At 39.5% G+C, this 260913-nt stretch overlaps 20 protein-coding genes and 2 non-coding genes across 34 annotated transcripts; 13 read left to right on the plus strand and 9 right to left on the minus strand.

Moving 5' to 3' along the window:
• Window positions 1-2125: 2125 nt before the first annotated feature.
• On the minus strand, window positions 2126-9607 carry LOC137942417 (uncharacterized). 3 transcript variants are annotated; one of them, XM_068788052.1, is made up of 6 exons: window positions 9521-9607; window positions 8164-8326; window positions 4313-4683; window positions 3479-3577; window positions 2959-3018; window positions 2126-2855 (listed from the first exon to the last, which is right to left on the minus strand). In XM_068788052.1, the coding sequence occupies exons 2-6, from the start codon at window positions 8261-8263 to the stop codon at window positions 2619-2621; spliced, it is 867 nt and encodes a 288-aa protein (XP_068644153.1). In that variant the 5' UTR covers window positions 8264-8326; window positions 9521-9607; the 3' UTR covers window positions 2126-2618. The 3 variants fall into 3 exon arrangements, with proteins under 3 accessions (XP_068644153.1, XP_068644151.1, XP_068644152.1); XM_068788050.1 differs by having other exon boundaries at window positions 4313-4686; XM_068788051.1 differs by having other exon boundaries at window positions 4313-4686; window positions 8164-8340.
• A 4725-nt stretch (window positions 9608-14332) lies between these two features.
• LOC137935822 (zinc finger protein JACKDAW-like) lies at window positions 14333-16769 on the plus strand. Its single transcript, XM_068780234.1, has 3 exons — window positions 14333-14804; window positions 14917-15317; window positions 15536-16769. Exons 1-3 carry the CDS (start codon window positions 14660-14662, stop codon window positions 16304-16306), a joined length of 1317 nt encoding a protein of 438 aa, XP_068636335.1. The 5' UTR covers window positions 14333-14659; the 3' UTR covers window positions 16307-16769.
• A 1653-nt stretch (window positions 16770-18422) lies between these two features.
• LOC137942418 (protein transport protein Sec61 subunit beta) lies at window positions 18423-19153 on the plus strand. The gene has a single exon (XM_068788054.1). It carries the CDS (start codon window positions 18555-18557, stop codon window positions 18876-18878), a length of 324 nt encoding a protein of 107 aa, XP_068644155.1. The 5' UTR covers window positions 18423-18554; the 3' UTR covers window positions 18879-19153.
• An 8275-nt stretch (window positions 19154-27428) lies between these two features.
• LOC137942583 (tetraspanin-6) lies at window positions 27429-29511 on the plus strand. Its single transcript, XM_068788286.1, has 3 exons — window positions 27429-28009; window positions 28700-29019; window positions 29311-29511. Exons 1-3 carry the CDS (start codon window positions 27518-27520, stop codon window positions 29348-29350), a joined length of 852 nt encoding a protein of 283 aa, XP_068644387.1. The 5' UTR covers window positions 27429-27517; the 3' UTR covers window positions 29351-29511.
• Window positions 29512-39816: 10305 nt separating this feature from the next.
• Window positions 39817-44440, plus strand: LOC137935838 (MLO-like protein 6). 2 transcript variants are annotated; one of them, XM_068780237.1, is made up of 15 exons: window positions 39817-39915; window positions 40007-40064; window positions 40180-40448; window positions 40934-41050; window positions 41162-41222; window positions 41341-41429; window positions 42293-42367; window positions 42446-42540; window positions 42633-42682; window positions 42791-42831; window positions 42916-43089; window positions 43197-43232; window positions 43330-43397; window positions 43504-43564; window positions 43672-44440. In XM_068780237.1, exons 3-15 carry the CDS (start codon window positions 40185-40187, stop codon window positions 44104-44106), a joined length of 1566 nt encoding a protein of 521 aa, XP_068636338.1. In that variant the 5' UTR covers window positions 39817-39915; window positions 40007-40064; window positions 40180-40184; the 3' UTR covers window positions 44107-44440. The 2 variants fall into 2 exon arrangements, with proteins under 2 accessions (XP_068636338.1, XP_068636336.1); XM_068780235.1 differs by having other exon boundaries at window positions 40180-40433.
• Window positions 44441-50096: 5656 nt separating this feature from the next.
• LOC137935860 (serine carboxypeptidase-like 27) lies at window positions 50097-53222 on the minus strand. The gene is made up of 9 exons (XM_068780249.1): window positions 52534-53222; window positions 52345-52440; window positions 52155-52247; window positions 51968-52053; window positions 51634-51894; window positions 51381-51508; window positions 51192-51287; window positions 50553-50658; window positions 50097-50439 (listed from the first exon to the last, which is right to left on the minus strand). The coding sequence occupies exons 1-9, from the start codon at window positions 52913-52915 to the stop codon at window positions 50299-50301; spliced, it is 1389 nt and encodes a 462-aa protein (XP_068636350.1). The 5' UTR covers window positions 52916-53222; the 3' UTR covers window positions 50097-50298.
• Window positions 53223-64417: 11195 nt separating this feature from the next.
• Window positions 64418-73549, plus strand: LOC137935870 (uncharacterized). Of its 4 annotated transcripts, none has more exons than XM_068780260.1 (4): window positions 64418-64993; window positions 65162-66025; window positions 68520-69563; window positions 70512-73549. In XM_068780260.1, exons 1-4 carry the CDS (start codon window positions 64840-64842, stop codon window positions 73466-73468), a joined length of 5019 nt encoding a protein of 1672 aa, XP_068636361.1. In that variant the 5' UTR covers window positions 64418-64839; the 3' UTR covers window positions 73469-73549. The 4 variants fall into 4 exon arrangements, with proteins under 4 accessions (XP_068636361.1, XP_068636369.1, XP_068636377.1 ...); XM_068780268.1 differs by having other exon boundaries at window positions 64889-64993; window positions 65176-66025; XM_068780276.1 differs by lacking the exon at window positions 64418-64993 and having other exon boundaries at window positions 65287-65423; window positions 65515-66025.
• Window positions 73550-81235: 7686 nt separating this feature from the next.
• Window positions 81236-97195, minus strand: LOC137935894 (auxin response factor 4-like). Its single transcript, XM_068780296.1, has 12 exons — window positions 96593-97195; window positions 96430-96486; window positions 95734-95910; window positions 95559-95643; window positions 95393-95483; window positions 95148-95312; window positions 85391-85510; window positions 85211-85286; window positions 83796-83958; window positions 83042-83700; window positions 82698-82888; window positions 81236-82139 (listed from the first exon to the last, which is right to left on the minus strand). Exons 1-12 carry the CDS (start codon window positions 96869-96871, stop codon window positions 81956-81958), a joined length of 2247 nt encoding a protein of 748 aa, XP_068636397.1. The 5' UTR covers window positions 96872-97195; the 3' UTR covers window positions 81236-81955.
• Window positions 97196-107237: 10042 nt separating this feature from the next.
• Window positions 107238-112221, plus strand: LOC137935901 (uncharacterized). Of its 2 annotated transcripts, XM_068780318.1 has the most exons (7): window positions 107238-107610; window positions 107846-108253; window positions 109396-109587; window positions 109703-109942; window positions 110154-110371; window positions 111378-111632; window positions 111784-112221. In XM_068780318.1, the coding sequence occupies exons 2-7, from the start codon at window positions 107926-107928 to the stop codon at window positions 112078-112080; spliced, it is 1530 nt and encodes a 509-aa protein (XP_068636419.1). In that variant the 5' UTR covers window positions 107238-107610; window positions 107846-107925; the 3' UTR covers window positions 112081-112221. The 2 variants fall into 2 exon arrangements, with proteins under 2 accessions (XP_068636419.1, XP_068636411.1); XM_068780310.1 differs by having other exon boundaries at window positions 107238-108253.
• A 1236-nt stretch (window positions 112222-113457) lies between these two features.
• Window positions 113458-161677, plus strand: LOC137935913 (calcium-dependent mitochondrial ATP-magnesium/phosphate carrier protein 2-like). The gene is made up of 7 exons (XM_068780327.1): window positions 113458-114765; window positions 126417-126834; window positions 141081-141225; window positions 147742-147857; window positions 147965-148043; window positions 159237-159470; window positions 160918-161677. The coding sequence occupies exons 1-7, from the start codon at window positions 113697-113699 to the stop codon at window positions 161263-161265; spliced, it is 2409 nt and encodes an 802-aa protein (XP_068636428.1). The 5' UTR covers window positions 113458-113696; the 3' UTR covers window positions 161266-161677.
• Window positions 161678-161887: 210 nt separating this feature from the next.
• On the plus strand, window positions 161888-166145 carry LOC137942420 (lipid phosphate phosphatase gamma-like). Of its 2 annotated transcripts, none has more exons than XM_068788057.1 (2): window positions 161888-163115; window positions 165794-166145. In XM_068788057.1, exon 1 carries the CDS (start codon window positions 162397-162399, stop codon window positions 163093-163095), a length of 699 nt encoding a protein of 232 aa, XP_068644158.1. In that variant the 5' UTR covers window positions 161888-162396; the 3' UTR covers window positions 163096-163115; window positions 165794-166145. The 2 variants fall into 2 exon arrangements, with proteins under 2 accessions (XP_068644158.1, XP_068644157.1); XM_068788056.1 differs by having other exon boundaries at window positions 161889-163115; window positions 165791-166145.
• Window positions 166146-167365: 1220 nt separating this feature from the next.
• On the minus strand, window positions 167366-191595 carry LOC137935921 (E3 SUMO-protein ligase SIZ1-like). Its single transcript, XM_068780340.1, has 18 exons — window positions 191214-191595; window positions 189360-189440; window positions 183796-183838; window positions 183544-183622; window positions 180614-180770; window positions 180244-180377; window positions 180090-180158; window positions 179104-179191; window positions 178654-178729; window positions 178187-178260; window positions 170433-170540; window positions 169858-170016; window positions 169678-169782; window positions 169511-169591; window positions 168235-169414; window positions 167984-168087; window positions 167667-167886; window positions 167366-167564 (listed from the first exon to the last, which is right to left on the minus strand). Exons 1-17 carry the CDS (start codon window positions 191235-191237, stop codon window positions 167686-167688), a joined length of 2763 nt encoding a protein of 920 aa, XP_068636441.1. The 5' UTR covers window positions 191238-191595; the 3' UTR covers window positions 167366-167564; window positions 167667-167685.
• Window positions 191596-192675: 1080 nt separating this feature from the next.
• LOC137943071 (uncharacterized) lies at window positions 192676-193482 on the plus strand. Its single transcript, XM_068788766.1, has one exon. It carries the CDS (start codon window positions 192676-192678, stop codon window positions 193480-193482), a length of 807 nt encoding a protein of 268 aa, XP_068644867.1.
• Window positions 193483-201229: 7747 nt separating this feature from the next.
• Window positions 201230-201335, minus strand: LOC137943301 (small nucleolar RNA R71). The gene has a single exon (XR_011110638.1). It is a non-coding gene; the product is annotated as a small nucleolar RNA R71 (small nucleolar RNA).
• Window positions 201336-212820: 11485 nt separating this feature from the next.
• Window positions 212821-214563, plus strand: LOC137943072 (pollen-specific leucine-rich repeat extensin-like protein 4). Its single transcript, XM_068788767.1, has one exon. It carries the CDS (start codon window positions 212821-212823, stop codon window positions 214561-214563), a length of 1743 nt encoding a protein of 580 aa, XP_068644868.1.
• A 131-nt stretch (window positions 214564-214694) lies between these two features.
• LOC137935928 (cell number regulator 8-like) lies at window positions 214695-218026 on the minus strand. Its single transcript, XM_068780353.1, has 3 exons — window positions 217640-218026; window positions 216879-217081; window positions 214695-215205 (listed from the first exon to the last, which is right to left on the minus strand). The coding sequence occupies exons 1-3, from the start codon at window positions 217908-217910 to the stop codon at window positions 214963-214965; spliced, it is 717 nt and encodes a 238-aa protein (XP_068636454.1). The 5' UTR covers window positions 217911-218026; the 3' UTR covers window positions 214695-214962.
• A 1174-nt stretch (window positions 218027-219200) lies between these two features.
• LOC137935935 (uncharacterized) lies at window positions 219201-231100 on the minus strand. Of its 3 annotated transcripts, none has more exons than XM_068780377.1 (11): window positions 230594-231100; window positions 230246-230313; window positions 228654-228765; window positions 227617-227684; window positions 222226-222303; window positions 221192-221256; window positions 220707-220773; window positions 220423-220605; window positions 220294-220350; window positions 220092-220187; window positions 219201-219698 (listed from the first exon to the last, which is right to left on the minus strand). In XM_068780377.1, the coding sequence occupies exons 1-11, from the start codon at window positions 230901-230903 to the stop codon at window positions 219531-219533; spliced, it is 1272 nt and encodes a 423-aa protein (XP_068636478.1). In that variant the 5' UTR covers window positions 230904-231100; the 3' UTR covers window positions 219201-219530. The 3 variants fall into 3 exon arrangements, with proteins under 3 accessions (XP_068636478.1, XP_068636467.1, XP_068636486.1); XM_068780366.1 differs by having other exon boundaries at window positions 230225-230313; XM_068780385.1 differs by lacking the exon at window positions 222226-222303 and having other exon boundaries at window positions 230225-230313.
• An 896-nt stretch (window positions 231101-231996) lies between these two features.
• LOC137942422 (DNA-binding protein S1FA-like) lies at window positions 231997-233789 on the minus strand. Of its 2 annotated transcripts, none has more exons than XM_068788059.1 (3): window positions 233701-233789; window positions 233457-233539; window positions 231997-232418 (listed from the first exon to the last, which is right to left on the minus strand). In XM_068788059.1, the coding sequence occupies exons 2-3, from the start codon at window positions 233499-233501 to the stop codon at window positions 232206-232208; spliced, it is 258 nt and encodes an 85-aa protein (XP_068644160.1). In that variant the 5' UTR covers window positions 233502-233539; window positions 233701-233789; the 3' UTR covers window positions 231997-232205. The 2 variants fall into 2 exon arrangements, with proteins under 2 accessions (XP_068644160.1, XP_068644161.1); XM_068788060.1 differs by having other exon boundaries at window positions 233457-233543; window positions 233701-233759.
• A 235-nt stretch (window positions 233790-234024) lies between these two features.
• LOC137942699 (protein THYLAKOID ASSEMBLY 8, chloroplastic) lies at window positions 234025-235073 on the plus strand. Of its 2 annotated transcripts, none has more exons than XM_068788432.1 (2): window positions 234025-234724; window positions 234887-235073. In XM_068788432.1, exon 1 carries the CDS (start codon window positions 234029-234031, stop codon window positions 234686-234688), a length of 660 nt encoding a protein of 219 aa, XP_068644533.1. In that variant the 5' UTR covers window positions 234025-234028; the 3' UTR covers window positions 234689-234724; window positions 234887-235073. The 2 variants fall into 2 exon arrangements, with proteins under 2 accessions (XP_068644533.1, XP_068644534.1); XM_068788433.1 differs by having other exon boundaries at window positions 234025-234719.
• Window positions 235074-236543: 1470 nt separating this feature from the next.
• On the plus strand, window positions 236544-243628 carry LOC137942425 (dnaJ protein P58IPK homolog B-like). Its single transcript, XM_068788062.1, has 9 exons — window positions 236544-236670; window positions 238803-238968; window positions 240778-240979; window positions 241426-241586; window positions 241682-241775; window positions 241860-242072; window positions 242224-242304; window positions 242697-242915; window positions 243206-243628. Exons 1-9 carry the CDS (start codon window positions 236598-236600, stop codon window positions 243374-243376), a joined length of 1380 nt encoding a protein of 459 aa, XP_068644163.1. The 5' UTR covers window positions 236544-236597; the 3' UTR covers window positions 243377-243628.
• Window positions 243629-243772: 144 nt separating this feature from the next.
• Window positions 243773-243853, plus strand: TRNAL-AAG (transfer RNA leucine (anticodon AAG)). Its single transcript has one exon. It is a non-coding gene; the product is annotated as a tRNA-Leu (tRNA).
• Window positions 243854-244079: 226 nt separating this feature from the next.
• On the minus strand, window positions 244080-245215 carry LOC137935953 (fasciclin-like arabinogalactan protein 11). Its single transcript, XM_068780396.1, has one exon. The coding sequence runs from the start codon at window positions 245125-245127 to the stop codon at window positions 244390-244392; it is 738 nt and encodes a 245-aa protein (XP_068636497.1). The 5' UTR covers window positions 245128-245215; the 3' UTR covers window positions 244080-244389.
• Window positions 245216-260913: the final 15698 nt, after the last annotated feature.

Here is a 260913-nt window from a genome sequence, read left to right on the forward strand (position 1 = left end):
AGGCTCTTGAATCAATGTTCTCGGAGGGAGAGTGTGGCACATTTAGTGCAGTCATATATGTGCTTGCCATTGTGACACAGGTTGCAGTAGAGGAGTTGGTCATAGTGGCCGTAGTAGGAGCAATAATTAACTGACCTAGTTGCTAAAGCAATTATTGTATGTCATCCTGAAGTCACGAATGGGAGGATACACAAGGTTTGTCAAAATAGAGTTAGCCCAAGCTCGTTTACCAAATTTTTCCCAACATTTTTTGAAATTGTTGTTTCTTCCACACTGAATACATCTCTTATCACCTCTTCCATGCCCTCCACTACTGTTTCCATGACCTTGGTTTTCAACCTTACTATATGATGGATGAAGATTGATGCATCAAAAGGTCGGGTATTTTATTGCCTCTGCCCGTATAACTCTATTAAAGGCCTATTAAAGGGTAGTAGTATCATCATTAGCTAGTAACTGTGCCCTTGTGATAACATATTCTGATCCAAAACCATCAAGAAATCAAGTAACTCATATATGATTTTCCTTATTTTAAATGTTTTCAACATTCGTAGTGAAGGGATAAATGTACTAATCTCCTGCAGTACACCTCTCATCTCAGTGAAGTAGTCTGTTACTATCCACTCACCCCTCTTCATATTGAAATACCAAATATATAGCTCATATATGCGAGACAAGTTGCTCTCTTGTGACAAAACAAAAGCCAAAGTATCCCACATTTTTTGGTTGTTCCATAGCTCAGAATTTGGTCACTAAACTGTGGTTCCATGTTGTTGGCTAGGCAAGTCAATACCTGGTAATCTTCGACTTCCCAATCTTTGGTGTAGAAGGATCATCTTTGATGTATTTGACTTTCCTTTTGGCCTTTAGGTATATATGTTTAGATCGAGACCAATTCACATAATTTGACCATTCAATTTAATCAAAGTAATCTAAATAGAACCAAAATCCTTACCCTCAAAAACCTCTGAATGTCTAAATGCAGCAACTTGTGTGCTTGATTATGTCATTTAGAGTCTTAAAAACAACCCAACAAGCATACAAAACTATTAAGAGGAAGCACCAAAATCAATTGGAGAACACTTCAAATTTTCCACTATTAGGGCATGTGGGTCCTACAATTTCAATTATAGCATTCTCTTCTCAAATCTTATACAAAAATTAAATTAATCCCGATTACAACCAACAACACTCTCAATATAGCATATTAATGACTTTTAGCATGATAATGCAAGTATTGGAAGAATGATGCAGACATGGTAAGGTGACACAGGCAGATAAAGAAGCAAAAACTTCAGCAAGTGTCCTCTTGAGACAATTGGGCATTATAACTACTCAAAGAGTAGTACTAGCTATCAATCAAAGGAGGTTGTGGCAGTAGGGAAAAAATTGAGATTTACCCTACCAGAGACTAGAGTGGTTTGAGTTCTTCCTTTAGGGTTGATAGATTTGTGAGAAAGAGACACAATTTGTAGTAAAAGTGCCCAAGAATCGATGCTACTGCTCTGATAGCATAATAAATACAACAAGAAATAATGAAAAAAAGAAGTGAGTACATTACATTACTTAAATTCTCCTCAATATTACGATATATGATCATCATCTGATAGGAGACTATAACTTGGGTAATCCTGTGCTTAGAAGTCACCTTCCATCCATGTGACTCAAAATCCTCTGTGACCATAGATCCCACTAGCTGGTATGAGGCTCTCATTTTTCACCTTTTCTGGTTAGAAACCAGTACCTTACTGGTAAAATGTAACTACATGTCGGAGGAGAAAGGAGTTTCACTGAGCATATATCTGGTAGCTCATAAAACTTTCATGGGATTAGCACAATTCACTTTTAATACAAAGAGTAATTTGAAGGCAAAGATGTTGAAACACCCTAAACCCTTACACCAAAAACTTAAAACCCTAAAAGCATAAATCCTAAACCCTAAAACAAAAATCGTAAAACCCAAAACCCGCGATCCGAAACCCTATGCCTGAAAACCCTTTAAGCCCTAAAAATTTGAATTATAAAATATTTGTTAGCAACTTCCAGCAAACATGCAATAAAATCAAATTTAAAGAAACTTCTCCATTCGAAGTGGTTGTAGAGGATTACAAAATCTCCCCTCAAGTTTCAAGCATATTTCCCTTTTAACGTCGTTTCCATCGTCTTCTCTCAATGAGACTGGCCATTCAATACTATCAATCAGTTTGGATTGATTCTAATCATACCTTTTCTTTTGCAAGGCTCTTGAGCATAACTAAATACGGCTTATTGAGAATTCACATATATGCACAGCTAAGGCATGAAACATCCTGACTTAAAGTCAGAAAAGCACAAAAACACAAGATAATTCAACTCTTTGGACTCTGCCATGAAAAGAGTCGTTCATTTTTGCTATTTTCTTCTGATAGATGAAATCCTCAAGATCCAAGAGGAATATGAACTAAGAGATGAATACTCCCAATCTGGCAAGTGGGTAAGAAATCATCAGATAGAACAGTACATGTTGTCCAATTCAGTGTAACTCGTTTTATAGAACAGATGAGTTTGACAACAGTAGTTGAATTGGATGAGGGATGCTAATCAACAGACCCTTCAAAAAACTTGATGGAGTTTCAGATCTATAGATAGGGTTCCTCTACTTCATCTGCTATTTCTGTGGTTTCAGGTTCAGGTCTTGCGTAAACTGGCCGCCGGGCAATAGTAGGACTATACTGGAAGTCATCATCAGTATCTTCCATGCTTACACCGAATCTAAATGGCCATTTACCCATTGTGGTAAAGGGCATTAATCCAAAAGCTCGTGCAGTCTTGATTTCCCGAGCAACCTTCCTCTGAGCTTTGGCACTAATTCCAGTCTGAATAGAGTGAAAAAGCAAGGACAGATCGATGTTTAACGGATTGAATGTGCAAAAACTAACATAATGATGAATATTGAATCCACAGACGTATAGAGCTCACCATTTTCCTCTTTTTCATAATGCCAGCAGCTGTAATAAAATTGGCCAGGTACCTTACATTCTGCACATTGTAGATGACATGATCAGCATAGTAAACCAGGAAATGAGGAGACATATTCAACCAATAGCCCAAACTGGGGTAGTTATTGTCATGTACTCAAATGATGAGTTAATCAATGACATCAGCACGATGTTTGATATGAAGGAAAAATCTTACTGAGATTATGAACAGAAATGCATTTTTAAATGTATTCTAAATCATACAGCATCCAAAAAGAGGTCCTCTTAAATTAAAAAGAACCTTTAGAATGATATTCTACAATTATCCTGAGAGACATGAAACGACCAACGCCTACAACAATAATGAGGCAAAAACTCGAAAAAGAGTGAACACATGGAAGGGCACCACCACAAATTTACTGACAAGTAAGATATGAGAAAATTCCATGTGATGATGCATATTAATGGAGAGTTGTGTTTAGGCAGAATAACAAGCCAGCAATAAAACCTAGGATGCTCACCCGAAAGTCAGCTTTCCGGAGAGCTTCTTCAGTTGTGGTTTGGAATTCCCTCCTTCTGTTTACAGTTTTTGGTACACCCGGTTTTGTCAGATCAAGATCCTACATATCACCACAAGTAAAATAAGAAAATGAAAAGATATGAGCAACAAGCAGAATTAGACAACGAAGAAAGAATGCAAAAAACAATGTAGTAAAAGCTATGATTGACATTTTCACTTTAATATAATTTAAACAAACTGGAGGGTTTTTTTTTGGGTATAGAAACTGATGGAAAAAATAGTAAAAGCAAAGTATGACCTGTAATTTTCAAACAAACTAACTAGTAAAAGAAAACAATAGAAAATAAGAACAATAACATCATTCCATATACAAATTTCACATCATTAAAGACTGAAGAAACGTTGTCAGTTTTCCTATTAAAACAACTACGTAAAAAAATGTTATTAACCCTTATTTTGAATGTTGACCCAACACCTCAGACTGGAAGCTCCTCCCCCCCCCCCCCCAAAAAAAAAAATAAATAAATAAGAAGAATAACATCATTCCATATACAAATTTCACATCATTAAAGAAAGCACCGAAGAGATGTCAGTTTTCCTATTAAAACAACCACATAAAAAATGTTAGTAACCTTTTTTTGAAAGTTGACCCAACACCCCACACTAGAAGCTCCTTTCTCTCTCTCTCTCTCTTCTCCCTTCCAAAAAAAATGGCCATTAACCCAAAGACACAATCCACAAGTGACCACATAAGTATCTGTTAATCAATTTTTGGCCCATCTAGCAAGCAATCTATATCTCAACAACAAAAAGCAAGCATAGCTTGTTTTCTTACCCTAAGTGAATATTTTATTCCAGGTACTTCCCTTCCAGATGGGAAGCTCACATCTGGCCTAAACATATAGCCTTCTCTATCAATTTCATCACTATAAGCAAAATAAGTGGCCGCTTTTTTCAGTTTCCCATCCATTCCATCTGACAGAGAATTAAAGCCCTCGTCAAGGCCATCAACAAACTGATAATTGTTGTTGTTACCCATTTTAGAGAATCCGCCACCAGATTTTCCTCTAGCCTTTTCAATCCTATCAAGTTTCTGGAAGAAAGCATCAGTGTTTGGACTATTTCCTGAAGTCCCACTAAATATCCGATGCTCAAAGTCATCTGCAGACTCAAAGGAACCACCACTTTTCTTGTCACCAGAATCACCTGCTTGAAAAAATAAAAAAAACCTGATCAGATAGTGAAAAGTTTTGGGGTAAAGTTTACATTGATGTATTATTTATCTGAGTGGAAGATGAAAGTATTATTCTTTGTCAACAATAAATCATATGGCATTAAAAAAACTATGATTTAGTCCAAAAATGAAGAAAGGATGTAGCTCACTCCTTTGAAAGCAAAAGCATGTTTGCTTACAATTAAATATGTACGAAATAAAATTCATGCATCCCCCTCCCCCTCCTTTTGAAAGGGTCAGCACCAAATACTGACTACTCACCAGCCTAAATTACTACATTGACATAGGGTATTCTCTATTAATCTCAAGATCTCCATTAAGACAATTTTGATGATAACAAACACATCACTAATAATGTGCATTAAGTATGCTTTGTTACTTAAAAAAAAAAACAACTGGAATTTTGGGCAGCATCTTTGTCTACACGGCCAAAGACTGTCTGAATAACCCATAAAAAAGGGAAGCAGCTCATACCAGAAAACACACCATCATAAGAGCCTAGCAGCACCATCTGATCGACAAAGTAAAGGGATCTGTCTGACTGATTTGGGTAATGAAGATCAGAAAAGAAGAAATTACTGAAAATCATCCGATCGGACAAAATCCCTCATCCAACTAGACACGAGAGAGAAAACTTTTTGTTAAAGTCTGTTTTCCTAGACAATTGAACAACCAACCCAATAAGGACAAGATGAGCAAAAGAAGAAATCAAGATCAAAGAAGAAGACCAAGCAATCAGACATGAGAGAGAAAAGGTACTATAAGAACCCGTTCGCCCAGACGATTGACCAGATTGATGAAAATTGCAGGAACAATTTATGAAGGTCAAGTGACCGGACTAAACCAGTCCAAACAAGAAGAGAGAAAAAACCTATTGGAACCATCTGTTCAGACATCCGTCCAATTGGTCCACAACGTCTTAACGGTGCATTCTAGAAATGTCACAAAAAGATATTTTAAGGCTTCAATTTAGCCAAGATAAGTCTCCAAAATCTATAAGTGACCTACCTATGCAATTAGCAACTTATTATGAAAACTTTAAATATTTTCTTAAAATTCCTAGTTGAGATATGGCTGAGATTTGCAAAAAGACAAAATATCTCTTTCCCAACTGAATGGTTCATTTTTTAATTTAAGAAATGGTTTATTTAAGCCAATTTTGCCTTAAGATTTTTTCTTTTAGACTCCTAAGGCTTCCACAACTTCTCCAAAGCACACTTATACTTTAAAATCATATTTGGAAAGTGCAGTTAAAAGAAAGTTGGCAAAAAATATAAGTATTTTTGGGTTCATATTTTGCAATCTTTATTTGCATAGCATCTTTTATGCTAGAGTTTGTGCACTCATATTTTGAAATCATATTATTCACTCTAGCATATCGATTTGTCGAGGCATTTGGATGGGTTTTTGCATACTATTAGCATTTGAGGGTTATATCTCAAAAATCGAAGTGTCCACGTGCCTTTTAATTGAAATACCTTGATTGAACTTGGTCGAGTATACTAAAATAGTGCCTCAATCATCAAAGTTCAGATCACTACTCGTGGGCTTACACTTTGACCTCATCATTTATATTGAGCTACTTTAAGAGACTTCCTTCTATTTGAAAAAAAAATCCAATTTTATCCAGCTTATATTTTGAAATTTGGTCATCTATGGACTTCTTGAGCTGCTATTACATTGAATAGGTACTTAAGATTGATATACCTATCTATTTGTGTTTAAATTGTGAAATTTGATTAATTAAAAGGAAGTTGTATTAGGCTGAAACCATAAGCAAGTAACCCTTGCAAGGTAGTTCAAGCCTTGTGTAGGCAAAACCGTCCCTCGTCTCAATTAGATTGATAGAAGCCTGTGTGACTGAGGACTGGCCACCATAAAATCCTCCAAGGATCGAAGCTAGTGCTTGGTTGGCTGTTGTATTCCTGAGGGTAAAAACTGAGAAGCGTTTTTGCTATTGTGTTTGCCATAAGGCCTTGTGTAGGCAGGTGGACTGAAAATCCCTATGTGGATCTAAGCCAATGTGTTTAGTGAACTGCTGCAAATCTCTATGTCAGTCTAGGCCTATGTAGCCTAGTTAGCTACTGGAAAATCCTTTATGAGGTTTAGGCTCTGTGCATAATTTCTTACTGTAATACAATGCAATGGTGATCTTATGTAAATGGGCCGCTATGGCTAATTGATTGGTAAAATCCCTATATTAGAAGCATTGTAATTAGCTTTAGAGGCAATTTGTCATAAATGTCATTTGGCAACTTAAACATAGTTTAACTCTAAGGTACAAACCAACTTGAGAATGGATTAGCAATCTAAGATAGGATTGTGAACCACTATAAATAGTGTTTGATTGTGCGTGCACATTGAATTATTTAATATTATGAACACACATAAAGGTTCAACTAAAAATAAATCGAATTTAGCAGCAAAATTCAACAAGAGTATTCACCTCTCCTAAGTTTGCTCCTCACTGGACTTAATATTCTCTTCCATCAATTTAATTTCATAGATTGCCTAACTCCATGGTCGTGTCAACTTAGTCGGTTTTTACTAAAGAAAATCCCCAAAAAGCTAAATTACCTGCAGTAAAAAAATTTCACCTAAAAGGTACAAACAAGTTTTTTTCTTAAAAAATTGAATGAAATAATCATAGGAAACTGTCAATGGGGGCAGTAGAAATTTACCCACAAAAACCAAAAACAAAGTCCTTCCTAAATCCTGTGTAAAATTTCAAGGAAAGGTTTTTCAAATCATATGTTTTACAAGTTTTGTCTCAATAAGAGGTTAAGAAAAAAACTTAATAAGAATAATTAGAAGGTTTTATTTATTTATTTATGTTTAATTTTTTTTAGAAAGTCAAATAGAAGGTTATGCATCAAATATTTTTTAATTAAGTAACATCATTTATAAATCAATAATTTTTTAAATAGTATTAAAAATTATTTGATAAGTATGTTAAGAAGAATTTATCATTAACAACTCTTACTTATCTGTTCATATTACTCATAAGGATGTATTTTACACGACTCTAGTTCATTTCCATCTCCATCTCCAATTTTGCTATATCACTTTGGTAATGAAATACTCATAATCCTCTTGACTTTATTTTAAAATTTTATTTTCATCCTTATTAATAGGGAGTAAAACCAATGTTAGATTTAGTAAAAATGCTGGCAATCAAAGACATAAATTTGGTTACCACCACCCTCCATATCACACTTGCTTCCATAAGCAACAGAGGTCACAAATAATCAAACACAAATAAGTTTTTGTGACCATCATGAGCTAACCTAAGCACCAAGTGTGGCAGAGGTGGACCCTCTTCTAAAGTGTATACAGAGGGCCGAGCATATGAGAGAACAAGTTCAACAATGAATTTGTCAATACAGAAGCTTCTCTCAGAATAAGAGTAAGATAGAGTATAAGAGTAATACAAGCATGAGAAAGAAACAAACCAGAATCCCGCTCCGCAATGAAGGTTCTGATTGTCCAAGCTTGATGTGATCGTGGTGATAGAACATTTAATGACTTAAATGTTCTTAAAAGGAACTTCATTTTTGCCTTTTGATGTGTTCAGTGACAATATGAATCCATGCCTAAGAGTTTCTGAGCTTTAGTCTACAAGACAACATCTACCACATCAGCACATCAGCATACTAGTTAATGCTTACAGTGATCGGAAGCAACAAGCACTGCAAAGAATCTAAGTGACAAGAAGGCATGTCAAAATTCCATTAGAAAGTAATTAAACACAAGAAATTGTGAAGCTTTCTAAATGTAAAATCTAACGCTAATTGACAAAAACAGGATCAATGATGCAAACAAATGAAAATCAGAAACATGGAAACATGTAGAAATCTGTTCTACTCGTACAAAGGGGTAGTATAAGTTTTATGTGTTCCTAACAAGTTTAAGGATGTGATCTTCAGACGTGAAAGACTAAAGGGGGATTTTCCCAAGGTCTTCTTAGAAAAATCAACAAAAATATGAAGAGAGAACCTTTTGTGTACTCTCCTTCTAAGAACAGAGAGCAAAGTTGTGCTTTCCATTGCATTCTCTCTCCTTCAAATGAGACACAACTGGGATCAATAACTTCAGTAATGTAGAAAGGCTAGAGAATTTTACAAGCCCATGCACATACTCTCTTGATTCTGCAAGAGATGTTTTCACTCGTAACAGAAAACATTAGAACCTGTCATATCTATGCAGCAATACTCAACTCCGGCAACTGAAACACCATCTTCAAGTGTACCCTTACATTTTTAAAGTGGTAGAAACTTTAACAAAGCCTTTATAGAAAAGATGCTAACTGGAATTGAATTCAGTTCCGTTTACAAAACAATGAAGTCGGTGAAAAATCAAAGACAATTGTAAGGCCTCTACTTCAACTATAATTCCCAGAATCTGAACTAGAAAGCTACAGATTCCATGAAGCAAAAATGAACCCACCTCTAACTTCAAATTGATAAGTTAAGGACAACACATTTGTTTTTGGATGTCATACGAAGAATGAACCATTTGCTAACAACTAGATGACAATTATAAACGGTCCTCATCCGTCTTATTTTCAAATATTGCACATTTGTGAAAAATCTCACTTCATGTCAACAGTATCACGGGAGAAGTAAAAATAGCGGAGCAGAAAGGAATTCGAAAACCGTTAGACAAATACATAAAAGATTCGGAGATCGACAACGAAAATGCTAAAGATTTACAGGCATCTGGCGATTTGTTTTTCGAAATGAAGTTGCTAAGAAAAAATCGATCGTTTACACTTCCGGTTTCCGCTTTCGCAGAGTGAGAGAGAAATACCCTGAAAAGCAGTCAGGTCAACTGCAAGGAAAAGGGGATCGTCGGCGAGAGTGAGAGGGAGCGACGGCCAACATGCAAGAGGAGGCGATCGGCTGTCCGGGCGCTCTTGCACAACCCTATGGTTTTATATCTTAGAATTAAATTACGAAAATAGTGTTCTCTTGTTGGGTTTTCCGACGTTCTGAGTTTGGAAATTCGGAGTTACATCGCTATTATCCGAATCCGAGCCTACATGGATCCGATTGTTTCGGTTTCTTTATTCAGATTAAAGATTATATCAAGAATATTCAGGTGAGGGAGCTGCACATATTCTCTTGTTAGTTGTTCACACATTTGTTCTCCTTCGGGCCTTTTAGTGCATGGCCTTTTAGTGCATGCAGAGGAATGTGAAAGTGAATATGAATTCATTTTCACTTACCCAAAACCGTTAGTGCACATCCAACGAGTGAAAGTAAAAGTGAATTCACTTTCACCCGCTCCTGTGTAAAATGAGTGAAAGTGAAATCTGACAATTCACTTTCACTTTCATTCACTCTCTCTCAATGCTCTCTGCATCTCTCCTTACAGACCACTGAGATGTAAAATGAGTGAAAGTGAAATCCGAGGGTTCATTTTCACTTTCATTTGCTCTCTCTCAATGCTCTCTGCATCCCTCCCAACAGACCATCTATCTAGACGCTCCTCTCTGCTTCCCTCTCAACACTCGCACTCTCGACGCTCCTCTCATCAACTAATAACTTAGCTTCCTCTCGCCTTCTTGTAGTGCTAATTATCAAAGCATCTCACCTCTAATCCTTACACTCCCAAAACCTCCAAAAGATCGTCTCTCTGAAAAACCTTTATGCAGAAACCTCACCACTTCCCAATATCCCCTTCGATTTTTCAACATGAACTTTGCTAGTATGTCTATAAGAGAAAAGGAGAAGGGGGCACTTTTGCTTCTAATGAATTGTTGGCCATGGGAGAAGATTCAATTTTGCATGAAAACCTTGGCTGGATAGGAATTGGTTTAGTGCATTCAATATGCTAGATCTTTCCATACAAAGTAGTTTATGACACTTAGCTTAATTAGTACTAAAAGGCATGAAAGAAGTCCTCACAATTAAAAAGTATGAATTCAAAGTGGTTTTACAATTGTTTAGATCAACAGGTCGAGTTGATGAGGCAAAGGGTTGACCTAATGTTAAACAGAGGGCTTCTAATAATCTATAGGTTGACCTCATGTGGTAAGAGGTCCACCTAATGAAAAGCAATGTCTTTCACACAATCAATGAGTCGATTGAAATGTATGGATAAGTCAACTAGATGGCTTAATTATGCAAACATTATTGTTTGCACAATCAATGAGTTAACATATTAACTAAACGAGGTCAACTTTCTAAATCATTTTCAACCTTCCAAATGGATTTAGAGTTGTAGTTTGCGTTCTGAATCACCAAACCTCTCAGAAGTTTTGTTTTAGTGCTTGGGGGTGAATAGAACCTATTTCTTCTTTGGCAAAATAGTGCTTCTATGCCTTGTGATTGAGAAACAACAGAGGCAACTAGATTTCTTCAACGAAGCATTCCTTCTATACTATTTAATGGCGAGCATGCATCGATCATCCTACTATGTTACCACGACAAAAGTGAATTGCATCATTTCCTGGGTTACTTCCAACTATTATCCCCTTGGATAATGTAATTTCATGTAAAACTAATATTTCAAAATGTCGTGTAGTTTCAACATAATTCTAACTTAATATAGTCTGTTATTTTTTGCTGGAAAAAGTCCAAAATTTCCTGAAAGAAGTTCCACTAGCAAAAAAAATTGCCAGAAGAATTTGCTAATGTGCTTTTGTTGGTAGAACTTCTGCGAAACAAATTTGTAAATTCATCTCCAGAAGTTAAAACATATAGTAGAATCAACTAACAATGAATTTAAAAAATCTCTACAATAGGTTTTAACTTATGGCAGTGAATTTAAAAATTGTTGGTAGAGTATAAATTTGTTGCTAGAGAGTAAAATCATCAGAAGCGAATTTATAAATTCCATTTGTTTTATCTCTTCCCTTCCTTTTATTTTGGAGGCAAGGCTGAGCATTCATGACAATCATGTCTTAGTGAATTAACAAATATAAGACATGGACAACAATCAGACGAACTACGCGTTAGGGTTTGGATATATACGACGAGAGATCTTAACATGTTCTCATAGTAAACTCAATTTGTGGCATCTGCATATCTTGTTAAAGAACGTGGAGAGAAAAGATAGAGAAAGAGAAAAGAAAATGTTCGGATGCCTATGGATAATGAGAGAGAAAACAGAAGAGAAAATATAGTTTCTTTTAGTTGAATACACGTAGACAAAAAAATATAGTAATATTTTAAAATTTTGATTATTAATTTTTTTAATTTTATTTTATTTTATTTTATTTTTAAATTTCATCATTTTGTGAGAGAAAATTTATCACGTGTTACATAATGCCTACAGTATCTCTCCCAAAACCCAAGAAATAGTAAACGTTGCATGATAACCTACCCCTGATTCACCCACCATTGACCCACTCCACTTTACAGAGTCATGTAAACACATTTCAAGCAGATGTGAGACCTCGTTCAGAAAATAAAAAGGCGAGTCCTTTGCTCCAGTTTTCTGCAAAAAGCTTTGACCAACAACCTCCTCAGGCCTTATCTGCTCGTCCTGGTCGCAGAAGTCGTCATTTCTTCCATTGAAAAGTCGGCCTTCCTCTGCTTTTACTGTCGCGAGAAAGGACAGGAGGACCTTCTCAAACCAGAGATGATTTCACAAGCTCAAAAAATCTCCTTTTTTTATGAGAAACAGTCCATGTGGCGGTTCCTTTTTTTCCCTTCTAATCCCATTGCCTTCAAAATAATTGCAACTTGGGTTGTGGAGTCTATTATTATATGGTTGTGAACAGTGAGAGATGAAATGAAGTTTGGTTTTTTGAACTTGAGGACTGTGTTTGGGAATAGAGTGAGTAAAACTCATTGAAGCAGGCCCTGCTTTTAAAAATCTTACCGACATGATCGAGACTTGAGGGCAGTAATTCGTTCTCGACTCCATCGGCCAGTCAAAGTAATGAATCGATCAATCGATCGTTAGTGTATGCCCACAAAACACACTTCCAACTCTGGTATGCTCACTCATTAGTGATCGACCATCTTAATAATAAAACAGATTTGATGATCTGAGCTTTGTGATCCTCGTCCAAAGAAAAAAGTAAAAAATAAAAAGGGAATCTCGTGTACAGGCAGATGGGAATCTATGCCATGGGTGTCGTATATGGTCGGACGTCTCTTGGAATTAGGTTTAGAGCATTGGGAACCTTGGGAAGAGGAGGAAGATCCGAACAGAAGCAGCCAAAAGCAGGTATATTAAAAAACATGGCCTCTACATTACAAAAAGCATCAAAACATAAACTCTTACGAGGCTGCTTTTGTTTATTTAATCCCCAGATTTCTCCAAACGCCAAAGTCAGCTTCAAACTATACCCAGAAAAAGAAAAAAAGAAAAAAACCTTTACTTTTTTCGCATTTACCAGTTCAATTTCTTTATCAAATCATGATCCTGAAATGTTCTTTCATGTTGAAGATAACAAGACGAAGCAGTACTCTTCACTGTACTGCTACTGGTAAGAATGGCAGCTGGTAACGCATTATTTAATGAGTTTCCTCTTTGGAGACTTCTCCACTTCTCTTCTTTTCTCCTTCAGATGCTAGGGCTTCGGAGTTTTGCTTTTCATGGATCAGTGGTCACAGAACAAAAGCTAATTAATGGCCGGAAACATGGATTCCACTGAGACCTGGAGGTGTCAAGAGGAGTCATCCTTGTGGTGTCTTTTCTCTCTGGTTCAGTTTTTTTTTTTCTTCTTCTGAACTGAAGGGTGGTGTTTGACTGTGCAGACCAATGGATTTGAAGTGGTACTAGAAGACCAAGGTGACTGTACTGTTGGTATCACTGCAAAGTTCAACATTAGGGTACATTAAATGGTACATGAGTGACCAATTTTGGGCTACTTGGGTTATCTACTATTGAGTATAAAACCAACCGATAATGGAATAGTGGAAGCAAACCCATATGGTTCATATATCCGTATCATGTATTTGAAATTCGAAGAATACATACTTTTTATCATCAGATACTTACGGGTCTATTTGGAACCTTCGGAAAAGAAAAGAAAATAAGAATTTGAATATTATTATTCTAAAAAATAGTTAGTAAAAATTAGTTAATGATCAAATTCTTATTTATACTAACTAATTTTAGGAATAATAATGGTATTTTTTTTCTCTTAGGTAGGGTTCCAAACCAGGTTTAGGGTTTAGAGTTTAGGGTTTAGAGTTTAGGGTTGATATATATAAATGGGGTAAAAATCAGAAAGTAACCCTGTTACGAAGGTAATATGCTTAAAGGACATATAGGGTAAGGAATTTTTGGACTGCATTTTGCTGGAACTTATCTGAATTTTCATGTTCTCGTTGTCCTTGTTTGTGTGGGACCTCTGCAGACAGCAATCACAGTAAGCAAGAACGTGAAGGAATTGTCATCTGCATGGTAAAATAATATTCCAAGGGGACACTGAGAGAGAGAGAGAGAGAGAGAGAGAGAGCACAGTAGCATCCAAAGCGAATTATGGGTTAATCATTCTGGGGGGGATAGAGGGGAAGAAAGGTTGAGAGCTTTTCATCAAGATTCAAAGTCCTACGTTACCTCATCGCATCCGACCTGCAAACCCTAAACAATCCCTTTTCACAGTTTTCGGTTTCTGTTTCTTTCTTTTTTTACTTTTCTACTGGGAATCGTCTCTCTCTTTCACTAAAATAATACAAGACAGAAAAGCTGAACAAGACGGTCCTCGCCTAGTTGCCTTCCTCTCCTAAAAAGCTTAGATGAAAATCAGCAGCAGCGACACATGTGAAGAGGGAAGGGCGGATTCGTCTACACGGAAGGTAGAAAGGAATCCCGTAACAGTTTGAAGGGGAATCCCGTATCAGTCGATCTGTTGTTCTTGGATCGAGGAATCTGGGCTTGAATGTACAGGAACTGATCTAACTGGTGTTTCCAAGTTCTGGAGTTTCCTTTAAAAGCCAGGTAGGTGGTTGGAAAGTTGGAGGGCTTTGAGAGGCGGAAAGAAAGATGTCTACTGATCATCCTCTCGGAGTTCCTTCGTCGTTTCAGATGTTTACGCAGGATCCGAACCCTAATCCTAACAGTGGTGGCAACAGCCAGCAGCCACAGCCGGTTGCAACGAAGAAGAAACGCAATCTACCAGGAACGCCAGGTGAGCTTGTCTGTCTCATTTATCGATCCTCCAGTAGTATCCCTCCTGCTCACTTCGTTTCTGTTTCTGCTCAATTTGACGGGGCTTTACTCTTCTGTACTGTTTTCGATAGATCCCGATGCCGAAGTGATTGCCCTCTCGCCCAAGACCCTAATGGCCACTAATCGATTCGTCTGCGAAATCTGCAACAAGGGGTTCCAGAGGGACCAAAATCTGCAACTCCACCGCCGGGGGCACAATCTGCCGTGGAAGCTCCGACAGAGAACGAGCAAGGAGGTGCGAAAGAGGGTCTATGTCTGCCCCGAGAAGAGCTGCGTCCACCACGATCCCTCTCGAGCTCTCGGCGATCTGACAGGAATTAAGAAACACTTCAGTAGGAAGCACGGGGAGAAGAAGTGGAAGTGCGATAAGTGTTCGAAGAAGTACGCGGTCCAGTCCGATTGGAAGGCACATGTCAAAACATGCGGGACTCGAGAGTATAAATGCGACTGTGGAACCATCTTCTCCAGGCTGGTTAATCCATCTCTCTTTCTCGTATTCCTGCTGATTTGCATCTTCCATGGTGTCGCTATGAAATTAATGCATTCTCTGTAGTGGATAAATTTATTTCAAGTGGAAGGGACAATACATGAAGTCAAAATTAATGGTAGAAATTGGAGATTTTGATACGCATTTATTTCGAGTTATTCAAGTGCGATTGTTTTTCTTCTTCCCTTAAAATTTGCAGGAAGGACAGCTTCATAACCCACCGAGCCTTCTGCGACGCCTTAACAGAAGAGAGTGCGAGGCTGTCGTCTGGTTCGCCAAACAACCCTCATCTGCTCCAGTCACAACCGGGCCTTTCTCCTCTAGCTTCAGATCCGGCTAAGCCCAGCTTTTCTCTCTTGCTCGATCGAGCAAATTATCGGCCTCATACGATGGACATGACCGCCAATTCTCATACTCTGTTGACCTCAACTTCAATGGGTACGGTGACCCAAGTCGGATCTGATAATCTGTTCGCCTCAATCCCGGCGGCGGAGTTTGGTGGGTGGCCGATGGCCAAGGGTGAGGGAGGAGGAAGCAGCAAAGGCCAAATGGTGGAGAGCTTCGGTTCTTTATACTCTGACAAGCAAAGCCAGCAGCAAAATCAACATTCTGCTCACATGTCTGCCACGGCCTTGTTACAGAAAGCTGCACAAATGGGTGCAACCACAAGTGGGCCATCGCTCTTCAGTGGGTTCCGAGTAGGACCCTCTTCTTCTTCCTCCTCGGCCGAGGCTCCCAGAGGAAACGATAGAAGCCAGCTGTTAATCCAAGGAAGGACCCAGGAGAATCTCAACTCATTCACGAACTCCATCTCTGCAATCGGACCAATTATTGGGAACGAGGGCCTCACCAGAGATTTCCTCGGTGTGGGTCCTGCAGATGGAACCGGTCGATCTTTTCTACGGCAGGAGGTTGCGAACTATGCTTCAGTTGGTTCGGTCATGAATGTGGCTCCCTACCATGTCAATCACTGAAGCTGATAGGGAACATTACCAGCTGTATCTTTAGCTTAGAGATCGATGATCTAGCATCAAGAGGGAGAGGGAGAGAGAGAGAGAGAGAGAGGCCTTCAGCATTCCCAAGCATCCCATTAGTGCAAATACTCAAGCCTGCTGTTCAAGTAAAAAGCTGTTGGCTCTGGATAATTTCTAGGCGAACTGATCTGGTCACTGGGTGTCAAATTTTCAAACATGGGAAAACTCAAGTGGTGGCAGTACTCTTACACAGTTTAACCACGGAGGTCCTTTCTCTTTCCGAAGAAGCTATGACACCAAGTGAAGTAGGTCGTTTTGTATATGAAGCATCAGAGCTCTTTAGTACTTGTAGAGATCTCTGTAACTGAGTTAAGATTTTCATTGTTATCTGTTCCTACCGAGTCTTTGCTTTTTGCTTTCAGTACCAGCTCAAATGAAAGTCATGATCTCTTAGCGAGTTCCATTTCTGGGTGTTGAATATGGTGAATCACAGTTGCAGCCTTTCAGGAACGGATGCTACCATAGCGAGAGAGCAGATTGTCGTTCTTCTTATCCTATTTAGATCTATAAATCCATGAAAACTTACGAATAGATCGATTTTCATCACATTAATTTGCTTTCGATCCATTCGAAGTCCCAAACATTTGAAGACTTCCAGGTACTAAAAATGTATTGATTCCATTCAAGCAACCGGAGAATGATTGCTCACAGCCAAAGAAATTGACTGTCTGCAATAAGATATATCGACGTTACTCGTTCTAGTCTCTTTCATCAGTGATTCACGGCGGACCCGATTTCTCACTTTCAAATTCGGAATGATTTTCCGCTTCATATTTTGACAAATATACAGCCCTTTCAGACTTGTACGAAGGATCTTGTCATAAACTTATAGGAAAGATTTTTGAAAAAAAAAAAAAAAAAAACACAGACAGAAAAATTCTTGCGATCGATCTCCGCTCCATATTCAGTCACTAAAGCTGACAGGCCTGTCGTTGTTTGTCGACAACATTTACAGCTTAAGAGATTCCATTTCGTCTGGTTCTTCCGCGGCTGCTGCTGTCGATCTTTCGAACAGCACGTTGACCAGTCCATACATCAGGCAATTCGACGACGAAAGTCGACTAGTGTGATGGCACTCTTGTAAATAGCCGAAAGAAGATGACTCATAAAAGCTCTGAGGCGATGATTATCCAGTCCGTGTAAGGAGGTGACGATTAGAGCAAAATGCTAATTTTGGATAACGAAGGCCATTAACAACTTTAAAATGAGAGGCACACGAGAGTTGGCCATTTTCACACATCTATTTTTACATATATCATTGTTCCAAATAAAAATTAATTTATATAAAAAAATAGAACCATTAATTTCTTAAGTGAAAACATCGTTTTATATCGACAAAAAAATTCATATTCAGAATAATTATATTTTTTTATATTTTTCTACTGCCTACATGTGACACTACCAACCAATAGTTCAGCTTGCATTTAAACATAAGAATGTGGAGAATGAATATATTTATTTTTATCATATAGAAGTTTTATATTTAATTAATTTTTATAATTTTAGAATTAATTTATAGTTTATATGTATATTTTAAAGATTTTTACTTACTTTATAATAATTTTTTAAAAAAATTATGATGTCAGTAACCGACAGTCCGACTAGATTGAACCGATTAGATTGGGACCTAGACCTGATCACATAATCGAGTTGATCCGTTTTTATAACAATGGTAATAAATACTTATATATATATATATATATATAATTTGTCATTACAAAGGAAATTACAATCCATTGTCTAAGGTGTACCCAAATTATGCTAAAACATGTCCTCAACTTTCTTTGAAAGCTCATTTACAAATGTCCAACTTTGGTAACTTATATTACCAAAAGAGAATGAGACATATAAATCAATACATACCAGATTTTAAGATAGGTAGCATGAATTTGCATACACATTGTAGTAAAATGAGACACTTTGACTCAAGACAACCCGATCTAGGCCGGATAGGGTTGGCCCATCATCCCATAGGGACATAGGGACGGATTTTTTCTAACCCTAATTCACCCTGGGTTCGGGTTGAAAATGGGCTTGCAGTGGGTTCATAGTTCATACATCAATATGAGCTTCATCACGACCTCGCTGTGTCTCTCCGAATCATAAATTAAATAAGAAAGAGGTTTTTGATTTGCTCCTCGCCTCCCGTCACTACCAACGCCCGGAGGAAGAAACAACCTCACCACCTATGGCCAAGGGATCTTCTCAGTCGCAAGCCTCTTCTTCGGCCAACGCTCGCCCCAGCAACGTTGGTTCAGCGCCCCGCGGAACGCCCGCGGCGGCTGCCGGCATGCGCCGCCGCCGACTCGGCGGCGGTGGTGGATCGTCCGGGAGCTTCAGCGCTGGCGGAGGCGGCAGCTCCAATGTGCTCCGCTTCTACACCGATGACGCTCCAGGCCTCAAGATATCTCCTACGGTCGTCCTCGTCATGAGTCTCTGCTTCATCGGTTTCGTCACCGCCCTCCACGTCTTCGGTAAGTTCTATCGCTACAGATCCGCTGGTGCGTCTTGATCTCGGACTTGATCTCGATCTTCAGCTCCATCTCTATCTATCAGCGGTCTCTAATTTCAGGATTTTGGAGTGTAATTTTTTTTTAGCTCCAGGAGTAGATCTCTGGTTCGATACTCTTGAGGAGGTTAGGTTTTGAGGTTTTGTAATCCTGATCGATCAACTGATCGTGGTGGCTGACCGTTTAACTTTTTGGCTTCATTTTTATTTATTATATCACGGATTAATTTAGATTTCGAAATAGAATGTCGCGCTAGAATCCTTGTTTTCTGTTGTAATTTCGTTTGCCATATTTATATTTTCGACAAAACTGTTGTTTTTCCATTTATCTGCATTATTGCTTTGTCATAATCTAAGTGTCTGGTGTGGGATGATGCTAGTCGTTGTAAGCAGTTTCAACATTTTGAAGATATGTGTGAAAAAAGCGCTAAGATGTGGCAAATTCAAATTAGTGGAGAAATACTTCAGAAAATCAAGTAGGTCGGTTATAGATGGAGAACAGGAAAAATACAGTTCCTCGTTGATAGTACTCTAGCATGAGTGGCAATTGCTTTCTCGACATAGTTTGAAGCATTGTGAAAATGGCTTGTGATCATTGCTGCAAGTTTTCTAGTGGACTGTGTTCATTGCTATGGAATATTTTTGTGCGTTTGGTGAGAAGTCAGTTTGTTTACATTTACGGAACATCATTAATGAAGTATAAGAAAAATGGAACTCAGTTTGTGGAACTCATACATTTATGGAACTCAGTTTGTTGGATCATACATTTATGCAACATCATTATTAACAAAATCAAGTATAAGAAAAATGATCTGTCATAGCAGATAATCTAGATGCAAAGAACTACCGATTCAGTGGTTCTTTTTTATATGCTTGTGTTTAATTGTATTATAACGACTGCAGCTATTATGCTACAGATAAAAACTGGTTAGGACCTTTCCATGTTGGATCATACTTTCTTTCCAAGAGATGATAGCTCTCTAAGCTGCTAATGTTATTTAGAAACATGGAATCTGTATTTGGACATCTTAGTATTCCTAGTGGCAGTGGATTTCATGTCCAAGAACAAGTTTTTGTAGAACTATTATGGCACTTCAAAACTTTAACATAAATTATTGAACTAAAACAAGTTGCATGTCTGCTTGTGCTCCTTTGCAACAGTATTTTCTACTTTGGCTTCTTTTTCGAAAGAATTACAGTATCTGTTATTTTTTTGTGGTATAGCTTTGGTATTGTGGGTGTCTTGGGCTGACTCATGAAATGAGTTGCCTGAGTCTTGCACTGTACTGATAGTTTCTTTTGTCAAAGTACTTTTTTAATTTAAAATTTACGTGCAATGTAATTAATTGTTACTAACTGGTCTGCAGCTTTCTGAGTAAACAGTTGTCGCATGCACTTTCTTTTGGAAAATCCCTGATAGGATTTTTTTCATCATGTAATCACATAAATAGGTTGTTTATATTTTCCATAACGTTGCTAGACAAATATCACAGAGTGTGTACATCTTATTTGACAAAAATAGAGAATCCTAAATTGGGATTAGTTTCTTGAGGTCGTTTCTCTTGCAACTGTAATGTGCTAGCTGACACTGAGTATTTAAAATTCAGCAGAATTCTTTACCTATGTCCTGTTTATCTGATATTTGGGGTTTTTTCATTTTTGATTCTATCTTCTTGCTCAACTTGCTTGAGTGTTTTGTCCTGGACAGTCAGATTCAGTGACCTTGATACCTGTGTGCTGGTAGCAGACCCAGCAGCCATGTTAGAACTTAGAAGTGACTTTGGTTGTTGTTCCCCTTTTTCCCCTAAATCTGTTGTGTCTGCTTTTGTAAGTTCTGCATAGTCCAAAACATAAGGTTTTTGAGGCTTCAACCTCTCTTCAGATATCCTGCTTAGCAGATTGTATTTCTATATATATATGTGTGTGTGTGTGTGTGTTGGTTACTTCCTCATCTAGTTTATGCTAGTATTTGGAGAAATGTCTTCAAGAGATGGTGGTTATTTAAAGTGTAGGGCCATATAATGTTTGTTTTTTTTTATCTTGGACATCTCTGGTTGGTGCTTGTTGTCACTTTGTCGTGCTTATGAAAAGAATGGGATTTGAACTGATTAGTTGACCCAAACATAGAATTGAATTACCCTTTCAAAATAAGGAATTTTGGCCTAGTCTAAAGTGTCTTACTATGTTTCGAAGGGCCTTTTCCTGTCTGGTCTTAGTGAAACTTTTAGATGAAATATCTAACCTTAACTCTTCCATTACTTGTCTATTTGTGTAAGCTAACCCGATGTCCCACATTGATTTTCAGTATAGTGGATGTGGTGAGGTTATTGACATTTAAGAACCATCTTCTGGATGCCACCTGTAATACTTCGTGGTGCTGCTTAACTTGGATAAAACCTACACAACTTCCATTTTAGAACTAATTGTCCCAATTTTTATTTCCTTTGTGCCTCTTACTGCTGTTCTTCTGTGATATGTGGCTGAATTTTCCTATCACTTTCCACCAGTAATTTTGCAGTCCAGAGTGGATTGGCACTCACTAGTTCTATGGAATAGTGTGGTGCTATTTCATTCTTATTGCTGGGGAGGCGGAGTAGGATGCGGCTCCCACATGTATGTGTACCGTTTACCTTCCTCTAGTGATTGGATGTAACTAACAGTATGCTGCTCCATGGGACAAATTCCAGGCTTGAGCTTATGATAAACCCTTCTCGCTAACATGGGCAGACCTTGTAAAAAGCTGAACTTGTTTTGCTTCTGTCCAAATGGAACCTTACTTCCATAGACCCTTGTGCAAGATTTTTGTATGTGAAGAACCAGTTTTTAAGTTTCAATCATCTTTGGAAGGTGGGTGCCAGCGGTGAATAACCATTTTGTTGTGGAAAACCTGAAAACCTGGGTTTCTTTGGAAGTTGCCATGAACCGTGGCAGCTTGACCTCCTGGCCTGTTTACTATTTTCACTTAAGGTTAGCTATTTAGTTAGAAGTTCTCGCATCAGCTTGCTGCTTTCTTTTTGCTCCTTGAGACGGAGGTTGAAGCTTCCATGTTTCAATTTAGGATGAGTGGATTTTGCTCTCTGGGGCATGTGTGCAAATGTTGGAGTTCGGGACGAAGGTAGTTTCGTATACTGGGTTTGATATTCTACGACAGTTCTCGGGGATGATCCTTGTGAAAACATATATGAGCCGTTGCGTTTTGTTCCTACTTTCTCGCTAATCAGGATAGAACCATGCCTGCTTCGGATTTTACAAACGCCAAAACCAGATAGCGCGAAGGAGGTCACTGCGTAGACATGTAGTTCATGGAAAAACAATCAGTTCTTTTCTAAAACAATTTATTATTTAAGAGTTTTTTCAGAAAACGAGAAATAAATTGATGTCGAAACGGAAAGGAGCCCTTGCCAATTCCTCTTTTCTCAATATAAATTTTAGCAAAATTTTGTAAAAGAAAATCTACAGCGTAAAATTTTTTAAAATTTTATTGATATAAACATTCAATGTAATCAAATAAAAAATTGGAAAAAAATAGACGAAGAGATGCAATTAGTAATAAGATTATAAGTCGAAAGACTAAAATAATTAATTGAGTCCAAATCTAAAATTCAATGACTTATTACACGTCCATATAACTATATCTCAATGACAAAGAAATTACACAGAGTTTAAAATCCAAATGAGAAGAAAAGAGAACCCATCCTTGTAGAATCTATGGATTTTGTTTTAAAATCTATCAAAATATTTTATTAATAAAAAATTTATGCACTCTACACCGCACTTTCCATTGTGCACACTAACAATAAAAAATATTTTACACTATATTTTTTATTGCGCACACTAACAAAAAAGTAATTCATTTTTGCTTGCTTTTACTTTCACTAGATAATTCACTTTACACAACACTTTCAAAGTGCACTAACCGAAGAGATTGAGCAGAGAGACCGAGAGATCAATCCATGTAACAACCTGAATAAAAAAACATAAAAGAAAGAGAGCATCATGGAGAACACAGCAAAGCAATCTGAAACAAAACAAGAATGAAAGATCAAAGCATAAACAGAGAGAAACCCAAGAAAGTCTGATTAAAATTCAGTTTCTAATAAGCTGTAGGCCTTGGCCTCGCTGATATGCTAGATCCATCAAGAGCAAAGATAAATGCAGACTTCTTTCTTGTCTCTTGTTCATATCTTCTTCGTCTTTCCTTCACATTCTCTCTAAAACATTTTATTTTTAGAAAAAAAATAGGGTTCCGAATATCTTTATTCTCTGCTCTCACTGTTTTTCTCTAAGCTTCAAGAAAGAACAAGTACCCTGAGACCAGTCACCACCTCCTTTTATCCTTCCACGAACTGAAGAAACACAATCACCAGACCCTTTTGAACGAGAGTCGATTCCATTGCCCCCAGCAACAGCGTCGATTCTGTTACAAGACGTGCACGCGAGTTATTCTTTCTCTTTTACTCTTGGGCTTGTAGAGGCTCCTTGAACTCTTCCGACTGGTCTCAACTTCCATGGACACAAACAGGGGAGGTTGCAGCGGCAACTGCGTCACGGAGCCCTCCCACTATTGCTGAGTTTTCTCTTATTTAATTGGTAAACTTTATATAATATTATCAATCAATTAAACAAAGTAATTTTTTTATGAGAATGCTGTAGGATCTTTATATTATGAATTTTTCAATAAAAGATAAATAAAACTCATGAACACCTCCTGACATGGTGTCAATTTCCGGCGTTCCGCGTGTTCGTCTCCAGTGAAAAATGACATTGTCTTGTCTATCGCAAAAGTTCGTCGATAGCAACGTTCAGACATGCATCTACTAGACCAAACCCATCAAAGTAAACCACCAAACTGACGAGAAATCGTAAGGTTGTAACCGGCGACCACCATCAATAGAAAACCGACTACAGACGGGTCACTTAATGACGGTTCGTGAACCGTCTTATATTCTCCCACTTGACCCATACGCCTACTTAATATGTATCATTGATTATTGATACATCTTCAAAAAAAATTTCCATAGATATAATATCATTATACTCAAACAAAAAAGATTAAATTACATGAATCGTGACGGTAAGTCTTTTAGAGCAAGTATTACCTTCCACGTATTACAATACAACTGTCTCATTTGAATGAGAACTTTATGTGACATATTTCTTTATGAATAAACTTTCATAATACTCATTCGGGATCATCCTATAGTGTCATTCTCTAAACTTTATGTATACAACCAAATAAGAGAAAACACAAATGAACTTAATGGAGTTTTTCATTGACAAAATTGCGATACAAACATAAAGAGAATCTTAATTACAAAAATTATTTAATAAAACTGAGTCTCATATGTTCAACATGTCCCTTATAAGCAACGTGTGGTAGATCTTTTGTCAACGGATCAACGATAATTAATTCGGTGTTGATGTGTCCACAACCACCTTGTTTGCTTTGACATGTTCTCGAATAGCTAAAAACTTTATGTCAATATGCTTACTATGACTTCTGTTCTTATAGTTCTTGGCTAAAAACACTACTGCGGAATTGTCGCAATAAATCCTTAATGACTTAGAAATTGTGTCAATAATTTCAAGCTATGAAATAAAGCTCTTCAACCATATAGTCTATGATGACGCTTTAAAACATGCTACAAACTCTGCTTCTGCGGTAGAATTAGCAATCAAAAATTGTTTTTCACTTCTCCAAGAAATGCCCCCTCTAACTAATAAGAAGACGTATCCCGATGTTGACTTTCTCAAATCAAGGCAGCCAGCAAAATCAGAGTCTGAATATCCAATCACTTCAAAATGATCAAATCGTCTGTACGTAAGCTTGTAGTCTTTAGTCCCTTGAAGGTATCACATGATTTTCTTTGCAGCTTTCCAATGGTCCAAACCAGGATTACTTTGATATCTGTCCAACCTTCCCACTGCATATGTTATGCCGGGTCTTGTGCAAACCTGATCGTACATTAAACTCCCAACTACGGAAGCATATGAAATGTTTTTCATTTGTTCCCTCTCTAAATTATTTCGTGGACCTTGTTCCAAACTTAAGACATGTACATGTTTGGGAAAGGGTGAAAACCTAGTTTAAGACATGTACATATTTGGGACTATTTAGCTGAAGTTCGACTTTACAATCCACATGAAACAAAGTTAGACTTCAGAACAATCAGTGGACATTTCATTGGTTATGCGAAAAAGTCTAAGGGATACAGATTTTATTGTCCATCTCGTTTGATAAGAATTGTCAAATCTAAGAATGCAATGTTCCTCGAGAATGATGAAATTAATGGGAGTAGCAAACCTCAAAAGTTAATTTTCAAGGAGCATACAAGTTCTCAACCTGCTCTTACATCTTCGCATAGATTGGTTGTTGTTCATGATAATCATAAGAATTCAATTATTCAAGTACAACCACTAGTTGAAGAACCATCTCATCATGAGAATACTTCTATAGATCAGGTTACTTGACATTCTCAACTTGAAAATATTGTAGCACCACTCAGATGATCTTCAAGAGTTAAGAAACCTGTATTCTCTTCAGAATATGAAGTGTACCTTCAAGAGTCTGACATGGACACTTGTGTTGAAGATAATCCTATTACGTTTTCACAGGTCATGAGTGGACAAAAATCCACATTATGGAATGATGCCATGAAGGAAGAATTGGATTCAATGGCTAAAAACCAAGTCTGGGATCTTATTGAATGCTTAGAGGGGGAAGGCCATTAACTGTAAATAGTTTTTTTTTTTAAAAAAAAACTCTTTAGGCAATATTAAAAGATATAAGGCGAGATTTGTGCCAAATGGTTTACTCAACAATAAGGAATTGATTATCATGATAACTTCTCTCCTGTTTAAAAGAATGATTCATTTTGGATAATTATGACATTAGTAGCTCATTATGATATAGAGTTACATCAAATGGATTTGAAAACGACTTTCCTCAATGGAGACTTAGAAGAAGAGGTTTACATGAAATAACATCAAGGTTTCATTTCAGATAGGAATGATCACTTAGTTTGTAAGCTTAAAAAATCTATATATGGACTAAAACAAGTTTCCCATCAGTGGTATTTAAAATTTTATGATGTTATTTCTTCATTTGGCATTACGGAGAATATCATGGATCAATGTATATATCATAAGGTTAGTGGGAGCAAAATAATTTTCTTAGTCCTATATGTAGATGATATTCTACTTGCTTTAAGTGATTTAGGATTACTTCATGAGGTCAACCGATTTCTCTCGATGAAATTTGATATGAAGGATATGGGCGAAACTGCTTATGTCATAAGCATAAAGATTGATAGAGACAGACCCCAAGGGACATTAGGATCTGTCCTTCTAGAGAGATATCCTATAAATAATTGTTCATCTGGTGTTGTACCTTTTATCAAATGTGACAAATTAAGTTTGGAACAAGTTCATGAAATAATTTAGAGAGGGAACAAATGAAAAACATTCCATATGCTTCTATAGTTGGGAGTTTAATGTATGTGGAAATGTTGGGCATATCCTGCAAAGAAAAGATTTAGTGGGTGATGATGAGAGTGGTGTGAAAGAAGTAAAATTATTCCATTCACTATTGGTGATGATGATACAAAAAATTATTCCTTCATTTGGGTATTTTTTCGAGCTTCGGTTTATGAAATTTGATAAAAGTTAGTGTGACAACTACGAGATAAAGAATGTGAGGAAGTTGCAGAGGAAGCAAGAGCTAGATTAACCATTCCATCTTTCTAGAGGTCGAGGATCATTTCCGAATGATCAAATTGATTGATGAAGAGAAAAGAAGACGTACAGTTCTTCTCGTCGTCAAGCTTTCATTGTTTTAGGCTTTCAGTATCCTAGGTACTTTAATCGAATGTGTGAATCGTGTTCCTAAACCCTAAACCCAGTAAACGATCCTCCGAAAAGAAGAGTAACAAGAGTTGGACAAAAACTCTTTGTGTTCCCTAAATTTGGCAGAAAACCCCCCAAAAATTTGATTCACAAGGAGTGGTGTTTTTAGGCACGCCGATTTGAAGGCCAACCAACCCATTGTTTCGCGATTCACCAGGTTGATTCGGAATTGACATGGAATGAATCGAATCAGGTGATGTAATTTCTGCAAGTTCCGTCTCACCCTCTCGCACAACAGGAAACATCAGCCTGGGTGGCTGACAGATAAAAGTTAGCTTCATTTGCCCAAGCTAGAAGAAACCCCATCTTTCTACTTTTCCACATTAAAGAATTCGACAAATGGATAATCATGGCCGCAGCACCGCCGCAGTTTCAGCCATTATTGATCTTTACAAACCGCAGTCACGCTTGAACCTCACTTCAAACTGGGAAATAAAATAGGAGGGAATTTGGGTCTAATTTGGCGACGTGGGCCTAAAAGAGCGCTGAAGGCCCACCAAGCACTTTGGAATAAAAATATAAAAAAGCAAGCTACGAAAGAAGAGACCGACGCAGGAGGGAATTCATTTCAAAAAAAGGGAATTTAATCGATGCTTTTGAGAAGCCTAAAAGCAGAAAGAGAAAAAGCACCCCTTACCATTAACCAAAATAAAGCAGGTTAAGCGCGGCTCTCAAGCCTCAGCCATTGTATCGAGAAAAGAGAAAAGCTTACGTCCGGAGAGGGAGGAGAAGAGACCATGTACCGCTTCAGCAACACGGTCATCGGCTTCCTCAACTTCTTCACCCTTATCGCCTCCATCCCTTTGATCGGCGGCGGATTATGGATGGCAAGGAGCAGCACCACCTGCGAGAGCTTCCTCCAGACGCCGCTCCTCGTCCTGGGCTTCGTCGTCCTCGTCGTCTCCTTGGCTGGCTTCGTCGGAGCTTGCTTCAACGTCGCCTGGGCTCTCTGGGTCTACCTCGTCGTCATGCTGCTCCTCATCGCCACCCTCCTCTCTTTCACCATCTTCGGCTTCGTCGTCACCAGCCACGGCGGCGGGGTTCCGGTCCCCGGTCGGAACTACAGGGAGTACCATTTGGAGGATTACTCGTCGTGGCTGAGGAACAGGGTCAGAGACCCGGCTAACTGGAGCAAAATCCGGAGCTGCATCTTGAGTTCCAGTACGTGCGCGAAGCTTTCCCTGTGGACTCCCCTTGATTATCTGGAGCGGGACATGTCTCCCATTCAGGTTTCGCTTTTCTTCCTCACCTCTTCGTTTTTACTTAGCTTTTAATTTTCTCCCAAATATTCATTCTATAAAATAAAAAACCATTCAACTAATGTCCGACCGAATGATGACAAAACCCTTCTCACTTGGCTGAGAAGAAAAGGATTAGGTGAGACCTCGGGAATTCTCTTCCAATAAAGGGGGCCATTATGAAGCCCACAAAGGAGACAAGGGAATAGAATATTGGAATCCCATCCATTTGGACGGGGAATAGATCCCAAGATAATTTGTAAAACCTTTCAACTCACTGAACCAGTCGATCCATCGTATACATGTTAACACCAAAATGAAGATCCGTGATATGTCCTTGTTCGTGTCATTTGATGACAAATCTTTCCAGTTTTTTAACCCAAGGCTCGTTTTTGAAATTTTTTTTTTTTTTTAATGAGGGAAAGCTTGTCTCTGGTAACTTGTTGGTGACCTGAGAAATGGATTATTTCCTTGTGGAATGACATCCCCATTGACAGTTTTAGAGGCTTGCTTTATTTTTTGTTTCAAGGAATCTGGGTTCTTAAAAATGTGACCTTCAATCGATTTCTGTTGTTTTAATCTCCACTAAATGCTTAAAAAAATCAGTCGGGGGGTAATGTTTGAATGGAATGGGAAGGAAGAAAAGGAAGAAAAATTGATGTGAGGAGATGGTGCATGCAGTCGGGCTGCTGCAAGCCACCGACCTCTTGCAGCTACGGGAGCACGGAAATTATGGCGGCGCAAGACCCGGACTGCATGAAATGGAACAACGCGCCGGGACTGCTGTGCTACGAGTGCGACTCGTGCAAGGCGGCGGTGCTGGAGGACGTCCGGAGGGACTGGCACAAGCTTTCTGTCCTCAACGTCGTCGTCCTCGTCTTCATCATCGGCGTCTACTGCATCGGCTGCTGCGCCTTTAGGAACAGCAAGAGGTCTGAGACCGATTACCCATATGGCGAAAACAGGATGACCAAAGTTCGACCCAGATGGGACTTTTACTGGTGACCCTCTATCCTTCACAAAATTTCTTTGTTTTTTTTTTTCCGCAGCTAAAATGGAAGATAATTAGATGAATTTGATCGGATTGGACCTGCAGGATGGTTTGTTCTATATCCATTCATAGATAAGAGTGCTAAGAAAAGGCATGTGAGACATGAGACTATCTCAATCGTCTAATCATGAGATGATGATGGAGATAGTTAGCATTTTTCACACCAAATGTTTTTTCGTATAAAATAGTAAAAGAATAAGTAAGAATTTGTCTTATATATTAATAATTTTTATTTTTGCAGTTGGAGATGGTGGCACGACCAAAGGGAGCGTCTGTATTAAGGGAATGAAGAAATGAACATCTAAGTCTTTTTGTACTGTAAATATGTTTGATTAGATACAGGGACTACTTCAAACTATATTTGCCTTTTCATACTAATAAGACAGATCAAGAAACTTTGCATATCATTTTCATATAAACTTGTTATGAACTCCATAGCATCCCGGATAATAAACAGGTGTAGAAATAAAATTATGGAATTTTCCTTTTTATGTCTGTTGGTTTTGGTTGGGGTTGGTTTGATTGTAATTTTCTTAAACTTAGTGACCCAGGGGACGGTTTTGTCATTCACGTCCCTAATCCTATTTATAGGGGAGAAGGGTTTAATGAATAATCAAGTAGAAGGTTAGAGGTTAGATTCTTCCTCCTAAGGTCTAGGTCAAGGCTCAATTCACTTTCACTTTTCCACGTTCCAAACACTGAAAACTCCTTCCCACGTCAAGAGCAAATCTGGAGGGAAGAGAAGGAAGAAGGGTGACAAGATCTATGGCCTGGGAAGATCCTAACATTTTGGTATCAGACAAGTCCACCCTTGGGATTCCTCTTCCCCAGAGGATTTGCATCAACTTATAGAGGAACAACGCCAAAGGACAGAGGTACAAAATCAAGCCATTGACGATAATCGCCAGCACACTACTGACCTTCAATCGACAATGGCAACTTTGAATGATTCCATCCGGCAAATCCTCCGACGACTGGATGAAGGTGTGGTTCGAGGGCCGCTGCCGCCCGGAAGCTACACTCCTCCGGCCGAACACCACCATCACCACCCGCCACCACCCCCACCACAGTAGTGCCCCCCACATCCCACAATGGGACCCCAAGCGCATGCCTCTAATTCGGTGCCTAGGTATGTTAAATTGGATTTTTCGACATTTGATGGGTCATACCCCTTGATCTAGTTACACCGATGTGACCAGTTCTTTTACAATCAAAGAACACCTGCGGATGACCAGGTCCATTTAGCGGCATTCCATATGCTTGATGAAGTGCTTCTATGGTTCCACTAGTTTAAGAATAAACATCTGGTTCAGGATTGAGATTTATTTAAACAATCTTGCATGTTGAGGTTTGGTTTTCCCGCCCATAGCAATCTTTTGGGTGATGGTGAATTTAAAACAGACGGGAGCTATTGAATTGTACCAAAAGCACTTTCAGGAATGCTTGGCCCAAGCCAGTAACTTTGTCAGGCCCTCGCAGTATGTTCATCTCTTTACTGTTGGGTTGACAGAGGCCCTACGTCTGGAGGTAGAATTACATGACCTTCGAGACTTGGACCACGCTATGAACTTGGCTAGGAAAATTGATGCTAAACAGCACATCCTCAAACAATCCCTGGTTAGAAGACCTTCTTGGCCAAGCAGGGCGCCCACCAATGCCCCCACATCATATTCAGGGACTACATGCCTTGGGCCAAATTCAGCACCCCGTGCAGATATTTCACCCTCCAAGCCACCAGCTCCATACATTAGAAAATTGTCCAGGCAGGAGATGGAACAACGGTGGGCCAAGGGCATTTGTTATAACTGTGATGAACAACATGTCCAGGATCACCTATGCAATAGGTTATTCTATTTGGAGGTCTTCAATGACACAGAGGAAGTTAACCCAGTGGAAGACAGTGTTGAGGCCGAACAAGATGCACCAGTTATTTCACTCCATGCTATGACCGACATGCACAACTCCAACACAATGCAAGTTCGAGCGGGTGTGCAACACCTCTAGTTACTGGCCTTAGTTTACTCCGGCAGCACCCACAACTTCATAAGTCAGCCAGCCACAAAACAGTTTGGGTTGGTAATTCAACAGAACACCGACATATCCGTCTCAGTGGCCAATGAGGCCAAAATCTCCAATGCGGGTATCTCTACAGCCACACCATTGTTTATTGAAGGGCACTCCTTTGTAGCCGATTTTTTGGTCATTCCACTAGCGGGGTTTGACTTGGTACTCGGAATTAAACGGCTCCAAACATTGGGGCATATCTTGTGGGATTTCAAATCACTTACCATGATGTTTATAGCTGCCCAGCTTCAGATTACCATTCATGGCACACATGCTACTGCGCCCTGCACTCTTCAGGGAATTCAAGTCCAGAGCGCTAAGCAGTAAGTTAACTACTTTACTTACAGAATTTGGTGATTTATTTCAGTCCCCTATTGCCCTCTCGCCTATTCGCCATTGTGATCACCACATAAGGTTGAAATTGGGGATTGAACCAGTAGTGGTCAGGCCTTACCGTTACCCCCACTTACAAAAGGATAAAATTGAGTGCCAATGCCAAACTATGCTCGCCTAAGGAATTATTCAGCCCAATAGGTCTCCCTTTTCATCCCCTGTGTTATTGGTCAAGAAACATGACAGGTCTTGGTGGTTTTGTGTTGACTACAAGGAGCTCAACACTCATACAATTAAAGATAAATTTCCTATACCAGTGGTTGACAAGTTATTAGATGAATTACATGGAGCTACCTTATTTACGAAGTTGGATCTGAAGTCAAGTTATCATCAAATTCGGGTTCATCCGTCCGATGTGGAGAAGACAGCGGCATCATGGGCATTTCAAATTTCCGGTCATGCCATTTGGTCTATCTAACACCCCTTCCATTTTCCAGGCCCTCATGAATGAGGTATTTAATTCTCTCTTGAGGAAGTTTGTTTTTGTTTTTTCTATGATATCCTGATATATAACAAAAATTGGGACGAGCACCTTCATCATCTTCGCCAAGTTTTTACTATCTTACGTTCCCATCATTTGGTTTTAAACCAATTCAAATGTTCCATGGGCACATCAAAAGTGGCATATCTGGGGCACGTTATATCAGCAGAGGGTGTGAAGGTCGACCAGAGTAAAATACGGGCAGTCATCGACTGACCTCTTCCCACATCCATCTCAGCATTAAGGGGTTTTTTGGGGCTTGCTGGTTATTACAGAAAATTCATCCGTAACTACTGACATATTGCTGCTTCACTCAACCATCTACTTAAGAAAAATGCATTTCTCTGGTCCGAGACAGCAACTTCTTCTTTTCAGCAGTTGAAGGTAGCATTATCTTCAACGCCAGTCTTGCAGCTACCAGACTTCGTTGAATTATTTGTGGTTGAATGTGATGTGTCTCGTGGGGGTATCAGCGCAGTATTACAGCAACAAAGCCACCCGATAGCTTATTTTAGCAGACAACTGGGCCAACACCATCACAAACTCGCTGCCTATGAAAGGGAACTGATCGGGTTAGCGAAAACCATCCAGCACTGGCGGCTCCAGGATCGTCTTATATTGTTCAGGAACAGGATATATCTGCATCACACCTCGCCACTCATTCACAGCATCTTGTCCACTTTTCATGATAGCATACATGAGGGCAGGCAGAAAACATATTTTCGTCTCAGTCGAGATTTTTATTGGAAGGGTATGAAGAGAAGTGTAACATACTATGTGACAACTTGTCAGCGGAACAAAGCCGAATCATTAAGTCCAGCAGAGTTGCTCCAACCACTTCAGTTACCTTCAAAGGTATGGTCTGATATTTCCATGGATTTCATCGATGGATTGCCACTATCTTTAGGAAAATCAGTTATTTTTGTAGTGGTCGACCGCTTCTCAAAATATGCCCATTTTCTGCTTCTGGCGCATCCCTACACAGCAGCTCACATCACCCAGCTCTTCATGGATTATATTGTCCGATTACATGGGGTGCCTGCGTCTATTACTAGTGACAGAAATGCCCTCTTCACCAGTACTTTTTGGAAGGAACTCGTCAAACTGCAAGGCACCAAGTTGGCTTTCTCTTCCGCCTACCACCTGCAGACCGATGGCCAGACAGAAGTCGTCAACAGAACTATTGAGATGTACCTACGTTGTTTTGTGAGAGACTCGCCTAAACGGTGGGTTAATTGGCTGGTATGGGCATAATTCTGTTATAATACTTCCTACCACAGGGCACTTGGCACAACCCCTTTCAAGGTAGTGTACGGCCGTGATCCACCCCGGCTCTTATCGTATGAACCCTGTTCCTCTAAGGTGGCCACTCTGGACCAGGCCCTAGCAGAGAAGGACGATATGCTCAATCAGGTGTGCACTCACCTCCAAGCAACCCAACAAGCAATGAAACACTCTTATGATAAAAAAAACACCGGGAAGTGGTCTTCTCTCCAAGGGATTATGTGTGGCTTCGTCTCCAACAATACTGACAACTATCCCTCACAACCTCAAAGCGTCACAAATTATCCTCAAAATTTTATGGGCCCTTTCAAGTGCTGGACCGCATTGGCACAGTAGCCTACCGCTTGCAGCTACCCCGAGAGGCTAAGCTCCACAATGTTTTTCATGTCTCGCAATTCAAGGCCTTCCATGGAGACTCTCCATTCCTCCATACACCTTCACCACCACTGCAAGAGGGTCGGGTACTTTCTACTCCAACTCAAGTGTTGCAGACTCCCCACATTCAGGGCAACTGGGAGATTCTAGTGCAGTGGGCTGAGACAAACCCCATTGACACTACCTGGGAGCCCCTAGCGTCCTTCCGGGCTCTCTACCCCACCTTTGAGCTTGAAGACAAGCTCTTTCTCCAGGAGGGGGTGATGTTATGGACTCCATAGCATCCCGGGTAATAAACATGCGTAGAAATTAAATTATGAAATTTTCCTTTTTATGTATGTTGGTTTTAGTTGGGGTTCGTTTGATTGTAATTTTCGTGAGCTTAGTGACCCATGGGTCAGGTTTGTCATTCACGTCCCTAATCCTATTTATAGGGAAGAAGGCTTATTGAAGAATCAAGCATTGAATCAATTAGAAGGTTAGAGGTCAGATTCTCCCTCCTGAGGTCCAAGTCGAGCCTCCTTCAAAGCTCAATTCGCTTTCACCATTCCACGTTCCAAACACTGAAAACTCCTTCCTACGTCAAGAGCAAATCTGGTGGGAAGAGAAGGAAAAAGGGTGACGAGATCCATGGCTCGGGAAGATCCCAACAACTATTGTGGACATAAACCTAGAGCTTTGGGTTATCTTTCAACTAATTCTTTAACTTTCCATTTAATTGTCTTAACGTTTCAAATTTGAAGAGTGTGGGGATGGTTTGAAAAATTGAATTAAAATTTTTAATTTTAAATATGTATTTGTTCTACAACTAATTCCTAGAATTTGAAACTCTCATCATTCATCTCTAAGAATTTCACGTTTTAATTTTCAAACTTCTACTAATTCGTTACATAGTGGTTGCAACTATTAAAATTTTAATACAAAAACTGTTACATGACCTTAAACTTCTAAGTATATGTGAGATATTTGAGAGAAAAATAATTTTCTTTAAGGTTCAACAATTGCTTCAAATAGCTCAAGATTGAACTCCTTTGTTTGAATTGAAATTGATCCTACCATCTATACAATTTTCATTTGGGACTTCGGATTAATAGCCACTTGGTAGGAGCAATCTCCCAAGGGGTTTTTCAACAACTATCAATCAGTTTATTCAAGTCTTGATTGATTTAGAATAATAACTCCTAATAGGCAGATATTATAATAAACCAAACACAAGAGATTACACCCAATCCTAGGATGAATCTACCAGTATATTCCACCTCTAAAATGACAAATTGTAATGCATGAAGAATAGCTGCAAACTAGTTTTATAGGGAAAATCAATCAATCAAGCATTCAAATTGTAATTATTGAAGCAAATATGATTCAAAAATCACTTGACACATATTCAACAATCAGAAATTTAAAATATTCGATCAAGAATTAACACAATATAATTTGACTTTCTTTTAAACTTTTTGGGATTGTGTAAGAAAGCTTGGGAACTTTAAAATTCATTATAGCTAGAGTTTTATATAGTTTGCGATAAGTTTTGGTGAAATAGAAAGTTCTCCGACATCAAAAACTAGTTGTTATAGCTGGGGAATTTTACTTAAATACCCATTTAAAATAAAATATTTTAAAAATACCGACGTCATCAAAATATTTCTAAAACTACCCAACTTTGACCGGTCAAATGCCTATGTGTGCAGTCAAAAGCAACACATAAGCTTTGACTGCTTATGTGTCGCCACATCATCTGTGCAGTAAACATAGATCGACACCTCGTCTGCCACGTCATTATTTTACCATGTCATCTGCCACGTAAGCTGACACATCATTAAATAAAAATAAAATAATCCTCACTGTATTCCACCGCATTGTTTTTCAAAATAAATTATTTTGAATGCCTTATGTGTCCCCTCTCATCCTTCTCCTCTCCTCTCCTCTCGCCCTCTCGCCGCCGCCGCCTCTCGGCCTCCTCTCCTCTCCTCTCGCCTTCTCACCGCCGCTCGGCCTCCTCTCCTCCCCTCTCGCCTTCTCGCCGCCGCTCGGCCTCCTCTCCTCTCCTCTCCTCTCCTCTCGCCCCCTCTCCTCTCGCCTTCTCTCATCTCGCTGCTGTCGCTCAGCCTTGGCCCCCTCTCCTCTCCTCTCCTCTCCTCTCCCCTCTCGCAGTGCCTGCTGCCGCTGCTCCCCACCGCTCGGCCTCAAACTTCGCCCTCGACGCCCCCCTCTCAATTAAAAAATTTAAAAATTTAAAATTTATTTTTAGTTAATAAATATTTTTAATTGATAATAAAAGGTGTTGTAAGATTTTTAATTAAATAATATATATTTTTAATAATTTATTATTTTGTAAATAATATGATAAAAATTATACAAATAAATTATATTTTTAAACTCTAAAATAATTTTTAGGCTTCGAGACATAACATTTATTACTTTTCCCAAAGATAAATGTCCATAGATATTAGGTAATAAAAAATGTATCTGATTTTTTTATTTTTTTAAAAAAAATATTTAATTTTTATTTAATGACGTGTCAGCTTACATGGCAGATGACATGGTAACATAATGACGTGGCAAACGACGTATTGATATATGTTTACTGCACAGATGATGTGGTGACACATAAGCAGTAAAAACTTATGTGTCATTTTTGACTGTACACATAGGCATTTGACCAGTCAAAGTTGGGTAATTTTAGAAATATTTTGATGATGTCGGTATTTTTAAAAATATTTTATTTTAAATGGGTATTTAAGTGAAATTCCTTTATAGCTGAAAAATGACTTTTTGTTATTGAGCAAAAATAAGTCCAAATCGAATCATGAAATATGATAATAAGTTACATACACATTTTTGAAACCTACTTAACTTTTAAATTTGGGCCTTACATATTAGCAATTTAAAATTTTGTAGCATGAGGTTCTCTTTTGGCAGTGGTTGACTCCTTCTAGATTTCTTCAATAAGATGCATGTAATCACTTCGAAGGTTACGTCAAGAGGAATTCCTCATACGTTGTTTCTGTAAGAAGAAACAGTTGAAGAGGCGGCAGCTTGGGCAAGAAGTCCATGGCAGAACCCAGGTCGTCTGTTCGTTAAGAGAGACAACGACGTCCATGATTTCTCTCACCTCAATCAGCAGAGCGGTCTTTGTCACCTGAACCTTCCCATCAATCTTTTGTTTTGTCTTGGAAGAGATGGACCGGAAGCTGCCATTGAAGACGGGAAAAATCAACGGCTAACTGCGTCGTCTGAATCCAATAAGGGCAGCGGATGGGATGTATTCGGTTTTCAATTTGCTTGAAAAATCAAAAAGGGGAGTTGTGGACGAAACTCGTTCCTTTACAGCCATGCAATTCAGGAAGGTCTGGGAGCTTCAATTTTTTCTTCTTCGTGATCAGTCTCCACCAACTTCATGGCTTCTACGCCGCGTTTCTTCTTTTTATAAAACTTGAACAAAAGGTGTACCCTGTTTGGAAGAAAGTCGTGGAACATATCATGTTTTTTTAATCTATTTTTCTCCAATTGAAAGGCTTGTTTATCTCATCACCTCATATTGGAAGACTCCTCTACATTAATGGATCATATTAGGATCATATATTGTATCAATCAATGTCATATAGATAGGATGGATGGATCAATGGTTGATTGAGTCAAGTACATTAATGAAGTATGATACCTCCCTAGGGTTGATAACATCAAAATGCAAGACCTAATGAAAATCTATATGATCAATTAGGTTTTGACCACTACCTCCCCCTCCTTGCTTCTACTTAGTCGAGGAGAGGTTGAGGGCTATGCATCCCACCTTATCTTTTCCTCTAGAAATGAAAGAGATCGAAACTTTGCTTTCTCTTATTTCAAGTTGTTATTCGTTTGTTGCTCTCGTAAAACACATGGTATAATGTCATAACTGGTTTTTTAGCCAATGAATTTTCATGGTTAAACTAGTTGGACCAAACCACCACCTGTCTAGGCTGCTAGTCAGGTCGAGTTTCATAATATCGTTATCAACTAAGTCCTATTTGCAATGGGAGTTTCATAATCAACGGGAGTAGGTGTTCATCATTGTCAAGTTAGAGACGATTGACAATTCCCCCCTTCCCACATCCCTCCATCTCCTTGCTTCTACTTAGTCGAAGAGAGTGAGAAGGTCTATGCACCTCCTCCCATGTCCCTCCATCTTCTTGCTTCTACTTAGTCGAGGAGAGGTAGAGGGCTATGCACCCCACCCTACCTTTTCCTCTAGAAATGAAAGGGAGGAAAAATTTGCTCTCTCTTATTTCAAGTAGTTATTTGTTTATTGCTCTCGTAAAACACATGGTAATGTCATAACTAGTTTTTTAGCCAATGAATTTTAATGGTTAAACTAGTTGGACCAAACCCAACCACCTGTTTAGGCTGCTAGTCAAGTCGAGTTTCATAATATCGTTATCAACTAAGTCTATTTGCAATGGGAGTTTCATAATCAACGGGAGTAGGTGTTCATAATTGTCCAGTTAGAGACGGTTGACAATTTGCAATGTTGTATGTCTTCTCTCCTCGCTGTGTATAAACTAGAAATCGACAATGGTATCAGACCCAAGTCTTTCACCTCTTGCAATCGCTGGTTCAAACCAACCACTTGCTCCAATCTCCAACATATTGACTCTTCAATGGTAAAACTATAGCATTATCCATTCAGTTATCAGATAAGATCACATTCTATTTATCTCATTTTGTAATTATCTTCTCATGTAAAACTTATCCTCTACATTAATGTACAATTTAATTGATGATATCTGGATAATATATTGTATCAATTAATGCCATCAATTTTGTACCAAAACCTCATATAAAAAAACATGAGTAAACAAGTAATCCGACACTGAAAAACAATTATCCACATCCATTTTTTTGATAAATTGAGTAACAGTTAAGTGGATAAGTTGACCCGAATTCATAAAGGGGTAAAATTTGTTTCCATATCCTTTTATAATTAAATGGCTAAACGAGTAATCGGGTAAATTGACACCTCTAGTTGGAGATCTTCCCTTTCTAATAACCTAATGGAGGAGGGAGGGCAAGGGCTACATCTTTGTCCATCTCCTTGTATCCAAGTATTTATTGTAAAAGACATTTTAATGTATTATATATTAAATACACAACTAAAAGGGAGATTATTTGTTGATTATTGTATCAATCAATGCCATAAGGATCAATGGCCAATTAGTCTTAGGCATGGTACATAACACCAAAATGCAAGACCTAATGAAAATCTATATGATCAATTAGGTTTTGACTATTTCCCAGAGGTCCTTATATTGACCCAGCTAGTTAGACAAGTCAATCAACCATATAGAGGCCCTATGGGACCCCCCCTCCCTCTCTTTAAAAACTGAAGGGCAAATGGGGCCCTCAGATAAGGCTACACATCCCTCTCATCTCCTTGCTTCTACTTGGTCGATGAGAGGTTGAGGGCTAAGCACCTTCCCTATTCCTTGGAGAAAAAACAAAAAAGGCAGGGAAAGCTTGCTCTCTCCATTTATTCGGAGTTCGGACCCTCGTTAATTTCTCCCTTGTAGCCTTCTTTGAAAATTGCTTCATGTGGGCCCTGGGTGTCCCCACACCGAAAACGAGGTCTACTGTCGGCGTTTAACTCAATCTTGGCCATCCCTATTGACTTCCAAACAGTTGACGGAACCCTACCCGAATAACAAAACCGTTTTTGGAGAAAAAAGGTCCGCGTTAGCTCTCCTTGATTTGACTGTGGAAATCCGATTCCGGTGGCTCTTAAAAAAGCTTCTTGGCATAGGTATCTTGTCGGTACTTCTCGTGTGAAAATGGGAAATCGTTTATAATTAATTTCTTTTTTTTAATTATAATATTTTGTAAAGCAAGTCTATGACGTGGTGGTTTCGGTCAATTATTCGTTCTCGCGGATTGATCGAGTCCAACCTCTCGTTCGGTGTTTATATAATCGCTGTTCACTCTTGCTGCTGACATGAAACTGAGAAGATCGATCGTTCTGGGCCTTCTGGATACATCTCTTCGGCTCGAATTCTTCTACTGGATTCCGAAACGTGTGTTTTCTGCCTAGCTCTTCATCCTTCTGTTCAGGCGACGGCTCGTGTGACTGGTTTTTCAGTTACCTGAATTGTAGGAGAGATGGCCGCCAAGGAGAGGAATCTGGAGGAGACGCCGACATGGGCAGTTGCTGTTGTTTGTTTCGTGCTTGTTGTTATATCGATTTTCATCGAACACGCTATTCATCTTGTCGGAAAGGTGATCCCTGCTTAATTCATTCTTAATTCCTTGATTTCGAAGTTTTTAAATCTCTAAGTAGTAGCTGATGTGAGAATCCCAAACTGTGCAGTGGTTCGCCAAGAGGCATAAGAGAGCACTGTACGAAGCTCTGGAGAAGATCAAAGCAGGTATTTTACGTGCTTGGATTTTGCAGAGAATTAGTTGCAATCGTAGCTGAGGTGGGTGTCTTTTCTATTAAGAGTACTGAAGATTCTCAACTTGTTGCCCTCTTTTAATTTTCAGAGCTCATGCTGCTGGGTTTCATATCCTTGTTACTGACGGTTGCACAAGGGCAAATATCGAAGATTTGTATACCCGAAAGAGTGGCTAATACATGGCATCCATGTAAGATCAAAACCGAGGAGGCCTCCACCGATGAAGACACGAACACTTCAGAAGACGACGAATCACAGGGGTCGATCGAGATTATTGGCCGGAAACTTCTCTGGAGCAGTCGACGAATTTTGGCCGGAGCGGTGTCGGATAAATGTGGGCAGGCAAGTAGCAAATGGGTTTTGTTTCTTTCTTCTTCTTCTTCGTTTTTTTTTTTTTTTTTTTTTTGCTTTGTTTAATTCGTCTTCTTCTTCTCATTCCGCGTTATCAGTAGATGGTTTCATAGAAACAGGTTAAGAACGGAAAGTCTTCTGATGTCTGAATCAAACTGCACGCCTTTTTGTTTGACTTATCTGAGATCGATGGGCAATTCTAAACCAACTACCTTTTAAAACGCTTTGACTATTTAACACCAACCGAAAGAAATTTCTACGAGCTTCTTTGGTTCTCCACGATTGCAACAAAATTCATCGGGGCACGTCACAGACGAACTGGGCCGACGGTCTCGATCTTCGCACGAGTTACTTCCGTGGAATGATACAGATTTTCTAAAATAGATGGCAAACAGCCTTGACAAAGATTGAAATAATCAAACAATAGAGGAGATTAATTACAGAGCGTGACCCGTTTCGTGAAGTAACCTGTGGTAAACTTTGTGCTGCAGGGTAAAGTCCCGTTAGTGTCGAACTACGGAATACACCAGCTTCACATCTTCATCTTCGTGTTGGCCGTTTCCCACATCTTCTACTGTATCATAACCATGGCCTTGGGTCGGCTCAAGGTAAAACTTCAGAAGTATGATAGACGTTTGATCGATTCTTTCTTCTCCATTTTCGTTTTAATTCAAGAAACCTGTACATCTGAGGAAGATGATTTTGGTTTTGGATTGCAGATGAGAAGCTGGAAATCATGGGAACGAGAAACGAAGACAGCCGAGTACCAATTCTCTCACGGTAACTGAAAATGTTTTTGTTTTCCCAAAAAAACCAAAAAAAAAAAAAAAAAGAGTACGCCAGATTTGACTGGTAATTGCTTTCTGTACTTCAACTCTGAACCGAAATCCCTTGGCAGATCCGGAGAGATTCAGATTCGCAAGAGACACGTCTTTTGGCCGACGACACATGAACTTCTGGAGCAGGTCTCATGTTCTCATTTGGATCGTAAGTCCTCAACCGACCTTCTTCTTTTGCTTTATAAAAGAAAGAATAGAATAAATTTTATTGTTAATGGTTTCTATACTCTGAAACTGCATACCTTAACTTGTACATGGAAGTAGAAGTAGAACTAGTTCAAATTGAAATTACAGTTCCTGCATGCTTTTCATGGTACGTCTGTCATAAGCTTATTATATCAGAGTGTGAAAAGCTGTAAAATACGAAAAGAGAAAGAGGAAGAAAGAAGAAAGAGAGAGAGATAGAGAGAGAGATGAGGGAAATCTTCCTGAGGATAAGTGAACCGAAATGAAACAAGTAAGAAATGATAAAAATGGATGAAAAATAAATAGGACAGGTCATGTTGCTAAAACATTGATCAACCATTATATCATGTCTGTGATAAGTGAAAGCCGTGACATGATCTGTTCCCTTCCACTTTTTTGCTTGGACTCTTTTGTGCTCTCAAATTGCAAACCACCCCGTCCAAAAGGGAAAAAAGCTCATTATGACATTCTTACAAACAGTAAAACCGCAGGGAGATGAAGTCTGCTTTTAATTTCAGACAAGTTGGTTCACCCATCACGGTCATAGGCCAAGAGAATGTTCTCTTGTGGAACAAAATGTGGGTTGACACTTGCCTAAATAGTAGGACCAGCCAGTTTTGCAACTCGCCCCCTTCTGGACCGAAACAATGTAGTTACAGGTCCATTTTCGTAATGAATAGGCGAGCTCTCGCATGCATTTGTAAGCAGGATGGAGAGAATAGAAAAAAGTCTTGAAAAGGGGCTTAATTTGTTAGAGAAAGAGAGAGCCTCGATGCATTTTTTCCCTTGATCTAATTCGTACTTCATTATTGATTTCTCATTTAGGTATGCTTCTTCAGACAATTTGTGAGATCAGTTCCTAAAGTTGATTATCTCACTCTCAGACATGGATTCATCATGGTAAGCTAACCTTCTTCCTGGGCATATTACTAAGTCACTCTGCAGTCACTTGTGTATCTGAGATATCAACTTTTACAGGCACATTTGGCCCCTCAAAGTGCAACCAAGTTTGATTTCCAGAAATACATCAAAAGATCCCTCGAAGAGGATTTCAAAGTTGTTGTTAGTATCAGGTTAATCTACTTAAACGAGAAATCAATGGTTCTTTGCATTTGTCTTCTTGCTCAAAAGATCCCTCCTGACTTAGAGATTATGACATTTGCAGCCCCCTTATATGGTTCTTTGCAGTTGTCTTCTTGCTCTTCTACACGGATGGTAAGTGTTTCAAATTCAATCAAGAAGATTCATTATCTTCACCTGACAGAACTTCTGGCGATTGTTGATTCTAACATAGTTTAAATGATCGTATTGGGCTGTGGACAGGGTGGTATTCTTATCTGTATCTGCCTTTCATTCCACTAATTGTAAGTATCATCTCTTCGTCATCTCTTTGACAACCTTCTGCACTAGAATAATAGTACTAACGGAGGTTAAAATCTCATTTTCAGGTCATTTTATTAGTGGGAACGAAGCTTCAAGTCATAATCACGAGGATGGCACTCCAGATTCAAGACCGCGGAGATGTGGTCAAGGGTGTCCCCCTGGTTCAACCGAGGGATAATCTCTTCTGGTTCAACAGCCCGCGCTTAGTTCTGCTTCTAATTCATTTTGTTCTCTTTCAGGTAACCTGTTCATACTCTTTAGTTCCTACCGAAAAGCCATTTCTCACCATTCCCTGTTTATTCTTGCTTGATTGCCCTAACCTCTTAATTCTCTCTGGTATATGCAGAACGCCTTCCAGGTTGCCTTTTTCATTTGGGCATGGGTAAGAGGAAGAAAAACCTTACTCCTTGCAAAAGACATCCTTACTAGCACAGAATTTAAGCAACTCTTTTGATACTAAAAAATCTAATTTTTTGCAGTATGAGTTTGGAATAAGTTCTTGCTACCATAGAGAAAGAGAAGACATAATTATAAGACTCTCCATGGGGTTAGTTGATAACCATTGTGAATTACTATCTCATATTTAATAGTAGATATTTGTTTTCATTGACATGGTTATGCATGAAGCTGAGTTGAGTTTTCATTTGGTTCAGTGTCCTCATTCAGTTCTTGTGTAGCTATGTGACTCTCCCTCTCTATGCATTGGTTACACAGGTAAGAACAAATTACTACAATTTTACTTGGAAAATTTTGAACAGATTTTGAACTTTCAAGTAGAACAGTTAAGTTTGTGAGTTTCTGATATCTCATCCTCTTCACAGATGGGCTCCAATATGAAGCCAACCATCTTCAATGAGAGAGTGGCTACTGCTCTAAGGAAGTGGCACCACAGTGCCAAGAAGCATGTAAAGCATAATCGTCTGTCTGGATCTGTGACTCCAATGTCAAGTGCTCCTGCAACTCCTTCCCATGGCTTCTCACCTGTTCATCTCCTCCGCCACTATCGTAGTGAAGTAGATAGCTCGCAAAACTCTCCGAGGTTCTACCAGTCTGACAATGAGCAGTGGGATGTTGAAGGATCACCTTCACCACAAGACCAGATGGATGGATCTTCTTCTCATCAAAAACGGCATTACAGCCCGTTCGAACAGGAGAGAGATGTGGAAGATAAGGTGTTACCTCCTGCTACAGAAACTGTACCTGCTCAACATGTAACTAATGTAAACTCTCAGGAATTCTCCTTCGCTAAAAGATGAAGCCATGAAATAAAGAGATGAGTTTGTTCATGGAGGACACTCCCAAATTCATTTGCCATTATATTAATGGCAGTGGCAGCAGCAGCAGCTATGGCTTTTTGGTTCTGCCAACTCAACGCACAGGAGTGCAAAAGTGTCCTAACACTACTGTGAATATAGTCTTCTTTTGATTTCTAGGAAATAGATTCTGTTGCTTGTATTCTCAGAATAATCAATATCGAACAAGATTGAGCGATCGCTCAGCCCCAACCATTTCATTATGTGGAGAAGCTTTTTTGTAATTCAACTGTTTATAATTTAGCAACTTCTCCTTTCAAATCTCTTGAGACAGCTTTTGTTGGCATGAATTTGCTCACAGACTACAGTTTATGTTTCGTAGATCAGGTTACCCATTTCAAGCAGGAGTGAGACACCATTAGAGATCTCTGTATGTGAACCTAATTTTCATTGAGAAGTCACCCACGAACTGTACAATAAATAGATGATTCCACCTTTACATAAAATTTAAGAAGAAACTAATATCAAAGAAAATTGAAACAAGGCAGTGATTGGGACAAAGAATGCCATTTCGTCTATATTCATTTCACTTCCAAATTAAGAGAACATCCTTTGAGTTGTGATGAAGAGCAACTTCATGCCCAGCATCACTCACTGTTACAAGTCAGGCCTTCAAACACCTGGCTTCCCCACCAACTTGCCATGAAGAGTGGACGTATGGGCTGAGAAAAAAGAGAAGGTTTGCGTAGTCATATCAGGGGTATCAGCTGACAACAAGCTGATAACAGGATGAAGCTTGAGAGTATCAATTCAGTTTCAAGTTGTAGTAATAGGCACGATTTCATCTGTGTTTGGAAAATCAAGATTTGGGTGAAGGAAAAAGGAGAAAATTAAACTTCTCCTATCTCAGCTATAATACTGACATATAATCACAAAATAACCAATTTAAGCTTTCAGACAATTTTTAAATTTATCACTAAGGTGAGCCCACTCACAAAATTAGGGTTACAACACAAAAACCAGATATGCACACTTCAACAATCTAATAGCCAACAATTCACATCTATTTCAACCAATATCATACACAAGTGGTGGGAATTAGGGCAGATGTCATCAATTGGGTGATAACTCAGGCATTCAACATTGGGTTAAGTGACACAGATCTCAAAAAGCCCAATTAGGGCAATCAAAGTATAGAGAATCCTTCAATGATTCATAAACACCAGTAACCCTAAGGTTATGGCAGAGAAAAGAAAAAAAATAACTTTGATGAACCAATATCAAAACCCTAAACCTTGTAGTTTTTCTCCTTCCAACAAGTCGTCCTTTTAAAAAATGGTAAAAATTTGCAATAGAATGCTCCCAACAACAATCTGCTGCTCTAATACTATGTAAAAATAAAGAGAATGCTCCCATGAACCATTCCACTAGGAATATCATCTCTACTCTTGCTTCTACCCTAGGCATATTCGAGCATGGCAACCTTAATACATTTTATATGTGAAGGCATGAAAGTTATCATCCATTTATTGATCACATGATGATCATAACTTAAATCCCAAAATTTAATATTAAGTAGTTTAAACTGAGCAAAGGCTTTAATCAGATTTTTAGCTAGTTAGAATGTCCCCCACATTAGATCCTTAAAAGGCACATGCCCTATGTGGTTTGTGGCAAGCTTTTTTATGCTATGGCTTGATTAATTTTTGCTCTTGGCTTAAATCTAATGATGAAATGTAACATCATGGAGTTGTTTCATACTAATTCTCTCCTTTCACATCTAAGCTTACAAATAATGGGTCTACGACAGATAATACAAACAAAGTACAAACTCAAACCCATGTCCAAACTCAAACCCATGTCCAAACTGATATCCTACTATAATATTATGTAAAAATAGGTATTGAAGAAATATTGAAGATGGAAAAGGAAGAGTATAAAGTCAGGTAGAAAGAAGCTACATTGAAGAGCAGTAATTTCATAAATACATGTACATATATAAAATAACCAAAATAACCTGACTTGAACACATTCCCACCTATAAAAATTAATTAGACGGTCTCCTTTTCATTGATAAATGAAAGAACCTCAGATATTTTATGTTCTCTAGTATTCACATCATAATCGAGATCTAAGTTCCTTCTATGTCCCATTTGAGGGCAATCTTAAGGATCTTAAAAAAGAACATTGTAGCAATTTAGTAATCGAATCCGACAAGCTTAAGTGGTAATGGTCTCAAACTTTCCAGGTCAATTTACAATTTGGATTTAATAGGGGTAAATCAAGTTATGGGGGTCATACTTGCCCCTTTCTATTTATGTGAGTTCTCTATGATATACATCAATTTTAATATTTAAACTTAGGGTAATTAACCTTGTTTGCATTTTGTAGCCACAAAATTATGGAATTTGGGGAGAAAATAAAAGAAATAGAAACTTGGGAGAAAATTTTAATCATCAAAAATTTAAATTTTTTTAATTTTCATTTATTTTCTATTTTCCTGGTGTATCTGAACAATAGAAACTACATTTCTCTTCCATTCTCTCTCTCATTTTCCATGAGCATCCAAACAAGAGAAAAGAAACCTCTTTTTTCTTTTCTTTTTTTTCCCTTTCTCTTTCTCTTCTTTTCATTTTCTTTTCTCTCCCTTTTTGTGTTCCAAACATAGCCTTACTCCCATGATTTTATTAAAATTTATATTATTTATTTAATTAAATTTAATTATTATTATAATTAGTCTATTAACAAAAAATAGAAGACTGGCACAACTTGATTAGTTAACTATTTTTTTACTATGGGTTGTCCAAATTTAAGTATACCAAGTACAATGAAAGTTGAAATTGATTCGCGAACTGGTTCAAGCTTCATGAATGTAACAAGTCAGAAATCATGTCCAATGGATACAAAATCAATTATAAATCTATGTTTTATATGTTTTATTTTTTTAAAATTAAAATTTAAGGGTATGTTTGGATCCCATAAAATAAAAATAAAAACAGGTGAGAAAAATATTTTCTATTGTTTGGCACAAGATAATCATTGAGAGAAAAGAAAATAAGAGATAATATTAATAAATTTTCACTCATAAAATGTTGAAATTTGAGGAGAAGAGGAAAGAAATAGAAACTTGAGAGAAAATTTTAATCGTCCCAATTTTAAAATATTATTAATTTTCTTTTATTTTTCATTTTCTACATGTATCCAAACAAGAAAAACTACATTTCTTTTTCATTTACTCTCTCATTTTCTATGGGCATCCAAACAAGATAAAAGAAACCTCTTTCTTTTCATTTCTTTTCTCTTGCTCTTTCTTTCTCTTTTTCTTTACTTGATTTATGAAGATTGAAGCTTCCTATATTTATCTTCTTCTTTTTTTTGCATTGCTCGTCGTTTTCATTATTTTAAGGTGCATTGGGATTAATTTTAGAAAGCTAAAGATTTTGCTTTTGTTACCTTTTTCACTTTTTTATTCTTTATTAATTATTACATAAAAATTTAGAAAAAAATGACAAAAAAAATTATTTTCAAAATAGAAAATTTTACGTGCAAATCAACTTTGATAAGATTGTTCTGAAGATTAAGTTAAGGTCAAGGTCCAAAGCAAACTGCAAATGCCAGCAATTAATTGCATTAAAATCCCTTGAGCACTCCAATCAATTTCTACCATGCTTCCATTGTCCAAATAAGCAATCCAGATGTCACATGCATTCATGTCCTCAGTGGAGAGGAAAGAGAAGTCAAGGGGGTTTAAATTCGTCAAGGAAATCTTGTTTTGTTCATGTTGCATTTAGATATTATAAAATTAAGTATTTGTTTAAGTATTTTATTTTATATATTTAATTAAATTTAAAATCTTAATTTACTTTTTTTATTAATTTAAACAAGTTAAATTTATCTTAGTTTATTAAAAAAATAGTTAATTTATCTTATAAAATTAAATCAATCGGAGAAATTTTATATGATAAAATACCCTCTTCTTTATTTATATAAATTAATGATTTTAATATTATATTGGATTTCTAATTTAAGAGTAAAAATTTAGATATTACAAAAATAACAATTTGATTTAGTGTTTGGATATTATTAAATTATGTAATGGTGGCCAACGATAAACAATAAAACTATCTAAAATAAAATTTAAATCTATTAAAGAAAATTTATATAATAAAAAAATATTATTTATTTATATATATTTCTTATTTTAAATATTATAGTTAATGAACTATTTTAAGAGTGAGAGTTTAGATATTTTAAATAAATTTATTTTTATATATTAATTAAATAAATCATCTTAATTTTTTCAATTATTTATTAAAACATGTTAAAAATATTTTCGTTTAGTTAAATAAAACTATCTTATAAAATTAATTTTGTATAGTAAAATATCCGATTTTTTATTTATATAAATTTATGTTTTTAATATTATATTTAATTAATATTTTAATAGTTTGATTAAGAAAATACTTAAAAATAATTTTTTATTTAAATTTTAATAAAAATTAATTAATTTTATAATTATTTTCTAATTCATACAAGTTAAAATCTCTTTTAATTTTTTAATAAAAAATTAAATAAAAACTAACTTATAAAAGTGAAATTTATTAGATTATTTATTAATAAATTTCTTATGTACTTTCCACTATACTTTTCACCCTACACTAACACAAAAAATTACTTTCCACTTTATTTTTCATTGCGTACACTAACACAAAAAAAGAAATCACTTTTATTTTCACCGATAATCCACTTTTTCTTCCACTAGCTACTCAATCTTCTCCACAAGAACTATGCTTTCTTTCTTTTCTCTTCTTTCACACTATCACATCAACTTGCAAGTTGATTTTAAATTAGCTTTTGAAAGGCACTATCTAAATTCACTAATTAAAACGGTACTTTCACTATTGTCAAAACCATGGCATTTCAGTGATAATCAAGAGGACTCACTATCATCACCAGACTATCTTTTACTGATTCTGACATTGTTTGAATGAATTCAATGGGTTCTGAACAGGGTAGTATTATCATGTGTATCTGCTCCTTATTCCACTAATTTAAGCATAATTTCTTCCCAGCTGTTTGCTCAAGAACAAATGAACTAATGCAGATAAAACTTTTGTTCACATAATTTTATTAGTGAGAATAAGACTTGCAAGTCATAGTCTACACCAAAATGACTAAAAGCTAGGTGGCAAAGTGTGAAAAATATGATAAATTCTATGTGACAAATTTTTAACAGATTCTGAGCCTGCCAGTGGGTTGACTAGTAAGTTTTTTTGTTTATCACAGTTCATCAACACTAGGGATGGGTTCAAATATGACGCCAACCATCTTCAATGAGAGAGTCACCACACTGGTAAGAAGCATGTAAGCATTATCGACTATCTGGATCAGTTCAGCCCTCACCCGAGGCCTGTCATCTGCTCGTCTTCTCCAAGTCTCAATCCGAAAACAAGTGGTGGGATGTCCAACAACAGATGGGTGGATCTTCATCTCATCAATGACAGTTCAAACAGTAGAGACATATGGAAGAAATATCGTTTACTCCAGTAACAGAGACTGTATACGTGCTGAACTTGTAACTGACATGAAATATCAGAACTTCCCTTTTGCTAAAAGATGAAAGCATGGAACAAATAGATGACTCCATGGACCACAAGCTGGTTGTTCCCAAATTCATTTGCCATTGTATTAATGGCAGTGGCAGCAGCTGCTATGGCTTTTTGATACTGCAAACTCAAGGCAGAGGAGTGACAAAGTGTTGTAATACTATCATGATAGTCTTCATTTGATTCCACAACAAACAGATTCGTTGTCTATATTCTGATAATCACAAACACTAGATGAAATTTGGGGATGTATCAGCCCCAATCGTAGTGGTTGGTTGGTTTTGATACCAATCCATTACAACATCTGGTCAGGTCAGGTCAGGTTATATTATTCAATTAGAAACTTTTACTGCTGTCAAGCAAGAGACAAAATCAGACATCTCTCTATTGTGAATTTTCTTTTATTGAGTAGTCATTAGTCCTTCCAAGGACAGTACAATAAATAGATGATTCCTTTTTTTAACATTCAGCTTATCAAGAAAATCCATATCACAGAAAATCAGCAAACAGGACTTCATTATAATCCTGTTTTGCAGAAAGAATGTTTTGCTCTATTTATCTTCCAAATTTGACAACATCCTTCGAGTTGTCATCTGGGCATTGGCTTATTCTGCAAGAAAGATCTAAATAGAATAAAAGCTTGACGAGGGCGATGAAGAGGGACTTCATGCCCTGCACCAGTCACAGATACAAAGGTCAGGCCTTTGTACACCTGGCTCCACCCACCAACCTGCCATGAAGAGTGGATATATGAGCAGAGAAATAGAGAAGGTTCAACTTCATAATCTTTAGAATGTTAGGGCATCAATATTAGAGGCAACCATTTTGGCTTTTGGTACTCACTTTTCCACTGTCATACCAAGGGTACCAACTGATTACAGTAGGAAGCTTGAGAGCATCAATTGAGTATCGTGTAGCAGTAACAGGTACTACTGCATCCGTATCCCCACTGGCAAAAAGTTACAGATTATATTAAAATTTAAGGCAAGAAAGAGACAAGTAAGAGTCTCTAACATTTGTATGTTTTACGTGATAAGAACAAATAAAAGTTTGAACTAAACCATTCGACAAAATAGTTTCTGTCATCATGAATTTCAAATACACATCTATTTACCTCAGTTTGCAGCCTTCAATCACCCAAAAATAGTTTCACAGAAAGGAGGCCAGAGACAGTTATATCCATTTAAAAAAATGAAGACAATCCATCTACTTCAGGAATGGAATGTGTGAAATGTTAATATAACTGATTTGACAAAATGATCAAAACAAACTATAGATTTTACAGGATGAGTCACTAACAATGAAAAATTTACCCAAGTTCAACTTTTATTTTCATCAGAGTAGATATGCTTTTTCACAGAAAACTACAAAATTGTGACTAATGTCAAGGAGTTCCAATAAACTCAATAACTGTACTCAGGATATAACCAATACGTAGCAGAGCCAAAAAAGGAAGAAGCATTATAAAAAAAGGATAAATACCTATAGACCCAGACTCGCAAACCAGCTGCTATAAGCTCCTGATATATATCGAGCATGGAGAGAGGGGAATCTCTCCAGTAGGCCCCAACAGTATCACTGCATGCAAAGCATGTGGGTAATTATCATACTCTTACTTCCATCACACCCTGTCTCCTTGCACCACATAAATCTAATAGGTAGTACCTATACCTGCATGTATCCCAAACATAGGGAATCCCTGTAACATTGGCATGGAAAGCCTTCTGGACTCCAGGATTATTGAAGTAAACCTTGGAGTACCTCTCTGTGCAAGGATCATAAGCTCTTGACATCCATGGCTGCATTGAGTAAAACAGTCAAATCCACATAAAGAGAAAATAGCACCATTTATCAGGGTGTATTCAACTTTAAACTCTTAACATAAAAGAGTTGATGTAGTAAACAATGTGAGCAAGGAGCTTACATAGCGACCCCTTAAATTGCGTCTGAGAGATGAAGTACTATTACAAGGGGGTGTATATATGCTATATGGGTCAATGTTCCCCAGTTCTTTATTGGCTTCATCAAGAACTCTCTCGCACTCTATTGAAGGGTGCTGAGATGACCCAGTATTGCACAAGGCTCTAAGTTTTCTATAAGTTGCATCTGAAATCAAACTATGAGTCCACCAGTACTCAAATGTGCCGATAAAGTCATGATAATCATCAGTGACTGCATTACCTACCTGAAAGAAACCAAGTTAGGAAGAACGAGCAGTAAGATCAGATTAAGCTAGTCTGAAAGATGCTTGTTCTCACCATGAAACCTTTGAAGTTAAGAACAGGGTTTTTGATCCCCTGGTTCTTCCTGAATATGACGCGCGACAGTTGAGGAACATAGTGGCCTGAAATGATTAGAATAGAATCAACCGTATAGAATTCTGTAGAATTATTTTCTTCTTTTGATTTAATTCACTGCGAAGTAGGCAGTTTTAAGTTCAGCTACCAGCATAACTCTCTCCAGCGATGTAAAATTCTCTGTGCTTGTATTGGGGGAATCTCTCCAGCCAATTCACAAGGAAAGCATAAGCATCTTCAGCTAAACAACCACGGACTCAGAAACGTGTAAAGATCAAGCAATACATGAAAAAAAAATAAAAATTCACAAGATAATGAAGAAAAATTAGGAGTGGAACCTGATCTCTGGTCTCCGGCACTGTACAAATCAGAAGTAGTGTTCGAATAAGAGAAACCAACGCCAGCAGGCGATTCCAAGAAAAGTAAATTCGCCACTGAGAAAAACAAAAAAGAATCAAAAAAGTTAAAAATTCATTAACAAATGCGTAAAGCATAATTCAAATTCCCTTCGCATGCTTCAAACACACATTTGTTCCACGCAAAAGGGTTCATATGCAGAGTCTTCCCATCCGGATTGATCTGAAAGGGACCCACTTCCTCCACTGCGCCGTACGCCACCGACGAGCAACCAGGCCCACCGTTGAGCCACAAAACGAGTGGTCGCGACGCCGTCTCATTTCCAGGTGACTCAATCAGCCAATAAAACAGAGCCCGCCCGGCATTCTGATTCACAGTCACGTACCCAGAAAACTGGGAGAAGCCCACGTTCCTCGGCTGCCCAGGCAAGGCGACTATCCTATCCTTCTCCCTCGCATCTTCCGCAGAGACCTCCAACGTCAACACCAGTACAAACACAAAAGCCAGAGACAGAGACCGAGACAAAAACTCCCTCCTCCTGAACCCCTCCATTCTCACAGCCAATAGTCGAGTCAACCAGATTCAAGAATTCCAGTTTTGTCGATTCGGAATTCAGAGGGAAACAAAAGGGCCGAGCCCGAATCTGATCTCGCTGTGCGTGTTCTCCCCACTTTGCCTCTCTCCGGAGAAAGTGTGAGAAGCGCACATGGAGTGAGCCTGGTCGCCATCAATTTCGAATGCGACGTCGTTTCAAGGAACGCAAAACCACAACCGGATTCGATCTTCGCCGCAGAGAAAAAAAATTACAAAATGCGTAAAAATAAAAATTTGCAGACAATAATGACGATGAGATCGCAATCTTGACAAAGAGACTCAAGCCCCGAATAGCGAACCCCACGAAACGCTTACAGAGTTAATTAAAAAACTACTGCCTTCTCCAGGCTGCTTTTCTCTACGCCCGAGTTTCCAGAAGCGACAAGAACTGTTAGAAGAATATTCTATCTTCCATACACGACCGGGGCACTGCTCGGGGCCTACCGGAGTTTATATTTTCGGCATAAAGCTGAGAGCTAGAGATCGCACCATTAGATTAGAAGGAAAGATTTCCAATAGATTTCCTTAGTTTCCCTCTGCCTCTTTCCTCACATTCATGGTTGATCCAAGAAACAGGCGACATGAATCAATTCTGCAGTGATGCTGTTGACCCAAATGCATTGACGGCCCAATTAGGTTCCTGTGAAGTCGCCTTGATTGATGCAGTTGATCAGCCCGACCATTAAAAAGTGAGGAACAGAAATTGAGCATTCGTCCAATTCGAGGCCATTTGATTGCTCGCTTTTTCATTTTGCTTCCATGACTTTCTGGCGATGGCTATGATGGATGAAAAAAGAACATTTGCAACAAAAATGGCACTAAAACAAAGCTAAATTGTGTGTACTCCAATATCTTCCCACAAAGAGTATGTAAATGTCAGGATTATCAATTTTACTAAATTATTCGATTTAATTAAAAGTTTGTTAATATTATTGCATTTCATGAAAATTAAAGTATTACATTTTGGGTGTACCCAACTGAATTTTCCAATTAAATCGACCAATCAAACTCGCACACATGTTGAGGGAAGAGAATGCTTGACTTTGCTAGGGAAGATGGGGGTGCAAGGGAGGGGGTGAACAACATTCATAGTGGGGGAGGGAGGGCAAAGCCTTGCATGATGGGTTTGACTAAGAAAGTGACATTTGGTCCTTTTGATAAATTATTGGTGAAAAAAAAATACTTAAATTTTGTGGCTTAGGTAGATTACTTACATGATTTAGAGATCTTACAGTATCAAATCAAAGTTTTGAATCTAATTTGAACTTCTTGGGTCGCTACTCTTCAAACAATTCAGCCACTATTAGAGTGTTCTCTCTTTACAAATGCATATTACTCAAATACTTGATAACCATTGTTCAAATTGGTTCTTTTCTTCTTAGCACTATTCGAATATTGAAAACATATAATTTTAAATTTGTGTTTCTCATATGCATATGTAGACATGATACGAATAGTGACCAATTTCCTTCTCTATTTTGGTTTTGTATGCTAAATTGAGTTTAAGCTTGTTTACCTGATATTCGAAACTCCATAAGAGTCTTTGAGTTTGGTTCTTTTCTTTGCTTGCATTTTCTATTCAAAAACTTGTTTTGCATGCAAACCTCCATGTTTTGTCTCTCATTTTAAAACTTCTTTTTCCACAAAATATTGCATAGTTTTAGTAAGCAATTGTTTTTATCTATATTGTCAACCTTTTCAGTTTCAACTATACCAGCATGTTGATGGTGTTTGGACGGAAGTTAAGGCTATAACAAGGATAGTTTTGGTAATGTGAAGGAGAAATTAGTAGTTTGTGCGATGGAGGTCAAGTAGACCTTAGGATTTGGCAAGCAAGATAACTTTGATTCCCCATCGTACAATTACTTCTAGATTTAGAAACAAGAGATGAAACTCATTCCACAACTTAACCAAAAAACTTTTGAAGTTCTCAGTCTTCCAACGACATACATCACATGCTACTATTGTGTTTCAAACTCCACCAATTACAAGTCCTCGACTTTATGTCTTAGAGTATCTAAAGACGACTTTGGACAGTGCTAAAGCATTGGTGACTTTCTCTTGCCTCACTCTGTCAAACTAAACCCACTTCTTTTACTCATTCTCTCCAGGATGAGGGTGACATAGTATAGATATGGCTTCCATAATGATAGATGCATGAGCATGACTTTGTCTATGATGCACACCCATAAAAGAAAACCATAGACCCGATGCTTTGATGCATCATCTCACCCAATTCCAAAACAGATCAACCAAACATTGAAAATACTTACTAGCGGATTTCTCCCACTAATCCTAGAACAAATCAAATCTTTCACATGCATCGAGTACGTACTAGTGGATCACATCTAGTCATCTTTTACCACAAATTTAAAGAAACCCTTGGGTTGTTTGAAATTCTTGAAAACTATGACATCAAGTATTCATTTGGTGACACCACATATGAAGCTCTTATTGATGCTTGTATTGTGTTAAAATCAATTTGTTGAGCTAAAAATGTATGAATGTAATCATGTAGAGGTTGAGTCCGTGCTTGATCAAAATCTTAGAAATAAAGAATAATTTTTCAATAGAACAATCTTCAACAGGCTTGGCCTGCTTTGACTCATACTATTAGTTCTAATTCGGGTCTTATTCCTTTGGTTTAGACAAATATAACTGATTCAGTCCATGAGTTGTTATGCAAGCTCATTATTAATAAATTATTATTTTAGTTTTGATAGGTGATGGCACGAGGAGATTTGACCCAAGTCTCCTCTCTTTTGCTATTTATCTGCTTCAATTGTCTTTCTTTTGCACCATCATATTCGATAATTTAGCTCACCCCATAGAAATTTATTTGAGGTCGTACTTGGTCTAACCTGTTTGTTAATTTAAATTTTTTATTGTAGGTTGTTAAAACTCTAGTATTTGTTTAAATTTTCATTTTTTATCACTTCGAAGCAATAATAAACCCTCTACCTGCCAAATAGAAAAGTGTGTCCAACATCCAGCTTGAGTCAAGTCTAGTGATGAATTTTTTTCTGAGGTACCCTTAAATGTATTAAAAGTTGTCATGTAGGGTAGTTTAGTAACTTTACCTTGTTTGTAGAGTCTAGTGATAGCTTTATCTTGTTCAACATTTATTGAATGCTCTATGGTCTTATTTTCATGTATTTTGGAGTTGTGTATATAAAGATATAGAGTTGTATGTGTCTAAGGGGCATTATTATCTTTTTAGACAAGTTCTCACTTATGTTATAAAGGAAAAGGGATCTAGCACGACCCTAGATGACGAGAACGACTTTGCTCTATTTCATAAACTATCTCTCTCTCTCTCTCTACCTTCTCAAATCCTCCATTTCTATAAAGTGATTAGTTAAGAGTTATATCCTGGATACTTTAATTTAACTCTGATTATATGATATTCTCTTTATTATGAATAGAGACCATATGTACCCAATTTACTCACAACTAATGATTTAATGCCCTCTCTTGAAATTTCAACATTTAAAACCAAAGGCAGGAAGATGAAGGCGATTGCCTATTAGCTAGCTTAATATTATAGATTCAAACTAGCCTGCTTTATGGGAAAACATGCGGTCAATTAGAAGAATATTGCAAGTCTTAGATGAACTAGAATATTTTTTACAGGTTACTTGGAATAATTTATTATTTCAAACATGGATTTTATTCAAATTTATTTGATGAGAAAAATATTCAATATATAAATTATTTTGATGTAACTTTTCACCGTATACCTATGAGATTAATTTAATGACTTGATCTGATTTAGTTAGCAACTATTTTATGCTTAACTTGCACTTTGATTGATTGATGTGCATGTTTGTTTTATCAAGCCCAAATAAAGACACGTTTTTTTAATTTAATATATTATGGTGAATGAGATGATGCGACCCATATCATATAAAATATTGTTGTTTACCCGAACTTCCCTTATTATTTTTTTTTGTATGCATAATTTTATATATAATTTATTTGACATATATTTTATGCAAAGTATTAATTGTAAGTTGAAGCTCGAACTCGGTTAAAATTATTAGGCTCGAGCTCGAGTGCGAAATATTTAAATCAAGCTCGGCTTGAACATAGGAAGGTTCAGGCTCGGTTCGATTCGATGCCACCCTTATGCCCAATTTTAAGTAGAGGTCATGCCCAATTTTATGTAAAATGTATGTCCAATTTTATATAAAATGTATGCATAATTTTATATACAATTTATTTTATACGTATTTTTTGAAAAGTTTTAAATGTATGTTGGAGCTCGAACTCGAGACATGCATTTTTTGAAAAATTTTAAATGAATGTTGAAGCTCGAGCTCGTCTCGAACTCGGTTAAAATTATTGGGCTCAAACTCAATAACAATTTTAGGCTTGAGGTTGGGCTCAGCTGGAGGTCGAGTTTGAAATATTTAAATCAAACTCGGCTCAAACATAGGCAGGTTCAGGTTTGGCTCAACTCGATGCCACCCCTAATCACACCACATGAGATTTAGTACTCCATGATTAAATAAACTAGTAGAAGTAGAGAAATGATAGTCAAACTAGAAAGTGGAGAAGCATATGACAATCTTCATATAAGAATCATCCACAAGGTCCTAAGAGTATTTTATTTCTAACTCCTTGGATGGAGTTCATCAGGTCTAGTATCATTAATGGTACTTATGCAATACTTGTTGTAAAAGAAAGTCCCATGGTTAGTTCAAGGTGGAGAGGGATAAATCAAGGAAATCCCCTAGCAAACAATAGTTGGATACCATTTTGGCTTGCAATACCAGTTTAGGACACTTGTTGTTTGCATAAAACATACTAATAATGACGACCTCAATGGATAACGATGCAAATTGTATCATAATAATTATGAGAATGTATGCCAAAGAGTACAAACAAAGTAAAAAATTCTATTTGTTAAGGAGTTATGGAGCCAAATGAGAAGAGATATTATAAGCTTTTTTTGTTTAGTTCAAAATCTAACAATATTGGTAAGTATTTGGGCATCCCAACCATCACCAAATTAACATGTGACGCCAATTTAAGGATCCCATATAAAAATATAAGAATAGATTGGCAGAATGGAAACTTCCTATTTATGTATGGTTTTGCAATCAGTCTTATAAGATCAATATTACAAAGATAACCCAACTACCCAATGAGATTTGGTTTGAAATCAAAGGAGAAGGAATAAGTTAGAACATTTCCTCAAGAATTTTTGTGGAAAGAGAGCAACAAAAAGCAATAACCTCTACTAGCAACTAGCAAGGAATCGTGTATGTAGAACAAAGCTAAAAGGAATCACAAACTAAAATGGGGGCCAATTGGCTTACCTGGCTAAACTCCTAAGGAGAATAATCAGTAAAAATGGTAAATAATGGGAAAAGAAAAGCATTGTATTTGCTACATACATCAAGAAAATAAAATATATGGGCAACAAATTCACTGAATAATCATTATTGTATGTAAAAAGAATCACCAAGCGGAAAGAGATCGTAAAGATAGAGTACATGAAGCTAATTGGTGTTGGGGAAGATACTTGCCTGTGGTAAGTTATAGCTGATGTATAATTCAAATCCTTATAAAATAAACAAAAGATTAGTTTAAAAGGAAAGAATCACAAAAATACTTGCTTGCAATAGATGGATTGTGAATACACTATTCAATTAGTAGGAAGACTTCTTATAACAACTTAAAACTTACTCCATCAGATCTAACAAAAAATGCTTCTAATTATTCTTTTCAAGTTATTGGTTAAATGTCGGAGTTTTGAAACACTTTAAGTCTTGTTTGCAAAATAATAGTAGCACAACAACACTTCTTCTCTCCCTTTTGCTTCATGATTTCTCTCTTGAGTTATGGTATGTTTTTGTATGGTGTTCTTCCAAGTTCATTATAAACGGAGAACATGGGAAATCACTCATGAGAGTTACAACATCCAAAGGACAGCCCAAAGGTTGTTTGTTTGTTTGCTTCCTTTGATTCGTCTTAGGTTGGTTTCATTTTGGTTAAGTAGAACCAGTTTGTTGGCCAAGTTGAATTTATATAGGGTCAAAATAGTCTTCTTGTTAGGTTCCTTGAACTTGGGTTGTTTGACACTTCAATTAACTTCTCTGTTTTTACTTATAGACTACATTTGCCCATTTTTATCCAAGTTAACCAAAATACCCTTATATGTAATTATATAAAAAGACTTTATGCACTAAATTTCACTTTCAAAGGCAAAGAACACTTTGGACAGTTAGTTTACATAATTTCTTGAATTTTGAATAAAATTACCAAAATTCCCTAGAAAGGTGAAATTATGAAAATACCCCTTATGCAAAAAATTTCCATTATATGTGGAACGATTTGTGGGTATTGGGTGAACCACTAGAAATATCTTAACTACATGAGGAGATTAAAATGGAGATTCAAACTGTAAGTAACGTGATGCTACTAAATATGAGTAAAATGAGACACAATCAAAATCATTAAACTATGAGTTAACAAAATTGCCTGAGCAAATATGAAGGTTCACATTCCATTGGAAAATTCAAAGAATTCAGTACATATTTCATACAAAACTCCTAGTGGGGAATATGAATTATTCTAAAGCTGCTCATCTACATTAATCAACCAAAAAAAATAGGCACACTAGAGGGGGTGGAGGCCTCTCTCTTTGCATAAGGAAGGGATGAATTGCCCATCCCAAGCACCCCCATCCTTTCTCTTTTACAAAACTAAGTATTTTAACAAAGAGGAGACGATGAGGAGGATTGCAACCTTCCCAAGGCGTCATCCCTCTATGAGAAGAAAAAAGATGAGAAAGATAACAGGGAGTAAAGAGTACTTGTGCAACAATTCCAATTCATTTTGCATTATGAACTCATATGGAAGTATTATATGTTGCTTTTTTGTTACTCTTGACTTAGTTTCAAATAACATTGTTGAAGCATATGCTGTGAGAAGTCTAAGTTATCTAAGAAATCTATTACAAGTCAAATTGATTGAATTCAACGGTGATTCCATAATAATTGCTTACTGCCTCAATAAAAAGTATATGATTCCTTGAGAATTAGAACACCTTTCATTGACTGTAAAGAAATCCTTAACCATAAGAAAGGGGACAATGATTAAATAATTTTTGATGATTAAACTTGAGTAACATGCGATCAAGCGAATGATTAATTCGGTTTCAAGAACATCGATTTTGATGATTCAATCGACAACTACAACAAAAGAATTTGTATTGCCACCTACCTCTCCCTCCAACAAAGATAAGTTTACACTATGATACCTTTTGTGATCTAAATGACTTGCTTTCAAAAGTGTCACACAACAGCTTTTGGAGAAACTATATAAGAGGTAACAATAGTCGTGAGAAATACAAACATAACTAGAAAGTAAATTGAGCTTAGATTTGTATGCTTTTGTAAAGAGCTTTTGCACATTATGATGACATTGTTGCAATTCTAACATTTTACGGTAATGACCATGTATCCAACTATTTTTTGCTTGGATATGAGCATTAAACTTATTTTAGCATAATTCTCCAATAACTTCCTTAAGTGCCACAAAGAGCTTTAAAACATAAAATTTAATACAATTTAGAAAAATATATGGATGACTCTATCTAATATGATAAAAGAAAAAACATGTGAAAAAAACTTTGGTCACAAAGCAACAATCAATGTATTTGTGCACCTTAGGGATCGTTTGTGTGGTCAAAGGAAAACAAAACAATCTAAAGATTATTTTTTCTTTGAATAATTTTCTCATGAAAAAATTTTCTATTGATTTTCTTTTCTTTGACTGGTTTATTGCATTTGTGCCTTCATAGGAAATAATGGAAGAGTTGGTTATGATGTTTGAATTTACATTGAAATAAATTATTTTTTATATATAATAAAAATAAGGTTAAAAGTAAGAGGTAAGTGGGCAATCCCACTTTAGTGCTTGGTGTATTTTTCCTATAGGAAACTTATTTTCTTGTAAGGTAAGAGGAATCAAGAAAAAACAATTCATGGCAAAATATGGCACAAATGTTGAAAAAAATTTGTCAATAAGAAAAATTTTCCTACATTTTCCTACTGGCACAAACACAACCTAAATAGTACTTTGTCCTTTTATTAATCATTAATACTCTTATTACTCTGTGCAATATGACATCACCAATGTTGAGTTCATTCATCTACTTTTTAGAGTAGTTCAATTCAATTAGCACAAACTATGACAAAATGCATGTTTATGAGTGGCTTTTAGATTTCCTCATATTGTTAAGAAATATAGGATGGTTTTGGATTTGATCATTAAGACTCTATTAGTGCCTTTTCCAAGAAAAGTAAGAAAAACATTTCTAGGTAGAAATGTGTTTCATGGGTTCATTATTATCCCACTTTTTCTAGGAAATGCATATCTACCTGGAAATCATTACCTAGAAAATTGTTTGATTATCCAGGTAAGCTTTTCCAACCATCAAATGCTTAAAATTTACTACTTGGAAAAAAATCGGGTTCTCAGCTCGATCTAGTCTCTTCCCCAAACACTTCGGATGCTCATGTGAACAACCACAACGACTCTCTAGAGGCTCTCTCCTCCTCTCAACGATCTCTTTAGTCCACGATCGACAAGTATACTCTCTCTCTCTCTCTCTCTCTCTCCTCCATCTCTTCTCCCTTCCCTCCCTCTTCCTCTCCTCTCCATTAGTTTCCCCCATCTTCTGTGATCTTCGTCAACCCCTCTCATTTTATTCCTTCCCTCTCTTTCCTCCCTCTCCTCTCCTTTCCCTCTCTCTCCCTCTGCCCTCCCACGGTTTCCCCCCTATTTTGTGATGTTATCTTCATCAACCCATTTAGACTCCATTCAATTTTTCTCATTCTCCTCCAAAAATTGCACTTCCTCTACTTTTTCTTGGTTCTAGGGGTGGCATCGAGCCGAGCCAAACCCAAACCTGGCTATATTCGAGCCGAGTTTGATTTAAATATTTCGAGCTCGAGCCTAAAATTGTTATCGAGTTCGAGCCTAATAATTTTAACCGAGTTCGAGTTTCACCATTCATTTAATTTTTTTCAAAAAATACAAGCTTCAAGTTCATGCTCCAACATACATTTAAAATTTTTCAAAAAATACATGTCAAATAAATTGTATATAAAATTATATATATATTTTACATAAAATTGGGAATGACCTCTACTTAAAATTGGGCATAAGGGTGGCATCGAATCCAGCTGAGTCCAAACCTTGTTCAAGCCGAGCTTGATTTGAATATTTTGAATTTGAGTTCGATCGACCCTAGCCTCGAACCTAAAATTGTAATCGAACTCGAGCTCTAGTTGAGTTCGAGGTTAACCTATATTTAATACTCAATATAAAATATATGTCAAATATATTATATATAAAATTAAAAAAAGAATGTTCAGGATTGAATTTCAATAATAGATTATAACACACCAATATTAATTTTTTTTACTCCAAATGTTATCTAGCTTATTTTGTAATTTTTGAATCTGGCCATATATTTACTATGACCTCCTTAGTACTCCTAGTTGAAAATTTAAATTATAGGTAAAACTAGAAATATTTTTCCTGATACATATTTCCAAAAAAAACCTTTAAATAAAATCTTATTACTATTAGTGACTAATTAGAAAATTACAAGAAATATTTTAAAATTTTCTTAGGAAAGTTAAATGGACCTCTTATTGCCTCTTATAGGGAAATAAATAAAAAATAATAATTAATCTAACATATTACTATACTTATCAATATATTTTTAATCAAATAAAATCTCAAACACAAAATTGCTATGAAAATTGTTTTATACTAAAAGTATTATAGCATCAACTGTCAAATACTTATTCAAAATTTTTCTATACGGTTTTCTAGCCCCTTGGCAGGAAAATCTTAGTAAGAAAATTATATGATTTTTTTAATAAAAATTTTCAATTAGAGAAATGTGATATGGTAAAAAAGAAAAAAGAAAATTTTCATTAATTTTATAGTTGTTATAGTGTGTGTATGCAAGGGCATTTAAAGAGGGGTCGTTTCACATTTAGTTATTGGGGCACTACATTTTTTCTTCTTCAAATAAGTTCCTAGCTTTACCGATTTAATAACATAAACAAGGGAAAAAGTTGCATTGATTACACATAAATGTACTTGGACTTGGCTAGGATTGAATTAACCATAGGACCAAATTAATTATTATTAATTAAAAAAATATTTATTAAATTATTATTATTATTATTATCTATTTTTACAAATTATTTTTTAGAATAATAATAATTAAATTCTTTTTTTTTCTTTTTTTTTGGGTTCTAAATATACCCTAAACCCTAAACAAGGACAACTAATACGGCTAGCTAGAATCTCAAGCTCTAAAGCCGTAGCCGTATGACATGAAGTCACGAATTGTCAGCCGGCGCGAAAGTAAGTTCAAACTATAATTAGCTTAAGCCATTTGAACGTGCGGTCGTGATTGTCCAAGGTGAAGTATTTTGGAACGGCCCGACTGCAACCGGACGATTTGAAACGATGCCATACCAACGGTTACGATCGAATTAAAAGGAAACCCCACCAGAGGAGAGGGAAAGATGAGGAGATCAACTTTTTTCGCTTGCCGCTTAGATACCGTCCGACGAGGGAAAGCCGAATTTCAGCAAGGTCACTGCCACGTCAGCCCTAAAAATTGCCTCTTATCTGCCTGTCAGTGATTACTGGTTACCCTTCCCACCAGCGCCACGTCGCTGTTCGCGCGAGCGAGGGACAACATCTCTCACGTGCGAACAATCGCTGACGTGGATCATGTATCCTGTCCGTTTCTGGTTTGACCCAGAGAGGGAGAGGCAGTGACGAACTAAATTTCCCATAACACCCCCAATAATTTGCTTAAAATCCCGTCGAGTACTCTCATTTATGCTTGGGAAAGTGAACTCGTGAATTCCAGAAGAAAAGTATCGAGTGAATTACTAGAAAGTCCTTTGTGGGACCCATCTACAAATTTTACTAGTTACCGCATTGCCAGCAGTAAATTTTTTTTTTTGACTCACGTCACGTGAGGTTTACTTCAAAGATTAACGACTGTCACGTCTCCTTATTTATGGTTATGACACCTTTATCGATCTAAATTTGGCTCTAATTTCCACATAATACGCACCCACTGAGAGGAAGAAACAGATTAATGTGGATTAAGGAAGATAATGAAAAAATAAAATCAGCGGCCGCGATTTAGCGAGACGTGCGCAGGTGAAAAGTCGTGTGGGCTGGTCAACAAGATACCCTTTTGAAGGCCCGGCGTTTCGAGTGCGTACCATACAAGAAAAGAAATAATAAGATCTCTAATACATACACGTGACGATGCACTCGAGTAAATTTGTAATTCTTGGAGGGATCAGTTTGAGGGTTTAAAGTTAAAACGGGGGAAGAGGAGGGAGAGAAAGAAAAAGGGCAAAAAAAAAAAAAAAAAAAAAAAAAGGCACGAAGGCGGACCTGAGAAGCGATTGAATTCTGGTTAATGACGCCGTGGATGCCCGCCTTCTTGAAATCCAGCCTGTGTCGTCTCTTATCTCAAAAACGCTAGAGAGAGGGGGCCGGGGAAGGAGAATCGAGGACGAAGATTGGAATTCGAAAGAAACGCTCGGCCGAGGTTTTTTTCTGTTTTTCTTGCATCGGCTAGGGCGCGGGTGCTTGTTTCGTGTATCGCTTGCGGGAAGAATTTGTCTTCGGAAGTGTGTTGGTTATTTCTTTTTCCTGGCTTGTGTATTTATCTGTTTCTGTGTTTTTCGAGAAGAAGCGACGCGTGTGGGAATGCGGTTTTGAGGATTTGGAAGGCCTAGATTTGAGTTTTGTGGCCGGCGCTGTAAATCTTTCCGGTGGCGGCCGCCGATGCACTTGTTTGGAACTCGGTTTTCATGCCGCCGGAACCTTTACCGCCGTGGGATCGAAAGGAGTTTTTCAGGGAGAAGCGCCACGATCGGCCGGATGGGGTAGCTTCCGTTGCGCGATGGAGGGACTCCTACCACGGTCCTCGGGAGTTCCTAAGGGATGAGGCTCGCCGACCTCCGGGTGAGTTTCGTATTGCTTTCTTTATCTTTTGTCCCTGTTTTCTAATGCTGCGGGATAGGTTTGGGGATCGTAGATCTGCATGATGTGGCCTCCCTGGGTATTGTTTTGTGTTCTTTCTATTTTATCTGTGATTGGTTTTCTTTTTGTTGAAAATATTTTCTGCTGAAGGTCCTGGTAAGCAGGGAAATTACCACTTTTCGCCGGAGGAGTCCGGAAATGGAGGCCCGTGGGTTCGAGCAGGCGACAGAATGGTCGAGGATGAGGGCTGTAGGCCGTCGGTTTCTAGGTATGGCAGGAGCACCTACGGCAGAGAAAACAAGGGATCCTTTGGCGGCACCAAAGATTGGAAGGGTCACCACTATTACCATCAACATTATCAACCCTTTCAAACATGGGAGCCCGGTCTGCAGCAAGACGGACGTGTTCAGAGGTCAGTGGATGATGATCATCATGTGCTAACATCATACCCATCATCTCATCCTCCTCATTCTGACATCGAAACCACCTCATCCTGGGATCAGCCATTCTTGAAAGATCTGCCTGATAAGATGCCTAACGCATCTGACGGCTTGGCCACTGGCCATGTTCCTGACAAAGACAACTCGCTTGGTTCTCTCGCATGGAAGCCCTTGAAGTGGTCACGTTCCGGTAGTTTGACGTCCCGTGGGTCTGGAAGCTTTACTCTTTCCGATGACACAAAAGTCGAGCTGCCTCCTGGAAAATCATCTCCAGTTCAGTCCCCTTCGGCGGGAGATCTGTCTGCGGCTGTGGCTGCTGGTTCATCGCATGAGGAGACATGTCATCGCAAGAAACAGCGACTAGGCTGGGGTCAAGGTCTAGCAAAATACGAGAAGCAGAAAGTTGAAGGGGCTGAGGAGGTTTCTTGCAAAAATGGTTCTGTCATGTGTACGGACACAGAAAAACCAAACCAGTATCAGTCAATTCAGGCCATTAGAAGCCCTAAAACTTTAAGCGTATCTGAATGTACTTCTCCGGCGAGTCCATCTTCTGTCGCTTGCAGTTCATCGCCAGGTCAGTTCTTTATGTAATTACTATTATTTCTAACGCAAATATGCGTAAAAGTTTTGTTTGGTTTGGTTTCATTCTATCTTTTGTCTTTTAAATTTGACAAACTTGCGGATTTGACATTTAGTTTTTCTTATAGGGCATAAAGAATTAACCTTTATTGCTGCTGGAGAATAATCCCTTTTGTGTGCACGCTTATTCAAGAAAACAATTTCTTTTTTAACGGTCTATGATGGAAACTAGGAAGGATGCTACAATTAGTGGATTTTTTTTATTTATTTTTTTGCGTGTGGAATATGCTGCTCATATATTCAGTTTATGGTTTGAGTGCCTTGATTCTGGACCTGCCCCTGTATTTTTACTTTTCTTTTAATTAATCCTAATTTTGGCGTCAGTTTTTCTTTGAATATTAACAAGAAATGTAAGAATAAGAAAGAAATATCGGGGGCTTCTATGGAGCCAACATGTACTAGAGTAAGAAAAAAAAATACAGTGCCCCATTAAGCAACTAATGGGGATGAAGGGGTGAGAATCAATAATGTGCTTGATTGCTTACTGGTTTATACCTCACATACTTCTCTGAAAATGTGAATACCAGTATCTTTATTGTTTTATTATTATTCCTCTTATCTTTTTCTTTTCATCAGCTACTGGGGTGTCCTTAAAACTCACTTAGTAAAAAATTGGCCTGGATGTGTTGTTTTAATGTATGTGGCCTGTTTACATTGGCAGGCCCCAGCCCCTACAATTCATGGAAATTCTTCGTGTGGTTCAATATGTGGGTTGTATGCCTTAATGGTACATGCAAACAAGTTGGAGCATACTCTTAGAGGTCAGATCATATTTCTAGGCTTTTAAAGTAGAAAAGCCTCCTTGCCCCAGTTCCAAGAATTTGTTGAAATCCTTTCTCTGGTCATTTTGGTAGTTGTATGCAATACTGTCATATGGGAAAACATTGGAGTAATATTATTACATTTAAAAGTCTGAATGTTGACTTATTGATTTTTTCTTTTTAAAGCCACGTGTTAAGTAAATTAGCTAAATTTTTTCCAATGTGACTTTAGGTTAGAGTCAGGTTTTTCCTACTCCACAAGCATGAGAAAGTCATCTTGGATATCCCTGTGAATGACTTCTCTTGATTGCTTGACCTACTTTTACATTTTATGGCTGGCATCCTGCTGTTTTATTTACAAAGCAATTTACAGGAACACATATCGTCGCACATCTAAATCCATTTTTCTCTCTTAAATTTTCTGCTTAAAATGCATCTTTTTTTGTGGGGGTTATATAAGTATGTAAAAATGGAAACTGCAGTTGAAAGGGAAGAGATTCTTAACCTTTTATCTCATATGTAAGGTGTAAGGTTGGTGGAGAATGGCAATATGCCAGCTCATCATGCTTAAACATTTACTAGAGATTATGCGACCTATGGGCACATGGATGACATTATGTAACTTCATTGCACTCAAATGTTTTATTGGGAAAGTGAAGTTCTATGCAACCTTAAGGGCAAAATTTTCTCATTTTATATATAGACAGGGTGGTTCTCTTTTTGTATTGTAGATCCTACCCGAATTATTTTTGTACACCGACATGTTTTCACTCTGTTGACATCCCCTGTTCACTAACAGTGCTTTTGGGATGCAATTTTTGCTAAATGAAGGTTGTACTTTACTAACTGGATCTCCATTTTCCCTTTAATTATTGTCTATTAAAATTTTTGGGTGTAAGCTAGTGAAGAGCTAAAATCAGTTCCACTTTCGTAGATAACAAAATTTTGAAATGATGAGCCATTAATTTTGGGTGTTTGCATAAAAAGCCTAAGCTTGATCTATGAAAATTGTGTAAGTTCTTCAGTTTCTTTGTGGTCATTTTGCAAACCTCTAGTTGGATTTCTTGTGTGTTACTTGAGGCAGTTGTATTGAAACTGTTAGGATGAAGATGGCACATAAGTTGTTGAAAATTTATCTAGTAATGGATGTTCACTTTTCCTTCAGTTTACAGTAGAGATTTACATTACTGAATTTCTGGTATATCACCTTCTTGACTTGTTGCTCCCTAAGTTGCGTTTTACTTTATAGTTGCTAGAGTACACTTCTTTTTTCACGATTTAGCATATTTGGATATTATTTTTAGTTTTATGCATTGCATATTTAAAATAGGAAGGCCTGTAAGACATATTCGCACCTTTTCTTGCTTTTGGAACTTTATCTTTGTATATATTCTTTACATATCTATTTTAGCATGTTGTGTTTTTCTAGCTTGGGAAGTAAATTGCATATATGGAAGCTAAAATTTATTGAATTGATTGCTTAGATTTTTTGCTCTCGTCAATTGTCTTCCAGATTGCATGTACACCCATCTAAGGGTCAATCCAGGTTTATTTTTGGCCGATTTAGTTGCTCTTCTCTTGATAGCTTGAGCTTTGGAATATATCTATTGCTCAAAACTAAAGTTTTGCAATTTTGACGTGTCCTGATTGTTATGGTTTTATGAACAGGTATGGAGGACAAAATATATACTAAGTTGTCAATCACAGACAGTGATGTCTGCCATTCTAGTGGATCTCCTGGTCAGGCTTTTTCCAACTTCCTTGAGGGTTTTTCAGTTAGCCCACCGGAGCATTTGGATCTTGTTTCATTAAATAATATAGTTCCCCTACTTGTTGACCTTTTTCAAAGTGATGATGCTAGCTCTGAAGATTCTAATTTTGTTAAGTCTATGGCCTTGAATAAACTTTTGTTAGTAAAGAGTATCGTATTGAAGGCTGTAGAAAAGACAGAAGGAGAAATTGATGCTTTTGAAAATGAACTGAAGTCTCTGGATTCCATATCAGCAGTCAGTGATATGTGCTCGACTGCTGCTGAGGCCGTTAACACAAATGAATCTGTATCAAGATTATTGTCACTGGGCCCAGTATGTGACCGTGAAGTGGATATGCCTTCAAAAATAAAAGATGATAATACATTTTGTCTAGCAAATACTACAGAAGTTGGTGATCTTCAAGCTGTGGAAAGTGGTGTTTCTACTTCTGAGATGGTGAAGGATGAATTCTCTGCAGATTTGGAAATGGGAAAAACATCAGTTTCGGGCAGTGCGTGCTTAAATGAAAGCAGTTGCAGTCCTAATGCTTCATCTGTAGCTGGTCTCTATGATGAAGTAGATGGTAGTGGCATTGCAACAGTAATATTTAATTCTAATAAGGAATCTGCTAGAAAAGCGTCAGAAGTATTTTATAAACTTCCGCCGGTCGATCCACCAAAGTTTGATGTCTGGAAAGCACATGCTCGTGCATCACACAGACAGATTAACTTACAGATCAAGGAAAGACTTTCCAGGCGTAAATCTTTCCAAAAATTCAAGGAGCGAGTTCTCAGTCTTAAATTTAGAGCATTCCATTTTCTTTGGAAGGAAGATATGCGACTGCTTTCTCTTAGGAAGAGCCGGGCCAAATCACAAAAACGGTTTGAGTTAGGTTGTCGAGCCATGCAGGTTGGATATCAAAAGCACAGATCTTCACTTCGATCTCGTTTTACTTCACCTGGTGAGTTTCTTTTAGTGGTGACCTTTTAGTTTATTGTCTAATATGTAGATATTTTTTAGATGAATATTTGTGGATGCCTTTTGATATATCAAATTCTTGTTGTTTTGCATTTGTTATACAGAGATCCTAGATTCCCTAAGACTCTCCTGAAAATTGTCCCAGATCTTGCATCGAGATATCCTCTAGGGTGGCCATTGTGCCAGTCTCATTTTACCACTTTCATCATTAAATTAAGGAATTGTGTGTACAATTAATGCATTGTGGTATGGTTCTTTATATGGCTAGCTTGTTCTATGTCATGATATATTGGTGTTAAAGAGGTATTTGTGGTAGGAGAGTTCCTCAGCTGTCATTAGTTGCAATGATCTGCGTGGAATGTGTAATGTTGTATCTGCACTTTGTATTTGATCCTGTCTTCATGTTTACAAGGAAATATGGAAGTTGTGCTTTTACTCTTTACATGTCTCACTGTCCGAACCAGGTTTTTTTCTTTTCACCATAAATGAAAATTGAAGGTAGAGTGTGTCTGCTACCTGGCTGGAGTTCTTGTAATTGCTTGTAGTAGTGGCATTCTCCACTGAAATTGCACTGATTTTTTAGTTTGAAGGTTTGATCAGATAATATTTTTTTCTTATTTTATGTGTTTTGGGCATATGATTCATTGTCTTTATCTACCCTCAGTTATATTTTATGGATCTTGAGCAATCAATTGTAGTTTGCTATATGATCGATTCTGGGATTTCCCTGGTAGTCTGAGGGCAGCGTGGGACTGGATGTATTTGATGCTTCCATGAGTATATGTCCGTTTCTGCTGTTGTATTTAGATATCTTAATTGCCTTTCCTTTTTCCAGGTCTTCTCTTCTTTAATATGATTACTTTGTTGGAGACAAGAGTTCTATTGTAGTGATCGTGATACAGCTCTTCTTTCTGTTTTGCATCTTCTACAGGAGGTAATTTAACACTTGTTCCTACAATGGAGATAGTGGACTTCACAAGCAAGCTGCTGTCAGATTCCCAGATCAAGTCTTGCAGAAACAATCTGAAAATGCCTGCTCTTCTACTGGATGATAAGGAGAAAAGACAATCAATATTTGTTACCAGTAATGGATTAGTTGAAGATCCATGTGCCGTTGAGAAGGAAAGGGCTTTAATCAACCAGTGGACCCCTGAAGAAAAGGAAGTCTTCCTGGAGATGCTTGCCACTTTTGGGAAAGACTTTGCTAAGATTGCTTCTTTTCTTAGCCACAAAACAACGGCTGATTGCATTGAGTTTTACTACAAGAATCACAAATTCGAAAGCTTTGAGAAAATCAAGAAACGGCTTGAACTCCGAAAAGAAGGAAGATGCTTTCCTACCAATGCCTATCTAGTTACGTCTGGGAAGAAGTGGAATCGGGAAGCAAATTCCGCATCATTAGATATGCTGGGTGCTGCTTCAGTTATTGCAGCACATGCTGGAAAATCTGTTGTGGGAGGAAGAAGTTGTAATGACTCATGCAGGGAAGGTGGTTCTCTGGAAAGGATGAGTAATGTTGATAACAATCTTTCACGTAATGACAGTGAGGCTGTGGCTGCTGATGTGTTGACAGGTATCTGTGGTGGCCTATCATCTGAAGCTATGAGTTCTTGTATTACTAGTTCTGTTGATCCTGGGGAAGGTTTACAAAGTCACAAGAACAGCTTTACTATAATGGACAGGCCTTTCACACCTGATGTTTCACAGAATATTGATGAAGAAGACACATGTTCAGATGATACCTGTGGAGAATTGGATTCTATTGACTGGACAGATGAGGAGAAGTCTGCTTTCATTATGGCTCTGAGATCATATGGTAAGGACTTCATGAGCATCTCACGATGTGTGGGGACAAGGTCAAGGGACCAATGTAAAATCTTTTTCAGCAAGGCTAGAAAATGTCTTGGTCTGGATGGAATGCATCAAGTTGCTGAAGGTAACCCAATAAGTGATGCCAATGGGGGTGGAAGCGATAGTGAAGAAGATGCTTGTGTGGTGGAGATGAATTCTGCCATCTGTAGTACACAATCCTGTTCAAAGATGGAAGTGGACTTACCTAATAGAAGCGGTGAAGGCTATATGGGGGGCTGTCTGTTGCAGGCTAATCTGGATGGGTTGAGTGAAAAGGATGAGGCGGGCGGATCAAATCGTGAGGAACTTGACAGTGTGATTGATAAGCCAGTGCCATCTGAATACCATGAAGTAAAGCTGGGGTTAGATTGTAATGCTGTGCACAAAATGTTATGTGGGGAAAGTCAGGGTACAAGTTCAAATGCCTTGCTTAAGGAATCTGTGAGGATAGATACTGTTTTGGATGATAAGCGGTCTTTTGAAGATGAAAGTCGAGGAAATGGAACTGGAATTCAACAGACAGCTGACATCAAATTTGAAACTGTTACAGAGAGTTGTGGAAAGGACTCTAACTCTGAACCAGAATCACAAAAGTTGATTTTGTCTGATACCAGACCTAAAGCAAAAATTGAGCAAGATGAAGATTGCTGCAAGGGTAGTCGTCTGCTGGACTCCAATGAGAGCAGAAAATGTTCTCACAGAGAGGGGGTCAAAGCAAGTGTTCAATCTGGCAGAAATTTTGTTCACAATTCCCAGCATGGGACATCAAAACAAGTGCCTGCCACCACACAAATGCCTCAGATGATCTCATGGCAGCAGAAGGAAAACTGTCCCTCTGAGCCTTCAATTTCTGATATACCAGGATCATCTTCCGTAGTTCGCTATGCAAACCACTTCTGCCAAGGCACAGAGTCAACAACCCTTAATTTTGAGGAACATGGAAACAATCTGGGAAACAAATCTTCCTCAGAGGTATATCAACAATATTTGCTGCAAAGTCCATGCCTGAGCCTAGTTGATCAGCCAGGCCAGATTCTCAGAGGCTATCCGTTGCAAGTGCTGAATACAAAAGCAGTAAAATGCAAGTCAGATTTGACTGGGGAAAAACCTGTTGTTCAAAACCATCAGAAAAATTCAAGTGCTCAAGCTCAGCAGTTCTTTGTTCACCAGGAACTGCCGACCTTTCCTGTGCCTGAGCTCTCATTTTTACCTAGGGAGCATGATCATCAGTTAGATGTTCCTGTAAGAGCTTATTCTCATACATCGGACATGAATGATGAGCAAGGTTGCAAAAGTGGTGATGTTAAGCTTTTTGGTCAGATTTTAAGTCATTTGACACCTCTGAAGCAGCTGAGTTCATCATCGCAATGGAATGGAGAGAAGGCCCCTTCTCCTAAATCAAGTAAATCTGTCTGCTTAAAGTTATCTGAACACAGGATGGATGGAGCTTCCGCATTGTCGAAGAAAACTGAACCAGGTGATTGTTATCTTGGTGTTGATGAATACCCTATGAAAACTTATGGTTTTTGGGATGGGACACGAATACAGACGGGGCTGCCTTCTTTGCCAGATAATGCTGTTTTGTCGTCGAAATATCCAGCAGTAACAGATTATCATCATTTGAGGAGAATTGTCCCAACGAGCAAAGAGGTCGTAACTAGTAGTAATGGTATTGGTGATGGATATCAGATGTACAGAAGTAGTTATGAGGGTGGAAGTCTAAAACCTTTTGGATTGGTGGATGTAAAGCAGCAAGAGAGGATCTTGTCTGAGTTGCACAAACAAGAAAAAATCTTGTCCGAGCTTAAGAAGCAGCGAAATGGCTATGAAGATTCGGGAATGTTAGGTTTTCAACAGGGTGTGGTAGGAATGAATGTGGTAGGAGGAGGAATCCTTGTTGGGGGGACTTGTACTGGGGTAACAGATCCGGTGGCAGCTATCAAGATGCACTACGCCACTGCTGAACAGCGATTTGGTGGGAGCTCCGGTGGGATAATTAGGGAGGAAGATCCTTGGAGGGGAGACGTAGGAAGATAGTGCAGGCAGGCAAATATATTTAAACATAATGTATGGTTTTGTTTTTTGCTAATTTTTACTGCCTCGTCTCTTTGTATTATAGCTTTCCTGTAATCTCACATGGAAATGACAACAAAAAATGGATAGTCTAGTTTTATTTTTTTTCTTTTTTTTTTTCGCTTTTTATTTTTAACTTTCTGATGAAGGGCTTGTAATTCGAAGCTGCAGGCTTGTAATTGAGATGAGTGTTGATCCAAAGTATATATACAATAACATGTGCCCATTTCCAGAATTGGGTTTCCGTCTTGTACCCGCTTCAGTTTCGCATGGCCAAGAGCTGAAAAACAGGGGAAGATGCAAAAAAAAGGTTCAGCTTCTCTACCCTCTTGACGCGACTGGGTTGGAGCTATTGAATTTGATGTTTCGTGGACGAAGTCTGTTGAATGAAGCATCTCTTCTGGCTCTCACTCTGGATTACAAAGCCAAACTTCCAAAGTCACGAGTTTTTATTTTATTTCTAAAACACTAGGCTGTCGTTCTAGCCGGATCCAATCAGCTATGGTTATTATCCCTATTGGTCTCTCCATGCTTCAAAGGGTAGAATGAGCTCAATGATATGAAAAAGTTAATGAGCCTTAAGTTTGTTAGCCGCTATACCGTTCTAGACTACCGCTACTTCCGCCATGGCCGGTCTGAGAAACCATCTGAAGGGGATGTCATTCTGAAGAGACCTCAGAAGGTGAATGATAAGAATCCACAAAACATTGTGGCTATCCTGAAAGAATAGATGGCCAGAAAGAATATTTTGAAGAGCGTTTCGGATTTGGAAAACGATGAGCGTGGGTTGTTCTTGGGTTTTTGGCATCGTTACTCCACCATGACGGGATATTGACTGGATTGACGAGGAAAGTGCTTGTGCTGAGGGCTAAAGATATCAGTGAATCCAGCCAATTGCCGAAGCACGTTCGAAATTTGAAAAGTGTGATCATGGAGGAGATTAAGATACAGAGAGTCCCCTGCAGGAGAGATAAGGGACCATGTCTCCATTGCTGAGGATTATCGGACGATGAGCGTTAGCAAATGGTATGTCTTTAAAGACAACAACACTTGTTTTTTTTACCCACTTCCCTCCTGAAGAAAGTTTTGCATTTTGAGTTTCTGTTGATGTTCAGTTCCTAATATTTTGTAACTCTTCTCCGATCGATGCTTTTGTGCATTGCACTGGTATCAGCAACTGATCAATGCTTTATAGAGATCAAGATAGTAAATGCATGACATGGTGAGCTTTAAGATTTCTTTCTACAAAAATATGTTTTGAGGTTTCCACTGTGAATCCCATCTGCATATGAGGTGTAATACAAGATGGGATTGGTTCATAGAAACATATGCATATAGTCATGGATAGAAGAAACTCATTGAAGTTTTTTTAAACCATAAAAATGAGTACAGACCATGAAAACTAATTGTAGATGTTGTCGGGAAATACATCCATATACTGAAATCCATGTTCAACAGAGTACTTTTGGAAAAAAAGGAAAAAGTTTGATTCGGTTGTTGTTTTTTGTTTTTTGATTTACTTACTGACAAGGTTCTCTCTTGCTGCTTTTACAGCCACAACTCCAAAGGGTTTTAGATTTCCACCCTCATAACTACTGTACATTGTTAGCCAAGACCAATGCCATTACTGCAAGTGACGACCTCTTTGCTCGTTGGGACAATTATCCTTATATGATGATGCTCAGTTACTGCTCCTGGATATTTCAACAAGAAAACAGCTCTATCTGGCAAAGAAGGCAGTGCAGTCAGTATTCGTTTGTCATAACATTTTATAGGATATTCATCAACACAGATAACGACCACCGGGTTCGGTTTTCTTTGACGATGTCGAAGTCATCCATCCTGTGTTCAGAGAACCATAGACAGACAGATTTGATTTACAAGATGGGGCCTTCTCTCAATTGCCTTGTGATGAACTCAGCTTCTTTAGGTGTCAAATGGCCTAAAATCTGACTAAAAACTTAAAATCACCACTATTGCCAGCTTGCTCATCTCTCATCTTACAGGAACACGTAACTGTGATAATGATTCTTAGGCAAAAATGAGAACTCAGGTACAAGAACAATTGGAGTGACTGTATTGAACCATTGACCTTCTCACAATGGAGGTCCTGCTGAGCTTGAGCACTAGGATTTTTCTGATGATTTTGAAGAGCAACTGGTTTCTCCCCAGTTATATCTGCCTCACATTTTGCCACTTTCTTATTCAGCACTTGCAAAAAATAGCCTCTGAGAATCGGTCCTGGCTGACCAACCAGGTTCAGGTATGGATTTTGCAGGAAATATTTTTGGTAAACCCTCTATGAGCTAGATTGTTTCTTTGACTGTTTCCATGTTCATCAAAATTAATGGTTGACTCTGTGCGTCCATGGAAATGATTCGCATAGTGAACTACAAAAGATGATCCTGGTATATCTGAAATTGATGGCTCAGAGGGGCAGTTTGCCTTCTGTCGCCATGAGATCATGTGAGGCTCTTGTGTAGCAGCAGGCACTTGAATTGATGTCTCAGACTGATGGCTATGAACAAAATTGATGCCAGCTTGAATACTTATTTTTAACCCCTTTTGAGGGAGAATATTTTCTGCTCTCGTTGGAGTCCACCTACTCTTGCAGCAATCTTCATCTTGCTCAATTTTTGCTTTAGGTTTATGATTCGACAAAATTAATTTCTGTGATTCTGATATAGGCTTTAGGTGATAACATCTTTCTGGAACACCTTCCCTCTAGACATCAGCCGTCCCTTGAAAGTCCTGTAACATGTCTTCCACTTTCAGCTTCAGAAGACTGTTTACTGCCCAATGCAGCAACTGTTCTCACATTTTCCATATGCATGGCATTTGAGTTTGTACCCGACTTTCCCCACATAATGGTTTGTTCACCGCATTACATTCTAACTCCAGCTTTACTTCATGATAATCAGATGAAACTGGTTTATGAATCTCACTGTCAAGTTCCTTGCAATTTGATCCACCCACCTCCATTCTTGTCACTTGACTTATCCAGATCAGTCTGCAACAGGCAGATCATCCTTACCCGTCACTGCTTCTATTAGGTAATTCCACCTTGTATTTTTGAACTGAATTGTGTACTACATATAGCAGAATCTATCTGCACCACACAAACATCATCTTCACTATCGACTTCTACCCTCGTTGACATTACTTATGTTGAGCATTGTGGAGACTCGTCCACACCGTTTGAGTAGGTGGACCCAAGGGACCCAGAGGACCACTCTCATTGCGTAGTGTGTGCTGCACTCAAGGGAAAATTAAGTTTGATTTATCCCCCTTCGGGACTGATAGAGGGCGAGCGCAGAAACAGAGAGTCGTTGAGAAACAGAGCCTCGGGACTTGCCGGAAGAGGGAGTTCTGAGACTCGGCGTTGTTGCCGGAAGGATGCTCTGAGATTCGGCAACAGCGCCAGAAGAGAGAGGCGTTCGGGACTTCAAGAAGGACGACGTCGTTGCCGTTACCGTTGCCGGTGCTGCTGGACGACGCTGTTCTGTTGAGAAGAAACAGAGACGCTGCAGCGTCTCTCCAGTCGATGCTGATGCTTTAGAGAAGCTCTCGGGACTTCGGATCTCTGCGTCGGTGTGTGCGGCCAGCGGGAGAAAGCTTGGGACTTGGATACAGAGGAGGTTTCTCACCGTTGCGGGTTTGGGCGCTGTCGCCGGAAGAGATTGGCTCGGGTTTCGGCGTTGTCCCCGGAAGAGATTGACTTGGGTTTTGGTGCTGTGGCCAGAAGAGATTGGCTCGGGTTTCGATCCTATTGCCGGAAGAGATTGGCTCGGGTTTCGGCACTGTCACTGGAACAGGGAGGCGTTCCCGGTGCTGCTGGTAGAGGTATCAGGTAGCCGTCTCAAGTGCTGTTGGTAAAGGCAGTAGGGAGCCGTATCAGGTGTTGCTGATAGAGGCAGTAGGGAGTCGTCTCAGGTGTTACTAGTAGAGGCAGCAGGGAGGCGTTCTAGGTGCTGTTGGTAGAGGCAGCAGGGAGTCGTTACTGTGAGAGACAGTGAGACGACGTTGTTGCTGTAACAGATAAGCCTCTCTATTGTATTGTGATTCCTCTTATTTGAAATGAAATCCTCTGTAGCTCTCGTGGACATAGGCAATTTACCGAACCACATAAAATATTGTGTCGTGCATGATTACGTGATTACTTGTTTTGTTGTTGTCATCGAGTTTTTCCCTAACAACTGGTATTAGAGTTGAGGTTCGGATCTGAGGGAAAAACAATGGTTGGAGAGAGATGAGAAGATTGTGTACAAGGCCACCGTGTAATGCAGAGATGCGAGTGATGGGGAGAGTGGATCCAGTGCACCTACTCCTATTATTCCGCGGTTAGATCCAAAGCCGTCCACTCCCGCAGTTGCAGTTCGTAGAGTTACAAAGAAACCTTGCAAGATGAAAAGTCTAGCAAGTGGGAGCTGGCCACAAGGGTGTGACCCTCGAGAAAAAGAAGTTGTGTGCTACTTCAGTTGATCTTCTATCATGAAGACAAGGGCAATGAGTTGCAAAGGTGGAGGAGATCATGTTTGAGGAAGAGGGTGACACAGTAGGTGTACCAGTCTCCAAGTGGGAGACTTGTTGAGCATTATGGAGACTGGTCCACAACGTTTGAGTAGGTGGGCCCAAGGGACCCAGAGAACCACTCTCATTGCGTTAGTGTGTGCTACACTCAAGGGAAAATTAAGTTTTCCTGTATGTTGATTTATCCCCCTTTGGGACTGATAGAGGGCGAGTGCAGAAACAGAACCTTGGAACTTGTCGGAAGAGGAGTTCGGACTCGGCGCTTGAGCACTACCGCTCGGTGCCGTTGCCGGAAGAGGGAGCTCTGAGACCCGGCGTTGTTGCCGGAAGGGTGCTCTGAGATTCGGCAACAGTGCCGGAAGAGAGAGGCGTTCGGGACTCAGAAGAGAGAGGGTTCGAGAAGGACGACGCCATTGCCGTCACCATTGCTGGTGCTGCTGGACAACGCTGTTCTGTTGAGAAGAATCAAAGACGTTGTAGAGAGCGTCGACGCTGATGCTGTAGAGAAGCTCTCGAGACTTCGGATCTCTGCGTTGATGTGTGCGGCCAGTGGGCGAAAGCTCTGGAGATTTCTCACCGTTGCGGGTTTCGACGCTGTCGCCGGAAGAGACTGGCTTGGGTTTCGGCGTTGTCACCAGAAGAGACTAGCATGGGTTTCGGCGCTGTCGCTGGAAGAGATTGGCTCGGGTTTCGGCGTTGTCGCTAGAAGAGATTGGCTCGAGTTTCGGCGTTGTCGCCAGCAGAGATTGACTCGGGTTGCGGCGTTGTCACCGAAAGAGACTGGCTCGGGTTTCGGTGTCGTGGCCTGAAGAGATTGGCTCGGGTTTCGGCACTATCCCTGGAACAAGGAGGCGTTCCCGTTGCTGCTAGTAGAGGCAGCAGGGAGGCGTTCTCAGTGCTGCTGGCAGATGCAGCAGGGAGTTGTCTCAGGTGTTGTTTGCAGAGGCAGTAGGGAGCCATCTCAGGTGCTGCTAACAGAGGCAGCAGGGAGCCGTCTCAGGTGTTGCTGGTAGAGGCAGTAGGGAGGCGTTCCAGGTGCTGTTGGTAGAGGCAGTAGGGAGGCGTTCCAGGTGCTGTTGGTAGAGGCAGTAGGGAGTCGTTGATATGAGAGACAGTGAGACGACATTGCTTCTGTAACTGATAAGTCTCTCTATTGTATTGTGATTCCTCTGATTTGAAATGAAATCCTCTGTAGCTCCCGTGGACGTAGATAATTTGCCGAACCATGTAAAATATTGTGTCGTGCATGATTACGTGATTACTTGTCTTGTTGTTATCATCGAGTTTTTCCCCAACAACTTATTGGGGTACCTTCAAGGATGCATCATATCCAGGCCAAGACAACTTCTACTATTTTGTTGGCCCCTTGACATCGTAAGAAGCTCATGAGTCCTTACCGTCTTATCAAAGAGCCAAACTTCTCTCTATCCAGTCAACAGAATTCAAATCCCCACAATTATCATCCGATCATGTGTCTTTTTTTTTTATCAATATTCAATGAAACTTCAGGTGTGAGAAACCGGTTCAATACTGTAAAGCAGTTCTTGTGGCTGTGGAAACTCGTAGCTTCTTTTGAGAGGCCACTATTGACATCCGTCAACAGCAGCCACGACCAGGTGTGCCCGTATTGCTTAAAATCTAATACAAGTATTCTTAGCTAGGGGTGGCATCGAGCCAAGTTGAGCCCGAACCTGCCTATGTTCGAGCCGAGTTTGATTTAAATATTTCGAACTCGAGCTCGAGGCGAGCTCAACCTCAAGCCTAAAATTTTAATCGAGTTCAAGCTGAGTTCGAGTTTCACCATTCATTTAAAAACTTTTCAAAAAATAATGTCTCGAGTTCGAGTTCGAGTTCGAGTTCCAACATATATTTAAAATATTTCAAAAAATACATGTCAAATAAATTGTATATAAAATATACATACATTTTACATAAAATTGGGCTTGATTTTTACATAAAATTGGACATGACCTGTACTTAAAATTGGGCATAAGGGTGGCATCAAATCTAACTGAGTCTGAACTTTCTTATGTTTGAGCCAAACTTGATTTAAATATTTCAAACTTGAGCTCGAGCCGACCCTAGCCTTGAGCCTAAAATTGTAATCGATTTCAAGCCTAATAATTTTAACCGAGTTCGAGCTTAACATACATTTCATACTCTATATAAAATATATGTCAAATAAATTATATATAAAATTATACATACATTTAAAAAAAAATATAGGGAAAGTTTGGGATTGAATCTCAATAATGGATTAGAACGCACCAATATTAATCTTTTTTACCCCCAAAGGTTGTCTAGTTTATTTTATAATTTTTTAATCTGGCCATAAATTTACTATGGCTTCCTTAGTACCCCTGGTTAAAAATTTATATTCTAGGAAAACTAGAAATGTTTTTCCTAGGATACATGTTTCCAAAAAAACCTTTAAATAAAATTCTATTGCTATTAGTGACGTACTAGAAAATTACAAGAAATATTTTAAAATTTTCTTAGAAATATTTTAAATCTTACTTAGAAAATTATATGATTTTTTTAATAAGAATTTCCAATTGAAAAAATATTTCCAAAAACCATGAGGCACTAATAGTCTTCAGAAACGTATTTCTACTAAAAATATTTTTCAACATTTCTTGAAAAAACAGCTAATAGTCCCTAAAAAAAATATTTCTACTAAAATATTTTTTCAATTTTTTCAAGAGTCATGAGGAAGGGATAGTTGGAGTTTAAGAAAGAGTTTTTTTTTCACTTGCTTATGATCTCGTATATACGAAATCGTCTTTGCACGGGGGGAGGGGATTAGCAGTTGTTGATGGCAACAGAGGTGGCTACAGTAGCGGACGGGAGGGGTTGGGCGATGACGAGGAGAGAAAGAATTTTCTCTCCCTTGCACTCGCTCCCGCTCCCGACTCTCGAACTTGTTAACAAGCCAGCTTACGAGCTTTCGAACCGAATCATGATTTGGTTGAACTCAGCTCATTAACTCAAACGAACCTTATCTAGATCTGAAAATCAAATCAAACCGAACCAGAACCAAGCCGATGGTAAACCAGTTTGGTTCGATGCCACCCTTACTCCTAGCCAGAACTTTTCAGTGTCAATCTGTGTTTCGTGTACTGTGTATCGTTGACATGTATCAGATTTTGAGCAACACGTACGCCATCGAAAGGAGACCCAGACATCAACAGCCAAGCCAAGTAAAGCAGGTTAGATTTCCATTTCTGCTCATTTCTAACAATTAACATATACATTCGGGGGAAAATTATTATCAAGCAGAAAGATAGCGACTTTGACAAGATAGCCCCACCAATAGCGATGACAACATCACTTCCCGCCCACAGTTTCATGTAGACAGTAATTAGTAACCACCCGTAGGGAATAATTAAAAGAAAAGGTGACTAGAGCTCTGTCTGAGGCTCAGAAAAAAGCAAGGGAACTTGGCAATCCTTGTGTACTTGTTAGTCTTTTCCTGTTCACCAAACTGCAAAAAGCCCCGGGTTAGACTTTTGATTTAATGATCTTCTGTCAATAGCAGCTCATACAGGGCCCAGATTTTCGGGGAGATCGCAGATTTCTTTTTTTTGAGTGATTTCCAGCACAATTTGATCCAATATTTGCAGTTATCCACTCGGCCTTGATCATGTGGCAGCGAGTGAAAACCAAGGAGAGAACTGGCTAACAGAGTGAATCACTAAATCAGGACTAGCAGTTTTCTTATTATAACAAGGTTTGCTTATGTATAATATGCTTCATTGTCTAGACAAATATAAACAGACTCTTTTTTAACTTCGCACTACAAACCCATATAGAGGCTGTCACTGATCACAGACCAATGAATTTGCCTCTTACATGGGAACAACATCAGCCTTAACCAATACCTTGAACACTATCTTAAGCCAGAGATAAAACTCACAGCATTTACGGCCTTGTCACTGTCAAAGATGAATCCTGGGGCCCCGGAGACGAGGACTTTGAGACATCAATTACTGCAGCTGCTTCTTCTAAACAGCTGTGGGCATCATCATTGTTCATTCCAAGGGTCATTTTCTCAACTTCCTCTCGAGTGTATATATGGATCTTGCATACCATGTCACAGAACTCACTGCAAAACAACCAACAGTAATTTCCAGTTACAACGAGGATGATACTAGAGAAAGATAAGAAATCAATCTTGTTTCACTGTTCTGTGGGAAGTAGAACTCATTGTCACTTGAGTAATAGTTATACCATTCTATCTATGGTCTGCAATACTGTGGATGGAAAAACTAGCTAATTCAGATTTAAAATTGTTCATTGTTCCAGATAGCTTTGTCCACATATCACAGTTAAGTGTATGGTCAGCACTATTTAAAAATTCTCCTACAAGTACTGATTCTCTTCTTTTGCAAATGACCTACAAAAACCATACCATAGGCTGCATATAATCCTAAACTTTTGGAACACCTTGGACAAAAAGCATGTTGCATAGCTCACCCAAGTCCTTTCCTGATCAATTGAGCGCTTCTAATCAATGAGTCTCTTGTATATGGCAACTCAACTACATCCAATCAGCAGTAAGACAAGAAAACTGATTGTCCATGCTCATTGACTGATTACTTAAAGAGTTAAATATGTTGGCACATGAAAACATTTATTTCTCAGTTCAGATAGAGGAACTCACTCCCAAGGATCATCTCCCACAAGCATCATGTCATTTTCACTATCTGTATAAACAACTTGCCACCCCTTCTCAGAATTACAGAGAAGACCTTCCATGTGAAAAAGGCGCTCCAGTTCCCGTAGCAGATCATGATACCCATGAAGTTTGGAGAGATCAATGGCTCTTCCTACCGGATTCCCTTGCTTATGAACCTGCACACAATTAGAATCAACTGAGAAAGAAAGGGCCAGAAGCCAGAAATTTGGAAAATTAAAACTTAGATAGTAAAAGTTTTTTTTTAGTGAAAAAAAGGGGGTTATCTTTAGATAGTAAAGGTTAACTAGACCTGTTTAAGCAAAGCGTACCTTGGTACAACTCCTCCTGCCAGAGTTCTGTGTGTTCTGAAGAGGAGCTTCTCCAGTCAAAGAGAATCCAAATAGTTTACAGCCAGTTTTAGTTGCATCATTGAGAAAACGACTTGAGCTCATCTCAGGTGTAGTTGGAGCAGCTAAATCATCAGTCAGAATTTCTTCTTCTGTTTCTTCGCTTATATAAAACTTGCCTTTGTCAGATCTCAAAGCATCTGGAAACTTGAAATTCTGACAGGAAGACAAGTTACCACCAGGACCTGTCTGAAAATTGGGCAGATACGGTTGGGCCACAGGAACATAGTTTGGCATAATATTGAGATGATTCCTCAAGTACATATTGCCAACAGGATTAGGGTCATGAACATAAAGCCCAGAGTTTTGTCCTTGTGGAACGTTAAGCAAGCTCCTGCCCCAGACAGGACTTATTTCTTGACCTTGCAAGACCTTCTGGAATCTTGCTGATTCCTCAAAGCCTATGCTTCTAGTTGTCATGGATGTTCCAAGACTTCTATGCAGGGGATTGTAAACATCTAAACCCAGTCTACGAAATATTCGACCACGACCACCATCATAAGGTGGTCCAAAACCAACACTTTCTTGACCTTGCAAGACCTCAGCGGATCGCACAGATCCCCCAAAGTGGCTTTGACTGCCTGTACCAGGAGCAATGGAATTATGATATTCAGCTGTAAAAAAACTCGTAAATAAACAAGGAAATGCCTCCACTACCACTATAAAATCTGCCTACCAGAAAGAGGGACATCTGCCATGCCCAAAGGTAAATTTGTACGTAACTTCTTCAACCGTGAACCACAAGGAATGCTCATCCCTTGTTGAGATATGGATGGCTCAATCTCCCATGGAGACACCCTTTCATGATGAGCAGCCACAATGTCTTCATCCCATGTGACCTGTCAAAGGTAAGATCTGTTTGAATTTAAAGACCTGCATATAGTTACAGCCTAGGATCGTCTTCTCAAACATTGTCTAAGTGCACTTAGAAAGTAGGATTCAGTATGCATGGTCTTAAAGGATAAAACTGGTCACTGCAAGGAGGGACATGGACAGAAAAAAAGCCAAAGGACCTAAGATGTGCTAATGTCCACGCCAGGACCTATGTATAAATTAAATAAGATGGGCTCAACTTTTATTCGCATCACAGAATTTCAGGAAACAGAAAAGTCTAGTGGTGTTATACTATGCTCTCAGCTACTCCATCTCATCCCAAAAAACAAAAGGCATGAAGGGATTGCAGTGGGGTTAGATAAACGTAAACCCACCTCACCCTACTTAATATGGGGAACGGGAAACACATTTACCAACCCAGGTTTAGGGCAGGGATGGGGGTTTCCCCAATCCTACCTGGGTTTGAGGCAAGGGAAGGTTTCCCCCACCTGGTCCTGCGGGGAAGGACTCCTCATAACTTCACCCTTGTTCCTCTTTCTTGGTTCATGACAGAAAGGGGAGGTGGGAAAGTTCCACTTTCTCTGCTTTTACAGAGAGGATGTTCTACTGTATGAGGGAGCAGAGGGAAGAACACAGTTGCAAGGTGAATAGGTTGCTTGAGGTCAGGGTTTCAAAAACCAGCCAGCCGCCATCTCTAAAGATGTCGAGACAGCATTTGCAAGGAAAATGAACTGAAGAAAATAAAGGAACAAAAGTAGTTCCAAGAATGTTCTAGTTGCATAAATTTGTCATTTATTTCTGACTCTGCATCTCATAACAGTGGTTGTATGCAAACTGCATCAGGGTAGATGGTACCCTTTTGCGAGTTTCCCCACTTAATGCAAATCTATTGCGGCACATATTCAAGATAATGCTCCTACACCCACCAATAAATTTAACATTGATGAACAAATTATGGTCCAATCCAGTAACCACCTCAGCCCTAGACAAATCTAACCACCACTGCTTGGTCAATGTGAATCATCATTCTTCCTCAAATTCAGATCTTATAGTTAGGGTCATCTACATTAGTGTTTCTTGGGTATTCATTAAACATTATAGGATCCTAGAATTGTTGGGTCAGGTTTGCCTACACATAGGATATGCAGGGTGAATCAAGTGACCCACAAAATCCCAGACAATTTAAAATAATCTGCCCATTTAGAAAAAAAAAATATGTTCAAGAATATAAAAGCAGAGGAAAAGAAATGTGAATACCGTCAAGCATCTCCATCTAGACTCTGACCATCTAAGAGGATCAACATCACCAATAGCACTTATGACACCACTGTACCTGCAGAAGTGTTCAACCCCATGACTAACTGAGATAACCAAAGATTGTTATAAAAGAAAGCTGAGAAAAACATGGAATAAACCTTATCAACAATCGAAGCTTACCTTCTCTCCACTGCATCTTCCATTTCAAACCTCATCTTGAATCTCATCCCTACTGATATAGGATGACTGATGCTGTTGATATACTTCCGGTAAGGTATAACAAATTCTGCAGGACTTGCCCTAAATTTATTCATAGTTGAAAGATTAAGATTCCAAGAAAGCAGCGAATTGCAGAATAGCAAAGAAAAAGTTGACCAATACCATCAAGGAAACAGATCTCATCCATGGACAAGGCTTTCTTTTTTCTTTTTTAAAATTTTTAATGCTAAGGATTTCTTTTCTGCAAAAGTTTGGAAAACCGTGTTGTGCAGTCAACAAAATTGCCTGAAGAAAAACTATGGTGAATGAAACATCTATGTGTCTCAATGTGTGAGAATTTAAGTTAGCTTCCATTTGGTGCAGCAGGAAACTGGACTTCCTCCAGGCCATCATGGTAACGTTCCTTCTTTTTAAAATAGTTTCATGCAGCATAATGTCTAAACTTTATTCTACCCAAAGTTGTCACTCCCAAGCACTGCCAGTGACTACTCCATAAAGGAAAAAAAAAAATAGGATAAGCCAATTTTGTTTTATTCTTTTTTTTTAAAAGGCCAAATATTTATTATGAGAGAAAGAAGACCGCCCCGAGGCCAAACAACAAGAGAGAGAGAGAGAGAGAGGCAGGAAAACTAGCTGGAAGCACTCAAGGACCTTCCGGTTTTTGCAAATTGATCACCCGTGGAGTTCACCAATCTCAGCATGTCTGACCAAATAATTTCTAAAGTGGCCGCAATATCTCCAATTTGAAGGAACTTCTGAATTTGATATAACCATACCATCTCTTGATATCACCCTTGTTTTAGCCAACAATAGGCAATGTTTTCTTCTGCAAATTCCCACTTCCAGTACATTGCCATCAAAGGCCTCAGACATAGATCTTACCTACTTTCTTCAAGTTAATAATACAACAAACATAACTTTGAAATTTTTCAGGCTAATGAGGAAGCAATGACATTGCGATTATGGACACATCCGGAGGCCAAACAACAAGAGAGAGACAGGAAAACTAGCTGGAATCAGTAACAAGACTAATAACTAAAGCAATCAAGGAGCTTCCGTTTTTGCAAAATTGATCACCCGTGGACTTCCCCGATCTCAGCACGTCTGACCAAGTAATTTCTAAGATGGCAGCAATATATCCAATTTGAAGGAACTGCTGGTCGAATCTCTAAAACTATTTTGAATCAGACATAACCATTCCATCTCTTGATATCACCCTTGTTTTAGCCAAAAATAGGCAATGTTTTCTTCTGCAAACTCCCACTTCCAGCACATTGCCATCAAAGGCCTCAGACATAGATCTTACCTACTTTCTTCATGTTAATCATACAACAAACATAGCTTTGAAAATTTTCAGGCTAATGAGGAAGCAATGACATTGGACATCATTATGCACATTGATATTCAACGGATGCATATCTCTTGCAAGGACAGGAATCTCCCATTAACAGCTTGTGCCAAAGCCTCACCCTCTTGTTCAGTCTTAGATTGCCTTACATTTGACATTTGCTTTTCCATGTATTTTTCCTTTTCAGGGGCTCCTTGTTTTCATATTTTTTGTATAAATTGAAAGCTACTTATCATTGTTTTTAGAAAAAGTAAGGAATGACACTTAGGATTTTGATACCCTATGTGACAAATTACCGTGAGCATTTACATCTTCCAAATAAGTGTAGGATCTATTGAGGATATTCTAATCTACAAATAAGATGAGGAACGAGAGAAGATCTCTTCAGAACACTCTTGCAGGCAGGGCATGTTCAAAGAAACACAGAATGCAAAGATGTGCCAGAGCGCAGCCAAACACACAGGCGAGATCGTAGGCGAAAACACTGGCGATATTGTAGGCAAACGAAGGAAACATAACTAAGGACAAAAAAATGGCAAACTATGCAAGCAAATGGAGAGGGAGGAGTGCGGCGATCGGCGCGAGCATAGACGGTGGATCGATCGGTGCTTTATCCGGCGATGGGAGAGGGCCGACAAGGATGTCGGCTCACCACCAGTGATTCCCCTTGAAAAGGCCCCTCTTTGCTCCAACAGTGAGCACTATGGCTCTATCGGGTGCGAGAAGGAGGACTTACCAACAGACCTAGGCAACGGCGAAGGAAAGAAGATTGCAGTTAACGATTCAGATGGATGGATGAAGATTCAGAGACAGTGAAACGGAAAAAGAGAGTTTTCCCGACAATCCCTGGTTACCCTCACTTTTGGGGAATCGGAGCTCTCCCTGAGATGAATATTGGGCAGATATGGTCTCTCTATTTGCATCACCATCCGGAATGGTATGAAGCAGGCGTTCATTTCAATCCCGGAGTCAACGGGATGGATTTCCTTTAGACTTTTGATGCCATCATGGCGGAGGGTTCTTCATCACCGCGGCGAAGGGTACAAATGAACTCTCTCTCCCCCTCTTTGTCTTTCATTACTGTGGAGCTAAAAAGTGCAAAATTATTCAGAGGAGAGGAGATTTAGTCATGGCCCGAATCTACATCCCAGAAGAAGTAGGCCCCTCTTTCAACTGGACCATCTTTCAAAATACCCTCTCCTCCCTCCCCACACCCTAGCGACCACAATTCCTTTTCTGACACCCTCTGGAGTCCCAGATCAACATCTCCTCCCCTCCCCCCCTTCCCGAAAACTAAACCAATGTCCTCACCCCGTCCTCTTCCTCCAACTTTACACTACTTGTCTCCCAAGTTCTGCAAAACAACACCATACCCTTTCTACTTGATGCTCTCACAGAGGGCCAACACTCTCTAAGCTCGACGGTGATCGTTGAGGTCTTATCCCCATGCTGGGACAGAGGAAATCTCGCCTCCTAGTTTTATGACCGGCTCAACCTGGATAACCATCCAGTCGTATCCTTTCTAGGACACTTTCGATGGTTGATCTCCTTCTGTTCTCCGATGGATAAGGAGGCCGCCCTCACCCTTTCTCTAACAGAGCACATGGATTCCATGGCGATGAAGGATTAGGCTGAGACTTCCCTCAGGAGCCCCTATGGACAATGAATTTCCTTTTGGGGAATCCTAGTGGAGCTCTGATCGGAGAGGGCTCTGGACCAGATGGCACGGATCTTTGGGAAGCCGATAAAGTGGGCGGATGAAACCACCAATCGAACCATAATGGATGTTGTCATAGTTTTCGTAGCACCATCGTCACCCCGGTCGGAAGTTTCTTTTTTCAAAATTGTGGTGGATAAGGAGTTTTTTTTTCTGGATTAAAGAGGAGTTCGAAGATTTCTCCACAGAAGACTCGCCAGTGTTTCCATCCCAAAAGGTAGGCCACCCATACACTGGTTCTTCCCCACCTCTGCACGACTGAGTCATCGCTCGGCTGAGTCGAATCACCCAACCCACTACCGACTCAGCCTCCAATTGATCCACATCCTTCCCGATTTCAACTCACCCATAGTCCTCAAACCCCACTTTTGCAAACCCTGGCCTCGAATGCCCCGCCCCCAGTCCTCGAGTGCCGTAGTTACAGACCCTGGTATCGATTGCCCCAATCTCAATTTTCATTTACACCGGCCCCAGGCCTCAAGTCCCACAACAGACCCTGGACTCGATTGCCCCACCCTCAACCCTCGATTGCCTCCCACCCTCGAATATCACAATCAACGTCCCCTATCCTCAACTGCAATCCATTCTCCACTCTACGAAAACCAAACAACTTTCTTCATGCCTGCCTTCCAAAAACCCCTTTTCAACCACCAAGAAGACAACCATCCTAGAGTCTTCAGCCCATGCCCTGAGATGAACTTTTTGGACCCATGGCGGAACCAACCTCCACCGGATAAACCCACAGTTTTCCCAAATTCCCCCTCTAAACACCACCTCGACGAGCGCCGAACCCAACCTCACTACTGGAATGATGGACGCGCCAAATGTTTCTCCCTTGCACTCTCTTACTGATCCTAGAGAATTTTCGAACTCTGGATCCACCACTGAAACAACTCCCCAACCGGAGATACCATCTCCACCCATTTTGGCAACATACCAAAGAAGACGACGAACCCGCACCCCCCTCCCCTCCCTTGCATCTGCTTACTGCACCCAATCACCTCCCTTTTCCACCTCCTAATGAGAGATCTCAGAGGCTGGTAGAGGAACTTCAGTTTGGGCGTCATCAATACGATGATGAAACAAGGCAAAATATGATGAATCTGGTGTGGCTTTTGGGGGTGGTTTACCATGGCCAGCTTCCAGGAGATAAATATATTTTGGGAGTCCAGAATCATAATTGATTCTGATATCCTTGGAATGTTCAGGGAGTGGGTTCTATTCGGAAGCATGCAATTATTTGTCGCCTCCTGTCCCAATTCAAACCTGCAATCATTGTGCTTTAGGAAACAAAGTGTCAGGCCGCGGACAACAGTCTCGCTCGAGATCTCAAGAATTGTCCCTCTTTAAAGTGAGTGGCCTCAAATGCAATTGGCCACTTAGGCAGGATCTTGGTGCTTTGGGACACCTCTTTTATTTGATGCTATTGATACTCTCTATGGGAGGTTCTTAGTGGGGATCCATTTTCGTTATCGTAGTACTGGTTCCCAATGGTGCCTTGCTAGGGTCTATGGGCCAAACCGATATTGTGAGAGAATAAGTTTTTGGGAGGAACTCTTCAAGCTCCAACTCCAGTGGTCCTTGCCTTGGATTTTTTGCGGGGGATTTTAATGCAATCCGGTTATGTGATGAAAAGCAACCACCAGAGACTTGCATCACCTCCTCCATGAGGGGATTTGCGGATTTCATTGGCAGCAGAGAGCTGGATGAGATTCCCCACTCTGGGAAGACTTTCACATGGTCCAACAGACAGCAATATCCAATTCTCTCCAAGCTAGACCGGTTCCTCGCTGACTCAAACTGGCTCCATCTCTACAACAATGTGGCAGGGAGGGTTCTCAACCGAGTTGGGTCTAACCATTGGCCCATCCTTCTATCCACCTCCTCTAGAAGATGGGGTACCCCCCTTCAGATTCGAGAATATTTGGCTAACAGAAGCTGATTTCGATGCTCTGCTAAAGGACTGGTTGTCAAACCTTCAGGCTGGTGGAAAATTTGAATGGTCTCTTCCGATCAAGCTTAAGCTCCTAAAGAAAAAGCTCAAGGATTGGTCTTTTTGCCGTCGCCGATTGGTAGGTGCCGAAAAGGCCTCTCTCCTCTCCCGTATTGCCGTTTTGGAATCAACGAAGGAGCAAAGGTATCTCTCCCACCCTGTGTACTTAACTCATCTTTCGCTTCAAAATGAGTTGCAAGCAATTCTGCACCACGAGAGAATCAACTGGAAACAAAGGGCCCGTTTCAAGTGGCTAACTAATGGCGATGCAAATACTAAATTTTTCCACTCCCTCACTTCATCGAGGAGGAGATCTAACTGAATTACCTCCTTATGCATCAATAACAAGGTAACATCGGATAAGATCCCCATTACTAATGAATTGCTCAAGTTTTTCACAGAGTTATACACAGAGGATTGCCTCAATCGGCCCAAAATTCAGTAGCTTCATTTTGCCCGCTTGCCTCATGTTGTCTCATCTCTACTAGAGGTTCCTTTCTCCAAGAAGGAAATTGAAAGAGCAGTGATGGGCTTGGCTTGTGATAGGGCTCCGGGTCCCGATGACTTTAATGGTGATTTCTACTGGCACGCCTGACCAATCATAAAGGAGAATATATGCTATGGTTGGGGAATTTTTTGAGCGGGGCATCACCTTCCAGAGCATGTGTCCCTCCTTCATTACCTTGGTCCCCAAAAAGAGGAATGTCGAGATTCCAAGTGATTTTCGATCAATCAGCCTGGTTTCAAGCACATATAAGATCATTGCCATACTTCTCGCACTTCAACTCAAGACGATCTTCCCTTTAGTAATCAACCGTGGTCAGAGTGCATTCCTGAAGAGCATAAACATTTTGGACTCTACTATGGCAGCCCATGAGTTTGTCAACCATTTCTCCCGTTCGAAGAAGTTGTGTTTCGCACTAAAGTTCGATCTGGAGAAAGCTTTCGATTGTGTTAATTGGATTCTGTTGGAGGATCCCATGTGCCTCATGGGTTTTGGGGATCAGTGGAGATTCTAGATCAGGAGCCACTTATCCTCGGCATCCTCAAAGGTACGGCCTGTGGTTTTTTTAAAGGCTCGAGGGGGTTGAGGCAGGGCAATCCCCTCTCCCCGCTTTTATTCAACATAGTGGCAGAATTTTCTATCGGCTATGTTCTATTCAGCTAAAGACTGCGGGTGGTTAGCCCCAACTAGCAATTCTTCAGCTTTTGACGTTCCAGTCCTCCAATATGCCGACGACACCATGATCTTCAAAGATGGAACAATGAATGGTATTAGAAGAATCAAGGCGGTTCTTGGGCTTTTTGAACTATGCTTGGGGCAAAAGGTTAACTGGGGAAAGACCTCATTGATAGGCTTTAACATTGACCCGAGGACTCTCTCGAAAATGGCCGTATTCTTGGTTGCATTGTTTCATCCACCCTTGGCACTTTCCTTCGGCTCCCTATTTACTCAGGGCGCATATGCAAGGACCTCTGGGTTCCGGTGATTGAAAAGATCGAGATGTGACTTGCCACCTGGAAGGGGCGTTTGCTAGCAAGGCAAGAAGGCTCACCCTTCTCAAATCAAGTGTCGCTGGAATCCCCAACTATTTTTTATCCTTTCTGCCTTGCCCTACATCCTTGTGTCGAGTTTTGGAAAAAATGAAGACGAGATTTCTTTGGTGGGGAACTAGCTCAGATTTTAAGTATCATTTGGTCAGTTGGGAGGATGTCTGTGTTCCCAAGGCTCATGGGGGCCCGGGGATTTGTCTAACCAAAGACATGAATAGTGCTCTACTCTTAAAATGGATTTGGAGATACAACTCGGCCGCCCCAAATCTTTGGAAAGATATGGTGCATGCGAAACTCGGCAGTTCTTCGATCTGGTGGATTCAGGGAGGAAATAGAAGATATTTATCATATATCTGGAGATCTCTCTATCTCTTCTCCCAATCTTTTCCTATGCAATTCACTTTTATATGGGTAACGGGCAGTCTATCAGATATTGGGAAGATTGGTGGTCGGGCGATGCGCCTTTACAAAAGTCTTTTCCTTCTCTCTTTAGCCTCTCCATGCAGAGGAGAATTTTAGTTGTTGAAGCCGCCTGTGGTGGGGGTTGGAATCTTCATCCTCGTCGGGGTCTATCGGATCCAGAAGCTCTGGAGGCTAGTCGCTTGTTGGATACTATTCAGCAGACCCGGATTCAGGCTTGCAGCCAGGACAAGTTAATTTGGTGGCCTGATAAGAGTGGCTTCTTCACGGTCTCCTCCGCTTACCTCATTATCAAAGGATGGCTCACTCACAATTCGGGGCATGAGGTGGTTTTTACTTGGCATCTCAGTGCCCCTCCCAAAGTGAAGTTCTTCACGTGGAGTGCGTACCTTAACAAAATTCTTTCAGCAGACAATCTCAAGAAGCGTAGCCAACACACGGTGGATACCACTTGTCCATTTTGCCAATCTGCAAAAGAAATTGTCAGCCACCTGCTCCTCTTATGCCCCTTCTCTTGGGGGGGGGGGGGGGGGGGTTGGACATCGATTCTTAGACGTATTAGTATACTGTTTTGCGTTCTTGCAGATCTCCCTGCCATCTATCGTATGCTTCTTGGGTCTACCGTCCCTGACCTTGGCAAAATGATGATCTTTGCTTGCTCTGTTTTCATTCCTTGGGGTCTATGGAATGAGCGCAACCAAAGGCAGTTTAACGCCAAGTTTAAATCCCCTGAGAGAGTAGCTGAAATCATTTCGGAGAATATTTCTACCTGGCTTTACATAAAGAAAGCCTTCTCCCCCATCTGGATCCTCTATTAGGGACAACTGGCGTTGCCTTGCCCAGCTCCATATGACTTCGAAGCCTTCAACTATTACCGAGTGGACCCCACCAAAGCCCAGTGTCCTTAAGTTAAATTTTGATGGCTCCTCACTCGACAACCCTAGGAAGGCTGGTTTCGACGGAGTCGTTCGTGACTCTTTGGGCAATTAGATCGTCTCCTTTGCCGGTCCTCTTGGTATTACAAACTTCGCGACGGTTGAGCTCCACGATCTCCTCAATGGGCTCCGAGTCTTCTGGGATCACTACAATGGCCCCATTCACATCGAAGGGGATTCCAAGGTGTTGATTGGTTGGTGTGCGAGATCGTCCGCTCCTCCCTGGCATCATTGGAACTCTTTTTATGAAACTATGGAGATCGTTAGCCTTTTTTATTGTTTTTGGTTTCACATCCCAAGATTTGCTAATTTTGTGGCCGATGTTCTGGCCAAGCAGAGAGCCTCCTTTCAATCCCTTGTTGTTGGGGGTTTGCTCCCCTGAGGTTATGTTCTTTTGTTCTCTCTCTTAATAAAATTGTGTTTCATAAAAAAAAATAAAAAAATAAAAACAGAATGCGAACTAAGAAGTTAGCATGTGGGCATCAAATTATTCCATGTGGCTGGAAAATCAAGCATCAACTTTTAGACAACATCGACTCTCAATATTGCAGTTTCTTGCCCACTTAGCTATGGTTTCATGATGGAAAAATAGAAAGTAAAACTTTCTCCTCCAGCAAAATACAAGTTTCACTCAACAAATGTGAATTCCTTGCAATGGCTAGTTGCAACTCGAAAAAATGGAATCTGGTAAATCTTTTTTATGTAGAGTCATATATGTGTGGATCTCATATAGATTTTTTATGGATCCAGTTTTTCATTTGACTCTTGCAGGAGCTAGATGATGAAAAATTACCATGTCCAGTTCCCTCAGGGGATGGATCCATAAAATTTCAGACATTTGATGAATTCTTGATTCTTTAATTTAAAATTAAGAATTCAAAGGCTCATTTTGACCGTTAGGAGTTGGTAATCGGTTCCTTGTCTTTGTTTCTATTGCATTCTATCTCATCATATCACATTCTTTCTATTCTGTGATACTTGAGAATCCCAGTCAATACCTCGGTGTAGATCTGGGATAATCATTTGTTCCGTAGCCCTGGGTCTACGTCCGACCGTTATGGAGGCTTTTGCCTCTGTTTGAAACATAATGACTGAAGCCAACTTTGGTTGGTTCATCCAATTAGTGCATCAATGGTCAACAAGTATGATGGTTCTAATGATGATCCTGCTCGTATACATCTTCATTAAAAAAAATGATGATCCTGCTCGCATTTTAACTTCACTACCTTTTCTTAATAATGAGAAACAATTTGAGAGAGCTGAGTTGTTCCCTAGAACTACCGGCCCTACAAAGAGAAATAAAAACTGTCATTGGAACTCCGTGGGCACCAGAAGAGGGACACCATTTGCTGCTCAAACCGCAGCAGGAAATGCTATTCCTACAGTGGTGGATCAGGGTATGCAACGAGCAGAAGTCAAGATAAAGGGTCCCGGTCTAGGAAGACATATTAAACCCCCTTAGTCTTAGGTTATCCAATAAGACATACTAAGAATAATTGTAGTTAGTTTTGTGAGATTTAGTTGGAACTTTTATGGTAGACCAAATTGTGGGCTCTTTGATGTACATATGTTATCTTTGCCAAGCGAGTGTAAAAAAACAAGAAAAACGAAAAAACATCCCTTTGTGGATGCAAGGAGGACACCATCTGGAAGTGGCTAATCTTTGCATAAAAGAACACTTCGAATGCATTTTCCAATCTCTAAACTTGCTAAAAACTGACATGAAAATGAAGTTTCTGATCAGAATTTACCTTGGGCTGTAGAAGACATGGAAATTGCTGTTTGTGGATATTGCATTTGCTGCAGAGGAAAGAACATTGAGATTCATATCATGGTAACTGGCAAGATTATGAGATGCCCCATTTCGAAGACGAGCAGCTCTTCTGATACCCAACCTGAGTTCTCCATTTTCACCTCTGCTGGGCACAAAGCTTAGAGATAGGTCATCTCACAGATAACTTGGAGCAATATTTGGAAAAGTAAAAGCTTCAAATACCTCAGGAAGAGTACAGCATCCCCAGAAACAAGATTCTTTTGGTTCACAAAGATACTCCACCCTGTTGTCAGCAGATGCCGACGAGGCTGACCTGCAGTATAACAACTACAACTCAGTGAACTCTTTTGAATGATGGATGATAACATGAATAGTATCAAAAAGTTACCTCTGTAAATATGTCGAAACTTCCACTCTACTCCATGCAAATCTTTGGCAGTAAGCTCCTGGGAAGGTCTCTGCTGTTTATAGTCCTGCAAATAGATATTGGCTTTTAACAGATAAATCTCGCCAATCAAGTAAGACAAGATAAGAGTAAAGCTAAGAAGTGATGGGAGTCTCACAAGAGGTGGGAAGCAGTCTTCTGCAGCTCGGCGGGGAACAGAAAACCCACCATGAGTGCTAGTATCAGAGGCTGTGAGTGTCTTACAGAACATGTGAGGAGTAGATTTACTGGGTAATTCCACGCTCTCTGTCTCATCACCCTCTTGCTCTTTGCCTTCTAGATTATTCTCTTTGAACTACAAAAACCCATACGAACTACATTCTCAGCTGAACTGAAGTTTGTAAAATCACCAAACCAAACTAACGGACGAACTGAAAAAAGGAGTATTTTTTCTTGTCTCAGTGTCACTCTCTTTCTAGACCAATGAATTGACAGAAAGCAGCGACTTCAGAAAATAATTTGCTCGTCAGTGACTGAAATCTAATGAGACACATTGTATAGTACTGTAGGTAGGGTTAGTTCTTGCAGAATTCTGAACCGAGCAAAGATTGAAATTCCAAACACAGAAGTATGCAGGAACACAGAACCGAGCAAAAGTAACTAATTCAAATCTGCCAGAAACACCCCCCTCCAAAAACACACACACACACACAAGAACATCCGGGAGTTAGGACTACTATAGTTGAGAATTTTGTCAAACGCAAGAACACAATAGAGAAGAAGAAGAAGAAGAAGAAGAATTATAATTCCACGGCGAGGTTGAATTCTTACAAACAGAACAAAAGGATAAACATGAGAAAATTTGAACTCCCACCTCTGGCAGAGGAAACAGAGTCACCTGTGTATACACCTCATCGGTCTCCTTGTCAGCCTGTTGCAACACAAATTCAACCAGAAAGAGAGTAAGACCAGAGAGAGAGAAAGGCAAAACAAAACTAGCAATGAGTAGATCAAGAGCGCCTTCTCCAACTACTTACATGGAGTTGAACACTGACAACCCTGCAGAAGACCTGAGGTGGCAAGCCATGGGTAGCCATTTCGAACCTTTGATGAGGATGATGGGCAGAAGAGGCTTGAGCCTGCTCCAAGTGACCTTGAGGGAAGTAGACCACCAAACTCCCCTTCTTGGGCAAAGAGACGTGTGGGCCGGCGCATGCATGCCAGAGTTCCATATAAATCCCATCGCCATTGCTGCCTCTGCCTCCATTACTCTCCCCTTCCTCTTCCTGTGCATCATCGTTCAGATCAATTTCCATCAAAGCAGCCAAACAACAAGCACCACCAACAACACCCTTCTATCCGAGGGAGAGCAGAAGAGGTAAAAGAAGAAAAACTACGAATGGGGTTCCACTTCCTCCCCCCAATTCTCTGCAGTTAACTGAAGCAGCAACGGCAGTTTGGTATTTGGACAAAAGCAACACAACAACACAGAACAAAAGGCAACACATTTGCTTTGCTGCTATTGCTCAATCAGTAGACAGGCAGACAGGTTGACAGTACATAACCCAACACTTTCCTTTGCTTTCACTCAGAAGACGCAACGAAACGATTTATCTACCGTCCAATGCAGCAAAGATTACCATCACAAAAAAGAAAATTATGATAAAAACGCATTAACAACCCCAAAATCTTTCCTGGGTCTCTTTTGTTTTTTTCTGTTAAAAGAAAATAATGAGATGAGAATACACCCCAAAAGTGAAATGAATTCTCTCTTAATCAGAAGTTCTCAGCGTCTGAGATTACTGTTCGTGGGTGTGTGAGAGAGACTCCGTAATGGGGGCGTTTTCTTTTATCAGCCTCTCAGTTGTCAATTCGGTCGCTCGACTTTTGCTGGGAAAAAAAAAAACAAACACAAAAGGGAGTGTATGTTTGTTGGTAGGACACCCTGCCTGCGCCTTTGACGCTGCCCTCTCCCCACTTCCACATTCCCTTTTCCATTGGGAAGCACGGCTTCACCACCCTCCTTTCTCATTCGATTTACAGGACCAGCCACTCCGATATCCCGCGATTGTCGGTGTGAACGTCGGCTACGAAGCCAACGTGGTTGTCGGATGTCCGCACGCGTGATTCCACCCAGAAGAAGAAAAACAAGAAGCAGCAAGAAGAAAGAAGAGGAAATATCCAAACATTTAATCCTAAAATTCTCCATTGTTAGGATTGACAAGAACATTAGGGACCACGATGCCATTGTTAAACCCCCCTGTAATGCCCCATTATGATCGGCAAAAGGAACTTCTCCCTAGAGGATTAAAGGTGAATTTCTTTGTTAGGGAATTAGGAGAAAATTAATATATTTACTCTGATAGTAGTATATATTTCTTGTGGGTCGGGTGGTACACTTATTTCAAAAGAGTACAATTCATTGGTTAGTTGGGCTCATGTTTGTTGATATATCACTTTCACGTACATGATATAGTACTTGATACCTGTGTGACAAATCGAACAATAATAGTGTTACATAGCTCATAAACACTAAATGTGAAACAGGTTGAGTCACATGGTGGGAATTAGTTCAATGAATGCACCCTATTGTCCTTATTATCCACTTGTTGGAAACCAATAAAAGGCATATGGGTTTGGTCGGCCTAGTCATCTGCAAGCCAACTCTACTCACAATATATGATTTCACTTGAGAGTCCCTTCTTTTGTGGATTGTCATTCTTTTGTTGTCTCTTCCTGCCAAGTTATCACTTGTATTTATTGCTATGGCCTGGTTTATATATAAACGTTCTTCTAAACATCAAGAGTTAACTCTTGAATTATCCATGTATAAGTTTAGTTTTTCTTATACATTTATGAGTAATTTCACTTTAGGAGGGTTAGTACACTTTGAAAGTGTTGTGAAAAGTGAAACTAAAAGTGAAAGTGAATTTTTTTTTTTTAGTGCGCATAATGGAAAGTACAATATAAAGTATTTTTTTTGTGTTAGTGTGTACAATGGAAAGTATTGTGTAAAGTGCAAAGAGAATTCTTATTAATAAAATAATTTGGTAGATTTAATTTTTATAACTTTTGTTTTACTTTTTTATTAAAAAACATTAGAAGGAAGTCAAAGTTATTACCAATCTTCTTCTTTTAACCAACTTTGCATTTCTCAGGTAAAAGAGAAATCTATTGAAAGTGAAATAGAGTAACCTTTCATTAGTCTTCTCTAGAACAAACCTTTACATCTTTGATTCAACAAAGATTTCACTCAGAAACAGGTCATTTCAAAGGTTCTTTTCCTATTATGATTTTACCCCTTCGGTTACCAAGGCAAAGCAACTATCTTTGAAATGAAAAAAGCAAAAACGAATAAGGTTAGTGTAGGTCATCGAGCTATGCTGTTTGTGACCTCGTTGTTCGATCTTTGATCACGCTCCTCGTTATCATCTCCATAGCATTCATTCTCCACCTCCACCACAAGACCAAGAAGTGCCCTCTCCTCCATGACTTCAATTCGTTGTGGCGCGTCTGCCTTCTCTTGGTGATCTTCGCCCTCCTCTTCTCCACTAGAGAGCTCCTTCGCCTCCCGCACTTCCGTTAAGGGAACTTCTACTGGTTTCCCATGCTCCGTGTTCTTTCCATCTTTTGCCATGTTGGCCTCTGCAAGATATATGTCATCACCTCTCATGGGCTTTTTCAATTGACACTTTTCATCACTCTTTTGTTTCTTCTCAATCCTTCTCTGCGAAAACCCAACTATGAGGAACACACCCTCCTATGGGCGCACACCCGTCTACGAGGAACACACACACCTTACTAAAAAAGCTAACTACGAGGAACAGACCCATCTCCTTCAAGTGAAACCATCGAGTGTCGAGTTAAACAACAAGTGAAAGTAAATTCATTGGTCTCATGGAGTGAATTCACTTTCACTTGTTTTTTCACTAGAATGAGTAAAAGTGAATTACTTGTGTAATTCACTTTCACTCCCCACTTACATAGTGCACTAACAAGGCTTTATGTAATTTTTCAGTACGACCTTATTAAACGTTTTGATTTTAAATACAGTGAAGAAGATGTTGTAATTACAGATAATATATTATAATTTTAATAAATAAATTTCAAATATGATATCTGTTTGAAGTTGTATGGCCATTGTTTCTATTTTTCTATCAATTCGGAGCGTACATAAACCCTTCTCCCTAGCAAGAGAAGGTGAGGGTCAGCTACCGGCTTTTTCATCCATTTGTTGAATTACACGGAAGCAGGACGATAAAAATACCAAACAAAAATAAATAGAGGTTTGGATGCAGTACATGTGCCTAAACAACACGAAGAGAAAGAGAGTGGATGATGGAATTAAAACTTAAGACCGCTTCTCAAGTGTGATTCCAAAGCAGTTCCCCAGAAGAAATCAGATCTGATTTACAAATTCCACGTCTCGATGAACTCGGTTCGATTGATAGAATATTCAAGAGTAATTCCTATTGAGACTGAAATACTTCCAAAGCAAGCCAACTGGTAATTCATTTTTTCACTGGCAACTACAAAATTCAACACTAAATCCCATCACCCAAAATAGAGTTTAGCAAGGACTAGGAAATGGGGTTACACCATGTTGATAAAAAAATTATTTTGACATGTGTCTTTAAGAACTGAAGAAAGATCATAAAAGATTAAAACTAGAGGAAATTCTGTACAATACAGGGAGTCGATAAAGAGATTAAGATTATAATATTTTTCCTTCAATTGTATTATTTTATCTCTGTTTCAAATTATATTTATCCCATCGGATTAGATTGTATTTATCCCTTTGGATTTTCGGCGTAAACTATGTATAAATACCACTCTTAAAGTAATGCAAAGTGTGGTTCAATTCAATATCTAATATTATTTTAGAGCTTACTTGATCAACTCACTTCAGAATTTTATTGTTTTTGCTTGCTCTGCCACTCCACCCGTAACGCCCTCTTTGCAAAACGCTTCCTTGACTAAGCTTTCGTGCGCCTCCAATGACCCCAATCGAGCCACCAGAACGGAGTTCTGACATCCCGCAACAACCAACCAATTGCCTCCTCTCCCGACTCTGTTAGCACAAGGTTAAAGATGATGTGAGCCCTCTCTGAAAATAGCTTCCTTAGCCAAGCTTCTTTGCACCTTCGACAACCCCAGTTGAGTCACCATAAGTGAGCTCCAACATTCCGCAACGGCCGACCTAGCGCACCTCCTCTCAGTTCCTCTATCAACGAGAGCTTGAAGATGGCGCGCGAGGTTGAAGACGAAGTGCATAAGCGAGCTGTTCATGTGGCTTTTACATGTGCGAGGGAAAAAAATCTGCTCATTATTTCTCAATTCCAGCTCACTATCTATTTTATGCACGTCGACTAGGACAAATCAATCACTATGTCTGATCATGCAGACTGGAGCCCGTCATTGACAATCATGGCTATCAACTCAGGTGCCCTACCTTACACCACTCGTCCTTATCCTCGTCCATATCTGGGGTTTTGTTAAATCTGTGGCATCCAAGGGGACTCAGCTAAGCGATGTCCATCATTTCAACTCGTCCAATCCAGCCCACCAACACAAGATTTCTACCTTCTCATACTTCAACAATACCATGGCAACCACAAGTTTATTATGCTACTAACGTCACCTCCAACAATCCAACTTAGTTACTTGATAGTGGAGCATCTCACCATGTCACAAAAGGCTAGAGCAACCCCTCTCTTCATACACCCTATACTGGCTTAGATGATGCTATGATTGGCAATGACATTAGTCTCTCCATCACCCACACCGGTTTTATATCTGTTCCAACTCCCACTACTATATTTACTTTGAATGATGTCCTTTACGTACCAAACATGCAAAATAACCTAATTTTTATCTCTCAATTCTACACTACTATATTTCCCATCTTCCTTTCATGTTAAAGATCTTCACATGGGGGCAATCCATTTGATGGGCAGCACTAGAGATGGAGTGTATGAGTGACTGGCTCATAAATCTATGTCTTCTCCGATTCTCGCCTTCTCTCAAGTCAGAACCACATCATCAAATTGGCATAATCGATTAGGTCATTCCACTCTTCCCATTTTGACACACATTCTTTCTAGTTATCATTTAAACTTTTCTACTCCTATGCCAAAAGAATTTCATGGCATGCATGTTTTTGCAATAAAAGTCATAAAATGTCTTTCTCAACTTCATTTCTTACCTCTACACAACTACTTGATTTTTTTTTCTGATTTATGGACTTCTCCAATTTTATCACAAGATGGTTTTAAATATTAAGTCATTTCTATTGATCACTATACCAAATACATATTGTTTTACCCACTCAGATGAAAAATATGAAGTTCAAGAAGTTTTTCATCGTATATGGTTTTACCCACTCAGATGAGAAATATGAAGTTCAAGAAGTTTTTCATCGTTACAAAGCCATTGTGGAAAATTACTTCAAAATAAAAATTATGATACTCTATTCCGACAATGGGGGAGAATATATGGCCCTCAAATATTACCTTTCTTTAAATGTCAACTCTCATCCAACCACTCCAACCCATACACCTGAACACTATTCAAAAAGACGATGTCATCATATTAATGAAACTGATCTCACCGTACTCTCTTATGCCTTCCTTCTAGTTACCTTTTGGTCCCATGCTTATTCTAGTGTTGTCCATTTAATAAAAATGATGCCAACCCCTACGCTAAATCTATCATCTCCCTATGAGTTAATTTTCCACCAAACGCCAAATAATTTAAAACTAAAGATTTTTGGTTGTTTACGCTATCCTTGGTTTCGTCTATATACATCTCATAAACTTTATCAAAGGTCTAAACTATGTGTATTTCTTGGTTACTCTTTATCTCAAAGTTCATACTTGTGTTTTGACCCATCTACTTCTAAAATATTTGTTTATCGTCATGTCAAGTTTGTAGAGCTAGTCTTTTGGTACACCTCCCAAAATAATCACCTATCATGCCCTACCTCCACAACCATAGATACCTGGATTCCCCCTGTGCTTACTATTTCACGAACTTCTAACACTCCACCTCAAGGACACCCACCCTCAAGGTATGCCTCTTTCTAATGATAATTCACAAACCTCTGAGTCACCAACACATCACACAGAAATTGAGCAGCAACCACAACCCATCCAACCAACACCAAATGCTAGCCATCCATCCATCGAAACCCAATTTACCACCCAATAACTCACCCAATATCGCATGATCACTCGGGCCAAAAATAATATCTTTAAACCCACTCAAAAACTCAACCTTCACACCCACCTACCATCCCAACCCGACCTTGAACCTACCTCCATGGCTCAAACCCTCAAAGATCATAATTGGCATCGAGCTATGTCTGAAGAATATGATGCTATTGCTCATAATGGGACATGGGAGCTAGTTCCTCCTGATGGTATCACTAATCTTATTGGTTGTAAGTGAATTTTTTGAATCAAAAGGCACTATGATCGGTCCATTGACAAATTCAAAGTTCGCCTTGTGGCCAAATGATTTCATAAATGGCCAAGTGCGGATTACCACGAGACCTTTAGCCCAGTTATCAAACCCACCATCGTGAGACTTGTACTTAGTATTGCAATTAGCAATGGTTGATCCCTTCGTCGACTTGATATCAACAATGCCTTTCTTCAAGGCCAGCTCTAAGAAAATATTTATATGGCACAACCTTCGAGCTTTGTTGATTTAGAACATCCAACCTATGTATGCAAACTTCTTAAAGCTATATATGGTCTCAAATAGGCTCCACGGGCTTGGTATCATGAACTACATCAATTTCTTGTGGGTTCAGGTTTCAAGAATTCTCACTCTGATACTTCCCTATTTACTCTCAATACTAGCAAGAGTGTTCTATTTCTACTGGTGTATGTTGATTATATTATTATTAGTAATAATGATGAGCATATTTCTCAATCTTGGTTCTCTTTCTTACTTTCTTGGAGTTGAGGCTACTTAGCATCGCAATAACATATTACTCTCTCAATGCAAATATATCTGAGACTTACTAAAAAGAACTTATATAAAAGTGTTAAACCTATTCTCACCCCATTGATGACGAACTCTTTATCACTCACCATGACCTCAGACTCTCCACTGTCTGACCCATCTCAGTTTCGTGAAGTCATTGGCAACCTGCAATATCTCTCTCTCACTCGACTTGATATTTCTTGTACTGTCAATAAGATGTCCAACTTTATGCATCAACTGTCTGATGAGTACTAGGTACTTGTCAAATGAATTTTAAGGTATTTATGTGGCAGACTGGATCAAGGGTTTCTTCTACATCGTAAGTCTCCTATATCTCTATATGGATTCTCGGATGTCGATTGTGCTGGTAATAAAGATAATTACTCTTCTACTAGTGCATACCTTATCTATCTTGGGAGGAATATCATTTTTTGAAGTTCAAAGAAGCAACACGTTGTTGCTTGTTCGTCTACTTAGGCTAAGTATCAATCAGTTGTTGTTACAACCACTGAACTTCGATGGGTGTGCTCTCTACTTACTGAACTTGGTGTGCCTTTACATTCTTCTCCTATAGTCTATTGTGATAATATTGGTGCCACTCAATTAAGCTCCAATCATGTGTTTCACTCCAGAATGAAACATGTAGTAGTTGATTATCAATTCATTCTTGATCAGGTTCAATCTGGTCAACTTCGTGTTGCTCACATTGTTTCTATTGACCAACTTACTGATATCCTTACAAAGCCATTGCCACGCTCACAGTTTGAGTTGCTACGAGACAAAATTGACCTCTCTAACTGTGGCCTCTCTTGAGGGAGCATAAAGAGATTAAGATTATCTTATCTTCCATTCGGTTGTATTATCTTATCTTATCTCTGTTTCAAATTGTATTTATCCCTTCGGATTTTCGTTGTTAACTGGGTATAAATACCACTCTTAAATCTATGCAGAGTGTGGTTCAATTCAATATCTAATAGCCGATAAGATTTTGTGACACACTCGATCAATGTCACCTTATAAATCATGAAGCCACAAATCTTAGCTTCGCCTTCCTCTTCATTTGACGTTCATTTTCGGAGGAGTACTTGGACAATGAATTATCACTAAAATATTATTGCTGCCTATAATCTTATAACCATATGGTGAGGGCAACCAAGGGAAGGAGAGCTGTCACCCCTTCGGATCCATGAAAAAAAGGAGAGTAAGGGACAACCTCCTCTTCTCCTGGTGAGGAGAAGAGGAGGTTGTGCCACCTCACCCCACTCTTTTTGGTTTTGGTTGGATGTAAGGGGTGACTTTTGCCCCCTCTTGTAGTAGAGTCATCCTTTCATGTTCTCTTTCATAATGGGATGGAGGCACTACAAGAAAATAGATTTCTACCCAAGAATTTTTTATCAGACAAAAGTCCAAAATTCATTGGAAGGAGTTTCACTAGCATAGGTAGAACTTTTCCCAGTGAATTTTAAAATCTCTAGTGGATATTATTAATTTTTTTTCAATATTCTAAAGAAAATTAGTTTCAATACATGCAATAATAGACCATATAACGGACATCTATGCAAAACACACACAAGTTAGGGGTGGCACTAGGCCAAACTGGCTCACAAACCATTTCGAGCTTGGCTCAAAAAAGATTGGATCAGTTCAGTTTTTACTTGAGTTCGTCTGAAGATCAAACTTGAAATAAGGCTCGTTAAGTAAAACAAGACAAACTCAATATTTTCTAGCTCGACTAGTTAACTCGTGAGCCAACTTGTTAGCATAATTTTTTTTATAAAAATACCCTTTACTCTTAATTTTCTCGTCAATTCCCTCTTTAGTTGATTGAGAGTTGCTCTTATGTACCTCAAACCTCAAAGACGATCGATCGTTCAACCATTTGGCTCCCTCAACATCTAATGTTGTTGTTTGCCAACAGAATAAACATTATTGATGGAGGTGTTTATTTTTTCTTTCAAGTGTATTAAGCTGGTTATTATACATTAGTATACTCCTCTAATAGCTTGTAGTTCAATGGTACTAAGTTCATCACAATATTCTCTTTATATATATATATATTTATAGTTTTAAATATAAGTTAGAGCTCAAACCCACCTCGAGCTCGACCTCAAACTCAGTTGAAATTTTTGGGCTCAAGCTCGATTCCAATTTTAGCCTCAAGGTTGAACATATGAAAGTTTGAGTTTGGCTCGGCTCGATGCCACCCCTAGTTTTAGTTGCACTACCCAATGAATTCCCCTACACGTTTTAAATGGAAGTGAAACATGATATCCAGGAACAAACTTTTTAGGTTGACTTTAGGACTCACTAAAAGGATAACAAATGTACATTTTGTTCAAGGAAATTAATCTTTCTTAAACCCGTGAATTGTACTTACAATCTTCTTTTTGGCTGGTCTAGAGTTTTTCCACCTCTCTTGGAGGCCTGAAAGGGCAACACTTAAAATATAGAAGAAATCATACAATAAAGATTACATCTTCACAAATAGTATAAATAGAAAAAAGGTTAAATTGTAAAAGAGAGTAAAGTATAAAATTAATTATATAGAAAAATAAATGAAACATAAGATAGAAGAAATGAATAAAAAATGGAAAAAATATTGCATAAAAATATAAAAAAAACATATAAAATTAATGAACAGTACAAGTTTTCCTAGTGAATTTTAAAATTCATTGAAAAAGTGTTTCAACTTTACTCTTTTCCTACTGGATTGAAAAATTCACTGGGAAAAGTGCGCTTTCTCTCATCGAGTTCAAAAATTCACCGGAAAAGTGTTTCTCGCGAGCGATTTTTTTTCCAAAATTGTTTTCCTAGTGAATTTTTAAATTCATTGACAAAAAATCATCTCTGGTAGTGAATTTATAATTTTGCTGATTTTTTTTTTATTTTTCCTAGTGAATTATGGCAAAAATCGATTTTCTTGTAGTGAGGGGGAAGACAACTGAAACGAGAGAGGAGAAAATAGTTTTTAAAAATATTTATTAATATAAAATAAATAAAATTTAATTAAGTAGTTTTGATTTTTTATTAAAATTACTAAAAGTAACACATTTAAATTATAAGGTTATATATGATATTATGACATCTAGTTGGTTATATTTGAAAATATGGCATCAAATAAATTTATGTTAAAAAATTACTGTAATTTAAATCTAATTGAAACACAAATAGTAAATTTTAATAAAAATTACTTAAGTATATTTTTAACCTATATTTATTTTTATTTATTTTAAAATAAAAAAATACATTTGAAAATTACCATCTTACTCATTGCACGTGCAGGTAGAAAATTGCTCGGTGGAGAGTAATGGACTTTGTTCCTTTATACACGTGCTCATCATAGAGGTCACCTTCACGCGTGGCATTTTTTTCACAACTAACTGCACGTACTGACACTCTGATCCAGCTCTCCTATGGACCCCACCACGACTACCTACCGGCACCAAAGCACCCCCGTTTCATGATCCCAGCCGTTTCATCAGATCACATTTGCCCTTCAGGGTCCACACCATGTGATCTTCCCAACTTTCGCACACTGGGCGGCGTTACCCACCGCGCCACGTAGACAACGACAGATTTTCGTAGATCGCGCGGACTACCGGGTATGAATGGCCTCTGCGGATGTGAAGGGGGGAAGGTGTCGCTCCGTTTTCCGATAAAGCTGCGCCGGCCTCCCCAGCGTCCCAAACTTTCATAACCGCACTGATCCGGAGTGGGCCCCGCACCGAAACATTCTCTCGCCTTGGATATGTAATCGTGATCTCCGATGAAACATACCTCTAAGCCACGACCGGTGATTCCCGGTAAGTCGGTCAGGACTCCGTCCGGTGACCGGTAGCCGGCAGTTGATGGCAGGACAGAGCGGTTGTCGAACGTGGCGCGGCATCTCCCGTTAATTTAAATATTCGCTGCGTCATCAGCGATTTACCCTGGTCTGAGGTCTCTCACCACTCACCAGTCATCGCTACCAGCCCACTGCCTGCAGCTCTTCCTTCTTTCTCGCCACATAAAAGAAAAGAGCTACGGAAAGGCCATTAATGGCGGTTAAAGAAAAAGAAACTGGGTATTTTTTTGTCATTTGTGCTTTATTCTTTTAGCTAGTGGCAACGGATCTCGTCCGTTTGTGAGACTATGCATTCACTCATTTTGAACTGTCGAAATCATACGAATTGATGGAGAGAGCGGCTTTTGTTTCATGTTAGGGTTTTGTTTTGGTCTGGAAATGCAGTCTGAGAATTTTTTTGTCTATTGAATTCGTTTTCTTTTCCTTTGTTTGCCCTACGTTATCATGGCGGAAGTGGACGGCACTAGATCGTGGCGGGAAGAGCTGGCTAGTCTTGTAGACACGAGGGTTGTTTATACTGCAGACGGGGTGGAGATGGAAACGAGAAATTTGGACAGTTTTAGCCTCGTGAGTGAGGTGTTTGACACTGTAGAAGGTGTCGAAGAGAGCGAGAGTTTGAAGGATCAGATGAAAGGGTTTCTCAAGGCTTCGGCAGAATTGGTTCAGGACTTGGGTAGGGGCTGTAGGGATATAATCCAGCAGAATATAATGAAGGAAGATTCAATTATTGTCAAGAAGCTTGCGGGGCCGTGGACTTTGGTTTCAAATCGACTGAGATTCCTGAATGAATACTTGCCAGAAGATCGGGACCCGGTGCATGCATGGCCAGTTGTAATTTCCGTTGTCTTGCTCGCATTGATAGGTATGTTTTGATATCTTTATTTTTAAGCTGGGGATTTTTGTTCTTTTTGCGTTTGTTCCGTTTGGTGTTTTACATCTTCGATCCATTTATTTCCCCAGTTTAATGAGATCATGTAACTCTTTTTTTCGAAGAATTCATAATCTTTGCTGATAGAGCATTGGTACTTACCACTGTTTTTGTCAAATTGCGTGGGAAATGATACGGCCTAGCAAAAATTCTTTGCCGATTGACCATTGGTAATTCCCACAGTTTTGCTTTTGGTCAAATTTGTCTGGGAAATGGTACAACCTGGCAAAATTAAATGTCTATGATTTGTTCATACATGATGCTTTCAAAATCCTGCGCATGTAGAGCAATACTAAGAACCTGAATTTTGAAGCACTCACTTGGCTGTTGCATCTTTATATGGAACTCTGATACTGCCTTGTTGCTAATCGTACTGGACAGAGCAAAACTTCCAGTTTGCTGCTACTATTGTGATTTTGCTAATGGTGATACCAAAGTATTTGTCTAGTTTTACCTGCATATGAACACATCAAAATTGATCCATCCTACAAAACGCAGAAGAATGGTTGTGACCATTGTCTGCTTGCTCAATGGCTAAAATTATCTGTTGCAAGATATGATTTTCATTGTTATTTTGGATACACACTGCCAATTTCCCATTTGATGGAAGGATCTTGCGGAAGATTTTAAGTTTACAATGCAGGTGGTATCAAATAGCCCGAACTTTTTATACCTGTTTAGTTCTCAACATCAATTATTATTCTACCCATGTTTCCTATTTTATTCCTGTCATGTCTTCTCAAGTTTTTCGATTTTCTCAGTAGATGTGGAAATTTAGAACTTCTGTTCTGCAAAACTGTACTTGACGGTCCACATCACTGTAAGAATCTTCTGAGGCATATCTGTTTATTGCATTTACAGGAACAGTCTAGCTATATGGTTTTGTGTGTGATATAAAACTTTTGATTGATGTTAACCCAGAGTTTCCTTTTCTCCGATAACAAATCTGTTGTAAGATGAAGTAAACAAAGTTATCCATGAATGCGTTCAGATTGGTTAACTCATATATGTGACTTTTCGGTTCTGTTTACATTTTGTGAAATTTCTGACGTTGAGCAACAATGTACACAATGCAGTGTTGAGTATAAGCTCCGAACGTCAAAGTCCAACAGCAATGCCTAAAAAAGTATACATAAGTCCTCCTAGTGCTTCACGCATTCAACTTCCTGATGGAAGATATCTGGCATATGAGGACCGGGGTGTCCCAGCTGACAGGGCCAGATTTTCTGTTGTTGCTCCTCATTCTTTTCTTTCCTCACGATTTGCAGGTAATGCTAAATATGGAATGTTGTAGTCTTGGGTTTAGTCCTTAATGACCTTGAAGCATCACTGCAATGTATCTAGGAACTAGGCATATCTATTATTGATTAGATTTTTGTACAGGAATACCTGGCATTAAAACATCACTACTAGAAGAGTTTGGCATTCGCTTGGTGACATACGATCTTCCTGGTTTTGGTGAGAGTGATCCTCATCCTCAGAGAAACCTGCACTCATCCGCTTTGGATATGTTGCACACAGCTGATGCTCTTGGTGTTAAGGACAAATTTTGGGTGGTAGGTCACTCTGGTAGTGGCATGCATGTGTGGGCTGCAGTCAGATACATTCCTGATAGACTTGCTGGTATGTTTGGGATCAAATTGTAAGAACAACCTGAACTTTTCCTGTTACTTTTTCCATATTCAGAATCGCCAGTACTCTAAGAGGTTTGGTTTGTCAATTTATTCTGTCTATTATTTCTTGAAAAATAGATAAAATATTCTCCAAGGGGATCATTTATGCAACCATTAAAGGTTTCTGCAGCTCTAATCGACTTTTGCAACTTAACTTGCAGGTGCAACTTTGTTTGCTCCAGTTTGTAATCCATATGACTCGAGAATGACAAAGGAAGAAAGACAAAAGATCTGGTCAGAGTGGACACTCCGAAGGAAGTTTTTGTATTTTGTAGCTCGGAGGTTTCCAATTTTCCTTCCTTACTTTTATCGACGAAGCTTCCTATCTGGAAGGCATAGCCAACCCGAGAAGTCTTTATCTTTGTCTCTGGGAAAGAAGGTGGGTGCCTTTCCTTCTTTATTTGTTACATTACAAATTAATAACAAGGGTAATACAATTTGCTGTTTAGCCAAAGCATAAGCTATTGATGACATTTCACCGATATAATTGTGTTGATTACATGTGTCAGGGATTGGCTGCTGGGATGTGGTGGGACCAACTAATTTTTGGTTCCACTCAACTGTAAATTTTGACTCAGTGATTTGCCGCTACTGACCTTTTAGTTTTGTCCATGTTGTGATGATATGCTGTGGATATTTGTTAGTTATCATCACTTGTTTGAGAAGAATGGTTAGTCTGTTTTCTCCTGTTTGTTCTTGTTTTTTCGTGTTGCTCTGTGTTTCTAGTTTTCACTTTCCTACTTTATGTTTGTGATGCAGAAGCCTAGTTACAGCCATTTGTTTTCAGAAGTATTTTCATATTATCAAAGCAAATTTGGAGACAATGTTTGGGTTGGTCCTTTGGCACTATGACCACAGTCAAAAAATTTCTTATTTATATTCAAAGCAACAGGCTAAAAGGATAGGTGCTGAAGTAAAGCTAATAATGGAAAACAATAAATATCCCAATTTGCGCAGGTCAAGTTTGGATCACTTGACTTGTGAAAGTAAAGAAAAGACAAGATTGGCATTTCTGGCAGATGTGTATTGCTAAGTGCACGAACTGCTAAAAATAATTACTCCCTAATTCAGATTCTTGATTAAAAATATGAGCCTATATAAATTACAAAATAGCCAGTTATAAGCAACAAAGGAATGGTAAATGTAGGAAGTAGTCATGGAGAAAAGGACAGTTCTTCCAAAACAATGCTGAATATGAAATAACTGCAATCAACTTCTAACTTGAGTCCAAGTCCTGAAGATTGCCACGTGTAGTCTTTCAGTTTATTGGCTTTAATTTGGCAAGAAAATGGACTCCCATGGAATCATTTATTTTGTATGAAAGTTGATTCGGTTTTAAGAAATTCTGTCCATGTAACATTAATAAGAAGTTGGATTTAGTATAGGATAGAGCCATGATGGAGGAACCGAGCTTCATTGATTTTTGGGAGAAGGATGTTGAGGAGTCAATACGGCAAGGAAACCCAAAACCATTCGTGGAAGAAGCTGTCCTACAGGTGTCCAACTGGGGCTTCAGTCTAGCTGATCTTCAGGTGCAGAAGAATCGCCAGGGGAAAAGCTTACTACTTTGGCTGAAGTCCTTGTACAGCCCAGCTGAACTAGATTTGGCTGGCTTTCTTGGGCCAATACACATCTGGCAGGTATATTCTCTTGTTTTTTGTTCTTGCTTTATGTTTTCTAGTTTGTTATTTCGAATATTGAGGAGCTGATTTACCTTGATGCAACTTAAGTTCACTCCCATGGATGATACAGTCAAGAAGTTGAGCCGTGTGTAATTTTTATGCTGTCTAGGGAACGGATGATCATGTAGTCCCACCTGCAATGATCAATTTCGTGCACCGAATTGTACCAGGAGCAACAGTGCATTGGTTGACTGGTGAAGGACACTTGTCCTATTTTTATTTGTGTGAAGAATGTCATAGAAATATATTTTTAACTCTTTTCGGGGGCCCTCAAGGGCCTCTTGATTGGACCGACGAGGAAGTTGGGGAAGAATATCAAACAATAACTTTGGAAGGCAATGGCAATGGCAATGGCAATGACAATGGCAATATGGATGGTACATGTCTTACAACCAGTGAAGATTAATCCATCATTTTTTTTTCTGTCATTAATTTTCTCTTACTTCCGCCTGACTTGTTGAGAAAGAAATATGTAAATACCATAGCTCCTGCCATTCTACACAGTGCAGGAAAGCTTTTCATATGTAACAAAGAATTTTTCTTCTTATTCTTGGAAGTCAAATGAGTTCTTGTTCAACCTGGGGCTTTTTGAATCGTAGAAATTGGTGGAATTCAAATCTCTGTAAAGAGTACAAGAATCTTACTTTCTACTAGACAGTGAGCAACTCTTTTATGCCTCTCTGTCAATTGCAAGCTCTTGTGCTGAGTGTACTGGAAGCTTTTGGTCTCAATTGGTGTGTTGTTTATAGCCCATAAATGTTGCAGCTGCAGCCGGCACCAGTATGGAGCATATCCGGCGGGGAGATTTTGCTCTGAATTCCCCAAAACACGTTCTGCAGGAGTACCTACTATATCTGACCCTCTAAAGATCACACAGTCTTTAAGGATTACTAAAGTGATAAGGAACGAGAGATGCTCAATTTAGTTATAGAAAAGATGTTGATCATTTGAGGGATTTGCAGAGAAAAGGTTCCAGCATGGGAAGGGTGCCTTCTGGGTGGTTTTAGCTTCCTTCCCTTCACATGCTCAACTTAATAGTGTAACAGTTTTTGTTTTTTACCAATTAATTGATGGTGAATGTAGCATGCCACCTCAATATTATTAGAGGCGAGTTCCCTTCAACTCGTTCACAATCGACCGAGTTTTCATGTGACTGCATCACTTCTTGACTCGGTGTTAAAATACCTAGAAACTCAATCCATTGCAACTCTTAAACCATACTAAGTATATATAAACATATATTTTATTACGTCTGAATACGAAAAATTATTTGGGGCAAAATATGCCAAACGGCCGTCCGATCACTGATGAAATACGAAAAAAAAATTTGGTGTAAAATATGCAAAACAACTATCTTAGCCATTTGATTATGATTTGACGGTTGAGATGGACTATTGGATGGTTTTTCACATGTTTTGCACTAAATAATTTTTTGGATGGGATCAACTATCTATGTAAAGATATTTTTATATAATTTAAATAACAAAAATAAAGAGAGAAAAGGAGAAGATTTAATACATAATAGATTTTACCTTATCTTATACACCTCATATGTTACTTATTAGGGTTTAGGGCAAATCTAAAAATGGGCTTAGAGTGCCAATTGGGCTTTTTGTACATCAGTTAACACTTTAATTAAGGACTAACTTCCAAATTAGACTCTTAGGCCCAACTGATGAGGGTTTCCCGATGCGGCCTCCATCCTCGTGGATCCTTACGTCAGCTTTATCCGAAACAAAAAACATTTTTGTTTTTTCACGTTCTGTCTTTCTTCATCCTCTTCTTCAGCTCCATCTTCATCTTCGTGTCGTGACTCCAGCGCTCTGTTTTATTTTCGACTCGCGGTTTTCTTCTCTTGCTTTCAGATCCAACGCTCGGTTGGTTTTTCCTAAATCGTTGCTCCGCTTTGTTTATGTCTGCTGGCGGTTGGATCGTTTTATCTGTTGATTCGTTATACATCAGATGATCTATTTTTTTGGATTTAATTATTTCACTGTAAATTAGATATTCTGGTGATCAGTAATGGTGTCCGGGCATGACCCTGTTGAGTCTCTGCAAACCACACTCCACGCCTTTGAAACTACTTTGCGCCGCACCGTGGGGGAGCTCTGCCGAGCGGGTCTGACGAATTCTGGCTCCGAACATGAGGACCTTTCTTTTCCACAGTTTATTCCTTCTGGACCGCTGAACAAGAAATCCTGCCACGATGTGGTTCTCGGAGTTGATCGAAAGAGTGTGCCCTCTTCGTCTTTCATAAGGGTTCCGCTTAAGGCTTTCTTTGGAACCATATTCAATGGACGGAGAATGGATACTTCGAAGAAAGGACTCAAGGAGAGAAATGTGGTTCAACAGGATACGTCGTGTTCCAATTGCCTCCACTTCGCGGTTTCTTGGTCCTTGTTACTAAACGGATTCGTTCAGGCATTTCCTAGCCCAATAAAACATGTTAAGAAATGCTTCCAGAGACAATGCTTCCACGAAAAACCCCATTCTGATTCATCCCCTTCTCCTCCCGCTAAACCCCGGAATGGAACTTCTGTGAAAAATCTCAAGCAAGGAGAGTTTTTGCAGTTGGAGCTGTTGCTTGGATTTGTTTTTGATCAAATTACTCAGAATCTTCAAAAGTTTGACCACGCAAATGACCGAAGCAGTTGTGACACGACTGATTCTTCCACACTGTCTCCTTCTCCATCTCCTCATTTTGATCACTTCAGGTTGATTTCGGGTTTTCTGAAAGGGCGAAAAGCAGATGTTAATGGTTTTTTAACGAATCTGAAGTTTGCTAGGGTAGGAGGGGTACCCTCAAGTCTCATGGGAGTTGATTCTTCTGAGAAAGAAGAGGGTGTAAGCCATGTGCCTGCCGAGAGTAGGGAAGAACCTGATAATACCCCTGGTTACACACAGAGGCTTGCAAGTGGATTGCTGAATATTCCTTTATCTAATGTTGAACGATTGAAGTCTACTCTTTCAACTGTTTCATTGACAGAATTGATTGAACTTGTTCCTCAGTTAGGGCGATCCTCAAAAGATTATCCCGATAAGAAGAAGCTGTTCTCTGTTCAGGACTTCTTCACATATGCAGAGGGTGAAGGTACAGAAGCTCTATACTTTAGTTTTTTACTTGCTTTTAATTTGCTAAATTCACTATGCAGCTGAACGTTAAACACTGTCAAAGAATTAGGACCATGAAATGGTTGCTGTCTTTATTCGTTCCTGTGCTAGCAGTTGCAAGACCAACTAACACCAACTAACGTGCATATTATTTGAAATGAGATTCCGTTGAAGTAACGTGCACTGTATTTTTGGTGTGAACATGCTGATGTCACTGAAATCACAACTGAAACACTTTTTTCTGTATGAAATAAAAAGTTTAAACTGAAATTTTTTTCACCCTTTTGCTTTGAAAGTTGGTGACGCTTAAGACATGGTTTAATACTGATTAATGTTTTTATATTCTCGGTATACAAATGACTCTGACCGAGACTAACTTTAAGGGATTTACCTTTACAAACAGGCATGTACCAAAGATTCTTCTAAATGGTATACACCAAATGAATCTGACAGAAACTAACTTTAAGGGAATTTCCTTTACAAACAGGCATATGACTGAAGACTATTCTGAACTGCATATACAAAATCCTGTAGCAATTTCGTAGCTATTGTTTTCAAAAAGAATTTATAGCAATTGTCTATCAATCACAAGAAGAACATTAATTGCCACCGAGTGCAAAGACTTACATCACAATGGGAAATCATGTGCCAACCATACATATTTTGTTCTTTCATTTGTCTTTTGACTAGTTTGTATTTCTAAAGACAGGAAATGGAAAAATATTTGATTGTTATAAAAAATTGCTGATGCATGGATTTGCTCTGGCTTTTCTTTTCTGCTCCTCTTGAGCTAGTAAGTCTTACTGGAATATGACTACTTCAGAAATGTGAACGAGTCTAGAACATCAGGCTGGTGGACAATGTGAAAGTCTCTAGAATTTGAGAGGTTAATGTTGAACTTGGATTGTTAATTTTATTAAAATTTCTTTATCTTCTAGCAAAGAATTTGTTCAAACTGAAGGAAAAAAGAGGCTCCATAGATGATCCAAGCATTTTTTTCTCGAAGTCCTTTCAATTAGAATTATCCACCATACATCTTTATGGCATCCTTACCAAGCTGAGACAATCCTCTAGCTAAGCATCATTAGATAATGTCCTTGAAAAAGGGTAATATGAAACTCAACAGCATTGGAATCTGTCCCAGTAGCCATGAGAGCCCAGCAGGTCTATTGTTGTGATCCCAAAAGGTCCCCTTAACCTGACCATTCACTATGCTATCCACTTGGACTGATAACTGGTTTGCCTCTTCTATTGCTTAACTATGACTTAGACTGTCATCGTTTGGATTTCTTTGTATTTTTTATTCTTTGGTAAAATGAGCAAATTGTAAAACAGAGTAAGCTCAACCCAAGAACATCTTAACAACAATCAAGAAGAAAGCCAACGCTGAACCTTATTTCAATCCAAAACTAATTTCGTCCCACCACACGCTCATAGAAGAGCTTCAATGGCTTCTGGACTTACAGAAGAAGAAACTAAAAATGAAAACAAATAGGGAATAGGTATTACTCTGGATGCGATTTGTTGCTGAAGAACACCTCTATTTATAGGTGATTTGTAGCACTGAATCGAGGAAGACAGTTGTGGAAATAAGAAAAAGGAAGCTTCCTTTCTCTTCCGGCACCGATGGATGCCTCTGTCCGCTGCGATGGTCAGTACAGAGTCACCTCTGTTTTTCGCTTCTTCCATTAATTCCCGTTCACCCTTGAGTCCTTTTAATTTTCTGTTCATGTTTGGATCTCCCATTCGTGACTAAGGGCATACCGTAGACCCCGCCGCCAAGGGGGTCAGCCCCCTTGGACCCCCGTCGGGGTTGACTCCCCGAACCCCGTCTTCATTTTACAGTTTCTTCACAAATAACTATTGCGGTCACAATTTGACCTCATCAGCGTCTAAGCAAGAACTGCTAACTAATTTACTCACTATCAACATTGGTGCTCCTCAGCAATGGAGACCCCATTCTGGTTTTGTAATAAGCCAAGAATGGCTGGACGAGGGGTCGGTCAAGGAGTAATTTCCTCCCACCAACCATCTGGGGAACGAAGTATCTCTCACTCAACGACCACTCCCTCTGATCCAGCACCTCTAGTAGGAGACAACACCCAGGAAGGGGCGGAGATCGAACCAGTCTGGGGAAGCAGCACCGGCAGCAGCAACAACGAAAAGGTAAACAACCGGAAGAAGAAGAAAAGAGGGAAAAAGAAGTTATTGACTCTGAAGATAGTTCAGGCGAGAGATGGCAAACTGTAATCTCGAGATCCTCACGCCGAAGGATCCTTGTGGAGGATCCGACCAGATACGAATTCCAGAATGGAAAAGCAAAGCTGACTTTTCGAAAAAGGAAGGAGAAGAGTGGGGAGGCCATCCAAATTCATGCACAAGAGGGGGGAAAAAATCATACATCTCCCTCCAGATCTCTGCAGTCAGCTTTTTCCTAGACATCTTCAGGAAAGTCCAATTAGGAAACACGGGAAGAAAATACAGCAGATCACTCCTCACCGGAGATCTGGAATTCCAAGTACACAGCCAGTATCATGGAGGACTTCTTCAATGCGTCATCCACCAAAGACGTGGCCAAATGATAATGGGTATGATTTTTCTCCCACAACCCTCCACTTCTGGAATGGGATGGAAACGCTTTGATCAAATTCTCCAGCAGCTAGCCACACCCCCAAAAATCCACTCACAACCCAGCGCTTCACACCAGTCAATTCTGTCGCTTCCACCGGATCCTCCACGAGAGAAGACTCAGGTCTGCGAAACCAATTGTCCAACACCACCACCAATACCACTCCCCCAAGTTTCACCCCAAAAAAACCAATTCTCTATATCCCTGCCAGCCCACATTGAAACTGAGGGCGACCGCAAAATGTCCCTGGTAGTGTTTTTGGAAGATCAGGAAAATTTTTTCACCAGAAGACAACTCCAAGAGTGGCTGCAAAAACGAAATATCATGTCCACAACCATCATCAAAGCTCATGAGAGGAGTTGGATAATCAACTATCATTCGGAGGAGGACCGCAAGAGACTACATTCACTGAAGACAGAGACTATTTCAATGATCCTCCACACGACCAATTGGAGCCCAGAACTCACAGCCCCCATCTCGGGGCAATGGGTGATCGTCAAAGGTCTTCCGGTGGAAATCCGATGCCGGCATACTCTGGAATGCCTCACAAAAGATTTCGGAGAGCTTATTTGGGCCGAAAGCCAGCCAACGCAGCTTCACAAAGAAATTTTTTTCATCTGGCCAAAATCACCGGTAAGTGGTTTACAGTTTTTTCATATCTCTTGCGGAAAAACCACGATCTGGGTCTCCATGGAATTCGGAGATCTGGAAACCCTCCCGACAGTCAACTCGGAAGAAACCTCACGAAACACAACCCAGACTGAGCTAATCCACCAATTGCTGACTCGGAAGCATCACTCGGAGTTCAATCGGACATGGGTTTCGAAAAAAAAATAAAAATCCAACCACACAAAATCAATCCCCATATCCCGAAACAGTCCAATCAATACCAGTTCACAGTAACCCTCTTAATGCCTCCGCCAAAAAAGCTTCAATCCACATAAATGCCTCCACCGAAAAAATCCCATCTCTGAAATCACCCTTGGACACAGTGCCAATCCCCAGTTGTCCCAAAACATCTGCAATACACCTATCCCCAAATCCAAAATCTGACAGGATCTCTCAAACTGATCTACAGACACATCCTTCACCTGACAAGGGGATTATTACTTCCCCATGCTCACATCCATCACCGTCAAACTCTACCTCACCTCGACGCAAAAACCAAAAAAAGAAACACTTTCCCCCACATACCTACCTCTCCATTTACCAAAAACCATCACCACCCTCTCAAATCAATTACATTTCCAATGCCCCTCCGATCTGGAAACCTCGAGCCCCGCACCATACTTTTACACATAAAAAAAACACCTTTTCAACCATCAAATCCACAGCCGTCGACCACATCAACTTCCAAAACCCCTCAGTCCACATCACGCCGTCGCCCCGTCTTTTCTTTTCTACATCAACCCCTTCCCCTTCGCCGCTCCTCGATTCCCAAAGCAGTACCACTAGCCTGCCATACATCAACTTCCAAAACCCTTCAGTCCACATCACGCCGTCGCCCCGTCCTTTCCTTTCTACATCAACCCCTTCCGCTCCGTCGCTCCTAGATTCCCCAAGCATTACCACTCGCCTGCCATACGTCAACTTCCAAAACCCCTCAGTCCACATCACGCCGTCGCCCCGTCCTTTCCTTTCTACATCAACCCCTTCACCTTCGCCGCTCCTCGTTTCCCGAAGCAGTACCACTTGCCTGCCATACGTCAACCTCTCAGTCCACATCACGCCACCCTCCCGTCCTTTCATTTTAAAATCCCTCCCCTCCCTTCCACCGCCTAAATCTTTCTTTTCCCGAAGCCGTACCCCTCGCCTGACATTCCCGTCCCGCAGCTTCCCTAACTCGATAAATCCCCTTTCTCCCCCACTCTCACCCACACTCTTGGCTTCTTATCGAGGATTACCCCCTGCGACCCCCACTACAGCATCCCACACATCATCCATCCCAGCATCCCACTGCTCTCGCCGTCCCATCAGAACCTCCCTCTCTGACTCAAATCTCCCTTTATACGGCCACACCTCGAGCCCTGCTAAGCCCATCCCTCCTCTCTAATGAATCCATCTGGGATTTCGAACCCCCTTTTTACTCCCCTCCCCCCTTATATATTCACTCTCCCACTATCCTCTGCCCCACCCCCCTTCGTACTATCTTCCCCCACTCGGACACCATGGAAAACCCAATCCCCAAACTTTTACCCCTCCCCTGCACTCCAATACTGGAAAACAAATCGCTAACACCCCTTTTCGGTATACCTATTCCAAAAAAAAGGAAGCAGGGAAAAATAAAGCCAAATTCTGCAACCCTGCACCTTCCGAAAAAAACACTGACAAAGATAAAATCAAAGACACTACCCCCCCACCTTCCCCCCCTTCAAATCCCCCTCCTGTCCTTCCATTGGAATTTCTCCCTGATTGGTACGATCTCCCCCTTGCTTTCCCCTCTGGAATCCCTCCAATTTGGTCCGATCTCCTCCCAACTATAACCTCTGAATCTACCCTAGCAAAGACCTTCACTCCCAATCCGCGGGATGAGCTCCTCCTGTTTCTGCTGGAACAGGAACAAGACTTTCCATGAGAGGAATTTTCAGAAATGACGGAGCTTGCCAACATCTTTTGTGCGGGATACTCTGAAGCTGGCGCCGTGGAGCGAAATATCAACTCCCACCGTTCCCCATGATCGTTCTATCATGGAATGTTAGAGGTCTCGGCTCTCTGGCCAAGCGTGCCCTCGTCAGAGCAGCACTTTTTGATGTTAAACCAAAAATTGCTATACTTCTTGAAACGAAGATACAATCTTTTGATTACTCAATTGTGTGTAATTTATGGTGTGACTCCAACCCAGCGTGGGTGTATGTGGGTGCAATTGGCCATTCTGGTGGCATAATTGTCATTTGGGATCCAACTGCTTTTGATGCTATTTCCGTCATTCCGGGGTGATACTCAATCGGTCTCCAGCTCCTAGATCACAACCTCGGTACTTCTTGGGCGCTAGCTGGCATATATGGGCCTACTCGTTACCGTGATCGAGCATCTTTCTGGGAGGAAATCTTTCAGCTTGTCCAATTGTGGGACCTCCCTTGGCTCATTGGAGGAGACTTCAATGCGACATTACTTTGCTCTGACAAAAGTCCTCCTGCCTCCCGAACCACATCAACCATGAGAGCTTTTTCTGACTTTATCAATAGTCTTGCTCTCTCCGAGGCTCCTCTCTCGGGGAAAAATTCACTTGGACAAATTGTCAGAACCCTCCTATTTTGTCTAAATTGGACAGATTTTTGCCAATATAGAATGGAACCTCCTATTTCCCAACACCTCTGGCCAAGTCCTAAACAAAATAGGATCTGACCATTGGCCTATCCAACTCAATTCTAGGCCTGTTACATGGGAAAGATCTCCCTTTCGGTTTGAGAATGCCTGGTTATTAACCGAGGCTTTCATCCCTTCTTTGAAATCGTGGTGGCTCGAATTGTAAAATCATCCGAACCCGGGCTGGGCCCTCCCTCGGAAACTCAAAGCCCTCAAGGCAAAGATCAGAATGTGGGATAAAAATCACCGAATTTCTGCTGCTTCCCAGAAAGATTCGATTCGCCGCCGCATTTCTGAGCTGGATCTACTGGAGGAACAGAGGTTACTCTCTCCTACTGATTTTTTGATTAGAAATAATTTAAATGTTGAATACCTTACGTTTCTTCGTTCTGAATCTGTCCGTTGGAAACAACGTTCAAGATTTCGTTGGATGGCTGAGGGTGATGGAAATACAAAGTTTTTCCATTTCATCGCCTCAGCCAGGAGGAGGACTAACCGTATCACTGCTCTCTGTAACGGAGACCAAGTGGTAACGAATAGTGCCTCCATTTCTAACCTTTTGGTGAAGTATTTCTCAGAGCTATATTCAGAAGTCTGTTTCAGAAGACCAAAAATCCATCCGCTTGACTTCGAGCGCATCTTAGCTGAAGACGCTGCTGACCTTGAAAAACCATTCTCCTCAGAAGAAATTGAACGGGCTGTGCTTGGCCTTCCTAAAGATAAAGCCCCCGGACCAGATGGCTTTAATGGTGAGTTTTATCACTGTTTTTGGGACCTGTTAAAAAATGATGTTTGTGCCTTCGTTCACAATTTTCACCAAGTGGGAATAACCCACTCTGGAATCGGCGCATCTTTTATTGCACTTATTCCTAAAAACACTAATTCGGAGGGGCCTAAAGACTTTCGCCCTATTAGTCTCACTTCCAGTTCATATAAAATTATTGGGCGTCTATTGGCTAATCGGCTAAAAGCTGTCCTTTACAAGGTGATTAATCCTTGTCAAATTGCTTTTATCCGAGACAGAAACATCATGGACTCTTCTCTAACAGCTCATGAACTTCTTGATTCTTTCAAAAAATCTTCCCTTCCAAGGTTTGTTTTGAAAATTGATTTTGAGAAAGCTTTTGATCGGGTTGATTGGAAACTGGTGGATTATCTTTTTGACCGTATGGGTTTTGGTACAAGATGGAAATTTTGGATGAGGAGCTGTATTTCCTCTCCTTCTTATTCTGTTTTGGTAAATGGGAAACCCCGAGGATATTTCAAAGCTTCTAGGGGGATCAAACAAGGCGACCTCCTTTCTCCATTTATTTTTACTCTCGTTGGAGAATACCTTTCCTCTATGATCTGGTTTGCTAACGTTCGGGTTGGCTTAGTCCTGTTTTTTCTGATCCAATCCAAGACGTTCCCATTCTTCAGTTTGCTGATGATTCTATATTTTTTGGAGAAGGGTCCATGAGACAAATCAAACACATGAAAGCAATTTTGAACATCTTTGAATTGACGTCTGGTCAAAAGATAAGCTGGGAAAAAAACAACAATTTTTGGATTTAATATTGATGCCTCTATTCTCATCTCAATGGCGAACTATCTGGGTTGTAAGGTAGCATCCGTTCCGAGTACATATCTGGGCTTACCTTTGACTCCGTTCCTGCCTTCGAAAAACTCCTGGTTTCCGGTTGTTGAGAGGCTTGAGAAGCGTCTGGCTTCTTGGAAAGGTAAATGTTTATCCAAAGCTAGTAAACTGGTTCTAATTAAATCATGCCTTCATGGAATTCCATCCTATTTTTTATCTTTGTACCATTGTCCAGCTTCTATTTGGGTTAGAATTGAATTTTTGAAAAGAAGATTCTTATGGGATGGGCCAAATGGGGAAAAAAAGTTTAATCTTGTAAAATGGGTAGATGTTTGTAAACCAATTGTAATGGGGGGCCTCGGGATTCGCGACGTTGCTACCACAAACAAGTCTCTGCTCTTAAAGTGGATTTGGAAGTTCAACATGCAACCCAATCTACTGTGGCACCGAATGGCAGCAATTAAATCCGGAAAAGAGAATGGCTGGTGGACGGATGGGGGAAGATTTTACAAGTTATCCCCCGTTTGGAAGAAAATTGCCAAACTCTTACCTACCTTCAAATCTGCCGTCAAATGCTATATTGAGAGTGGTACAGATACTCTATTCTGGTCGGATTGGTGGATAGGGGCTAGTTGTTTAAAGGAAAGTCATCCTCGTTTATTCCAACTGTCAAGATCTCGTAGCTCAATGATTTCTGACCATTGGCAGTCTTCGGGTAGTTGGAATCTTCATCTTAGGCGAGCATTGAATGACTCTGAAGCTGTTGAAGCCACCGATCTGGTCAATTTACTTTCTGGTGTGGCCTTAAAAAACTCTGCCGATACACTCATCTGGACGCCCAACAAACAAGGTATGTTCTCTGCTGCTTCAACGTACCATTATATGATTTCATACCTGCCTCTCCACGCAGAACATCCTGCTGCTTTTGCATGGTCGCTCCCGATTCCTCCTCGCATCAAGTTTTTTATCTGGACGGTATGTCGAAAGAAAATCTTAACTTCTGACGCTTTGCAAAGATGAGACATTAATACTCCCAATCCAGAATGCCCATTTTGCAACACATCTCCTGAAACAGCAGATCACACGCTTCTACATTGCGAATATGCTCATAAGATTTGGACCGAATTAATGGACAAAATCGGTTTATTATATTGCCCTTCGCCAGATTTGCAAAACACTATCTTAACTTTGGTTAGCTCTCGTCTTCCGAAGTTAGGGAAAATTTTAATATCTTGTTGTGTTGGGCACATTGCGTGGAATTTATGGAAACAAAGAAACAATGGCAAATTCAATCAGAAAGCTATTCCTTGGAATATTCTTTGTGAACAGATAGTCGGTCAAGTTAGCTCTTGGGTTCTCCTTCGCAAAGAATTCTGTGATCTAAGAACAACAAATATGTGGGAAAATTGGCAAAATGTTGCGAATATGTCTCTTCCATCGAAGGTTCCTATTATGGTAGAATGGACTAAACCTCCTCCTGGACACTTTAAATTAAATTTTGATGGAAGTGCTTTCGGGTGTCCGGGCCCAGCTGGATTTGGCGGAGTAATTCACGATGATCAAGCGAATCTTCTTTTCACTTATGCGGGTCCAATTGGAGTATCAGACTCTACTTGTGCGGAATTACATGGCTTGCTCAACGGACTGAAGCTTTTCAAACAAAAAAAGGTCGGTGCTCTCTTGGTTGAAGGGGATTCTCAAGTCATTATAAACTGGTGCTCCAAGCCATCAAAACCTCCTTGGCGTCATTGAAAGATTTTTGATGAAATTTGTAATTTAACTTCTGGTTTATTATGCACTTGAAAACATGTTCCAAGATCCGCTAATCATTTAGCCGATGTTCAAGCGAAAAAAGGTGTTACCCTCCAACATCTTGTTGTGGAGGAAATGTCTTTTTAGTTTCAAGGTTTGTAATTTCTCTTATTAAATACATTTACAACTCTTCTCAAAAAAAAAAAAAAACATTGGTGCTCCTCATAATTGGGGCCCAGTGAATACATTAGATTAGCAGTAACTCATGAGAGGTGGGCATTGACACACTAACACAAACATGTGGCCTATTAGCTTCTACTGTGCAAGAGTGATATTTCAAGTTTATTCTTGCCATCTTTCTATAGTTCTTCTTAGACGTTTGTATTTGCTCTAAACTCTTAGGAGTCTCAGGAGCATACATTGTATATGCATCGGATTTTTGTGGTTTTGGGCCTGCATGATCTTGTGCCTAAGGAGGCTATACTTAGATGGAGTGATTATATCTATGCCTCACCCCCATTTATTTAGTTATTAATCTTTTGAGGGGGCTACTTCCAGACAGTCGTTATATTTACTCATTACTCTTACTAATTTTGTTATTTTATATTTTTTATACCTTAAGATGGGGTTTAGTTGATTAAAAGGAAATCTCTTGACTGTCACAAAATTGTTTTGGTCATTGTAGCAGCAACATGGAACATCTGGAGAATTTTTTTTTTATGGAAAAAGCCACACTTTGGGTGTGATGATTGGAAAATCCTTCCAGTACATTCTTTTCTAGGACAGCAAGTCTTGGAGCTTAGTTATTAGCTTTTTCTTATAAGAGGTAACTGCCTATTGGTTACCTCCTCTGAGGTTTGCATTACAGATACTATCACATGAGCGACTCCTGTGGATGTTTGGCTTAAGCTTAAGTTTGATAGCAATTCCAGGATTGACCTCAGGGCTGGCTGGTGGGGTTGGTTCTATCCTGGACTTAGCAGCAAATGTTTTGTTTTACTCTGCCGTTTTTGGTGATTTTATACTTTGTGAAATTAAACTTCGTGAAAGCAGAGTTGAGGGCCCTATTCCATGGCCTTAAGATCTTAAGGTATAATTTTCTTTGATCTCCTTGTTCTAAGAAAAAAAGAAATTGTCTAATCTCCTCATGGTTGGAGGGGATTCAGTGGTATTTGATGTTTTCATTAATTAAGTCAAGTGGAATAAACATATCTCTTAGGCACCTTCTGGAAATTTTAGACTAGATGAAGGATATCAGTAACGCTTTCTCTTGAACTCAGCAGTTCTTGAGGTGCTATTTGTCTTGCTGATTCCTTGGACGGAAGTGGCACCTTTTGACAACACTTTGTTAATTAACCTTCTTATATCTCATGTATTATCCTTGATAGTGTCTTTAGTTGTTCTAGCGTCTTAAGGAACCTAGTATAGGCTCTTGTATCTGTTCTCTGTTTTATAAACTTTTCTCATCATGTTACAAAAAATGTCCTTATGTCCATGCAAAGAGTTGGAGATTCTTCTGTTGAGACTTTCAAGAAGGTTCAGTAATTTGTGGAGATGGTACTGCTGTTAAAGTATATTTGTTTAAATTTAAACTGTTAATATATGAGTAGATTGATTATTGTCAGCTTGACCTTGAATTCCCTTTTTGCAAAAAGGAAGAAATCCTTGAAAGTATGCTAGAGCTCTAAAAGTTGCTCCCTAGTTAGTGCCACTATTTTTCACATTGAAATTGTACCTTCTGATGACTAGTGTTTTTTCTGCTTGTCTGTTTGGATCGTGGTCTTGAAGAATAATATTTGAAACTTGGATTTCTCAGTGGTCTCTTTGTGTCATCTTGATCAGTGAAAGGCTTCAACGGTAAATCGTGCAATGAATGAAAATTGTTAGTGTATACGTGAGAGGGAGGGAAAGGGAGAGGGATAGGGAGAGCCAATGAACTAAGAGTCCCTTTAAATGCATTAAAGGGAAATTTGAGCCATTCATTGACAACTGATAAAAACTAATGAGTGCAAGCCAGTCTGACTTTATTCTTAGTCCATTTCTCATATTTGTTGCAAAGAACATGGCTCTAGAGCATACTAACTTGATGTGAGCAATGCTCATATGGGAATGGGCAATGTTCTTTTTCATCTCAATTGCTTAATAAAAGTCTAGACATTGCAAGCTTGATGTTGGTCCTTGCTAAAAGGAAACATCTGCAGACAGCTTTCTCATAGATTGCCTGTATACTGCCTTAAATGATGTATCTTTTCCATTATCCTTTTTACTTGCTGTTCACACCAAAAAAAAAAAAAAAAAAAGACAGATTGGAAATTAACTGTTCTGCAGTACCTTTATGTGAGACTGAAAAACCTACTTCCATTTACAGGAAAACGATTTTTTGAGGAACTGGACAGTGATGGTGATGGGCAGGTTACTCTGGAAGATCTTGAAATTGCCATGGCAAAGAGGAGGCTACCACGGAGATATGCTCGGGATTTGCTGAGGCGAACTAGAAGTCATTTTTTCTCAAAATCAATTGGATGGAAACAATTTTTGACTTTGATGGAACAGAGGGAGCCTACAATTCTTCGAGCTTATACAACATTGTGTCTAAGTAAATCTGGAACTTTGCAGAAGAATCAAATCTTGACATCCCTCAAAAGCGCAGGTCTTCCAGCCAGTGAAGAAAATGTTGTTGCAATGATGCGATGTTTAGATGCAGATGCTGACGGATCTATTTCATATGGGCATTTCCGAAATTTTATGCTTTTACTTCCTTCTGAACGCCTTAAGGATGATCCCCGGTAAGTTGAACTTATCTTGGTTGTCCATGGGACTATCACTTGCCTTCAATTTCAGCTGTTCAACATTTTTGGTTGAATGTAGTCATCATTATTATAGCCTTTTACAAACTGCTAGATATTCGCTTTATAAATCTCCCGGTCCCATTCTACCCTATTCTTTTACTAATATCGTTGCCAGGTGACCCTTGTCTGAGCCTGTTCTCCCCTCAACTAGGGATGTATTTCTTCAGCCACTCTTTAGCCATGTGTGGGGAGACTATCATTCACAGGAAACCAAAAAGAAAAGGGTATGGGGGGATAGGAAAACTCCTCTTTATTATTACATTAAGGTAAATATGTAGGTCCTTATTCTAGAACATACTGTCTGCATCAAAAGTAATTTGTTTGTATGCTTTAAGAGGAAGTTTAGAATTGTAGTACTGTAAAAAGAATAAAAATAGGTGAAGAATGGAGGAACAAAGAAGAAAGAGAATGAGATAAGAGAAGAGTGCGTTGAGAAAGACACTTCATGTGTTGAAACTCAGCCCCATTGTGCCTTTATTAATGACTTAAGTGACTTGATGTCTATTTACACAATTACCCTTCATAAGTCAAAACTATATAACATCAAAATAACGAGTAATCTGGACCATATACTAATAACAAACACCTAATCTTGTTGACACTTCTACAGACTGATATAGAGCATGTAAAATGACTAAAATACTTTTACTTGACATGTTACACTCTCCCTCAAGCTGGAGCATACAAGTATAGAAGCCCTGCTTATTACAAAACATCCCAAACTCACGCTTACCCAACGCATTGGTAAAGATATCATCAAGTAGGTCTCTGGACCAAACATATAGAATAACAATTTCCTTCCTCATCATTGCATCTTGAATGAAGTGGCAGTTGACCTCTATATGTTTAATTTGCTCGTGGAATACTAATTGTTAGCTGCCTAGTTATCAGAGTACATAATCATGGTTTGGTAAATGTAGGTTCAATTCGTGGAGAATAGATTTGACCCACATAACATCCCAAGACTTACGGTAAAATTCGTCGTTGAACCCATCTGGCCCTGGGGCTCTATCCTTCGGCTAATCGAGAGCAGCCTCATCAATTTCTTCTTGAGAGAAAAGTCTCTCCAGCTATCCAGTCGAGAATAGGGCGGTTGAAGCACTCATTTGTATAGAGATCTATAAAAAACTTCACGAACACATTAGCAATGGAGACGCTATCCGTAATCTCCTCACCTTCATTGAGAATGGAGGATATATGGTTAGTTCTCCTACGAGTTGAGGCAATGGCATGGAAGAACTTTGTATTGCCATCCCCATCATTTAGCCAATGGAATCTGGCCTGCTACTTCCAGTGAGTGGTTTCATTTTTTAGGAGATTTGAGAGATCTATCTTAGAAAGGCGGTGCCGGATAAAAATTTTCGCAGATGCAACAATAGCATTGAGGCTACGAGCCCAGGGCCTGATCACTAACTTTAGAGCTTTGAGCTTCAGTGGGAAGGACCACCCAGGGTTTGGGTGATGATAGAAATCTTCCCACCAATTCTTCAGTTGGGGGGCAAAAGAATCATTAAAGAACCAGGGGTTTTCAAATCTCAATGGAGAGTGTCCCCAGGTTGGGGGGTGAGAATTAATTATGATTGGCCAGTGGTCAGAGCCAATTTTGTTTAGGACTTGGCGGGAAGTGTTGGGGAAGAAGTGCAGCCAGTCATTATTTGCCAAAAAACGATCTAATTTGGAAAGAATTGTGGGGGGGGGGGGGGGGGGGGGGGAGGAGTGGTTGTTCGTTGGACCAAGTAATTTTTTTTCCCGATAGCGGAATTTCAAGGAGCCTCAGTGAGACGAGGGGCAATCAGCCGAGTCCAGACGGCACGCCCACACGCCCACCACACAGCTCCAGCACAAGAGAAGGCAATGCACATACGGCAGAGGAAGCGCGTATGGCAGCCATCCAAGTTTGGGAAGCAATGCCAGCAAGCCTAGAGCACAAGGCCGAGCCAGTCGCACGCAAGGCAGCGCACCAACAGACGCGCAGAGGCGGGTCAAAATGGGGTTACATGCGGCCAGGACTCCAAGCGCACGCGCGCAGCAAGGACTCCAGGCAGGGCGCGCGGCAAGACTCCAGGCGGGGCGCCAGCAGGACTCCACGCGGGGCGCGCGGCAAGACTCCACGCGGGGCGCCAGCAGGACTCCAGGCGGGGCGCGCGGCAAGACTCCACGCGGGGCGCCCGCAGGACTCCACGTGGGGCGCCCGCAGGACTCCAGGCGGGCCGTGCGCAGGACTCCAAGCGGGGCACGCATGGCCAGGCGCCAGGAGACTCCAGAAGACTCCTGAAGGCACCGGAAGGCGCCAGAACGCACCAGAAGTGGAGATCTCTAGAACCAAGGAGGTTTCTGGGCACCTCTAGAAATTTCTAGAGGTCAAGGACAACAACCAGGTTTCTAGGAATTTCTAGAGCCTTCTAAAGGCAAGGGAGGAGGCCTATAAATAGGAGGGGCCTCTCCCATTGTAAAACATTCTTGAGCATTCTTTGCATTCATTGCTCTCCAAGTGTATAGAGAGTTTTAGCCTTCAATAGAGTTGAGCTTTTCTCTTCCATCTCTTTGGTCTTTCCATTGTCCCTTTGTTTGGCAACATCGAGTGTGGGAGGTTGGGAAGAAGATCCGAGGCACAAGGAGGCTGACTAGTTCTTGGGAAGAACTAGGCCGCACAGGGTAGATATTCCGCTTGGCTAGACGGACTTAGCCAAAATCTAACCGCGTGACAACTGGTATCAGAGCAGCATTTCCAACCATGGCATCCACAAGTGGCGATGTAGCAGCTAGAGGTATGGAGTCACCCTCTGAAAATAATGTACGTTTTTGCGATTTCGAGTCTAGACTTGCAAGCACGGAGGATCGGTTTTCGAGTCTAGACTTGCACATGCACGGTTACCTGTCCCGGAATGGTTCCAAGGATACGATGACGACGTGCACAGTGCTATGGCCGTGATGCGATCCGAAATCAGGAGGGTCGATGAAGAGGTCAAGACCATTGCGAGAGAAGTTCGGGCGAGGCTCACCCTATGCGAAAGAGCCCTTGCGAATGGAGGAGGTTCGCAAGGGGGTGCAAAGATCAAGATACCGGAGCCGAAAGCCTTCACTAGAAAACGCGACCCAAAGGTAATAAACAATTTCCTTTGGCAAGTGGAACAATATTTCAACGCTTCAAAGTTAACCAGTGAAGAAGCCAAAGTCAGCACTACATCTATGTTCCTTGCGGAAGATGCTGTACTTTGGTGGAGGAGAAAGACTTCGGGCGAGCAAGGAGATGAAGCGCCGGTGGAAACATGGGAGGACTTCAAGAGAGAATTCCGACGCCATTTCTTTCCAGAGGACGTAGACTACCAAGCTCGGAAGGAGCTGCGTGCCCTCAGACAAAAAGGTACGATCCGAGAATACGTCCAAGCTTTCACTTCTCTTATGCTCTGCATTCCTCCTATGTCCGACGAGGATAGGCTCTTTTCCTTTCTGGCCGGGCTAAAGCCTTGGGCTAAGACCGAACTTCGTAGAAGGGAGGTAAAGTCCTTGGCTGTAGCCATAGCCACGGCTGAAAAGTTGACCGAGTACGAGCGAAAGTCGGAGGACAATGCTACTCGGCCAAGCAAGGACAACAGCTACAACGGCCAGAAAAAGAAGCCAGAGAAAGAAAGGGAAAGGCCCGAACCCAGTGACACCCGCCACACCAACAACAAGAAGAAGGATGACAAAGGTAAGTCCTTCAAACGCCCTCTTAAATCTTTCATTTGCGAAGGGGAGCACATGGCAAGAGATTGCCCCAAGAAGAAATTGTTAAATGCTGCCCAATTCGAGAACGAAAAAGAGGAACCGCGGATAGGGGCACTATCCTTGCTCAATGCTGTTCGTTCGAAGGAGCCAAAAGCGAGTGTCAAAGAGGCAAGGCCGAACCGCAATCTTCTCTACTTGGATGTCATCATCAATGGATTCCAAGTTAAGGCCATGGTAGACACAGGGGCTACTCACAATTTCGTCTCAGAAGAGGAAGCGAGGCGTCTGAAGCTCAAGGCTACAAGAGACAGCAGCAGAATGAAAGCCGTGGATTCTGCAGCCAGGGAAGTCTCAGGGGTAGCCAAGGCCGTGTCTGCCAACGTTGGAGAATGGGGTGGGAAGTTGGACTTCACCATCGTACCCATGGATGACTTCAAGGTCATTCTCGGCATGGACTTGCTCACAACTTGTAAGGCTTTCATTTTACCATCACTAGGTGTAGTAGGTATCCTTGATGAGGGAGAGGCTTGTATGATCAATGGTTTCAAAACCAATGTAACCGAAAATGTTGAATCAATTAGCGCCCTCCAGCTTAAGCGGGGTCTTAAGCAGGGCTATTCCACCTACTTAGCGGCCTTCTGTGAGGTGAAAGAAGACGTGGCCCAAGTGATTCCCAAGGAGATGACGGGAGTCCTGAACGAGTTCAGGGATGTCATGCCAAAAGAGCTATCCCCTTGTCTGCCACCAAGGAGGGGAGTGGATCACAAGATCGAGCTGGAACCTGGAGTGAAACCGCCCTCAAAAGCTCCTTACCGCATGGCGCCTAAGGAGTTGGAAGAGTTGAGGAAGCAACTAAGCGAGCTGCTTGAAGCGGGGTTCATTCAGCCATCCAAAGCTCCTTACGGGGCACCGGTCTTATTCCAGTGCAAGAAGGATGGTTCTATGCGCCTGTGCATCGACTACAGAGCTTTGAACAAGATCACCATCAAGAACAAGTACCCCATAGCATTGATTGCCGATCTGTTCGACCAGCTCAGAGATGCCCGAGTCTTCACAAAACTTGACTTGAGGAGCGGCTACTATCAAGTCAGAATTGCGGAAGGAGACGAACCGAAGACGGCTTGTGTCACCAGGTACGGATCATACGAATTCCTTGTGATGCCATTCGGTTTAACTAACGCACCAGCCACATTTTGTACGCTTATGAATGAGGTCTTCAAAGCGTTCTTGGACAAGTTCGTGGTGGTGTATTTGGATGACATTGTCATCTATAGCCGCACAATGGAGGAGCACTTGCAGCACTTGCGGGAAGTGTTTCAAGTCCTACGGGAGAACTCCTTGTTCGTGAAGAAGGAGAAGTGCTCCTTTGGCCTAAAGGAGGTGTCATTCCTTGGCCATTGGATTGGAGGAGGTCGCATGTGGATGGACGAGGCGAAACTGCAAGCCATCAGAGAATGGATTGAGCCAACCAAGGTAAGAGAACTCCGTAGTTTTCTTGGTTTGGCTAACTACTATCACAGGTTCATCAAGGGGTTCTCAGCCTTAGCGGCTCCCTTAATGGACCTCCTGAAGAAGGCGCAAAAGTGGCACTGGACGGACAAGTGCCAACGTGCTTTCGAGTCACTCAAGCAAGCCATGATGGAGGGACCCGTCTTGCAGCTTGCGGATTTCAGCAAAGCGTTCGAGGTGCATACGGACGCATCCGACTTCGCGATTGGAGGTGTCTTGGAGCAGGATGGCCATCCCATTGCCTACGAGAGTCGGAAGCTGAACGAGACAGAGCAGTGGTATACAGTCCAAGAGAGGGAGATGACCGCTGTGGAGCATTGCTTGCGCACCTGGCGCCACTACTTGCTCCGGTCAAGGTTCGTTGTGCGAACGGACAATGTGGCATCAAGCTACTTCCTCACGCAGAAGAAGCTATCCCCTAAGCAAGCAAGATGGCAAGATTTCTTGGCCGAATTCGATTTCGAGATGTTGTATAAGTCGGGAAAGACGAACGCGGTGGCGGACGCCTTAAGCCGGAGGGCAGACCATACAACCCCTATGGAGGCAGGCATAATACTTGGTGATGACTCCAACACTATTTCTCGTTTGCAAGGTGTTGCAGCTATCAGCCAAGTAAGTATCCCTATCCTTGATCGAATTCGAGCTGGCCTACGGACGGACACGCAGGCCTACAATCTTGTGCAGTCAGCAACACTTGGCGAAACTCGGCGGTTTTGGTTGGACGATGGCCTACTCAAAACCAAAGGGGGCAGACTATATGTTCCAAAGCATGACAACCTGCGGAGGGACCTATTGCAGGAGTGCCACGATACCCTTTGGGCTGGCCATTCGGGTCAGAAACGAACCCTAACACTGGTGTCTAGACAGTACTTCTGGCCAGACATAGAGCAGGACGTGGAAGAGTTCGTTCGCACTTGCTTGGTGTGCCAACAAGACAAGGTGGAGCAGAGAAGACCCGGAGGACTTCTGGACCCATTGCCGATACCCGAAAGACCATGGGATTCCGTTTCCATGGACTTCATTTCTGGCCTTCGCAAGAGAAATGGCTTAGGCTCGATTCTCGTCGTGGTCGATCGGTTCAGCAAGTACGAGACGTTCATTCCAATCAACAACAATTGCACCGCCGAAGAAGCTGCTCGGGCCTTCATGGCCCATGTGGTCAAGCATTGGGGAGTGCCGACCACGATTATCAGTGACCGAGATCCACGGTTCACAGGTAAATTCTAGACTGAATTATTCAAGTTGCTAGGCACAACTTTGAATTTTTCTACTAGCTTCCACCCTCAGACCGACGGACAGACTGAGCGTGTGAATGCTTTGCTGGAGCAATATTTGCGTCATTTTGTTGATGCAAATCAGAAAAACTGGCCAGAGCTGCTAGATGTGGCCCAGTTTTCTTACAATCTACAGCAAAGCGAGTCAACCGGACATAGTCCATTTGAACTCGCAACCGGGCGCCAACCGTCTGTGCCAATGAGCATCATTCCAGACGTATCTGGGAAGAGCCCAGTGGCACACCAATTTGCCAAACGCTGGAAGGAGAAGCAAGAGATGGCTAGGGTCTTTCTTCACCGTGCAACACGGAAGATGAAGAAGTATGCGGACTTGAAAAGGCGAGCAATAGAGTTCAAGGTAGGTGACCTTGTCTTGATCAAGATGCGGACAGAACAATTCCGATCTCTACGCACCAAGAACAAGGGTCTCATCAAAAGGTATGAAGGACCTTTTCCTATCACCAAACGCATTGGGAAACTGGCATACCAAGTCCAACTACCAACCAGGCTGAGGATACACAATGTCTTTTATGTGAGCAACCTTAAGCCCTACAACAAAGACCCTGACCCGGGACGTGTTATTCCTCCCCGATCACCCATTGATGTAACTACAACCTTTGAACGGCACGTAGATTACATCATAGCCGACCGACAGTTAAGCCAAAGGGGGAGACCGCGGCTGACAGAGTACCTCGTCAAGTGGAGGGGCCTTCCAGAAAGCGAAGCAACATGGCATGAGGCAGCCGAGTTATGGCAATTCGAACCAGCGGTGATGGCATACCGTGATGGCACGCAGACGAGGACGTCTGCATTATGGCGGTGGGAGTATGAGACGAGGGGCAACCAGCCGAGTCCAGACGGCACGCCCACACGCCTACCACACAGCTCCAGCACAAGAGAAGGCAATGCGCATACGGCAGAGGAAGCGCGTATGGCAGCCATCCAAGTTTGGGAAGCAATGCCAGCAAGCCTAGCGCACAAGGCTGAGCCAGTCGCACGCAAGGCAGCGCACCAACAGACGCGCAGAGGCGGGTCAAAATGGGGTTACATGCGGCCAGGACTCCAAGCGCACGCGCGCAGCAAGGACTCCAGGCAGGGCGCGCGGCAAGACTCCAGGTGGGGCGCGCGGCAAGACTCCAGGTGGGGCACCCGCAGGACTCCAGGCGGGGCGCGCGGTAAGACTCCAGGTGGGGCGCCCGCAGGACTCCAGGCGGGGCGCCAGCAGGACTCCAGGCGGGGCGCGCAACAAGACTCCAGGCTGGGCGCCCGCAGGACTCCAGGCGGGGCGCGCGGCAAGACTCCACGCGGGGCGCCCGCAGGACTCCAGGCAGGCCGTGCACAGGACTCCAAGCGGGGCACGCACGGCCAGGCACCAGGAGACTCCAGAAGACTCCTGAAGGCACCGGAAGGCGACAAAACGCGCCAGAAGTGGAGATCTCTAGAACCAAGGAGGTTTCTGGGCACCTCTAGAAATTTCTAGAGGTCAAGGACAACAACCAAGTTTCTAGGAATTTCTAGAGCCTTCTAAAGGCAAGGGAGGAGGCCTATAAATAGGAGGGGCCTCTCCCATTGTAAAGCATTCTTGAGCATTCTTTGCATTCATTGCTCTCCAAGTGTATAGAGAGTTTTAGCCTTCAATAGAGTGAGTTTTTCTCTTCCATCTCTTTGGTCTTTCCATTGTCCCTTTGTTTGGCAACATCGAGTGTGGGAGGTTGGGAAGAAGATCCGAGGCACAAGGAGGCTGACTAGTTCTTGGGAAGAACTAGGCCGCACAGGGTAGATATTCCGCTTGGCTAGACGGACTTAGCCAAAATCTAACCGCGTGACACCCAGGCAGCTAATCAGATATGAAAATGCTCTCATAGTGGGGGTGATTTTTTTTGAGGGAGGGTTTTTTCCGGAGCAACGAAGGGTGGCATTGAAATCCCTGACTAGAAGCCAAGGGACATTCCATTGTTGAACTTTCAAAATGACTTCATCCCAAAAAAAGGCTCGGTCGCCATGCCGAGAGGGCCATATATGCCCATGAGGGCCCAATCAGTTCCCAAAGTTCTATCGCGGAATCGAATGTAGAGGGAGAAGAGCCCATGATTGGTGGAGACAGCTTCAACTGAGTTGGGGTTCCAGATGATGAGAATGCCACTAGAGTGGCATATCGCATCAACCACGGCCCATTCAGGGTCCGAGTTGTACCAGAGACCTCAGGCAATAGAGTTATCAAAACATTGCAGCTTTGTTTCAGAAAGGATTACAATATTTGGCTTACATTCAAAAATTGCTGCTTTGTTAATGTCGCGCTAGGAGGGCGAGCTAATTCCCCGGACATTCCAAGAAAGTACTATCATGGCTTCCTGATGGTAAGAATATCCTCTTTTGAGTAGCAGAAGAGGCCATGATAGAACTTGGAGAACTCCCAGGTTAGCTCCAACATTTTCTCCAACCGGTGTGGGGAGACAACGCCTGTCGAGTGGGCCATTATATGCTGCTGTATATTTGCAATCCTTTCCCTGCGGGTGAGGATTAGGTAGTTGTTGAGCCACTGGGGACGTGGGGGGGATGGGGAGGATGGAGGATCCTGAGTTGGGCAGCTGGGCTCCGGGGCAGTGCTTTTTCCCTTGTTTTGGTTTTTCTTTCTGGAGTAGGTTAGGGAGAAGGATCAGGATGGCTTTTTCTGTTTGGGAGTACGCCTGGAGTATGTGAGGGGGAAAGGAGTGACGGATCCTAGCTTGGAGGATTCACCATCTGAGGTCGCCCGAGGTTTGCTGGAGTTGGGGTCCATGGAGGCCAAAGGTGTTGGACAGAGAACAATGGGGTGAGGTAAGGAGGTGATGGGCTGTTCGGGGAGGTGTGCCATTTTAATAGGGTTGGGAGCTCTGGGGTTGATGAACCTCGTGAAAGGTTATCGTAATTGGCTATAGGGGGTGACGGGCTCAAGGTTGCAGGGTTGAAAGGACATAATATCAGTTGGGGGATTTTCGGGGTTTTGTAGCTCGGGGGGGGGGTTGATGTGGAGGGGATTCTAGAAGGTTTAGGTTGATAGAAATAGGGGAATCACAATCAAGGGGTGAATCTGAAGGGTCCTTTTCCGAGGGGGCAAGAGTTCACTGGAGTGGGTTTTCGGCGGTAGGAGTGGGGGATACACAAAAGGGTTTATTTAGATTTAGGGGAGGATCAGATATTCGTATACTAGGATAGTACCCGTGTGGGATGGGACTGGCTAGGGATGGGTTTTTGGGTATGGAGAGGGATAGTGAGGGTCTTAGGGTGATGATTCTTTGGGTAGATTTTGTGGATTGGAGGGAGGCTGAAAGCTAATTCATAAGAGAGAGGAGGCCTTCTGTTAGACTGTGGGACAAGTGCCGAAAAGGTGGGGTGACATGGGATTGGAATGGATGAAGGGGGGTTGCTTGGTGAACATATGGTTGAGTTGAGGGCTTGGGGCTCCATGAGTGGCAGAGTTGATAGGGTATCGGGAATGGAAGGGTACGTATCATCTAGCTGGAGGCTGATGTGAGAGGGGGATGCCGAAGGGGAAGAAGGTTGACGTGGGGTTGGGGTGGCCGAGGAGGGATGACGTGGCGAGAAACTAGTTGAGTTGGTTAGATGGGTGCGGTGCTTCAGGTATGATAAATTGGTATGGGAGTGGTTAAGTTGAGTGATTTTTAAAAATTGATCTGAAAAGCCAGGTGTCAGTCTCAGAGAGGGATTTCGGGAGGTGATATCCACCGTGTCAGCCTGCGGGTCTGACGGGTCCGGCCTGATTTGCGGTAAAGTCGTATTGGGGTTGGTGAGGGGCAGTGAGATTTTTGGATTTCTGGGTTTTCTGGATTTTCAAAATTTGAATTTTTCTTCGGGAAGGTTCCTTGGGTGGATTTCGAGGCTTTCTTTTTCAGTGTTGGGCTAACTCTCTCTAACCTTGACTCAGGGCTAGCTCGTACCCGATTTGACTCAGCTCTCAGCAAGTTCGAGCTACGCTAAGTGAGGCTCATCTCGGGACCTTGCGAGTCAAGGGTCATGGAGGGGAGACAGGTCATCTTTTCGAACTCCAGAATGATCCAGGCTGAGAAATCACTGGAGAGGAGCTCTAGGAGTTGGGATCCACTTACCAGGGATTTTGGCTTGATGAAGAATCTTTCCCAGAGCAGGTCCAATGGTTTTTCTTTGGCCTAGGCGAGCTCACCAAAGATATTAGCCAGGCTTTCCAGTGTATGTGGGCATCGAAGCTTCGCTGGGATGCCGCAAGCAGTCACCCATTGTTCGACCATGGTGAGGCCAAAAGCCCAGTGATCTGTATTGGGAATCCAACCTCAATTTTGAGGTGAAGCAGTGCATCTTTATCCTCCTGTGATCTGAAAACCAGGAGCCAATGCTTGTCATGGATGTACGTAATATCCATTGGCCATCGGATATTTGCATTTTTCCAGATCCAGTCTCCGATCTGCTTTGTTGTGTTATATTCGGGGTGGACTGTAATGATTTCAGCCGTCGATAATTGCTTCCTTCTTACCCTCAGGGCTTGATCCGGGAGAAACAGTGAGATGTGGCTCTCGTGATGGTTGAATTTTGAGATAGGCAGGGGTGGGAGTATGACATTAGGCTCTGGGTTTTTTGGTGAGATTGGGAGTTGAGGAGGAGGCGAGGTTTTTTCCTGAGGGAAAAAGGTGGATGGAGTAGTAACAGTTTTTTTCTGGAGAGGAAAGGTGGGGGGTGGGGGAGCGGTTTTTTTTTTGGAGGGCAATGGTGGGGGATGAGGGGACAGACTTTTCCTGGTGACGGGTGGTGAAGTTTTTTTCTGCGGCGGGTTTCTTCGAAAATTGATCGATCAAGAGCCGGAATTTCTTCCTTCCCAGCCCAAAGTTGGGGCTTTGGGGTAAGAATAATAAACCCATGATTGTATTCCCACGCCTCTGCGTGATGGAGCATTCAAGCTTTCCTCCATGGTACTGTGTGTGGATCTGGAATTCCAGTTCTCTTGTGAAGAGAGACCTGCCGTAGGTGCTTCCCATCTTGCCACCCCATACCTTATCCAGTATGATGCCGAAGGCTTGCACAACTTGGATAGGGATGGAGATGAAGGATTTCTTTGCTCCTGATCGGGAAATGATTCAGATATAGGATCCATTTCTATCTTTTGATCTCTGGAAGGAGATGGAAGCGTTTCCGTTTTGGAAGTGGAGCTTTGCCGGATCCTCTACTTTGATTCTCCTTCTTGATGTGCGACTGACGACCGTTTGCCAGCCTGGGTCATCATCGGGTGTCTTCGAATGGGGATGCCTCTACTGTTGGTTCGGTTCACTGCTGTTGCTTCTGCGATGGTTCGATTTGTGCCAGTCTATCTGAGCAATGTCCTACTCAGAGAGGTGGGGTAGGGATGAGAGCTGTGGAGGGAGGGGAGTGTCGGGGGGTCCCAGGAGGGGGGGGGGGGGGGGGGGGGGGGGGGGGGGGGGGGGTCGGGGTTTTTTTGGCTCCGTCCCATGTTGTTCTCATTCACTGGAGCTCATTAGTTGAACCAAGAACAATACCAATCGTTCGACTAGAAGAGGGTCACATTGCCATTCTGAACAATAGAGTTGGCCTATGTTGATTTACCAAACTTGTCCTAACACTTATCTAAAAAATGGTTGGTACGTCCACAATGTACACACCTTCTTTCAACATTGCCATCAACCTCAACCTCTACTAGAACCATCATTTTTTTTACACGATGATGATTTTATTTTAAAAGAAAGCAAGAAAGAACATCAAGGGAGGCCTCCTCTTACAACAAGAGATTGAAGGGAGGGACCCAATTTAGCACAAGAGTACTAGAACCATCATAGTCTCTACCGCTACCATTTCCACCACGATCTCTCATAGAGTCTTGTTGAATTTCCGGAAAAGTGAAAAACTTCTTTGACTTTATGTGATTTGAGTATAACGAGCATCTATTTATGATAAAAGAAGCAAGTAAAATCCAATTACAATTAAACTACCTTTATCCCAGTTATACCCAAAGTTAAATACTAAAAGATAAGTCCTAGAACAATTGAACAATTGAACATAAATAGAAGACTAACATAACTAAAACACCTTTAACTGAGACTCTTCTGTGAGACCTCCTCTTGTGAGACTCCTATAATATTCTACCATATTAATTTTGGCTTTGCGAGAGTCATGTAAGACTCTTCCATATCTGCTCTTTAACACTCCTCCTCAAGTTGGAGTTTATAACTTTAACTTACAATGAAAAAGTTCTTGGTTTTCAATCTTCATAGGCTAATTTTTTTCATAGATGTTAAATCTTCATCATTTGTTCTTCCTTTTTTGAATATTTTGATCACATAAAAATTACCACAATATGTAGAACAAAATACCTCTTTCTTGTACTTCTTCTCCTCAAGTTGGGGATAAAAAGGACATAGAAACCCAACTTGGACAAAACACAATGTGGGAGAAGAAAATCACGCATAGCCGTACTACAAAACTCCACACACCAGTCAAAACAGTCATAGTTTGAAACACACTCCGTTCAATTTTAAAGGCAAACTAATGGCCCAACTTTAGGGCAAAGAGACGACTCACTTTTTAAGTCTAGCTCAAACACAAATCACCTTTTGAGTGAAGAATAAAAGAATTAACTCAAGTTGGATGTTGGGCACACTCGTATACTTTTTAGGTAGTGGGTTTAGGCATTGCTCTGAAGTGATGAAAACATAAGAAGATAAACTAAAGAAATACTAAAGGAAAACAATTTTAATTGGAAAGTGGCAACTATGCAACACTCATACTTCCAAACGAATTTATGCTGATGTCAGCCTTACTATAGGTGTCACAGAAAACAGACATAGGATAGGGACCCTACACACTTCAATCAGGAAAAATCCCAAGTCATACCTCTCCTAGGGCAATAATCAAGCATGTAATTGGTCAATTGGCAGTACAAGTCATCAACCCTAGGATTATGGTAGGAAAAAAATGGAAAAAAGCTAAACTTGGTGTTTGATTAAAAGCAAATTTTGAAATCCCTTTTCTTGGAGAGCTGAAATGTCAGAGAAGAAGATAAAAAGGGGTGTTTATAGGCTCTGAAGATGCAAAATAAGTGAAGAAAGGAAGAAGAGAAAACAACGAGAATGAGAGAAGAGAAGAGTGCGTTGAAAGAGGCACTCGATGGGGTTAAAAATCAACCCTTTTTTCCCTTTTACTAATGACTTAAGTAACTTGCTGTCTATTTACACAATTACCCCTCATAACTCAAAACCATATAACTTTCTAACTACACATCAGAGTAACATGTAACCTGACCATAGACTTCTAACACCTAATCTTACTGACATTCCTGCAGACTAATACTTGATATTAAAATGACCAAAATGCCCTTAATTGATATTTAACTAGTACAATTAGAAGTCTTTGTTGTACTCAATTCATTTAGTCTCTGGAAGTTAAGTATTAGTATGTTTTCTATACTAAGTCGATAGCTAAGTTGAAGCATTATACATAGGAAGTCATAGTATATTTGCTTTTGGAAGTCTATTTGTTTTCTGCTTGTTGTGTTTTAGCACTCTTTATTATACTGTAACTTACGCTACAGAATAATGTATTTATGGAGGTGGTCTCTATTATCTAAAAACAAGTCGACAGTTCTCCTTTTCTTTCTTCTCACTTTCTCTGTTTCTTTCTATTGTGCTTTTATTTCTTTACCACTCTGTGTAGGAATATTTGGTTTGAAGCTGCTACAGTTGTTGCTGTGGCCCCACCTGTGGAAATTCCTGCTGAAAATGTTTTGAAATCTGCTTTGGCCGGAGGCCTTGCTTGTGCACTTTCTACTTCTTTATTGTATCCTGTTGATACCATGAAGGTAATATTTTCACTTAAAGCAATTGTAAAGTAGTCGCCAAAATGTTTTCTTTAACTTGTCTCAAGAGATGTCAAGAGAAATAAGGTTGAAGTAGCGAAATATATATTATGTGAAATCCATGATTATGGTATGGAAAATGAATACACCTCCTCCCTGTCCACCTCGCCACCCCCAGAATACAGACTACCACTCTGACGCCAAGTCCTTCTTTGGACCCAAAGACCAGCCCCCCCAAAATCACCCTCAAAACCTATTCTACCCCCCACCCCCCCCTCATAGCCACCTATCAGTGCAGGAATAGGGGGCAACCCAGGCAGATCCTGCAGGGTGAACCCAATGCCCAAACCAGCTATCCCAGAGACCCTATTACTAGCCTCTTTATTTTCCCAGATCCGGGTGAGAGGTCACAATGCTTTGTGGAAGCTCTACAGTCATAAAAGCATAGATTCAACCCTGAAACTTGAGATCAGATGATGGAACTAGCTAAGCTGATGGGTGTTGTCTACATAGGTTCCCTCTAGGGGGACAATCATTTCTCCAAAGTCCAGAAGAGGAATGATCAATGATCGTGATCTCTTGGAATTCTCGCAGATTGGCTCGGCCCAGTGTCGTACATCAATCAAATGCCTCCTCTCTTCAATCAAAGCTAACATTGCAAATTTACAAGAAACTAAAGTCGCCTCCTTCCCCCTACCTTTGTGCGTGAAACCTGGCCTTCCAAAAATCCCGGTTGGCACAGGCACTACGGGCGGCATTCTCCTTATCTGGGACCTTGGAACAATCGAAGTCCTTGATAATTTTTTGGGTTGCTTCTCCATCGGCGTCAAAATTCATGACAAATGTTCTTGCAGCTTATGGAGCCTGGTGGGTGTTTACGGCCCCACCCAATACAATGAGAGACATCTCTTTTGGGATGATCTCCTATCAACCTGTCAACGCTGGCCTCTCCCCTTGCTTCTCGCTGGTGATTTCAATGTGACTCGTTTTTGCCATGAGAAGTCCTCTCCAGCCCTTAGAATTACCGCTTCAATGTGTCACTTTGCTAACTTCATTGGTAGATGTGATTTGGATGAAATTACCTTGTCTGGCAAGACCTTCACTTGGTCCAATGGTTGCCAGCCTTCCTCGACAATGATGTCTGGTTGTGTCTATATGACAATAATAGGGGTAAGGTCCTCGGGTGCACGGTGTCTTATCATTGGCCGATCATAATTGATACTCACTTCGGTAGATGGGGACCCCCTCCCTTCCAGTTTGACAATACCTGGCTCAATGATAATACCTTTGATTTGACCCTCTCAAATGCTTGGATGAAGCTTGTGGCTGCTGGTCCAAGAGATTGGTCTCTCCCATTGAAGATGAAACTACTCAAATCTCAACTAAAATCCTGGTCCTTGGGGCATCGGTCCGTTCTCTTGGCTGAGAAGGCCTCTCTCCTCAACCAAATGACTTCCTTTGATGCTGCGGAGGAAATCAGGTGTCTTTCTTCCACTGATATTGCTCAATGCCATTCTATTCAAAATCAATTGCAAACTTTTGCTCAAAATTCGCTGGTTTGATGGAAACAATGTGCACGCTGTAAGTGGCTCTCTGAGGGAGACGCAAACATGAAGTTCTTCTACGCCGTTGCATCAGCTAGGCGTCGGGCCAACCGTATTACCTCGCTATGCATTGGTGGCGAAGTAACTTCGGAAAGGCCTCAAATTACTAATGCTTAGTGGGTTTCTTTGCAGGTATCTACACAGAGAGTTACCCATCCTGACCTTATTTCCAGTGCGTCAATCTCTCCTCAATTCCAGCTGTGGCTGCTGGTCTAATTGAGTTACCTTTCTTCACCCGAGAAATCGAGAAAGCTGCCCTGGGCCTTCTCTTTGATTGTGCTTCTGGTCCAGATGGATATAATGGAGAATTTTATCGTAGATGTTGATCAATAATTAGCGCGGATGTCATTGGCATGGTCCATGATTTCTACCATCAGTTATCACATTCAAGAGCATAGGAGCTTCTTTCATTGCTCTAGTACCCAAAAGACTTGTTGTGGAGCAACCTGCTGACTTTTGGCCCATAAGTCTCACTACCAGCACTTACAAGATTCTAGCACGTCTGCTCGCTAACCGTCTCAAGGCAGTTCTGCCTCTCATCATTCATCATGGTCGATGCACCTTTATCAAGGGAAGGAACATCCTAGATTCAGCAATGGCTTGCCGCAAGCTCCTTCATTTTCCCTCACTTTCCTCAAGCTGGACTTCGAAAAAGCTTTCTACCTAATTAATTGGCAGCTTTTGGATACTCTCTTGGATAAAATGGGCTTCGGATAAAAATGACATTTTTGGATTCAAAGTTGTATATCCTCCGCTAGTTACTCAGTGCTCCTAAATGGAACTATTTGTGGTTACTTTAAAGGAATGCGAGGCATCCGACTAGGAGACCCATTATCCCCCCTACTCTTCAACATCGTGGCTGAATACCTTTCCTGAATGGTTTACTCGGCCAAAGAAGTGGGATGGTTACTACCTATTGCTGAGCAAGTTGCTTTTGACATCCCAATTCTTCAGTTTACCGACGACACCATCTGTTTTGGGGTGGGCACTTATGGACCAAATCAGAAAACTACGGCTCTCCTCGGCCTTTTTGAGCTTGCATTGGGACAACAAATAAACTGGAGGAAAACGACTCTCTTTTGATACTATATTGATAATGTGGTCCTGCACGACATGGCTGAATTTCTGGGATGCTCCTTGGACGACACGCTGGCCACCTATCTCGGCCTTCCTTTATTTGATACCCGACCTACGGCTGCCCTATGGTCCCCACTCATTTAAAAGTTCGAGAAGAGACTGACCACTTGGTGCGGCAAACTTCTATCCACTACGGGGAGACTAACATTGCTGAAATACAACTTGGGGCTGGCCTACCCAACTATCTCCTATCTTTTGTGTTGTCCTGCCTCGGTCTACTCTAAGATCGACACCATTAGAAGACACTTCCTTTGGCAAGGTTCCAAGGACACTTTCAGATACCGTCGAGTAAATTGGGAGGAGATTTGCCTCCCTCGACTCAAGGGAGGGCTGGGTATTTGCCCCACAAAAGAGATGAACTACACCCTCCTTCTAAAATGGATTTGGAAATGCAATACCAAACATAGCAGCATGTGGAGAAACATGGTGGGTTTTATGTTACAGCATACTGGCCATTGATGGCGGGAGGGAGGTACTCATCGCCAATTATCCCCAATTTGAAAATCTATCTTCAACCTGCTCCCCACCTTCAAAACTGTAATGTCCTTCTATGTCGGGAATGGGAGGACTCTCCTTTTCTGGAATGATGAATGTTGTGGCCCTTGTCCTCTCTTGGATGATTTTACTGCCCTCTCCAGAATTTTCTCTTGGCTAATCTACTCGGTTGCTGACGCATGGAACAACCAATCTTGAAATCTCCATTTTCGTCAGGGCTTAAATGACGAGGAAGTCGATGCCCTCTAGTTTCTCTTATCTAGCCTCAATAGCATTGTCTTGCGTGATCATACCTAGGATAAGTTGATTTGAAAACCTAATGGCCATGGTCTCTTCTCGGTTGCCACCACATATAACCACATTTGTGGATGGGAGTCCAACTCCCCGGAGCACAATGCCTCTGCAGCTTGGAAACTTTCAGCCCCTAACAAAATAAAATTCTTCATATGGACAGCCATTCGGGAGCAAATCCTTCCTGCCGACAACCTTCACAATCGTAGATTCACCACTCCAGACAGTATCTGCCCCCTCTGCGGCACCTGTGAGGAGTCGGTTCATTATGTTCTCCTTCACTGCAGCTACTCTTGGGGTGTGTGGATGGCCATGTTTCAGAAAATTGGCATCCAGTTGGGGCTCCACAGTGATCTGTTTGGTACTATCCAAATAGTCTTGGGGACAACTATCCCTAAAATTGGCAAATTGCTCTTCTCCGCTTGCCTGACTTGTGTTCCTTGGTGTCTTTGGCTGGAACACAACAACCGACGCTTCAACCTCAAATTCAGCAATGTTGAGAGCAGTGTCATCTCCACCGTGGGCCTCATCTCTAGTTGGCTTCACACCAGAAAAGAATTTGCTCCCAAGGCGGGTATATCTCTTTGATGGAATTGGCGTCTCATGGCGCATATGTCGGGTCCTCATAAACCTCCTGCCATGGTTGGGTGAACCCCTCATCCCAGTGATTGCATCAAAATGAATTTCGACGGTAGAGCCTTGGGGTGCCTGGGTCTAGGGGTGGCTTCGAACCGAGCTGGCTCGCGCTCGGCTCGGTTTGATTCGGTATCTCTCAATCTCAAGCCAAGCTCGAGATCTGGAATAGGCTCGTGTAAATTAATGAGCCAAGCTCGACCGAATCCAGGTTCGGCTCGACGACTCGCGAGCCGGCTCGTTAACGAGCTGAGTCGGGAGCGGGAGTGGGTGGGGGGGGATTCTTCCTCCCCTCGTCACCGCCGAGCCCTTCCTGTCCGTTGTTGTCGCCGTCGACAACTGCTCGCCGGCCTTTCGATTTCTTGCTCCGATTTTTTCTTCCCCTCGCCTTCGCCTTTGTTTCCGTTGCATCTCCCTCGACGACACCGACGTCGTAACCCCCTTCCTCCGCGTCGTCTCGGCCAAATAGCTAATTCCCCCCCCCCCCCCCCCCCCCCTGCACGAAGACGATTTGCACGTGCGAGATCATAAAGTGAAAAAAAAAAAACTTTTTCCTTTAACTCTCCTTCCTCATGACTCTTGAAGAAATTGAAAATACATTTTAGTAGAAATAAGTTTCTACGGACTATTAGTGTCTCATGTTTTTTGTAAACATTTTTCTAATAGAAAATTCTTATTAAAAAAATCATATAATTTTCTAAGTAAGATTTTCCTGCCAAGATGGGCTAGAAAATCGTATAGAAAATTTTTGAATAAGTATTTGACAGTTGATGCTCTAATACTTTTAGCAGGAGGCAATTTTTATTGCAATTTTGTGTTTGACATTTTATTTGATTAAAAATTTATGGATAAGTATAGTAATATATTAGATTGATTATTAATTTTTATTATTTCCCTAGAAGAGGCAATAAGAGGTCCATTTAACTTTCCTAAGAAAATTTTAAAATATTTCTTGTAATTTTCTAATAAGTCACTAATAGTAATAGGATTTTATTTAAAGTTTTTTTTGGAAATATATATCATAGGAAAAAAATTTCTAGTTTTTCCGAGAATATAAGTTTCAACCAGGGGCACTAAGGAGACCATAGTAAATTTATGGCTAGATTCAAAAATTACAAAACAAGCTAGACAACATTTGGAGTAAAAAAGATTAATTTTGGTGCGTTTTAATCCATTATTGAAATTCAATCCTGAACCTCCTCTATCATTCTTTTTTTAAAATGTATGCATAATTTTATATATAATTTATTTGACATATATTTTATATAGAGTATTAAATGTAGGTTAAGCTCGAACTCGGGTAGAGCTTGAGCTCGAACTCAGTTAAAATTATCAGGCTCGTGTTCGATTACAATTTTAGGTTTGAGGCTAGGGTCGGCTCAAGCTCGAGTTCAAAATATTTAAATCAAGCTCGGCTTGAACAAGGTTTGGACTCAGCTGGATTCGATGCCACCCTTATGCCCAATTTTAAGTAGAGGTCATTCCCAATTTTATGTAAAATGTATGCATAATTTTATATACAATTTATTTGACATGTATTTTTTGAAAAGTTTTAAATGTATGTTGAAGCTCGAGCTCGGTTAAAATTATTAGGCTCAAGCTCGATAACAATTTTAGGCTCGAGCCTAGGCTCGGCACGAGCTCGAGTTCGAAATATTTAAATCAAGCTCGGCTCGAACATAAGTAGGTTCAGGCTCGGCTTGGCTCGATGCCGCCCGTACCTGGGTCCGGTTGGAGCCTGGGGCGTCTTCAAAAATTGCTGACGCAGTTATTCTCTCCTATGCTGGTCCGGTTGGTGTTGCAGATTCAACCACTGCCAACATGTCTGCCCTCCATTACGGTGTTAAAATTTTCAGTGACTGTCTTTAAGGAAAACTTCTTATTGAAGGTGATTATATTGTCATCAGCTAGTGCTCGGGATCCGCCTCCCCTCCCATGGTGACATTGGCCCATTCTATCCTCCATCTCAGACATTGTATCTAGCATTTCATGTTCTTGGCATCATGTTCCTAGATCAGCTAACTCTTCAGCCGATAGATTAGCTAAACTTGGGACCTCCCTACAATCTGTCACTGTTTGGGACGGTCCCCCAAATCTGTAATTTAGTTCTGTTATAGGTTTCTCTTTTAATAAAATCAGCATCATTTAAAAAAATAATCTTGAAACTTGTATAACTTCTACGTATCTATAATTTTCAACTTCTTACTGCTGTTGGCTTTGCATAGCTTTTCCTTTGAAACTACCTGATCACAGAGTTTGGTTTTGATTGGAAGCGTTGTGCTCTGTTTTGCTTAAAGTAGCTGCTTCTACATTTCAACCTTCTTTTGTTTATTTTATGATGGATACTTTGTCTGAACAGACTCGGGTGCAAGCATCAACTCTCTCTTTTCCGGAACTTGTGTCAAAGCTTCCACAAATTGGTGTACAAGGATTATACAGGGGCTCCATCCCTGCTATCCTTGGGCAGTTCTCAAGGTTGGCTTTTTCGAAGTTTGTTTTCCTTTTTGTTGGGAAAAGATAAAAGAAAAGTTCATCAATGGTTTTATATGCCAAATTATTTTCATTGACATTCTTGTCTACAGTCATGGACTGCGCACTGGAATTTTTGAAGTAAGCAAACTTGTATTGGTAAATGTGGCCCCTACACTTCCAGATATTCAGGTATGTGATCAGAGTGCTGCTGCATTTTTCCTCTATTGTATACTATCCTGCAATGTAATATCTTTCCCTTTGTGCCTCGTACTTCTCTCTCTTACCTTTACTTTTGTAATTTTTTTCCTTTGTGTATTTAGTTTTATGTTATTTATTGTTATAACCTTTCAAAAGCACCCTTTCTTCCCAAAAGTCTAATTTATTGACCCAGTTTAAAAGCCAGAGTTGGATTGTGAATGAATTCAGCAAACAAAGCTAAGAAAATAGAGAAGAAGAAAATAAAAGCTGAGCTAAAAGTGCTTTCGATCTCTATGTTACTGCAGTTTCTTCAATTCTATATTTATAATCATTTCCCAGAACTAGGTTTTCCGTTAAAACTTGGCCATAGACTTGCCAACTCAAAGTAAATTATTGACTTAAAGACTTTCCTAGGTGTGAACTAATTTTAATTCAACTAGGACTTCTGAAACGAGCCATTAGAAGAAATTCAGAAGCTAGTGAGAAAAGAACTTACAAATAATAAAATTATTAAGTGTAGATTTTCTCAAGATAAACAACTATCAGAAAAGAAAAGAAAACCTACTTACTATAAGCTTTCTCTAATTTGACTCTCTTTAAAAATGAAAAAAAGACAACTGATGACTTAAAAGAAGCTGACTTTCCCATTTCCTCACTTTCTGAAAATAGGCCATACTAGAAGTAAAACTTCTGAGCTGTTTTTTTCCCTCTTCTGAATTATTTTTCCCATAATATCCTCTTTGATATGCTGTGCATCATGAATGTTGTTTCATTTCTAGTAGAAGCTCCTTTCTAGGATTCAAGCCAACCACTTCTCTTCTCCTTTTTGTTTTTCACATAGTTATACACTAGATATACCAACCTGATTCAGTAGTTGAAGGCCAGAACGTCTTTAGATTGGTATCCTAACTACTGGATCAACTTAATTTCTATGTTTAAACCATGAGATGCTCTTAAGTCAGTTCAGGGCTGGAAGGAACCTGTTGTGGACTTGTCTGAAGTAGAAGCGTGGAAACTGAACATTTAGGATATGTGAAGAAAGATGTAAAATAGGAGAAGCAAGGAGGAAGAATGAAGAAAGAGAGAGAGATGAGAGAAACTTGAGTGTGTTGAATGGCACTGGATAGAAGAAATGCTACACCCCCTTTTCTTTTTATTCTTCACTTAAGTGACTTATTGTCTATTTACATAAATCTTTATAACTCACTAACTAGACATCGGAATAACATGTAATCTGGATCATAGACTTCTAACAATAACCCAATCTTGTTGACACTCCTATAGACTTATATAGAAAATGTAAAATATAAAAATATCCCTACTTGATATTAAGATTCCCTCTCAAGTTGGAGTATATATTTCTAGAAAGTTCAGTTTGTTACAAAATATCCAAACTCACACTTATCTGAAACTTCGGTAAAAATATCACCAAGTCCGTCACCTGGCTGAACATAGGGGTCTTCCTCATCACAACATCTCGAATTAAGTGGCAGTCAATCTCTGTTTAGTTCACTCATGGAAAACCGAATTGTTTGCAATGAAAATAGTTGCTTGGAGAATACATGTAGGTTTAACTCCTAGAGAACATATTAACTCCCATTAGCTTAGTTGCCGTGTGTATGTACTTTGCTTTTGCACTTGAGCAGGCTACCATATTTTGCTTCTTACTCTTCCAGCAAAGTAAATTTTTGCCTACAAATAATACAATTCCTAGTAGTAAAGTTTCTATCCAGCTTTGATCCTACATAATCTATGTCTGAAAAAAACTGTGTCTATATATGATTGTGTAGGACTCAAAGAACAAGCGGTTCTTTTAAATACTTCAAGATTCATTAAGCAACTTTCAAATGAACTTTACATGGACACTCTATGAATTGATTCACCACTCTTACAGCAAACAATATATCGGGAGGTGTAACTATAACATACATCAATTTTCTAACCAATTCAGATACATTGTTTTATTTTTAAGTTCATCATGAAAATCATTACTAACCTTTATTGGTGTCTCTACAGGTTTAGCACCCAACAAGTAGCATATCCATAACATACTTCCTTTGGGTTAAGACAATGTGTCTTACTCCGAGCAACTTCTATCCCAAGTACTTGAGTGAACCTAGATCTTTGGTTTGAAAATACTTATTGGTTGCTCCTTCACTTCTTCAATTTTTTTTTTTTTTTTTTTTGAAAAAGATGTATTTATATTAACAAGAGAAATTACAGAAGAGGGAGCATATCCCTGACAACCAGCGATTGTAGGGTAGCTCCCTGCTTAGTAAGCACATTGGCTGCCGAATTTGCGGATCTCAGAATGTGAGACCAAATACAAGATAAAACTGAGGTAATTTAAATAATCTCCCGAAAAGTGTCCCAATGGCACCACGGGGGAGGTGATGCATACTTTTTTAATCTCCCCTAACCAACATAGCCAGGAGGTTGTTCCATATATCCTTTTCCTTCTAGATCACCATACAAGAAAGCATTCTTGATATCCAACTGCAACAAGGGGCATTCATTCTTAATTTACTACTATAGATACAAGGATTTTGACTAAGGTCAATCTAGCTACAACAGAGAAAGTCTCAAACACATCTACTCTATAAGTCTAAGTATACCCCATGGCTACTAGACTGACTTTATACCTATCAATAGAACTATTGGCTTTATATTTCATAATATGTACCCAAGAACACCCCACAATTGCAGTGTCAAGAGGTGGATCACATAATATCCATGTACTTCGGTCATTTAAGGCCTCTATCTCAACATCTATAGTTTGCTTCCACTGAGGAGATACTAGTCCATCGTACATTGAAAAAAAACAATAGGACAAGAAGACAAGAATAATGCAATTTTTTTTAATTGACCAGAAAAAAACAAATGACACAATGAGAAAGAGGATGTCTGTTTGACATACAAATACCTTTCCGAAGAGCAATAGGAAGATCTAAATTACTAATCTCTGGAGCTGCAAATGAAGAAGATTTTGGCATAGGTGGGAGAGAAGATAGCAAACATAAATCGATACCTGCACAAGCAGTGTAGGCCCCACTTCAAAAATTAGTGTTTTGAACAAAAAAATTCTAATCTAAACACATTCATGCAAATCCAATCTCAATAAGACCAATTGACACCCTAAACTAGTGAAATTTCTTCAAAAACTGGTTGACATCAGCCTTCTTGTAGATGATACGTGATTGGATGTGCCACAGATGGAGTTGCACATGACGGGGCCAAATAGGGGTGCACTGGAAACACCACCAAAGAGAGTTTTCCTAAGTGATAAGGCCACCCAGGGGCAGCAGCACTTCACAGGTGAAAAACAACTGCAACTGCAGCAGTTGGGGTGCAGGGGCACGCATAGCCAGTTGCGGCAGGGCCAAATAAGGGTGCATTGGAAACACCACCAAAGAGAGGTTTCCAAAGTGATACAACAACCCCAAATCTTCAGAAAGCCCACCCAGGGGCAGTAACACCTTTACTGGGCTCAGAAACGTGAAACAAGCAAAAAACAGCCACATCTGTAGCAGCTGGGGCACACACATCCAGCTGCTATTGCATAGGCGCATGCCGGGCACAAGGCGACATGTGCAGCAGGGTGCGTGGAGCACACGATAGCACGCGCATGGCCAGCAGCTGCTGACTAGCTGTTTCCTTTGAAATTTGAAATTTGAGTTTTCCACCTATCCAAATGGATTGTGATAGGGTTGTTTGAGACAAATAAAAGGGGGATTTGTCTTGATTATGTGGCATATTCTCATAGGACATTGTCTGATATGGGGACACCCCATTCTTGTCAAGGTTCAGTTCTCTTTGTTTTGGCTTTGTTTCTTCTTGAAAGAAAGGCTTAACTTTTCTCCCAAAGTAAGCTAGGCCACACGCTGAGGAACTATTTGATTGGACCCCTTCGCCGATGATGGAGCAGTGAGCTGAAGGAACGGAGGAAGGGAAGACCGATGGAAACGTCAGATATCGAGGCTCAACAGAGACAAGAGGATAGGGGAAAATCGCCGGCGATGGAGGAAGATGGGCCTTGGAGCACGGTGAAGGGAAGGTCTGCAATTCACAAAAGAAGCAGCAGAAGAGGAGAAGCATCGTGGGTACATGGCGACACAGAAATCTCGATGGAGCTAACGCAGGGTCAGGCAGTTCGTATAACGATAAGGAATGGGCAAAGACGATCGTATATCTCTATCCCCCTTGCTTCAATCTCAGATTTTTCCCGCGTTTTCAAAGAAGGAGATAACAGAAATGCTCCGCGATTTCGTGAAATCCGTATTGATGAAATTTCTTTTACCATATCTGTATTCCGGAAAAAAGGTATCAGAGAGCTAAAAATTCTTCAGAGGAGAGGACTCAAAGTCATGGCGCGCGTGTACTTACCGGAATTTCTCGGCGACTATCACTGTTGGAAAGAGCTGCGAAGCTCGATCCTGGCTCTCGACGAGAAAATTGTTAAGACCTCTGTGACGAGAAAGGGCACAAACAATCTACCTCCCCGGAAAGATATTCGTCACTTCCCCCCCCCCCCCCTTCCAATGTCCACTGCGAACAACAAAATCCCTAAACCCTCTTTCTCTATATCACCCACAAACCCCCTCCAGAAAATCCCCCAGACTCCCGATAAATTCCTGGTCATAAATCTACCCCCGGATCTTTTCGAAAAAGGAAAACAGAAACTCAGCACAAGCCTCATCGTGGAATCCCCCTCGGCGAGATGGAATAGCCTCAGACTCACTCTCTGGTTAGGCGAGTTTTTCTCTCTCCAACCAAAAATTGCGTGGATGGCACCCGGGAAGTGGCTGGTTACTACGAAATCGAGAGAGGAAATGGAATAAATTTTGGGGAATAAGAAATGGCTACAAGAAGAGGAACTATTTGCGACGGAGTGGGAAACAACTCTGGTAGGGCAGCCTCTCGGCCAATGGGTTTCAATCCGTGGCCTACCAATCGAACTATGGACGGAGGAGGTACTCAGTAAAATTTTTACTTCCTTTGGAAAGATAATACAATGGTCGGAATCCACGGTGGATGGCTCCAAACTGGATGTTGCTATGGCTTTCGTCGACCCCAAATGTCAATGGAGAGAGACATGCTACCAAAAACTGAGCTTCGGTGAAGATTTCGTATGGCTAGAGATGTCTTTCGGGGAGCTCGGTGTACTGCGGCCGCCGGATGCGAAAGAGAAACACTATTCCGGAGACCAGCGTGACTCTGGGACGAGAGGGGAGTTTTTCGAGAAGCACATCGATCCTGGAAAAAGAGGTACGTCTGTCAGCTAAAGTTAATTTGCTTTCTGATTCAAAGTTTGAAAAAGGGGACTTTGCAGTCGAGGCTTTTAAAATTATTTCGGAACCCCAAAAAGCTACCGTGGGTAGCGTGTCTGGGCTCTCCTCTGGGTTACCCCTCACAGCACCAAACAGATCACTCACGGATTCCAATGAGCAATGCACTCATTCCCTCCTCACTTCAATTCAAAATTCAAATCAAAACAAGGAGAAGGGTGCACCGAGGACAAATACATTCTCGGAAGTCGTGTCCCTTCAAAATCCAAAAAAAAATGTCAGCGTATCTCGATAAAAGAGCCTGGTTCAGAAATCAAGTCTGACACTTCACGCCTCTCGGATAATACTGGTATATCAATTTTTTCAAATTCCAAGAATACCCTCTCCCCTATCTTGGCGTCTTTCTTTTCATCTAGACCCAAGTTTACCACTCATCCCAAGTTTATAGAAAGGAAAAAACAAAAAGAGAAGATAAATTTGAACCTCGAGCCAAGAGCCTCTCATGCGCGTTAGCCCGAGGAACCAGTATTCACGTTAGGCTCTGACGCATCAAGCTCAGATTTAGGAGAAAGTCACGAATCCGCCTTCCCCCCGACTTCTGTCTCTTTCGGGGAATGGAATGAACATTCTCAAGGAACTTTTCTAAGTCTTCTTCAAATTCCTGCCAAGCAAGGATCAGACATAGAGAAAAGAAAGGTTGGCGAATTTCACAGAATTATCAAACACTCAAATGGAGACTGATTAGGCAGAATACCCAGGCCAAGGAAAATTCCCAAACAGGGTTCCAAGCTCTCCCCCTCTACAGAATACTTACCAGAGAAGTAGAGGAAATCTGGAAACTAATTTATCTCAGAGAGAAGCTACTAGCCTTGCTGTAAAAAAGAATATAGATCCGGCCCCTTCTCCCACTGACAGAGCTGAGAGTATTGTGAAGGAACTTCACATGGAGAAGAAAAATTATGACGAAGAGACATGGAAAAATATGATGGAATTGGCACGCCTAATGGGCGTGATGTATCAAGAACAGCTGAAAGGGGACATTACGGCGGTGGGAGTACATGGCCGGGGTAGCAAATGATCTTGCTATCTTGGAATGTCAGAGGGATTGGCACTACTCGGAAGCGCGGCACGATATCAAGTTACCTATCTCAATTCAAGCCTTCAATTGTCATATTCCAAGAAACAAAGTGTCAAGAGAGGACAAATGATATTGCCAAAGAACTTTGGGCGTGCCCCTCAATAAAGTGGGCAACGGTGAATGCTATTGGCCACTCCGGAGGTATCTTTGTTGCATGGGACTTGACAAAGTTTGACTCTCTTAATATCATGGAAGGTCGTTTCTCTTTGGGTATACAGTTCAGAGATCTCTCCACTGACAGAATTTGGTGTGTGGGTGGATTATACGGTCCAACTAGTTACAGAGACCGTAGCCTACTCTGGGAAGAGTTTAGTACGCTTCTGGAGAATTGGAATTTCCCATGGCTCCTTGCAGGGGATTTCAATGCCATCAGATATTGTCATGAGAAGAGCCCCCCGGCTACCCGCATTACAGCCTCTATGCTAGGCTTCTCAGACTTCATTGGGGGGAATGGTTTGGATGAGATTCCCTTATCCGGGAAGAATTACACATGGACCAACAGTCAGCAGCAACTCGTATTATCTAAATTGGATCGATTCTTGGCATGTAACAACTGGCTGCAGATGTTTGGAAATGTTACTGGAAGAGTTCTGAACAAGGTAGGCTCAAATCATTGGCCTATCTTGTTGACATCAGTGTTTGAAAAATGGGGGCCTACGCCTTTTCGGTTTGAAAACTCTTGGTTAATGGAGGAAAATTTTGAGTCTCTTATTCATGGTTGGTGGGATGAGGGTTCGAGTCTTGGTAGAAGGGAGTGGGTACTTCCCCTAAAACTGTGCTTCATCAAAGGAAAAATTAAGGAGTGGGCCACTAGTCGTCATACTTCTTTGGTTGCTGAGAAGGCTTCTCTCATATCCCAGATTGCGGCTCTGGACGTGGTGGAGGAACAAAGGTACTTAACTTCCGATGAATTTTCGCTTTGAGTCTCTTTCAATTTTAAGCTAAACACTATTCTACACCGAGAGAAAGTTCGATGGAAGCAAAGAGCCAGATTCAAATGGCTAAAAGAAGGAGATGCAAATACCAAATTTTTTCATGCCGTCGCTTCGGCAAAAAGGAGGTCCAATCGAATTACCTCATTATGTATTAATAATGAGGTAACGTCATGTCGGATATCAAGTACTAATGAGCTAGTTAAGTTTTTTACAGAGTTATACTCAGAGGAGTGTACCAGCAGGCCGAAGCTTACACACGTTAGCTTTTGTCGCATCTCCACAGCAGCGGCAACACTAATTGAATCTCCTTTTTCTTCGGCTGAAATTGAGCGGGCCGTCCTGGGCATGGAGAGTGACAGGGCACCGGGCCCAGATGGTTTTAATGGGGACTTTCTGAAAAAGTTTTGGGCTCGTCTAAAGGAAGATATTAGTGCTATGATCCACGACTTTTTCAGAAACGGCATCACATACCGAAGCATTGGCGCGTCATTTTTCACATTGGTGCCGAAAAAAGCAAGTGTTGAGAAACCTGAGGATTTTCGCCCCATCAATCTTGTTACGAGTGCATATAAAATCATTGCGAGAATCTTAGCACATCGTTTAAAGGCAGTGCTCCCCATCGCCATTCACAGAGGTCAAGGCACTTTTCTTAAGGGGAGAGAGATTCTGGATTCCACAATGGCTGCACACGAGCTTATGGACCATTTCAGCCGTAATCAGGACCCAAGAATCGCCCTAAAGCTTGATCTTGAAAAAGCTTTTGATAGAGTAAATTGGATCTTGCTAGATGAAATAATGGAAAAAATGGGTTTGGAGAAAGATGGCGATTTTGGATTAGGAATTGTGTGGGTTCAGCATCATATTACCTTATACTCAATGGCTCGGTATGTGGATATTTTAAAGGAACTAGGGGTATTCGCCAAGGGGACCCTCTTTCCCTGCTCCTATTTAACATAGTAGCAGAATTCTTGTCCGCTATGTTCTATTCAGCGGTCGACCTTGGATGGCTATCTCCAACAAGTCCGCACCGGGCTTTTAATATTCCGATTCTACAGTACACAGACGATACTATTATTTTTGGAGTCGGAGATATGCACAGTGTTAGGAAGATAAAGGCAGTATTGGGACTTTTTGAAATAGCATCTGGGCAAAAAGTTAATTGGGGGAAAACATCTCTCATAGGATTTAATGTTGGACCAGGAGAACCTTACAGAGATGGCAAGTTTATTTGGTTGCTCTACTACTACACTTCCTTCAAAATATCTTGGCCTCCCTCTATTTCATGGGCGTATTTCTCAGAACTTATGGAACCCGGTGGTAGAAAAAATTTAAGCTTGGTTAGCAACTTGGAAGGGGCGGCTCCTCAGCAAAGCAGGTAGATTGATACTCCTCAAGTTATGTATTGCTGGCATCCCAAACTATGCGCTATCCTTCATGCCTTGCCCGTCGTCGGTATGCAAAACCATGGATAAATTGAAAAGAAGATTCCTTTGGAGAGGTTCGAGTGACTCTTTTAAATATCACCTGGTTAGATGGGATGAAGTTTGTTTGCCTAAGAAATTAGGTGGACTAGGGATTCGGAAATCAAAAGAAATGAACAAAGCCTTGCTTCTTAAGTGGATATGGAAGTTTAACACAAATTCATCAAACCTTTGGAAGGATATGGTTCGTACCAAGTTGGGCTGGAATTCGTTATGGTGGATGTCTGGGGGAAATCGGAGAGGGTTATCCTCAATTTGGAGATCTCTTTATTTACTTCTTCTAGTTTTCTCCTCAGCTTGTAGATTCTTTGTGGGCAGCGGCAGGTCTCTTAAATTTTGGGACGATTGGTGGACAGGACAGGAACCGTTGAGAAACTCTTTTAGCAGTCTATTTCTTATCTCCACTTAAAGGGAGATAATAGTGGCAGATGCTTTCGAGGGGGGTGATTTGAGTCTCCATCCCCGAAGGGGTCTTTCTGATGCAGAAGCAATGGAAGCAAGCCGTTTACTGGATTCTTTGAACCATATCAGGATGAGGCCTTCTAATGCAGACAAGCTAATATGGTGGTCTGACAAAAGCAGCAAATTCTCAGTTGCATCTGCATACAAACACATTAATGGTTGGGACTCAACGCAGAGCGAGCATGATATATACTTTGTGTGGCGTCTCTGTTGCCCTCCAAAAGTAAAGTTCTTCAAGTGGAGTGCTTGCCAAAATAAGATCCTTACAGCGGATGTGCTTCGAAGAAGGGGTCACCCTTCAATAGACCTACTATGTCCTTTTTGTAACATTGAAGAAGAATCCGCCAGCCATATCCTGCTATTATGCCAGTATTCTTGGAGGGTTTGGACCTCTATCTTTTGCAATTTGGGTTTGGAAATATGTATCTCTGTAGATCTGTTCAGCTTTAGTAAGTCAATTTATGGCTATCCCCTTCTTGGGCTCGGTAAAATGATGCTATCAGCATGTGTCAGTTTTGTGCCATGGGGGCTTTGGAATGAACGGAATAGGAGGCGGTTCGAGGCTAAATTTGAATCTGAGAAAAGTGTAGCGGAAAAAGTGACGGGCCAAATATCCACCTGGCTCCTGACAAAAAAACCTTTCTGCTCTTTCAAGGGCACTTCCATTCGTGAAAAATGGAGCAACCTAGCAAGGATGCATTTGGGGACCAAGATTCAAGTTATGAAAGAGTGGGCGCCCCCGGAGGTTGGATACTTAAAACTGAATTTTGATGGTTCTTCTCTCGGCAATCCGGGGATCGCAGGTTTCGGAGGTGTGATTTCGGACTCATTTGGCAATCAGTGTATTTCTTATGCGGGTCCATTAGGCATCTCCGACTCAACGTCTGCAGAGCTTCATGATCTTCTCAACGGGCTCCGGATTTTCAAAGATAAATGTAGTGGCCCAATTCACATTGAAGGGGATTCCAAGGTAGTCATTGGATGGGGCCGTGACACTTCCTTTCCGCCATAGAGGCATTGGGAAATTTTCCAGGAGATTTTAGAGATTACCACATTATTTTCTTGTATTTGGTCTCACATTCCGAGATCTGCAAATTCGGTAGCGGATGTATTTGCCAAACAGGGAGCATCTCTTTAACATCTTATTGTTAGGGATTTGCTCCCTATCTCTTTGTAATTTTTGCCTTTTTAATGAATTGCATCTTTATCAAAAAAAAAAAAAAAAAAAAGCTAGGCCACACACTGAGGCACTAGGAGTGAATTCTTGCTCAATCTAGTGGCGTGACATGCAGGCACCAAATACAGGATTGGGACCCTGCATAAGTTTCAATTGGGAATATCCTAAGGCACAATCATCTTGGAGCACTAATTAAAAATATAATTGCTCAATTGGTAGTACAAGCCGTTAAACCCAGGGTTATGGCATAAAAAAAGTGAAATTTTTTAACTTGTGCATCCATTCTGTAGAAAATCTTAAAATCCCCTTTCCTAGAGAGAGGAGACATTAGAGAAGGAGGAATAAAGGGCTTAATAAGTTTTGAATCGAGACCTTATTGCTTTGATATCATGAAAAAATATGTAAAATAAGAGAAGAGAGGAGGAAGAACGAAGAGAGAGAGAGAGATTAAAAAACTGAGTACATTGAATGACACTTGATGGGGGAAAAGCTCGACAACCTTTTCTTTTTATTCTTCACTAAAGTGACTTATTTTCTATTTACATAAATATCTCTCATGACTAAAATCTCTCTCTCACTAACTACACATCAGAATAACATGTAATCTAGACCATAGACTTCTAAATCTCATGATTCCTACATACTTCATAGATAATGTAAAATGACCAAAATACCCTGCTTGATATTTACAATATGTTTATCGCAGGTCCAAACTTTGGCATCCTTTTGCAGCACAATCCTGGGAACAGCAGTTCGAATTCCATGTGAGGTATTGAAGCAACGTTTGCAAGCAGGTATCTTTGACAATGTGGGAGAGGCAATCGTTGGGACCATCCGGGTAGATGGTTTTAAAGGTTTCTTTCGAGGGACTGGTGCTACACTATGTCGTGAAGTTCCTTTTTATGTTGCTGGCATGTGTCTTTATGAAGAATCCAAAAAGGTAAAAAAGTTTATCCTTTTTTAATTGTACGTTGTTATAGGTTATTTGGAAATCTAAAGTTGCCGGATAGAGCGTAATTTGGGTAAAAAAAAAGATACTGTGAACTCCATATTCTCCATGGATAATGTTGAATATAAAGAGACCTGTCTTGTTATCTTGTTCTCTTAGTTGGCCTCACAGCCTCTACCAATATTTGGCATGATAATGTTCTGCTTTTATTTTCGATTATCAAGATCACACTTTTGTCTAGATATTCTCATCAGAATTTATTCTTTTCATATTCATATCTAGGATAGAGCTGCTTGACAAATATCTGTAATGGGGGCTAACTATAGTGAAAACTGGGATCCAAAATCCTCATTCCGAATGGTATTGCAATGATGTGTGGCTTGATCAGAACGTCCATTCCCTCCAACCTTCTTCCATTATCTCCTACCTCTAAATGCTCTCTGCTGCTGACACTTTCTTGTTATCCATTGTTGTTATACTGTATTTTTTGAGATGTATAGACCTTTCAAAGTCTTTGGGCACTGAACTTTTTCCTACATCTAAATTATAATTTGGAATGCATTAAAAATGTTATTGAAAAGTTCATTTATATGAGGCTTCCAGTCACAGAGGAGCCTCCTGTGATGCACAATTTAATCGACTGGCCTGATTCGAATACAAGAGTACTACCAACTTCTGTTTATCAAGTGGCTTGCTTCATCATATTGCTGAGCTTTTTCATAGGCCTTATTTAATGGGCATCTTTTCTGTTGAACAGATATGTCATTATGTGCCTCTAACTGGCTGCTCAGCCTCTGTTACGACTCTTAAATGGTTGCCTGCAGGTGCTCTTGCGTTATTAGAAGGACAATCAGTTTTTTTTTTTTTTAATCCTTGAATTTCCTTAGAATAGTCTCAAAAGCATACCACAACAAGACTGAGCCTTTGGGTCAATGACCACATCTGGGGTCCTGATGTTGAGGTCTTCACTTCAAGTCTTATAGATGTTCTTGCCATCTAGTTTTATCTACCTCAAAGAGAGCATGCTGCCTGCTTTATTGCTTTTGGTTCTGAGTATCTTCTTCAAACCTCATAAAGCTACAATCAAGACTGACAAGTCAGTGACGTTCTCAGCCAAGCTAAAACGAATTAACTCTCTTTACTTGGCGCAAGACTTGGCAAATTGAATATCTTGACTTTTTCTATTTCCTTTCGTATGGGGCTGAACAGAGAATTATTTCATTGAACGCAATTGGCGAACCCAGCTTCTTCACACCTGTAGTTTGTTTCATAAGGCGTCATTTTTATACTCATACTAATATATTTTGTTTCTGTTTTTCCATATAGGCAAAGCCAGCTTCATGTCCACCTGTAGTTCATAGGAAGACTGTTTTCTTAGTGATCAAATCTGACTATGCTCTTACTAATAAATTTTGTTTTCTGTTTTTGTATATATTAGGCTGCTCAGCATCTGCTGAGCCGTGATCTTGAACCTTGGGAGACTATAGCGGTAGGAGCAGTATCAGGGGGTCTTGCTGCTGTTGTAACAACTCCATTTGATGTCATGAAAACAAGAATGATGACTGCTCCGCAGGGTTTACCAGTTTCGATGTCTATGGTTGCCTTCTCAATCCTCCACCAAGAGGGCCCCCTAGGTTTGTTCAAAGGAGCAGTTCCAAGGTTCTTCTGGATTGCACCACTAGGTGCAATGAACTTTGCTGGATATGAGCTTGCAAAGAAGGCAATGAACAAGTCCGATAGTACCAATGGCGACGTGGCACAGAAGAGACTTGCAAATTCCGGCTAGCATCGGTTGGAGTCTGTGAATGTAGTTTCTGTTCATAAATAAACCAGAGAGCTTCACTGCAACTAAGCTGAGTTTTTCTTATTCACCCGACTAGTAGCAGCATATGCATCCGGCCTTATATGTCTGAAATGCACTCTTTTTATGTTTAGACACTTTCTTATTCTTGAGGCTTCTTTTTGTGTTTGTGAGCCCCAAGCAGACGGTTTTAACACACAAACGTGTTTTTTTGGTCTTGTACATAGATTTTGATAAACGCTAACAGCTCAAACCCTCTTCATTGTGTTTTTCTTCTCCCTTTTTGTAATGTTTCAATTCGTACCATTAGAACGAAATATTTTGTAGCATGTTTTGGAGGTTTTCTTTGTGAGAATTAGTCCCTACATCAAAGAAAACTCATTTTCTCTCTCAAACAACAGAAATTAAAAAAAAAAAATTCTCATTTTGGAAGTGTGATGTGATTTATGAGTCAATCCTCTTGATTACTATCCGTTTCGTTTGGTATTCCTATTCTGGTCATTTACATAAAATGGGTTAATAAATAAAAAAAGATCACTGTAAGGATAAGATAAGGTGCAATTAATGCGCCGAGCTGATCGCCTGAGACCCTGTTTCCTTATGCTTCTTTCACCGATTTGTAATTTTGTTTCTCAATTGCATTTTCTGTCTTTCGCATGAGGAGAGATTTTTATTATAACCCTTTCACCATTAAATTTTTTTTGCATTTTTCTGACTTTCTTGATGAACAGTTAAACGTTTGGCTTCTTGTAGTCTTCTGGCCGTCTGCTTCCTTTTTGTAATTTCTATTTGCCTGCTCTCCAGAGTTTTGGCAAATGGGAACCAATTCAACAACCCATATCGATTCTTTGCCTCCACTTCGATCTTGAAAACCAGCAACTTTTGAAATCCTGGTCATGCTTTCATTTGATATTTCGAGTTTCTCATCCTCTTTTCCTGCCCCATTCCATTCCTTCCTAATCAGTTTCTGTTTCAGAGCTCTGTAACTGTTTCCTGTGGCTCTTCTTGATCAATTTATTAGCTAATAGGATTTTCAATCGATTGACGAAGAGATCCGATTCTTGCTGAGCAGTGGAACAATTTACAGAAGTAGTGGTGGGAGCGTCGGACGCCGCCATGTTTATTCCTCACCCTACGAATTCCCTGAAAGCTGTGACGCTGACCCACGTCCGGTATCAGCAAGGAGACCGTTTAGGTTATTTTTTGGCGTGGGTGTCTCTGATTCCTGTCTTCATCTCCCTCGGGGGTATTGTTTCGCACATCCTCTTCCGTCGGGAGTTGCAGGCAATGTTCTTCGCCCTTGGACTCATAGTCTCTCAGTACATCAACGAGGTTATCAAGTCTTCCGTCCAGCAGTCTCGGCCTGAGACCTGTGCCCTTCTCGAGATGTGCGACTCCCATGGATGGCCGTCCAGTCACTCTCAGTATATGTTCTTCTTTGCTACTTATTTTTCTCTCCTCTCCATCCTCCATCGCGGGGGCATTGGAATAGCCCCCAGGACGCCTAACCAGGTCCTTGCGCTACTGCCGTGGCCCTGCGCCCTTCTCACGATGTATTCCAGGGTGTATTTGGGATACCACACGGTCGAGCAGGTCTTTGCAGGTGCCGTTCTCGGACTCCTCCTTGGCGCGATCTGGTTCTGGATGGTCAATTACTTCTTCATTAATTATTTCCCGGCAATTGAAGAGAGTTTTTGTGGGAGGTTTTTCTACATAAAGGATTGCTCACATGTCCCTAACGTTCTCAAGTTTGAATACGACAATGCTCGAGCTGCACGCATGAGGATGGCCGCGAGAAAGGTTGCTGCTGATTAACAAAAACGAAAGTACCTGAGGTTTCTTCTCTCACTATTTGATGAACATAGTTTTGGTCCATAGTTTACTGATACTGAATGGTACTAGACTGCTTTTTTTACGGAATGTCCTGTTCTTTTTTCCCAAGTTTTCTCGATTTATTATTTCATTGCTTCAATCCTCCTCTTAACCGATCAAAAATCCATTGAGCTGGGGTTGTTAACTATTTTTCCAATGGACTATTATTTGTAAGTTTTGCTTTGAGTAAGCGAAGATATAATAAAGTATATAAGATGTCTTCCACAGCGGACGTCCGTGCTTACAGAAGCATGGTTTAAGTTTTTTCAAAAAAAAATGAGTTGGTTGAGTAATTGATGTCTGCAGCACCTCCTCGCTTCATCTCAATTTCTAAATTTATTGCTAGGAATGACTATCCATTTTTTTGGACATGAAAGTGTGATGATGCTACATATTGAGTATTTGGTGTTCATTTTAATTGATGAGTATGTCTGATCTGAGCCAGCAAAGATTTGGAGGTAGAGTTGAAAAATGTTGATAAGCTACTTTGTTTGGGCCTTTGCAACTTTGTGGTAATTCCTTGTCAACCTGTTATAACCTGAGAAGAGAAAGTAGTGAATGTAATAATTGTGGTTTCCTGTCAACCTGGTATAACCTAAGGAGAGAAATTAGTGAATGTAATAATTTTTGTTTCCTGTCAACCTGATTTTCCCTGAAGGAAAGTAAGTAGATGAAGCCTCGCTTGAGAGGCTTTTAGAGTTCAAATCTGTTTCATGTTAACTTCAAATCCTCTTGGTAGTAGGGATGGATCAGGTACTTCTGCAATTATGAAGGTCATTGGTTGTTTTAAAAAAATGTAGGTCATTGGCTGTTTCAATAAAAAAAAAAAAAAAAAAAAAAAAACTAGTCAAAAAGCCATCTGACTTTGTTTTTGTAAGGTGCTGCACCTGATGAAATTCATCAGTAAAGGAATTGATGTTCAAAGTTCTAGCTTATTGGACTAAGAATGGCAATTCGTGCATCTGACATTCATGTACAGTAGGGCAAAGTTGTGGGCTTTTGCTAAATATGAGACCTCTTGTCTATTAAAGTGGCAGAACGGTCTAATGTAAGACTCACAATCTTATATTTCTACTGATTACATATATATGAGTCGGTTCACTTGATCGGCTATTTTTTATTTTTTTTATGAAAGTGCTTATATTGATAACAAGAGGGAAAAATACAAACCTAGCTTTGGGGGCCTGACTCCACAACAAAGTGTTGGAGAGACACACCCGCCTTAGCCTGAGAGTCTGCTAGGTGATTAGCAGGGCGAGGAATGTGGTTCCATATACAGTTTAAACCAGAAAGTAAATTACAAATTTCATTGAACATATCCCAATGATGCCACGGTTGATCGGCTATTACTGACATATATTGTACCTCCTCTGGTTTTTTATGCATCCTATTTTCATTTTATTTGCAAGACGTTTTATCAAGAAAGCAGATCATACTATATAATGTTCAAGATCCAAGTCTGGTCTAGGTACCCATGACATAAGGATAGTACCTGCCTGTGGTAATCAATGTTGATATTTTCCCTTGTAGCAGTTTGACCACTCTGTATCAGCTGACTTTTTTTAACAGTAATGCCTGGCACTTATTCTTGGAAGTGTCACCTTATTTATGGGGCATTTACAACAGGTTGACTCTGGAAAGTTCTTAGTCCTTGATAATGTTGCCTTTGGAATATGATCATTGTTTAGTGCAGAGAGGCTCATCGTTGGCAGCAGAGTGACCCAGCCTTAGGACTGTTATTGTTTTCTTGTTGTATTCATAATGTCTTTCTCGAAGTTTAATGCATAATAAATACAAAAGCCAAGATTTGCACTTCTGTTATACCTGAGGACAGGAAAGCATTGTTTATTTAGAACTTGTGGACCAAAAGAAATATATCTGTCATAAAATCCATGCTTTGCTGAATTTGGTATCAGAATTAATAATAATTGTTGAACATTACCATAAGTTTCTGGCTTATTTGAGTGAGTCATCTTGTTTTCTAGCGTATTTGAGTTATACCTGCAGGTACCTATAGTCTGCCAGATGATTGCATATGAACCCACCACATTTCTGGTTTACTGGTTATCAAAATTGTCATATAGAGTTTTCAGGCAAAGAGACTAATTTCTAAACACTTTACCTTAAAAAAAAAAAAAAAAAGAAGAGTTATTAGTTTCCCAAGTCAGTGATCATCATCTGTCATCAATTTACCTTGCCCCTATAATGTTATTGTTGGATTGATAAATCTTTTCCCTCCATTTGAATCTTTGACATACCAGCTCTACCATTAAGTCCACCTATGTCAGCTTTTGTTCGGCCTTTTTCTTGCGATTAGAGTGTCGACATGTCAGAAAAAAATAAGGGAGTTGAAATGAAATCTTATTTTGTGTTCTTTGCATCTATAGACACTGAGGTTGTATCTAGTCTTGTTTTGCATTTGCATTGGTACCAGTAGCTTCTTGTTTCATTTTATGCCTTGCCCCTCATCCCAGCCAGTCTTTGTCTTCCATATTATACGATTCTAGTTTGCTTAATTTTGCTTATGATATAAATTTCACTGCCTTCTTTTTAATATCTAAGAAATAATTTGCTTTTTTAATGTTTTGTATCCTCTCAAGTTTCCTTAACATCACAGCATGTGGAATTATTCTTGTAGCAGGTGAGTCGGCTTTCCCACAGGCTTGCATCAAGATATACCATTTTTCACAATCAGACCAGTGTATTGATGATACAGAGAGAATGGAATCACAAATGTCATTCATCTTATCAAGCAGCTGCACCGTTTGTACTAGATACATTAGGTAAACTATTTTATATAGTTTCGAATCCTAGGCCGAGAGACTTGGAGATTCATAGTTTCTGTTACAAATGGACAGAAGTGGCTAATGGGTTTTTCCATTTGCTGAATTCCCAGTATCGAAAATGTTGTACTTTGCATTTTTGTAGACATTGGAGAAGATCCGTTAAATTTGCTGTGTTAGAACAGTTTTCCTTTCATGGCACCCACTAAACCTAGTCTATTGCACTTTACATAATGTGACTAATAACTTGGTTGACCAATCTGAATTATCTTGGTAATCCAATTGATCCAACCCTTATCCCTTCCACTCAAACCACACACTCTCCCAGGAGGAACTCTTACCCTCAATGTCAACAATTGGGAACGCAAAAACTCCATCCATGGCACAAGCCTAATCCCACCTCACACTGCAAAATGGCAGTGGGAGAGGGCAGTCTTGGCCCTTTCCCCTTCATATGGATAGAGAAGATAGGGGGATCTACTCCTGTGAATTTTTTTAAACTTTTAATTTTTAAGAAACTATAGGCCATCATAGCTTATAATCTATGGTTTATAATTCGGCATAATTAGCCCAAATTCAAGTGATGATCAAACTAAATTTAACTCCCAAGTTTGGTTATAATTCAACGTAGTTATCCCAAATTCAAGTGATGGTCTAACTAAATTGACTTCAAACGAACTCGACCGGGTCACTTTTGTCTGATTGGAATTTATAACGTTGCTTCAAGTTCTAAAATTATTTTCTACAATTTAACGAAATAATTATTATCATTTTCACAGTAAACAGCTTTAAAGCAATTGGAGAGGGCAAAAATATTTACACACTAGAAATCTCAATTGAGCTAGAGGAGGGAACATTCTACAATCATAAAAGGGAATGGCCTCTTCTTTTATTTTTTTATTGTTTTAATTAAGTTACTATATCATTTTGAAAAATTAATAAATATCTAACAATTATATTATCTTCCATAAAAAAAATATTTCACTATTTCTTATCCACAATATAATATTCTAATTACTAAATCTTAACATCGAAGGCTTTTGAATAAGGATCGGCTCTACAAGATTACCCTGACTTCCCAATATTCACATATTTGATTAAAATACAACTTTAAGAACATCTATTTTAAATATATACATACATATATATATATATATATATATATATATATATATATATAAACCAAGGTTTTGTCAAATAAATTCATATATTCTGCAAAATAGAAAATATGTACACCAAACTAATATTCCTTTTTTCTGTTTATTTTAAGCTTCAGCAGGATTAGTCACCTACCAGTTATATTGTACCTATGTCCTCAATTTTATATATGAACAAGAGTAAAATTCATACAAATTCACTAGTAATGCAATTTCCCTGAAAATGGTACTTCGAAGAAAATTCCCATTCTAATATGAAATGGCCCAGACGGATTAAAGATGAAAAACCTTTCCTACTCCAATATCTAATGAAATACTGTACATGTTACTAACTCGACTCTTAACCAATCGAAATATTTAAAACATTTACAGAAAAAGCTTTCCCACCCACTCATTAAGCTTACACCTCTCCTGGGAAGGATTCCATAAAATCGCTGAATTTCTTTCTCTATATCTCTCTTTCTATTTTACACTGCAGAAAAGACAACATGAAGCATATAGTGAGAGCCACAAAAAGGTAGTAAATTAGACTATTTACCCACCGATGGCAAATCCAATCTTTCAAGCAACTCACCGTTCTGCACAACACACTGTCATGATGTGGGCGACGCCTCGCAGGCACACTTTGGGTGATCACGCTTGGAACTGCCTTCCGTAAAAACAGCAGGAAGATGAGACAAACATGGCCCTTTCCATATACAAGAGGATGCAGCAGAGTGAGGACGAGGGAAGAACAAGTGATCACCAGAATTCAATCCAATCAGCATGCAGCACTTGGAAATGGATGAGCACTTCTGATGCCGAATCAATAAAAAAAAAAGTAACTCGGCTATATTAGCTAGGTAGCTAATCAGAATCTGAGTCAATTGATAAGTACAATCTTGGACGTACGGATCTTGGCTGGCGAGGGTGTGAAAAAGGACCACCTGAACTTTGTCTACTTTGGGCCACAGACTTATCCAACCTTTCTTCATTCATGCTCAAAAGTAATGAAGCTGAAAAACAAAACCAGAAAGAAAAATGTCAAAACTGAGGCTACAGATCTACTTTCAGTAAATCCATGCAGCACTCAAGCCACTCTTAAGATTGTGAAAGAACTCTACTACGAAGAATTAAAGGCATCCTAGCAATAGCTAACGTACCAGTATCAGCAAGAGTGTCCATTCTTCCCTCCTTGGATGTAAAATCATGTCTTGAACTGAAGCCATTTGCAGGTGGGGTAGAATCACTGCCTCCAAGCCTCAGAGAAATCCAGTCCTCCGTGCGTCCAGTAGTGGACATATCAACATTGTCCCTCAGGTCAGGTTGTGAGACCCCACTAGCTGGCCCCGTGGGAAGAAAGATCTGCAAAGAGGGATCATCACCACAAAATGCCAGAGGATTATCAACCAAACCGCCATTCATATCAGTGCTAGACCGACATCCTGAAGAATTGAGAACCTGAGAACCTGGCCCTAAAGCTGGGTCTGTGCACAAACCGTAGTCATCATTCATTTGTGCAGCAGAAGTGTGTCGAACTTCAACTAAAGTATCCTGAACATCTGTATCTGTAGCAAAAAGCTGGAAGCCAGGACCTGTCTGAGGACAAGGCGGCAATGACCATAAAGTTCCAAAATCATCAGTATTGTTGTTAAAGAGACCCGGGCCAGGATTTCCAATTGTATGTAGTCCATGGTCCTCTTGGTAGGGATCAGAAACTCCATGAGGTGGCACAGGGAAAGATATTCCATTAGCCTCAGGACCACCTGCCTCATAGACAGCTTCTGGAGAAACTAAATGCACATGGTCTTCTTCGGAATCACTTAGGACAATGACATCTTGATTAAATAATGGAGGTTGCACTGCAGAATCAATTCTGTTAGTAGCACCGTAAGTTGAGTCATAGTTGAGAGGAAATGAATCTAGCTCATGACCATTGTTCATCGAGAAATCAAATTGACCCCCACCATCTTGATTAACACTATCTTCACCATCTCTATAGCTTCCAGTGGCACTGCTGCTCATGGGCACAGCCTTCGAGGTTTCAAATTTTTCACCAGACGACAGAGGCCGCACATCCTCTGGTTTACTAACTTCCCAGAACCCATTGCGGTTTCTTTTCATCCCCAGTTTTAAAGGTGTAGGTCCATCAGAACCACCTTCTTGTTTAACTTGTCTTAAGAGCTCTGCATCAGGCTTCATTTCAACACCAATGGGAGCACAAGGAGTACCATCTGGATTGTGCCATTGAGTAAGATCCCTTCGTTCAGTCTCATTCTTGGCACGCCAAGAGCCATCAGGCCTCACTTCAATCTCATTCACATCTTCTCCACAAGTCCTCATCTAGATCACTCAATATAAAGAAGGCATATCAAATATAACAGTCAAGAAAATGGTCACAAGTCTCAAAAAGATAAATTAATATTAGGAAGAGCATACCATACTGGTGATGCACTTGAAATAGGGATCAATGATGATATGCTCGAGTGAATAGTTCTTTAAACAGATAGGGCATTGCCACTGCATACAAAAGCACAAAGAGTACTTCACAAAAATAGCAATAAAGAAAATTTCAAGGGTAGAAGGGAAAATAATGACAGTTTTACCTTTCGAGATCGCTGATTAAGCTCCACAAATGTTTCAAGATCAAAGCAGCCCATGTGGACACAAGGTTTAAACCTGCCGGGGATCCTCATTCTGGACCCACTCATCTATCACAAGTAAACAACTTCAGGGTTAAAAAACTACTGGGAGACATAACGTCAGACAGCTATAGCATCACTTACAGGGCACCGAAGATTAACAGTCACTGAATCTGCAACTACTTCCAAATCACTGTCACTGTCTGCATTTTCAGCAGTGTTGCCACCACCAATGCAACGACAAACACGAGCAAGTGCTTCTTCAAACTTTTCACCATTGTCCTTGGGTATCAGACTAAGAACCTGACCATTATGCATAGAAAGTACACCAAGACTGAGTTGTATAAATAGGCTAAGCAAAACAGACAACAAAAAAGAAAAAAGAAAAAAACAACTATCATTAGACCAATTTGAGATGCAGTCTTGCAACCCCTCAGCTCAGGTGAGATAAAAAAATTTTGGTAAAAACTGGTCACAGACTTCAAATTTGAGTTGGCTTGCAGTTAATAAGTCCAAGACAAAGAATGGCAGATACACCAAATAAAATACTTTTAAATAATTGATCATTCAACCCAACTATTGGCTGACTCAAGAGTACAGCTCACAAAGGGTAAAGGATATTAAAGATTACACCACACATACTTAAAGGCTGTGGATTACATCACAAGCTCTACCAATTAGTCAACATGTTACATTAAGTAAAGGAGAAATGAGAATACCTGTTGAACTGTTCTACGTCTAACAATTTTGACTCCCAAACAGAAAACACGGGCATCACCCGCAGAAAAAAATATTTTATTGATTCCCTCCCTGCTGCATGCTGTGATCTGCAAAGTGGGAAAAAATTGACAGTTAAAAAACTTAGAGATATAATACTACAAATTCGAAACTAAATATTGGTATAGACCTGTTATACACCTCTTCCCAGACTGGTTGTGGATTTCAAATAAGAAGAAGAGCATTCTGGAGCTCTCAAGAGAGCCAGAAACCAAAAAAAAAAGAATGATACAGCTTGAACATCAATGTCTACCAAATAGAAGCACATACCCAAAAAATACACAAAGCTAGTCAATCAACAAGTGCAACCTCAAACAAGGTGCAGATGGACAGCACTGCTCCTAGCCAAGGAACCGCTCAGGTGTCATTCACACTTTAGAAGGCTTAAGTCCAAAAACAGTCCAAGGCCCACATATCTTCAATCTCGTGAACATGCTTCAGTAAGCAACAGAAGAAGTTGATTCATAGCCTTAATTTGATTAGCTTTCAAACTTGTATTTTGGTTTAGCCTGCATACCTCTAATTGCAACACTAGATGGGTAATGCAAAAAGGAGAGGCAGGTGGGAAGGCACAGATAAGTGGATTTTGCGACTCTTAGTATAATGCAAAAGTTGATTTGAAGTATTGAACAATAAGTTAACTGTTAAATATTGAGTAGGGGTATTTTGGTCTTTTATATGTTCTGTACTGTTGGGAGGAGTGTCAGCAAGATTGGGTGTTGTTAGAAGCCTATGGTCCAGATTGCATGTTATCTGATATGTCATTAGTGAGATAAGGAGTTTTGAACTTTAAGGGGTATCTATGTAATTGGACTCAGTCACTTAAGTGAGAAATAAATAGAAGAGGGGTATATTTTTTTCCCCATTCAGAACTCTTCTCCTCGCTTTCTTGCTTTATTTTTCTTCCTTTTCTATCTTTCTCCTACAAGCTTTTATTTTTACTTGGTATTAGAGCAATAAGATCTTATTACCAAGCTTTTCAGGTGTTCTTTCTTCTTTTCTCTAAGTTACACCTACACTGGAAAAAAAGAATTCCAGGATTCCTTCTAGTTGAAGCTAAAGGTCAGATTTCCCCCTATTTTGTGTCATAATCTCAGGGTTGACGACTTGAATTTGCGATTGAGCAATCCTATGAGAAAGTTGTGACCCTAGAGAGTTATATTCTTTCTGATTGTCCCAATTACTGCCTGTGCAGGTCACCAGACCTGCACCTGTTACCTGCGTCATCTCACTAGATGCCGACATCATCCTTCTTTTCAACAAATTTTAGTATATTGATTGCAATTGTACCTAGCTCATAGAATTGGATAACTGTGATTGCATTGAAGTTGTTTGTTGGGTTAATTGTTCTGATGTGGGGCCCACATAGCCTACATAAGTATATTGTTGAATTTTTTTTTTTGGGGATATGATTATTCTGGTTTAATGTGGCTGATTCAAGTGAAGTATTTACCCCAATTAGAGAGATTGGAAATTCAGCTGGAACGGATACAATTGTAATTACCATTACAAAATTGAATGGCCAGAATTACTTAAGTTGGTCCAGATCAGTTCGGATCTATCTTAAGTCGAAGTGGTAGACTACAGAGAAGATCAACCTATTCCATATCCCATCTCTAATGATTGGGAAGCAAAAAACAGTCAAGTAATGACTTGGCTTCTCAATAGTATGAAATCCTTAGAAATCAGATTTTGTTTTAAATGTGTATATAGACTATACAAAACAAGAGAGAAGTACAATCAAACCTAGGATAGGGGGCCTTCCTCCACAACAAAGCATTGGAGTGAAATGTCTGCCTTAGCCTGAATATCTGCCAAATGGTTGGCAGAGCGAGGAATGTGCTTCCAAGTATAATTCAAAAGGGAAATTAAATTACATATTTTCGAGTACATGTCCCAGTGACACCACGGAGGCCTGATGGGGTTTGCACACTAGTTAATGACAACCTTTGAGTCACCTTCAATGCAAAGTGGGCCCGTGAGCCGACTAGAAAAAATTTAAATTCCGTTTAGCAATCTCGAAAGTTCTACAATTGTGGAGTCGGAGTTACCAAGAGGGCCCACAAAAGAGAAGAGGAGATTAGTATCTACCATCCCTTTACTACTAATGAGAAGGATTTTCATAAGTAACAACATTAGATTTATCAAGGATCTGAATTTGATGCAATCCAAGAACAATTACTTGCCTCTAATGATGTGCCTTCACTTCCTAATGCCTTCAACAGGGTAATGTGCTCAGAAATTTGTTGTGCTAATACCGGTAGCAAAAAAATAAAAGGGTGCTGACACTGCTACCCCTAATAATTAGCATGTGTCAAATCAGTGAAAGGCCACCTATGGACATGGAGGAGGCCGCAGAGGATGAGACCAAGATAGTTTAGGCTGTGATTGAGACTGAGGTGAGGCTAAAGGTTACAGTCAATGCATACATTATGGGCCTACCAGCCATTTTTGGTAAATGTTGGGACAAGTTTGGCAGACCAGCATGGGCCAGCTCAACTATTCAAGACAGCAATGAGCAGTCCAATAGTTGGTATTGTACAGGGTGCCCCTGATGAGCTTCAACAGTTAGCCCAGTGACAAGCTCAATTGACCACATTATCCTCTACTGCATCTACTGCTCAGCCTACACCTCCTACAACAAATCTTGCTAGTTCAGATACATCTATCTAAGTCATATTTCTTCCTAGATTATTAGCTCATGAGCATCATCACACATATTAGGTATGTTTTTCTCTTTTCACGAGTCCATCTTCTTTAAGCAAGTTACTCTTGCTGATGGGTCTGTTTCACTTGTTTATGGAGCAGGTGAGATTCAACCCTCATCCTCCTTGTTATTAAGTTAAATGTAGTATAAGGGCAATTTGGTCATTTTACATAACCTGTATATTTTTGTGATGAGTGCAGTCATGTTCAGAATATTTAGGTGTGTCTATGGTCCAATTTTTATCGTGTTTAGAAGTGTAGTTAGATAGTCATAAGGAGTTATGTGTAAGAGGTGTAAATATGTAACTTTCTCTCAAAATCACTTAAGTTAATAAAGAAGAGGAGTTGAATTCTGACCCCAACGAGAGCTCTTCTCTATGAACTCTTTCAGCAACTCTCTTCTCCCTTTTCCTCCTTCCTCTCTTCTCTCATTCTTCTATTTCTCATTAATTCACATGGAATCAGAGGAGTAGGATCCTGATTTCAAGCCCATTGAAGCACCTCTTCTTCCTCCTTGCACAAGCATCTTCTTAGAGAAAGGGATTTCAGGATTTTCTATTGACTGAGAGTCAAGGTTTGAGTTTGTGTTCTTTCTCCCATAACCCTACGGTTGATTGCTCCTACTGCCCATTGAGCAGTTCTATGTCTGATTAGAGCCCCAAAAGGGTCATTTGACATGGGATTATACCATCTATGGTGTGCATAGCCCTAGTACTATGTTTGGTGTCTGTGTCACCTCAAGAAGGCTGATTGCAAGCCTATCTTTTGCCATCTTTTTAGTAGTTTATGGCTGCATTCACACTTATTCCAGGCTTGATGTATGTTGTTAGAGCATCTTTGAATTTCTGGTCAAACCTTAATTTTTGAAGTGGAGCCCACTCAGTCTACCCAGGTATCTAAGTGTTGTGAAGCTATTGGTTATTGTTTGTGCTTATAACTAATACAGATGAAATAATCACCCTTTCAAGGGAATTAGGAGGTTCAGAAGGGAAGGATATTATTCTGATTACTACGAAGAGGTTGAATAGACAAAATTATCTTAGTTGGTCTAAGTCAATTCGTATTTACCTTAAGGCCAAAAGGAAGTCAAAATTTATTACAGACGACCCACCAATTCCTATTACAGACGATTGAAAAACAAAGGATAGCCAGGTCATGACGTGGTTACTCAATAGTATGAATTCAAAACTGAAAAATTAGATTACGAATTGTGAGACAGCCAAGGAAATGTGGATCTCTTTGGAAGCATTATGTGCACAAGAAAGCAATTTGTCTCTAGTGTATGAATTATTTGCTGAACTTTTCAGTCTAAAGCAAGGTGAAAAAACAGTTAACTACTACAATGAGTTACAAAACATTCTACGGGGAATTAGTATGTATCACCCTTTCACTACAGATGAAACAGAGCATGAAAGCAATAGGAGCAGATGTTGCAAAATTTTAGATGGATTGGGACGAAACTATGACACTTTCAAGGCTCAGTTGCTTGCTTTAGATGACATTCAAACATCATTGAACTACAGTTCTCTCTAGTCAAACAAAAGTAGTAGTTTGTTTGAGATTGTACATTTTATTGTATGGGGATTTTGTCCTGTTCTAGTATTTTTGGATATAAGTACTTTGTTTCTTCCATTGATGACTTTAGTCGTACTACTTGGGTGTAGCTCCTACGGAATAAATCAAAAGTATTTAATGTATTTCAAAGTTTTTATAATGAAATCAAAATACGGTTTAATGCATCTCTTTGTACTTTTCAAATTGACAATAGATTGGAATTTATTAATCAAATTTTAATGTTTTTGGGCTGAATCATGGCATAATTCATCGATCTTCATATTTTCACTCCATAACAAAATGGAGCGACCAAGCATAAAAATCATCATCTTTTGGAAGTTGCATGCACAATGCTTATTCATATGCGTGTTTCTAAGTCATATTCGAGCAATGCAGTGCTTACTGCATGTTTTCTTATCAACAAGAAGCATTTTTTAGTACTTGGAGGTAAAATTCCCATATAAAGTTTGATTCCGTCGTCTAATATGTTTCCTCTATCCCCTTGCATTTTTAGGTGCATTTGTTTTGTACATGTTTGGTTCTTCTATGGATAAACTATCCTCTCATGTAGTCAAATGTGTTTTTTCTGGGGTAATCTAGGATACAAAAAAGGCATAAATGTTTTTGCTCGTCCACTAGAAAGACATTTATATCCATTGATGTGATATTTTTTGAAGATGTTTCTTTCTTCTCTACCTACGATATAAAGTTTACTTCATCCTCCACAGACCCAAGTATAGTTGTTCCAGCTCCTGTGGAAGATGTTCCTAGCCCACCACAATCAATTACTGCAGAAAAGCCCTTGCAAGTATATCGTCGACGGCAAGCCACTCAGCAAATAGCCAAAGTTCCCTCTCTCTCGCCTGTTCCAAAATCCTCTCGTCCTACAAATCCTAAGGTAAGTGATTTACATTTCCTATTGCTATTCGCAAGGGTAAACGTGTGTCCACTCGACATTCATTGTTCAATTATGTGTCATTTGATTTGTTATATATCCAGTACAAACAATTTGCTCTATCTTTGTCTTCCTATACCATTTCTTCTTCTGTGTAAGATGACCTATATCTTCTTATGCGGGACGAATATGTGATGTGGTGCAAATTTTAATTGTCGTATGCGAAATGAGAGAATGGCGTATTGGAATGAGAAATAGGAGAATTGAGAAGAATAATTTAGAAGGAGAATAGAGAAGAAAAAAGTAGAAGGGGAAGAAGAAGGAGAAATGGGAGGGAGAGGGAGAGATCCAAAACAGGGAGGTTTCAAAAATTCATTATCAAAATTGAATTCCACATCCTATTACAGCCTATAAATAACTAAAATTAAAATAGATGAAATCACCATCTGATCAAATCCACTAAAATTGGAAAGATAAACTAAATTTAAAATTCAAAATAGATAAGATCGCTATTTGATCAAATCAAGTAATATCAGGAAAGATAGAATAAAAATAATTTTAACCATAATTGGTGGATCCACTGGGGCCCAATGGGCATATTGGTGTCCCCACCATCTTCTCATTGGAAGCATACTATAGATGTTGAAATGGAGGCATTACGTGACAGAAAAATGTTGTATTTGTCAGGATGTTGTATTAATTATGTATGTAGATGGTATTTGTCAGAAAGTGATGAAAAGGATATTGAAGAAGTACAAGATCATCTAGCTAAGCACTTTCAAACTAAAGATATGGATTCATACTTCCTTGGAATAGAAGTTACTCTTAGTAAGGCAAAAGTTATCTTAGAGTATGTTAATGATAATAGAAATATGGTTTACTATGAGCTAAACTTGTAGAGACACCAATGGAGGTTGGTGATGATTTTCAAGATGAGAGTGGTGATGAACTTAAAAAAATATATCAAAGGTTAGTTAAGAAGATGATTTATGCTATAGTTACACATCATTTTTTGTAAGAGTGGTGAGTAAGTTCATGCAGTGTCCACGTAGAGTTCATTGGGAAACTGCTCAAGAAATCTTAAGTACTTAAAAAGATCACCTGAGAAAGGATTGTTTTTTTAGCCTCAGTCATTTAAGGCCTGTTTAGAACCCACAAAAAAGAAAAGAAATGGAAGAGAAAGGTATTTTCTGTTGTTAGGCAATAGAGAATCATTGAGAGAAAAGAACATAAGAGACTCTCTCTTAGTTAATAAATTTTCTCTCACAAAATGATGGAATTTGGGTGAAAAGAAAAGAAATAGAAACGTGAGAGACGGTCTTAATCATCAAAATTTTAAAATGTTCGTAATGTTCTTTTCTTTTTCTTTTTCCACGTGTATTCAAACAAGAGAAACTATGTTTCTCTTCCATTTTTTCTCTCATTTTCCATGGGCATCGTAACAAGAGAAAAGAAACCTTTTTTTTCTCTCTCTTTCTTTTCTCTCTCTTTTCTTTTCTCTCCATTTTCTGTGTTCCAAACACAACCATACAGATAAAAGGTTTTTTGAGACACAAATTATGCAAGGTCCAAGCTACATAAAAAATCTACAATTTGGACGTTTAATTAGTTGGAAGAATAAGAAGCAAAATATAGTCGCCCACTCACGTACAAAAGCATAGTATAGAGCAATGGCTCACACTGCAAGTGAATTAATGCAGGCCAAGAGTGTTCTCTACGAGTTAAACCTATAGGTCACAAACCCATGACCATGTATTATGATAACTAGGCATTGCAAGCAATCTGGTGTTTCACAAGCAAACTAACAATATAAAGGTTGACTACCACTTCGTCTGAGATGTTATGATAAGGAAGTTTGTTACTCCCTCTGTAGGTCAGGTGATCAATTTGGCGACATACTTACCAAAGCATTGGGTAAGCGTGAATTTGGGATATGTTATAACAAGCTAAGGTTTTTAGACATATATGCTCTAGCTTAAGGGGGTAGTGTTTAAATATTAAGTAGGCAGGATTTGGTCCTTTTAGTATTAGTTTGTAGAAGTGTAAGCAAGATTGGGTGATTGTTGGAAGTCTGGTCCAGATCATATGTTATCTTGACATGTAAGAATTTTTAGTGATAAGGGGATTTATGTAATTAGATTCAAAGTCACTTAAGTGAGAAATAAATAGCAGAGGAGGTCAATTTTTTCCCCCAATCTGAGAGCTGGACAACGCACTCTTCTCATCTCTTTCTTTCTCTATTTTTCTTCTTTTTTCTCTCTTTTTTCCAACAAGCTTATATTTTTACACCACACTGATTTGTAAACCTGGCTGAGGTCAGTTGAATGTGAAGGTTTAACTTATGTACACCAGCCTCTTTCACCCATCCTGGTTGAGGTCAGTTGAATGTGAAGGTTTAACTTATGTACACCAGCCTCTTTCAATGCTCTCAAGAAACAAATGATAACTAAGTGAATTACAAAGTTACAGTAGGAGGTGTATGACTAGAAATGCAATGAAGACCAGAACAGACTTAAAAGGTAGAGACAATGTGGTACTTACAAGAGGCCCATCATCACGACCATTGATTCCCAGTAACTGAGAAGCAGGCCTATTTGTTGTTCGGACAAGCACACCTGTAACAGTTGAATTGATCAATATTTTCAGTATTAAGAAGGAGAAGTGGATAAATCATGCTAAAGCAAAAGTACTCGATTTGAACAAGTTTCATAATAAAAATTAAAAAATGCAAGAAATCTTCAGTCATTAGAAGTGGGGAAAATCATGCCAAACCAATCACATCTATTCCCTGCCCATGCAAGAAGTGGATAAACCATGCTAAAGCAATAACTGGAGTACTAGATTTGCAGCAAGTTCCATTAACATAAATTAAAAAAAAAAAAAAAAATGCAACAAGTTTTCAGTCACTAGAAGTGGAGAAAGACATGCCAGACCAATCACACAAGTACTCGATGCATAAAGAATTGCAACACCCAGACATTTTCCAATCATCATTGCAGGTATCATACCATTGACTTGAAGATCTGCATGCTGTGGCCACTGCATCCTAAAAGGAACTTTATCATTGAGAAGAATGCACCAAGCCTACAACATAGTATAAAATCAGATCAGAGTATCATAAAGGTCCCGCCAACTTTCCTTCTTTTTTAAATGATGAATGGTTTTTACTGCTTTTTATAAAAAACACAAAAAGAGAGAAGGAAGGCCCCCAAGATACAAATGGAATGAAGAATCCAACCACCAATGATGGGTGGGATACACTTCCTTTGCCATTACATCAGAAATATTATTAGCAGCTCTCAGCATATGCTGCTAAAGTTTTCAATTAATAATAACTTTACAAGAGAAAATGGTTTTTGTATCTGGCACACTTTTTTTTCTGAAAATACGTCTGACACATCATCAGTCTGTATATGATAAGCTGTCTAAATATACATTAACATAAGACAAAAACAAACCTGAAGATCATATTCTGGTTTCTGTAATAATTCTGTGTCTGCTTTATTCAGGGTGAATGTCTTTTCAACAATCTGTACTGGATTACCTCTGAAAGATATAAGAAGGAAGATAACATTATGTAAGAGGACCTCCTTTAATATATTTTTAGGACATTTGATCATAAAATTTTCAGAAAGCAATATAAATTGCTAAATACACATGGGTCATTTCATACTCCCAAAAAAACACAAGCAAAATTAGTTCCCAATCCGAATCAGTAGCATACTCCAATGTAAGTTTCAATCAATTAAGTCATAACACCATGCATCAGAAAATGTATACTCAATAGGAGTAGGCACAGGTTGGGCTTACCAAAACCTGAACTCGAACCCAATCCCCTGACCCAAAACCCGACCCAAAAAAAACTGAATCGTCAAACCCGACCCTAACCCGATCATCATCTTCGTAACCCCGTCACTGCTCTGTCCCCGTAAACCTGACCCGTCCCCACCCCATCACTATAAACCCAATCCGTCTCAACCCTATTTTATATCTTTGTCAGGTTCGGGTAGGGTTTTGGAAAACCCATCCCGACCTGAAACCCAGCAGGTTTTTTTTCCTGCACCGTCCCCGACCTGCGGGGTGAAATTAGAAACCTGAACCCGGATTTTTTAGATCGAATCGGGTCGGGTTCCCCATAAAACCCGACCCAATGCCCACCCCTAGTCCTCGATAGAAATAGTAAATGTTCTGTATAATTATCGCGTTTCAGATCCAAACAAAAAGCACATTCATAATAGCCACGTGGACAGTAACTAAAGTAGCTTTACATGTCTAACTTTGTCATAAAATTATCAAACATGTCATATAGTCAAAGGCTTGACTAATAAGAGATAGCTTAAACAACTCTGTAATGGCTGTCGTGTTGTTATGTAGCTATATAATGGATGCCACACCATAAAAGGAGCAACTACCACTAAGGTCTAGCAGTAGCCAACAAACTCACCCTTCCTGTGGAATATTTGAAGGGCTCAGCTTCACAGGTAGTAATGTATGCCCCAGAGTCAGCCAAAAACTGTAAATCATACAGACATAGTATTAATTGATTTCTCCTTGTTGTAAATAAAAGACTCATACTCGGTAAAAGGAATGAAACATACGGGTCGGCTCGGTTGACTCGACAAATTTCACAATAAAATTGAGTTGGGATTTCCGGTTGGCCACCTTCCATAGGTTTCTCTGGAATAATTACACAATTCAAGTGCTGCCAAACACCACACCGAGGATCCTCACACTGCATTAAGCAAAGCCATGAGCAACAAGAAGCATTGTAAAATTTAAAAAACTCTAGACAATTGAAGGGAAGATATTGATGCACATAATATCCATGGGTAAAAACAAATCAGGCACTTTAAGCATTCCCCGCGATATTGTTTGTAAAAACTAGGAATTATTTTTTATAATGATCTAAAAGCTAGATAGCAAGTTTTAGACAACCATTAAATTAATGTGGGGCAGATGCTTCAGTACCTTCACAGTAGTGACATTTGGTAATGTGCTTCCACAGGGACAACGAATTTTCTCCACTGGAAAGGAGTCATCTATTTCCTTTTTGGGCTTTAAAATTGAATTTGAACCATTCTGGCTCTTGGATGCCAGATCAGTAGCCCCATGAACTTGCATCTTTCTGCAAGAAGAGGGTTTAAAGAACAGTCAGTGGTACTTGTTGATAATGTTTTCCTTAGTATTGATTTTCAACGAACTAAGTAAGAATGTGTAGTGCATACAGACCATCAATACCACCCCCCCCCCCCCCACCCCCCCCCCCCCCCCCCCCTTCCCCAACACACACACACACATCCACACGATGCCACCCACCCACAAACAAGCAAACACAGTATCTCAAAGATTAATTATAACGATAAGAACCTTATTAGAAAACAAGAAAAGCAAAAGAAGGCAGAACCCCATAGAAAAGGTGGGAAGTGAAGAGAAAATAGAAAAACAATTACAACAATGTGCAATAATGCATCCCTTCCCAAGCTAGAAAATCTGCCACAAGATAAGCAGAACAGGAGAAGAGTAAACACGTGAGAGTAATAAGTAATACATCCCTATGTTCACCCTTCTAAGTAAAAATATGTAATACATACAGACCACAATAGACAAACGAACTTATCCACCATTTTTTTATATTTTTACACACCCACAAACACACAAACATACAAGAAAGCAAACACAGTATCTCACAAGAACGCACGACTTTCCACCGAAATTAATTCTCTTAATGAAAAGAACCTTATTAGAAAACAAGAAAAGCTAAAAGAAGGTCAAACCCATAGAAGGGGGAAGCCAAGAAAAAATAGAAAAACAATTAAAACAAGGTGTGACAATACATCCTTTTTCCTAGCTAGATAATCTGCCATATGGCAAGCAGCACAGAAGAAGTGTAGCCACATGAGAATAATTAGTAGTTTCTACATTTTAATGCTCAATAATCAGGTAATGTTTGATAGGAACTTCAGAATCATAATGAGAAAGCTTTATCGGGTCTTAGTGGATGTATTTTTCTACAGACCCCTCAAACCTTGCATGCCCCTTTGAATAAGTGTGTTTTTAGGAGATGGGTAAAACACTCGCTTTGCTATTCTGTTGAGAACAGATTTTTTGCTATTCCACCTAATCATTGGCAAACATTATATTCTGCTGAGAAAAATCACAAGCATTTAGATGTAAGTAATAAGCATATCACCGAAAGACTTCAAATAGAAACCTGTTTCTACCTGGACACCTGATGGGCTAAAATTACCAGAGAAGCAGCCTCCTCCTTCACAGATGATCGAGCCCTAAAGTACAACTTTTGATTTGTTTGGAGTTCAGTTTCAGTCCTTGTATCTTGGAATATGTTCTTTGCTTTTCTTATGTTGAATAATTTGTTCCCTTGTTGGAAGGTTAAATAAATTTCAGAATTATCTTTTTAAGAAACAGAATAAAAAATTAGAAAACAAAAATATTATTTAACAATTAGAAAGCCAGATATACTCTAATACATTTCAAAAAAAATTAAAAAAAGGCAAGTGACAAAACACAGATCACAAGACACCATTTACTATTTCAAATAGAAGACATGTCTAGGCTTGTCATTTTCACCAGGCTATCCTTCTACCACTTTACAAATCCAATTGCAATCAAATATTCAGCAAAATCTCATACCCATCTCAGAAGAAGGGAAGATTAGCCATTCACTTTACTTCTGTCTATTAAACAGAAAAAGTAAAGGATATGGTCAGTACTTTCACACCTGATTACACATTTGTAATGTAATGTGTTGACTTCATTCTTACTTAAGTTTTTTTTTTTTTTTTTTTTTTTTTTTGGTTGTAAAGTAAATATACGTGACAGCAAAGCAAGTTTGGCTACTCATAATTCATCCCCATTCTCACCCTATCTGCTCAATCCCATCCCTATCCTGAAAGAAGATCAGAGAGAAGCATCCCCCTTGTACAGAGAGGACGGCCTGCAAACCCTGCTCCATCCCCAACTCACACCTGAAGTGCAGAGCAGAGAGAGAGTTCCTCCCCTTCCCCCCCCCCCCCCCCCCCCCCCCCCCCCCCCCCCCCCCCCCCCCCCACCACTCAGATTGTACAAGAAGAGGTGGGCAACGTCCTCTTTATAAAAGTAAAAAGAAGGCCCCTCCCTCTTTCTCCTACAGACAAAAGGCGAAGACCACCTCTTCTCTCCCCAACATCAAGCCCCCCCCTTCCAAAAAAAAAAAAACAGAAAGAAAGACGTATACCATCTTCTTAGGGTGGGGTCAGCATCCCAGTACCCATGTACAATTTTGTACTAGACCCGACCCCACCCCACAGGGTGATGTGGCATCACTGTTGCCACATTGAGCAACACAAGGTGAGACTCCCATTTAGCCTAACTTGATGCCATCCCAAAAATGCCACCGATGACTTGATTCCATTTTTTTTTTTTAAAGAAGAAGATGACATCATTTCTCTCTTTCTTTCTTTCTTTTTTTTTTTTTTTGAAGAAAAAGATGAGTTGATTTCATATGTAGTAGCTAAGGATCAGCTAGTCATATGTTTAGTTAATAATTTTACAGGTCTACATAGTTTTGAAGTTATTTAACAGGCTTTTATGACCATATGGAAATTTTACGAACTAGCAAAAACTTTTTCTTTACCTATATATTTATCCAACTACGAATTATTTAAGGATTTTATAAATTAACCCTTGAACTTTTGATATACCCAATTACCAATCACCTGATTAATCATGATAACAGAAAATCCTTCAATAGTTATGAAATTTTGGATGGAATAGGTACAAGGTAATTGGGGTGGATAGCTGCAATTGACCTTACTATTCTGACTGTCACCTATTTAGAACCTTTAGACACATTCTATATTGGCAAAAGTAAAAGTTAGATATATCCATATGTTAGAAACCTGTATGTATCATCAATGATTTTTGCCACAGCTTCCTTCCCACAAAAATTTTTCTTCCCCCAACCATGTAATCTAGAGCCTGTGAAGAAAGGAGAAAAAGAAAATCATTACATAAACCGCTAGCATAAAAAATAGAAAAAATTTCTGAATTTCATAGTAATTAAAAGTCATCAAAAAAATATTTGATGCTAAAAGTGCAAATGCTACAAATAGATAGAACCTAATGAGAAACACGCAAGACAAATCAGTCACCTTGATCATCAGAAATCGCACCCAGAATTCTGTCCATAAGGTCCTGCATTGCACACAAGGAAAAACATCACTAGGAACCACAATGTAAAGTTAACAGGCATAAAAAAAACCAACCATAAAGCGAGAAAAGTTTCCATCTTTGTGCTTTTAATATCATCCAGATATTTGAAACGCACATGACCTAGAGAAAAATAACAACAACATAAGTGACACTAGAAATGGTATGTTACTAGATTACTGCAATAAAATACTAGCATTGACTACCAATTAGAGAGTAACCTTTGGCTCAATGACCAACCAGGGGACTCTAGTGTGTAGTCTTGGGTTCATGTCTGACCAGGACTCACAGAGTAATGCTTGTGTCAACATGTAAGAAAATGAATGAATTGATAGATGATTGATAGCCCAAAAGAAATGGTTCCACTGCTTCTTCATACATGTTAACAACAACCAACAAAGGACGCATCCCCAAAAAAAGGGAAGTCATGGAAGCAAAGCTATTCCCCAGAAAAAAACTGCCCCTAACTCTAGAAAACATTGTAAGAAAGGGGCCAAATCTCCAAGAAAAAATTGTGGTGGGGACACCTGTACGTCCATCAAGCCCAATGGGACCCATGGGTATTATTTATTTTTTTATGAATAACAATTGGATTATTCATTTTTATAATTTATTTTATTTTATTTTTCCTGATTTTACAAATCTGTTAGAGATTTATTCAGTTATGGATTTTTTCTGTTTTTTAATTTTAAATTTAGAACTTGGTTATCAAATAGATTGTAACAGAATGGTGGAATCAATTTTTGAAGATGAATGAATAAAATTTCTCTCTCCTGTTCTCTCCCTTCCCGTTCTTCTTCTTCTTCTTCTCAATTCTTCCTCTCACTTCTTCTAAATTCTTCTTTTTTACTCTCCTTCCAGCGGCAAAACCCACCATTCAATCAACTCCAAATCGGGGACATCTTTGTCTCTCTTTCCAGCCTCTCATCGATTCCATCTGACTACTGTCGAGCAAGACTCCCCCCTTCTGAGAACTGAAAGGCTGTCGGCCCTTGCCTCACCCCCTCAAACTCAAATGGAAGCCGGACATCCTGACCTTCCAGACCCAGAAAACTCCCCTCCTTTACACCCAATATCTCCCCCTGTCCTAGCTATATATCAAAGAAGAAGAAGACGCATGGAAAATGATGTTCCTCACGGTGAATAACTTTGTCTTCCTGAGCGAAAGTACATTGCTCAACCTCCCCCTATTCCTAATGATAGATCAATTCGTCTTGTAGAGGAACTCCAAGTAAAACGTCATAGATATGACGATGAGACATGGCATCAGATAATGCATTTGGTGTGCCTTATGGGGGCTGTCTATAAAGGTCAGTTGCCTGGTGACAGTACTGCGTCGGGAGTCAAAAATCGAGATATCAAATGATTTTGATATCTTGGAATGTCAGAGGGATTGGTGTTGTCTGGAAGCGCGGCATGATATCTAGCATCCTTTCCCAATTCAAGCCATCTATGGTTATCTTCCAAGAAACAAAATGTCAGGAGATGACAGATGTCATTGCCAAGGAGCTCTGGTTGTGCCCCTCAATTAAGTGGGTTGCGGTAAATGCTATCGGTCACTACGGAGGTATCTTTGTAGCTTGGGACTCGGCGAAATTTGATTCTCTTAATGTCATTGAGGGTCGATTCTCTTTGGGTATCCAAATTAGAGATCTCTCCTCCGGCAAAATTTGGTGCGTGGGCGGTGTGTATGGTCCGACCAGGTATAGGGAGTGAAGCCTATTCTGGGATGAGCTCAGTGCGCTTCAGCAGAATTGGAATCTCCCATGGATATTTGTGGGGGATTTCAATGTGATCAGATACTGTCATGAGAAGAAACCTCCGTCAGCCCGCATTTCTGCCTCAATGCGAGGCTTTTCGGACTTCATTGGCGGATGTGATTTGGCTGAGATTCCTCTTTCCGGAAAGAACTACACTTGGACAAACAGCCAACAGTAGCCTATCCTCTCAAAATTGAACCGTTTCTTGGCGTGTCATGACTAGATGCAGCTGTTTGGGAATGTTACTAGACGAGTTCTCAATAAGGTAGGGTCTGATCATTGGCCAATCATGTTGACCACCATTTTTGAAAAATGGGGGCCTTCTCCTTTCCGTTTCGAAAATTCATGGTTGATGGAGGAAAATTTTGAAGCTCTTATCGATGGATGGTGGACTGAAGGTTATAGCTTTGGTAGAAGGGAGTGGGCCTTCCCTCTAAAGCTGAAATTCATAAAAGGAAAAATAAAGGAGTAGGCTACTAGTCAACATGCCTCTTTGGGTGCCGAGAAGGCCTCCCTCCTCTCTCAGACTATGGCCCTAGACCTGTGGAGGAACAAAGGTACCTAACTTCTTATGAGTTTTCTTCCCGAGTTTTTCTAAATTCTAAGCTCAATACCATCTTGCACCAAAAGAGGATCCGTTGGAAGCAAAGAGCTAGATTCAAATGGTTGAAGGAGGGGGATGCAAACACTAATTTTTTCCATGTCGTTGCTTCGGCAAAGAGGAGATCCAACCGAATTACCTCATTATGCATTAATAATGTGGTAACGTCGTGTCGGACCTCGATTACTAATGAGTTGATTAAGTTTTTTACATATCTATATTCGGAGGAGTGTCCCAATCAGGCGAAATTTCAACACATTAACTTCTCTCGGCTCTCTCCAGCAGCCGCTTCACTGATTGAGTCCCCATTCTTTTTTGAAGAAATTGAACAGGCAGCTCTAGGCATGGAAAGCGATAGGGCCCTGATGGCTTCAATGAAAATTTTCTAAAAAGATTTTGGTCTCGTATCAAGGAAAATATTATTGCAATGATTCATTGCTTCTTCAGGAATGGCATCACCTTCCACAGCATTGGTGCATCTTTTATCACGTTCGTTCCAAAGAAAGCAAGTGTTGAGAAACCAGAGGATTTTCGCCCAATCAGTTTTGTTCCGAGTGGATACAAAATTATTGCGAGAATCATGGCTCATCGTCTATAAGTATTGCTTCCTATCATCATCCACAAAGGGCAAGGAGCTTTCCTTAAGGGGAGAGAAATTTTAGATTCCACAATGGCAGCCCACGAGCTTATGGATCACTTTTGACGTAATCAGGACCAGAGAATCGCCCTTAAGCTTGATCTTGAAAAAGCTTTCGACAAAGTAAATTGGATCTTGCTTAATGAGATAATGGAAAAAATGGGCTTCAGAGAAAAATGGCAATTTTGGATCAGAAATTGTGTGGGCTCGGCATCCTATTCTCTCATTCTCGATGGTTCGGTCTATGGGTATTTTAAAGGAACCTGGGGGATCAGACAAGGCGACCCTCTCTCTCCACTCTTATTTAATATAGTAGCAGAATTCCTCTCCGCTATGTTTTATTCGGTTGTTAATCTTGGATGGCTCCCCCCTAGTAGTCCCCAGCAAGCTTTTAATATTCCTATACTTCAGTATGTGGATGACACCATATTATTTGGGAATCAGAAATATTGATGGAGCCAGAAACACCAAAGCAGTTTTGGGCATTTTTGAATTAGCGTCTAGGCAGAAAATTAATTGAGGGAAAACCTCCCTCATCGGATTCAATGTTGGCCCTGAGCTTCTTGCAGAGATGGCAAATTTATTTGGTTGTTCAACTACTAGCCTCCTAGCAATGTACCTTGGCCTCCCCCTCTTCAATGGGAATATGTCCCAAAGTCTATGGAACCCGGAGGTCAAAAAAATAGAGTCCCAATTAGCAACTTGGAGGGGCGTCTCCTTAGCAAAGCTGGAAAGCTAATCCGGGGGATCGCTGGTTTTGGGGGAGTTATTTTGGATCCATCTGATAATCAATGTTTCTCTTATACCGGCCCGTTTTAGGTATTTCCGATTCAACGTCGGTTGAGCTCTATGGCCTCCTCAATGGGCTTTGCGTTTTCAAAGACAATTGCAGTGGTCCCATTCACATTGAAGGGGACTCGAATGTCGTCATTGGATGGTGCGAGCATGTTTCCCCTCCACTGTGGCGCCATTGGGACATCTTTCGGGAGATTTTGGATATTAACTCACTACTCTCTTGTATTTGGTCTAACATTCCGAGATCTGCAAATTCGGTTGCAGATGTGCTAGCCAAACAGGAAGCGTCCCTGCAATCTCTTGTTGTGAGGGATATGTTCCCTCTTCCTTTGTAATTTTTCTCTTGTTAATATAAATACATCTTTATAAAAAATATAAAAAATCCAAATCAAGGACATTAGTTTCTGATTTATTGTCCCGCATCAAATTGAGTAAACAAAAGCCTACACCACACACCTAGTCTCCATAATATCGTCGTATCTAACCACAGGAGGCACAAATTTCAATAACTGAAGCTTGAATATGTCTAAAGAAAAAATATCACTACTACAATCTCTGAGTGTCATTCACTTATGAGCAACCAAATGCAACCACTCTCTAGTTGATTACATGAAGGTCACTTCTACCATCAGGTATAAAAGGCCATGATGGTTATTGAAGGAAACTAGGTAATGTCATAGATTGATGGCCAAAACCTTAGCCCTTCTATGGAGACTAGGCTACCTTTTTTATCGGATTTCAGAGATCTCCTCCTCATAAGAAGTGGACTGGAGGCATGATTTAAGATTGGCAAACAACTTACCTGACCAGCTAGCACAAAGGAGTCTCCCAGTAACATCTTGTTATTGGGAATAATCTTCCGCTGTAACTTAAGGGGTTCCCCTATCTGCTATGTACCTAAATTATGTGCTTTAACTCTCCTTATGTACACTAGCTTCTTCAAGTAATAAAGCATTCCACCATTTTCAAAAAAAAAAAAGTACAAATTTTAACTACAAAACCATGATTAAATAGTCATTAATATATATTACAGGTACAATAGACATCCCAAATGATATTCACATTCACAAACAAAAGTCCTTCATAACTAGTTACTAGTGACCTCCCCCACCCAAAAAGAAAATCAAGAAAAAATTACTCAAAATCTCCAGGCAAGTTTTGGATGGGAATACCCCAAAAAATTAAAAATATTAAAACATAAAACAAAAAGAAGGCAAGACCTATGAGGTACTTGAATAGTTGAATAACAAATGCAATTCATGAATATCCCATGCAAGCAATGTGTATAACATATGTAACCGATCCAAGCAGGTCACAATACTGAAACATCCTGCCAGCTATCCAAGCAAGACTAGGAATTCTCTAAAGCTAAAGATGGTGTTTTCAGACAAGATCTTGTCACATCATGGTGATTTTTATTTCATCTCTGTCACTGATCAGGTCAGCCTGAACAGTTTTTCGATCTATTAATATACTCATATACCTCACAATTGTCAAAATTGAGATTTTCATTTTAACAATAAAGTGGCAAATTCAAGCTGTACGAATAAAATATGAACAGGCTCCTCACATATTTACATGGTGCAATTTCATAAAATAAAAGTTTGTAAATAAAATCCATTTAACTCAACCAATCAACACTTCCAGTTGCACAACAAGAAAATGGCCATAAAAAATTGTTTCAGATATTATATGCATAATTTGACAACAAACCTGCTTTTTCCCTTGCTTAGCAAGACCTAACTGAGTCAGGACATCCTTAAGCTCCTTTATTCGGAAGTATGCCAACTTGTCCTGAAAGGATAACAATATAACATAAAGCAACTACAAGATGCATTACAAGTTTCAAAAATATTGTTAATCATTCATTTTTATGTGAGCACAAGTTTTTTGAAATACTGACAGTCTTTCATGAAAAAAAAAAAGATATGGTTTTTGTGAATTGATTCAAAACTGCTGGAGCCAATCATAATGCATGAAAAGCTCACAAACACAAAGTATTATTGACTCTGCATATAACATCATACGTTTGGAAACTAATTATCTCATTCCCACTGTATTTTGTAGTCCAAAGCTGCAGCTGAGTAGGAAGCAACAAGCAAACACTCAATGTGATCGGTCAAACTATGGTAATGTTATTCAGTTTAGAAGCCATGAAAAAACTGTTTTAACAATGTTTGTAGATCATGTTGTCAAATTACAACAGGAACATTCTCAAAAACAATTGCAAAAGAAGGTAAAAAAATTACAAAACCCTAAAGAAACAATATTAGAGAACAATAAATAACACTAACTAGGCAGTCAATCAAACATTATCATAGCCTTGGTAACTGAGCATGGATTAAATGGCACCTAGGGTTTGGTGGATTGAAGCTGGCCAAAAATAAGTAAATCAACATGCATGAAGATGCAACATAAAAACCATAAAAAAATAAAAAACAAAAATTTAAAGATGAGGTAATGGCATCAGTTAGAATTATAGGGTAGAGAACTTTAACTTAGGCAATTGTCATTAGAAGACAGTTAGTACAGTAAAAATATCAGAAAGAAAAGTAAACGCATTAAATGGCACAAACATGTATGTCTATTACATTTCTCAAAAAAAAAAAAAAAAAAAAAAAAAAACTTGTATGTCTCTTACAACAGGTCAAAAAGTGTTTAGTAAAACTTTGATTCTTCAGAACTAAGATTACGAAGTAGGAACCGAATAACAGCTAGCATAGTTTATCCAGGATAAGCTATAAGAATTGCTCTAGCCAAAGTACTCTTTTAGACCTCTTCACCTTGATTGCTTTATCCCTACTATCTCAGGAGACATAACTATGAATCCTGGATAACTATGAGTCTTGAGTTTCCCGATAACAGAAGAAACTTAGCAATTACTGTCCTATAAGATAAACCTAAGTATTGCAATGACTGGTGAATGAGAGTACGTTAAAAATAATGAGTTTTCTATTTTGAGTATGCCATTCAAATATCTCACTAAAAGGAAAACAAACATTGTGAAAATACAGAGATTAGGTAAAACCCTGCTTCTCCTTAGGGGCTTATTTGACCCTACTGTCCTTGTTAAGCTTCGATTTTCATATAGCAACATAAATTTCTCTTCTAGATATGTATGTGAGAGTTTTTCTTTAAGTAGTCGATATATAAGTGAAAATGAATATTGGAAATGTTTACAAGGTTGAAATTAAAAAAAAAAAAAAAATCAGCAGATACCTGACAAAACAGATCTAAGAGAATAAACTAAAGGCAAAGAAAATTAACCAACAAGAAACAATATATGCATATTATCAATTCAACGCACTCGAGCATCAAACTACCTACCGTTCACAAGTAAAGATAAAAAAATTAAAAAAATTAAAATTATGGAAAACCAAATGAATAAAAAGAACAGCACGGAAACAGTCTAGCTCAATTGAATTTTGTTATGCAGATGTAGTCCGTATTCAACATGTTACTTTATTGATAACGGTGACAAACAAAAAAGGCAGGTCGTACAACATCAGCTCCAGCAGACATAGAAAAACGGCAGTAACCACAGAATGAAAGAATTATGTCAAATACCTTGCAATTGGATACTAAATCCATTTCAACGAGGCCGTCAAATCGACTAACGTAAGGTCCCCAGCCGATCGATCGGATCGAAATTAGGTTAATCAACCCAGCGGAAAAAACGCAAGCTCCCAAACCTTAGGTTTCCGTGACGAAATGAAACACCACTTCAGGAAAACCCTAAAATGCAACAGGAGGGCAACAACAAAGCCCTTATCACCGAAACAATGAATCAAACTGGAGAATTCGAATTGGAGAAGGAACGGAGGAGGGAGAGGAGAAACGCGAGTCACATCCAGCGAGTAGAATCGTGTAAGAGTCAAAGGAATGCCATTGCTCGCGTTATTGACCCGAACATCGGCAGCCATAGACCTACATTATTACATTTACGACAGAGGAGAGACATCGGACGTAAGGGTCATTATTTAAATCTGGTTTATTACGACGCTCGCGTCCGGCTGCTCGTATCTTCCCCTTTTGTTTCCTACTGACTACAGCAACGACGTCATCGGCGAGGCTGGCAGAAAGGGACCACGCTACCTTCCTCGGTTCGCTTCGAGTTTCCTAGCTCGCTGATGGTAGTTCGCACGTAAGACAACACTAACGTGAAAATCGGGGCCGTCCATCTCGTGGGACGATCGCGTCTCACACGAATCATACGCAATCTGACATCCAAATCTCAAGTAACTTTCAAGGAGCCGTTTTTAATGTTTTCAAACTGGCTTGTTTAAATATAATAAATTTTAGGGATATTTACACAAATATTAAATTTATAATTTTTATTTATCAATATTTGAAATTCGTGTGATCATGTGAACATATTGACGTGGCATGATGTGGACTAGACGTAGTAAGTTGACCGATCCCGCATGAATTTCAAACGTTGAATTATGGGAAATAAGTTTGAAATTTTATTATTTAGGTTAATAAAAAATATAAATTTAATATTTGGGTAAAGAGATCCTAAGTGCCCACTTTATTGAAGTAAATAACGTGAATTATCTCACATCGTGAGCATCTTATCAACAAGCCAATCCAATCTTAAAAAGAGAAAGGAAAACTGAGTTGGATTTGTTCTATCGAAATCCGACCCCATATGGCCCCATTCAGACTCGGTCTAGAACGAGTGAGTTTCAAGTTGCAAGATACCCTCGAACCTAACCGCACACATAAAATGGTCGAGTTAACTCGTCCAGTCCATAAAATGTTCGACCTTATCAGATAGAATCATGATCATTGCGAGTGTTGACGACATCGGTATTCGATGGACGGCGTGGATTTTCCGCAGCTTAATAAATATGGAGAAAACCGAGAAAATCCCCAACCAGGAAAAAGACACAGAAAACCGACGGCGTATATTATACGAAGAGTCAACGTCAAGCCACTGGCACTGCGACTGTGAAGGAGAGTGGGCAAAGGAACAAGGCCGGAAAGCTTCCCTCTCTCTGTCTGTTGCCGCGCCTCTCTTGTTTGGATGAAGCTCTCCTCGAAGCCGGTTTTTTCTAGCCCGGGCCGGCCTGAGAATTTTCCGCCCCCGTTAACGAGGTCTCTGCTCAGCAGCAATGGCAGAAGCAGGAGCAGGAGAGTCCGCTCTAGCCCCATGTTTAGGAGGAAAGCCATCGAGACGCCGGAGCCTGGTTCCCCCAAGGTTACCTGCATGGGCCAAATCCGAGTAAGGAAGTCTAGACAGAACGCCTCCCCTCGCCGTTGTCGTTTCTGCATTCAGAGCCTTTTCTCCTTCTCCTCCCCGAGAAATCCCAACTGGCGGAAGCTGTTCGCGTTTTGTTTTCGGAAGAAAGTCCAAGTTCGGGAGTTTTCACAGAATAAGGACCTGAGCCCGGAAACAGAAGCTGTGATGGATAGTGCAAGTAAGCCCACAAAAGCGGCGGCGGTGGCGGTGGCAGTGGAAGAGGGAATCATAGTTGGGAAGTCGGAGGAGGATTTTGCTGCTCCCTCACCGCCAAAAAACGCCCTTTTGCTTATGAGAAGCAGATCGGAGCCACACCGGAGTTCAGAACTTGCAAATCAGTTTCGGGGTTCACCGATGGGAGCAGGTGACCGGATAGCGAAGCAGGAGGAAGAAGAAGAGGAAGGGAAGAGAGATTGTCAGAGGAGATTGAGCGAGGGCGATCGATGGCTGGAGAAGATTGGGCGACCTCGACCTGTAATCCTGACGCGGTGTAGATCGGAGCCGGGAAGACGGAGGACATCCGAGGCACCTTTCTGGACGGGAACAAGCTTGGGTCTGGCAGACGCGTGTCGCTCCCCTGTTTTGCTCTAATTTTTTATGGATTAACTATCATTTTAATTTTCTGCCTTCGATCAAAGAAAAGCATATGGAAACAGATTGTGATTAATATATGTTTACAGTTGACAATAAATTATAGATTGAATGGGTGATGAAACTGGATCCCCCCCCTTTTTCTTTTTTTTATTAAAGTTACTCTGAATAGAGATAGGGAAACGAGAGAGTATCTTCATTTCTTATTATTCATCTCTTCCGATTCTGGCCAGTCTCATCAATAGTTAATTCATGAATGGTGTTAAACTCGAGATACGATCCTCTTGTCTTAAATTTGAGCACTTTAAATCCAATAAAGTTGGAAGCGATTTGTTTCATACCCATTTATTTCGTCGTTTTCATCCTCTGTAAGTGCAGGCCAGAATGGCAGAATAGGTTCCCACTTCCCAGTAACCACAATGGAAGATAAACTGATAAGAATGAGGACGGGTTAATCTACCTGAGATTAGATCATTTGAAAGGAAACTTCAACAGTCAAAACCCTGAAACAAGAAGCAACTGGGTTTGCTTCTCAAAGGTGTCAACAAACAAACATTTAGTAGGAGAGAGTTTTTAGAGTTTGCACCTGTTTTTTGGTTGGCCATTCATCTTCATCTCTTTAATCAGAATTCATTTCTGCCGTTGAGTTGCTGGATCATTTATGAATTGATAGACTTTAAGAATTAAATCCAGCTCAATCTCTCTATAACTACAGGCGAGGAACCTTCAATCAAATCTCTAAAGAAAAATCTGCAAGTTCTGGAATCTTCACGTAAATCAAAACCTGTAAAACAGGAAGCTATCATTTATCTAATAGTTGCAAGCCTTTCAGACAAACCAACAAACAGGTAGCGCCCGTACAACATTTGCCCGACAGGGGGGAGTAAAATTCTGGTACAGTCGGTTCCTTCGGCGGAAAAAAGCCTGCGCCTGCGACAGAAACGGAGTCGAAGAAATCTCCCAACAGTTCCACCACTGCCTAGCTTGTCCTGCGACAACCCACAAAAGCTACGGATTCCATTACGTGTATGAATGAGCTAGAGTGTCTTGCATGACAAAAGACAGCAAACAGAGACGGCATTGGGAATCGGGATTTTGGGACTCGTTAGCGTAAATAGAAGAAAAGCACGGACGGAATATTTTTTGGTTTTTCAGTCACTGTGATGCAACTGAATCTGGGATTTTCTTCATGACTCCATTACTGCTCTTTATGTCTGCCGGGGCCGATCACATGAGCTTAAGCTGGCAATGCTGAGTGCCTTGCCTGTGCAATAATAGTGCAGTTAATTGGGGACGTGAAGGGAGGAGCCTAACAGGAGACAAAAGTGGACAAGGAAGAAAAATTATTGGAACAGATAACAATGGAAGGAAATCAAGGGATATCAGACTAGATAGGGGAAGACTCTCCCCTATCTGTTTCTCTCAATCTAGAGAGCAATTTGATTTTTTGTGAAGATCTTACTGATCTAAAACCTGATATGTAAGATTTCTTAGAATTTTAAATACATGTAGAAACCTTTCCATAAATTCCATCAAAGTAAACTTTTAGGTCGTGTGAATGTCGGCAGCTAAACTATAGACTGTTTGTGAGTTATACCCTAAAGACCACTTGGTCTTGACGGCATGTACGCTTTTAACGTTTTTGATGCATTGATAGAGAAAGAGAACTGCCGTGGTCCTGAGACTACATCTGTCTCTGCCAGAATTTGAGTCAAACACTGGGGCCCTCTCACCACGATGCCATGCAAATATGAGCACATTCCCAACTGTGAGGGCGCATTCACATCTTGGCAAAGGTGGGTGGAGGCCAATCAATGTACAACGATGCACACATGGGGCTGTCCGGAGACCCAAATTCAGTTCATTCCTTGGTATGCTGGGTGGGCCCAGGTCTTGATTAGTGGCAACTAGGGGTAACATCTAACCTAGTTGGTTCGCGAATAGCTTGAGTTCGGCTCAGTTTAATTCGAAAAAAACCGGATCTTGAATCGAAGTTAAAATTGGATTTTCGATTAGTTTAAGTAAACCATCTGAACCCGAACGAGGCTCAGTTTGGTTCGTAAGCTAAACGAGTTGGGAGTCAGGACTTGGGACCGAAGGACATCGAAGGGCTGAAACCTCTCCATCTCTAGTCTCACGTCGAGTCAACCTTTTACATATCAACAAGTAGAGATCTTGTGGGCTTTCCTTGTATGTACTTATTGTTCTATTTTTTGGATAATGTTATCTTTCATTGGGAAATGGAGGTCGTGGAAGAACAAGAGGTTGCGAGCTGTTTTGCTGGAGAGGTTGGAGAAATTGATGTTTGGAAAAAGTTGAATGATTCTCAAAAGGCATGGGGAAATTTGTTTTTGTAATCTGGGATGGATTCGGAAAGTTTCAGTGAGTTTTGCTCATTTCTTTGAGATTTCCCTAAGAGAATCTCCGGTTCTTCAAGGTTGGATGAGACTTAACCTAGGGCAATTTACATAAGTGTAGAAATTTGAGTTAGCATCACCTATTCCTATTCTTCGAGGTTCAAACCCATGAGAAAGGACTCAAGAGAACAAGGCCTTCTTCGAGTGCATCTATAGTTGGTGAGACAGATAGGACATGTAGAAAGGAGTTAATCTGATCAAGTCCCAACCGAAGGTATAAGGATAAATATAAAAGGAAGATAATCCTTTATCATGTCTCCTTAGGATATGCCACGATTAGAGAGGCCAATCTTATTTAGTAACATCTGAAATTGTACCTAAGATGAAGAAACTTAAATTTAGATAGAGATTTGAAGTGAGGGTATTTTGAGGCGAGGTTTTAGAGTCATCAATGTACCCAAAGAGATCATGTATGATAAAGTTCGAGTTTGAAACTGGCTAAGCTCGAACCGAATTGGGTCAAAATGAGGGAGAGATTTTGTCTCTAACAATGGTTCAACAAATTCGAACGGGTGGGTCCTATTAATAACAGTCCAACACCCTAGCTTGTAGACACCCACATTCAACCTCCTGCGGTGGAGAGTGTGACCACTTCCCCTCTCCGAGGCCTCAAATGCTACTCCTCACACAACTCCCATCCGCGAGCCAATGATTCCGTCCCTTCCACTGACAGGAAGAGAAGCTGGTGACATGGAGCTCAGATCTGGGATCTCCCTTGTTCTTCTCCTTCTCTTAGCTCGAGTCAATTGGTCTACCTCAGCCTCCCACGGTTGTATATCTTTCTCTGTTATATTTCTTTCTTGCTTTCTTCTTCGTGTTTTACGCTACACTTCCGAATCGAAACTGACGGTGAAATCAACTACAGAGGAAGAAGCCATTATAGCGGATTTGAGCTCAGAAGGTATGTACGAGATAGACTACAGTGGCCCGGAGACGCATTCGTACATTCCCCCTCCTGACTTCACTGCGGGTAAACTAGTATCGATAGTAATGATTCTCCAAAATTTCTGAATCTTTTCAGTGAAATTTCAAACCTAGTACTGTTTTCTGCAGGCTCCAGTTCCAAGGTTCCATATACTCATCATGGAAAAGTTCATGTAAGATATCAAAGTCAACCGAACTGATTGATTTCGCTTTTTTCTTTTTTCTTTTTTTCTGGTTTATGTTTTCTGTTGGATTTTTTTTCGTTTTTATTATGCCGCAGAGGAAACAGATGCATGGATAGAAACGTTGCTGGAGGAAAAGAGAAGCTCTGGTGGTGGTTTTAGGTGGAGTGATCCTGGAAAGTTTGATAGATTATCTTATCTTTATATATTGTAGTATTTATAGGCTAAAAATGGTGAATTGTAAAGTTTGTGCTGGAAGTTTTGCATCTCAGGGTTGTATTTTCTAGTGAGGATGTATTGAATTCTTCATTGCTTCACAGCAATAAAGACTTTCAGCATAAATTAGTGGAATATTCATGTTTTGGTGCTTAAATTTATTTATTCAACTAAATTACTAAGGCTGAATTTGGAACATTGAATTATCGGCGAAGACTAAAGCCCCATTATTGCCTCTAGTTGAAAATTTATATCATAGAAAAAACTAGAAATATTTTTCTCGGGATACATATTTCCAAGAAATCTTCAAAATAAAATCCTATTAGTGCTTTACTAGGAAATTACTTGGAAAAGCTTAGAATTTTTCAAGAAAAATTAAATGAACTTGTTAGAGCCTTTTCCTGGGAAATAAATAAAAATTAATATTCAATCTCATATGTTACCATACTTATTCGATAAATTTTTAGTAAAATAAAATATGAAATACCAAATTACCTTGTGCTGAAAGTATCACAACATCAATTGTTATATACTTTTGCAAAAAAAATTTATATAGTTTTCTGGCCGATCTTGGCTGGAAAATTATATGATTTTCCTAGTAAGAATTTCTAACTAGAAAAGTGTTACAAAACAATATGAGTAACTAATGGTTTCTAAAAACGTATTTCTACTAAAAATATATTTCTAATATTTCTTAGAAAATGCACTAACAAGGCCTAAGAGTCTCCCACACGATTGAATATCTAAGGGGCAAAGCGTTCGATTGTGGACACGATCGTGGTTTCTAACCCCACATTTGGTGGAAAAGGAAGCAACACTCACCACTTTTCCATGGGATAGGTGCATGGCCTTGTCCCTTTCTTGTGGTGATATAGGGAACAAATGCTGAATTGACCCAAACTTAACCAAAGACAAGGTCTTTTTTTTTAACTTATTTTCATATAAAAAAAAGTCATGTCTTTCCACTATCAAGATAAAATGACAGAAGCATCTTTCTAAGCTAATTTTTTCTTCTTATTTTTTAAAACAATGAGAGAAATATTTTGAACCTAATTCTATATAACTAAGCACTTCTAATTGTGAGTATTTTAGTCATTAATTATATAAAGCAACAATTACCATCCGCTCGATTGGACACCACCCCATGCACTTAATTTTTTTTTTTTTTTGTCAATGTACAAAAGTGACTGGTCTATGCACAGACACACTCATCAGTACAACAACTTGAATTATAAAGTATTAGGGGTGTAGAATCCAATTTTCAACTTTAATCTTCTAATTTGATCTTCATGAACACTCTTTGCTATTCTTATAATTGAACAAATAGTTGAATTTGATTGTCTTGAGTTTGAGCGTATTGATCTCATGTTACATTTAACGGTCCAAAGGGTGTGACACAGTTATAGTAGAGTTCTTATTTATTGTAGGCTTAGTAACATTTTTAGAGATTTTAAAAAAAGTCATCTAAGATTGCCTAAAGTGGTTTTAACCAATGGTAGGATAGACTTGTTGCTGATTCCAGGTGACATCAAATGAGGAAGATTTAGTCCCATGTGGCATTTGACGTCTTTGAGGAATTTCATCAGATTTTCTGTTAATTCTTGCTTGTTGTAAGGTCTACGATGATTTTGATATAGTTTAATGTATTTTATGGGAACACAAAATATTTGCCAGTTTATTTTTTGCAATAAAAAACTCAAACAATCTAAAATTTCAAACTAGTAATAGGAGTAATAACATGTAAAATTGTGGATAATATGAAAGCATAAATCATAACACTGTGTATAACAACACGTAAGATGCGTGGTCCAGCTTTAGCTCAGGTAGTTTGGAACATTATGAGTCTTTTTGCACTATGGGTCTTGATAGATGTCATATTCTGACATGAGAACTAGATTAATTATAATAGAATAACCTTTATAATTGTGTTATAGGTGGTTATTTATCGGTTTTCAAATGAAATGAGCATTTATTGAATTTGACATTAATCACTGTCGATATTGCATATTTCTCTCTCCTGAATTATATTTCATTATTTTTTAGTTTTATTTCTTCCTGAAATGCTTTTTATAGATTCAATTATGGAATTTCAGGAGAATTTGGGTGGAGAAGAAGATATTTACCAAAATGCCCTTAGTGAAATGGAGGTAATTTCTAGGGCAAATCGTTTTAAAATAAGAAAAATCATATTTAAAGCAAAGGGGAGCGTCGAACGAAGAGGGGAGAGGAGAGTGAAAAGAAAACAAAAACGGAGACCAACCAAAAGAGAGGAGCTTGGACCGGAAGCAGGGAGGACCCGAGAGGAGTTCCCCACCGTCATTCGCCGGGCCACTGCTTTTCGCCGTGCCACCGTCGTCCACCCCCGTCCACCGCCGTCCAGCAACCGAGAACAAACCCGAGGAGAGCTCGAGAGAGTCTCCGTCGAGGTGAGTTCGACAGTCGTCGCTCGCCAGGCCGAGAAGAGATCCGAGAGGGCTTCTTCAGAGCCATTTCCGCTTTCCAACTATCCTCCGGCGTCGGTTACGTATTTTCGGCCAGTCCCGGAGCTATTCTGACTCCAACCGAGACTCGAGAGAGCCGGTTAGAGAAGGTCAGCTCTGTTTCGTTCTTCGCCAGACGTTCCCTCCATCCGTCGGCTTCCAACCTTCGTTGTCAGCGTCGTCTCTACCTCCGACCACTCACTCTTGCCAACCTGAAGCCATTGATTTCGGGAAATTGCAGCACCCGTGAGAACGAGTTGCTGCCGAGCGAGAGGAAGAAGAAGGGGAGTAATTCGTCATTATTGAATTTAATTTTTTATATGGTTTGAACTTAATTTTTGAATGTTAATTGAATCTGATTTGATAATTAATGTTTATTTAAGATTTGTTTTCTGGATATTTGATTAAATTAGCTAATTATGGTAGGATTATAATTGAGGTTGGATTTTGGTATTTTAATCCAATTTCTGTCTTTCACTCTATGCGCCCGAGAGGGTCTAGACGCAAGGATTGAGAAATCGGATCCATGGTTACGTGGCGCTCGAGAGAGGCACGAATCACCGTAAAATCCAGAGTTGACGTTTCCCGTTGTGCAAGTAGTTAACTAGATGATTGCTTGATAATTTAGGATATAATTAGTGTTTAGTTAATATTAATTCATCATATTTGGTTAGGCTAGTTGACTGAAGAATACACAAAATTCAGTCCTCTCTGTGGATATGACCCTCGCTTCCCGCTAAATTACATGAACGATTTGTACGCTTGCGAGGTATTAAAGCCGATGTAACTAAATTCTACATCAAGTTTTTGGCACCGTTGCCGGGGAGGTACGTATTAAGCGTATTTCTTTGTTCTCCATAGTCTTAGGTTAGATTTGTTTTTTATTTTTTTATTTTTTTTGCGTTCATAATTTTAGTTTGGTATTTTTTATGGAATTATTTTATTTCTTCTAGTTAGTTCATATTTTTAGTAGTGAGTTTGTTAGATTAATTTGATAGTTCATTTTGTTTCTTTTTGTGTTTTTATGCACGGGCGCCGCTGCCTAGGTGGATCATTAGCTCCCTTTGTTGAAGAGGTAGAACATATTTGTAAGAAAACACCCGAAGTCAAGTTAGGAGCTACCATGGCCAATCAGGGCGAACCATTACAGTTACCTGCAGCAGGTGACCGTAGAGCCCTGAGGGATTATTCTATCCCATCCCACTTCACATCACCTTCTTGCATTATATTGCCACCCACTACTGCCGCCAGTTATGAGTTGAAACCGGGTGTGATCCAACTCCTCCCTACATTCTATGGGTTGGAGAAGGAGGACCCATATTACCACATCAAGGAATTTTTAGATATGTGTGCAATTTTCAAATTCCAGAATTTCTCAGATGACTCTATTCGGTTAAGACTTTTTCCATTTTCACTTAAGGATAAGGCCAAGTCTTGGCTTAATTCCTTAGAGGTGGGCAGCATTACTTCATGGGACACATTAGTCACAAAATTTTTGTCCAAATACTTTCCCATTCAGAGAACTACAGCCCTCAGGAGAGAAATCTCCAACTTTATGCAGCAGGAGGATGAACACTTTATGAGGCTTGGGAGAAATGGAAGGATTTGATCCGTAGGTGTCCGCATCATGGGTTTGAGAAATGGCATTTAGTGCAATACTTTTATCAAGGTCTTACACCCCAGGTTAGATCCATGGTAGATGCAACGAGTGGTGGGAGTTTGATGGGTAAGAGTGCTAGTGAGGCATGGGACTTCTTTGAAACGTTGAGTGATCAATCTCAGCAATGGGGTTCGTCATTTAATGTCGATAGGAGATCCCACGAAGCCAAAAGAGGGGGTCTCTACGAGGTTAGTGAAACACCTATGCTCATGGCCAAGATTGAGGGGTTGACTAGAAAAATTGATGCCCTTATGGTGTCCAAGAGTTCACCTGCTCCTAACCCATCTACTGTCTGTGTCATATGCTCTGGTTCCTCATCCCACACAAATGTGTCCATCTAGTTCATCCTACCCAGAGCTCATTGCGGACTTGAATGCAGTCCAAAATTTTCATAGACCAAACCGGAACGATCCTTTTTCAGAAACATATAATTCGGCTTGGGCTAGGCACCCAAATTTCTCATGGTCCAAGGGCCCATAGGTTGGGGGTCCTCCAGGGTTTACTCAACCCCAAGCTCCGCGCCCACACTTCACTCAACAACCATTGATTCCATAAAAACCTTCACTTGAGGATACACTTCAATTATTCATGCAGAATACACAGTCCTCCATTGCTAAACTTGAAATGCAAGTGAGTCAGTTAGCCAGCCACATGAGTGAACAAACACAAAATAGACTCCCGAGTCAAACCATTCCTAACCCCAAAAGCACACATGAGAGTGGGTTGAGTTCCAAACCCCACCATGAGCAAGCCAAAGCCATAACCACCCTTAGGAGTGGTCGTGAGTTGAACAATGGGGTAGGGACCACTAAATCTAAGGAGTCAAAGGATGACAATGGGGACACATCATTGAGTGAAGAACCTCCAAGTTTTCCACCAACAGCCAAACAGATCCCTAACCAAGTCCCACTAGCTCCTTATCCGCAGAGGTTATCGGCCCCACCTAGGAAATGAGATAGCATGCATGAAACGTTGAAACTGTTTAGTAAGGTTCACATTAACATTCCACTTCTTGATGCTATTAGGCAAGTCCCTGCCTATGCCCGATTTTTGAAAGACCGTTGTACACAGAAGAGAAAACAACATGTTAACAAAAAGGTCTTTCTTACTGAGAATGTAAGCTCAATTCTGAAGCACAACACTCCTCCTAAAGTTAAAGATCCTGGATGTCCCACAATTTCATGTGTCATTGGTGAACATACCATCCAGAGAGCCCTTCTTGACTTAGGGGCAAGTGTGAATTTGCTTCCTTTCTTTGTGTACCAGCAATTAGGTTTGGGGGAATTGAAGCCTACCCCCATCACACTTCAACTAGCTGACCGTTCTATCAAGATACCACGAGGAATAGTTGAAGATGTTTTGATAAAAGTGGACAAATTTCTGTTCCCGGTTGATTTTATTGTTCTTGATATAGAACTAGTAGTCAATGTGACTAACCAAATTCCTGTCATCCTAGGACGTCCCTTCTTAGCCACATCTAATGCTATCATTCATTGTAAAAGTGGTGAGTTGGAGTTGTCTTTTGGAAAATTTAAGGTCTCATTGAATGTATTTAATGCCGGGCACCACCCACTTGAGTCTGATGATCTGAGTCCTGCATTTAAGATAGAAACTGTTATGCTTGATGACGAATCCACTCTTGAATCTTTTGAGTCTTGCATAACATATTTATACATGGACTATTTTGATGAGGAAACATATTTCCGAGAGGTTAATTCTTTACTCAATTCTGTACCTCTGTTGGAGGAAGTTTATGAGGTTATCACAACTGAACATCCACAGGATCTTCCTCTTGACTTGACAAACCTCTTGAAACTTCCAAGCTAGATCTTAAGCCACTTCCTCCCACGTTGAAGTATGCGTTCTTGGGACCCATGAACTCATTACCAGTCATTATTTCCTCTGATTTGAGTACTAAGCAGGAGGAACTATTGACTGAAGTTTTACAAGCACACAGAGAGGCATTGGGTGGACTCTTGATGCCTTAAAAGGGATTAGCCCCTCCATATGCATGCATCGTATTCATTTGGAGGAGGGGACTAAAGCCTCATGAGAGATGCAACGTAGGTTAAATCCCCATATGCTGGAGGTTGTGAGAGAAGAAGTCATCAGGTTGCTTGTGACAGGAATCATTTACCCTATTTCCAATAGCACCTGGGTGAGTCCAATTCAAGTTGTCCCTAAGAAAGGGGGGATAACTATAATGAAAAATGAGAGTGGTGAATTGATTCCCACAAGAACTACCACCAAGTGGCGTGTCTGCATTGACTATAGAAAACTTAATTCCGCCACTAGGAAGGATCACTTCCCACTACCTTTCATTGATCAGGTACTAGAGCGATTGGCCGGCCACAATTTTTATTGCTTCTTAGATGGATACTCCGGCTACAATCAAATTCCCATTGGTCCAGAAGACCAAGAAAAAACCATATTCACGTGTCCGTTTGGCACCTACTTACAGACGCATGCCTTTTGGTTTATGCAATGCGCCCGCCACTTTCCAACGGTGCATGATGAGTATCTTTTCTGACATGATTGGTGAATTTTTAGAGGTCTTTATGGATGACTTTTCTGTGTTTGGCTCTAGTTTTGATACATGTCTGCACAATCTTTCACTCATATTGTCCCGTTGCATTAAGTCCAATTTAGTCTTGAATGGGAGAAATGCCACTTCATGGTGAAAGAAGGAATTGTTTTAGGACATGTAGTGTCTGAGCAGGGTGTAGAAGTGGACAAAGCCAAGGTTGATCTAATAGCCAATCTGCCACCACCCACTTCTGTGAAGGGGGTGCATTCTTTCCTTGGCCATGCTGGGTTCTATAGGCGTTTCATTAAAGACTTTAGCAAAATTTCTCGTCCTTTGACGAATTTACTTGCTCAAGATGTTGCTTTTGCCTTTGATGATGCCTGTATTCATGCTTTTGAGACACTAAAGAAATGTTTGTCCACTGTACCCATTGTCCAACCCCCTATTTGGTCTTTGCCTTTTGAGTTGATGTGTGATGCCTCTGACTATGCATTGGGGGCTGTTTGGGGGCAAAAGACGGATAAAATGCCCTGTGTCATTCAATATGCTAGCCGCACTCTTCATGATGCTCAATTGAATTACACTACCACTGAGAAGGAGTTGCTAGCTGTTGTGTTTGCCTTGAACAAATTCAGATCATATCTGTTAGGGTCAAAGGTTATAGTATTCACTGATCATTCTGCTTTGAAGTACTTATTATCCATTAAGGACACTAAACCTCGCTTGATTAGATGGATCTTGCAATTGCAAGAATTTGACCTTGAGATTCGTGATAAGAAGGGTTGTGAGAATGTTGTTGCTGATCATCTATCTAGGATCTGTGTAGTACCTCAGGAAGGATTCCTTCCTTTAAATGATTCCTTCCCTGATGAACAACTTCTCCAAGTATCCCAGTTGCCTTGGTTTGCTGACATAGTCAACTATCTTGTAACTCATAAGATTCCTGATTATTGGAGTAAACAAGATAGGTTGAAATTCTTTTCCCAAGTCAAACATTTTTTTTGGGATGACCCTTATTTGTTCAAGGTGTGTTCTGACCAAGTCATTAGGCGTTGTGTACATGAGCAAAACTTTGCCAACATTCTTGAATTTTGTCATTCCCATGCATGTGGTGGACATTTTGGTGCTAGAAAGACAGCGGCTAAAGTCTTGCAATGTGGTTTCTATTGGCCTTCATTATTTAGAGATGCCCATGAGTTTTGTCAGGTGTGTGATAAATGCCAACGAACTTGTTTGTCTAGGAAGAACATGATGCCTCTTAACCCCATTCTTATTATTGAATTGTTTGATGTGTGGGGTATTGACTTCATGGGTCCTTTTCCTATCTCGTTCGGCTATCAATACATTCTTGTTGCTGTTGAATATGTCTCTAAATGGATTGAAGCTATATCATGTAAGACAAACAATCACAAAGTGGTGGTAAAGTTTTTAAAAGAAAATATCTTTAATCGGTTTGGTACCCCGAGAGCGATCATCAGTGATGGGGGATCTCATTTTTGTAATAGAGCATTTGAGACCTTATTGAAGAAATATTCCATCACTCATCGGGTGTCCACTCCGTACCACCCGCAAACTTGTGGTCAAGTGGAAATCTCTAATATGGAAATCAAACGGATTTTGGAGAAGTCGGTTCGCTTTGATAGGAAAGATTGGTCCATTCGATTGGACGATACCTTATGGGCCTATTGAACCGCTTATAAGATTCCGATTGGGATGTCTCCATTTCGCCTAGTGTTCGGCAAAGCATGTCATCTACCTGTTGAGCTTGAGCATAGAGCTTATTGGGCTATTAAGGCTTTAAATTTTGATTTAACTCAAGCGGGTGAGGAGAGAAAGTTGCAATTGAATGAGTTGGAGGAGATACGTCATGATGCTTATAAGAATGCCAAACTGTATAAGGAGCGAACAAAGCTTTTACATGATAAATCTATTTTTCGCAAGTCTTTTACTGTTGGGCAGAATGTTTTACTTTATAACTCACAATTGCATTTGTTTCCAGGGAAGCTAAGATCTAGGTGGTCTGGTCCATTTGAAGTTACACAGGTGTTTCCTCATGGCGCTATTGAGATCCGCAATCACGGAGACGGGTCGATCTTCAAAGTTAACAGTCAGAGGCTCAAACCGTATCTTGAGAATGTCCCCACACCGGAGGAGGTGATGGTGATTTTCTTGGAGGAACCTGTCATTTCATTTTGAATGCGTCAGAGTCTTGCTTACGACTATAAACTTAGCACATTGTGGGAAATCCCCACGTTTCTATCCCTTTGTACATTACAGTTTTATTTTATTATTATTATTATTATTATTATTATTATTATTATTATTTTGTTTATTCATTCTTATTTGCCGACTGAGAGCATAAATGATTCCGGTAGTCAATGACCAGACTTTTGGTCCCTATTTTGAGAGGTCTATGCTCAAACAACTGTTCTGGGATTGACCAGTTCGATCTTGAAGTATTGAATGAAAGCCTTATGGTGAGTAACTTAAGGACTCGTGTTCAGCGCGTGATTCCTGCTGCCTTCAATGGCTAGTCACACGGAGATTTCTTCAAAGTGTGATGTGGGATAGCGGTTTCATCTACGGATGATTACCTACGGGTACGGCTGATACGAGTAAACCTTCTTCGAGGGAGACTATGTATCATTCCTGGGGGTCTTTATTGACTTTTCGATATTATTGTTGATGACCAAACACATATGGTCCCACCTATGGATTTAGGAGCCTTGAGGGAGCTTAACCCTCACCCTGCTGGAGTATAACTAGCTAAGCTGTTATTTTATTTTTTTTGTAGTCGTTATAGTGTTTTAACTTTTCCCCATTGAGGACAATGTCAGGTTTAGGTTTGGGGGGGGGGGGGGGGGGTGGGGGGAACGACTCTTTTATGTCTTAGCAATAATTTTCTTTTGATTTTTGTTCGTGGTCTTCAAATTACTCCTCTTAGTATGTGGTTAACATTAGTAGAGTTAAAATAAGTTGATCAAATGTGTTTCAAAATTTTTCGTAAAACTATGTGGAATATGCCTATTAGAAATTTGATATCATTTGTTGTGATTCATGAGAATTAAATGGGATAACTTACTATTGCATTAGACTTGGAACTTAGTTGCAAAAGAGAACATGTAAATCTAGTGTTGATCTATGTTAGTTTGAATAGTCTTGTATGCCTGTTTGAACTCATTCCTTTTTATACCTCAGTGAAATTCCTTGTTGTAACGTATAAATGCAAATGGAAATGCTCTTGCTTACAAAAGACAGATAACTTCAGAAACAGCCTGGGCAAACCCAGGGACATGCACCGGAACAGTCAGTTACTTAAAAATAAGTGCATGTGCAGTGAAGACAAATACAAAATGGTGGTAATACCAAAAGTATTCAGTGAAAAAAAAATTACGCTGGTAATAGCAAAAGTGCGCTGGTAATAGCGTAAAATGGTTTTAAATCTAGAAGTAATGAGTTTCCTTAACTTTGATGATGAATTATAATTTGAAAGAAGTTGCATGTCAAGATTGAAATTGGTATATTTCTTTTGTGAGATTGTAAGACAACAGGCTTACTTTACTATTTTCTCTTAATTGTGATGTGACCAGGATTTTATTGTTATTTGCTGCCTCTTTGTTCTGTTGAAGTAATAGCTTATGGGTCACATTGGTTCAGGTGGAGTAACAATGAGTGTATTTAGATTGATAATAGGCTATATTTTACATAGGTTTTAATATTTCGCAAGATCTCATATGATTTTCAGATATTTTACGATACTAAGTGTTAATCATATGCTAATGAGGAGTAAATTTTCTTTAGTTTTTCTTTTTATATTATTAATTTAGATGAATTTTGTGGGTAAATTCCATGCAAACCCTCACGAGACATAACTCGTCCACTACTACAGAGTAGGGGTTTAACGGCTTGTTGCATGCGCTAAATGCAATCGTGCTCCCTACGAAAGTGGCATTTTGTTTTCCTAGGCTTAATTTTGGTTTGATTGTTGTTTTGCTAGGGACTAGCAAAGATTTAGGTTTGGGGGTGTGATAGATGCCATATCCTGACATGAGAACTAGGTTAATTATAATAGAATAACCTTTATAATTGTGTTATAGGTCGGTTTTCAAATGAAATGAGCATTTATTGAATTTGGCATTAATCACTGTCGATATTGCTTATTTCTCTCTCCTGAATTATATTTCATTATTTTTTAGTTTTATTTCTTCCTGAAATGCTTTTTATAGATTCAATTATGGAATTTCGGGAGAATTTGGGTGGAGAAGAAAATATTTACCAAAATACCCTTAGTGAAATGGAGGCAATTTCTAGGGCAAATCGTTTTAAAATAAGAAAAATCATATTTAAAGCAAAGGGGAGCATCAAACGAAGAGGGGAGAGGAGCATGAAAAGAAAACAAAAACGGAGACCAAAAGAGAGGAGCTTGGACTGGAAACAGGGGAGGACCCGAGAGGAGTTCCCCACCGTCGTTCACCGGGCCACTGCCTTTCGCCGCACCACCGTCGTCCACCGCCGTCCAGCAACCGAGAACAAACCCGAGGAGAGCTTGAGAGAGTCTCCGTCGAGGTGAGTTCGACAATCGTCGCTCGCCAGGCCGAGAAGAGATCCGAGAGGGCTTCTCTGGTGCCACTTCCGCTTTCCGACTATCCTCCGGCGTCGGTTACGTATTTTCGACCAGTCCCGGAGCTATTCTGACTCCAACCGAGACTCGAGAGAGCCGGTTAGAGAACGTCAGATCTGTTTCGTTCTTCGCCGGACGTTCCCTCCATCCGTCGGCTTCCAACCTTCGTCGTCGGCGTCGTCTCTACCTCCGGCCACTCACTCTTGCCATCCTGAAGCCATTGATTTCGGGAAATTGCAGCACCCGTGAGAACGAGTTGCTGCCGAGAGAGAGGAAGAAGAAGGGGAGTAATTCGTCATTATTGAATTTAATTTTTTATCTGGTTTGAACTTAGGTTTTGAATGTTAATTGAATCTTATTTGATAATTAATGTTTATTTAAGATTTATTTTCATGATATTTGATTAAATTAGCTAATTAGGGTAAGATTATAATTGAGGTTGGATTTTGGTATTTTAATCCGATTTCTGTCTTTCACTCTATGCGCCCGAGAGGGTCTAGATGCAAGGATTGAGAAATCGGATCCGTGGTTATGTGGCACTCGAGAGAGGCACGAATCACCGTAAAATCCAGAGTTGACGTTTCCTGTTGTGCAAGTAGTTAACCAGATGATTGCTTGATAATTTAGGATATAATTAGTGTTTAGTTAATATTAATTCATCATATTTGGTTAGGCTAGTTGACTGAAGAATACACAAAATTCAGTCCTCCCTGTGGATATGACCCTCGCTTGCCGCTAAATTACATGAACGATTTGTATGTTTGCGAGGTATTAAAGCCGATGTAACTAAATTCTACATCAGGTCTTTCTTTGTTCTTAGTGTAATAAATTCTCACAAATATCTAATGTTTTGTATTTAAAATATTAGATTGAAATGTGACTACACATTAAAGAGATTGTAATGTATTTGTTAGTTTTGTGCAAGGTTTTGGATTTCCATTTTGTCCAAAAAGTGCACAAATACTAAATATACCCATACAACTGTTGAATTATCCTCTAGGACAGCTTGGGACTTGCCAATATGTTTGTTATTGTAAGTATTATAGTTTGAGATAATTGTCGATGCAATTGTATGCATCTCCTACAAATTCCTCGAGTGTTATACTGCATATTCTTTGCCTAGTATGCATTGTACTCTAGAAACAGAGTGCAGTGCATGCATGCCAACTAGTTATGCTACATGAGGGGCGTAGAGAATGGGTCATATATCATGTAACAACTACTAGAGTTGTATTGTCAATGGCATGCACATCCATATCGAGCAACTTGAGGCAAAGCGTAGGACTCAGTGCAACAACCTAGTTGTAAATGGGTACTAGGAAGATAATTGTGTTGATTATTATGGTGCTGTCACAAATATATTCAAATTATGGTACTTGGACAATAATTCAATTTATGTACTCAAGTGCAAGTAGTTTGATATAAGTAACAATAGGCATGGTATTAAGACAAATGAGTGGTTGAATAATGTTGATATATCACGGACTTGGTGCAATGATGCCCCTTTTGTAGTAGCTTTTGAAACCGAACAGGTGTATTACATGGAAGACCCAAAAAATAGTAGCTCGTGACGCATAATTTAGAATGTTGTTATGAGAAATGAGTTTGATGTGTTAAAAAAATAATTATCCACAACTGATGAAATGACTCGTACTTGGAGTTGTCAAATGCTTACCTCTATGCTAACTAAGTGGACGAAAATGTTGGCGAGTTGATAGAATCAAATGTTCCTCCAAATCGTATCAGTGTGTCAATGGTTGAGGATGAAGACAACGAAGAGGATATAAAATAAGAAGATGAAGTTGAAGTGGAGGACAACAATATGAAGAAAAAGATGGAATTGGAGCAGAAGAAGAAGAGGTTGACAGAAAGGGGGAAGAAAACAATGAAAATATATGATATTGTCAGACGACAATAAATTGAAAATATTTATTTCATGGGTCTACAAATTAATTTTTTATAAAATTATTCATTTCAAACATCATATTAATGTTATTCTTTTTTTAGAATAACATATTCGATGTTTTAAACATAGTCATATTCAGGTGCATTTGATGTCATGCATCCTCGTCCACCTAGGCTACAATTGATCGCACTCCATACATCATCCAAGGAGATGGTGTCGATACCACCATAATCTGAGATGCATGATAGTGAGTTATGTGTGAGAGACTATCATGTCCCATCGAAATGAAGTATGATAGTAAACTAATTATCACTCATATATGTTATATTTTGCTTACGGTAACTTATGTTCTGTGTATATAAATACATCCACATTGATGGCTCCATCCACATTGTATCCATCTGCATCTTCATATACATGGGGATCACGAGGCCCATGTAGGGGCACCAGAGTTGATGACTTGGTGTTCGACCTTGATGTAAGGAGGATCCCAATGGAGTTCTGAGATCCGCCAAGGAGTGCATCGGAACTCCATAGTGCCATTTTCACTCATTGGGTAGGCCATGTACTGAGTGCATTTATGGAGATGGTGGTGGAAAATTCCAAATCCAACATCGAAGATCAAATAGCTAGTGTTTATCCTTATACTGAAGTAAATATTACAAATTACTCAATTAAATTTTCCTTTTAGTTTTTCTAGTTTACAATATTAAGGTTGGTAGTGTCTTGTGTTATAGGAAAAGTTTGATATGATTTCAATTGTAATACGACAACATGAGTTGTCGTGCATGCTATATTGGGTATAGCATTTTAATAGCTCCAGAACACGGAGGTCATCCCACGACACTGTCTACTCCTTATAGAGGGGTTTCCTTCAATGACTAGCAGAGGTTGTGCATGGCGTGTTTGAGGGAGAGAGGTTTAAAGTAATTAGATTTGTAAAGATTTGTTCTAAAATATCAATTATTTTTTATTTTACTCATGTCTAATTTTCATTTGCAGAGACATTCCCGAGTAAATGTCAGAAACATTTGAAAACAAAATGTTCCATACTACTGAATTGAAATATTTTATGTGTATGAGAGAGGAGATAGTATGTATGTTTAATTTGGAGTATATTTCTTTTCAAATGTACTATTGTTCTAATATATTTACATGCACGTGTCCTTATAATTGCCTAGGATACAAAAAGCTTTGATATTGAGCAATTCTAGCTTACTCATCGATGCGATGAAGGCAAGTGGACTAACAAATTTGAAGAATACATATAATATTTTATTTTAAGAATGAATAATTATAAATTACTTATGTTATTTTTCACATAAAGAGATGTAGCAGTTGCTCCAAAGGCACAACACGTTGGTGAGCTAGTTGATGAGAGTGCCATTTTAAAACGGGTTCAAGGATATCGGTCTAGCTATGTTAGGGGGTTGGATTTTTCTCAATGGCCTCTACCCAGGATGACCTAGCCATCTTCGTTCCCACCGCCTAGACATTTAGAGGAGTTACGAGTAACTAAAGAGGCACTATTTGAAACTTGGGAGGAGTTGAGAAATGTAAAGCATCATGCTGAGGAGAATTAACATAAGATGAAGAACTTAGAGATGCAGATGCACTAGTTCTTTCAATAGATGCAGATTGAGAGCCAGTCACCACCGGTTCCTCCTGCAAATTGGTTATAGTTTTCTATGATTTTTGTATGATTTGTCTTTTTAACTTTTAAAAAATTGTATATTTTATAAAATATCATTAATATCTTATTATATATATATTTTGTCATATATTGTTGTTTTATTTTTAATATTTTATTTTTTATGAATCATTAAACATGAGAAAATATAATATAATAATTTATTAAAACATAGTACTTTTCAGAGAAATTTAAATTTGATGGGAGAGAATATTAAATATAAAGTAAAATAAAATAAAAGCAATTTAAAATATATTTATTTCTACCAGTGAAATTTAATTCATTGGCAAGAAAAAGAAATAGGTAAAAATAAAATAAAAATAATTTAAAAAAAAAACTGCCTACGAAATTTAAATTCGCTGGCAAAAACAAACAGGTGCTTTGCCAGTGAATTTTTTTCATAAAATTTGTTGGTAGACTATGAAATTGTAATTTTAAAAAAAAATTATTACTGTAATTTAGATATCAGCTAGCGAAATTCACAATTCGTTGCCAATATATATGAGCTAAAAAATATAAATTTTACATAAAAATAGTAGGGAAGGCTCTCCTGCTTCCGTTAGAAACTGCGCAGAGCTCGCCAAGCCATCAAGAATGGAGAGGAGAGGGAGAGAAGCCATCCGAGCCTCTCAAGCCTTAACAACTCTGACTATATACCGCTCGCCATTCCCTTCGGCGATCATAACCTCTCCGTGTTGCTTCCTCCGACCTCTCCATGAGGTCACACGGATCGAGTTCAACACAGGCCTCGGTCTGCTTCTTCCTCCTCTCCTTCTCCCTCATTTCCCTCTCCCATGGCCTTACAGATGCCGAAGTCGACCTCATCACCCGCCGGCAGCTCACGAGCATGAGAAATGGCGGAGAGTTGCCTGACGACTTTGAGTTTAACATCGACCTGCTCCTCACCTTCACCAATTCCAGGCTCAAGCGGGCGTACGGCGCCCTTCTGGCATTGAAGCAAGCCGTCTACTCTGACCCACACAACTTCACCGCTAACTGGGTGGGTGCTGATGTCTGCGCCTACAACGGGGTCTTCTGTGCCAAGGCACTGGACGACCCCTCGACCATGGTCGTCGCCGGAGTCGACCTTAACCAAGGGGACATTGCCGGGCACCTCCCCGTGGAGCTTGGCCTCATGACTGATCTCTCCCTCTTTCATATCAACTCCAACCGTTTCTGCGGGATCATCCCCAAGAGCTTCTCCAACCTCGAGTTGCTGCACGAGTTCGATGTCAGTAACAACCGCTTTGTGGGTCCTTTCCCCGACGTCGTCCTCTCCCTCCCAAAGCTGAAGTACCTTGATCTTCGATTCAATAACTTTGAGGGTCCTCTCCCACCCGAGCTCTTCAACAAGGATATCGATGCACTGTTCTTGAACAACAACAGGTTTCACTCCACAATACCGGAGATCCTCGGGAATTCGGCCGTCTCTGTCGCGGTCTTCGCTAACAACAAGTTCACGGGCTGCATTCCAAATAGTATCGGCAAGATGTCTAATACTTTGAATGAGATAGTCTTTCTCAACAACAACTTGTCCGGTTGCTTGCCGCCGGAGATTGGGCTGCTCAGGAACTTGAATGTGTTGGATATCAGTTCGAATTCATTCTCGGGAAGGCTGCCCAATAGCTTCTTTGGGTTGACGAAGGTGACAGACTTGGATATCTCTGGCAACACGCTAACGGGGACCTTGCCTGAGTGTATGTGTCGGCTACCCAGTCTCACCAACTTCACGTACTCGAACAATTACTTCACGAGGCAGTCGGCGAAGTGCACATCCAGACCAGGCGTAGTGTTTGATGACCAAAGCAATTGCTTCTCGGACCGCCCAAATCAGAAGTCGGAGAAAACGTGCGCCGCCGTGGTGGGTCAACCCATTGATTGTGGCGAGTGGAAATGTAACGTCCCTCGAAAAGGAAGAAATCACGCGCCCACACCTTCTCCAATGCAGCCGGTCCCTGTGCCATTCTCCGCCCCAACTCAACCCCCAAAGCAGGCCCCCACACCAGCTCCCAAATCGCCTGTGTCTTCACCTCCAATTTCAAGCCAGGCACCGGTTCAATCGACGCCAAAGCCATCGCCTGCTCCAGTTCAGCCGACACCAACACCAACACCAACACCAACACCATCACCAGTTCCTAGCTTGCCCGCACCTTTGCCATCTCCGGCTTTGACACCAGAAATTTCTCCTGTTCATCCATCGCCAAAGACATCCTCGGCACCAATTTTATCGCCACTGCTGTCACCGGCACCCGTCTATACGTTTCCTCCACCTGCTCAGTCACCTCCTCCACCATTTTTCTCGCCGCCGCTGCCTCCCACACCCGTCTCCTCACCTCCTCCACCACCACCATCCACACCCGTCTACTCACCACCCTCGGATGACGACTACTTTTCCCTCCCACCTAGAATTGGGGCATCCTATGCATCACCGCCGCCACCATTTTTTACAGGCTACTAATTAATTGGACTCTCCTTCTGCATTCTCTTGATACTGCCCTCCAACACCATTGAAAAAGGATACTTACTGTAATATAAAACTGAAAGGGCATTTAGATATAGCGCCATGCAACTCCAGACACTGCAATTATTTACTGCTATTCCATCCTTAGGTTTTAGCATTCATCTTGTTTTTGTTATTTGCATAAAGTTAAAACAAATACGTGAGTATTAAGTGCGTTATCACTCCTACCTTCACGACCTTTATACAAATACGTGTTTTAACTTTAAATTCTTCATAAACCCACATGAATACATAAATGTAAATTTATATACTTACACGAATGAAATGATCCTTTATAACCACTGGGCGTATCTTCCCGGCTCTCTTCTTCAGCATTTCACATTTTATAGAGATTTCTTACGTTCCACGACCCATGGCCTGTTCTGCTGGAGGCACCATAACGAGGACAGGTCGGCTGTTAAAACTTGGATGAGGCAATCGCCGGCGGAGCTCCCTAGCTTCTTGGCAGAGGGAACAAGGGTGGCAGAAGAAGTGAGTTGCAAAATCGCAGGCCGTTTCACATTGTTCCCGATGCTCATCATCCTCCTGGAAACCTTTGCAGCAGCAACCACAGGATCTGACTAGTGCCTCACACCCACCCTGTTTTTATTGTTAAAATACAGGGTTCAGGAATTAAGAAAATCCTTAAAAGGAGATTGCTGAAAATAGAGAGAAGATCCATAAAATTGAAAGAAATCAACTAAAGATCAGAGTTGCTATTTTGATACCATGAAAAAAATATGAGATTTTGGGATAAAATAGAAGAGAAAAGAGGAAAAAAAATGACCTGGGAGAAGAATAGCCTTGTTACCTTGGAGAAAGTGTCAGAAAAGCATATCCTCCATCTTTTTAATCAAGGTTTAAGTGATATTTTACAAAAGAACAAAAATGCCACAGCTATTTTAACATTTATGATGGGCACAAACTAATTTTACCCATGAACAAAAAACATAAAACTCAAACCAATAATTAAGCTTACTCTTGAAACAAAACTGAAAATGATTGTTTTAACTAAGTTTATTTTCCGAGTACAAATAGAATAGAAGTTTCTGAAAAATGATAAAATTAACATCTCAATTATACATAGAATAGTACCATAACTTAGGTGGAACATAAGTGCTGAGAATCGGAGTATATTTAGAAGAGTACCGCAAGAGTTTGGTGGAATATAAGTGCATTTTGACTTTGGAAAAAAATTTAAAAATTGATAGACTCATTTACAGATAGATTTGCAATGTGATAAATCCAGAAATCGTGTCTTTTTTTATTTTCTTCAAAATTACAAATAACAGAAACGTCAAATAGAAAATGAAAATACAAACACAAGACTATTAATCTATAGGCATATGATTTAACAAAACAAATAGGACTTGGAATTGTAGTGATCAAATCCTATAGCCGGTCACCGTGGATATTGAAAGTTAAATCGTACCTTACAGGAAGAGACTTTTCTATCCAGAAAGAAATGAAGATCCAGGAAGGTTCAAACACAGGTAATAAATTTTAGAATAGACAGTAGCAGCAGATATAAATGGAATAAACGGATAGAGAAAACTTCCTAAATGATGCTGAATAATTTGTTTTCCTGGAATAAATGCTCAACAATGTACAATTAGAAGGATACTACTCATAGGCTTGAGGGAGGTTAGACTTATAATTTTACAATGAGAAGAAAAAAAGCCACATAAGATTTAGAAAAAATAATTTTCCTTGATATGGAGCCGTCGGTTTAAGGCTACTGGACTAAGCTTATTCAAGAACCACAAAACTCAAATATAGCCTGACACGGATTTTTTACAATTTGAACATATATACCAGCGAAGAGATTCAGAAATCCAGAAAATTCAAAAGTAACAGTTTGAATCACAACAACGAATAGAAATCAAGGTTTACCAAGCTATCACAGGAGCATTTCTCTATTTTTCTTCATTTGTTTCAGATTCTAACCACCTTTCACAGGCCTGAGCAATAACGCTTCCCAATTGAGGTTAAGAAGAAGCAGCAAAAAAATCAAAATAAAATAAAAACAAACAAAAAAAAAAGTTTGCACGATAGGTTGTCTGAACATGAAGAAAAAATATATACGAAAGTAAAAAGGTAACCACCATGAAATGTAAACTAATGAAGCAACCGTCTCTGTAGATAACATAAATATGAATGGTGGAAGTAGAGCATAAGATAATGACAAAATCAATTTATGTAACCCTGTAAAGTAGAGCATAAGATTATAACAAAGACAATCTAAGTATGTAACCCTGTAGAACAAAACTTGCCTCAAGATTGAATTTGCGTCGGATTGCAGTGCGACTTGGGTAAGAAAACCAGGGTGCCATGCAATTCCAACCAAAGAGGGAATTTCCCAGTAGATAAAGGCCAGTGTATGGCAAGCAGTGATTAGCAAAAGCACCTGGACTTGACCCCAACCTCTCGACGTTGCTGCCATACAGCAAACAAGGAGCTAAACTTCCCAGGAGACCTGATTATTTATAAACAACTTCAGTTAAAGACGATGATCGTAAATGATTCTATGAAAGAAATCAAACTGTCAGATACCAAATACTAAGAGGACGTGGACAAAGGTAATTCAAACATTTCAGGAACTAAAATAGGAGATATAATTGGCTAGTCCCACGGGGTGGCATGGGGCAAGTCATATCCAATCCCATCCCATCCAATCCCTGGGGGAGGATGTATTGGCTAAAGGGTGCCGTCGACTACCTAATCAGTAGTAAAAAACTTAAAAACTTAATCTCGGCATTCTAGCGCGTGCCATAGTGATACAAACTGTACTGGACAACAGTAACATCGAGAACGACCAAGAAAAAGCACAATCAATCTTGACATAAAAAACCCTATGGAAGGTAATTTTTAGCAGAGAAAAGGAAGATCTACAAATCAACATTCAAGTCATATGTATAAAAAAAAAAAAATTCAATAACTCTAGGCATAGATCTGACGTAAAAAAAAAGAATTTTAAACAGAAAAGTCGTCACCCTAGAAAAATAAAACCAAAGACAGGCATTATTTAACTTACAGACTTCAAGATCGCTGCTGCAGAATTCATCATTACGGCCAAGGCAGGCGAGAACGCTGGAATTCCACTGACGGCGGGGCACAGGCTCGCCGGTCGCGCTCAAATGAGGACAAGGCAGTCCTTCCGCTGTCCATCCGTAGAATCGCGGCGGCGGTGGCTCCACAGCAGGAGTAGTCGGGACCTTAAATGGCTCTTCCACGTGGCTCCGCTTGGTATCGGCGGCGCCCCCTGCAGCAGACAGAAGGGGGCTCTCTTCATCCGAATACGCCATCACGCCTCAAAGACGGACGATTTTTTTTGCTTTCTATGGCTGTGGTTGTAAAAGGAAGAAAAGAACGCGCAAGAGACGCGGAAATCTATAGGAAAGAGGCGGTCTGCCTCGCTGAATTCTGCAGTACCGCGTCCCGTACGGCTACTCTCTAAAAAGAGGGGGCGCTCGCGAGGTGGTTAGTTATTTTAAAGATGGGATCAGGTCGTTTTAGGTGGCTACGGGGCCGCGAGTGTTCCATCATGGTGCGTGTGAAGGTTTACGTGCCAAATACGGTGCTCGTTTTATCCGTGGCAAATATGGGGCAACGTGTATGGAACTCGCCCGTTGGGGTGGCACCCAGCCAAACAGGCTCGAGATTTTTCAAATTCGGCTTTGTAACTTGTCAACCAATTCGTTAGTACAGAAGTTTTTATATAAATATATTTTATTTTAATTATTTTCGTTAATTCCCTTTTATTTATCTTAAACTTTAAAGACGATCGATAGTTCAACCTTTTTGGGTCCCGTAACATCTAATGTTATTATTTACCAATAGAATAAACACTATTAATGAAAGTATTCGTTCTTTCTTTTAAGTTTATTAAATTTATTATTATACATTAATATACTCCATTATAAAGTCTTGAACTCTTGATAGGCGGCAATTTAATGATATTAAGTTCATTATAATATTTTATTTATTTATTTTTATATTTTTTATTTTATACTTTTAAATGTAAGTTGAAGTTCAAACAAGTCTCAAACTTGAACTCAAACTTTTAAAAATTATGAAATAAGATTGATTCTAATTTTAAGTTTAAGGCTAAACTCAAACTCAAACTCAAGTTCAAAGTATTTACATCAAGCCAAACCCGAACCTCGATGCCACCCTTACTCGCCGGTCACGAAATCGTTAGGCGGACCTTCTATGAAGCATTCAACATTTCAACCTGCATTATACCATCGCCACGTTGAAAAACGGGACTTCTTGTAACTATGGCACTTGTAAGATTGGGTCGGAGTTTTGAAGCCTCTCCACCCTGTATTAACCTCAAATTTATTTTACGAAAATCACTAACTGTTTGGAATTTCAAATATCTCAACCTTACCTTCCAAATTTGGTCTGGCTACCAAACCATTTGAAGTGAAAATGAATTTCTCATTTTGCCCCATTAAATGATTACAGATTTCCCTTTCAAAACCGATGAAAGGTCAAAGCGTGAAAATACAAGTTATTTCATAAACATTTTCTTTATCTTGCTTTAGATGACAATAAAATAAAAAATATATATATATATATAAAACCCGATGAGATCCACTGGTAAAGCAACCTGCAAACAAATACAAGATCAAATACATTACAATAAAAATACAGGATGCAAGATATCAAGATTACAACAAAATTTGCACGTCCCTGTTCTCTTCCAAATAGAGCCGACGCAATTATGAATGTTCGTCCAAGGCACCGTTACAGTGGTCCCTCTCTGACGAACAGAGGTGAGCATATTCTTCTACCAAAAGCTTTTAATGGCAGATTGTCCACGAGCCCACAACCAGATCGTGCTAGGAAGTTGCTGATCCAAATTGGTCGTTAACAAGAAAACCAAATGGTACTTGTCCGTAAAACTAGAAAGACCAGTTTCACTCTTCCACAGCAGAGCTAGATTTGGCTTGGACAGGAAGTAGGTCGCTAGTACTGCTGCTTCCAGCAAGATTTTGTTTTCTCTGTGCTTGCAAAGAACGACACAAAGATTCAAGCTTTTCTTTCTGGTTCTTCACTTTGTCCTGCTGTTTCTTCAGGTATTCACGCTAAGCACAAGATAAAGAACAAACAATAGCAAATAAGATGAAGAGTATTGCCAACATTTGTATCTGCATCTTGGAGATGTCAATTCATTAGGAACAACAGAATGCTAGACTTCTGAGGTCATCCTGTAAACATCTGACTTCATACAAGATATTATGAGAATGGTCCATGGCTTTTTTTTTCTTAAATGTTCATTACACATCCCTCACACCCTTGATGAGACTTGAACTCAATACTTCATACAATGAAACCCCAAAATTGGACCATTGAGCAAAAGGCGACCCTAAGATCTTGATCAAACAATAGAATCCACATGGTTTTCAAACCAGTAACAATGAAATATAATTGTAATTGCTTAAGGTCTACAAATTATCTTTGAAGTTGTAGTAGCTAACCTCTTCAACCAGTTCTATTAGTGTAACATCTGACTTCTCGCATTTGCTTGTCAAAAAGGTATTTTCCTTCTTGAGCTCCTTCATTGATTTTGCCATCTTGTTTCGAAAATTTACAACAAAAAATAACAGCAATAATCACTTTTTATGTTGTATTTAAGAATTACATCAGCAAAGGAGAACACGTGTTTCAAAGATACATTACCTTTGCCATTTCTTGTTTAAATGTTTCAAAGACCTCATTGCTTTTCAACAAGGCATCCTGCCAAAAGATATAGCTTCAGTTAAAACCCCTCAGCATTCACCTGCGTGCGTAAAACTAAAATTAACATACTTGGAATTGCTGAAATTTCTCTCCATCTGCCGCAAGTTGTAAACGCAAACTCTTTTCAGTTGACAGTAGCTGTGTAACCTGTTCACCATACTCCTTCAATTGGGCTTCTTCCTGACAGGATTTCTCTTGATGTTGCTGAAGTTTTAGATCAGCAAGCTCAGCTTCCAGTGTTTTCTGCTTCAACTACAGAATCATAATTCAAACCAAGAGTTCAAAAGATTGACGAAAATCCAAGCCAGAGCAAAGAAGAGAAAAGAATGTATCTCATACTGCTCCAATTATACCTTCTGTTGAAATTGTTGTTCAGAGACAGCATATTGATCATTGAGATGATTTAGCTTGTTTCTTAATCTGCCAAGAAAGTAAAGAAAAAGCAAGCCACCAACAAAAATTAAGGCAAGGCTAACAAAGTAGAAAAAGTTTTTTAAAAAAACACAGAATACCTATTCACTCTTAGAACAACAATCATGAAACTTCTATCCACAGAACTGGATTGCTTTTTTAAAATATTTAAATAAATAAAAGTTCTAGAATGAGAGTGAGTGTTCTTTTTGGGAGAAAGATTATCATTTCTTTTTAATGATGATTTTAATACGAGAGCAAAAGCTACATGAACAGCCCCCAGAAAACAGAAACAACCAAAGGAACATCATTAGAGTAACATGATAATAATCAACTTTTAAAATGTAATGTTGTTGGGGTTTAAATTGAAAAGCTAAACCTAAATCAATCACGAGAGCTAAAGACTTCTTCTGCAAAAAGGTGTTACATCTCATTCTTCTTCAGCTGGGAGAGACATTCATCCTTCTGCTCATCAAGCTTAATGCTTACATCCTATAAACAGATAGTTATTCAACAATTACTCTATCCATAATAGCAAATAAATTGTAATGATAAAATTTTAAGCAAAAATAGATGGGCAGGTGGCATAGAAATGGAATGAAAGTGCACCCTAAAAAGTAAGTTTCCACTTCAGATATGTAGAAAAACAGAAATCCAAAAAGTTTGCACATCTACTAGAATTTGACCTAATGAGAGCTGCAATACTTCTGTCCCAAGGATTTGTAATCCAGGCAAAACTCAAAGGAATTGAGATTGGACGAAAAATGGCCACTTTTCTTCTCAATTTTGTGGCTGAGTTTGGGGAGAGGTCTAAAATTGGGGTATTAAACACAGAACATTCAATTTTCTTATAAAATATCCAATTTCGCCCCCTCATCTAAGCTTCACGCTTACAATTATAAAGATGCCCCCCCTGACTTAATAATTGATGGACTTATTAGCTAAGAACTTGAAAATAGAAAGGGAGACACAACCAACATACTCTCTGTGCAGGAAATTGACTCGTTCCATTTATGACCTAAAGAGAAGGTCAAACAATTCAAAGTTTCTTTAATTCAGAAGCTGCCTTTTCACCTCTATGACAGGTTCTCCTTGGCTGTACTTTTTGATAACTCACCTTTCCAAAATTTTCTTCAGGGTCTTCAAATTTATAACATTAATCTTCTTTTCCTTTCAATGTTCTAGGTCTCACATCCAGCTTTTAATCAAAAATTGGGACTAACTATGACTTCCTCGTTTGTGTTTGATGATCTCCATCAATTTTTTTTTCCCTTTTTCTAAACCCAGTGATCGACCCCTCAGCACTTAATCAACTGAGTCTAAATATACTATTCTTCTATTCAGGAAATTTTCATTTGTAATTTTATGAGAAGTAGATCCAGTTTAGTACATCTAAGCTGCTACAATCCATTAAAATTCCATAATCTGTAAAACCATGAAACTTATCAAAAAGACACTAACGTTAATTGCATCATGGAATTTTTCTGACAAATCAAGTCTTAAATTCTGTCCTTCTGTTGAGAATCTCTTGCATTCATCCTACAGGAAAGTAGACAATAAAAATGGTCACAACTCGAAGCTTTCCCCATCCCCTTCAAAAAAAAAAAAAAGAGCTAAAGCAATATCAGCTGAAGTGCAAGGGTTTCCTATGAAATTACATGTCAGTTTCACAAAATTAAAAGAAAAAAAGAGAGAGAAGCAGACATTTACGAACAGAGTGAAAGCTGTATAATTGACAACGATAAAGGATATTATCTAGACCCTTTCCAGTCATTATTCATTTCAATGCTAAATCATCTAATACTACTCATTTACATTAAAAATGACTGCTTTTTCAGTCATTGTTCTTTTCATTTAAACATTAGTTACAAATTATTTTAAGAAATTATGGTTTAACGGCCACAGCCTATATACCCATACTCACATCAGATAAAATCGCCAACTGTAGTTATTGAGCCAAAAGCTCAACTCACCATTGCAATGTCTAAGATAAGATCCACTTACACAAAAGGAAAAGAATAGAGAAAACCAGATCTTCTTCTCTCAATGAAAAAAGAGAGAGAGAACACATGGATACAAACAAACTGAAAACTAAATAGAGAGTCGGCGCATGCAATTTCAGTAGCTATTCGCTTAAAATCCATGACATATGCATGAAACATCATTGGAAAAGTCAGCTTTTCAACACAAAAAAAAGAAGCATATTTACACACACCGCCTAGATATAGTTGCACCACCTGGTGCATCAATTAAATGACATAGGCGGCTTTGCCATGTATTTCCTCGAGTTATTTTAAACCAGGAGAAAAATAAGATCAAAAGACACTTGCATCTCATGATAGACTTGTCTAAACAGATACTGGACTGAACCAATGGTCACCAGATTGATGTGAGCTAACAATGGAGCAGCAATTCCATCACTAATGCACATTAAAGAGAAGACTTATGCTGTTTTCAGGTTGAAAGCAATTAACAAAACCAGATACGCGTTTAATGACAGCCTTATGGGCATGTAAGTCCCAAAAGGATATAAAACACGAGATTGGACACCAGGTCCAAAAACCCAGATTACAAAGGACTTATTTGACAAGCCCAGTTTCTCTTTTTTATACAAGTTCATACTATCTTCTCTTTAAAAAATCATTTTTAAAATGCCACAAAAGTAGACAAAAGTAACCCATTTGATCTGCTATGAAAATTTGTAGAAAAACTCTTTTAACCCACAACAAGATTCAAGAAGCATGACAGAGTCTATTATCTTAAATGGGAGTTCATATTTCCATACTTTTCTTATTTCTCTTTTCTTTTCTCATTTAAATTCAAAAGAAACACATCTACTTAAAATGGGATTCAGGTTGGACCCGCTAAGGTCTCAGGTACACGTCTTGCCAAAATAGAAACATGTTAGGAATAAAAATGTATCACATGTCATTTCAAAAAACAAAAAAATGTTTCACATGATCTTCAACATGGTAGTCCAGAATAACCTATTTGTGGCCTTAGAAATCACTTCTATCCGCAAGTACAACTGCAACCTCACCTGGTTACTTTTGCTAGCATTTCAACCATCTGGTTAAAACTGCATCTAGATCTTAGCCATTCTAAGTACTCAGGTAAGCTTACCCATGTATCCATGTGTCACTTACCAAACAGAACAGATACGAGTGAAAGGCATTTGCTGACCCAATTACCCAGTTAGACATTTAATATGAGGTATAAAGTGGCAAACAATCATCCCCATATGAGATAGTTTTATTTTTTTAATAAAAATGAACTAATTACAGGTATAGTTAATATTTTTACAGCTTCACCTCTTTTAATCTAGTCAGTATGTTTTTATGACTCTAGAAGATTATGTATTATTTATTGAACGATTTATTTACCTATTTACCTATTTACCCATTAACCAACAGGTCATCAGGTTAAAAGACAAAGAAACTAGGTAAAAAAAAAAAACAAAAACATCGATTACCTTTCTTGAACAGAATAGATAATAGAATGTGAATGGGACATTTGGAAGTTTTTTTTTTTTTTAATGTTGAACCCCTTAACCTGGTAAGATGCAAATCCAAAGACCTCACAGAAGAAACCCCCCTGAAGGGGCCATTGAACAGGCTAAATGCACAAGATATTGGAAATAAGTAAACATTATCACCAGTTTTCAGCATTACCCAAAAGGATAAGGCTGTAAATGTTAAATTTGAAATGAGTAGAGGTTATTTCATTGTCCATTGCCATGTGCTGATACTTATGCTATTACATGTTTCATTTTAAAAGCATTTTCTTAACCTATTGCAGACATAAATATTTGATCACTATAATTAGAAGTCCAATTGACGGTCCAAATCGTGGGTATAATCAAAGGTCAAGATTGGAAGAACTTGACAATCAGTTGACCAGTAATCAAATTGAAACTGTTGACAATCAAAATTACAAAGACAACTGCAATAGACAATCCATGGTCGAAGTCAAAGTTTGGTCAAAGGCTAGATCAATGATCAAAACCCAACCAATTGAGATTAAACCAATTGTTAGAATCAAATCTGATGCTTCTTGAAGCTCTATGACTAGATCCAATGGCCTAAATATTATTATTGTTTAGCAGATTGACTTGATTGAAGAGATGACATATGCATCCTATATTGCAAACAAATAGCATTGTAGGAGAGTGTCACCTAAACAAAGGAGGCCACACATAGTTGACATGTGATCTTATAAGAGAATGTTACCTAAACAAAGGAGGTAGCACATAGTTCACATGTAGGAGGTGGCACCATTTCAAATCACATGAGATAACAAATGTTGCTCTCTCATGAAAGGAAGAACGAATTAAGCCAAGTGTTCCTCTTTCCTTGCATGTGGAACTAAAAGTAGGGTGGTTGCACCACCTCTACCACCCTATAAACAAGGTTCTCTCTTAGGCTCAGGGGAGCACTTCTTAGAAAGGGAAATCGCTGGAGAAATCTAGAGAAGCCTACATAACGGAACTCTACTCATCTGAAGAAAGATGCCTTGTCACCATACTTACACACTAAACTTTAAATCTCATCTAAAGCTCTATCCAAAACCTACAACAAAAGTAACAACAAGCAATCGCTTCTGCCGCTATTTCACCACCATTCTTGAACCTGCCATTTGCAATACAAGGCCAAATACCTCATCAATCACCAAAGTAGAGTTTAGCTATGAAGTGGAAGTTGGCCAACCAAAGAAGATTTCAGTTCAATTGTCAAATTGTCCAAGGCTCTAATCAAGCTCGAGCATGGAGATCAAAACAAAAGGAGAAACTTCAAAGATAGGAGCTGGAAATTTAAAGTCTTGTAATTTTCTCTTGTTATTGTACTTACGATCATGTTGCTTCACGGACTAGATCTCTTTGTATGTCAACACCTATTTAGTTGCCCAATTTTTTCAATTAAGAATCTCTAAACCGAGACATGTATTGCATGGAGGATCTTTTTTTACTTGCACAGAGAAAAGTAAAAATCACAAATTAGTCCCCCCTCCATGTTAGAGTAATGAGGTTACCTGTTGTTGACGCACAAACGGGTGAGTCCGCAAACAGGCATGACTGCAAATACAATAATAGAAAAATTTACAAGACTTCAAATGTGCAAGGGTCTTATCTCTAGTTTGGTCTTTTGAATCAATCTCCACTAACAATCTTTGTTGGTTGAGTAACTGATCCAATGGTTGGATTTGTCTTCTTGATCGGCTAGCAATTTGTACTTGTTGTGTGCCACCTTATAACGTTCAAAGAGGGAACTTTGATCTCACTTCCTTTTGACGATCCAAAGTGGTATGATGGGACTGTAGTAAAATGCCTACTTATTGCAAGCCCATGGCAGCTTTTGTAGAAAACTAACTCTTGTTGCAAACTTTGTGTTGATTATGACAAACCTTTTGATGTATGTAGGACTTGCAGTAATCGCAAGTCTGGCAAAGTTTTCTTCTTCCTCTTGAGCTTCAGCAAATTTCTCCAACGATATCTCCTCTCCCAAAAGTTTTCCCTCAAGCCTAAGGAATATATTTATTTATAGGGAGGTGAAGGAGGTTCAACCACCTTACCTTTTTTTCTCCTCTAGGTTCTCTTTCTCCCCTTGACTATTCCACATAAAGGGGAGGGAGACACTTGGCATAACTTTTTCTTCCTTACATGTGAGTACAAAACTTGACCTCTCATGTAACTTAAAATGGTGTCACCTCATTTTCTTAGGTGGCACTCTCCTACATGCCACATGTAGGCTATGTATCATCCCCTTTGGTTAGGTAGCATTTTACTACAATGCCACGTGTTGATTATGTGTCACCTCCTTTGCTTAGGTAGCACTCTCCTGCAATGCCACGTCTGGCTATGTGATGATGTAAGTGTTATCTCTTCAATAAATAAGGTATGCTTCACATTGATAAGATCTAGGCCATCGGCCAAGTATAGAACTTTACAAAGTGTCCAATTTGATTTTGACTGTAACTCCACATGATCGGTTTAACTCAATAGTTGGTACAAGTTGTATCATCTCAGTAATCAATCTAGACTTTGACGAACACTTCATCATTGACCCTTGAATTGAGAGTTGATGAAGTCTATGATTTTGACCATCAAGATTTCAACTTTGACTATTGGTCAACTAGTAGCCAGATCCTTCCAATCATGATCATTGATCAATATCCACCATTTGGACCGTCAATCGAGGTTCAAATTTAATGATCCAATTTTTATGTCTATACCTAGTACAAAATGTCCTTACCGATCTCCATTTCGCCTAACACAAACAATAAATGGGGTATCTTTAAGCAAACACTGACACAAATAAGAATTTGTATTCCATGTCCATTTATAAATGAAATGGTAAAATAGGTAATTGGGTTAAATTGCCAGCCTACTCAACACTCCCATATCTTTGATATTTGCCTCCACAAAAACTATTTTTTTCCAATCACACTAACTATACCCTCCTTAAACAACTACAACAGTTCTACATAATTTTTCGCTCTAACAGCATGTATTAATATTTATGTAAATCAAAAACACAATTTCATTTTATAATGTGAAGTAAACATAAAAACAGTGTTATTTTTTTAAAGAAATAAAAACAGTAGTAGTGGTTAGGTTACAAATAGTTAGAAGAAAGACAAGTAGATAGGAAAGCCACAGTCACCTCAATTTTTGTCCTTATAAGACTCCCAGATATGTCCCTCTCTTCAAAGAAGATGTTAGAAAAAAACAAGGATTTCAAGATAAAGTTGCATTTCATTACCCAAGTACTTCAATCCATGACAAACAAAATGCATTAGAATTAGACCAAAAAATAAACTTTTAAAAAGATACATGCATCAGACTGGAGAGTATACCATCAGAGTCTTATTCTGGCGTTGCAGCTCCCTACACAAAGATTCCAGCTTTTCCCGAACAGCAATAGCTAAAAGTTACAATGTAAGTTAAACAAATCTAAGGAAACTAAACATGGTGACAATAATGTCTGGTGAATATAGTTATTAAAGAGCTAGGAAGGTAGTAACTTTCAACAAGGAATTTAACAAACACAAGCAAAGTCCCACTTCAAGCACAAGACATTAAAAACACGTACATGGCCTTAAAATTCAATTAAGAAGCTGAATGAACATTCATATTTCAGACAATCCATTATAATAAAAGAAACGATAACACAAAACCCCTGAATTAACAGTTCCTATTAAAATGATAACCACATTATGTTCTTTTAAAACACATGAATCCATCACAACATTACTAAGCACAGCAGATATTTTTCATGAACTAGCAAATAAGACTATTGAACTTGTTAACCTTTTTCTAAATTTTTAAAAACGATGAAATATTTGTTTTTATAACAGACTTCATATTAAAAGAGCTCAACAAGGACACTACAGCAACACAGGGCTCAACCAGGTCATTTGGAACTCTTCTCGTTCTTATACATTGTTTTTTTTTAAATCAGGGTGGAAACATAACTTCTTGTGTGGATTGGAGGCTTTAGTGAAATGGCCACATGAAAGACTTCTAGAGTGAAGTCTTGGCTTGAAGTCTTAACGGGGGAAAAGGGTATAGTTTGTGTGTGTGTGTGTGTGTATAAACATTCAAAAGAATTCACAGTGGAAACACTTCGTACCACCACCTCAAATACAATAACTAGCCTAATCATTGAACGGCATTTGAATGGGCAAGACAATGTCCCACTATTCCTGGAATAGGAAGTAAAAGTATATTTTGGAACATTTGTGCAACCTTTGGACACAAACAGCAGAAAATGTAGGCACCACTTTCGAACCATATATCTTCCCACTCATTTCAGCATCCTTGTAGAAGAAGGACAAATTATTTACATCATCAAAAATGAAAAACTTGATCACTGCTCTTCATCTAAAAGTACCTGCATCTCTTTCTGCTACAATTTTCTGATACTTCAAAGTGAACTCCAATAGCTCTTTTTCCAGCTTTGAACTACGGTTTACTGGTCTATTTTTCACCTCGAAGGAGCCATTCTGAAAGACCCATAATAAAAAAAATTATTCAAATCAACCACTAGAAAAACCATAAAAATAAAATTAATAAATGAAGGCTACAATTATTAAACTACAGTATCCTTTACTGTTTACATTAGGTGCGTCAGGTCACGACTTTGAATTGCGCTACGCCCCTCTCAAATTTTTTTTATTATTAAACTACAGTATCCTTTCTCTGGAAACTATTAAACTACAAGCTCAGATCCAGAACTGTATATGACACATAGAAATGACATATAGTAGCAACAACACCAAAGTATAGTAATTAAGAAAAAGTATCTTGCATAAAAAGAGACTAACTATGAAAGGCAAGGAAATAACTAAATGTACTTTTAATTTCAGTTTCAAATGCAAGGACACAGTATGCAAACAAGCACCAATTGAGAACATGAAGCAGCAATAGCCTAACAAGATAGGACTAGGTCTCTGAATATCATGAGTAAATGATAGAACAAAAAACTTTTCATTTTTTTCTATGCTTTGACAAATTTTGGTGTTCACAGTGAATGTCTGCCAATTTGTTAAAATTAATGTCTCTAAGAAGCATCTTTTGAAATTGACATGTAAGGACACAACCACTTTTCATGATTATAGTATTCAAATGATGTGATAACAAGCAAGGATTATTTTTTTTTTAACTTATGAGTTTTCATTACTGAATAATAAAGAGAAACATATGAACAATCGGAGGATAATAAATGAGAAACATACAAACAAATGGAGAAGCAGGCTTCAGCTCACAGGGGAGAGAGAATCCTAAAAAACTAGACAATGACGGGATACCCAGTCCTTTGCAAGCCTATCTCTTGAACTATTTGCAGCGAATAAGGTGTACTGCCTTACAACCTGAAGAGTGTTACAATGATAATGATTTCATCGATGTGCTTGATCCTCCGTGAAGGAGCACAGTTCTTTGCAAGCCACTTGATTACAAGAGCTGAGTCTCCTTCTACTATGAGAGGAATATTGATGAGATGGTTACCCACCAAACATAGGTAATAATAGAGCTTACCCACCAAAAGAGGAAACAAACAGATCTATTAAACATTAATGAAATCACTATTTTCAAAAATATCATACTAGATTCACCCAAATACTATAGCAGATAATTAATTGATTGAAACTTTAATTTGATATAGACACACTTTCTCGCAGTTTTGAAACAACCATTTGAAAAGTTGATCACTAGCCCAGTCTTCCATTGATTTTGTTAAAATATTTTCACATACTAGTAAACACAAAAGCCGGTTAAAATGGTGACACATCCAAAGTAGTAAAAGAATCAAGATTATAACAGTTCAATCTTCCAAAATGATAAAACATCCTAGTTCAATTATGAATGGTAATATAGACGTACCATTTCAGGTTATCATTCTCTTGCATGGATCTGATATTTACACAATGCTGATTAAACAAGAGGCAAAAAGATTTTACTGACTAGCTTTCCATCTTTTATAACCTCTACTCTCCCCGCTTCACACCCGTCGTTCATATTTGCAGGTTGCAACTCCAAACGACCTTCGGTGGCTGCAATAAGCATGGGGCAGAAAATAGGACCTATCGTTACAACAAAGCTCCACAACTAGCAAATTATTTATAGCTTGGAACTGATATTCCAGTCCGTATTTTAAAAGCCTTGCAATATAGAAGTGGTCAGCGCTCGTGTATTTGAGCAGTCCTTCAAGCACCACTTGCTTACACTTAATTACATTGTTAACAGTCATTCAAGACAAAAACAAACCAAAATCAAACAAAACTGACAACGGAAACTACCATCATAACCTGATTCAACAACAGAGGTTCTTACTTTGCTCCGATTTCAGGCAATCCCTCACATGAGACGAATCGCAATTCGCCTCACTTTCAAGATCCAATTTACCTTCCCTCCCATCTCGACTATCGTTCTTAGCTAAGGGCCCCGTACACGTCCCAAGCATCTCTTTCACTGGTGATCGAGCATCATAGCCTTCACTCCTTGAGCAATCCAAAGACTGATCCCGAAACTCGTGCAACATCTCTTTGTAATCCGAAGACGTCTCCTCGACTTCGGAGCTTTCGACGAAGCCAACTGGCAGAGAGCCCACTTCTGGAAGTCGATTAGCATCAGAGTTCTCCATTTACTGATGCGATCAAAACACGCAACTAGATCTAGAGAGGTATCAGAGAAGTGTCGGATTTAGGGTTTAACGAAGGGAGAGAAGGTGAGCAAATGATTCAAAAAACGCGAGTAAAGAAGCGATCCTCGTTTGAAGCACTCGCAGGTTTTTGTCTCTCTGTGACAAAATGGACAACAAGAGGGGGGGCGGTTCGGCGTTCGGCGTTCTGATTTTAGCTTTGGGCTTTAGGTAAAAGGAAAGACTTATTTTAATTAGATGGCAGGTGTAGGCTTTGCATCGCGAACCCCGAACCGGTCTAGGTTGGCTGGACTTTAAAACTTGTAAATGAGTTTAACTCGAGCTCGAGCTGAGTTGGAGCTCGAGTGTAAGCTCGGGCTTAAACTGAGTTTGAGCTTAATATATATTTAAATTATAAAAATAAAAAAATAAAAAATTTACATAGGAGTCCAAGTAACAAAATATACTAATATATAATAATCAACTTATTAGACCTAAAAGAAAGAGTAAACACCTCCATAAAGAGTTAATAGACTAAAAACTAAATACATAAATAATTAAATATAATTATTTTGTTAGATAAAATATGTTTTAGTAGAAATGCAAATTCTCAGTGGACCTCAAAGAATTATACTAAGCTTATCAAACTTAAACAGGTCTAATTCAGTTCGACCACATCCAACCGTCAATGCAGGTCTAATAAATCACAGAGCCAAAGGAAAGGGTAAAACCCAATTGATCTAAATTGATCTAACGAACATTTGTGGTTCAACCAGCAAACTAAGCAAAACCAGGAACCGATCTTCCCTGTGCCTGATATCAATTGGAGCCCAAAGAGACTGTTCTCATTCTTTTTAAGAGAGAAATAGTTGAGACAACTAGCCTGGGTTAAAATTGAATTCGTAGGTACACCGGAGTTGATTTTTTAACTAACCATACAAATAGTATCAATAATATAATTAGTAGCATCATGATTATATTGACATAGATTAAGATTTAAATAACATAATCAAAGGACAAAAACACAAAAAGACTGATGATCTAAATGTGGGATGACTCGACATCTATCAATGAACTGGGTTTTGCAGATATGTCATGCCTACCTGATAAGTATATAAAGCCATTAGGGAATTCTGTATCCAGATGTTGCAAATAAACAGGGAATTCTCAAGATAGCATGCCATAAGTATAAACAGCTACTCAAAGAGGAACATAAGCCTTTGTTTTTTTCGTTTTGTGTTACTTCTCTTCCCACAGTTCTCTTTCGGGATAGAGGCTGCACCTGATACAATAACATGCATCTGCTCATTCTCCAGGAGCAGATACCCCTTGCTTGAGCTTTTCTCTCTTCATCTTCTTCTTGGAAATAGGCTTCTTCTTCCTCGGTGGCAGAGTCTTCTGTGCATACTTGTAGAGAGCATAATTTCCAGCAAGAAAGAAGAAGAGGATGCTTCCAACCACAAGCAGGACAATCAAAGCGGGGTTGAACCCTCTAGTTTCGTCCTTGATTACATTTCCCTGTTTATTAAACAAACAAAAAAAATATATTCTGTCAATATACAACAACGAAAAAAGAAGAACACAGACAGCTGAAACCAGGAGCCTCTTTTCTTATTTGCTCCCTCCAGGTATCTCTTTTCAAGTTGGTAGTTTTCCATTTTCCATGAAAAAAAAAAACAGCAGAAAGTGCAAACGCTTTTACATGCCAAGATTGAAGCAGTCCAGCACTGGAACCATTCGGTCTCTAAAGTCCAAGGTCCAGCTCACGGACCAAGAACAAACACATGAATTTCAGATATGGTTTAGTATACAAGTCTATCTAAATCATGTATTAAGCTAAATAGCTATTAAGAATAGAACATAGAACCATTTCACAGCTACACAAATACTGTTCAAAAGCCAAAAAACACATGAAGTAAGGCATGGGTTGGGCTTTTGATTCAATGGCAACATTTAGGGATATCCATTTTAGTGCGAGGTCTTGGCTTTAAGCCTCACCATGATATGGGGTTTATCATTCAAGAAAAAGTAACAAAAAAAAAACTTCACAGTACGTATATATGCCACCAGATTAGAGTTTCAGCATCAAAGAACACCGTTATGGTGACTGTCACTTGCTAAAAGGTCAAAGTTTCGGTGTCCAATGACAGATTCACTGATTCCTAGCCTTTAAGCATTGAAAGTTAAACACACAACTAGCATATCAAGAGCAAGTTAGAAACATCTTTGTGACTACAAAAGTTTGTTGACGCCCATTATGTTTCTGCAAATCCACAGAACTAAATCCACCAGTAATTTCGTCTCTACAACTTGCTAAAAAAATCAACAAATGGCGTAATAATATCAATAAGGACCATAATCGCCAGATTCCGAGTCCCAAAGAATGCTCCGAAAAAATACTCAAGAACACAAACGAAAATGATCAAAAGAGTCATGTACCTAGATAATATATCCACTAATTTTCGCAGAAAAATGTCAACGAGAACTTAAGAAATGTGACCAGATCTCACAAGTTATAAAACTAAAACCTTTAGGGTTTCACAAATCATAACGCACCTTGCCACCCAACGGTGAATCGGAAAAGGAAAACTCTTCCGCCATTGTGTACTGTCAGATCAGATCGACCAGCTCGTCAACACCTCCCTGCAGCGGCCAAATTGCAAGCAAATCCACTCAAGATCACAAAATTTCCAGGGTGAATAAAAAATGAATCAGGATCGGGATCTTAAAAATGCATTAAAAGAGAAAAAAACTGATATATAATTTAATGATAAAAAGAACCGTAAAAAAATGGCGAAACCTGCCTCCGGGCCTTTCTCCTCCCCCTCGCGTAAGCCGATGTAGGTCGCTCGGTCTCCTCACGGAGAAAACGCGAGTAACTTTATATGCGCGAGAAAACGCGAAGATAACGAGATAGGGACGGTAGAGTTTAAATTGATGTGGGCCCCCCGCCACTAGATTTTATCGGGTCTCAACATCCAAAACCCATCCTTTGGCGGTCCGGCCGATCTTCCGGCCCGGATCTACCTGATTTTTTTTATAAAATACAACAAGTAAATCAAATTATTTCATTTACATTAATATCCACCGGTTCTGGCTTCGTCTGCTCATAGGGGCTGAGAGCTGCCATGGCTTCCACAGCTGCTGCAGCACCGTTCCTTTCCTCCCCTCTCCTTCAGAAACGGACTTCCTTCATCTCCTGCGGACCCAGAAACAACCGCGGCCCCCTCCTTCGTGGCCGTACACTGAGCACCGAGGCGATCCTGGCCATCCAATCTCTGAAACGTGCCCACCCTGAACCCACCAAACTGGACGCCATCTTCTCCAAAACATTATCCCGCCTCATCAAGCCAGACCTCCTCGCCGCCCTCCGGGAGCTCCTCCGCCAGAACCAGACCCATCTCGCGCTCCAAGTCTTCGCCTTAATCCGCAGGGAATCATGGTACACAACAGATTACGGGTTGTTCGCTGAAGTCGTCTCCGCGTTGGCGCGGAATCAAATGACCTTAGAGATTGATAAATTGGTATTGGAATTGGCGGACGAAGGGGTGAGTCATGGAGACGATAGGGGGATGCAACGGTTGATCAGAGCATTGATTGCGGCGGAGAGGGGAAAGGCGGTCGTGGAATTGTACGGGATGATGAAGAGAGGGGGGAGGTGCTTGGATGATTACGTGGTTAAGGTATTGATTCGGGGGTTGAGGAGATTAGGTGAGGCGGAGGTTGCGGACGAAGTACAGGCGGATTTCGATCGATTTGAAGAGAGCCGATTCATGAAACCGAGCTAGAAGATGGTGTTTGTGGACTTGCCCAACATTGGTGAAGTGCGCTTTTCGCCAGCTGTTGTTCTTCCCCTATCTATTTCACTGTTTCAGTCCTGCTACGGATGGTTTCTGTTGATAAGTCTTGTCTGTACTCTTGCCTTCTCAGATTTCATTCTAACAAGGGTTTATTTTGAATTTTCTTTTTCTCCTTTTCTCATTTAGATGGAAGAGCACGACCGGTGCAGGTATTGTTGTAGAACAGGTTAGTTTTTTAATCACGGAAGAAAATTAGTTCCATTGAAAGGAATCAACAGCGTTTTGCAAGCCTGCGTCCATGTTTGTAAGCATCTGCACACAGACCCAATTCTATCTGCATTTTTTTATATAACATGGACTTGATTCAAGATCGTATTTGTACGCATCTGCACACACCTAATTTGGCCTCTGCAACTTCATTATATTCACAAGTTCTCAATAACCCATCTTTTTATGATAATCGATACAAAGCTAAATAACAAAAAACCGCGTAAGGAAATTGAGAAAACAGATGAATCGAAGGAAAACGTCAAATATGCGGGTGTCGCAAACAGCAAGCCCGAGAGAATAAGCAAAAAAAATAACTCCAGGAAAGCGAAACTGCTAGACCAGAAGAATAAGAGAAGAAGGGTAAGGCGTAAGGGCACATGAAACGTTGGAGAAGAAGAAGGAAACTATGAACGAGCTCTGAAACCCTAACTGAGATAACGAGCATTCGCTGCTCAGCTATTTAAAGATAACGTTACCAAAGAACCCTTATCTGAATTAATTTTACGTCGATACCGTTAAAGGGTCCATCGGCCATCCGAATTCCTTTCGACTCGAAACCGCCGGTCTTGGGTCGATGAATCCAAACCAGACTCAGGCCAGGCCGCCAATTACCTCCTTTTATCTGTGCCAAAATTAAAAAAAGTGTCCAACAGAGGAAAATTACAAGGATGATTCACGAAGTGCGAAGATGGAGGCACAGTGGCTTGTCTTCCTCGTTCGAAGATGGAAAACATCACTGAAACGGAAAATACAGAAGAGTGGAGAAACACAGTTGAGATGCAAAAAACAAGAGCAGAGAAATAGAGCTGAAATTGGAAATAAATTAGAAGAGAGAATAAGCAGAGAGACTAACTAGTGGGAGTAACGATGATCGGATGAATAGCGACTTAAGGCAGCAGAGAGATATACACTTGGTGGATTGTCTGCAAAGAGTCCTAGTAAAGATTGAAATCATTTGAGTTTAACTAAATCCATTCCAAATCGATTATCTGTAGTCGTTATCTCATCAAACTGAAATCCCAACTCTAATTTTCGATTCTGTTTAGAACTATTTCATCGATTGGACCCATATATTTGACGTTTTCTTATATATTAATGGCCTTGTCCACAGCTTTTCTTCATCCCAAAGTGTACCAATCCAGTTTCTGGCAATCGTCTTCCAAAAATTCAACTGGATGGTTCGCTTCCTGAAAACTTTTACGAGAGTTCCTCCTTTCAAGAACATATTTTCTTTTCCCAGAAGAAAGTGGTTTCTTTGCGAAATGGCTTTCCTCCATTAATCAATCCCCACCCTCGAGAGCTCGCCAGCGGGGACAAATCTGTCTGACGTTTCCTATTATAATTGGCTACTCTATAGACACAGACCTATCGAGTTTGCTGCTGCCTTTAGTTTTAGCCGTCGAGAGGGGCCACTTCAGTATCTGCCTGCAGGTCCACTTACAGGTCAGCTTCAAATGTCCACATGTCTAGATCTAATAGGCTAAAGCAACGTGGAACCGGAAACAGTGCGCGAGATCGATGGTAATAAAACTCCTCTGGAGCTCTCCTGAATCTAAAATAAAGGTCGCAAAACCGAGAGGGAAAAGGCCGGCTTCTGTTCTTGCCTATCGACACTGACAAGGAAACGATGAGCATCGGTGTTTCTCTCTTCGTTCTGCTGTTCCGGCTGTTTTTTCTCCAAGCTCTCGTTTCCGCTGAAGGTGCTTCTGTCTCTCTGATTTCTCCTGTTAATTTTACTTTTTTTATGCTTCTTTTTGTGATTTCTACGTCAATTCAATATTTTTCAATAAGCATGGCGAGTCTTGTTATTTTTTTTTTAAATTTCTTAATCGAAGTTGCCAAATTTGGAGAAGAAAGTAGCAGTAGACAAAAAAGAGATGATGCCTGTATAACTGAATGCTGAAATAGGAGGCGCAATGTGATGACCATCACCTTTCAGTGACTAATAAACTGTTGTTCCTGTTGCCGATTCTTACTTGTTCCAGGGAGCAATAGATCTTGTTATGCGACTTTAATGTGTGCCTCTTTAAGCCGTCATCCACGTCTGCTGGTGTAGACGCGGACAATAATCGAGCGGAAATAACATCAAGAGATGTTCAAGACGACAGTAACAAACACTTTGCTACTATTTCTAGGTGTTTATAAATTCTACTTTACGTCCTTTACACTTTATGAGTAAATGTTCCCATGGCCTGATTATAGTCTTGCATCACCGAGATAGTGGCAAATAGTTTACTTCAGTGAAAGCAATATGGCACAGCTTTAGATAAATAGTTCTCAATTGGACAATGAATAGATGTATTTTCGTCTGTAAATTTTAGGTTGATTTTAAATAAAAGGTGCTGAAGAGACTAATTATACTGCCCTGGTTGTCCAAAATTCCCATGAATGATGAATAACCATGTGAGGCTCCAATCATTATTGCTGATTTAGTTTGATTAAAAAGGATTTCATTTTTCTGCATGTTGATTGCACACACGCTTGCACTGTACCACATAATACCCTCCCCTCCACGCCCCCCCCCCCCCTGCTGAGGCTTGAGGCCAAGATCTCATATTGAAAAAAAACCCCTTATGACCATTGTGCCAAGGTCTAATCTACAGACCATTTTGTTCTAGATGAGTATTTTGATTTTTAAAAAATTAGGCTTCTGAAACTCAGCTGGAACACCTAAGTTTTCTAGAGAATGCTGATAGATTGCGTAAGTATTATCATAAAGTCTTACTCTAAAACCTGACCAGCGACTTGGAGTTGCAAAGTTCACTAAAATTGAACAATGCTGTTGGAAAATATTTTGTAGCAAGCATGCCATGGTAAATTCATGTTGGTTGGCCCTTGAGAGGCAGATATGCGAGAATGATGAGTGTTTCTCTTATTCAATATGTGTGGCATACATGACATTATATATTTAGAATATAGTGTGTCAGATGTCTTCCTTTTTACTTTATTAATCAACTTTAGTAAAGGGGACTAAAAATAAAAAATTAATCTGTAACAATTATGTCCAAGAAGTAAGATTATTGAATTAAAGAGAGATTCAGCGAACATATGGATGAGATACACAGTTATGTTTTGAAAACATATTTTCCATGTTTTTCATGCCACTTTCTGATTGGCATGTTGTATTATACATGTCAAGCTGTAAGCTACAAACATAAACTCAATAATCAAGTATATGCCACAGTGTATTCACTGAGCTTGTCATATTAGATATGTCTTTCCTCATATGTTGTGTCAGGTGAATGAAACTAAGTGGTTCAAAAGATTTCATGTGGTGCTATTACAAATCTTTTAATTTTTTAATTTTTGAGTAGTTGATTTTTTTTTTACATATTATGTTCTTCTGGAAAAATTTTCACAAGGGTTAAGCCTCTTTATCCCATCTTGTCCTTGTTGTTTTAATTCGAATTCTTCTTATTATGCTGAATTAGGTGGTCTCTTTATCATTTGGCTCTCAAATATTTTATGTCATAAACAATGTGAGACACTTTCCCTAATGGTGCTGAACAAAATTAAAAACCTACTACTTCTTTTAAAATGGCAAATATCTTCCAATTAAGAGGGTGGCAAATATCTTCCAATTAAGAGGGTATGTTTTAGTAACCTCATCATCTTGGCCTCTATCCAGTTATATCAGTAAGGTTCAATTTGCCGCTCTCATCTGTCCATCCAGCTGCCCCTCTTTATCTCTCCTTCAAAAATAATGCTGCTGCTGCTGATTTTTTATGCTTTCTCTTGGAAGATATAGCAGCAGGAAAAAGATGATCCGTAAGGAGCACTTTTAGTGGATAGTGCAAGTCTCAAGTAACTTCTTTTTCTATTCAAATTGCAGATTACCAACCTAGTAACGCTAACGATCTCTTGAAGAGGGCTTCTGAAAGGATAAAGCTAAAGCATTACAGAGGGGCGATTGAGGATCTGAATGTAGCTATAGAGGCAGATCCATCACTATCAGAGGCATACTGGCAGCGTGCATCTGCCCTACGTTATCTCTGCAGGTTCTTCTCTTTGATGTTCTTCTCTTGGAAATAATTTTCTTTCTTGAAACACATGTAGCAGACTATATATCTTCCAAATTTGATGTAACAATATCCATAGAGTATTCCTGATCATTAAAGCTCAATCCTACCATAAATCTTGATAGCTGCAACTAGATCTGATGGTTGGTTTTGCTTAAAATGAATCTAGAAGGGCTGATTACCTACTGGCTAAGACTGTTGCTTGACTTCTGTGGTACATGACACGGATTTTCTTTTTTCAAGATATTCTCTCGTTCTATGGCTTTTGCATCCTTACATCCTTTGCTATTTCATGTCTTCAATTCAGAGTTTTAATCTATAGATTGGAAAATGAAGGAATAAGCTCTTTGTTTGATAGACAATAAGCTGTTATTTAATAGACATGCCTTTTAATCTCTATATCTTTTACCTTGTGAATTTCAGTCTTGAATGTGTTAAATAACTTGAAATTATAAAAGGCATAGGAGGACAAGTAGGCAGCTAAAACTATCAGGATCATAATTCATATAAAGCTTCATCCATGGTAGGACGACATGAGAAAGCTAATAATTGGCTCTGAGGTTCTTCTTTTTTCCTCCTCCATGTTCTTATTGAGAACGTTGTATGTCATAAATTGAAACTATATAGTTTGGCAAGATGTGTATTTCGGGTTATGTGTTGAGGTATGATACATGCTACTTTGAGTAAATTGTTCTCTGTCCTCATAGAGCAGACTTCTTGTTGTACACAAGCTTTAAAAGATCGAAACATGGCTTCCTGAAAAAGTTTGTAATGAGAAGAACTGCTACCTACTGTTTATTCGTGTAAGCTGGGTTGCAACAAAGTTATCCAAAGTATATACAGATAGAGATTTGGAAAAACGCATGTACAACCATGAGGTTGCTGAAGCGAAAGTTGAAAACATTAAATGCCTTCATGAGATAACAAATAGCAGGCATCATCGACTCCAAATCTGAATTTCATATGCACCATTTTCATCATCCTCATTCAGATCCAAATGACCAACCAGATCCTAGTCTGGACCATAAAGGAAAATGGGATTTTCTTATAAAATGAAAATTTAAACTTGTCACGTAATAATGCAATTTTTAATATAAAAGATTTCCAAAACCTTCTAAATATCATAGATGTATGAAATATGGTCCCTTAGGGTCTGTTTGAAACCCCCTAAAAAAGAAAAGAAAAGGAGAAAGAAAGTGGTTTTCTGCTGTTTGGCAACAGAGAATCATGGAGAGAAAAGAAAAGAAAATGAGAGAGAAATATAGTTTCTCTCTTAGTTATAATATTTTCCATCTTAGAATGATGGAATTAAGAGAAAAGAAAAGAAACAGTAAGTGGTAGAGAAAATTCTAATCATCAAAATTTTAAAATATTACTAATTTTTTTTTCTTCATTTTTTATGTGTATCCAAACAAGAGAAACTACATTTTTCTTCTACTTTCTCTCTCATTTTCCATGGGCATCCAAACAAGAGAAAAAAACCTTTTTTCTTTTCTTTTCTTCTCTCTCTCTCTCTCTCTCTCTCTCTCTCTCTCTTTCTCTTTCTCTTTCTTTTCTTTTCTCTTGACTTTCTGTGTTCCATACACAGCCTTAGGATTTTTCACTTATGGATAGTTTAGGTCCTGAATTTGGAGCAAGTTATTCTTTTAGAGTCAAAATGTCAATGGCATTCATTTGTATCAGCCAGACATGAAGGCTTTTGTGTCCCATTTGTGCCCCTTGATTTTTTTATTTTTTTTTTTTATGATTGGAAAACTAAATACTTCAAGTGATTTTTGGCTGATGTAGATACGAAGAATCCGAGAAAAGCTACCAAAAATATCTTGAGCTGAAACCTGGTACTTCTATGGTGGAGAAGGAGCTTTCACAACTTCAGCAAGCAAAGAGTTCCCTTGAAACTGCATTCAATCTTTTTGACTCAGGGGACCTTGAGAAAGTACTGGAACGTATTGAAAAAGTTGTTCTGGTTTTTTCTTCTGGATGCTTGAAGGTCTGTATGAATAACTATGTGCTGAATTTCTGCATAAAGATTAGATGAGGTTGTCATCTTTTTACCTGGTTGCTTTCACCCTTCTTTGTTTGTGGTGTGGTTCTTCTTAGAGAGATGCACTTCTGATGATCTTGGACCTCTTTTTGTACATGGCATGGCTGTGTAGGCAAGCTAGGTTATTTGGCCAGTTATAACCGTGCTTGTTTGTCATGGTCCAAAAATGCCCCTGTTAGTAAAACAACATATCATAAAGGGCTCTTTTATAACTGTAGCCCATTAAAAAACCTGGTTGTGGACGTTCATTTACCAAAATCAAAGTGTTGACTTCCTTGGAGTAGGTCTGTCAGTGGAACTCACCAGTCTTTCCATTATAAACATCTATTATTTTCCCCTTTCTTCTCCTCATCCAAGTTTTCTCCTGCTTATCATGCTTTCTGATGTTGTAGGCAAAACTTCTCAAAGTAAGGATATTGTTAGCACAGAAAGACTACTCAAGTGCCATCTCGGAGTCTGGACATATACTAAAGGAAGATGAAGATAATTTGGAGGCGCTATTGCTTCGAGGGCGTGCCTATTATTATCTCACTGATCATGATGTTGCAATGAGGTACATTGTGTTCTTTGTAGATGGAGATGATAGTTGCATGTTGGAAATCTTACTTGTCATTGTACGAATCGGTGGCATCTTTATTTTGTTTTCAGGCACTACCAGAAAGGACTTCGTCTAGATCCAGAGCACAGTGAGTTAAAAAAAGCATATTTTGGACTGAAAAATTTGCTAAAGAAGACAAAGAACGTAAGCTTCTTTAACTTACCGGAGTAAAGTAGTAGAAGTGGAAAATGGTTGTGTATCACATGATTCGTTTCTTTAATTTTTCAGGCAGAAGATAACATGGAAAAGGGTAAGCTTCGCGTGGCAGTAGAAGAATTTAAAGCAGCCCTTGCAGTGGATCCAAATCATGTGTCTCATAATGTCCATCTTCACCTGGGATTGTGTAAGGCTTTAGTCAAGCTTGGCAGGGGAAAGGATGCCTTGAATAGTTGCACAGAGGTGCTTAACATTGATGGGGAGCTTCTTGATGCTCTAGTCCAGGTGTGTTCTCTTTTCTTTAGCACATTTTCTCTAAGGAAGTTTGATGTGTTCAAATCATACCAATTTTAGTACAGACTAAACATTTTGACAGGTAATGGAGACACATGTTTACTGTTAAATTATTTTGACTATTAAATTTGTCTTTTTACAGAGAGGTGAAGCCAAGCTTCTGACGGAAGACTGGGAAGGAGCTGTTGAGGATCTGAAACAAGCAGCCCAAAAATCTCCGCAGGTGACCAATAATTTTCTTGTTATCTAAATTCCCAGTTATCTGTGACAAAAAATTAAGAAAACACAAATGAAATAAAAATAGAAACCTTCTTTGACAAAAATCTGTGACTGGGACGGTGCTAAATATCTGAAACAAGCAGGCAAAAATCCTCCCAAGTTATCTGTGATAAATAAATAAAAAAAGTTTCTTTGATGACTGTTGTATGCCGTAGTGCAAAACAAACTAATTGCATGACATTTTTACAATGTCAAAGAATAGTATCTATTATTATTATGATTATTATTATTATTTTATTTGTTCTTGGTCCTCAGGTAGGAACAATTTACATCATTGTTCTTTATGGTTATCGGGCTTATTCTATTGGAAGTTTAACTCGTTTGGTTGCCTTGTAGGATATGAGTATTCGAGAATCACTACTGAAGGCCGAGAAAGCTCTGAAGATGAGCAAACGTAAGGACTGGTACAAGATTCTTGGCATCTCAAAAACGGCATCAAGTGCAGAAATTAAACGCGCATACAAGAAACTTGCCTTACAGTGGCACCCTGACAAGAATGTTGATAAGAGAGAGGAAGCAGAAGCCATGTTCCAAGAAATTGCTGCTGCATATGAGGTATCTTTATCAAACTTTTAAATATCATAGAACACTTCAATTTTGTACATATACTGATTCTTTTTTTCAAAATTTGCATAAAACAATTATTTTAACCTGTTTATTATCAAAACTGAACGGTACCTAGAATCAATTTGAAATGGCTTCTTGTGGGTATTGGCTTAAATATTATGATTGGTGCTAGTTTGAGATTGGAAGATTAAAACAACTAGAACTAAACTTCTTGACAAAAAAGTATGGAGTTCTAATGAGACCAGTTAATTTTTGTTTTGTTATCACCTGTTTTATAGGTATTAGGAGATGAAGATAAGCGAGTCAGATACGACAGAGGAGAAGATATAGATGAGATGGGGATGGGAACGAGTGGAGGGGGTTTCAACCCATTTGGTGGAGGTGGGTACACATTTCACTTTGAAGGCGGCGGGGGAGGATTCCCTGGTGGATATGGTTTCGATTTTTGATCCTTGCAAGTTTTTGAGAATATCTTCAAGGTAGGTGACAGGATAAATCCCATGAAGCGAGTCACAAAATTGTATGCGACTGACTGACCGACGGCCAAGCGCGATCTCAGTCTTCCTTCCTCGGCGGCATCCTCTTTCCTTCTGCACTGGGAAATACACTTCAGTTAATCCATCAATATTCTCGTGTAATGTACCATAAATTTGGAACGAGCATGCAAAAAAAGAAAAAAAACATGCGCATTTTTTGGTTAATTTAATATGGGAAGGTTAATGTATTTGACTGTTGCTTTATGTGCGGATATCTTTTCGACGTTTTCCTACATTTTAACTCTATTTCTAAAAAGAATGTTTAACTTAATATTTATTATAATATATATCGCAACACAGTTGTATAGTGTTGAGATGGCCGAGTTGGCCTAAGGCGCCAGATTAAGGTTCTGGTCCGAAAGGGCGTGGGTTCAAATCCCACTCTCAACACACTCGTTTTTAATTTTATTTTTTTTAATATTTCAGGCTGATATTTGATAACTGAAGTTCCTATATCAAACTATATAAGATAAAATCTTTGGAAAACTGAAGACTGAATTAAATTACCGACTAACGCTGCCAGTGACTGAACCCGATTGAAACAGAACTAACACTACTTATCATTTAAAAACTGCTTGTATTTGACTGAAAATTCGTCCAAATTACACCAAATCACTGCTGTTTGCTCTAACGATTTTATTTCGACGAGCACAAGAATGTAAGAATCATAACAATTTTACAAACATTCAAAACCATCCCAAGAGACATGGAAAATTCACAGCATTCCCCTCTCCCATTACAGAAACTACGACTTCAGCACACAACTCGAATCGGACTTCGGAACAGACTCTCTACCGACAAGATATTGCAGCCTGAAACCTGAAAATTCCCACTGACCCTCTACCGACGGGGACATTGCAGCCTGAAACCTGAACCAACTCAACGTTATTCAAAAACTGGCCTGGCAGAGTTACCCTAATAGGTGGTCACAACCACAGACTCGCCAAGAGGGCCATCGCTACATGCCCCACCATTAATGGCCCGGTTACCACTCCTGCATTATCAGTAGTCCCGTCGTCGGAGGCCGGCCCGCTGGCCGAGTCCGACGAGTCGGAGCTCTTCTTGGGCTTCTTAAGCGGCGACGGCGCCGGAGCCGGTGGTTTGACTCCGAAGATGTCCAGAGGGAGCAACACCTTGTCGACCTGGTATACGGCCAGCTGTCCGTCGGTGTAAATCGTGTTGGCCACCGTGGCGTCGTCTACCCCGGTGGAGACATTCACCTGGTTTCCGGACGTGGTGACATTGAGCGGGTACTCCCCAGCGGCGCTGTTGCCGGCTTGGGTCCGGACGGGGTTGCTCACGGTTTGGAACTGCGACATGGAGAGGAACGTGGGGAGGATGTGGAACTGAACGAGTGAGACCTTCTCTTGGTCGGTGAGGGAGTTGAGGGTCCCGGCCTTGAGGGAGGAGAAGGCGTTATCGGGAGGGGCGAAGAAGGTGAGACCCTGGTTGGAGTTGTTCAGCTGGGTGTTGATCTGGTCGGCAACCTGGGTGACTCTGATCAGGCGAAGGAGGGTCGTGAACTGGCCGGCCTTTTCCAGGATGGCGCTGATGTTGGTAGGACCTGCGGGAGCGGGTGCCGGAGAGGACTGCCCAGCGGCGGAGCCAGTGAATAAAACCAACATTACCAATACAGAGGCGAGGAAGAAGGAAAGGTTCCTCATGTTGGCAAACCGTGAACCTCTGGGTCTGCTCTGGGTCGGTCGTCTTCTGCTTGGAAAGCTGGGATCCGGAATGATGCAGTGTTGAAGGGGTTTGAGAGGGGTTTTATGGAGGAAGAAGCGGGGGAAAGGTAGGAGGATCCAATCTGGGTACCATCACCATGCACCAACCGAGATTGGACATCACACATCAGAAGGTTTATTGGTGGGAAAGCCATTCCTTTTACGCTTTCATGAATCAGAGGAGATTAATTGGCGTTGGTACTCCATTGCTCTCAGACTGGTGAGCACCGCCGACCATTAATCTTGTCACCCTTTCTGACGATCAGCACTCCAACTGGGGCCTCTTGAAACCTAGTCATTGCTTCATTGTCTGTCTTGTGGGATCCCTGAGGATTTCCTCTCTTGCTCATTAAGAATTAATAAGTTCAAGATTTGTCTTAACCCGGCTGGGTTGAATGAAGATTATAATCATTTCTGCTTCTGATTCTAGTTCTGTGAGAGAGGGGGCGGGCGACGTTTTTGTCGGTTAATTATTTGTGTTCCTTTACCGAGGTTAGAGAAGCCTTATCCAACCATAAATTCATAATTAGGCGGATGCAATCGGTATCTCCGTTTCAGTAAACTCACCAAACAAGTTGTTAAGTAATGAAATACTAGGTTTAATCAATCACTAATAGTAGTAATCCGTTGCTTAATGGACAAAAAGCATGTCACCGGGCTTTGCTTAATGTGGGAGGAAGGTGGGGACAGACTTCCCCGGATGAGAACATACCACATTCTTGATTGAGATTGCAGAGGTGAAGGCGACAACTGGGTTTTGCTTCTATTTCACATTTCCTGATTGCCATTCGGATTGCTACCACCTTACGGAAGGAATTTTCTATTTTGTTGATGAAAGAAAGTGCTCTGAATCATGGCACACGTCTGATAGATCTAAAATCACCCACGAAACCTAAAAGCAGAGCTGTCCACAATGAGTTTACTCGGGCTGTGGATTTAAGTTCTGCCCTTTTGGTAGATAGAGGATGGATTGTTGCATATGAGAAGTAAAATAAAGGGATAGTGATTATATTTGTTAGATATTGAACTTAATTACACCTTTGCATTGATTAAAGGTGTTATTTGTATAATTTAGAATAGAAAATATAAGTTTTCCATGAGAAGATAATTATAACATGGGATAAATACAATATGATCTTATCCGATAACTAAAGGGATTATGTTAATCCCTTATTATGCACCCTCAAGATAGGCCACGACTAGAGAGACTAATCTTATCTCGTAGCAATTGAAATTGTAAACTTGGCACTGACTTTGTAATGATATTTGTTTTGAGGGTTCTATGATGTAAAAGAACGGGAAAAACAACAACACCGGTAGCGATTGGGGTAGACGGAATCAGAGAGAGCGCATCATCCGACGAAGAGATGTGTTTTGAGGGTTCTTGGAAGCAAAAGGACGGGAAGAGTAGTGACATTGGTAGCGGTTGAGGCGGACGGAATTGGAGATAGCGTATCATCTGACGAAAAGATGTATTTTGAGGGTTCTTGAAAGCAAATGGATGGGAAGAGCAGTGACACTGGTAGCGGCTAAGGTGGACGGAATCAGAGAGAGCACATTGTTCGGTAAAGAGATGTGTTTCGAGGATTCTTGGAAGAAAAATGACGGGAAGAACAACAACACTAGTAGTGGTTGGGGGCGGACGGAATTGGAAAGAGCGCATTGTTCGGCAAAGAGATGTGTTCCGAGGGTTCATGGAAGCAAAAGGACGGGAAGAACAACGACACTGGTAACGACTGGGGCAGACAAAATCGGAGAGAGTGCATCGTCTGACGAAGAGATGTGTTTCGAGGGTTTTCTATGGCCAGTGTTTAAAGTCATCAATGTACCCTAAGAGATCATACTTGATAAGGGCAAATTTGAGCCAAAAGGGAGAGACTTTCAGTGTGCTGGAACTGAGAAACAGTGAGAGGTAGTCGTTGGCTGTGAGTTTTTTTTCCTTCATGCAGGTGAGTTTGCACGAGGGCTAAAAAGGTAGCACAAGGAGGGAAGGGGGGGGGGGGGGGAGAGGGGGACTTCAACAATGATTTCATAGGAAAAGCAAGAGGGATTGAGAGAGACATGGACGGAGAAGAGGGAGAGAAAGGTAGAGAAGGCCAGAGTGTTAGGGATAACAATTAGAGAAGCGAACGCTCTTACCGTTTGCTTGAAGGGGATCGAGAGTAGGGGTGGCAACGAGCTGAGCCGAGCCAAGCCTGAACCTGCCTATGTTCGAGCCGAGCTTGATTTAAATATTTTGAACTCGAGCTCGAGCCTAAAATTGTTATCGAGCTCGAGCCCAATAATTTTAACCGAGTTCAATCTGAGCTCGAGCTTCAACATTCATTTAAAACTTTTCAAAAAATACATGTCTCAAGTTAGAACTCCAACATACATTTAAAACTTTTCAAAAAATACATGTTAAATAAATTGTATATATATGCATACATTTTACATAAAATTGGGCATACATTTTACATAAAATTAAGCATGACCTCTACATAAAATTGGGCATGACCTCTACTTAAAATTGGGCAAAAGGGTGGCATCGAATTGAGCTGAGCCCAAACCTTCCTATGTTTGAGTTGAGTTTGATTTAAATATTTCAAACTCGCGCTCGAGCCGACCCTAGCCTCGAGCCTAAAATTGTAATCGAGCTCAAGTCTAATAATTTTAACCGAGTTCGAGCTTAACCTATATTTAATACTCTACATAAAATATATGTAAAATAATTTATATATAAAATTATGCATACATTTTATAAAAAGAATGATAGAGGAAGTTTGGGATTGAATCTCGATAATGGATAAAAATGCACTAATATTAATTTTTTTTACCCCAAATGTTGCCTAGCTTATTTTGTAATTTTTGAATCTAGCCATAAATTTACTATGGCCTCCTTAGTGGCCCTGGTTGCAAATTTATATTCAAGGAAAAATATTTCTTATCTTTCCTATGATACATATTTCCAAAAAAAACCTTTAAATAAAATCTTATTACTATTAGTGACTTACTAGACAATTACAATAAATATTTTAAAATTTTCTTAGGAAAGTTAAAAGGACCTCTTATTGCCTCTTCTAGGGAAATAAATAAAAATTAATAATTAATCTAATATATAACTATACTTATAGATAAATTTTTAATCAAATAAAATGTCAAACACAAAATTGCTATGAAAATTGCCTCATGCTAAAAGTATTACAACATCAACTGTCAAATACTTATTCAAAAATGGGAGGAGGGGGGGAGGGATTATTTTTCCCTTCTAACTTAGGTCCTCTGGTTTCCGCTGAGGACGAGGAATGACGAGGAGGGAAAATCTTCCAGCGGCGTCGGCAAGGAACTTTTGTCGGAGATAACGGCTGCGACAGAGGCGGCGGTGACGGAAACAAAGGCGAAGGCAGACGAAGGGGAAGAAATCAAGTGGCGGCCACAACAACAGACGGGAGGGGCTCGACGATGACAAGGGGAGGAAGAATTCCTCCCCCCCCCCTCCCCTCACTCTCGCTCCTGCTCCGCTCAGCGCTCCAGCTCTTTGTCCCGCTCTCTGGTCCCAACTCTCCCAAATCCTCTGAATCCCGTGTCGCTTGTTAAATTAATGAGCCAGCTCGCGAGCTTTCGAGCCGAACCTTGATTCTGTCAAGCTTGGTTCATTAATTTAAACGAGTCGATCCCGGATCTCGAGTTCGGCTCGAGATCCAGGTATACCGAATCAAACCGAGCCTCTCTCAAGCCGGCTTGGTTCAAAGCCACCCCTAATCAAGAGCGACGGTTGCCAGATGGAGTGCTTATGAGGAGAGTCTCACGTGTATGTGCTGGCGAGCCATGTGGTAGAGCTGGCGTTCTGGAGGTACGATGGGTGGAAATCAGGCCCGATGCGACGATGGAGAGGGCGAGGCGGATGGAATCGAGAGCACAATGTCCGGGTGGTTCAACTTGGGAGGGTATGTCAGAGAGTGAGTTACGAGTGGAGAGGCAGAGGAAGCAAAACAAAAAAAAATCAGAGGATGGAAGAGATATAGAAGATCGATATGCTCTGATACCATATTAGATATTAAACTAAACCACTCCCTTATCAATTGATTAAGGGTTGTATTTATACAATTTAGAATATAAACAATAAAATTTACATGAGAAGATAATTACAACATAGGATAAATACAATGGGATCTTATCCGATAACTAAAGGGATTAGTGTTGTTACATTAAATAGAGATGGTAAGGGGTAGTGAAGAAACATCCGACTGATATGCTCAAAGTTATGGCGAAATATTGAACCTATTGTTTTATTTCAAAAAAAATTAAGTCGTTAGTGCCAAGAGAAAAGATTGAGAGTAAAAAAGTATTTGGAAGTTAAGAGAAATATAAATGGGAGATTTTGAGAATCATGAATCAGAGATTTTAGAGTTTCAATCCGGTTCTTGATGTCTAGGCGTCAAATCATGATTGTGAGACTGGCCATGAATAGAGCAGTGCCAAGAACGGTATGAACAAAATTGAATCCCTCTAGATATCTTTAAGGCTTTGAGTAAGGATGTTATACCCATTAAATGTCCTAAATCCATTATCAAATCCATTCCACTGCAAGTATTTTTCTATGTTGTTCATGCGTTGAGGCAAATTACTTTGAAATAAAATAATAATTCATTGTCAAATAATACGAATGCATTTCTGAAAAAAAATCACCTTGCAGCTACAAAACAACGAAACACACAGAAGATGAAAAACTCATTAGAGAACTAGTTTCTTCATATGGGTATATTCATTGATATCAAGGAATTTGCAGTTTTGCAGTCCAAAGGAAATCGCGGGATCATAGCCTCATGCCAGCCACTTGTGTCTTGCTATTAATCCTGAGCCAAGAACAATCTTAATTGTTTCATAACCAATCCCAACAATCCAGAGAATAGATAAAATAAACAAAAATCAAAGAAAAGTATTAAATCAAGCTTGAGGTTGACACTAGGCAAGTAAAGATTTTTTTGCTCGTCTGAAACCTTTTTTAAGGAAATGTGTACTGGAACAATTGCTTTTTATGATATTTGTTTTAGAACAAGATGGTATAAACTAAAACATGTTACTGGGTTCTACGTTTCATCCAATGACTCTGAAACTTAAATTTATCTGCCAATGCTTCACTTTGTTTCTTTTGAGGAACGATGTGTTGGTGGGAGTAGAGCTTCCACTTCAATGACCCATTGAAGTGTAAAAAAAACATAAGCTTCCTCAAAGGTTACTTCATTATGGAAGACCAAACCAAATATTGTCCACACGAAAAAAGGAGTTAATTCTGCCATCATCCATTAAGTGAGTTATAAAGGAACCAAAGTTGTTTTCCATTTGCTATTATATTTGTAAATTTAGTGATTTTCCTTTTGTGCCTCTTTATTTAGGAATGACTAATGTCATCACAAGATTTTAACTCTTTGAAGAGTTCAAATTAATACAACTTTGTAATTGGAATTCTCATTGTTCAAAGATAGAGGCAAGTAATTATAAGTATGACTTCGAGACAATTTTCTAATTTGAGGCTGTTAGTTTTACTTGATTACCTACTATATTGCTTTACCCATCCAATTGAGTACAAAAAAACTATTTAAGAAATTTTTATAGAAAACAATTGTACTCATTCAAGGTTTTGGGGAAATTTATATGCCTTTCATTAAAAGGAACTATAGACACGAAAATTTTAATCAACAAAAATTAGAACCTCGGTTGACGATTAAGATCATGGACATTAATCAACGATCGAGATTGAAAGAGCCAGATCACCAGTTGATTGATCAACTAAGTCAAATTCCTCAAAGGTCAAAGTATGGAGATTTAGTCAAAAGGTTGTTCAATGATCAAAATTAGATTTTCAATCAAAATCAAAGCCAATTACCGATATCAAGACACAATGAACTAGATTATAATGAGGCCACAAGTAAGATTGAATCAAAATGGGACACCACCTAAGCACCACATAAGCTGGGTGACACATGGGTAACACACTGCGTCGAAAGAAAACTCCACTCAAGCAAGAAAAGTTTCACCTTAAAGAAAAAGTGGCATTGTGGATAAGGTGAAGTGTCATATTTTAATGGAAAGTGGAAAGAGTCTTGCCACATGTATCTATCCATTGCAAGTGGACCCCCACTCTATAAATAGAGGTACCCTTAGGTGTTTGGAGGATCATTTTGAGAGAACTTTTGGAAGAACTCTAAGAGAAAAATAGCTAGAGAATTTCTCCTAGTTTCAAGTGCATCAAAAAATTTTCTTGCAAGAAAAGAAAAGCTTGAATCATGTTCCCAATGACTTAAATTTTAAATTATTCCAAAGCCTTGTTGGATTCAGAGCAACAAATAATCTTCTTTGCAACTACTCTACCACTATCCTTGAAGTTGCTACATGTAATTTGGGGTCAAATCTTCTCGTCATAACTGACTAGAAACTAGCTATAAATCAACATTAGTTAATCAAAGAAGTTCCAATTTATCTATCGTATTAATCAAGGTTGAGGTCAAGTTCGTGTACGAAGATAGAATCAAAGGATTAAATTGGAGGGTGAACCTTACATCACTTGAAATTTTATAATTTTCTTTTGTTGTTGCATTTACGCTTGTGCCAGTTCACGGATCGGCTCCCTTGTACCTCGACATTTTTGATAGATCTGATGGGAGAACCTCTACTCCTCCACTTTCACATTATCAACCTAATGGCGTCATTTGACAATGGCAAAGTAAAGGGAGTTAACATAGCCGACTCGACCCCTCATTACTCAAGCATGAGGCGCCACATTTAATTACCACCTACCCACAAGCCTTCAAGCCAATCACACATTAGAGTTCTCCTTTCTCTCAAAAGGGGGCATTTGGCTATGCTTTTTCCGTTATTCGTGTCGGTCCAGTCACTTGTGCGATGACAAAGAATCACTCCACCAACCAATCTTCTTTCAGAAGAAGAGACAACAACCAAAGCATTATCTTCTCTCTAAAAAAGATTCAAGGGCGCTAGAGTTACTCAAGCATGGTAACGACACACTAATACAACATTCTCACTAATTTGTCAAAGACACAACTTCATTCTTTAAGAATAACTCTAATGCCTACAATGGTCAAACATTTTGAGAAGTACTATGATGCTACTTCTTTGGTTAGTAGATCAAGTCTTCCATCCCCCTCAAAGGTTTATTCGCCCATTATGTCATCTTTAATCAAAGTTACTGTAATGATGAATCAAACAAAAATTCTTAAGGAGCAAATCTTTGAACTCCATTAGGCGATGAAGGAGCGGGAAAAACAAATCTTGGCCCGAGACGCCCAAATTGCTTAACTCATGAACAAGTTAGAACATTTAGTAGTTAATATGGGAGAACCCACTCATGTGATATACAAAAATCAAGCATCTACAAGCACTTCATCAATCCACTTCCTAAGTAGCATGGGTGTTAGAAGGATTCTAACTAGTAGAAGGTGACTCTATTACCCCTTAATGAAATCATTACTAACGCCATTCAAAAAAATCCTCTAGTTGACTGTGGGTAAATATATTAAGCATACATAAAGCTCTATAGTCGACGCATTCAAGCACTCATGATGTAGCTTGGGTACACCCACCAAAATTCTAGTAATTCAATGGTAATGAAATCTTAAAAATTACATCGCCCTCTTCAACAAGACTTGCAAGAATGTCGACACTAAAGGAGACCTTCTTGTGAAGTCATTGAACACTCCTTGAGAGGAAATTCATTTAATTGGTTCATTGAACGGCCATAAGAGTCACCTGGGAGTAACCAGAGCACGATTTCCTGGGCCGATTTCCTAGCACTTATCTCATTGTAACCTTGATTGAGCTTACCGAAATGAAGAAACAAAAAGGGAAAAAAGTGACTGGCTACATTAACTGCTGGAGAAATCTAAGCCTTAATTGCAAAGAAAGCGTCAAGTTGTGACTAAAATCAATATCAATGTGCATAGGACAGATACCTTGGGGATTACTCTACTTCTTCCAAAGTTAGAAACCCAAGCATTTTCAAGAGTTAGTTATAGAAGCACTTAACATGGAAATCCTCATCAAACAAAAGAGTGAGGGAAATGCTTCCATTGATGACCTTGGAAAGACGGCTAAAGTCATAATAAAGGAATACCCAAAACTTTACTCAAATGGTTTATCTAGAATCTCACATAAACAATGACATTATACTTACTAAAATCATAGATAAACCAAAGAAAGGCAGTGACCAAAAGAAGTCAATGAAGATAGAAGTTAGAAAACCTACATTGAAGGACATACAAACAAACTCTTGTCCCTTTTTAGACTCCAATGTGCCTGTGATGTTGGAGCAACTACTAAAGAAGTAGATGGTACAATTTCCAGAGCCAAAGAGGATACAAGATGTGGGGAAGACTAATGATTCAAATTATTGTAGATTTCTTCAGATAATTGGTCATCCCATAGAAAAATATTTTGCAACTAAAAAATAAGATATGTGAATTGGCATTGTAAGGGCATTCTATTAGACCAAAGGTAAAATCATGTCAATCTCTTTTATTTTGATGATAACAAAATGTATAGCTTGAAAGTGTATCATTAAATGTATTTTAGGCATATGTTTTTCAACACAAATATTATGATGTATATGGAAAAAACTTAAGATAAAATAACAATCAATAAGTTGTCAAGTCAAGACTCTAAACAAAAAATCATTGAAGATTGTTATTGTGAAGAAGACATTACACAAATAAGAAGTTTGAAGACTTGAAGACCTAGCGTCAAAGTCAAAAATAAATCTTAAAAACTCTAGCTATGTAAGTAGATAACCAACCCAACTCGATTTCTTAAGCTCAATTATGTTATAGAGCTTTAGAGCATGAAATATTTCAAAACCATGTTTTAATCGATGTATATAATTTTTTTGCAATTGGTAAATCCTTTAGAATATCCTATATCATGCTTAAATATCAAAGTAGTACACTGACATATGATACGATTGATCAACCAACATGGGCTTGATCTATCATCTAGAATGCAGACTAGTAGAGCTTATAAAGCATGATCAATCACAAAGAATGCTACCATATATGATTGTAAAACATGGTTGATCATACTTTGTTGCATGATCAATCATACATGACTTACATAGCTAATCCTAGAAAGCATGATCAATCGATCAAAATTGGTTGATTGATCAATGACATTTTTTTGAAAGATTTAAAACTCATTCATTGATGCCCTCATCAACCAATAAGCTTACAAAAAATATAGTCATTATACATGGTTGAATGATCATACTTTTTTAGTCATCGATCAACACTTTTTATAGTTTTTTGAAAATAGGAAATTTAAAGCTAGCTTGGTTGGAAAACTTATAAATAGGCCCTCAAAATCATAGAGGACAATGAGTTGAACTTTCATTGGCATACCTAATCTCAGGAAGGATATCTTTGGGCTTAAAATTTTAATTCTACCCTTTTAAAGAGAAAGACTCTAAATTTACCTAAACTGTTCATTTTCTCTTCATATTATATGCATTAAGTTCCATCAATCTCTTAAACATTTCGGTTTAATTTTTTAAATATTTGGAGGCTTGGATCTAAATAGGAGAAGGGCTATCTCTCCAAAAGAAAGTTGTAAATTTGATTTTACTCATTTGTAATTTAACTTTCTTTAATAGAGGTTTGCTAGTACCTTAAAGCTAGAAAAATTGACATTCTACAACCTGAAATCTAGAAAGGGAATGCCCACTAGAGCTGGAATATACTTTGTATTGAATCTTTTCAAAAGAGATTATATTGTGTAATTGGGGATCACACTTGGATTAAATCTCTTTGTATATTTCACTGAATAGAGCATGATAGGGGAACATTGAGAATAAAAAATCATTATCTCCTTGTGATGTGTGACTTTTAATTATTTGTCATATTTATCATTTCACACTAAGCGATTAAATTTTCATTTAAATTCTCAATTCACCATGTTCTTGAGAAGCTACTTGAGCCAGCAATTGGTATAAGAGCAAGCCTAAATCATTTGAAATCTACAATTACATTCTATTTTATTCAACTGATTTTATGGCATCTCAAGTAGACAATGTGTTCCAAGAGGGTCATGATTCCTATTTCATACCCATGTGTGATAGTTCATAATACTAATGATGGAAAATTAAGATGATTTTTTTTTATAATCCATGGGATTTGAAATTATGGTAAACAATAATTAGTGGACCTTTCATCCCATCCCAAAATTTAAAAGAAAGATCTATTTCAAAACAAGTATGTGATTTGGATATCATAAACATAGCAAAAGTTGATGGTAATGCTAAGGCTATGGAACTAATTCTTAGTTCCTTAAATGATGAATTGGTCGATTCCTTTCATCTTGTAAACCCACTAAGGATTTGTGGGATAAACTAGAGTGTAATGTTTTTTAGGAGTTCTTCACACACTTAGTGCATTACACACAAAGACATTATAGGCATTGAAGATTGTATGAATTCATGTTTAGTTGAAAACATCATCTTAGATAGAGATGGGACTTCAAAAAGTGATAGTTATAAGGAACCAAATAAGGAAGAACTTAGACAACTAGATGAATCTACGCCCTCACTTAGAAGAAAAGAAAAACAAAACAAGAGGTTAAGAAAGCGACTTTCATAATTAAAAAAAAGAGATTGAATCTTTGAAAGTTGATTGTTTCTCCAAGCTAGAAGAACTTAGAGAAGAAAATGAAAGACTCATTTAAAAATGTGAGAGACTTGCCTATTCATCAAACGTTCATGAGTTGAGAAATGAAAGTGATAAATTTGCTCTAGGATTTTAAAATAAGAAGGGAAAAAAAACTAAAATCCCCCAAATGGGTAGCTGAAAGAAAAACTTTGAACTTATCTCTTGTTTTAGAGAAATTAACTTTAGGAAAATTAACTCCTTCGGATAAATCAAATATCAAACAAAAAATATGAGAAAAAAAGGGAAGTTGAAACTAAGGCCCATGAGACTAGAATGGAAAGTAAATCATGTAATTCTTAGAGGAAAAATGTGACAAAGGTCACAACGTCACTTATGCATAATGATTCATGTTATAAATATGGAACCACTAGCCATTGTACAATTGAATGTTCAACTAGAAGATCAAAGTTGAATGTTGTGAAGGAAATTTTGGCTCCTAAGGTTAGCCTAAATTTGTTTTCCAATATTGAGATGATGGGACCCAAATAATTTTGGGTACCCAAGATCACTTGATCTTTGAACAAGGAGTACATTCTCTTAGCCAAGATATATACTAAATGAAAATGATCTTAATAGCATATGACACATGAATTATGCAAATGAGACTTTATAGTAGATATTCATGTCAATTTGGAGATTTCTTATATGAGACTTGGTTTTGAGGATTGATTCAATAATAATTTCATCATTTAACCTCATATACCAATCCTTGATTAGTTTATATAGACTTGGAATTTATCTGAAAATCAAAATCCTATATAAACTAGTACTTTAGAGATCATTGGCTTAAAGAACATTATATTTTTTGCCAATGATATGTCAAGAAAAGATTATGTTAGTTTCCAACCCAATCTGAATTTTGTTGGAAATAATATGGGTTGTTCTCAAGTAAAACTTTGCATATTAGTAGTAATGTGATTAGTCTTGATCTATACTTCTTGTTGAATTATGTGGTAATAGCTCAAGTGGCTGACTCATGTCAACATAGAAATTCTGAACTCATATTTTGAAATCCATGTCCATCTTAATCATTACGAGGGATTCATATAAGTCCACCCATGCTCAACTAGAACAACTAGCCTTGTGGGGATAAGGCTTGCTCACTAAGACATAGAAAATAAACTCTTTTAAATAAGTAGCGTTCCTTGCTCATGTGTTGATGCATTCCCTACCTTCTCATAGCTTCAAATAAAAATACATAATTGAGAAAAGATTATGCTCTTTTGGGGTGTCTACAGAGTATAGCAAGTCACTCTTGGATATTACATACCAGTTACCTTATGGTATTAGTACTTGGATTTGGTTCTAAATTGCTAGCATCCACTTTGATCAATTGGAGAGACAATACTTTGGTAATTCCTCTTATCAATCTGCTGAAGGTGGCCTTGGGTGACTCTCTATTAGTCAAACAATTACCCAAGTATTCTCGATTTGTTACTCTAGTATGAATCAACCTAGTATTTTTATCTAAGAAATCTTATAATCCACACTCCAAGATAGGTGCTTTATTTTCACCACTTGGCTTAAAAATAAATTGGATTCGATTTACAGTGTGCTAAGATATGTGAAATAAAGCAAGCTTACTATACGGGAGGAGGGGTTGAATAGGATTATCAAAGTTATCTAACTCTTTAAAAATTTGACAAACATATCCATTAAACTAATTTTTTTATAGTAGTTCACAATCATTATTTCATGTTACTACTCCATTCCCAGGGAGCTCTTACCCTAGAATTAAAAATTCTATTATGAATTGCCAAACGACATTTATTGCTAAGAACCACAAATATTCAATTACAACACCTGCCCAAATACTTTAAGACTTATGATTAGTAGGTACAAGCACCTAGACACAAAAGGTATTTAGAATACAACTAGTTAATCCAACCTGATTGTCCTTTAGGCATATATTACTATCTTTTCGGTGAAGTTTACAAATGGCTCTTAATGGGTAGATGTCTAATTAAAAAGAGAGTTTAGTTACACCAAGTTCGTAGGTGAACTACAAAATGATAATAATACTAGAATAGATATAAAGTAAATTTAAATAATGCTCACCGAATAAAAGTTTTTAAAAATAATAATTTAAAGATTAAGGATAAGTAAAACTTTAGTCACCTTGAATAGTATTCAATAGGTGTAAAAGTAAATGCAAAAATACTTAGCTGTTATTGTGATTAATCTTGAGTGAAAGGTTCCAATCTCAAATTTCAAAATCCAGGTACTTAGAAATCACTAAAGATGATAATGAAGCTTTGAAAAATTTATGTGTGGAGTTATTGTTTAGGCTGAAAAAGGTTGGGTATTTATAGGATAAAATCCTAGTTCAAAAAACTGGTGGTTGCACAATTTCAGACTTGTTTATACCTCTTGTGAAAAATCAATGAATATATTCTAACAACTAAAAAAATATTAAAATCTACTTGTTGCTTATCATTTTGGTAGGTCACTTACACAAATTGAAGACCACAACTAAAGTTATATTCTCTAAAAAAATTTGGATTTTCATATTTGTCTTCTATGCTACAAAGGTCAAATCATTTTTGTAGGGGTTGAGTCCTTCATTTTCTTTATCTTAAACTTGGGATGAATCTTTTTTATGTAGTTGACTCCTATACACTAGTCTTTCCTACATGAGTTAACTCTTTGAATAATTCTAAACTTATTGTTTTTAAGTTCGACTCCTTTGCCTTGCTGCTAGCTATTTAGGGTTGTCCTATTCCCAATGGAGTTGACTTTCTGTGTTTTGTGTGTGTGTGTGTGTGTGTGTGTGTTTGAGCACAAATTCAATTTGAAATTCTTCTTCTTTGGGTTTGGCTCTTTGCTTCTGTGATTGACTACGTTTTCTTTCCAACTACTGTATATAACGACTTTTCCAATTCTTTTTCTTGCCTTTTTCACATGTGCTTGACTCTTTATGACTTGTCCTTGACTCTTTTTGTTTCTTGAAGTGGCAATTGTTCTAATTTTGAATTTGATTGACTTCTTCTTGCATATGTGCTTGACTCCTATGATATGGAGTTGAATCATTTTGTAGTCTCATCTAAAAAACAACATGTTCTCTATACATAAACCACTCAGGAGAAAAATAATTAAATTCCTATGTTTGTTATCTTCCTCAAGGCAGAGATGCTTCCTTGGAATCATTACAAGGCAAAAACTCTCTTGTGTTACCTACGGTTTCATAATAAAAAGATACATGTGTGTAAGAACAATTGTGTGCTATATTGGAAAGAATACGAGAATATAGACAAGTGTTCTCAATGTAGTGAGTCAAGCTATATAATGTCATAGTCTTTGCAGAGTCTATTGTCTCACATTATCTTGCGTCAATTTTCCACTGAAGCTATGCCTTCAATGTTTGTTCACTCTAAAGATATAGCGATGGACATGAGGTGGTATGTTGAGGTGCTTCCCACATAAATTGGACGTTAAGACATTCGATAGACTCAAAAGGGTGGCATGAATTAGATAAAAAGTGCTTATGGTTTGATAGCAATCCATGGAAAGTATGTCTTGGCCTCATCAGTAATTCGTTTGATCCGTCTGGCCATATAAGCACATCATACAACATTTGGCCAATGGTTTTGATGCCATAATATTTGCCTCCTTTGAAGTGTGTGAAGGACAATTACTTTGCTATGAGCTTAATCAAAGTCCTAAATCACCACGAAATAATATTGATGTCCATTTTGGGCTATTGGTGGACGAATATATGCAAACACATGTATTAATAGGTGAAGTGTCTTTGATTCATGCTACTCTACGATGAACTATTAATGATTTCCTGGCTTATGGTTTCATTGTCTAGGGTGGAACACAAAAAAGAAATTGGCATGCCCAGTATGTATGAATGAGGCTAGCTCCCAAAGGTTTAAAAAAAAGGCAAAGAATGTTATATGAGGCATCATCAACATCTATCCTTAGATTATCCCTGGCGTCAGAGTAGGGTTAAGTTCAATAGAAGAATAGAATATGGAACACTCAATCCATTTTACTGGTGATGCCATTGTGTCACAATTGGATTGACTTACCTATGCTTAAGTTTTTTATTTTTGGATTAGGAATAGAAAACGTCTTTATTTGGCATCTAATTGGAAGAAAAAAAATACTTTTTGAGTTGACATATTGATCAAGATTAAAGTTAAGGCATAATCTACTGTGAATTTTTTAAATTCCCCTTTAAAATAATTAATTAGTAAAATACCCGACTATTATTGGTCACCATGCTGAATAGTCAACTAGCCACATCATCATTGACCACCATATGGTGTCACATCACCCTTGCCACATCAGCCCTAAAACCATGCCACCTCTTATTTCTTCTTTTTTCCTTTTTTTCTCCCTTTCTTACAATGTATAAGAGGCAACAGAAAAGTACTAACTCCATTTTTTTACTTATGCCACGCTAGCAGTCTTGGCTTACGTGGCTCATTGGCCGTCCAACATGGCAAGTCAACATTTTGACCCAATCAAAATTGGGTATTTTGATGAATAAGGTTAAACGATGGATATTTTCCTAATTAATTTTTAAAAAAAGGTATTTTCCCAAAATTCCTAGCCTAAATATGTGCATACTGAAAAGAACATTTGTGACAATATCATAGGCGTAGAGTGAAACACACCTAACAAGTCAAAAGACTCTTATAAGGCGAGACTTGACATTGAATAAATGAGGGTTAGAAAAGAGTTAGACTTGATGAAGAACAATTAGAAAACACTCAGTTCAACTACATCATACACAATGTCATTGGATGAGAAGAGTGATTTGTTCTTGGCTCCTGATAATGAAGCTTCCAGATGGGTATGCTTTCGAACATAGCATGGTGTGTTAAGGATGATACCCGATCTATCAAGCATGAAACTCATGATTCCCATGTAATGTTGCAATGGTTGTTCCCCATTTTATTATGTGCTAATTATCTGCCAAATAATGTGATGACTTTGATCATTCATATGAGATAATTATTCAATGAGTTGTGCTTGAAGAAGCTAAGGGCCGATTACTTGAATAGACTAGATTGCCATTGATATAACA

The sequence above is a fragment of the Aristolochia californica genome, unplaced genomic scaffold (genome assembly GCF_029961685.1).
Source record: "Aristolochia californica isolate CCGP_79_NKW_82.1479 unplaced genomic scaffold, dmAriCali1.0.hap1 SCAF_10, whole genome shotgun sequence".
In the NCBI taxonomy this organism is placed as follows: Eukaryota; Viridiplantae; Streptophyta; class Magnoliopsida; order Piperales; family Aristolochiaceae; genus Aristolochia; species Aristolochia californica.

Excerpts from the sequence above, each read along its gene's own strand:
- LOC137935901 (XM_068780310.1), top strand. The coding sequence starts at position 107,836 with ATGGCGGAAGTGGACGGCACTAGATCGTGGCGGGAAGAGCTGGCTAGT. Across the intron at positions 108,254-109,395 it reads TGTCTTGCTCGCATTGATAG|TGTTGAGTATAAGCTCCGAA; the intron begins GTATGTTTTGAT and ends TACACAATGCAG. Across the intron at positions 110,372-111,377 it reads CTTTGTCTCTGGGAAAGAAG|GATAGAGCCATGATGGAGGA; the intron begins GTGGGTGCCTTT and ends GATTTAGTATAG.
- LOC137942583 (XM_068788286.1), top strand. The coding sequence starts at position 27,518 with ATGTACCGCTTCAGCAACACGGTCATCGGCTTCCTCAACTTCTTCACC. Across the intron at positions 28,010-28,699 it reads GGGACATGTCTCCCATTCAG|TCGGGCTGCTGCAAGCCACC; the intron begins GTTTCGCTTTTC and ends TGGTGCATGCAG. Across the intron at positions 29,020-29,310 it reads CCCAGATGGGACTTTTACTG|TTGGAGATGGTGGCACGACC; the intron begins GTGACCCTCTAT and ends TTATTTTTGCAG.
- LOC137935870 (XM_068780260.1), top strand. The coding sequence starts at position 64,840 with ATGCCGCCGGAACCTTTACCGCCGTGGGATCGAAAGGAGTTTTTCAGG. Across the intron at positions 64,994-65,161 it reads TGAGGCTCGCCGACCTCCGG|GTCCTGGTAAGCAGGGAAAT; the intron begins GTGAGTTTCGTA and ends TTTCTGCTGAAG. Across the intron at positions 66,026-68,519 it reads CGCTTGCAGTTCATCGCCAG|GTATGGAGGACAAAATATAT; the intron begins GTCAGTTCTTTA and ends TTTTATGAACAG.
- LOC137942425 (XM_068788062.1), top strand. The coding sequence starts at position 236,598 with ATGAGCATCGGTGTTTCTCTCTTCGTTCTGCTGTTCCGGCTGTTTTTT. Across the intron at positions 242,305-242,696 it reads CAGCCCAAAAATCTCCGCAG|GATATGAGTATTCGAGAATC; the intron begins GTGACCAATAAT and ends GTTGCCTTGTAG. Across the intron at positions 242,916-243,205 it reads AAATTGCTGCTGCATATGAG|GTATTAGGAGATGAAGATAA; the intron begins GTATCTTTATCA and ends CCTGTTTTATAG.
- LOC137935913 (XM_068780327.1), top strand. The coding sequence starts at position 113,697 with ATGGTGTCCGGGCATGACCCTGTTGAGTCTCTGCAAACCACACTCCAC. Across the intron at positions 141,226-147,741 it reads ATCCTGTTGATACCATGAAG|ACTCGGGTGCAAGCATCAAC; the intron begins GTAATATTTTCA and ends TTGTCTGAACAG. Across the intron at positions 148,044-159,236 it reads CTACACTTCCAGATATTCAG|GTCCAAACTTTGGCATCCTT; the intron begins GTATGTGATCAG and ends TGTTTATCGCAG.
- LOC137942417 (XM_068788050.1), bottom strand. The coding sequence starts at position 8,263 with ATGAAGTTCCTTTTAAGAACATTTAAGTCATTAAATGTTCTATCACCA. Across the intron at positions 3,578-4,312 it reads GAATAAAATATTCACTTAGG|GATCTTGATCTGACAAAACC; the intron begins GTAAGAAAACAA and ends GGTGATATGTAG. Across the intron at positions 3,019-3,478 it reads TCCGGAAAGCTGACTTTCGG|AATGTAAGGTACCTGGCCAA; the intron begins GTGAGCATCCTA and ends TACAATGTGCAG.
- LOC137935860 (XM_068780249.1), bottom strand. The coding sequence starts at position 52,915 with ATGGAGGGGTTCAGGAGGAGGGAGTTTTTGTCTCGGTCTCTGTCTCTG. Across the intron at positions 51,288-51,380 it reads TATGTTTGGGATACATGCAG|TGATACTGTTGGGGCCTACT; the intron begins GTATAGGTACTA and ends CTTTGCATGCAG. Across the intron at positions 50,440-50,552 it reads CTTGGTATGACAGTGGAAAA|GTTGGTGGGTGGAGCCAGGT; the intron begins GTGAGTACCAAA and ends TCTTCATGGCAG.
- LOC137935822 (XM_068780234.1), top strand. The coding sequence starts at position 14,660 with ATGTCTACTGATCATCCTCTCGGAGTTCCTTCGTCGTTTCAGATGTTT. Across the intron at positions 14,805-14,916 it reads CAATCTACCAGGAACGCCAG|ATCCCGATGCCGAAGTGATT; the intron begins GTGAGCTTGTCT and ends TGTTTTCGATAG. Across the intron at positions 15,318-15,535 it reads GAACCATCTTCTCCAGGCTG|GACAGCTTCATAACCCACCG; the intron begins GTTAATCCATCT and ends ATTTGCAGGAAG.
- LOC137943071 (XM_068788766.1), top strand. The coding sequence starts at position 192,676 with ATGAAGCTCTCCTCGAAGCCGGTTTTTTCTAGCCCGGGCCGGCCTGAG.
- LOC137935935 (XM_068780366.1), bottom strand. The coding sequence starts at position 230,903 with ATGGAGAACTCTGATGCTAATCGACTTCCAGAAGTGGGCTCTCTGCCA. Across the intron at positions 230,314-230,593 it reads TTGCCTGAAATCGGAGCAAA|CCACCGAAGGTCGTTTGGAG; the intron begins GTAAGAACCTCT and ends TGCTTATTGCAG. Across the intron at positions 221,257-222,225 it reads AATTCCATGATGCAATTAAC|GATGTAAGCATTAAGCTTGA; the intron begins GTTAGTGTCTTT and ends ATCTGTTTATAG.
- LOC137935953 (XM_068780396.1), bottom strand. The coding sequence starts at position 245,127 with ATGAGGAACCTTTCCTTCTTCCTCGCCTCTGTATTGGTAATGTTGGTT.
- LOC137935894 (XM_068780296.1), bottom strand. The coding sequence starts at position 96,871 with ATGGAAATTGATCTGAACGATGATGCACAGGAAGAGGAAGGGGAGAGT. Across the intron at positions 95,644-95,733 it reads AAGACTGCTTCCCACCTCTT|GACTATAAACAGCAGAGACC; the intron begins GTGAGACTCCCA and ends ATCTATTTGCAG. Across the intron at positions 95,313-95,392 it reads GATGCTGTACTCTTCCTGAG|AGGTGAAAATGGAGAACTCA; the intron begins GTATTTGAAGCT and ends TGTGCCCAGCAG.
- LOC137935838 (XM_068780237.1), top strand. The coding sequence starts at position 40,185 with ATGCTGCTGGGTTTCATATCCTTGTTACTGACGGTTGCACAAGGGCAA. Across the intron at positions 40,449-40,933 it reads GGCAGGCAAGTAGCAAATGG|GGTAAAGTCCCGTTAGTGTC; the intron begins GTTTTGTTTCTT and ends TTTGTGCTGCAG. Across the intron at positions 41,430-42,292 it reads CTCATGTTCTCATTTGGATC|GTATGCTTCTTCAGACAATT; the intron begins GTAAGTCCTCAA and ends TTTCTCATTTAG.
- LOC137942420 (XM_068788057.1), top strand. The coding sequence starts at position 162,397 with ATGTTTATTCCTCACCCTACGAATTCCCTGAAAGCTGTGACGCTGACC.
- LOC137942699 (XM_068788432.1), top strand. The coding sequence starts at position 234,029 with ATGGCTTCCACAGCTGCTGCAGCACCGTTCCTTTCCTCCCCTCTCCTT.
- LOC137942422 (XM_068788059.1), bottom strand. The coding sequence starts at position 233,501 with ATGGCGGAAGAGTTTTCCTTTTCCGATTCACCGTTGGGTGGCAAG. Across the intron at positions 232,419-233,456 it reads ATTCACCGTTGGGTGGCAAG|GGAAATGTAATCAAGGACGA; the intron begins GTGCGTTATGAT and ends TTTAATAAACAG.
- LOC137943072 (XM_068788767.1), top strand. The coding sequence starts at position 212,821 with ATGAGGTCACACGGATCGAGTTCAACACAGGCCTCGGTCTGCTTCTTC.
- LOC137935928 (XM_068780353.1), bottom strand. The coding sequence starts at position 217,910 with ATGGCGTATTCGGATGAAGAGAGCCCCCTTCTGTCTGCTGCAGGGGGC. Across the intron at positions 217,082-217,639 it reads CAGCAGCGATCTTGAAGTCT|GTCTCCTGGGAAGTTTAGCT; the intron begins GTAAGTTAAATA and ends ATAAATAATCAG. Across the intron at positions 215,206-216,878 it reads GACGCAAATTCAATCTTGAG|GGTGGGTGTGAGGCACTAGT; the intron begins GCAAGTTTTGTT and ends CAATAAAAACAG.
- LOC137942418 (XM_068788054.1), top strand. The coding sequence starts at position 18,555 with ATGGCCAAGGGATCTTCTCAGTCGCAAGCCTCTTCTTCGGCCAACGCT.
- LOC137935921 (XM_068780340.1), bottom strand. The coding sequence starts at position 191,237 with ATGGATTTAGTATCCAATTGCAAG. Across the intron at positions 180,771-183,543 it reads ATCATTGATGATACATACAG|AAAGATGCAAGTTCATGGGG; the intron begins GTTTCTAACATA and ends CTCTTCTTGCAG. Across the intron at positions 169,415-169,510 it reads TCAAGTGCATCACCAGTATG|ATGAGGACTTGTGGAGAAGA; the intron begins GTATGCTCTTCC and ends TGAGTGATCTAG.